General features: G+C 56.1%; 23 protein-coding genes and 2 long non-coding RNA genes across 52 annotated transcripts in view; 13 read left to right on the top strand and 12 right to left on the bottom strand.

Moving 5' to 3' along the window:
* The window catches only part of LOC128794834 (cytochrome P450 1A4), a 6,870-nt gene extending 4,496 nt beyond the window's left edge, over window positions 1-2,374 (bottom strand). The window contains exons 1-2 of one of the 2 annotated variants that reach the window (XM_053955050.1): window positions 2,342-2,374; window positions 326-1,195 (exon numbers count right to left, since the gene is read on the bottom strand). In XM_053955050.1, coding sequence (XP_053811025.1) covers window positions 326-1,174 — 849 coding nt within the window. In that variant the 5' untranslated portion in view covers window positions 1,175-1,195; window positions 2,342-2,374. Of the gene's footprint in view, window positions 1-325; window positions 1,196-1,381; window positions 1,413-2,341 lie in introns of those variants that run through there. The other variant, XM_053955051.1, reaches the window with a different exon arrangement.
* A 3,661-nt stretch (window positions 2,375-6,035) lies between these two features.
* Window positions 6,036-10,397, top strand: LOC128794833 (cytochrome P450 1A5-like). Its single transcript, XM_053955049.1, has 7 exons — window positions 6,036-6,164; window positions 6,989-7,858; window positions 8,455-8,581; window positions 9,100-9,189; window positions 9,276-9,399; window positions 9,593-9,679; window positions 9,893-10,397. The coding sequence occupies exons 2-7, from the start codon at window positions 7,010-7,012 to the stop codon at window positions 10,197-10,199; spliced, it is 1,584 nt and encodes a 527-aa protein (XP_053811024.1). The 5' UTR covers window positions 6,036-6,164; window positions 6,989-7,009; the 3' UTR covers window positions 10,200-10,397.
* Window positions 10,398-18,078: 7,681 nt separating this feature from the next.
* CSK (C-terminal Src kinase) lies at window positions 18,079-28,830 on the top strand. The gene is made up of 13 exons (XM_053955187.1): window positions 18,079-18,165; window positions 22,716-22,791; window positions 22,990-23,103; window positions 23,553-23,665; window positions 24,269-24,488; window positions 24,795-24,888; window positions 24,965-25,030; window positions 25,182-25,281; window positions 25,412-25,502; window positions 26,447-26,520; window positions 26,618-26,813; window positions 27,690-27,776; window positions 27,872-28,830. The coding sequence occupies exons 2-13, from the start codon at window positions 22,777-22,779 to the stop codon at window positions 28,052-28,054; spliced, it is 1,353 nt and encodes a 450-aa protein (XP_053811162.1). The 5' UTR covers window positions 18,079-18,165; window positions 22,716-22,776; the 3' UTR covers window positions 28,055-28,830.
* A 6,801-nt stretch (window positions 28,831-35,631) lies between these two features.
* Window positions 35,632-39,883, top strand: CPLX3 (complexin 3). Of its 3 annotated transcripts, none has more exons than XM_053954776.1 (4): window positions 35,632-36,104; window positions 36,839-37,043; window positions 37,387-37,474; window positions 38,722-39,883. In XM_053954776.1, the coding sequence occupies exons 2-4, from the start codon at window positions 36,883-36,885 to the stop codon at window positions 38,944-38,946; spliced, it is 474 nt and encodes a 157-aa protein (XP_053810751.1). In that variant the 5' UTR covers window positions 35,632-36,104; window positions 36,839-36,882; the 3' UTR covers window positions 38,947-39,883. The 3 variants fall into 3 exon arrangements, with proteins under 3 accessions (XP_053810751.1, XP_053810748.1, XP_053810749.1); XM_053954773.1 differs by having other exon boundaries at window positions 36,833-37,043; XM_053954774.1 differs by lacking the exon at window positions 35,632-36,104 and having other exon boundaries at window positions 36,111-37,043.
* Window positions 39,884-43,020: 3,137 nt separating this feature from the next.
* LOC128794871 (uncharacterized) lies at window positions 43,021-44,503 on the bottom strand. Of its 2 annotated transcripts, none has more exons than XR_008433295.1 (3): window positions 44,258-44,503; window positions 43,891-44,163; window positions 43,021-43,218 (listed from the first exon to the last, which is right to left on the bottom strand). It is a non-coding gene; the product is annotated as an uncharacterized LOC128794871 (long non-coding RNA). The 2 variants fall into 2 exon arrangements; XR_008433294.1 differs by having other exon boundaries at window positions 43,021-43,270; window positions 43,968-44,163.
* A 452-nt stretch (window positions 44,504-44,955) lies between these two features.
* Window positions 44,956-48,188, bottom strand: ULK3 (unc-51 like kinase 3). 3 transcript variants are annotated; one of them, XM_053955133.1, is made up of 16 exons: window positions 48,022-48,188; window positions 47,644-47,784; window positions 47,344-47,464; window positions 47,135-47,239; window positions 46,913-47,056; window positions 46,739-46,821; window positions 46,512-46,667; window positions 46,332-46,437; window positions 46,177-46,217; window positions 45,980-46,082; window positions 45,805-45,869; window positions 45,610-45,688; window positions 45,486-45,526; window positions 45,357-45,404; window positions 45,219-45,291; window positions 44,956-45,058 (listed from the first exon to the last, which is right to left on the bottom strand). In XM_053955133.1, exons 1-16 carry the CDS (start codon window positions 48,121-48,123, stop codon window positions 45,042-45,044), a joined length of 1,425 nt encoding a protein of 474 aa, XP_053811108.1. In that variant the 5' UTR covers window positions 48,124-48,188; the 3' UTR covers window positions 44,956-45,041. The 3 variants fall into 3 exon arrangements, 2 of the variants coding, with proteins under 2 accessions (XP_053811108.1, XP_053811109.1); XM_053955134.1 differs by having other exon boundaries at window positions 45,219-45,273; XR_008433293.1 differs by lacking the exons at window positions 44,956-45,058; window positions 45,219-45,291; window positions 45,357-45,404 and having other exon boundaries at window positions 45,805-45,885.
* Window positions 48,189-48,366: 178 nt separating this feature from the next.
* On the bottom strand, window positions 48,367-61,432 carry SCAMP2 (secretory carrier membrane protein 2). Of its 2 annotated transcripts, none has more exons than XM_053954678.1 (9): window positions 61,313-61,432; window positions 56,454-56,534; window positions 55,875-55,964; window positions 54,985-55,102; window positions 54,219-54,347; window positions 53,638-53,797; window positions 53,018-53,119; window positions 50,960-51,077; window positions 48,367-49,917 (listed from the first exon to the last, which is right to left on the bottom strand). In XM_053954678.1, exons 1-9 carry the CDS (start codon window positions 61,367-61,369, stop codon window positions 49,771-49,773), a joined length of 1,002 nt encoding a protein of 333 aa, XP_053810653.1. In that variant the 5' UTR covers window positions 61,370-61,432; the 3' UTR covers window positions 48,367-49,770. The 2 variants fall into 2 exon arrangements, with proteins under 2 accessions (XP_053810653.1, XP_053810654.1); XM_053954679.1 differs by lacking the exon at window positions 61,313-61,432 and adding an exon at window positions 60,777-60,914.
* Window positions 61,259-64,793, top strand: MPI (mannose phosphate isomerase). Of its 2 annotated transcripts, none has more exons than XM_053954677.1 (8): window positions 61,259-61,348; window positions 61,948-62,075; window positions 62,367-62,567; window positions 62,649-62,790; window positions 63,119-63,301; window positions 63,398-63,571; window positions 63,677-63,885; window positions 64,245-64,793. In XM_053954677.1, exons 3-8 carry the CDS (start codon window positions 62,373-62,375, stop codon window positions 64,461-64,463), a joined length of 1,122 nt encoding a protein of 373 aa, XP_053810652.1. In that variant the 5' UTR covers window positions 61,259-61,348; window positions 61,948-62,075; window positions 62,367-62,372; the 3' UTR covers window positions 64,464-64,793. The 2 variants fall into 2 exon arrangements, with proteins under 2 accessions (XP_053810652.1, XP_053810651.1); XM_053954676.1 differs by lacking the exon at window positions 61,259-61,348 and adding an exon at window positions 61,558-61,619.
* Window positions 64,794-64,826: 33 nt separating this feature from the next.
* Window positions 64,827-69,863, bottom strand: FAM219B (family with sequence similarity 219 member B). The gene is made up of 6 exons (XM_053954681.1): window positions 69,762-69,863; window positions 66,968-67,070; window positions 66,617-66,701; window positions 66,207-66,284; window positions 65,889-65,937; window positions 64,827-65,736 (listed from the first exon to the last, which is right to left on the bottom strand). Exons 1-6 carry the CDS (start codon window positions 69,855-69,857, stop codon window positions 65,578-65,580), a joined length of 570 nt encoding a protein of 189 aa, XP_053810656.1. The 5' UTR covers window positions 69,858-69,863; the 3' UTR covers window positions 64,827-65,577.
* Window positions 69,864-71,298: 1,435 nt separating this feature from the next.
* On the bottom strand, window positions 71,299-76,931 carry LOC128794884 (cytochrome c oxidase subunit 5A, mitochondrial). The gene is made up of 5 exons (XM_053955157.1): window positions 76,619-76,931; window positions 73,724-73,840; window positions 72,491-72,612; window positions 71,966-72,088; window positions 71,299-71,462 (listed from the first exon to the last, which is right to left on the bottom strand). The coding sequence occupies exons 1-4, from the start codon at window positions 76,914-76,916 to the stop codon at window positions 71,975-71,977; spliced, it is 651 nt and encodes a 216-aa protein (XP_053811132.1). The 5' UTR covers window positions 76,917-76,931; the 3' UTR covers window positions 71,299-71,462; window positions 71,966-71,974.
* Window positions 76,932-78,495: 1,564 nt separating this feature from the next.
* RPP25 (ribonuclease P and MRP subunit p25) lies at window positions 78,496-79,919 on the bottom strand. 2 transcript variants are annotated; one of them, XM_053954791.1, is made up of 2 exons: window positions 79,344-79,919; window positions 78,496-79,259 (listed from the first exon to the last, which is right to left on the bottom strand). In XM_053954791.1, the coding sequence occupies exons 1-2, from the start codon at window positions 79,905-79,907 to the stop codon at window positions 79,128-79,130; spliced, it is 696 nt and encodes a 231-aa protein (XP_053810766.1). In that variant the 5' UTR covers window positions 79,908-79,919; the 3' UTR covers window positions 78,496-79,127. The 2 variants fall into 2 exon arrangements, with proteins under 2 accessions (XP_053810766.1, XP_053810767.1); XM_053954792.1 differs by having other exon boundaries at window positions 79,171-79,919.
* A 6,098-nt stretch (window positions 79,920-86,017) lies between these two features.
* On the top strand, window positions 86,018-93,317 carry SCAMP5 (secretory carrier membrane protein 5). Its single transcript, XM_053954790.1, has 7 exons — window positions 86,018-86,103; window positions 87,679-87,755; window positions 88,025-88,153; window positions 89,833-89,989; window positions 90,634-90,735; window positions 90,895-91,012; window positions 91,121-93,317. The coding sequence occupies exons 2-7, from the start codon at window positions 87,749-87,751 to the stop codon at window positions 91,313-91,315; spliced, it is 708 nt and encodes a 235-aa protein (XP_053810765.1). The 5' UTR covers window positions 86,018-86,103; window positions 87,679-87,748; the 3' UTR covers window positions 91,316-93,317.
* A 1,308-nt stretch (window positions 93,318-94,625) lies between these two features.
* On the top strand, window positions 94,626-120,414 carry PPCDC (phosphopantothenoylcysteine decarboxylase). 6 transcript variants are annotated; one of them, XR_008433138.1, is made up of 8 exons: window positions 94,626-94,859; window positions 96,765-96,929; window positions 97,018-97,182; window positions 101,260-101,355; window positions 103,617-103,745; window positions 105,458-105,626; window positions 119,559-119,725; window positions 120,325-120,414. XR_008433138.1 is itself a non-coding variant. In XM_053954382.1 (7 exons), the coding sequence occupies exons 2-6, from the start codon at window positions 96,858-96,860 to the stop codon at window positions 119,694-119,696; spliced, it is 600 nt and encodes a 199-aa protein (XP_053810357.1). In that variant the 5' UTR covers window positions 94,626-94,859; window positions 96,765-96,857; the 3' UTR covers window positions 119,697-119,725; window positions 120,325-120,414. The 6 variants fall into 6 exon arrangements, 4 of the variants coding, with proteins under 4 accessions (XP_053810357.1, XP_053810354.1, XP_053810356.1 ...); XR_008433140.1 differs by lacking the exons at window positions 119,559-119,725; window positions 120,325-120,414 and adding exons at window positions 106,658-106,760; window positions 108,236-108,312; XM_053954382.1 differs by lacking the exon at window positions 105,458-105,626.
* A 44-nt stretch (window positions 120,415-120,458) lies between these two features.
* C13H15orf39 (chromosome 13 C15orf39 homolog) lies at window positions 120,459-144,153 on the top strand. Of its 5 annotated transcripts, none has more exons than XM_053954376.1 (6): window positions 120,459-120,568; window positions 121,363-126,341; window positions 128,511-128,621; window positions 139,748-142,783; window positions 143,159-143,192; window positions 143,398-144,153. In XM_053954376.1, exons 4-6 carry the CDS (start codon window positions 139,795-139,797, stop codon window positions 143,543-143,545), a joined length of 3,171 nt encoding a protein of 1,056 aa, XP_053810351.1. In that variant the 5' UTR covers window positions 120,459-120,568; window positions 121,363-126,341; window positions 128,511-128,621; window positions 139,748-139,794; the 3' UTR covers window positions 143,546-144,153. The 5 variants fall into 5 exon arrangements, with proteins under 5 accessions (XP_053810351.1, XP_053810349.1, XP_053810350.1 ...); XM_053954374.1 differs by having other exon boundaries at window positions 121,363-127,208; XM_053954375.1 differs by having other exon boundaries at window positions 121,363-127,208; window positions 128,508-128,621.
* A 2,905-nt stretch (window positions 144,154-147,058) lies between these two features.
* LOC128794771 (transcriptional regulatory protein AlgP-like) lies at window positions 147,059-148,509 on the top strand. The gene is made up of 2 exons (XM_053954973.1): window positions 147,059-147,940; window positions 148,382-148,509. The coding sequence occupies exons 1-2, from the start codon at window positions 147,248-147,250 to the stop codon at window positions 148,442-148,444; spliced, it is 756 nt and encodes a 251-aa protein (XP_053810948.1). The 5' UTR covers window positions 147,059-147,247; the 3' UTR covers window positions 148,445-148,509.
* A 185-nt stretch (window positions 148,510-148,694) lies between these two features.
* Window positions 148,695-152,214, top strand: LOC128794752 (uncharacterized). Its single transcript, XM_053954950.1, has 11 exons — window positions 148,695-148,714; window positions 149,043-149,197; window positions 149,621-149,724; window positions 149,850-149,908; window positions 150,158-150,294; window positions 150,375-150,499; window positions 150,628-150,686; window positions 151,005-151,159; window positions 151,530-151,636; window positions 151,758-151,871; window positions 152,048-152,214. Exons 1-11 carry the CDS (start codon window positions 148,695-148,697, stop codon window positions 152,090-152,092), a joined length of 1,080 nt encoding a protein of 359 aa, XP_053810925.1. The 3' UTR covers window positions 152,093-152,214.
* An 879-nt stretch (window positions 152,215-153,093) lies between these two features.
* COMMD4 (COMM domain containing 4) lies at window positions 153,094-155,108 on the top strand. Its single transcript, XM_053954647.1, has 8 exons — window positions 153,094-153,426; window positions 153,506-153,577; window positions 153,654-153,719; window positions 153,960-153,999; window positions 154,118-154,237; window positions 154,437-154,517; window positions 154,606-154,782; window positions 154,928-155,108. The coding sequence occupies exons 1-8, from the start codon at window positions 153,424-153,426 to the stop codon at window positions 154,966-154,968; spliced, it is 600 nt and encodes a 199-aa protein (XP_053810622.1). The 5' UTR covers window positions 153,094-153,423; the 3' UTR covers window positions 154,969-155,108.
* A 48-nt stretch (window positions 155,109-155,156) lies between these two features.
* NEIL1 (nei like DNA glycosylase 1) lies at window positions 155,157-158,848 on the top strand. 3 transcript variants are annotated; one of them, XM_053954645.1, is made up of 9 exons: window positions 155,157-155,735; window positions 155,834-155,953; window positions 156,061-156,190; window positions 156,695-156,794; window positions 156,945-157,069; window positions 157,545-157,572; window positions 157,926-157,999; window positions 158,131-158,338; window positions 158,494-158,848. In XM_053954645.1, the coding sequence occupies exons 1-9, from the start codon at window positions 155,245-155,247 to the stop codon at window positions 158,511-158,513; spliced, it is 1,296 nt and encodes a 431-aa protein (XP_053810620.1). In that variant the 5' UTR covers window positions 155,157-155,244; the 3' UTR covers window positions 158,514-158,848. The 3 variants fall into 3 exon arrangements, with proteins under 3 accessions (XP_053810620.1, XP_053810621.1, XP_053810619.1); XM_053954644.1 differs by having other exon boundaries at window positions 155,261-155,735; window positions 156,112-156,190; XM_053954646.1 differs by lacking the exons at window positions 157,545-157,572; window positions 158,494-158,848 and having other exon boundaries at window positions 158,131-158,219.
* Window positions 158,849-159,080: 232 nt separating this feature from the next.
* Window positions 159,081-170,435, bottom strand: MAN2C1 (mannosidase alpha class 2C member 1). 7 transcript variants are annotated; one of them, XM_053954636.1, is made up of 26 exons: window positions 170,305-170,428; window positions 169,750-169,875; window positions 169,111-169,234; window positions 168,124-168,194; window positions 167,803-167,980; window positions 167,147-167,336; window positions 166,691-166,797; window positions 166,492-166,602; window positions 166,044-166,136; window positions 165,828-165,944; window positions 165,304-165,399; window positions 164,858-165,003; window positions 164,290-164,413; window positions 164,007-164,128; window positions 163,402-163,487; window positions 162,764-162,934; window positions 162,396-162,478; window positions 162,120-162,214; window positions 161,893-161,997; window positions 161,553-161,709; window positions 161,093-161,236; window positions 160,889-160,998; window positions 160,245-160,324; window positions 159,989-160,134; window positions 159,721-159,824; window positions 159,081-159,645 (listed from the first exon to the last, which is right to left on the bottom strand). In XM_053954636.1, the coding sequence occupies exons 1-26, from the start codon at window positions 170,394-170,396 to the stop codon at window positions 159,528-159,530; spliced, it is 3,096 nt and encodes a 1,031-aa protein (XP_053810611.1). In that variant the 5' UTR covers window positions 170,397-170,428; the 3' UTR covers window positions 159,081-159,527. The 7 variants fall into 7 exon arrangements, with proteins under 7 accessions (XP_053810611.1, XP_053810612.1, XP_053810613.1 ...); XM_053954637.1 differs by having other exon boundaries at window positions 162,120-162,211; XM_053954639.1 differs by lacking the exon at window positions 159,081-159,645 and adding an exon at window positions 160,416-160,503 and having other exon boundaries at window positions 159,727-159,824; window positions 170,305-170,432.
* A 2,244-nt stretch (window positions 170,436-172,679) lies between these two features.
* Window positions 172,680-203,745, bottom strand: SIN3A (SIN3 transcription regulator family member A). 2 transcript variants are annotated; one of them, XM_053954734.1, is made up of 21 exons: window positions 203,416-203,745; window positions 195,856-196,076; window positions 194,244-194,420; window positions 192,714-192,820; window positions 191,935-192,217; window positions 189,789-190,040; window positions 188,960-189,112; window positions 187,965-188,123; window positions 186,658-186,747; window positions 185,148-185,266; window positions 183,484-183,694; window positions 181,847-181,963; window positions 180,908-181,146; window positions 179,532-179,715; window positions 178,773-179,346; window positions 178,136-178,305; window positions 176,906-177,079; window positions 176,124-176,216; window positions 175,678-175,772; window positions 175,265-175,472; window positions 172,680-173,878 (listed from the first exon to the last, which is right to left on the bottom strand). In XM_053954734.1, exons 2-21 carry the CDS (start codon window positions 196,042-196,044, stop codon window positions 173,648-173,650), a joined length of 3,825 nt encoding a protein of 1,274 aa, XP_053810709.1. In that variant the 5' UTR covers window positions 196,045-196,076; window positions 203,416-203,745; the 3' UTR covers window positions 172,680-173,647. The 2 variants fall into 2 exon arrangements, with proteins under 2 accessions (XP_053810709.1, XP_053810710.1); XM_053954735.1 differs by lacking the exon at window positions 203,416-203,745 and adding an exon at window positions 202,626-202,910.
* Window positions 203,746-204,588: 843 nt separating this feature from the next.
* On the top strand, window positions 204,589-205,817 carry LOC128794680 (uncharacterized). Its single transcript, XR_008433231.1, has 2 exons — window positions 204,589-204,728; window positions 205,220-205,817. It is a non-coding gene; the product is annotated as an uncharacterized LOC128794680 (long non-coding RNA).
* A 1,788-nt stretch (window positions 205,818-207,605) lies between these two features.
* On the bottom strand, window positions 207,606-218,753 carry PTPN9 (protein tyrosine phosphatase non-receptor type 9). Its single transcript, XM_053954802.1, has 13 exons — window positions 217,894-218,753; window positions 214,225-214,368; window positions 213,684-213,773; window positions 213,457-213,581; window positions 212,704-212,809; window positions 211,969-212,079; window positions 211,416-211,744; window positions 210,966-211,059; window positions 210,795-210,864; window positions 210,195-210,273; window positions 209,785-209,935; window positions 209,488-209,695; window positions 207,606-209,232 (listed from the first exon to the last, which is right to left on the bottom strand). Exons 1-13 carry the CDS (start codon window positions 217,924-217,926, stop codon window positions 209,006-209,008), a joined length of 1,767 nt encoding a protein of 588 aa, XP_053810777.1. The 5' UTR covers window positions 217,927-218,753; the 3' UTR covers window positions 207,606-209,005.
* Window positions 218,754-220,304: 1,551 nt separating this feature from the next.
* Window positions 220,305-229,116, bottom strand: SNUPN (snurportin 1). Its single transcript, XM_053955141.1, has 8 exons — window positions 228,965-229,116; window positions 228,681-228,837; window positions 227,755-227,859; window positions 227,567-227,663; window positions 226,587-226,684; window positions 226,216-226,293; window positions 225,053-225,133; window positions 220,305-221,344 (listed from the first exon to the last, which is right to left on the bottom strand). The coding sequence occupies exons 1-8, from the start codon at window positions 229,114-229,116 to the stop codon at window positions 221,015-221,017; spliced, it is 1,098 nt and encodes a 365-aa protein (XP_053811116.1). The 3' UTR covers window positions 220,305-221,014.
* A 1,150-nt stretch (window positions 229,117-230,266) lies between these two features.
* On the top strand, window positions 230,267-234,630 carry SNX33 (sorting nexin 33). Its single transcript, XM_053955146.1, has 2 exons — window positions 230,267-231,755; window positions 233,724-234,630. The coding sequence occupies exons 1-2, from the start codon at window positions 230,315-230,317 to the stop codon at window positions 233,975-233,977; spliced, it is 1,695 nt and encodes a 564-aa protein (XP_053811121.1). The 5' UTR covers window positions 230,267-230,314; the 3' UTR covers window positions 233,978-234,630.
* A 6,310-nt stretch (window positions 234,631-240,940) lies between these two features.
* On the bottom strand, window positions 240,941-266,821 carry CSPG4 (chondroitin sulfate proteoglycan 4). The gene is made up of 10 exons (XM_053955131.1): window positions 266,724-266,821; window positions 254,438-254,601; window positions 249,855-253,433; window positions 249,086-249,565; window positions 248,542-248,718; window positions 245,468-245,666; window positions 245,170-245,304; window positions 244,849-245,003; window positions 243,856-244,039; window positions 240,941-243,659 (listed from the first exon to the last, which is right to left on the bottom strand). The coding sequence occupies exons 1-10, from the start codon at window positions 266,815-266,817 to the stop codon at window positions 241,756-241,758; spliced, it is 7,071 nt and encodes a 2,356-aa protein (XP_053811106.1). The 5' UTR covers window positions 266,818-266,821; the 3' UTR covers window positions 240,941-241,755.
* Between the last annotated feature and the right edge of the window lie 457 nt (window positions 266,822-267,278).

The following is a 267,278-nucleotide window of genomic DNA, read 5'->3' as shown; positions in this document are numbered from 1 at the left end:
TTCTTTACCTTCTTCTTCTTCACGAGTTTGGGGGGGCATTTTGTAATTAGGTGTCATTTCTTAATTGGATAGTTTAGCCTTAAAAGACCTTGTAACAAGAGATAGTTGGCCATTTTGTGCCTTGTTAATGAAAGGCTGCAGAACTCAGGGCTGTGAGGCTGTAACATTGATAAGAAATAATAAACACCAGAGCCCGAACGTGAACCATCGTCTCAAGTGCCTTCAATCCCAGCCTCGACAGAGGAAGAAAAAGGAAGCCAAAAACCAGCAGCAGGGGACACTTGCAAGCATCTCCAACCACATCCCAGAGCATCCAAGCCCTCACCTTGTCAAAGCTGCTGTAATGCTCCTGCACAATTTTCTGCACGAAGGCGTTGAAGCGCCGGTTGATGTCCTTGAAGAGCTCCATGGTGCGGCTGGGGAGGTAGCGCAGCACGGGGATGAAGTCGGCGGGGTGGCCGCTCCCGGCCACCTCCCCAAATTCGTTGCCCAGGTTCACCAGGCTGAGCAGCTCCCGGTCCTCGTGCTCGTAGCGCTTGCCGAAGCACATGGCACAGATGACGTTGGCCACCGACACCACCAGGTACTGGTTAAGGTCGAACCTCTTCTCCTCCTCCATCAGCTGCAGGAACTTGGTGACCAGGTACTCGGCCTCCTTGGAGACGTGCTCCTCCAGCAGGCAGCTGGAGGACAGCGTGGGGCTGGGGGCGATGGAGAAGCTCTTCAGGGCGCTCTGGGCCAGCTTCCTGCGCGCCTTCCACACCTCCCCGGAGTCGGGGCTGAACGCCAGGCTCTGCCCGTTGGAGATGTAGTGGAAGCTGTAGAGGTCGGGGCGCCCCATGAAGTCCTCTCCTTGCTTGACCAGGGCTTGCCGGATGGTGTCCAGCCCGCTGAGCACCAGCACGGGCCGGGTGCCGATGCGCACCTCCATCACGTCCCCGTAGCGCCGGCTCAGCCGCGTCAGCGCCAGGTGCGTGTCCTTGCGCAGCTCCAGCACGTTGCCCAGCACGGGATAGCCCCGCGGGCCCGGCGGCCTCCGCAGCCCCTCGGGCACGGCCTGCCGCAGCCGCTGCAGCACCAGGAACACCAGGCAGAACGTGGCGGCCACCAGCAGCACCTCGCTGGCCGACACCGCGCCGGGGCTCCCCGCCGGCCACATGGCAGCCTTCAGCATCACCGCCGCCACCGGGCAGCCCTAAAGGAGGGGAGCGGAGTGACCGCAAGAGCCGCGAGCAGCGGGGGGCTGAGCGCTGCCGGCGCCCCGGACAGGGACACGGAGCGGCAGCCCTTAAGCAGCTCGGGGGATGGAGCTGCCCCTGCAGCACTGGGGGGTTCCAGCGGCACAGGCTGCAGAGCTGGGTCCAAAGGCACCCACCCATACCTTAAGGGGGACCTCAACCTGTCAGAGACTTTGTGGCACCCCTTTTCCTGCAGCAGACCCTTAGACTGGCACGCAGAACCCTCAGGAACGAACCAAAGATTTAGGAGCTGGGGCTGGTCTCTAGGCTGAGACACGTGAAGCAGCGACAGCACAGGACAGGACCAGAGCTGGGCTTCACCTGTCATCCGAGTTGCTGCACTTTAGGAAACTCCTCGCACTAAAAAGCAGGCTTTTGCTAGCCAGGAGTGGAAGGAATGGGTCCCCCATTTTTTTTTTGTCTACGTGCCAGGGAAGCAAAGGTGCTCTCTTAATCACAGGACCTTTCTTTCCTCCTCAAAGTTTTTTCCAGAGCGCTTGGCTAGAGGAGAGCTGATCCTGATTTGAGTCACCGAGCCACCGCTCACCAGCACATGAAACATAGCAGTGCCAGGGATCGTCCCAAAGATCCGTGGTGTGAAAAATAACCCTGCCTGCAGTGGGGGCAGCAGGATGAGTGCACCCTGCTCCCAGCTCTGTCAGAAAACACGGAATCATAGAGTCCCTCAACTTGGAAGGGACTCCTGAGAATCACCGAGTCCAACTCCCAGCACCTCACAGGACGAAATCCATCTGAAAACCCCGAGCAGGGCTGGGAGGCAGTTGGCTGTCAAATCCCTCCTTCCCTTGGGTTTGGCAGGGTGCCACAGCCACCCACGGGACACCTGCAGGGAGATTCCGGGGGACTATGGGGACCTTGCACCGCAGCGGGTGCAGCCCAGCTGGGACCCCTTCCCACCCTGGGCAGACCCGTGAGGGGAGCACTACCCCCGGGACCCCCAAAACCCCTTCCAGCAGGTTGGGGGGGAGGATGCTGCTGGAGTTGGAAAGTCAGGAGAACCCACGGCGGGGCTGTCCATCACCCGGGGATGCCTCGGAGGTGCTAGAAGATCCCCCCAGCCCGCGGGGCTCTCCGGTACTCACCTCGGCAGGAGCGGTGCGGAGCGGCGGGAGGGGCCCGATCCCGCGGCAGGTGCCCGCTGCCCGCGGCTCCTGCTTTATATGCATCGCCCCGCGCGCTGATTGGCCAGGCCGCCTCCCGCCACGTGACCCCAACTCCCCAAGAACTCCTCGGACCCCCCCACAAACCCCCCCCACCCTTTCCCAGGGGCTCCCCCCACGCGTGGGGTGCGGGACCCCCGCTCATCCCCGGGGGGAGGATGCGAGGCGGGCGGGCGGGCGGGGGGGGAGGGCTGGGGAAGGGAGGGGGGGTCCCGCTAAGTCGTGGCGTGGGGTGCGGGGGTGGGGGGGGGGGGTGTCGGTGCCGCCCGTGGGTTCCAGCCCGGGGCGGGCATCGCGTGCGAAGAGGGCGGGATGTTTGGGCAAACCCGCACCGCCCCGGTCACTCCAGTCACGCTACCGGCAGGATCTTAAAGGCGCCGGTCCCGCGCCCCGCTGCTCCCCAGGACCCCCCCGGGGGCCGCCCCGGCCGCCCTGCTCGCCCCTAGACCCCGAGGGTTCCATACAGCCACTCCCGCGCCCCCCGCACCGGTGCCCGCAGCGCCGGGACATCCGCGGTGTGCGGAGCCGCGGGGACAGCGGGAGCGTGGGAAAAGCGCCCCGGGCGGAGCGGTGCGGGCCGGGCGAGGGGGGACTGGGGGATTCAGTCCCCTCGGGGCTCCGCGAACACGTGGGGACCAGCGCGGATCGCCCGCCGCGGGGCTTCAGCGATCGCGCACCCCCGCGGGGGCTGTGCCCGTCCCGCCGCCGGTGTGCCCGGTAGAGCAGAGCGGCGGCCACCGGCTCCGTGCGTGTCCCCCCACCCCGCGCTGCAGGACCGCTCCACAGGGACCCCGCGGGGACGTGGGCGGCGGGGCAGCCCCGGGGGTCACGGCCCTGGCTGCCCCGGCCCGGTTAAAGATTGTCCAGGTTCGCGTGAGAAGCCGCCGTGCCCTCTGTCACCTCTGTCCCCTGGGGACAGGGCCACCCGAGGGGCGAAGTGGGGCTGGGATGGGGCACAGGGGTGCAGCCGCAGGGAGGCGGGCACGCCGGGGCGGATGTTCCGTGTCCGAAGGGGGGCTCAGGCAGAGTTCGCAGCCCCCAGCCCCGCTCCCCGCGGGCTGACAGGCCAGGTCCTGCCCTGCAGGGAGGACAATGGGGACCAGCCCGCTCCCAAAAATCTGTCCCCTCCGCCCTCATCCTTGTTCCCAGCCCAGCCGCTACGAGGTGGGAGATAGGCCAGGGGGTCCCGCCCCGCCGGGGGGTCCCAGAGGTGGCATTAGGGACATCGCGTGCGAAGGGGCTCCGGCCAGACCCGGGAGGGCCGTCCTGGTCACTCGCAGTCACGCTACGGGTGGGTGGGGGGGGAAATGGATTTTAAAGGACCAGGGCGGTGGCCTCCCGTCCAGGAGCCTGGCCCGGGGTCAAGGCGGCGCCGGAGCAGCTCAGGATCAGCTCCCCCCACGGCTGGCTGCGGGCTGGGGAGCTTGTGGGGGGTCCCCAGCACTGGGGACAACCGTCGGTGTCACCAGGAGTGCCCTCTGCCACAGGGTGCTGCATCACCTGCGAGGGGTCGGCAGTGCCCCTGTCATTTGTGTCCCCTCGATAGGACACGGTCATCCCAGCCCTTTCCAGCCACGAGGAGAGGGAGAGAGGGGAGTGCCACCTGAAATGTCCCCTCTTAGCGCCAGGCGACACCGAGCGGTGCCCGGCGCTGCGGGGCTGCTGGCCACAAATGTCACAAATGTGCCCCGCGGCTGGGGACACTCGCCCATCGAGCCCGGCCGGGGATGGCTCTGGCACCTCGTCCAACACCGGGCACAGCGCTCGGTGCGTCCGTCCCAGTGTCCCCGCGTCCCTCCCGCGCGTGGGCGAGCGCCCACGCCGTGTCCCCGCACACCTGCGCAGGTGTGTCCCCGCATGGACACGCCGCACCCGTGTGCGGGGACAGGCTCGGGAGTGCGAACGCCCTCCGTGTCCCGCACAGCTCCGCGTCCCTCGCGCGTGGGCACGTTCTCATGCCACACGTGCCTGCGGGCACCGTCACCCTGCCGCTCCCGCCTGTCCCTGCACGCACAGCCCGGCACGGAGGGGACAGCGACACCCAGCAGGGACAGGGGGCTGGCGGCGTCCCCGCGGCTGCCCCAGGCAGCTCCGGGGATGCGCGGGCTCGGCGAGGGGCGGCGGCCGGGGCTGAGGGTGTTTTTGGGGTGGTTTTGGGGTAGTTTTGGGGTGTGAGGCTGCCTGGCACGCAAGGCAGCAGCTCTTGACGCTGTTCTCATCAGGAGGCACACTGCCCTCGCAGGGCTTGGCAGCCACCGGGGAAGGCTGGGAAGAGCTGGAAGAGGGTCCCGGGACCCTCCCCAGCTTCTCCAGAGCTTTGGGATGTGATGGATGAGGAGTGGGTGGGTTCAGCATCAGCACAAGGTCTGAAATGCTGCTGGGAGGGTGAGGGGGGTCACTCAGCCCCCCCCCCCAGCCCCAACCCCACCCCATGCAATGGGTCCGGGTAGATCCATAGGGATGGGAGGCGCTGGCGGGATCCAGCCCGCCCGACAAGCCCTGCTCCTGCAGTCTGCCTTCCCAAAAGCGTTCCCAAGGGTCTTGCCAGGGCCGGGAGGGCTGCGGCATTCCCGGGAATTATCAGCAGGAATATTAGCAGCCAGAGTTTTTTAACTGTTCTTGCCAAACATTAATGAACGGCGTCATTGCTATTAACGAGCCCGATTAGACCAGATGTTGAAAGCCTTTATTAAATATTAGCTCAGCTTCTACCTGGGCCAAATTCCCCCTGGAATTTTCGCAGATTGAAGGAAACTTCGGGCCAAACCCCCAAGCTCTGGCTTATCCCAGCTGCACTTCCCAAACTCCTCTGAATTTTGCCCTGCCTGGAGAAGCAGCCCCGTTGGCTCGAGCACTTCCCTGTCTGGTGTCACCCAATGTTTTGGAGGGAAGAACTGCCCCAGCCTTGCCCCGTGCTGCCCCTTCACCTCTCCTATCTGCCGGGCTCACCGCCTCCCCTCTGCCCCGCCACTCCTCCTCCTCCTCGCTGCCTGTTTGCCCCGGAGGAGCCGGGGGAAGCGAGCCAGCCGCCTTCTCACGCAAACCTGGCCAATCGTTAACCTGAGCCCGGCTCTGCCCCTGGCCCGGATGATCCTGCCGCCACCGCTCCCGGGACAGGGGACCTGCCGGATGATTCCCCAGGGATGGATGGGGAGGGCTGCGGATGCCTTGCCACAAAGGTGTCCCCTCGCTCACAGCCTGCGGCTCCCAGCACCTCCAGAGTGGCCATGGAGGTGACAGACCTCTCTGGCTGCTGGGAACAGCCTGGCAGCCCAGAAAAGCTTTTTGGGGAAATGCTGGCACCTACATTTCATGTCAGTGATGCTGACAACATGTCCTACATCCTCCCCAAGGCAGGGTTTAGGGACCCCCTTCTGCCTCCCTGTCCTAAGGACCCCCTTCTGCCTCCCCACAGCAGGCTCCAGGGCCCTGGCCCAGGAGGAGAAGTCACCATTCATGCCCCAGAGCCTGTTGGAGGGGAGAAAGGCTCTTCCCTGCCTTCTTGGGCAGGCTCCAGCCAGGGTCGGCCCCTTTTGTTAATGGGTAGCTATTCACAAGGGCTTTTGCAGATAAAAACCCAGCGGTGCAGTAAGGGGAGAGCTTAGACTTCCAGGAGGCAGGAGGAGAAGGACTGGGCAGAGGAGAACGAGGTGACAGGAGAAGAAGGTTGAGGAGACAGAGGAGGATTGCCCCCTGCTCCTGGTGCCAATCCCTGCTGGGAGCCTTGGGCAATAAAACCAACCAGGTAGGAGAGAGCCTGAGTGAGGCGGGATGAACATGGATATAGGCCCAGGAAGGTCATTTTTGGGTGCCCCTGCTTACCCAGTGAGCTGTGTGTTCTCACAGAGCGAGCAGCCCTGTGGCATCCCCAAGTCTCCCAATATTGTGGCCAGCAGGTCCATCCTCCTGGCTGTGACTCCTGATGGGTTTGGAGGTCCTGGAACCACAGTCACGGAGGAGTTGCTGTTCCTCTCCTCCTGCTTCCCAGGGATTTGCTGAGCTGCAGTTTTCCGTGCCTTGTTTTACAACATTGTCTTCCCTGGGCAGGAGCCACAGCTGTGCCAGGGGGGTTGGGTTTTGTGTGGGGACAGGGGTGTCACTGAAGGCTCAGGCAGTTGAGGATGGGTGGGTGTGTTTGGAACCTTCACAGAACTCCAGCCTGTGCTGCTGGAAACCCCCAGTGCTGCAGGGGCAGTGCCCTGAGCTGCTTAAGGGCTGTCAGTCCTGTCCCTGTCTCTGTCTGTCTGGAACACCTCCAAGTGTCTCAGCCTAGAGACCAGCCCCAGCTCCTAACACATCTTTGGTTAATTCCTGAGGGTTCTGCGTGCCAGTCTAAGGGAAAGGGGTGCCACAAAGTCTCTGACGGCTCCCCCTTAAGGTATGGGTGGGCGCCTTTGGACCATTGACAGCTCTGCAGCCTGTGCCGCTGGAACCCCCCAGTGCTGCAGGGGCAGCTCCATCCCCCGAGCTGCTTAAGGGCTGCGGCTCCCTGTGCCTGTCCGGGGCGCCGGCAGCGCTCAGCCCCGCGCTGCTCGCGGCTCTTGCGGTCACTCCGCTCCCCTCCTTTAGGGCTGCCCGGTGGCGGCGGTGATGCTGAAGGCTGCCATGTGGCCGGCGGGGAGCCCCGGCGCGGTGTCGGCCAGCGAGGTGCTGCTGGTGGCCGCCACGTTCTGCCTGGTGTTCCTGGTGCTGCAGCGGCTGCGGCAGGCCGTGCCCGAGGGGCTGCGGAGGCCGCCGGGCCCGCGGGGCTATCCCGTGCTGGGCAACGTGCTGGAGCTGCGCAAGGACACGCACCTGGCGCTGACGCGGCTGAGCCGGCGCTACGGGGACGTGATGGAGGTGCGCATCGGCACCCGGCCCGTGCTGGTGCTCAGCGGGCTGGACACCATCCGGCAAGCCCTGGTCAAGCAAGGAGAGGACTTCATGGGGCGCCCCGACCTCTACAGCTTCCGCTTTGTGGCGGACGGGCAGAGCCTGACGTTCAGCCCCGACTCCGGGGAGGTGTGGAAGGCGCGCAGGAAGCTGGCCCAGAGCGCCCTGAAGAGCTTCTCCATCGCCCCCAGCCCCACGCTGTCCTCCAGCTGCCTGCTGGAGGAGCACGTCTCCAAGGAGGCCGAGTACCTGGTCACCAAGTTCCTGCAGCTGATGGAGGAGGAGAAGAGGTTTGAGCCCTACCGGTACCTGGTGGTGTCGGTGGCCAACGTCATCTGTGCCATGTGCTTCGGCAAGCGCTACGAGCACGAGGACCGGGAGCTGCTCAGGCTGGTGAATTCAGCTGAGGAGTTCACTGATGTGGCTGCTGCTGGCAACCCCGCCGACTTCATCCCCGTGCTGCGCTACCTCCCCAGCCGCAGCATGAAGTTGTTCATAGATTTCAACAGGTACCTTGTCAGCTTCCTGCAGAGGAGGGTCAAGGAGCACTACGAGACCTACGACGAGGTAGGAGCTTGCAGGATCCTCACCTGCTCTCCTCCCCTCTCTACCAGAGAGGTGTTTGTGTTCTGGCCACAGCAGCAATAGCCATTGTCTCTCCCCAGTCCTCCTTCTCACAGAATCAGAGTATCGTAGAATCATGGAATATCCTGAGTTGGCTCACACGTGGGTCATCCAATCCAGCTCCACCCCAACAATCCCACCCTGTGCATCCCTGAGAGCATTGTCCAAGCTCTCCTGGAGCTCTGTCAGCCTTGTGGCCATGCTGGTTCTCTGGGGAGCCTGGTCAGAGCCCCAGCACCCTCTGGGGGAGGAACCTTTTCCTGTTGTCCCACCTGAAACTCCCCGGACTCAGCTTCATGAGCCTCTCAGCGTCTCCTGCATTCCCTGTGTGATGTGGCCAGTCTGGTGGTTGAGCACCTGCTCTGTGCTCGGGTTCCTGAGAGCACCCTCTCCTTGTTTCCACAGGGACCACAGGAGCTGAGGGATGATGCTCCCCAGAGCTCGGTGACCCCGGGCTCCCCCAGCACCGGCTGGGGCTGCCCAGGAGCACCCACCCCTCTGCGGTCCTGCTCCATGACCTTGTCTCCTCTTCCTCTCAGAACAACATCCGGGACATCACGGACTCCCTCATTGAGCAGTGCCTGGACAAAAAACTGGGAGCAAACATGGCCACGCAGATCCCCAAGGAGAAGATCGTCAACCTCGTGAACGACCTCTTTGGAGCAGGTATCCTCCCACCTTTCCTCAGCTGTGGCAGATGTTCTCAGATTTTCTCCAGCTCCTCCTGCCTGACCCTTCCTTGTCCACCAGCAGGCAGCTGGTTTGGGCCTAAGCACTCGCTGTCCTGCTCACTGGACCTTCCAGGGATACTTCTAGAGACCAGTCCGGGACCTCAGCTCTGGAAAAGTGAAGGGCATGCGTTATATAGCTCAGCTGAACCTCACAATCCAGAGTGGTTTTTCCTGGCTGAGGGAGATGTCTGTGGGCTGATTCATCTTTCTGTGGAAATTCCCCCAATTCTGGAGAAGTTGTACAAACCTGACACAGCCCAGGAGCAGGACAGGTTGAGAGAGCAGGATATTTTAGCAAAGTTTGTCACGGCAGAATAAAGCCCCAAGTCTTGCTGTGTGTCCAGGATGTCCCCTGCCTCCTCAGGCAGCGCAGACTGCCCTGTGTGATGGTCACCCACAGGCCAGGGTGGGTGCTTGTGCTGGACTCACCCACATCCCATCCTCTTTGCCCAGGCTTCGACAGCATAACCACAGCCCTGTCCTGGAGCCTCATGTACCTTGTGACGAACCCCAACATCCAGAAAAGGATCCAGGAAGAGCTGGGTGAGCCCATGAACCACATCCCTCTGGGGCCCAAAGCTCTCTGCTCAGCCCTGATCCTCACCCTCTTCCTGATCCACCTCCCCCAGACCGGACCATCGGGCGGGAGAGGCGGCCGCGGCTGTCGGACCGGGGCTCGCTGCCCTACACGGAAGCCTTTATCCTGGAGATGTTCAGGCATTCCTCCTTCCTGCCCTTCACCATCCCACACAGGTACGGGCTGGGCTGGCAGAGGGGCTCCAGGGACGAGGCAGCCTTGAGGCACCGTGTTGGGGCTTGTGGAGGACACGGCTGCCCCCACACAACCACCCCTTTGGGTCACACCCTTCAGGAGCAGCCTGACAGTCCCCTGAGGATGCAGAAGAACCTTTGGGCTTGCCCAGCTCTCCATCTTTTCTCTCCCCAGCACCACCAAGGACACGGCGTTGAACGGCTACTTCATCCCAAAGGATCGCTGCGTGTTCGTCAACCAGTGGCAAGTGAACCACGACGAGTGAGTACCCTGTGAGGCACAAACCCTCCTGTGGTGGCAAGCAGGTCCTTTCCTGTGCTGGCAAACAGGTCCCCTCCTGCAGTGACAAACAGGACCCCTCCCGTGGTGGCAAACCATCAGGGGTGTTCTTCCCGACAGTTCCCACCTTCCAGTGTCCCCCCGACACCCACGACCAGGAGAAATCATCTCAACACCTGATGTTCTCCCTTCCAGGAAGCTTTGGAAGGACCCAGAAACCTTCAACCCCGAGCGTTTCCTCAGTGCTGACGGGACCAAAGTGAACAAAGAGGACGGGGAGAAGGTGCTGGTGTTTGGCCTGGGGAAGAGGAGGTGCATCGGGGAGAGCATTGCCAGGTGGCAGGTGTTCCTCTTCCTGGTCACGCTGCTCCAGCAGCTGGAGTTCAGCATCTGCGAGGGCGGCAGGGTGGACATGACCCCGCTCTACGGACTGTCCCTGAAGCACAGGAGGTGCGAGCACTTCCAGGTCAGGCAGCGCTTCCCCATGAAGGGCAGGAGCTGAGCGGCGGGAGCAGACATCTCCAGGGTGTCCTTGCAGCAGAGCTGGGTCTGGAATGACTTTGTGCGATGATGGGATAAACTGAAACCATCAGGACGTCTGTTTTATCTGCTTTGTTTTGTAGCAATTGTTGCCTGTTTTGTTTCCTGGTGTTTCTAGTGTTGGATAGTCCATTAAATGTTGGCTATTCCACCACACCCAGTTTTGGACCGTATCCTTTGGGAGTTGCTCTTTGATGGATGCAGGACAGCCAACCCATGCCATAACCCCACAGCCCCCATCGACGTTTCAGAATTATAGAATTATGGAATTGTTTAGGTTGGAAAAGGCTTTAATATCATCAAGCCCAGCAGTGCCAAGGCCACCACTAACCCATATCTCCACGTGCCAGAGGTTTTAAGACCCCCAGGGATGGCGACTCCACCACTGACCACCTTTATGGTGAAGAAATTTTCCCAATATCTAAATCTCCCCAGGTACAACCTGAGCCCTCATCTGCCTCCTCCACCACGGTCGGTGGTGGCCCTGGGGGACACAAGGGAGGACACAAGGGAGGACACAAGGGAGGACACAAGAAAGGACACAAGGAAGGATGCAAGGAAGGACACAGGGAAGGACACAAGGAAAGACACAAGGCAGGACACAAGGAAGGACACCTTCAGCCCTGGCTGCTGAGAAAGCCAAACTGCTGCTGTTCCGGGCTGGAACAAAGGTGTTTTCACAGCAGGAAGAGAATGAAACCCAAGAATTGCTCCAGCTCAAACCCAAGAGTTTACATTGGCTGCCAGTCAGCCCATGCCAGCAGAGCCAGTTGCCTCCTTTTCCCCAGCTTTGCACGCAAAGCCACCCCAGCCAACCCCAGCACCTGGCAGCGATGACACGGGGACAAGCACAACCCCAGTGCAGCACGCTCTGTCCTGCACCCTTTGCCAGGGCAGCATTCTGCCCCCACAGCCCCAGACCCCGAGCAGTGGGGCTCCAGCCAGAGCTCCTGCGATGTCCAAATGCCAATCACTCATCGGGCGTTGCACAAAAGCTTCCCAGAAGAGGCACAGATGAAAGTGTGGTGGGGAAGAGAACGGGGAAGCCGATTGCCCAAGACTTCAGGGAGATCCTGGCTTGTCCAGACCCGCTAAACCAGCCTGGGGGAAAAGGAGTGACTCCGTGTGTCCAGGCCCTGCTTGGTCACCAGTTTGTGGTGGAACCCCGAGGGAACACAGCCCCAGAGCCACACGAATTCTTTGAGCCAGCACAAGCAGCTGTTGGCATCACACCAGCTTTGTCTTCCCCCCTTAACATCATGATCCCAATATCATAGGAAAAGCACTGGAGGGGAAGGTCCAAACCTGCAAAGGCATTGGATAAAATGTGGAGGCTTTAGGACAACCCATGAGGTTCACCAGCCAAATAACAGCTCCACCTACTACGACAAGGACACAGGTCAATGCACCAAAATCCCAAACCCACTTCCCATAAGGGACATCCCACAGGTCAATGCACCAAAATCCCAAACCCACTTCCCATGAGGGACATCCCACAGGTCAATGAACCAAAATCCCAAACCCACTTCCCATAAGGGACATCCCACAGGTCAATGCACCAAAATCCCAAACCCACTTCCCATGAGGGACATCCCACAGGTCAATGCACCAAAATCCCAAACCCACTTCCCATAAGGGACATCCCACAGGTCAATGCACCAAAATCCCAAACCCACTTCCCATGAGGGACATCCCACAGGTCAAGGCACCAGAGTCCCAAACCCACTTCCCATAAGGGACATCCCACAGGTCAATGCACCAAAATCCCAAACCCACTTCCCATGAGGGACATCCCACAGGTCAAGGCACCAGAGTCCCAAACCTACTTCTCACAGGGGACATCCCAAAGCCAACATTCCCCTGCTGCAGGGGAAGGTGGTATCATCCATTGGAGGTGCACCTCAGTGCCTACCCTGGTGACTCAGAAGAGCAGCGAGATTGCTGGGGACTCACCAGTGCCGTGCTGTCCCCGTGGGGTGGACTTGGCCCCGTGGGGTGGACTTGGCCCCATGGGGACACGCAATGCTGGCCCCACTGTGGGACCACAGGCCTCGTTTGCTGCAGCCATTGCGTGCCTCCCGTGCCCCGAGGGCTGGCTGGGTGTGCTGATAAGGCTGCAATAAGCAGGAGCAGATAGAAAGAACAGCAGGATTTTTTTTTACCCCCTTTGCAGATGAGTGTTTTATAGCCCCAGGGCAGATAAGCAGCTTAATATTAACAACAGTGTTGTGGAACAGCCTCTTGCTGGTGGGAGGACTCCCCAGGATCCATTCATGGAGGGCTGAAGAAGTCACCCCTGTGTCAGGATGGAGCAGGGGAAGGGAAGAGGCTGGAGGGGAAAGGAATGGGCAGGCGAGTTATCCTTCCCTCCTCCTCATGGGGCAGGAGGCAAAGCAGCCACTTTATAACTCCCTACCTACATTTAGCACCTCTCCCTCTCTTGATGCTGATGGAGCCATCCCACGGAGCCATCCCATGGATGTCTTCCTGTGGAAGACTTTTCCAGGCATTCTGCAAAGGCAGGAGGGACCCCTGAGACCTTGGTCTGAAATCCCTGCGTGCTCACCGCTCCTTGCACACCCCATCCAACAGACCACACCCCAGGAGAGGCTCCAGTTTTCCTGCTGGGCTCCATAAAATCACAGAATGGAATCTCCTGAGCTGGAAGGGACCCCAAGGATCATCAGTCCAGTCCCTGCACAGACACCCCAACAATCCCACCCCGTGCCTCAAAGTGTTGTCAAAATGCTCCTGGCGCTCTCGGGGCCGTTCCCATTCCCTGCTCAGTGCCCCACCACCCTCTGGGTGAGGAGCCTTTTCCTGGTATCCAGCCTGAACCTTCCCTTTTCACCATTGCTGCCGTGAAAGCCTCGGTGACTCACAGTAGCTGAGAGGCTCCAGTTCCCCTATCTTTGCCTGCCCCTAATGACCTTCCTCAATTAAGCCCTCCAATTACTCCCCGGGCAGTCTGCGAGCGCCACGGTTTCGTTGCTGGAATCGGGGTGGTGATAAGCCAAGGAAGCTTTGATCACTCCATGGAAAATTGATTTTTTGGTTGGTTTTAAAGTGAGTCACGAGTCCAGCCGTGGCATCAGGGCTTCAGCTCCACTTCCAAATGCTCCCAGCACCGTCATTCCTGCAGGAAAAGCTCTGGGCAGACACAGACTTCTCCCTCTGGCTGGGACACCTGCCTGATGCCAGCACTCGAGCTGGTGGCATCTTCTCCCTGGGAACGTCAGTCCCTAGCCCCAAAATGGGCCAGAACAACCACTTGTGACTCTCCTGGATGGAAGAGAGGAATTGCTCTAACACCCGACAGCCCTCCCAAAAAGTGAGCCCTGCATTTCTAATTTCTGTCCTTTGGCTGTTTGGGATCCGTTATGAGGAGTCATCTCCCCATGGGGATTAATACTTCTGTGTCTCACTTTTGCTGTTTGTCCCCAGCACTGGTGACAGAAGAAAACCCCCCAACACCATCTTTTTCTTTGCATCTCCACAGGCACAGAACTCCACACTGGTTTCTGCCTTTTTGGGGGAATAAAAATCTCTGCTCAGCCTCCATGAGCAGCTCCTGGGGTGCTGGAGCTGGTGGCTGAGGAAGCTGCTGGTTCTCCAATCCATCCAGGTTGGACCTGTGGGCGGAGCAGAGCTGGATCCAAAGGAGCTGGGCACATTAAACCCGGCACATGGCTCTGCTCCAGCGCCACTCCCAAATCAGCCTGAACCCTTTTCCCTCCTGCCACCCTCCCCTCCCTCCTCCCGGTGGGAGGGAGGCTGAGTTTGGGCTGATCGATCGCCCTGTGCCATCGCAGGTACAAGGTGCCTGTGAATCAGAGGGCAGGAAAGAGGGCAAGGATGGAGTTTGTCCCCAGGCTGAGAAGGGAACAGCAGAGATAGCTCCTCCCTGCACGCAAAGCCCTGCTCAGGAAAAGCTCCGGGATCCCAGGAATTCCCTCAAACGTGGCTGTACACCCACCCTGGCAGGATTTCCCGTGGGCTGAGAGATGGGGGCACCAGGGGCCACCAGGTCCCACAAGCGCTGGCAGCGTGAGCCAAAAGCCTCTGGGATGATGGATGCTCCTCAAACTCTGCAGGACGTGGGCTGGAGAGCTGGGATGCATTCGGGGCTGGCTGTCCCCTGGGTGTCCCCAAGGCTGGCCCTGGTGGCAGCGTAGCAGTGGGAGGTGGGGTCGCAGAGAAGGACAGGCTCTCATGTCCCCCCCCACACAGCAAGGGGTCCCAGTTGTCTGCTCCACTCTCGCACCCCTAAAATCATCTCCCTGAACCCCAGCAGGGTGGGTAGAGCGGGGCTGGTGCTGTCAGGGTGGGGGACACAGGCAGAGGGGGGGTCCCACGGGGGGGTCCCACCCCGGAGGTGAAAGGTCACCTGTTGAGAGCCAGCGTCCCCAGCCCGCTCCCCTTCAATTAAAAACATCCCGGCACCAGGGGAACGAGGGAGAGCCCCGAAATGAGGCCGCTCTCCAGAGCCGAGGGGGGTTTGGGGTTGGCATGGGGGAAGAGGCACCCCGAGAAGCAGAACTGGGATGGAGGGGGCAGGATCCTAGTTCACTGAAGCTGTCCCTGAACGCCCTCCGGTGGCACCTGTGACACAGCTCCGCCGGTGGCACCGAGGAGCGCCGGGCGTTACCCCCGACGGGACATTTTTTTGCGGGGAGGGACATTTGGGGAGGGGGATCTGTCGGAGACGGACCCCCGTGCAGAGCATCCCGCATCCCCCAGAGCCCCCGGAGCCCTGGGAGCCGCAGAACCGGCCAAACCCGGCTCCCTTCGGGGCCTTTCCAGCTGGAAGGTGAATTCTCCAGGCTGGAATGAGCTGGGAGCTGTCACGCTGGCTTTACTCGGCTGCTCCCAGCCACCTCCTGCGGATCCTGCGCTGTCTGGAGCATCCCCGGCGGGATCGCTTCCCTTTCCCTGCCCACCCCTCTCATCCCGCCCGCGCTGCCGGAATCCCTCGGAGGCTCCGAGCTCCACAAGGAGCCCATCCAACCAGGCGGGGGTGCGGAGCGACAGGGCAGGCGATTTTCCATCCTTCACTCGGCCGGGATTTCACGCTCAGCTCCTCCTCCGCTGCAATTCCCCCCGCTTTTCTTTATTTTCTCTTTCCCTGCCGATTCCAGCCGGCTGAAGGGCCCCCTCTCCTGGAGAAGTCCATCCCCGCCTCGCTGGCCGCGCATCCATCCTTCCCTTCCAGCCAGGGCATCGCCCACCCTCAAACCAAGACCCTTCCAGGGAAAAATTCCAGCCGGGACTTTGCCCGGAGGATTCCCCTCCGTGTCTCCCCGCACGGCCTCGGCCAAACCCCCGCGCCGTCCTTCCAGCCACCCCCGGGGATGCTGACGGTCTCGGGGCTCCCGGGACAAGGAGAAATCCCGATGGCAGAGTTCCCAGGTCGGATGGGCCAGGAGCACCTGGGGCTGGGCACCCTTCCCCACCAAGCTGGGTTCGTGCCCGGATTTTCCCCCACCGGGGAGGGGGCTCCAGGCTCCAGCGGCGCCGTGCTGAGGATTTTTGTGGAATCCTCAGCCACCCCGAGCACGCCGAGAGCGTGCAGGGCAGGGCCGGGTGGGTGCACCGGGGCGTGGTGCGTGGCCCGGTGACCGCGGGTGCATTTTTGGTGCACGTTCAGCTGCTTTCAGTTCCTCCCAGAAGGAGCCTGGGACAGGATGGAGCCCCTTCCACAGCTCCCGGAGGCCACAGGAACATTCCAGACGCCGGGGGCAGCTCGGGGCTCACCCCAGGAACACATCCCTGGATCTTTCCTGCGCGCTGTTGGAGCAAGGATGTGCTTCCTAAAAATGAGCTGGGCTTTGCATCCCGCTCCCGTGGCTGCTGGACCTCCCTGGTGCTGCACCCTGACTTTCCCTGTCCCCTGCGGTCCCTTTGTCCCCGTGGAACGGGTTGGGTTGGAGGGTACCTTAAAGATCACCTATTAATTCTATTAATTCAATTTATTCCGTATTATGATGTCATATCATGTCGTTATATGAGATTATATTACGTTATGCTCTCTGATATGTTTATGTGATGTCATGCTCTGTACTATTAGTTATTTGAGCAATTTTATTGCATTACTGTTACTATTAATAACAATAATTCTACATGTAATGTCTTCTAGGACCACAGAATGAGGGAATGGGCTAGGTTGGAAGGGACCCTGAAGATTATATTATATATATTATATTATATTATATTATATTATATTATATTATATTATATTATATTATATTATATTATATTATTATATATTACATTTCATTGTCATTTGACCATTTTAACGTTATTTATTGTGGGCTTTGTAACACTTTTTATTATTTTATTGGCATTTCAGCATCATTTCAGTATCACTTCGCACCCACGTGAGCACACACCAGGCAGGAACCGGGGGGTCGGTCCCGGTCCCCGTGCTGCTCCTGGTGCGGGTCCCTATCCCGTTCCCAGTGCGGATCCCGGTGTCGGTGTCGTTCCGGTGCAGGTGCGGGTCCCGTTCCCATTGCCGGTGCGGGTCCCGATGCCGGTCCCGGTGCCTGTGGGGTCGCCAGTACCAGTGCAGGTCCCAGCGCTGCTGCCGCTGCCGTTCCCAGTGCGGCTCCCATCCGCGGTGCGGGTCCCGCTGTCTCTGCCGTTCCCGCTGTCGGTCCCTCTGTCCCCGCTGTCCCCGCCGTTCCCGCTGCCGTTCCCGCTGCCGTTCCCGCTGTCGGTCCCGCTGTCGGTTCCTCTGTCCCCGCTGTCCTCGCCTTTCCCGCTGCCCCCGCTGTCCCCGCTGTCCCCGCTGCCGGTCCCTCTGTCCCCGCTGCCGTTCCCCGCTGCCGTTCCCGCTGTCGGTTCCTCTGTCCCCGCTGCCGTTCCCCGCTGCCGTTCCCGCTGTCGGTTCCTCTGTCCCCGCTGCCGTTCCCGCTGCCGTTCCCGCTGTCGGTTCCTCTGTCCCCGCTGCCGTTCCCGCTGCCGTTCCCGCTGTCGGTTCCTCTGTCCCCGCTGCCGTTCCTGCTGCCGTTCCCGCTGTCGGTTCCTCTGTCCCCGCTGCCGTTCCCGCTGCCGTTCCCGCTGTCGGTTCCTCTGTCCCCGCTGCCGTTCCCCGCTGCCGTTCCCGCTGTCGGTTCCTCTGTCCCCGCTGTCGGTTCCTCTGTCCCCGCTGCCGTTCCCGCTGCCGTTCCCGCTGTCGGTTCCTCTGTCCCCGCTGCCGTTCCCCGCTGCCGTTCCCGCTGTCGGTTCCTCTGTCCCCGCTGCCGTTCCCGCTGCCGTTCCCGCTGTCGGTTCCTCTGTCCCCGCTGCCGTTCCACGCTGCCGTTCCCGCTGTCGGTTCCTCTGTCCCCGCTGTCGGTTCCTCTGTCCCCGCTGCCGTTCCCGCTGCCGTTCCCGTTGTCGGTCCCTCTGTCCCCGCTGTCCCCTCTGTCCCGCTGCCGTTCCCGCTACCGTTCCCGCTGTCGGTCCCTCTGTCCCCGTTGTCCCCGCCGTTCCCGCTGCCGTTCCCGCTGCCGTTCCCGCTGCCGTTCCCGGTGTCGGTCCCGCTGTCCCCGGTTTGTGGCGCTGCCGGCGGTGGCCGCCAGGTGGCGCCGCGCGCCTCCCGGTGCCCCCGCCCCGCCGCCGGCGCGGTGCTCTTGGCGCATGCGCGCTGCGCTCGGGGCGCTCCGGTTCCGGGCGCCGCTCCCTCCGTCCCTCCGTCCCTCCCTTCCCTCGGTCCGTCCCTCCGGCCCCGCCGCCCCGGGACCCCCCGCGCCCCGCCCGCCCCGCGCCCCCCGCGCCGCGCTGGGCCCCGCCGCGCTCCGCCGGCGGCGGCGGCGGCGGCTCCGGCTTCCCCCGCCCCTTCCGCCCCCCCCCCCGCGCCCCCCCGCCGGCCCCGCCGAGCCCGGAGGCCCCGGCGGCGCCGCATGGAGCAGCCGGCGGCGGGCTGAGCCCCTGCCCGGAGGGAGGTGAGTGACGGCGGCGCCGGGCGCGGACAATGGGGCGGAGGGGGGGGGTGCGGGGGTCCGGCCCCGCCTGACCCCCGGTGACCCCGGCACGGCCGCTCCGCGGTCCCCGGGGACCCCTCACCCCCCCTTCCCGTCCGGCGGGGAGGCGGAGAGCGACCCCCGCCACAGCAAGGGGATGCTGCGGGGGTCCCGCCGCGCCCGAGCCCCGCCGGGGGTGCCACCTCCGCTGCCGCTGCATCCCCATCCCGTACAAAGGCCCGCGGGAACGGGAGCTGCGGGGACATCCCGGGCTCCCGGCTGCTCGGAGGGGCTGGCGGCGCATGGTTGGTTTGAGTGTTTTAAAATTTGGGGGGTGTTTTTTTTGTTGGTTTTTGTTGGTTTTTTTTTTTTTTTTTTTTTTTTTCTGGGCACTAAGGCGGCGGCGGGTTATTTATAGCCGCGGCTGTTGCTCGTTGGTTTAGCGAGAGCGAAAGGGGTTGTGCCATCGGGCGGAAAAAAAAAAAAAAAAAAAAAAAAAAAAGTCCCCCTAAAAATCAAAAAGTCGGGAAAAAAAAAAAAAAAAAAAAAAAAAGGCAAATCGGAGGTGCGAGGGCTGGGGAGCGGGAGGAGGAGGATGGCAGCCTTCCTCCCGGGACAGGGGTTTGTTCCCACTGGAGCCACGCAGGAGCACGGCCCCATCCTGGCGGGGCAGGGAGTGTCCCGAGAGGTCCCCGGAGGGATGCGGGAGGTTTTGGGAGCATCCCCGTCCTCCCTCGTGGAGCACCAGCGGCGTGGGAGTGCTGGAGGCGTGGGGTAACCCCTGCAAAGCCAGGGACTTTTGGGGTGCTTCTTTGCCCTTTGACCACTGCCTGCCCCCAGCTTTTCGGTTTTGAGTGAGCGTTTGCCAAAAAAAAAAAAAAAAACCCTTCCGTGCCCCACTCCGCGTCCTGTCCCCGTCCCCAGGTGACAGCACCTGGGAAGGGGACACTCGGGTGATTTGTGGTGGAAAGTGGCCCTGGTGAGGTTTGTGTAGGGCAAAAAGGAGCACCAGGAAATCCTCTCCACAATGTGGGGTCGGGAGCAGCTTCTCTCCAGGCCTCCACCTGTCCCCCAGGTGCCTCCAGCTCTCTGACCAGCAGCATCCTCTCTTTCTCTTCTAAAAGTATTTTAAAAAACCCTGAAAGAAGAGGCTCCTTCCCCCCCTTTTTTTGCAGCAGGGCACCCGGCTGGGGCTGGTTTGGGGGAGCAGTTCCGAAACGCTGCGAGCTGGCGGGCGAGATGAAGGAGGAACATTTTTCTTTCGATTAGTGTAATCGTAGGTGTTCGTTGTAATAACAGCAGATAACATCTTTCAGAGGCAGGGAGGATGTTGTCTGCTTTGGGGTTGGTTTGGGATTTTTTTTTTTTTTTTTTTTTTTTGGTTGTTTTTTGAAGTTTAGAGGACTTTATTGGGAGGTGGATGCATGGAAGGGGGTGGGTGTGAGTGGTGCCCACACACCTGTTCCCATTGGGAATGAGGCTTCTGTGCCATCAACAGCCAAACTTCATTTCAACAGAGTCATCCTGCTGCTGGGCAGGTGCTGCCCCCCTCCCCTGCTTGGCTTTGAAACTGAGATGCAGCATCCTTCACCCTGCCCACCCCGTGGTGATGGCGCTCCAGTGGAGGTCCCAAACTCCTCTCCCAACCCACCCGTGGGCCTGGCACGACTGGATTTTATTTTGATTAATGAGAGGAACGCTGTCCCCAGCTCATTTCCCGGTGCCCTTTGGATTCTCAGAGGTGTTGGCTGTGCCTGCCCTGCCCGCCTTGCCCGGCTCCTGGCGGCTGGGCCGGCCTTCCCACGGGGAAATGCGGGAGCAGGGCCGTGGGGGAGGCATGGGATGGGCCTGGGGGGTGAGATCCCTCCCCGGGGCTCCTGCACGGAGGATGCTCCGCTGGGCAAACAAGGGAGCTGGGTTTTGGTTTCACCTGAGCACATCCTGAGCCCTGTTCGGGAGTGGGGAGGGAACAAACCCTGGCCTGGCAGGGCTGGGAACGGCCAAACCCAGCACTCGGCTCTGCCCAATCGGCCCGGCTGCTCCCTGGCTAATTTTTTAAATGATTATTAATTTCTTTCATGTGCTGCCGCACGTCCTCCTGGAGGAGAGAAGGGGCGATGCCCGTGTTCTCCCGGCAGGCGCAGGATGCTGCTTTTAGGCTGTGGATCCACTCCGGCAGCATCTCCACGTCCTTCTCCCAGCCCAGCATCCCAAGGGATGTGCGGGGCGGGCGGAAGCGGGCGCGGGGGGCCGGGGCTGGCGCGGGTGACGCGCGGCAGGAACCGCTGGCTGTCACATGAGGCCTTCGGGGGGCTGCTTGGCAGCTGCCCCGTGTGGTTTCCTCCTCCTCTTCCTCGGAAAGTCTCGGCTTTGAGGCAGAAATTAGGTAACGATTAAAAAGAAAATGAGGCTCACAGGAGGAAGGCCTGTGTCGGGCTGAGGGGCAGCCTCTGGTGTTTTAACCACCTTCCTCTTTAAAACTGAAAGGCGGATTTATTGTGTGTAATTACAACAATGCCACGGTCCTGTGCCATGAATATCCACGATCCGGGAAGATAAAAAAGCCTGGGCTGGCTGGAGCGTGTTCTTGGTGGGGTTTTTGCTCAGGCAGTTTCCTCTTTAGCAGGGAAAAGAAATTTTCTTTATGAAGGCAGGCTGTGAATTTTGTATCCTCGCTGCATTTATCAAATATAAATGCTGGTGACATCCGTGAGCTGAAAGCCCAAACAAGCGGCCTTTGGGACTGGGAGGATTCCGCTCCTGCACGGGGTGGGAAACGTGGGACGAACCTTTGGGCTTCCCTTGCACCGGCTCCAGGGTTTTCCAGCTGGTCACACCTGGGGTGAAACCTCCATCCATCCTGCTGATTTTTGGCTATTTGGAAATAAGGCCGGTGGGAAGCGCTGACTCAGGGCTTCGGGCCGGAGCTCTCCTTGAGCAACACCCAGAACCAGCCTGTGCTCGGTGTCCCCACGGGACGCTGGATGGGGAACAGGGCTGAGAGCCCCAGCGATGGGAAATCCCCCCCTTAAACCTCCTTCCAGGCGTCAGCCAAATCCCTCCCCGGCCTAGAGAGCGGAGTTCATTCCCTGGTTTTCTGGTGCTGCGTTTCGGACCGGTGGGATCCAGACCCCTGGCTGAAATTTTTGTTCCGTGCCAGGTGTAAATCCAAAATCTAAGCAAAAAACAGCTTGAAACGGCAGCGGGTTGGAGCTGGGGATGTTCTGGGTGGAGCTGGGATTGTTTGCTCCCAGCTGTGGATGCACTCTGGATCCCAGCTGGTGCTCCCCGGCCCAGAATTGCCGGGCTCTGCCCTCCCCTGGATCCTGGCACTCCAGGGTGCCATCAAGCTGGGTTTGGGTGCCATCTCCAGCTTTTTCAGGGCTGGCTGGCAAAGAAACCCACCCAACTCTGTGGTGATGGAAACCCCTCAGGTCCCCGGACTCTGGTTTTTGGGGCGAACACCCGAGCCTCCATTTCTGCCAGAAACGGGGCGCCGTGCGCCGCGTCCCCGCGCTGGGGGAAGGCGAGGAAGGTGCTGGGTGGCAGCGTGACGCCTTTTCCGGATCGCTGCGGGCACGTGGTGGAAACAGGGCCGCGTTCTCACCGCGCTCTTCCTCCCGCAGCTCTGCCCCTTATCTCCTTCCTCCTCCTGTCCTCGGCCTTGCCCCTCGTTTCACTTCCTCCTTCCCAAAATACTCCCAGCCGCTGACCGACACCGCGGCGGGGCTGCCGGTGGTGACCCCGATGGAGGTGATGAATTCGTCAGTATTTGGGTGGGTTTCGGGGGTTGCTCTGCCTGTGTCCCCCCATCTGTACCCCCCCCAGCCCAGCACGACCCCGGTGCCCCAGCCCAAGAAAGCCTGGTTTGATTGTGGGGCCGGTGACTTCATCCCGTGCCGGGGGCTGGAGCGGCGGGAATAAAGCCGGGTTTGTTCCCCTCCCTCCCACACAGCCATCCCAGAGCACAGCACCCCCGGGCAGCACATCCCCCTGGGCTTTAGGAGCTGCACGTCCCAGAGTCCCAGCGGTTTTTGTGCTGCAGGGAGCACTTTTGGTTTGTTTCTTTTGGATCCCAGGCCTGGGAAGCTCTCAGGGCTGGATGTTTCCACGTGTGGGTCACCAGGGAGAGCAGGGCTCTGGCTGTGTAGCCTGGGAGAGGAGTGGGATGGACCTTCTGGAGGTCATCTCTGTTCCCTTCCCTTCTCTGGGCATCTCCACCCGTCCATGCTGTGCTGGACTTCTCCTCGATGCAGATGCTGCACTCAAAAACTCAGCTCTTCACAAGCTGTATCCGTGCAAATGCCGCCTGATCCGGGTGAGCAGCTGCTCCCATCCCGACTGCAGGGGCTGAGCAGGCCCGGAGCTCCCACTTCCACCCCAGTCTGGGGATATTTTGGACGCAGGACCCGTTCTTGGAGGGAGAAGAGATGCTCACCTGGCCTGAGAGCATCCTTGGCGGGGGTGCTGCGTCCTCCTTGCACCTCATTCCCGCCGTGCCCCGTTCTCAGCCGTCCCTTCCCCCCGTGCAGGTCTCATGGTACCAAGTGACGCGTCCCCCCTGTGAGAGTCGCTCCCCAGCCTCCTGAGAAGATGTCAGGGATGCAGGTGAGCTCTGGGCGAGGAGAGGAGGCGATGGAGCCATCCAGAGGTGGCCCCAGCGCTCGGCAGGGACGTGGGGACACTTGGTTTAAATAGACCCCGTTTGGGTTCGCACCTGCCAGGGGGGTCCCCGCGGGTCGGGGGGTGCCAGGGGTGGGTGACACGCTCAGGCAGGGCTCTGATGGCACCCCCTGCTCCTGCCAGGCCGTGTGGCCGTCCGGTACGGAATGTATCGCCAAGTACAACTTCCACGGTACCGCCGAGCAGGACCTGCCCTTCAGCAAAGGGGACGTGCTCACCATCGTCGCCGTCACCAAGGTAAGGTGTCCCCTCGCCGCGTCCCTGCGCCCCGTGGCACGTGCCAGTGACAGCCCCTGGCCCTGCCGGTCCCGCTGGGCGTCAGTCGGGCCGCGAGCTCGGTTAATTAATTCCCGGCCTCGTTAGTTAAGGTTTCTCCGAAAGGCGAGCGCCTCCCGGGAGGTGGAGGAGGGATGGGAGAGGCAGCGGTGCTGGGCTCCTCCGCGGGGAAGGAAAAGAGGGGCTCTGGGTTTGGGGGGCTCTGGGGGGTTGGGAGGGGATCACACTGAGCCCTGTGGGGCCACCAGCATTGGGGTTTGGTGGTCCCAGCAGCGACCCCGATGCGCTGCTCATCCCATCCTTCCTGCAGCCAGCCAGGGGGTGCAGGGGTGCTTGGGGAGCCCCTGGAGAGCTCCTCGGGTGGGATGCAGGGGCCGTGGGCTCGTCGTGACATCCCCCTGTGCCCACAGGACCCCAACTGGTACAAGGCGAAGAACAAGGTGGGCAGGGAGGGCATCATTCCTGCTAACTACGTCCAGAAGCGGGAAGGGGTCAAAGCTGGCATCAAGCTCAGCCTCATGCCGTGAGTATCCAGCCAGGGCTCTGGCTCCCGGGGGACGTGGCTTGGGCTGGAGCGTCCCTGTGGCCAGAGCTGTGTCTCAGCAGAAGGGACATTCCTCAGAGGGCACAAGGGGCAGCAGCGTGGATTTGGGGTTGGGATTTGCTGCTGGGGGGAGAGCTCTGAGCGTTTTGGGAGTTGCCTGCGTGGCTGGGAGGGTGATTCAACAGTTGGGTTGTGTTTTAAATTGTTTTTTTTTTAGCCAAGGCTGGGGTTGTAAAGGCTGCTGGGAGGAAGAGGGAAGGTTGGAATGGGGTTTGCACAGGAGGGAAGGGAGGCAGACGGGTTTGATGTTCCTGCTGCATCCCAGAGCTGCCAGTGACTCCCAGGCTGGAGGAGGAACCTCCTGGGAGCGTGCAGAGGGACAGAATCCCAGCTGGGGCCAGGAGGAGGGGAGCAGGACGCCGTGGAAGGAGCTGTGTCACGGGGTGGGTGGGGACAGCGAGGAGCACCGGGGACGGCGAGGAGCACCGTCCCCACGCAGGCAGGGCCAGAAGCTGCCCCCGATGCAAACACAGCCCCACAGGGGTGCGGGCAGCCCTCAGCCCACCCTCCGTGGCCCTGCAGGTGGTTCCACGGGAAGATCACGCGGGAGCAGGCGGAGCGGCTGCTGTACCCCCCCGAGACGGGGCTGTTCCTGGTGCGGGAGAGCACCAACTACCCCGGGGACTACACCCTGTGCGTCAGCTGCGAGGGCAAGGTGGAGCACTACCGCATCATCTACTCCTCCAGCAAGCTCAGCATCGACGAGGAGGTCTACTTCGAGAACCTCATGCAGCTGGTGGAGGTGAGGTCTCCGCTGGCGTCTCCGTCCGGCCGCCGTGGGGACGTGCGGGGACATCAGAGCTTGAGGGGCCGCAGGTGTGGAGCCTGGGGGGGCGGTGGGTGCTCTTCCTCCTCCGCTGGTGCCCTGGGGTGGGGACGCTGGGGACAGGGACCAGGAGGAGGGAGGAGGGACAAGGACCTTCGGCTGCCACCAGGCCTGTCCGTGGCCTCGTGCTGCCACCTGGTGGGACCTCAGAGCCCGGCGCCGCCGGGGTGTCACCCACCCCTGTGCCAGGGTGTCACCCGCGCCCCGCCGCGTCCCCCCCAGCATTACACCACGGACGCGGACGGGCTCTGCACCCGCCTCATCAAACCCAAGCTGATGGAGGGCACGGTGGCAGCGCAGGACGAGTTCTCCCGCAGTGAGTGGCCGCGCCCCCTCCCCTGCCCCCGGGGACCCCCCGGCACCCCCTCACTCCCCCTTCTTCCCCCGTGCAGGCGGCTGGGCCCTCAACATGAAGGACCTCAAGTTGCTACAGATCATTGGCAAAGGGGAATTCGGAGGTGAGCCCGCTGTCCCCAGCCCGTGGTGGCCCTGAATGTGGGGGGAGCTCCTCTGTAGCCCCCCCCCCTCCCCCCCAGGGTGCTGTGGGGCCCCAGGAGGAGGCTGGGACGCTTCCCAGTGCCTCCTGTGCCCGTCTCTCCTGGCCTGCAGACGTGATGCTGGGGGATTACCGGGGGAACAAAGTCGCCGTGAAGTGCATTAAAAACGACGCCACAGCGCAGGCCTTCCTGGCAGAGGCGTCCGTCATGACGTGAGTGTCGCCCTCCGTGGGGGGACAGCGTGAGGGAGGGGGCACCTCTGTCCCTGTGAGCAGCGGTGGGTGCTCCCTGACACCCCTCTTGTCCCCAAACCCCTGCCCTGAGCCCTCCTGTGCCGCGCAGGCAGCTTCGACACAGCAACCTGGTGCAGCTGCTGGGGGTGATTGTGGAGGAGAAGAGTGGCCTTTACATCGTCACCGAGTACATGGCCAAGGTGAGACCCCCCCCCCAACCCGGCCACCTGCCCTCCCCCTCTGTCCCCTTGTCCCCCCCCACGCTCCTGGGGCTTCACGCTGGCACAGCTGGGTCATGCCAGCTTGGGCTGCATCTCGCTGGGGCCACAGTGGTGGCTGCAGGTGGCGTGTCCCGTGTGCCATCGCTGGCCCCCAGCGAGGGTTGGCATCCCCAGATGTGCCCCTTGAGAGAGGGACATCATCCTTGTGTCCTGCCCCTTGTTTGAAGGGACAACATCCCTGGGTCCTGTCCTGTCCTAAAGGGACATCTCCTCTGGTCCTGCCCCATCCTAAAGGGACACCATCCCTGGGTCCAGTCCTATCCTAAAGGGACACCATCCCTGGTCCTGTCCCATAAGGGACACACATCATCCCTGGGTCCTGCCCCATCCTAAAGGGACATCATCCTTGGGTCCTGCCCCATCCTAAAGGGACATCATCCTTGGGTCCTGCCCCATCCTAAAGGGACATCTCCTCTGGTCCTGCCCCATCCTAAAGGGACACCATCCCTGGGTCCTGTCCTATCCTAAAGGGACATCTCCTCTGGTCCTGCCCCATCCTAAAGGGACACCATCCCTGGGTCCTGTCCCATAAGGGACAGACATCTCTTTAGTCCAACCCCAACCTAAAGGAATGTCTCCCCTGGTCCTGTCCTATCCTAAAGGGACATCATCCTTGGGTCCTGCCCCATCCTAAAGGGACATCATCCCTGGGTCCTGTCCTATCCTAAAGGGACATCTCCTCTGGTCCTGCCCCATCCTAAAGGGACATCTGCCCTGGTCCTGCCCCATCTTAAGGAGACATCTGCCCTGTTCCTGCCCCACAAGGGAGGGGTGCCATGCCCTGGTCCTGCCCTGTGAGGGAGGGGCAGCAGGTGGGCTGCTGGCCCTGCTGACCCCAGCTCTCTGTCCTTCCCTGCCTCCAGGGCAGCCTAGTAGACTACCTGCGGTCGCGCGGGCGGTCGGTGCTCGGGGCAGACTGTCTGCTCAAGTTCTCCTTGTAAGTACCAGGCAAGGCCATGCCCACCACCCTGACCCGCCCCACCCTCGCCTTGGGGCCGCCCTGCCAACCCCCTTGTGCCTCCCACCCCTCCCAGAGATGTCTGTGAAGCCATGGAGTACCTGGAAGCCAACAACTTCGTGCACCGGGACCTGGCGGCGAGGAACGTGCTGGTCTCGGAGGACAACATCGCCAAGGTCAGCGATTTCGGGCTCACCAAGGAAGCCTCCTCCACACAGGACACGGGCAAGCTGCCCGTCAAGTGGACAGCACCAGAAGCACTTAGAGAAAAGGTGGGTGAGCAGAGGGATATGGTGGAAGCTGCGGGAGGAGGGAGCTTCCCAGGCTGTCCCAGAGATGGTGCTTGAGTGCCACTTCCCGCTGTCTGACCCCAAAAGCAGCTGCCCTGAGGGTGGGGAGGATCCCTTGCCACCCTTGATCCTGTGGTGTGTGCTGGGATAGCAGGCCAAACCCTGTCTCCACAAATAAAAAAAAAACATTTCCTTCCAGAATTGGAAGGAAATATTAAATGCAGATTGAATTGAAGAAGTATAGTTGCGCCGTGAGGTCTGATTTTTAAATGTGCTGTGAAAGGGAGTAACATCTTTAGCTAAAGATGGATCTTCCCCTGTATAATTAAATTTGACACACTAGGTCATGTACACAGAGCCAAGGATCTCTAATTCTTGAGGCTCAGAAGATGCCTTGGGAAGGTGAGGAACCCACTGTTCCCATGCATCCCCTGGAATCCAAAGATTATTTGGGGATGATCCCATAAATGTGCCTGATACAGCTTTTTGAACATCTTTTGGGATTGACCAGACATCTACCGGCACACCAACCAAATAGGCAGAAAATGGTTTCTCGGGGGTCGTGTTGGACGCACACATGGTATCTAAACCTGAAGCATTAGCTAAAGTCACCCAAACATTTGTTTTAGGTTGGCTAACTGGCAAATCTGCATGGCTAAAAGCAAGCAAAGCAAAAAAGCATAAGCATAGCTTTCGATTGAGCTCCATATTTTTCTTAAGCCATTATCCAGCAAAAGAATTCTACACCGCTGCTGATTCCCGCACCCAAAGTCCACAATCTTCTGTGGAATTGTAGATCCCACACCCCTGCCTGAGCCTGCTCACAGGACCTCTCTCCCTTCCCCCCCCTCCCTGCAGAAATTCTCCACCAAGTCGGACGTGTGGAGCTTCGGGATCCTCCTGTGGGAAATCTACTCCTTCGGGCGAGTGCCTTACCCGAGAATTGTGAGTGCTGAGCGAGGGGCTGGGCTTTGGGGGGGGGGGAGCTGAGCCCAAATTTCTGGGGAGAGCCCCTCCCTGACATCCCGAACTTCCCCCAGCCCCTGAAGGACGTGGTGCCCCGCGTGGAGAAGGGCTATAAGATGGATGCTCCGGACGGTTGTCCGGCCGTCGTCTACGAGGTGATGAAGAAGTGCTGGACCCTGGACCCCGGCCACCGGCCGTCCTTCCACCAGCTCCGTGAACAGCTAGTGCATATCAAAGAGAAGGAGCTCTACCTGTGAGGGGGGGCTCTGCCACCCCACAGCCACAGGGGACCCACACTGTGGGGGGGACCGGGGTGTACTCAGCCCCCCTGCCCCACCACGGCACCAGGAGGGAGCCCCGGGGGTGTGGTGCCCCCCCCTGCAATTCCCCCGGTTGCTCCCAAACTTCCAAATCTGTCTGGTTTTTTTTTTTATTTTCTAGGTTTGGTGGGGTTTTTTTTGTTTTGTTTTTGTCTCCCACGCTCTTTTTTTATTATTTTTGTGGGGTTTTTTTGATGTTTTCTCAGTTTTGGGGGGGGGGGCTGTTTATTGTTTTGGGTTTGTTTTTTTCTTTTTCTTTTTTTTTTTTTTTTTTTGTCGTTTTTTTTATTATTTCAAGCAGGGCCCAGCTGAGCGTTGGGTGTTTTACTAAAGTACGAATCTTATTTTTTAATGTAATTAAAAGAAGAAAAAAAAAAAAAAAAAAAAAAAGGAAGAAAGAGAGAAGAAGGTTGTTAAAAGGAGAATAATAATAAACAAACCAATGAAACGGACACATGAAAAGGAAACCCCCAGCGACAGAAGTGATGGTTGACGGGGACACGCTGGACTCGCCGCCCGGTCGGGAGAGCGCGGCCGCGTCCCCGCCAGACGCTTTTTTTTTTGGGTTGTTTTGCTTTAAACTCGTTGCAATGTTTGCATGCTGTCTCCAGAGGCCTTTTTTTCCAGTCCTGTCCAGTGCTTTATTCTCATGTAATGCTACCGACTGTGAGATTAAAAACTGTAATAAAAAACCATTCCATAAGGACGCGGCACACCCCGCCTCGGCCCCCCTCTGTTGCCAGCGGCTCCGGGGGTCCCCTGGCAGGGGAAAAAGTGGGGGTGAACCCCCCCATCTCCTCCCCAAAGAGGTGGGGATGAGCAGCCTGGGCAGCAATTGGCTCCGTGCTGCTTGTGAGGACTGGCAAGGCTGTGACAGGGATGGAGCGATGCCAAAGCTCCCCTTTAGAGCAGGCTTTACTTTCTGACGCTCCGAGCTGGCAGGGGCCGCGGTTTGGGGCTGATTCCTGAACCTCGCTGCCTTCCCTGCGCGAGACCCCGATGTCCCGGGCTCTGTCCCCAAAGCTGTCCCCGTGGAATCCCTGGCGGGAGCTGGGTGCCGGTGGCGTCTGGCAGGTTTAGAATAGTTCCGCTCATCCGCAGGGAATTATTCAGCGTTAAACGCCGCGCAGAGCACCGGCTCCGCCGGCTGCCGGCTTGGCAAGCCCCGGGCGGCAGCTCTCCGCCTGCTTTGGGCCAGGATTGAGACCGAGATTCCTCTTGGAGCGAGGTGAAAGGGGAAAAAAAGGGAGTGGTGGCACACGGGCACAGCTCCGGGATGTGTGGGAGGGAGCGTGCAGAGGGGAGATGTGCTGCTGACCCCCTTCCCTGAGGCCTCGGGGTGTTGGGATGTCCGGAGGGGATGGGATGGGGATGAGGGATGTGATGGAGCTCCGTGGGGTTTCCTCTCCCCTGGACTGACCCCCCCCCTTCTCTTGTCCACGTCCCCCCCGCTCCTGCCAGCGCTCCAGCAGGGCCCGGCCGGATAAGCAGCTTTACTTTTTGGGCTTATGAAGATTAAAGTCATTTACAGGCAAAGCCTGCAAGAAACGGCTTTGGGAATGGCGAGAAATACCCAGAACCTTCACGTGATGGGAGACAGCAGGGAGGGCTCTGCTCCTGTCCCCCATGGTGTCCCCTCCCGTCCCCTTGCCCTGCTGGGGACAGACACCTGCCAGCGGTCAAAAAAGGGGAGAAAACCCGCCCAAAAATTACTTAGATCTTAGATTATTTCGATTTTTGGTTTTCCTCCAAATGGCACCGCACTTCCCATTTTTGAGGCTGTGCCTGGTCTCAGGGGTGGTGTTTGGTGCCTCAGCATCCTCCGGGGTGTAGCTGAAGGATGGTGAGAGAGCTGCTGAAAGAAATTGTCTTCTTCACTGCAAATCAGGGAATTTAACCCTGATTTGCTGGGGTCCTGCCCCTCCTCCCACCAACGTGCCTCAGTTTCCCCACACGGAGAGGGTTATTCCTGCCGCTGTGTCTCTCTCGCTCTGGGCCTGCAGCTGCTCATCCTGGATCCCTCCAAGAGATTTGTCCCAAGGGATTTTGGGGCTCTGTCCATCAGCAGCAGCGTGGGCAGAGGGGACAGGCTGAGTGACACCCCGGGGCTCTGAGTGCTGGCTCACATCATGTCCCCTTCCTCCTCCTCCTCCTCCTCCTCCCTCGGGCAGCGAGACGGGCACTGGGCCCAGTTGTGTCAGCTCCCATCCTGCCTCAAATTCCCGACGCGAGGCGTCGGCGCGCGGGGCGTTATTCCCATGGCACACGGGGACCTCTCCCCGCCGTGCCAGGAGGGAACGCGGCAGAGGGAGCAGGGACACGGCGTTTAAAAAAGCTCTGGAAAATCCGGCTTTCCGTTCTGGCAGCTCTGCTGCCCCTCCTGTCCACACCGCTCAGCGGGATCCCAGCTCGGGCTGGAGCTTGGGATCCCAGCTGGATCGGGACAGGGCTGGGCAGAGCTGGGCTTTGCTGTGTGGAAAGGGCCATCTCCAAAGTCACACATCCTTTGCTTTTCCATCCCTACCCATCACCTGCACCCCACACGGACTCCTGAGGCAAATCGTCCTTTCCCCCGCTCCCTGCAGAGCCTCTCTCTTCCCCATTAGGGCTCCTTCCACGAGCTTTGGCTCTTCCCCGTGTCCCCACACCCTGCCTGCCTTCTAGAGCTGCAGAGAGCCTTCCTCACCCTAAACGCCCAAAAATCCCTCCAAAGGACCCCAATTCCAGCTGCAGCAGCCGCTCGCTCCTCATTTCCCCGGGTGGCAAAGCCTCCGTCGCGAGCAGAGGGCGTGCCATGAGCCCCCCACAAGCGACTCGGTTCTCTCAGTGCTGCCTGGGGCTAATTACCAGCTCTAATTATGGCCCTTCCGCTCCATCCTCGGAGCACGGGCTTCCCAACCCCTGGCATCCCTCGCCGGCATCTGTGCGCTGCCGGCACCTCCTCCCCCTCCACGATCGACTTTATCACAAGGACTATTTTTAGCGTGATGTACAGAGCCATTCCCATCACCGTTCCGTGCCGTTCACCTCTCCCTCTCTCTCTCTCTTTTTTCTTTTTCTTTTTTTTTTTTTTTTTTTTTTTTCTTTTTTTTTTTTTTTTTTTTTTTTTTTGTGTGTGTGTTTGATTTTTTTTTTTTTTTCTCTTCTGGGCATTCCAGGAAACGAAGGCAAGGCTGGGAAGATCCCCCGTGGGAATGCTGCGTGTGCGTGGCCGTGTGTGCGCTGGGGCTGGCGTGTGCCTTTGCTCGGGGCTCGGAGCAGCACATGCTCTCCCCATGTGCCTGTTTACATGCTCTGTATGTCTGTCCGGCCGCATTTGTGTCACGGCTCGGGTGCAGACACCGCCGTGGGAGCCCCCCCCGCCGCCCCCAGCACCTCCCTCTTCTTCCTCACCTCGCACAGCACCCTCCTCCCGGCGGGAATCGCGGCTTTCTGCTGGGAGCTGCTTCCCCTTCTCCTCTGCCAAAGCACTCACGGCACCCCAAAACCTCTCTGTCCCCTGGGGCAGGGGCTTGTGTCCCGTGGGACAGGACAGTTCCCACCCCAAAACCCCCATCCCTCGGGATGGATGTTCTGGATGACAGGGCCATCCCCACCCCAAACCCCCATCCCTCACGGTGTATGTTCTGGATGACAGGACCATCCCCACCCCAAAACTCCCATCCCTCTGGATGGATGCTCTGGATGACAGGACCATTCCCACCCCAAAGCCCCATCCCTTGGGATGGTGGCTCTTTGTCTGCTATGACCATTCCCACCCCAAAACTCCCATCCCTTGGGACGGGGGCTCTTTGTCTTCTATGACCATTCCCACCCCAAAACTCCCATCCCTCGGGATGGATGTTCTGGATGACAGGACCATTCCCATCCCAAACTTCCCAAACCCCACAGTGGTGAGTCTGGGCAGCCCCGTGCTCAGTGACAGGGAGGTGAGAACACGGAATTCCAAGGGAATTGGGGGGACACCCCAGCATCATCCCCACTCCTGGCTTCCCTTCCCAGCACCACTCAGGGGCTCCCAGGGGCTCTCCCCAAGGCGAGGAGGGGTGCACTGGGATTTGTTCATCCTGTGGAGATGATGTCAGATTTTGGAAACTCAGAGGCTTGGTTCTATAGGAGTTGGGAGGCTTTCCATGGGAATGCCTCCCTAGGTCAGGGAAATTTTTGGTTTCACTTCCATGACAAGCTGAGCTGCAGTCCCTCTTCCTCAGCCAAGGCAAATCCCAGCTTTATGGAGTTCCGTTCGAGTAAATGCCAAAAATAATTTCCTTTGGTAATTTACCACACCCTTATCCTAAAGTTTCTTTATTCCCTCTGTTAGTGACATGGCAGCACTTCCATCCCTGCAAAGGATCTCCCAGTCGGGATCCCACTGAAGGGATGTTTTTCCCAAGACCTTCAGGGTATTTTCCCTCAAGCTCCTGGGAGTTGGTGGTCCCTAACAACAGCGGGACTCTCTGGATCGATGTCACCGTGCCCGAGGGGCACAGCAGGGTGTCCCTGTCCCCATCCCACCGCAGCACCCCCATCGCAGGTGGCAAGAGCGAAGGTGACTCTGCCCTGCGCCCGGGGTCAGAGCCGAGCGCGGCGGTTCCTGAGGTGGCGGTGCCTGTCCCCATCTGCAGAAGTGACAATCAGCTGCCAAGTGCCGGCGTGACTTCCCCCGGCAGCAGCAGCAGCAGCAGCAGCAGCAGCAGCAGCGGCAGCAGCAGCAGCAGCAGCAGCGGGCTGCCTGCTCTCTTTGGAAACGCCTTCTCATTTCCCTCCCGTCGCGGCTCCGGCGCGCACACACGCGGCTTTCCAGGATTCCCTCACCTACTCCTTCGGGGTCTCCAAAGGTTAAAAACGCTCACGTTCCCTGCATTTCAGGCTGACAAGGATCAGGCCTTCTGATGGCCTTTTTGCCATGGCCCTGCAGCTCGAGGTCACCGAGCCTTCTCCTCCCCTCTACAATCCACGGGAAGCGGCCGCTCCCGGCCATTCGGGGACCTCTGGAGCATCCTCTGGAACCCAGGTTGTGGTAACTGTGCCTTTGGAGCCAGTTACCTGGAAAGAAGAGCTGGAATGATCCCTCTCAGCATGGCAGAGGGAGCTGCTTGCTTCCAATTTAAATCAGGTGTCAACGCTGAGAGAGGATCCTCTTAACTTCCACCGTCTTGTCTGAGGCTGCGGCGGGGGGACGTCTCATCTCCCTGCCGTCTAATCCGTGGAGATGTGTGATATAGCATAAGCTAATATAATAGGTCATGCAAGGATTTACATCTCATTACGGCAGGTTAGAGTCCTGGCAGGAAGGATGACTCATCCTCACTCGAATATATTTCAGGGATGAGGAGCGGTTCAGCTGCCCGAGGAAAAGCAAATGGGGAAATCAACCACCTCGAAGCATCATTTCCCAGCTGGCTGCACCCTCTGATTGTCCCCCCGGCTCTGCCTCCAGGTGGGACACCGGCCTCTCCAGGAAAAGCTGAGGGGTTGGGAGAGCTGCAAAACCTCTCCGGAGGTCCTTTCCTTTGCCTTTTGCTCCATCCCTGTAAAACCCGGGCTGCAAGAGGTGCAGAGCCCGAGCTGGTGAGCGAGCGTCCCCGCCACGAGGGACGGGATCCGAGGCGCTGCCCGGCACGCCGGGCTTGTTTTCACCTGCCTGCCTTGGCCCAGGGGTTCTGCTCATCAGGAGCTGTTTGCTCTTAGCTCCTCAGACAGGGAGGCTCCGTGGGAGCTGACCCATCTAACCCAGCTGGAAAAAATCGGTCCTGACTTCCAGTCTCTTATTGTTAATAGATGCTCGCAGCGAAATCCGGAGCGAGCGAAGCTCCCAGGACCAGCCGCATCCGAAATCTGCTCTGAGCCCGCACGAGGCTCGGGCCTGCACCCAAGGACACAACCAGGGTGCTGGTCCTTCTCCCAGCCCCTCTTTTCAGCCAGACTGACAGCCAGAACGTGACCACGCTGCTGGCAATGGGACATCTGCGGAGCGCCCGGGGCTCCCAGCCGATTTCTCAGCCGGCTGTGCCAGCTCATTGTGGGTTAAAATTAATTTTCCATGGGTTCTCCATGGGAAAGCACTTAGGAGGGCCTGCAGATTGGTGTGAAAAGCAAAAATCATCACTTCAAAAAGCTGTTGAGGCTCCTGAGCTGTCAGCTCGGGGCGAGCAGCAGGCGCAGGGGCACCTGCGTGGTGGGGGATGCTGTGGGTGACGCTGGAGTTGTGCCAAACAGAGGGACCTCCCTCATCCCAGCGTCAGTTTGCACGTTTGGATGGACTTGAGGGAACTGCTGGCATCAATCAGGGGGCTCTGCTTTGCCAGGAGAGCCCTCAGCAGGACAAATCCCCTGTTGTCACCTCCAAGAGCGTGTCCCAATCCCTAAGAGCAGCAGTGACTGCCAAGCTGCTGGCCAGATTATTATCCTAGGAAAATGCGTTATATTTTAATCTATTTTCCTCTTAAGACATAATTTTACCTTGGGCGTGGGGGGGAGGGGAGGAGATGGGCCGATTCCCCCTCCCTCTGTCACTTTGTTCTGTCGCTCCACAGCTGTTCCATCATTTTAATCTGCAGAGATTGTCTTTATATTTCGGAAATGAAATGATTTCCCGCAAGCCGGGATTGGGGTTTGGATCCGCGCTCATTTTTCAGGAGCGGAGAAGAAAAAAGGGAGAAATGTCTGTTAAAGCCAGGCTGGCCATCTGGAAGGGAGGTGCGTTGCTGATGCCATTAATTGCTCACTCCCCAAGGCCTGGAATGCGGCTGCAGTCAAAGGGAAGAGCAGGAGTGGGAGTGGGGTTGGAGAGAGCCAGGGAATGATGCAACACAATCAATGCCTGCTCCATCCTCCTGATTTAGGTGACCAATGAACGCCTTTGTGCCTGTGATCTGGGGGCTGAGAGCAGCTTTGGTATTAATTAATATCATAAAATCATGGGATCACAGAATCGCAGAATGGCTGGAATCAGAAGGGACCATAAAGCTCTCCCAAGCTCCAGCCCCCGCCGTGAGCAGGGACACTTCCCACTATCCCAGGTTGCTCCAAGCCCTGTCCAGCCTGGCCTTGGACACTTCCAGGGATGGGAATACTTCCAGGGATATCATTAACAGGATAAAGGGAAAGGAACTTTTGGGCACCAGCCCTTGGATGGATGAGCAAACAACAGTTGTGACTGGTGCTGGTACATATGGCTTGTTCCGAGTGGCAAGCCTGGCTTTTCCTCCTGCCAGACCCGAAGGATGGGGAATGGAGTGGGAGAAAGGGCGCTGGCGTGGGTTTGCTCCTCGGTGGGATGGAGCAGCCGGGAATCACGGAGGGAAGGGTGTTCGGGGGGGCTCCCCGCAGCCCCCACCGTGGCTCCATCCACCCGGTGTCCCCGGGGAGCTCTGGGGCTCCTTCTTCCCACGGGGGTGGCGTCACTCGCGGTGCCCCGGGGCGGGTCGGGACGGCGGCGGCTCCGCCCGGCGGAGGGCGGCGGGGCCGGGGGGAGGCGACGGGGCCGGGAGAGGCGGCGGGGCCGGGCGGAAGGCGGTGCTGCCGCCGCCGTGCAGGGACACACACACCGGAGCTGCGCGAGCCCCGGTGCTACAGCGCCCGCTCCGCTCCGCTCCCGGCCGGGACCGCTCCGCCATGGGCGGCCGGGCGGCGCGGCCCCGCTGACCCCGCACACCCCGGCAGCAGCCTCGGCATCCCGGACTCCGGCACCCCGGCAACTCGCTACTCCGGCATCCCGGTAACTCGCTACTCCGGCATCCCGGCAGTTCGGCACTCCGGCATCCCGGCAGTTCGGCACTCCGGCGTCCCGGCAACTCCGCTCCGCTGACGCCGGCGTCCCTGGAGCTCCGGACTCCGCCATTCTGGGAACTCACTTCCCGCGAACTCTGCTCCGCTGAGCCCGGCTCCTCCATCTCTCAGTACTCCGGCATCCCGGGAACTCCCTACTCCACTGGCCCGGGAACTCCGCTGCGCTGACCGCTGGTCCCGGCTCCTCGGGAATTCGGTACTCTGTCATCCCCGCTGACCCCATCTCCCCCATAACCCCAGGTCCCCGAGAACCCATCTCCCCCGTCCCTGGCTGCTCCACCGCCCCGTACTTTGCTACCCCGGGCATTCAGCTCTCTGTCATCCCGGGAATTCATCCCCGCTGAGCCCCTCTCCTCCGTGACCCCGCACCGCAGCTCCCCGGGGACTCAGCTCTGCTGACCCCGGCTTCTCATCACTCGCTATTCCGCCTCCCGGGAAATTCCGCTCTGCTGATCCTGGCTCCTCAGGAATTCGGTACTGTGCGAGCTTGGCTCTGCTGATCCCGCATCCTCCATAACCCCATAGCCCAGCTCGCCGCGAACTCGGCTCCGCTGACCGCGGCTCCTCCCCGGGAGCTCATCTCCCCTGTTCCCACCTCCTCCTAACGCAGCCCCCCGCTCCCCAGGAGCCCAGCTCCGCTCATCGCGGCTCTTCCACCGCCCGCTGTCCCAGCCCCGCGGGCGCCCAGCGCTCCAGCTGCCCAGGAGCACATCCCGGTGACCCCAGCTGCTCCCTAGCCAGGCACCCCGGCTCTCCAGGATCTCCATCCACGGCCCCCCGGCGATCCCCCATCCCGGCACCCCAGCACCGACCATTTCCCGGCTCCCCGGCGCTCCAGCTCACCCTTAGCCCCGTTCCTCGGGGGCTCCCCCTCTTCCACACCCCCATCCTCCCCGGGCCCCCCGGTGACCCCGGCTGTCCCAGCTGCAGAGCCGCGCTGCCCCCCGGCCCCCCGGCCCCCCGAAGGCGCGGCCATGGCGTTCATGGTGAAGAGCATGGTGGGGGGGCAGCTGAAGAACCTCACGGGCGGCCTGGGCGGCGAGGAGAAGAGCGAGGGCGAGAAGTCTCCGGCCGAGGCGCAGGGCATGACCCGCGAGGAGTATGAGGAGTACCAGCGGCAGCTGGTGGAGGAGAAGTGAGTGCGGGCGGCGCCGGGCACCGGCACGGGCTGGAGCCCCGGGGTCCCTGCGGGAAGGGGATGCTCCCGCTGCAGTCCCACATCCCGCGCATGGGAGATGGGGGGAGCCGGCGCTGGGGACAGCAGGACAGTGAGGGGGTTTAATGACCCCCCCTAATCCCTTAATCCGCTTCCTCGCCCGGGAGATGGGATTGTTTCTCCTTCCAGGCTGCGCTGGGGGGAGGAAATTGTGGGAAAGCGGGACTTTTCAGAGAAAATGGGGGTGCTGAGGCTGGGGGGGAAGCGCAAACCCAGGGAAATGGGGCACGGGCTGTTGCTAAGTGCCCCGTGTGCTTCGCAGGATGGAGAGAGATGCCCAGTTTGCCCAGCGCAAGGCGGAGAGAGCCACGGTCAGGTCCCACTTCCGAGACAAGTACAGGCTCCCCAAGGTACGGCAGCGCTGGGAACGGGGCCACGAGGGGAGCCAAGCTCCGGATGGAGCTCTGGAGTGAGGGGAAGGGACGAGGACCCCCTTGGCTGGCTGGGGTTTGAGCCTCAAAGCCCAAAGGCAAATAAACTCCCCTCAAAACCGTCTTTCTCCCCAAACTTTGGCCCCTTTCCTTCCCCCTGAGCACCACAGACCACCAGCCTGAGAGAGTGGACTCCCAGCCTTGCTTGATTCCCCTCTCACTCGCTTTTGTCCCCTAAATCCAGCTGGGTGAGGGAAAACCACCTTCACCCCAGACTCCCTGGAGCTGGAAGTGCAGCCAGGGTTGCACCTTCCTGGCTGGATTAGCCAGCTCTTCTCCCTGGATTATTTGGCGAACGTCTCCCACCTAAGCTCCGATTTTGGAATTTCCGCACGATGAACGATTCACTGAAAACAATTTAATCAAGGGACAATTCAGCCTTTCTTGGAATTGTCACAAGCTCTTCTGCCTCCAAACCCACCCTTTATTCAGGAAGAGTCGCTCAGTGGTGAATACTCCAAATTGGAGCCGGGCTAATATTAGTTCTGAAGGGTCAGCTAAGCCAAGTGAGATTGCTCTGATTGTTTGGTGTTGTTCAGCCAGCCTGGATTCACCACCCTCCCCCCCCCCCCCCCGCTTCCCACCCCCCTTTTATATCCAGGAAATAAACAGCTGGAGAATTTCTTTTACCCCCTGCCAAAAGCCAGAAAAGGCAGAGAAAGAAGAGATGGAGAAATTTTTTTTTTATTCTCCAGGGGAAACTGGGATTTATTTGGATCTGGCCCCACCATCCTTTCACTGCCTTCTTGTGCTTGAGATGTCCCTTCTCATCTTTTGACAAGTTTCTTCTGCTCGTTACTGATCCCGCTTGGCAGCTGGGCTGCCTCATCCCGAGTCTCCCCGTGGCTCCCGGCTCAGAGCTGATCCCGACCGCCGGTGGGAGCAGTCGTTAAGCATAAGCCTAGCTTAATTACGTGCCTAACCCCCCGCAAGGCGAGCTGGAAACCGGTCTGTGCTGGTGCTGCGCGTGGGTTTCCATCTCGCCTCTCGCTGTGGGTGCCCGGGCTCTCCTCAGGCTGCATCAACATCCCACCCTCACCCCCAGGGACCTTCCCACATGGTCCTTTAAGTGGGAAGACAGCTCCAAGCCCCTCCTGCGATGCTTCCAGAAGCCCCCTTCCCGCTGTGCCATCCCCCCCTCCTGACTCTGTCCCGGCCCCTTCCAGAACGAAACGGATGACAACCAGATCCAGCTGGTGGGAGGTGACGTGGAGCTGCCCAAGGAGCTGGCCAAGATGATCGAGCAGGACAACGAGGAGGAGGAGGAGAAGAACTCGGTGATCGGCCAGCTCAGCAACATCCAGAACCTGGACCTTGATTCCTTGAAGGACAAAGCTTCGGCCACGCTAGAGGACCTGAAGCAATCGGCGGAGAAGTGCTCCGTGATGTGATGGGGCTGAGCGGGGAGGGGACGCAGCGCAGGGTCTGGCGGGGGCTGCTGCCTGCAGCGGGGACCCCCAGCGACGTTGTCACCCTTGCCGTGTGTCACTCGGGTCCCCCTGAGCCGTGTGACCCCTCGAGTCCCTGACCCAGGTGTCCCTGATGTGTGGCTTTCGTTTCGTTCTCCGGGCTGAGGTTAGAGCCAAGAGCCAGCATGTCCCCCCCGTACCCCAAGGCCTCCTCCCGTGCCCGGGCAGGGGGTGTCCGCAGCCAGAGCCGGGGAGGTTGCAGGGAAGGAGAGTGACCTTGGAGCGTGATTGACCTTGGGGTGTGATTGACCTTGGAGTGTGATTGACCTTGGGGTGTGATTGACCTTGGAGTGTGGTTGACCTTGGGGTGTGATTGGCCTCGGAGTGGCAGCCGCACGCCGCGGCTCTGCCTCCGCGCTTCCACTCAGCCTCCTAGAAATGACCGGGGAGGCTCCGATTTGCCTCGCAAGGACGAGGCAGGGTGTGGAACACCCCCCTCCCCGCGTCCCGTCCCCATCGCCCGAGAAACACCATCCCATCCCTGCAAGGAACACCAACCCCTGCGCCCTTGAGGGCCCCTCGGAAGGAGCCAGCCGGGAAGGACCTGCTATTCGATCCCTGTGGGAAGGGGGGTGCTGAAGCCCGAATTGACACCAGAGAGGAACAAAAGCCCTCCCCGTTGCTGAGCTGAGCCCGCGGCAGCCCTTCCCCGGAGCAGTGGCGTCCCTCTCCTGGGATGGCATCCTGTCCTTGTTCCTTCCAGGAGAAGAACAAAGCCGTGAGGGAATATCTCCCCGTCTCCCGCTCGTCGTGCTGTAGTCGTGCCGTGCTCGGTTGAGTGTCCCTCACCTCCTGTGCTGTCCCCGTGCCATGGTACTGTTAATAACCGGTGGAATAAATACCAGGAGATGTCTATGCATTTACTTTTCTCCCCGAGCTCTGTTTTCCTGGGCAAATTTTCCTATTTTCCTGGTTTTGGGGAGCCCCTTCCTGATGCAGGGACGGGAGCTCCAAGGAGAGCTCCGTGGCAGCAGAATCCCAAAGAAAGCTCCTCTCCTGGTTGAGCCCACGCTTGGGACCAAAGGAATGCTACGAGCAGCTCGTTGGCAGCAGCTGGGTTTAAAGCAAAAAATTCCAATTTTTCTGCAGGTTTTTTGGGCGATTTTAATACAAAACCTTGAGAACTCTCAGTCTCAGGGGCACTGCAGGATGCCCAGTGCACTGCTCCAAGCAAGGACACGCTGCAGGGGTGCGGCCGAGCTTGTGCAGGTGTGAATCCCAGCCCTGGCAGCATCCCGGCAGGCAGGGGGCTCCTGTGGTGAGGCTTCCTGGAAAAACTTGGCATAGGCTGGGAATTTATCGCTCCAAATCCCGTGGGAGATGATGAGCTCGCAGTTTGGTTTTGCAGGGCAGGATGGGTCATCCAGGAAAACACAGGAGAGTGTGCTGGGAAACTGATATTTATTATTATTATTAGTTGTATTATTATTATTATTATTATTATTATTATTATTATTATTATTATTGCTATTATTATTACTGGTGTTGGATCAAGCCATGGCTGGGGCTGCTGTGCCAAGAGATTCCATTCTGCCCCCAGCTCCCTGACAATCCTGTGCCAGGGCCAGGTAGCTCTGGGAAACTCCTGATGCCCATTCCCGAGAGGACAGACAGACAGACAGAGGCAGCTCAGGCATGGACACACATCCTCCCAAGCCTCCAGACCCTGGGACCAGGAGACTCCAGCAGCTCCAGGGACATGTGCTCCCATCAGATCCCCAGCCCAGCCCCGGCTGGGAGCCGGGGAGAAGCCAGAGGGGAGATTGGCAGGAGCAGCTTTAGCTCTGGAAGGAGATCATACCTGATGAGGATCAGCCCGAGCTGATCTAATCCCCCACCAGGAAAGGGATAGCAGGGAGCAGGCACGGCCCCAGCCGAGCCCTCGCTGTTTAAATCCCAGGCCCAAGGCACGATCAACGCTCATCCCACCGGGCTGGGATGGAGGGAGGGGAGGCCGGGATGGGGGTGAGAGGCTGGGATGGGGGTGAGAGGCTGGGATGGAGAAGGAGAGGATGGAATGGGGGTGAGAGGATGGGATGGGGGTGAGAGGCTGGGATGGAAGGTGTAGAGGCTGGGATGGAGGGAGGAGAGTTTGGGATGGAGGGAGGAGAGGCTGGGATGGGGGTGAAAGGCTGGGATGGAGAAGGAGAGGTTGGGATGGGGGTGAGAGGCTGGGATGGAGGGAGGAGAGGATGGAATGGGGGTGAGAGGCTGGGATGGGGGTGAGAGGCTGGGATGGGGGTGAGAGGCTGGGATGGAAGGTGTAGAGGCTGGAATGGAGGGAGGAGAGGACGGGATGGGGGTGAGAGGCTGGCATGGGGGTGAGAGGCTGGCATGGGGGCAGCCGGGGCAGGCAGCTCCCTCCTGCCTTTTCCCTGCCTGCCAAGGATGCACCAAGGCTCATCCCACGGGAGAGCAGGATCCCAACCGGAACGGGGAGCCACGGGGAGCCACAGGGATGCAGCCCCGCGGTTCGTCCCCCCCACAACCAGGCAGGATCCTCTCCCGCACCTTTTCCTGGGCCCCCCCTTGCCCTGCCCCCTGTGCCCGACCCCTGGGCTGTGCTCGGCGCTCTCCCGGCCCACGTGCCGCCACGCAAAGGCCGCGTGAAGCTCAGCGGGTCTATTTTAGGAGGCACCATGACCCCCAGGCATGTGAAAAGCCAGGCAGCCCCCGCTCCCCCCGCCCGGCTCCCGCGACGTGTTAAGCCGCAGCAAAGCGTTCCCGGCAAAGCCGAGCATCGGCAGCGCCGAGGATGCTCCTCCGAGGATGCTCCGCCGAGGATGCTCCTCCGAGGATGCTCCTCCGAGGATGCTCCGCTGAGGATGCTCCTCCGAGGATGCTCCGCTGAGGATGCTCCTCCGAGGCTGCGTCCCTGCTCCCATGGCTGGGTCACAGCCTGTAGTGGGGAGGAGAGGCCGGGATGGAGGGAGGGGGCTGGGATGGGGGGTGGAGAGGATGTGATGGAGGGAGGGGAGGCTGGGATGGAGGGAGGAGAGGCTGGGATGGAGGGAGGAGAGGCTGGGATGGGGGCAGCAGGGGCAGGCAGCCCCCTCCTACCTTTTCCCTGCTCACCAAGGGATGAATCCCAGTTTCCAGTGGTTCCTGCTGCTGTATCCCGAGCATCCCTGCAGCCTCCACGCCATACGACTGCTCCGGGCATCAACACACACTAAAAATCTTAAAGCAAAGAATAAGTGTGGATTAAAGCAGAAAATGGGGTTTTTTTTCTCTCTCTTTTACAGGTCTTATATATTTGCCTCACCTATGGGGCTGGGATTGGGATGGGTTTGTCCAAGCAAGCCATTGCTGGAAGATGCTGGCAGTAAGAAATAAATAAAATAAAATAACTTTTATTGATCAAATAAGTTTTATTGACAAAACTCCCGCCCTCCTGCACCAGCCCATTCCTCAGCTGGCTGCAGGATCTTCCTCCTTCCCAGTGGTGAGCGTGGGACGAGTGAGTGGTTTCCCCAGTGGATAAAGCATTAAATGAGCAATTGTTAAAGCGCTGAAACAAATGAGCTGCCACGGAAGGCCGGGGAATGTCCCTTCTCCTTTTTTGCAGGCAATTAAACTTCCCTGCGAGTGGCTGTGGGAAGGGATGGCCCACCCATCCACCCACTGCTGGTCCAACAACCAGGATTAATCCAGATTAAAGAGCCCTGGGAAAGCCCAAGGCTGGCTCCACACACACTGACCCAGCTCTCCCCAACCCATGGCGCGCCTGACCTCACGTCACCCCACGCGCTGGCACCGCCAGGGTGACAACCCAGCTGCCACTCCCGGGTGACAATCCGCCCCACGAGGGCTGGGAGAGCCCTTTGGAAGGGCCGGGGGATGGCATGGACAGGACTGGAGCGGAGCAGCTCCTCCCTGAGCAGCTGAGTGACAGAGGCCGCGCTGCCGGGCTGGCCACCGCTCGCTTTGTGCCACCCTCCCGTGGGAAATCCAGGACTCTCGGACAACTGATCAATGTGATTAAGTAGAAGCGTTTATTGTTTATATTATGTGCTTATTTATACATTTTAACTCTACCGTGCACGCTGACCACGCATTTCTTATTGGTGTCTCTGCTCGTCCACACGTTCTGCATGCACTTCTCAGAATATGTGATTGGTAATGGTCCGGGTGGCACACAGCTCTCCGCCACCTCTTTCTTGTGGCCTTGGAATTCAGTTTCTTTTCTTCTTCCTTATTTTAGCACCGTTTATGTCTTAGTAACCTTGATGAATTCTAGAGGGCCCTGAGAAAATCCCGATAAGAGCAGTTACAAGCCAAACAACCGGTGCACCCCGTCATTGCTCAGACACATCGCTACACCTTCCCTGGGTGACATTTGGGCAGCCAAAGACCCCGGTGCAGGTGACACCCACATCCAGCCCGACTCCATCAGCCCCCGGGGAGCATCCAGAGCCTCGTCCTGCTCCCGAGGGCTGGGGATGGGCCGCGCTGGCGGCCGAGCGTGAAGGCGGATGCGATTATCCGCGCCGGCTGCCGCAGCCATCCCCGCGGCCCCGCGCTCGCCACGGGCCGGGGGAGGGCACGGGCTGGGAAAGCACTTTAAAGCCTCGGGGTATAATCTCTGCTCTGAATAATAATGATAATAAGAGTAAAAAGATATAGAAGTGCCTTGTCGCATCTGCCCGGGAAGCTCTGCGCCGGTTTGAGCACGGAGCAGCCGGCACAGGGGCGGGATGTGGGGGGAGGCTGTCTTGGGAAGAGGTCATGGCTCAGAATATCTGTGGGACACCCCAAAAATCGCCCTGTTGTTCGCTTCACCCCTTCTGCCTTCCCTCATGGCCCAGCCCGGCCCTTCCTCACCCGCCACAAAAATCTATTGGAGAAAACAGGATTTTACGTAACGGCTCGTGTTGTTCCGCTCCGTGTTTTCCACACGCACAGAAAAATAAAGAAGATGGGAAGTGGAAACAAGGTCAAACCTTGCTTTGGCTGCCTCGTGTCCCTGGGGAGCACAGGAAGGAACAGCACTGCTGGAGCAGAGGAGGGGACACCCCAGCTCTGCTCCTGGGGGAACAGAGACGAGGGTCCCCAGCCCGCCTCGATGGCTCCAGGACCCCAGGTGGCCTCCGAGTCCTGGGCTTGCCTGGGGACCCCTCTTAGGCTTAAATCACAAATCTGAGTGCAGAGGAGGTGGAGAAATCAAAATTAAAGTTTATTAAAGACAATAAATTACATTCCCTTGAGATACAGTAGATTTTGAGACAAGTACCTTGTTTTGCAGGACAGGCAACATCAGCACCCCGTAACAACGACTCCTGGGAACACGATTTGGATGTTGGGGGTGTCAGGGCCCTGAGGAGTGGAGCAGGGCAGGCGGGATGCTGAGAGCGTCTCCCTGAAGGTGACTGACTGCTGCTCCTGCCCGACTCAATCGGTCCCCGCTGAGCACTGCTCGCGGGGACGCTGATGATGCAGCCAGTACCTGCCGGGCTCCAGGTTTAGGAAGGAAAAGCCTCATTCCCAGTGCTCCAGCAGTGAGAGGCAGGCAGGTATGGCCGGACTGGGCCAGTGCAGTGGGTGCTGGAGGCTGGACGAGCAGCGGTGGATGCAGAGGTAGATGCTGGGCGAGGAAGGCACAGCGGAGCATCCCTGCCCACCCTCAGCTCCCGGCCGGATTTGTGGGCCATGTGGGCTCCCCCAGGATTTAGGAGGTGGAAGAACCACCCAGCCGAAAAAGCAGGGGGGATGTCCTGCCAGAGCCCAGTGCCAGGATAAAAATACCCTTCCCATGGAGCCAGCGGAGGGAATTAGAGTGGAATAACCCGGCCGCTGTGGCAGGGGAGGCTGCAGCAGCAGACGGTCGAGGCAGGGCTGGCAGGGAAACGAGCCAGCGCCTGGGAGAGGGGCAGATGGCCCCGCCGACCCCCCCGGGGCCGGGAGCCCGAGGGTGGCCCCCCAGGTGTCACCCCGGTGGGGGGGACAGAAGCCTCGTCTGGGCGCCGGCGTCTCCCGGCAGGGCAGCGAGCAGCGTCCCGCGGGGCAGCTCCCGGGAGTCACTGCAAGGTACAGGCTGTGCCGGGGCACACGGGCACTCACCGGGCTGTCCCCACCGCTGCCACCCCCGCGGCGGGCACGGGGCCATGCTGAGGGAGACGGGGCCGGGTGGGGTTGGGATCAGCCCCACGGCTGGGGGAATATTGCCCAAGACCCCGTGGCAAAGGGGGACTCACCGCTCCGGAGGGACTCCGCCAGCGCCTCTTTGCCCATGGATTGCGCCTCCCGCATCTGCCAAGGGAGAGGGGCCTTTTCCAGCCTTTATCCTCCCCCAGCACGCTCCGGAGCCCCCCCCCCCCCCCCAGTCATCATACCTTGATCTGATCCTTCAGGTACTCGGCTCGGGCCATCAGGGCCTGGATCTGGTGGGGACAGAGAGAGGGCACGGTCCCCCTGGAGCCAGGCCACCAGGGACGGCCGGGTGTCCCAGGGCTGGCACTCACCTCCGCATGGAGCAGCTCCCGCCGCCGCCCCGCCGGCTCCGCTGCAGGGGGAATGTGCCACGGGATGAGGGATGGGAGCAGGACCCATCCTTGCCCTAAATCCCCGACTTCAGTCCCAACTCACCGGCCAGGAGCAGCAGCAGCTCCCCCAAGCTCTGCTGGTACAGCTCCAGGGCGTCGCTGTCATCCCTGCCTTCCTCCTCCTGCAAGAGCCCCGGGGGCTGGCTGCGGCCGGCGGGGTCCAGCAGCCCCCTCCCCGCCAGGTCTGCAGCTTCCCCTTCCCTCGAGGGGTGAGGGGACCCCCAAGGCCACCCCTCACCTTGGCGATGGCAGCTGAAGCCACTTCCAGCGCCGCGCAGAGCCGGGGCTTGTCCTTGGCCATCTCTGCAAGGGGACACGGCTACGGGGATTGCCCCAAAACCTTCACCCTTCACCCAAAACCCCACCAGGGCCCCTGCCAGCCCCGACACCGGGGGATGGGCAAAAATCACTACCTTTAAGGAGCTCTCTGGCCGGGTTTCCTTTCTCCAGGAGGTTCTTGTTGCTGGAGGTGACCAACACCTTCAGCTCCTCTGCTCGGGAGATGTACTGCCTCACCTGTGCACATCTTGGGGGTGAGGAGACCCCCGACACGGGGTGCAGAGGATGGGGGTGCTGCCCCCACACCCCCCCCCCAGGGGTTTTGGCTCACCTTGGCCCGGATGGCTTCTTTGCGCCGTGCGTCGCTTTCATCTAAGGGGGAGAATGCCCAAACACGGGGTGGGTGGGCTAAAAGCTGGCCTCCCCCGGGGGGTGCTGCCCCCCCAGAAATACACCCAGGCCCCACGTAACCCCCGGGGGACTCACAGTGCAGTGCTGGCACGAAATACTCCAGGGCTTTGCGGTAGAGGGAAAAGGCGGCACCGGCGTCTCCCTCCTGATCCTTCCTCACCGCCTCCACCACCAGGTCGGTCTGGGGGACACAAGGGGGGGTCTCAGGGCTTGGAACGCCCCCGTTCCCAGGCAGCAGCCCCCAGCCCCGCTCACCGCCTTGCCCAGGCTCTCGGGGCCGGGGATGTGCTCCATGTCCACGAAGGGGTGGGCAAAGAAGCACTCGAAGGAGATGCGCTTCCGAGGGTCCCTCTCCAGCAGCTGTCCCAAGAGATCCCGGCATTCCAGAGAGAGCTGGGGCCGGCTGGGAAGCTGGGGAAGGGCGGGGCTGAGCCCAGTGAGGGCTGCGAGAACCCCCCCAGCCCCATCCCACCCCGCGTTACCTCCACAGCCCGGTCGCTGCGGATCTTCTCCTCCAGCTCGGCGAAGGAGCGGGAAGCGAAGGGCGGCTTCCCAAAAAGCGCTTCTGCAGGGGAAAAGGAGCGGTGGGGGGAGATGGAGAGGGGGAAACCAGCCCTGAGTAGAGCCCCCCCGGGGGCAATAAAAGCCAAACCCACCGTAAAGGATGACGCCCACCGACCAGAGGTCCACGCGGGCGTCGTAGTGCTGCCGACACACCATCTCGGGGGCCATGTAGAGCGGGGAGCCGCGCAGCACGTGCTTCTCGTCCCACGGGGACATGTACTGAGCAAAGCCGAAATCTGCCGGGCAGAGAGCTCGTGGGGGCACAGGGAGAAGGGATCTGCCCCCTCCCAGCCCCTGCCAGGGGCTGCCCTGACCTGCCAGCTTCAGCTGGGGGTTCTCCGGGGAGCTCAGGAGGATGTTCTGCGGCTTCAGGTCCAGGTGGGAGATGTTGCGGTCGTGGAGGAACTTCAGGGCACAGGCTGGGCAAGGGGGATGGGCACGTGATAGCACAGCCCTGCGCCCCAAAACCCTGGGGAAGGGTCCCCAGCAGAGCCAGAGCGGGAGCCAGGCGGGGCGTCCTCACCGAGCTGCTGCAGGAAGACGCGCGCCACCTTCTCGGGGAGCATCCGGCGCATCCGGATGAAGCGGGAGAGGTCCCCCCCGGCGCAGAACTCCATGATCAGGTAGATGTGCTCACTGTCCCACTGCGAGGCAATAAGACCCTGCCGTGCCACCCCAGCCAGTCCCACCCGCACAGGTTCACCCGGCCCGGTTTGCCCAGTTGCTGGCACCAAGCCCCACGGATACACCCGCGGGAAGCGGGGATGGATCCAAGGCAGAGTAGTTCTGGCTCAGAGGCCCCCCCGGGAAGCCCCCAGCCCACCTGGAAGTCCTTGAGCTCCACAATGTTGGGATGGCGGATGGTCTTGAGGATCTCGATCTCTGTCAGCAGGTTCTCCACCGATGCCCGGTTCAGGCTCCTCTTGTTGACGCACTTGATGGCCACCACCTCACGCGTGTCCCTCTGCCGAGGAGGGGGGACAACGCTGGACCCCGCACCCAAAGAGCCACCGCGGGCCGCTCCCCCAGCCCGCCGGGTGGGGAGGGAAGGGAAGGACCCCCTTCAAGGGGGCGGCAGGTGCCAGGCGAGGGCTTTAGGGGTGGTACCCCATATGGAGGACTGGGAAACGGGGGTCCCCACGGGGGTGGGGGGACAGATTCGGGAGCAAAAAGGCGACGCCCGCGGCGGGCTCGGCCCTACCTTCCTGTAGGCCTTGTAGACGGTGGCGTAGGTGCCCGAGCCGAGGGGCTCGGTGAGGATGAACTCGTCGAGGCGCGGCGGGGCCCAGCCGGCCCCGGCCATGGCCCCTCCGGACCCCCGGTCCCGGCACTCGTTGCCCGGGAGCCGCTTCCGCCTTCCCGGCGCGCCACGGCCCAGGCCACGCCCACAAAGCATTCTGACCACGCCCCCAGCAGACATGACCACGCCCACCCGTCTTTCACCCAAAACAAACCACGCCCCGGCCCCACCCACCACGCAAGACCACGCCCATAGCCCCGCCCCCGCGATGGCCACGCCCCCTCCCGCCGGCACGGGCACCGTAACTGGACCACATGAACAGTTTTTTTATTAATAATTTTTTAAACATTAAAAGATCAGACGCGGGGAAAAAAAAAAATTCCACTAATACATGAGGAAAAGGGTGTAAAAATACCGATTTCTGAATCCCAGCGCCCCCCCCCCCCCCCCGCCGCCCCTCACCGGCACGGGATGCGGGTCTAACACAACCCCCAGCCCGGCAAAGGGGCACCTCAAAGCCAAATCTGCATGAAGCCCCTCCCCGCCACCCAAACCACGGGGCTGAAGGAGGGAGAGGTGGGAACCTGCCCCCATCCACCCCTGCGTCGCAAGGGGCATCCCATCTTGGGATGCAGCTGAACACACATGAAAACGGTTCATTCCCAGCTAAAAAGAAAAATTAAACTCGTGAGCAGGAAGGCAGGGAGGAGCCTTCCCTGGAGAAAGACTCGTTCAAGGTTAGCTGGAGAAGGGCGTCACAGGCACTGTGTGACCCGGCATCCTCAGCTGCCAAAGCTGGAGCTGGGAGCCAAACCAAAATCCCTTTTCCCCTCCCTCTCCTGGTTTCAAGTCACGGAGAAGACTCAGCCTCCACTGATTCCCTTCTCCCCCTCTCCGTGCCCAGGGCTGGCGCCTGCAGGATCCTCGTGGAAGCAAGGGATGTGCCCTGGGGGCACCAGGGGAAATACATCCCCACACACACTCACCCCCTGCTCCCAGATTTTCCTTCGTGGCTCTCAGGAAGCCCAGCAGTTACGAGGTCAAAATACAGCATGGTGTGAGTGTAATAAACCAAAAGTACAGTTTCTGTTCTTAAAATTATCCACGTCAACTACATGCACGTTACAAAACCCTCCCAAAACAGCAGATAATCAAGTTCTTCATAGCAAAGGCAAGAGAAGAGAGAGTAAAATCAAAAACCTGCTTCCCCTCATCTTCCTGCTACAGACAGAGTGAGGGGAGGAAGAGACAAACGTCTGGAAGGTCCTGGAAAGAGGAGTATTTGCCTCAGACAATGTCTTCCCCCATCTCCCCACACCCCAAAACAAGACAGGGAAAACGAATCATCCAAACCGTAGCTCAGCTGAAGCCAAAAAAAAACCTCTTCTCATCCACAGTGTCGGCATCACAGAGCTCACATGGTACCCCCCAAAAAAGTGCATTTTCAGAAAAAAAAAAAAAAAAAAAAACAAAAAAAGAAGAAGGTTGGGGAGATGAGGGCAGAGGAAGCGAGAAGGAGGCAGCCCAGGAAGAAGGGCTGGATTTCCCGGGAAGAAGGGCTGGATTTCCCAGGAAGAAGGGCTGGATTTCCCGGGAAGAAGGGCTGGATTTCCCAGGAAGAAGGGCTGGATTTCCCGGGAAGAAGGGCTGGATTTCCCGGGAAGAAGGGCTGGATTTCCCGGGAAGAAGGGCTGGATTTCCTGGGAAGGGTTAGTTTCCCCGGAAAGCACTCTGTGCAGCTGAGGAGGCCGCCCCGGCCGCTGCGTTCTGGAAGCTCCTGTTGGTGAGGATGCCTTGGGAAAACTCCTCCTGGGCCCTCTGGAAGCTGGCTCCTGTGCGCCGATACAGGGAATGCACCTGGGGACAAGAGGGGAGGGAAAGAGGGAATGAAATCAGCCTGTGGCTGTGGGATTGCTGCACACAACCCAGCTTTTGGCTAAGCAGCTCCCTGGACAGCTGCAGAGCATGGGCTGCAGCCTGTGGCTCCATGGCTCCCAGCACGAGATGCTGCAGATTTCAGGAGACCTTCATTTGCTGAAAAATGTGGAGCTCTCAGCAAAATTGCTGGTTTCAGACCCAAAACACCCCACGTTGGGTGTCAGATTTAACCCAGTGTTTACTGGAGGGCAGGACCTGAAGGTGCCAGCAGCATCAGGATAAAGGCAGGAGAGCAGAAGGAAGTACCAATAGAAACGGGATCAGTCCAGCCTGTCCTTGCCTTCCCCAAGCTCCATTTCTGCTGTTCCTGCAGAAATCCAGCCCTGCTGTTGTCAGGCAGGAGGAGGGAGGAGGGTTGGGTTTAAGAACCAGTGGGAAGGCACTCGCTGGGATCCCACCAGGCTTTGAAAAGCCCCAAAATGCTGTGGGAGCAGTGACTGAAAATCCCTGGATGCTGAACAGAGCCACGGCCACCTCTGCTCTGCCAGCTCCAGGCACGACAAGAGGCAATGGTTTTAAACTGCCAGAGGGCAGGGTTAGATGGGATATCCGGGGAAAAATCCTTCTCTGTGAGGGTGGAGAGGCCCTGGCACAGGGTGCCCAGAGAAGCTGTGGCTGCCCAGGGACCCCTGGCAATGTTCCTGGCCAGTTTGGACAGGGCTTGGAGCACCCTGGGATAGTGGAAAGTGTCCCTGCCCCTGGCAGGAGGTAAGATGAGCTCTAAGGTCCCTTCCCAAATCATTTCATGATTCTATGACTCCAAAGGGGGGCTACTTCCCACTTCAGGAGTATCCAAGAAATTTGGCATCGCTGCAGGAAGCACAAGCAAAAATACTTTAATTAAAACCTCTTGACCCACCAGTGCCCCGATCCCGTCATCATTCCCAGGTGGGTGAAGGGAGGAGTCAAACCCAGGACCCCTGGGGGCAGCCTGAGCTCTGCTGGCCCCCGAGCCACTCACCTGCTTGAGGAGGAAGAGGGAGACGACGGCGCAGAGCGTGAAGAACGCTGCCACCACCATCATGATCGCCACCACGGCCACGTTCCCGTGCACCTGGGACAGCGCCGCGATCCAGCCGCTGCCAGGGACAGGAGAGGAGAGGAGGGTGAGCATGGACAGCATTCCAGCACAGCTGGAGCACAGGAGGGAGCACACACGTGCCTCAGGGGAAGGTTACAGGGGAGCACAAAACCAAGCAGCTGTGGCAACGGGAGCCTGGAGCTCATCCATCTTGTTGTTGGGGATAGAGTTTCCATTAGCATTTTTAGAGGAGGATTGTGCTCATCCCACCCACGTTCCAGCCCCGTGCCCTCCCCTCGGGCAGTAAAATCAATAATCTTGGCGCCAACAGTGACTTCCATGGGCACCTTCTCAAAATTCAGCCAAGTGGGGTAAAGATGGGCCGGAACAGCTGAACTGGAAGAGATCAGCTGGCAGGTCTGGAGCCTGCACCAGAGTGTCACCCTGACAGGGATGAGAGCGGGAGAAGGAGCAGGAAGGGATGGAGGTGCTGAAACCCTGGCACAGGTTGACCAGAGCAGCTGTGGCTGCTCCATCCCTGGAAGTGCCCCAGGCCAGGCTGGACAGGGTTTGGAGCAACCTGGGATAGTGGAAGGTGTCCCTGCCCACGGATGAGATGAGCCTTAAGGTCCCTTCCAGCCCAAAGCATTCTGTGATTCCACCATTCTAAGTTCCAGACACTGGGAGCTGTTGAAGGGAAGGGGCAGGGAGAATTCAAGGAGTTACCAGCACTTGGCTGTGGCTGAAAATACCAAGACATCTCACTCAGAACACCTTCCTGGGTGCTGGAGAAAAGAACCTTTCCAAGTGCTCCACCAAGCAGGCCGTGTGCCAGCAGGAGGGAGGGACGGGGTCCCATCCTCACGGCACAGGGAAGCGGAAAGGCGCACCACGCACCGCAGCCAAAAATACCCGCGCTGTCTGGCAGGAGGAAACGGAGCAGAAAGCTCCAGACAGCCCCTCCAAGCCAGACTAAACCCCCTCCCATGCCCCGTGCCTCGGGCAGCGGGGGGAGGCCGGGGACAGCGCTGCCCACGGGCCCTTCTGCAGGCAGAGGGCAGAAATAGACAGCAGCTCCCGCCTGGAGGCTTCCCTCGGGAGAGGCGCCACGGGCTGCTGAGCTTTCCCTGAGCTCCCCAGCTGCAGAAAGGGAGCTGCAGCCGAGGCAGCAAGGCGAAAGGAAAGGCTGTGCTCTCCTGCAGGGCACAGCTGCTGACACGAGGCTGCTGGACCCGCTCCAGAAGCCCAGGCTCACCCTTCTGGACAATGTCAGTGAGAAAGGACGAGGCTAAAAGGCTCCCTGCTCATCTCAGCCCACCAACCACACGCTCCGGAGGGATTCAGGAAGAGTTTGGGGACAGAGTCAGGGTGGTAGCAGCAGTATCAGGCTGAGCAGTACCCAGATTTCAGGTCAGAGATCCCTCAGCCCCACACTGCTGTCAGGGAAGGCTCCAGTTTGAACAAGGCAGATCTGGTTCACACCAGAGGAGCAAATACGATCTGTACTGAGTGAGGGAGAAGGCAGCAGAAGAGGCACAGAAGAATTCTCACAGAATCACAGAACGGCTTGGGTTGGAAGGGCCTCAAAACTCGTCACATTCCAGTCCCCTGCCATGGGCAGGGACACCTTCCACTGTCCCAGGGTGCTCCAAGCCCCATCCAGCCTGGCCTTGGGCACTGCCAGGGATCCAGGGACAGCCACAGCTGCCCTGGGCACCCTGTGCCAGGGCCTGCCCACCCTCACAGGGAAGGATTTCTGCCCAGTACCCAGTAATTCACACACTCCCCTTCTCATAGTCCTTCACATACTGGGATTAGGATGGGAAGAGCAGAGGAGGGAGGCAGCTGGGACCTGCCAAGGCTGTGCATGAGCTGAGAGGGGAAAACCACAGCAGAAAGAACAGGCAGCTGTCAGAAGCAGGCCCGAAAGTTCCTGCCAGTCACAGCCCTGGTGAGAAAAGGGATGTGTGACACGGCAGGCAGCGAAGCCAAGCTTACCTGTCTCCCCAGCCAGGAATTCCAACAGCCTGGATGATGTAGATTGCTATTTGGCAGAAGAAGATGAAAAAGAAGACGAAGAAGCTGAAGGAGCTGTCAGACCTGCGGGAGAGATGGCAACAGGAGTGAAACCTGTGATCCCTGCACTGAGTCCCTGCTCTGAGAGGAGAGGAACAGCTTCAGTGAACTCCTTTCTCCAGGGAAGAGCTGCTGAGGGGAGGTGATGTGGGGAGGAATTTGGGCACCCACATGTGTCCACTGCAGATGCAGTGCTCTGCCCAGTGCAAGTGGGGTGAAGGCAGCTCCCTCAACAATCGCAGTGTGCTCGACATCAACGTACCAAACAGTGTCTTAGGAATAAGCAAAGTGAATAAAAAATGAATTTAAAGAGTCCTGTGTCTGCCTAGGCTTGGATTTCAGGATGAAAAAGGATCACCATAATTAAGTTCTATCGGACAGATCTAATATGTTTAGTAACATAGAGGTTTGGGTTTATCTAATGATGCAAAGAGCTGGAAAAATCCTGCGGGCAAAACACGATGGGAACAGATAAACCCAAAGCTCCTCCCACTAAGAGATACATCCCTGTTACAGGAAAAAAAAAACAACCCAGTACTTGCCTGAAAGCCTTGTAAATCGGTCGGTACCAACAGAGAAAGGCACAAGGGGTAAATAAAATTAACCACAGAATCGAGAGACCAAAGTCTACTCCTCTGCTGCTGTCAACTGTGAACCATGACAGGCAAGCGAGCAGGTTTAGGAACAGGGTGATGGAATGCACTGTTTGGGGTGGGAGAGAGAGAAAAAAAACAACATCAGCAAGCTCTTGGAAACTCCAAAGCATCCCTAATGTCTCACTCAACACAGGGAGAGCTGCAGAAATTAAGGTGACTTTGGGCCATCTAATTTCTCTGCCTCCCTTGGAAGGGAAACAGAGCTTGACCCTAAGAAGCTCATCTGATCCTGCTGCTCACAGCCAAATCTTAAACAGTTATTCAAGCCTCCATTAAACAATTAAAATTCTGTCATGAATGAGCTATCCCCAAAGCATAAACTCGGGGTTCTTCACATTTACCTTCATAAGAAAGGAGGGAAATGCCTTGCAGACAACACCAACAGCATTTACAGCGTGACAGAGCTCAGCTTTTCACACAGAACCTCCTCCAGAAGAATTGTGGCTGCAGCTGAAGCCATTACTTACACATCCACAAGTAATAGAGCATCTTGCATATCCGCTGGTAGTCAGCTGGGATGTCTGCAGAGAAATCCTGATAGAAGCACGGCTTGATGGGACACTTCTTGGGGAGAGGAGGCCAGTTGTTCTGCCTCGCTGTGGGAGGGAGGAAGGAGCAGCTCTTCACTCGCTCTTGTCTCATTCAAAGACTAATTCCCACCCCAGAATTTCCAAGTAACCACTCAGCTATTGTTTAATTCATGCATTAAAACTTTGGCAGAGCCCAGGGGGTGGGCAGCTCCTACATCTGAGCAGGCAGCACAGCAGGAATGGGATGAACTGCTGGCCCAGCAGCTGGTTTTCCCTTGAGGAAAGCAGAATTCCCCTGCACTGGCCAAAGGGCCACCACAACCACCATCGCTCAGCCCTGCAAGCCCAGACTCAGCCACTTCAGGCCAAGATTAGGGGGGAAAATATTAGATTCCTGTGGTTAAAAGAGTGTTGAGGCTGAGAAGAAGAGCTTTGCTGCTCTCACTGAGAAGCCTCAGCGTGGCAGCGTCGCTCACCAGCTCGGACACGGGTACAGCTTGAGAGCTTTTGGTGGTGAAATGCAGCTGCTCGAGGGCAGGGACCCACCAGAGCCGGCCTCCAGCATCCCACCTCTGAGCTGCCTTCCCATCTTGGAAGCTGTGGGATGCCAGGCACTGTCCCAGAACAGTTGCCACAGGGAGTTTTCCTGAAATCCTGGCAAAGCAAGCGATCCAGGCTGCCCTGGGCAGGAGTCAGTACTCACGGTCGATGCTGGCTGCGTGGCTCTGCAGTTCCCTTTCCTTCTTCTCCAGCTCAGCTGCCTTCCTCTCTAGCTCTGCCTGCTGCTGGAGGAGCCCTGCCTGTGCTGCTGCAGCCACGGCCTGGGGAGGAGACAGACATCAGAGAGGTCAGCCCTGCCCTGGGCTGGGCTGGGCTGTGGTGGCACCACCAGGTGCCAGGCTGGGAAGGAAGCAGGGCACAGGGTGACATGAAAGCTCAGCCTCAGACATCTTGAGCACAGGGTGACATGAAAGCTCAGCCTCAAGACATCTTGATTCTGCCACTGGAGGACAAAATCAAGTTATCCTACAGGAAGTTAGGGCTGGCAGGAGGAGCTTTTCCACAGCTTCTTCTACCTTGCTGTTCACCTCACTGCTCTGAGCACCTCACAACAGAGTGGTGAGCAGGGCTCCTGGGCTTACCAGGACAATTCCCTTCCCAGCTGCCTACCACACCCCTTAAGGATCTCTTCTACCTGTTTTGTATTCTGAGAAATGATTCTTTCTCCCAGCAGCCTCAGTTCTTCGCATGAGGCGGTGCTGGCAGCTGGGTACTTGCATTTATTCTCCTGGCACTGAGTGTGTCTGACTAGACACCAGAACTAAGCTAAAATCCTTAGCAGGATTCATTCCAGGATTTCCAGAGGGAAGTCAGAGCCAACAGGACACAAGGCAAAGCAAGCTCTGCCACCAGAGGGACAGGGAAAGAGATGTAAGAAGGACTGAAGGTGTGTACTCCCTACAAAGACCTGCCTTGGAAATGCAAGTTGAAAAGATCACCTGCAGCTTCCCAGTCCCCACCCCAGGGAATCCTGTGCTCCTAGAGGCCCTGGGAGCTCGAGGAGGCTGGCAGGGCAGCAGAGAGGGGCTGTACCTGTGGCGTGGGCTCCACGGATGTCTGCAGCACGGCCGGCTGCGAGTGGCCCGAGGGCTGCGCCGCCGGCGTCGTCCGCGCCGCATTGGTCTGCAGGAGACACGGGCCAGCAGGGAAAAACAGGAGAAACACAACAGGTGAATTGTTTAAAGCACAAATCTCGCCTTCCTGTCCTCCTTCTCCTACCTGGCTCATGGCAGCAGCCAGGGAATAAGGATGAGGCTCTCCCAGCTGTCCCTCAGTGGCACGGCCAGGGCAGCTCAGCTCCCAGCCCAGAGAGCAAATAAATCCTGCTGTGCCCTGCCACAAACCATCTTCCCCTTCACACTTCATGGGGCTTCCCCGGGAGTCAGCAGCCAGCTGGAGAGGAGCTGTTCCATGCCAGTGGAGAGCTCCAGCAGGGAGCTTATTACTGCTCCAGTGCAGGAGCAATTTCCCACTCCTGCACGCCATGAGCCACATCCACGGGGAAATCAGCTGTGAATTCCTCTTTTTTTTCAAGCTCCACCTATCGAGGGACCTTCTACACCACTCAAAGCACCCCCAGGTCCACAGAGCACAAAGACACGTGGCACGTACCCGCTGGGAGCTCTCGGAAAAGGGGTTGAATTCATCCAAGCCACTTTGGCTGGTGTTTGTGAGCTGTGTCACCGAGGGGTCCTGGAGGGAGAGAGCACAAGGAGAAATCAGCGCTGGATATGGGGTACCATCACTGGTAGCACTGAATTGTTCCACTTGGAAAAGGCCTTTAAGAACATCAGGTCCATCTTATCCACGCTGCCTGCTTTCCATCTGCTTGTTAGCTGGGAATTTCAGGGGGTGAAACACATCCCTGCCACTGGGAGATGCACCTGGCTGGCGTGGAATTTAAATATCCAAGGAGATGACTACCAGCAAGGCAAGACTTGTCAGCAGAAATAATCTCCTGTTCAGCCAAGAGGGATGTCTGAACAACCACAATGTGCTTTTGGCACAGGAATACTTTGTGCGGGTTACTTCTGCTCACCTACAGCGAGTTATTCCTAATTTCCAGGGATTTGGATTCATCCACCCATGGTCAGGATGTTGCTGGGCATCACAAACCAAGCATGGAGCCACACAAAATGAGGTTTTAGATACAGCTGATCCTGGCTGAGAGATGCTGGCAAGTTAAAATGCCAATGATTGCTCTGGATAAGTGAAACACTCGGGGAAAATTGAGCTGGAGGTGTGACACCAATTATTTTAGGAGGTTTTAATGCTGCTGGCATAACAGCTCTCACTTCCACTCACAGCACTTCCCACTCGTCTCCATCAAATCCTCTGATGTTTAAAAACAGGCTCTCTGCACCTCAGAACACCTCTCTCCCCTCACCTGCAGGGTTTTTACACAGCTGTTTTTATCTCCTCTTTTCCACCTACTCCTTTGCATGCAGAGATTCCTCTTGGGCAGCCAGGTGCTGCCCTCTGGAGCACTCTCCTCCTCAGTTATTCCAGAAACAAGGCCCTTTTTGAACTCGGAAATCCTCCTGGCCTGCCCGGCAACCCGAGAGCCAGAAAATTTAAAAAGTGGCTTCTTCTCCCTCCCTCGGCACCTCGTGTGTCCAGACCAGCCCTTCTGATCTGGTGCTCCGTGGGGTGAGAAGGAACCGAGGCTGCGCCGGCGCGTGCGGGGCTGACGGAGCCGGGGCACGGAGGAAAATCCCTCTGGAGCCATTCCCGGGGTTCTAGCACAGCCTTGTGCTGAGCAGGATCCACGGGGAGCAGTTAATGAGTAACTGCAGAGCTCCTGCACGGCAGGCACTCCCCACCAACAGGTCACACTCGTTTGTGAATCACCCCGGGCTGAGGCATCGCACGTTCTCGGGTGCTGCTCAGGGAAGTTCAACTCCCCAGCAAGGAAGGGCTGCAAAAAGTGGGAAGAAGCAGCAGGACTGCCACTGGAGATAAAAAGTGCTTTTATGTCAGTCCTGACTCCTCTGGAAGCTTCAGCTGTGCAGAGATAAGGGCTGTCAGCACAAGTTTACACTTCCCCTCACACACGGTAGTGCTGCACATCAGCACAAACCCTTAAGTCCGGAGCACACGAGCCCCAGCTGGACTAAAGTGCAGCAGAAAACAACTGCACAAGGAAGGGAAATTCCCTTCAAGGTGTGGGAAGTGGAAAGTGAAAGCTGCATAACCCTCCGGAGAGCCTGGCTGGGCAGGCTGGGAATAAGGAAAAACGCTACAGTAGCACCGTAAAACACGTTTTACTTCCCTTGGCTCATCTGCACCCAAAAGAAAGCTGGAGGCTCTCCAAGGGCAGGGAGAGCAGCACCACGGCTTCAGCTGCACCACAGTTTGATTCCCAAGGTAGACGAGGTCTCATCTTACTGCACAGCTTTAAAAAAAAAAATCACTTAATTAGGCTGTAAGGCCAAGGCCCAGCAGCTCAGCTGGACTTGCCTGCTATTGTGCAAGCACGTCTAAAATAGGAACCCAAAGAGTAGAGAATTTGCAACGAAGCTGGAGTGTTTGGACACGTGCCTGGGTAGGGCAGGAAGGAAAGCAGAGGGTGATGCAGGGGCAGCAGCTTCTGTGAGCCCGGAGCGGGCAGTGAGGGATGAGCGAGCACCAGGAATGCAGAGATCAGCGAGGAGCTGCCCACAAACTTCATGCTTTACAGCTATTTTCTGCCAGCTAGGCAGCAAAAGGCAGCTGACCCTCTTGAAACAAGCCTTAGGAAGGGTCAGGAAATAGGGATTTAATTCAGAACCGCTTGGAGCCACAATAAGGGTGTCCAGCCACAGAGCTCGTGCTCACAATTCAACGATTGGCTCGACCTGCAGGATGCCATGAGCAGATCCCATTTGCTGCCCTTCCAACCATGCCTTCCTCAAGTGCCAGGGGTGTGTGATGTTGTTTTTCATGGCTTCAGATGCCCCCAGCCCAGAATAACTGCACATCTGGACCAACCTGCACTGCCAGGAATATTAGAACTATTTTCAAATGCAGCTTTAATGGGAATACGAAGTTGCTGTCGCGCTGCTGAAAGGTTTGCATACAGCAGGTTTGTGCAAGGAATTCTACATTTTCTTTTCTTTCTGCTCCCACAGATTAAAGAAACAAAATGAGAGGCCTCTCTAGATGAGATCAAGGAAAAAGAGCTCAACCTAGAATCACCTGGAACTTAACACAGTTGTCAAAATATCACAGTATTGCCCCAAATATAACCAGTCCTGCAGACTCAGAGTGCTGCCACTGCCTGGAAGATGCACCGAGAGAAATCTTGAGGATTTCATTATTGATATCTCTGGAAAGGATGGAAGTTTCCAGCTCTGTCTGAAGCTTGAATCAAAGTTTTGGAGGCAGCTGCCACTTCCAGCAGGTTACTAGATAAAGGAAGGAAGTTAATCATCTCTCATTAACTGGTTACAATAAGCAACAGAGCAGCCAGAGATATTTTTAACAGGACCAAAGCAGCTTATTTTACACAAAGCTTAACGAACATCATGAACAAAATCTCCTGAAAAGGCAGAAAGCCCGATCACATCAGGATTTGAGGAGGATGAAGCACTGAACTGGGAGCTCCAGCACGGAGGGACAACCCTGGTGCTGTGGCACGAGAGATCCACGGGCTGGGAGGGTGAGGAGGCTTCTGCTCCTCCCAGAGCATGGCAGGGGGTGTCAGTGGGACACTGTCACCCCAGCACAGAGCCAACACCTGGGTCCAGCCCCTGGCAGGGAATCCACAGGCTGGGATTCCATTTCAAACCGGACCAACGAGGCTTCGAGGCTCCAGGAAGCAGCAGTCAAAAAATTCCTCTCAACCAGCTGCTGGGGACTGGGGAATTTTTCTTTGGGGAAAAAAAAAAAAATAAAGGTAAGACAAAAACTTGCAGTCCTGAGAGGAGGGTACAGAACCTTCCACAAGGATCAGATGAGCTGCAAGGAGCTGTCACAGGGTGGGAATGTGTCAATCTTCATTAAGAAGTGAGCCTGACATGGGAGTTACTACCTGGAAATCACCTTCAACCTTTTTTTGTTTGAGCAATGAATAAAGAGCAAGCACAGCCCTGTTCTGCCAGATACCAGGACAGCTTTAATGTGCACAAAGCAGCTGAAGGGAGACCACAAGAAAGATGGAGATGGACTTTTTACGAGGGCCCAAAGTGACAGGACAACAAAGAATGGCTTCAAACTGACAGAGATTAGATTGGATATTAAGAAATTCTTCCCTGTGAGGGTGGGAAGGCCCTGGCACAGGGTGCCCAGAGCAGCTGTGGCTGCCTGATCTCTGGCAATGCCCAAGGCCAGGCTGGACACTGGGGCTTGGAGCAGCCTGGAATAGTGGAAAGCATCCCTGCCCATGGCAGGGGGTAGGACTGGATGAGCTTTAATTTCCCTTCTAACCCAAACCATTCTGTGATTTTAGGAATATTTACTTCCTCAAAGCCAAAGCAACAAATCCCACGTCCATGAACAGCAATATATTCCATCCCCCAGAACGAATATCAGAGGAACACGATCGTCCCATTCCTGAGAGTCACAAGACCACGTCAAAATGAAAGTGAGGGAGAAAGAATTCTTTCACTCTGATTCCTCAAAAGACTCAGCTCCATCAACAAACAACTTCTGTTTGGCTCAGCCCCGAAACCCAAGGTCAGGAAAAGACTCCTTCCAGCGGATCACATCCCAGGCAAGCAGCGGGGGCGAGGCTGAGCTCCCGTCGGGAGCCAAGGGCCGGACCCTGATTTTCACAGCACTGCACAGCAACCCAGGGGCCGCTCCAGGCCACCTCCCTGCATCACTGACCCCAGTTTTCAGAGCCTAATCCCAGAGCGGAGAAACCCAGTGAACACAGACCAAGTCCTCAGTGACTTTTAACAGCAGTGCTCCGCTTTGAGCCACGGAATGCAGGGCTTTGCCACGGGAACTCACTTCTAAGCGCTGAAGCACCATAAAAACAGACCCAGAGAGGCGCAGCGGACAAGCAGACCACCACGCAGCACGGCCGAGAGAGCTCCAGCGGTGGATTATTTTTAATAAGCCCTCAGAACAGGCGTGTGGGAGAGCCCTCCTCGGGGTGAGGAGCGGCCTGCTGCGGGGACACAGCGGGAGGGACCCCGGGGGTGGTCACAGCGCTCGGGGGCGAGCTGGGGAAGGGGTTGGGGACCCCCGGCCGTGGCCGCGCGGGGGGCTCGGGGATGCAGAGAAGGGAGGAGATGGGAGCCGGAGCCGCGGGCAAGGGGAGCGGCACGGCCGGGCTCGGGGTCCGGGCCGCCCGCAGGGCCGGGGTCGCGGCCGCCTCACGCCCCCCTGGTCCCGCCCCCCGCCTCTGATTGGCCGAGGCGCGGAGGAGCGGCTCCGCCATTGGCCAGCGGCGCTTCACTCAGTGCCACGTCCCGGCGTGCGGGGCACGGGGGCCCGGCCGGGCCGCGCCGCGCCGGGCGAGGCCGCCCGCGCCCCGCGCCCACCTGGAAGGGGTTGATGTCCACCGGGTCGGCGAACGGGTTGGTGTCGAAGCCCGACATGGGCGCGGTCCGCTCCTGCTCCGCTCCCGCCGCCGCCGCCGCTCCTGGCGCTTCCGGGGCACCCGCGTGACCGGGAGCCGCGTGACGTCACGGCGCGCGTACCGCTCGCGCGGGGTTAACCCGGCGGGCGTGGCCGCGTGACGTCACAGCGGCGCTTATAGACGGCGGTGGGGGGGTGGGGAGGGGAAGGCAGGGGAGGGGAGGGGAGGGGGGCAGGTCCTGCCCGGCCGAGCCATGGCGGAGATCCGGGGTGAGCGGGGCACGGGGCACCCAGCGCCCGCCGCGGGGATGGGGGCCCTGGGCTGGGCCGCGGGGACACCCCCACCGGGACACCCCCCCCCCCCTCCACCCCCAGGGTGACGGGGCGGAGGGCCCGTGACTCGTGCCCCCAGCCCGAGCACCCCCAAATCGCCGCGTGGTGGTTGGAAATGGTCCCCACAGACTGTGTCCCCTCCCAAGCCCGTGGTCCTCTCCCTCCCTGACACCCTGTCACCCTGCCCCGGGGGCTCTTTGGGTGTCCGGAAGGGTTTTAGAGGGTTCTTTCTGTGCCCCGCTAACACTCGACTTCCCTCCCGCAGTGTTCCCCCTCTCCTGCGTGGTGCAGAACTATTCCTGGGGGAAGGTGGGCCTGGAGAGCGAGGTGGCCAAGCTGGTGGCCAGTGGTGACCCCCTGGTCCAGATCCAGCCTGACCAGCCCTACGCGGAGGTGAGTGCGTCTCTGTGTCCATTCTGTCCGTGTCTCCGTCCCATCTGTGTGTCCATCCGTGTGTCCATCCCACCCTGTGGCCGTGGCTCTCGCCATCCTGTGTTGATGCTGACCCTCAGCTGTCCCGTGTCCCCTGGGGGGTGCCTGGCTTGGAAGGAAGCCCGGCATGACTCAGCCCTCGAGGGAGCTGCCAGGGATCACCTCCGGGGCCAGGCAGCCTCTGGAAAAGCCCAAGTCATCCGTGCGGGCTGCCCGGCTCAGGGTGCCGCCCCGTCTGCTGGTGTCTCGCAGCTGTGGATGGGCACACACCCCCGGGGCGACGCCCTCATCCGGGATAACCGCATCCCCCAAAAGACCCTGGGCCAGTGGATCGCCGACAACCCCGCCTGCCTGGGGGCCAAGGTGAAGGACGCCTTCCAGGGACACCTGCCCTTCCTGTTCAAGGTGCTGTCGGTCAACACCGCCCTGTCCGTCCAGGCGCACCCCAACAAGGTAGGGGGAGCCTCGCACGGCCGGCCCAGGCGGAGCCCGTGTCCCTGGGGAGGTCAGGCAGCTCCTTCCCCCTCTCTGCAGGAGCTGGCAGCGAAGCTCCACGCCCAGTTCCCTGAGCACTATCCCGATGCCAACCACAAGCCCGAAATGGCCATCGCCCTCACCCCCTTCGAGGGCATGTGTGGCTTCCGGCCCGTGGAGGAGATTGTCTCCTTCCTCCAGAGTAAGGATGGAGGAGGGTGCGTGGGCAGACCCTGGAGTGGGGACGGTGGCCCTGCTCCCTTGGGATGGGCTTTGGGGTGGGGATGGTGCTCTCTTGGGATGGAGTTCAGGGTGGGGATGGCGGCCGTGCTCCCTTGGGTTAGGGTTTGGGGTGTGGATGGAGGCTGTGGTCCCTTGGGATGGAGTTCAGGGTGAGGGCAGCGCTCCTCAGGGATGGGATTCGCTGTGGGGGTGGCGACTGTGCTCTCCTGGGACGGGGGTGCTGCTCCTGACTGGGGCCGTTCTCCCCTGGCCTGGGGGACTGGCTCTGAGTGGGGCTGGCCCCACAGATGTCCCCGAGCTTCGGGCGCTGATCGGGGAGGTGGCGGCGGAGCAGCTGGAGCGCAGCGGCAGCGACGACCCCCGCGGGGTCTCGGCCGCCCTCCGCGTGTGCTTCACCCGCCTCATGAAGAGCGAGAAGAAGTTCTTCGTGGACCAGCTGAACATGCTGGTGAAGAGGATCTCCCAGGAAGGTGGGTCCTGGCTGTGACACCCCAAACCGGTTTGGGGGGGCTGCGTTTAGGGGAGAGGCCCCCTCCCCATGTCGGGCCTGGTCTGTTCCTGCGCAGCGGCGGAAGGGAAGGACACGTCGGGGAGCAACGGGGAGCTGCTGCTGCGGCTGCACTCCCAGTACCCGGGGGACATCGGCTGCTTCACCATTTATTTCCTGAACCTGGTCAGGCTGGAGCCGGGGGAGGCCATGTTCCTGGGGGCCAACGAGCCCCACGCCTACCTGCACGGAGGTGAGCGTCAGGGGGGCTTCTCCTACTCCAGCATCCTGCAAGGACTGGCCGTGGGGACGGGAGGAAGGGCTGGGGTGGGCTGACAGCACTGCCTCGTCCCCGCAGACTGCGTGGAGGTCATGGCGTGCTCGGATAACACCGTGCGCGCCGGGCTCACCCCCAAGTTCATCGATGTGCTCACCTTGTGTGAGATGCTCAACTACACACCAGCACCCAGCAGCTCCAAGATCCTCCTGGCGGCGCAGAGCCAGCTCGATCCCCACGTCTACCTCTACGACCCCCCCGTGCCAGACTTCACCGTCATGAGGATAGAGGTGAGCGATGACAGCTCCGTGCTGGGGACACCAGGGGGACACCCCAGCACTGGCTGGGGCTCGCTCACCTTTGTAATCAGTGTCCTGGCAAGGAGGGAGGGATGCTTGGCGTGGTGGGGTGCTGGTCTCTTTATCCCTCCTCTGTTCCCTCTGCCTGGAGCTTGTTCACCGTCCCCAGCAGCTCTGGGCAGAGGGAGAACCAGGAAGAGGTCTTGGGTGTCCTCAGCCAAGCCGAGCTCCCTGGGCTTGGGCTGCTGCAGGCACAGCAAAGGGGTGGGAATGGGGACAACCCCCCTCCAGCTCTCCAGAGAGGAGGAAAGCTGAGGGAGACTCCAGCACGGTGACGTTTCCCTTGGCAGATCCCTGCCTCCGTCAAGCTGTACCTCATCTCTGCCATTGACTCTGCCAGCATCTTGCTGGTGATCCAAGGGACAGCCGTGGGCACCTCCACAGCCGCAGCCTCCGAGATGTCCCTGCACCGTGGCTCCGTGCTCTTCGTCTCGGCCAACGAGAGCATCTCCCTCCACCTCTCCTCGCCCGACGGGATGCTGCTCTTCCGAGCCTGCTGCCTCCTCTGAGCAGGACCTGGGACACTTCCTCCACAACACTCCGTGTTTGAGTAGATAGAAACTGGTGTGGGCAAAGTCTTCTCGCTTGAAAGGTCTCCCTCCACCTATTAAATCCCAAAAGCAGCCCTGATGCATCGAAAGAGCAGTTCCGTGGATTGACTCCTTGGATGTGGTGCAGACCACGGGCTTTCTGCTGCTTTCTGGTGGGCTCTTCCCAAGCCTGGCTGATGGCAGCCAGTGTCCCCCTTCTCTGGCTGTAAAAGGGGGCTGCGTGGGGGGATGATGGAGCGGGAGAGCCTCTGCTGCTGTGAATAAAGAGGTGACTTTGTCCCTGGCGAAGGGCAGCGTGGTGGAGGGAGCAGGAGGATGGAGGGGCACAGAGAGGCTGGGAGCAGCTCCAGCATCCCCCCAACACTGGCTGTGGCCCCCTTGCTCCTCAGGCACAGGAAAGGAGTAAAACGTGATGAGGGAGCACAGGAGTCCCTCTCACAGCACCAGAACCCCTTCTGAGTAATGAGATCCAGTTTATTGAGTGCTCCCTTTTACAAGTAAAAAACAAACAAACAAACAAACAAACATGCCCCCCCCACCCCCCAACCAGTTCATGTCTCTTGACATGAAATATTTAAATAAGGTTTCTGTATAAGAAGCTGATTGTCCTCTATGTCATAGAGCAGGACCATGGTTTAAGGCAGCGTTTATGGTTTGCAGCAGGGAGGCTCTCCAGCCCCCCAAATCCAAGCCCTGTGCAGAGCTGGGACGGGGGGCCTGGGCTGTGCCTCACCTGCATCAAAGCAGCGTTGAGGAGAATGGGAATAAGCCATTAGCTCCAACCCCAGAGACTCCCAAATCCTTCCCTTTATACCACTGTGGAGGTGCCAGGCCCTGCCTGTCCTCCCTTCCCACCTCAGCCAAGTGCCAGGTCCCATCCAGGTCACCAGAATGTCACTGTGCCACCTCCCCCTGATATTGCTGAGTGTAAGGAGAAGTCTTTTGGAGTCACTTGGTCTCTGCCGTGAGCAGCATCGTTCAGTCCTTGTGTCACCATCCCGGCGCGGGACCCGGACACCCACCGGCCATCCCACGGGACAAAAGTGCTGGATTTTGACCCGTTCTTGTGCAGCTACTGGATCACACAGGAGAGATTTTCTCCGAAACAACAGGGGCAGGAAGAGGAGGCAGCAGGTTTTGGGGGGATGAGATCCAGGTCTTCGTCATCGGGGACCTCGTCGAGGTGGTACCCGTCCTGCAGCAGCTGCCGGCTCAGGTCCTGGGTCACCTGCTGCGGGGGACAAAGAGGAGCTCTGCGGGATGGACACACACCCATGCCCTGTGGGGTGATGCCTCCAGCCCTTAGCCAGAGCCTCGAGGGGTCAGGGGAATGAGGGAGCCCCTGGGGACCCCACAGTGTCAGAGTCAAAGCCCCGCACTTGCCTCAGCGGAGGAGTATCCCGAGGAACACCTGGATCCTGGCTCCCCGTCACTGAGGGGAAACAGAAACAGAGCTGGCCAGGAAATGGGGTCTTCAGGATGCAGATAAAGGGAATTTGGAGGGGGAAAGGAGCTGGCAGTGCAACCCTAAGGGATATTTGAAATCTGGGCCAACAGGAGCGTTTCGCTGCTCTGAGGTGCCCAGTGCCGTCAGGGATGTTCTACAAGTGACAAGGAAAATCAACCCCCCCAAAAAGCCATCTGGGAGCACCCCCACCCTCAAAATCATGGGATATTTACCCAAAATCCTGGGATATTCACCTGTCTGAGTCGAGGGAGACCAGGTTTTCATCAGCTGTCTGGCTGAGCGCCGTGTAGCCCTTGTTGAACTTCACAGACCTGCCAGAAAACACGGGAGGGAGACCAGCACAGATGTTTTAGGTGGAAACACATCCATGGAGCTGACAGGCTGAGGAGCCAGGGCAGGAATCCCACTCCTTCCCACCCAGGGCCACCACCAGCTAAGCCCCAGGATACCCAAATAAATCCATGCCACCAAATCATCCCCAAAATAAAGAGAAAAGCAGTATATTTTATTATACTGGGTGTTCCTGGCCAAACAGAGCCAGCAAAATAAGGTCCCAAACTCTTTATTTTCAATCCTCTGAGTTTCCCAGTCTCCCCAAGAAAAGTGAAAAATGCATTTTGAAAACAGGAAGAGGGGGTCAGACCTTTTAGGAGTTGGTTTCAGGGCAGTGGGTGCCCCCAGCAGCCCCTGCCTTCGCAGCGCTGCCTTTGCCAGCTCCCGCTGCCTCTCTGAAAGCCAAGCACAGGGACAGAGAGAAAAATTCCCAAGTGCTCCCAAAGGGTTTCTTCTTTTGGGGAATGGGTGAGGAGGGTGGTGCAGGTGAGCGTGGGCGCAGTGCAGTGCTTTCCAAAGGCATCTCTGTGGGTTTTTAATGGGGTTTTATAAAGGTTTTAATTCCCAACAAGGAATTAAAGGGCTTTTGGTAACCCCGGCTCTGGGAGAGAGGTGGAAATGACGCCCCAAATCCCGGCAGAGTCCACCAAGCATCACTTACTCAGCTTGGCCTGAATGGAGGGAGGTTTGCTCATGATGTATGGACCCCTTTTCTCCACCACATCTGCCCCCTTGTTCAGCCTCTTCTTTTCAGCCCAAATCAGCTAAAAAAAAAAGAGTGGGAGAAGCATTTAGCACCTCTCCACGGGGATGAAGTAAAGCAGAGTCAACTCGGAGCATCCGATGTTGCTGGGAGCTCAAGGTCAGCAGGGAAATCTGTCCCCAGGGACAGCTCCTCCTCCCCAGCCCGGGAGGAGGGAGAGGAAAAGGAATAAGCAGGTCTGATAGCAGATGAAAGGATTATTTGGGAATGGTGATGCTAATGAAAAGCACAGGTAGTCACCACCAGTTCCTGTGCAAGCCTGGCTGCAGTAGTACTTGGGAAAAGGTGGTGGGGGAGATTTACTGAGAGGTTAATCAAACACAAATGTAAGGATTGTATGTTTTAATTTGGGGTTGGAGCCTTCCAAGCTTCTTCTTTTATCCAATTATTGTCAAGGAGAACAAACGCTCCTAAGGGCAAGGGGGAGGAAAAAAAAAAAAAACCTCCACAAACACGAGAAGTAATGAAGAAAATAGAGGGAAAATCAGCGAGAGCTGGCACAGGAGGGATGTGGAATGAAAGGAACACAGCAGAGGACTCGGGATGGTGACTGGAGAGCACAGCCGGGATTAGCTTCAGTGTCTCCAGCCTGAATTAGCATGACAGAGCTTTATAGCAGGAATGACCAGGCAGGCAGTGCCCCCCCAGATCCCTCTGGATGTGCCACAGCCCCTCCTAGCCAGGGGATGCTGTGCTGATACACCTCTGTGTGTGTACATGCATGTGTTTATTTGTATATTTATATTTATACGCTGCACACAGTGCTGTGCCTCCCTGTCTGCAACTCCGAAAGATGAACTCCCCCACTGTATTGCTCCTACACTGCCCCACACCTACCCCACACTGCCCCATGGACACAGCCGAGCCCCATAACCCCTGTGCACACACCCCACACTGCCCCATGGACACAGCCCAGCCCCATAACCCCTGTGCACACACCCCATAGTGCCCTACAGACACTCCCAGCCCCATAACCCCTGTGCACACACCCCACACGGCCCCACGGTCACAGCCCAGCCCCATAACCCCTGTGCACACACCCCATAGTGCCCTATGGACATAGCCCAGCCCCATAACCCCTGTGCACACACCCCACACTGCCCTACAGACACTCTCAGCCCCATAAGCCCTGTGCACACACCCCACACTGCCCTACAGACACTCCCAGCCCCATAACCCCTGTGCACACACCCCACACTGCCCCATGGACACAGCCCAGCCCCATAACCCCTGTGCACACACCCCACACTGCCCCATGGACACAGCCCAGCCCCATAACCCCTGTGCACACACCCCATAGTGCCCTACAGACACTCCCAGCCCCATAACCCCTGTGCACACACCCCACACGGCCCCACGGTCACAGCCCAGCCCCATAACCCCTGTGCACACACCCCATAGTGCCCTATGGACATAGCCCAGCCCCATAACCCCTGTGCACACACCCCACACTGCCCTACAGACACTCTCAGCCCCATAAGCCCTGTGCACACACCCCACACTGCCCTACAGACACTCCCAGCCCCATAACCCCTGTGCACACACCCCACACTGCCCCATGGACACAGCCCAGCCCCATAACCCCTGTGCACACACCCCACACTGCCCCATGGACACAGCCCAGCCCCATAACCCCTGTGCACACACCCCATAGTGCCCCACAGACACTCCCAGCCCCATAACCCCTGTGCACACACCCCACACTGCCCTACAGACACTCCCAGCCCCATAACCCCTGTGCACACACCCCATAGTGCCCCACAGACACTCCCAGCCCCATAACCCCTGTGCACACACCCCATAGTGCCCCACAGACACTCCCAGCCCCATAACCCCTGTGCACACACCCCACACTGCCCTACAGACACTCCCAGCCCCATAACCCCTGTGCACACACCCCACACTGCCCTACAGACACTCCCAGCCCCATAACCCCTGTGCACACACCCCACACTGCCCCATGGACACAGCCCAGCCCCATAACCCCTGTGCACACACCCCATAGTGCCCTACAGACACTCCCAGCCCCATAACCCCTGTGCACACACCCCATAGTGCCCTACAGACACTCCCAGCCCCATAACCCCTGTGCACACACCCCACACTGCCCTACAGACACTCTCAGCCCCATAAGCCCTGTGCACACACCCCATAGTGCCCCACAGACACTCCCAGCCCCATAACCCCTGTGCACACACCCCACACTGCCCCATGGAGATACCCCAGCCCCATAACCCCTGTGCACACACCCCACACTGCCCCAGGGACACAGCCCAGCCCCATAACCCCTGTGCACACACCCCATAGTGCCCCACAGACACTCTCAGCCCCATAACCCCTGTGCACACACCCCACACTGCCCCAGGCTCTCCTCAGCCCCACAGCCCGACGCAGATATCCCACACAGCCCCACTGTCCCATGCAGATATCCCACACAGCCCCATAGCCCCACGCAGATATCCCACACAGCCCCATAGCCCCACACACATATCCTATACAGCCCCACAGCCCCATGCAGATATCCCACACAGCCCCATAGCCCCACACACATATCCCACACAGCCCCATAGCCCCATGCAGATATCCCACACAGCCCCATAGCCCCATACACATATCGCACACAGCCCCATACCCACGAAGCACATACCGCACACAGCCCCGCGCCCCCAGCACGCCCGTACATCGCACGTACCCCCGGGCCCCGCCGGCCGCCGGCTCCGCTCGCAGCAGGACCCGCAGCAGGACCGGGACCGGGACCCGGCCCGGCTCCGCCGCCGCCCGTCGCCATGGCCGCCCCTGGCCCCGCCCCGTGGCCCGCCCGCCAATGGCAGCGCGGGGCTGGCGGGGCTCAGCCAATGGGAGGAGGGGAAAGGGCGCGCCCCTCTGCCGCGCATGCGGGGTGGGACCGGACAGCGGGACAGCGGGACGGGACAGAGAGACAGAGGGACAGAGGGACAGCGGGACAGAGAGACAGAGGGACAGAGGGACAGCGGGACAGAGGGACAGCGGGACAGCGGGACAGAGGGACAGCGGGACAGAGAGACAGAGGGACAGAGGGACAGCGGGACAGCGGGACGGGACCGGATAGGACAGCGGGACGGGACAGAGGGACAGCGGGACAGGACCGGATAGGACAGCGGGACGGGACAGAGGGACAGAGGGACTGCGGGACCGGATAGGACAGCGGGACGGGACAGAGGGACAGAGGGACAGCGGGACAGAGGGACGGGACCGGATAGGACTGCGGGACGGGACAGAGGGACAGAGGGACAGCGGGACAGCGGGACGGGACCGGATAGGACAGCGGGACAGGACAGAGGGACGGGACCGGATAGGACTGCGGGACGGGACAGAGGGACAGAGGGACAGCGGGACAGGACCGGATAGGACAGCGGGACGGGACAGAGGGACAGAGGAACAGCGGGACAGAGGGACAGAGGGACAGGACCGGATAGGACTGCGGGACGGGACAGAGGGACAGAGGGACTGCGGGACAGAAGGACAGCGGGACGAGACCGAATAGTACAGCGGGACGGGACAGAGGGACAGCGGGACAGAGGGACAGCGGGACGGGACAGAGAGACAGAGGGACAGAGGGACAGCGGGACAGAGGGACAGCGGGACAGGACCGGATAGGACAGCGGGACGGGACAGAGAGACAGAAGGACAGAGGGACTGCGGGACGGGACCACGGAGGATGGGGTGTGACGGGATGGGAAGGGATGGGCCAGCGGGGCATCCTGCCCCGCACGGCTCTTGTCCTGAGCCCACTGTGCAGAAAGAAATTCCTGTTTTCCCAGAAAATTCCCCTCTTCCAGGAGGAAAAGAACAGAATGAAGGTATTTCCCTTCTCCTCCCACCCACTTCTGTTGGTTTGTTCTCTTTCCCAAGCCCTTGCCTGGGCCAGAGCTGAGTGGAAAACAGGGACAATATCTATCCCAGAGAACAGATCTCCTCCCCGGTGAGGACACGACCCCCGCAATCCACCCACGCCTGAGGCTTGGACATCATCCCAGGGAAATGCCTCCTCCTCCTCCCCGAAGCTGTGCATGCAGGAGCCACGCTCTCCACACAGCTCCTCCTCTTCCTCTCCCAGAGCCACGTGCTTGGGAAGGCTCTGGGCACCAGCTTTGCAGAGTAACACTTCAGAAGCTCCTAAGAGCACATTTATGGTTTGTTCCTTCCTTTTCCCTACAAAAGCAACAGGAAATAACCACAGGAGGCACTGGTACCGCTTGAGTCAAACCAGTTTTTCCTTTATTAGGCTCAACTCCACAGCACTCCCGCTGTGACTCAATAAAGGAAGAAGTTATTTCAGGTAAGATTTAAAGTTTGTCTCTCCAAGTGACGCTGTACAATCTGGTAGCATCAGCAGAACGCTTGAGTAATCCACCTGGCATAGAAAATAACAGGGGAAAAATAAAAAAAAGCCATTAAAGAAGCAGCCTAGAATGCCCACAAAGTTTCCATGAGGTCCCAAACGAGTTATTTCCATCCCTTTTAGCTTCACAGCTTTGTTTAACCAGGCTCAGGTCAAAAATGCAGGTAGGTACTGCATTCCCAGCACAGCTGATTCAGGAACCCTGGCACCAAGACATTGTATCCCAGGGCAAGGAGGAGGAAAAGGACTTAAAATATCCAGAATCGAGCACTATTTGCAGCAGTCTGACACACAGTATCTCTATTCTAAGCATAACATTTAAAAAAAGAATATGACACTGGTCATCTCCTGAGGAAACTGAGTTAAGAGGCTTCACTTCCACGAGGATTTTTATTTAGGGCTTTATTTCAGTCTGGGATTAGGGCACATTAGGTCTTGCCTATGTTGTCTTTGCCAGGGGGTTTGGGGTGCAGGACTCCCATGCCAAGAGTCTGGGAAGCAACACCAAACCTCACCAACAGGGTTTATGCTTTGTCTAGGCCCAGTTCCTCTGGAGTGGAGATTCCAAGTTCACTCAAAGTTGGTCTAAGCTCCTGGATAACGTAAGGATAGATTTCCTTGTGGGGTCCTGCCTTGTCCTGAAAAAAAAAAAAAAACCAACAACAAACCAAAAAAACAAAGAATTACTTTGTTTGAAGGAGTTACTTCAAAACACACATTTCCAAAACCTCCCACCCCAGCCACTGCTTGTGGCAGAGCAGAGCTCCTGGCCTCCAGGGCTGAAATAAAAGCCCTGGCTTCTCTGAACTCCCTGGCCAGGCTGGGTTCAGGTTTCAAGGAGCTGGTTTCAGGTGTTCCCCAAGAGAGCTTTCTGAGTTACTTCTCTCAGTCCCTCAAGAAGCCAGCAAGCTTTGTGCTCATCATGGAGCCACAGATTCTGGCAGCAGGAGAAGTGTGGCCGTCCTTTGCAGCAGGAAAAAGCCAGGGAAAACCGCCCTGCTGCCAGGCTCTGGCAATGGGAACAGAGCAGTTCCACCCACCTTCACAACTTCGAGGATGCGGACAGCGCTGGCAAAGTCATTTAACCGTCTGCAGGCCCGCAGAGCCGCGTCGATGATTTTGGGCTCCGGGACCAGGTCGTAACCCACCAGTGTGTTTATGCCTGTGGAGACAAGGACACACCAAGGGGAACTTGGGACCAGCTTGTCATGCTCTCAAAAGGAACCCCTTGCTGTCTACTCCCTTCCTCCCTGACGGAAAAAAACCCAAAAAACCCTCATCAGCCAGGTGCTGCTGGAAGGATCCCTCTGCTTGCAATTATCTGTTTATGAAATCACATTTTTAAGGCCTAATTAGCCTTAAAATATGAACTCTCCCACTGTATTGCTCCTATACTGCCCCACATACCTACCCCACACTGCCCCATGGACACAGCCCAGCCCCATAACCCCTGTGCACACACCCCACACTGCCCTACAGACACTCCCAGCCCCATAACCCCTGTGCACACACCCCACACTGCCCTACAGACACTCCCAGCCCCATAACCCCTGTGCACACACCCCACACTGCCCTACAGACACTCCCAGCCCCATAACCCCTGTGCACACACCCCACACTGCCCCATGGACACAACCCAGCCCCATAACCCCTGTGCACACACCCCACACTGCCCCATGGACACAGCCCAGCCCCATAACCCCTGTGCACACACCCCACACTGCCCTACAGACACTCCCAGCCCCATAACCCCTGTGCACACACCCCACACTGCCCTACAGACACTCCCAGCCCCATAACCCCTGTGCACACACCCCATAGTGCCCTATGGACACTCCCAGCCCTCCACCATCCCAAAAAATGGAGTTAAGTTTAATAAAACTTGGCAACTCCACAGCAAACAACTGGAGACAGCCACACAAAAAGCCTGCAGGGACTTATGGCCGAGCCATTAGTCAAAGCCCAAAGAAAAATGAGCATAGTAGAACTCAAACACACTTTCCTTGGAGCAAATGTTACTCTCCCTCCCATCCAGGAATTAAAATGATGGAATCATGGAATGGTTTGGGTTGGAAGTACCTCAGATATATCTAGTCCACCATTCTGACATGGGCAGGGACACCTTCCACTAGACCAGGTTACTCCAAACCCTCTCCAACCTGGCCTTGGACACTTCCAGGGACGGGGAGTCCACAAAACGCCAACTAAAGTTGTTATTTCTGGTCACAAAACATCTATTTTCTCCAGGTTATGCTTCCTGGTCTTCAACTTACCTTTCCTGAGCTCCCAGGCATCGATATCTGGCTTGTTGAAATACGTCACCCAGCGAGCATCGAATTCTTCATCTGACTCTTGTGACCCGTGAGAGTAGCAGCGGGCAGGAAGCGCAGCTGAATGCAGAAAAAAAGGAACAAACTTGGAGCAAAAGGAAGATAACACTGCTTTAGTCCTGACCAAGAGGCCAGAATAAAATAAAATATGGATTTCCCTTGTTATAGTCGCTCTGGGTCAGTCCTGGGTGAGCCTTGGGTGGATGTAACTTATTAAATATCGTGGTTTATGTTGTAGCAAAGTGTCTCCTTTTTTCCATATCAGACTTCCAAAGAGTTCCCAGAGCATTGGTCAGAGCAGGGGAAAGACACACAAAAACCAGCTCTGGATACCACTCCTGAAGAGGTTTTCTGGCATTCCTTTTTCTGTAAAATACAGGAATTCTCCTTCTTCCCACAGCCAAGTGAGACTGAGAAGCTTTAACATAAAATTCCTCACCAACAGAATTCCATGCAATTCCTACAGAGGCTCTCCAAAGCAAAGGGATGAGAGAGATTCCTTCCAACAGAAGGGTTGGAAGAAGAAAAAAATCGATCACTGTGTCTATCCAAGAGAAAACTGGATCTCAAGGTTGCAATTGCATTGATATTTGATAACTAATCACAAAAAGCAGAACGTATGCTAATGCACAAATTAGTCTGACAGGATCATTAATTTGTTTCTTCACTCAGCACTATCACAAATTGCTGTTTTTTTGGATGAGTCTGCCTTTTTTAACCCCACAAAGGTTGGAACAGTTTTCTAAGGCAACTAAACTGGAGGACCACAAGCCTGGTGCTTCCTTTCCCCACTGCTAATCTCACTCCACTAATATTTGCAGAGAGGTCACACACCAGATACGACCTTGGAGCTCAAAGCTCTGCTTCACAGAAGTCAAATTTAGCTCCTGACTTTTTCTTTCTTAACCCAGCACGAACCACTCGCAGTAATTAACTACAGGGTTTTATTAAAAAAAAAAAAAAAAACAAACAAAAAAAACCCCAACATCACAACTGGGTTGTATTTTTGCTGATATACTTCTCTTTGGCTTCATTAATGGCAGCCTAATTAGCAGGCAATTTGCTTTTTAAACAAAATTTAACCTGGTCCAACATTTCAGCTGCAATACTGGTTTATGCAACGGAAGCATGAAAATAACTTTATTTATTTTAGCTATGGAAAAGTAAACAACAGGCCAAGACAGAATTAAAATGCTCTTTTGGTTCCTGTAGGGAAATTCCCCCTCCCTTTCCCCAGCTCCAAAGCAGACCTTTGACCCTGCTTTCTGCAACAAATCACCTGCACAGCTGAGCTCAGAGCAAGAGCAGGGCTCTGTAAATGCTCCTGCTCCCAGGACACAGCTGAAAACCCTCCAGGTCTCAGCTGGTTGGAGGAGAATCCTTACTTTTTCCTACACCAAAAAAAAAAAAAAAAAATCCTACAGAGAAACAGCAAATCTCAGCTGGAGAGAAGCCTAAATTGAACCGCTCCAATGTCATCTTTAAGTCAAAATCTAAAGTCTTTCCTCAACAAAAGCACTCCCTGGATCCAGGAGGTGAATACAGACCATAAGAATTGAAACTCTGGCTTTCCAGGGTGTGTTTCTCAATTGCTGCTGTGTTTCCTTTCCACATTAATGTTTATATCTGTATCTGGAGGGCCCCTCTGCCCTGAGTTTCAGCAGGGTCCATCAAGGTCACTGTCACACACATGACGTGTGTGTCACAGCCGACCTATCCAGGCAGAGATTCCCAACTCAAGGAAGAACCAAAGGGCAAGCACCTTTGCTTTATAGAGAACTCGACAGGCATTAAGCCTAAAATCACCTAATATGACACAAAAACATGTTAAAGCTTCTCCGTGACGGCCAGAATTGGGCAGTTGTCTCCGGTAATGAGCACAGAAGAAAAACACACATGAAGAAAAACATTAATTTACTGAAAAGATGAGAACGAGGAGCCCAGGGATTACACAGGGGAGGTTTTGCAGCAACAGAACCCCTCTGCAAAGGGGTCGCAGCAGTGTAAAGTGGGGTGTTTGAAACACAAGACCTTGGAAAAGAAGAACACAGAGCCTACTGGAAGCGAGGCCCACGAGCAGCCGGGGCTCAGCACCTCAAAGGAATAGCGAGCAAAGACTTTTAGCGGATTAAAAATAACAAAAGACCAAGGGTGTTGAGCGGCATCTAAGAAATCCTGTGCTTATTGCTTAAAAAGACGCGACAGGCTCCCTAAGGCAGTTGTTTAACTCACGCGTGCCGCAGCAGAAGCACACGCAAGTCTCCGAGCATTATTAGTGTCTCTTAATTAGGTATTAATTGCGATGCAGAAGTTAATTAACTCTTAATGGCGATGCACAGGCAGTGCATTCTCTGCAGTCTGCGTCTTCCACCAGCCCTGCCACCCTGGCCTACATCACCGCACGCTGCCTGGAGCTGGTCCTCCTACTCTCCTTATTAACTGGAGAGCTAAAGAGGTGTTAATATTATAAATAAAATTAATTGGCCTGTTAATTAGGAGGGCGAGGGCTGGCGCGGAGCTGCAGCGGACCCGGCGGGGGGGCCGGCGCCCCGGTGCTGCGGAGGTCACCGCCGCCCTCCATCAATGTCACCTTGGCGGGGGGCGCCGGGAAAGCGCCACCGCCCCCCGCTGCAGTCCCCGGGCGGTGCCCGGTGCCCGCTGAGGCGGTGCCGGCGGGGGGGTCCCGGTGCCGGCGGCCGGAGCGGCGGGGCCGGCCCGCGCTAGGCCGCGGGGTCACCGCAAGGACACGCAGGGCCGCGCGGCCTCGCTCCCCGCCGCGCCGGGAGCGCCCGGGCGCGAACCGCGGCGGGAGCGACGGAGACGAGCGCGGCCGCTCACCTGCTGGGCCGGCGGGCCGGCGGACGGCGGCGCGGAGGCCGGAGACGGCGCAGCGGCGGAGGAGAGAGGCGCTGGCGGCCAGCATGGCGGCGGGCTGTGAAGGGGGGAGACAGCACCGGGGACCGGGGGCGCGCCGCTGGCTCCCGCACCGCACCGGCAGGGAGGGAGGGATGGAGGTGAGGGTCGGGGGGGGCCGCTGAGGCGGGTACGGCGGCGCGGCGGGGACGGACCGGGAGCGTGGAAGGGCGGGAGGCGGCGGGGACGGGCTGGGGGCGCGGCGGGGCGGGACCGCCGCCATTTTGGGGCGGGGCCGGCCGCCATTTTGTGCGTGAGGGGAGCGGCTCCGCGGCTCCTTTGCTTCCCCGAGCCGCTCCTCGGGAGTGTTTGGACGCGTTTTTTGAGAAGATCGGGCTCGGTCTGGAGTGTTTGGACGCGTTTTTTGAGAAGATCGGGCTCGGTCTGGAGGGGTTCAGGCTGCTGCTGTCCGCGTTTAGCCGAGCCCGCGCAGCCCCAGTGCAGCCTCCTCGTCCCTGTCAATGGACACCCGCCACACGCGGTCCCTGTGAGGGGAATGGGCTCAGACCGGCTCAGCTGCCGCGTCCGCCGCCTCCCCAGTTCTCTGAGTGTCCCTGTCCCCACACCGTGGGCCGCTGCCCTCAGCCACCGTCGCACCGAGCCGGGCACAAAATCGCCCCAAAAGTCGTCCCTGGGGCTGTGCCTCAGCAGTGCCGCACAAAACCACAAAACCATCGTGATTATTCCACTCACCATGTCCCCCGGTATCATCATCCTGTTTTAAATACTTTTTTAGCAGTCCTTTTTGCAAAGCAAGCAAGGTGGGTAAAGTCCCCAGTGCTGCCTCTGTGATTGGAAACTACCTGCCTATGAAATCCATTAAAAAGATCTTGCAAGTTAACAAAATAAGGAGAAGTAAGTAGGTTTTATTCTTATTTCCTTGCTCAGAGAAATGTGAGGTGGCAGCAGTGGAGGTGAAGGGCTGTTAGTGTTTGACTGTGTGGCTCCCACAGTCTTAAGGTTCTGATCAGGGTGTTTATAGAGAGATTTATTAATTACAGTGTTTTAAATTTATTTTATTAGTAATTTTTAATGCATTTGGGGTAGGTGCCTGTACGCGGTGTTCCTGTGTGGGGTGAAGGGTTGATCCTTCAGATGGGGTCTGCACTGCAGAAGGGAACTGGGAAGAGCTGCATGGGACAGAGCCCAAAGCTTTACCATCCCCAAACCCACAAAAAAAAAAAAAGATCATTAACATAAAAAAAAAAAAAACAGTTGGAAATGAACGTTCAAGTGAAGGGAATCAATCTGCAGTAGGACAGATAAGCACGAGCCTCTGGCCCGAGGAGCAGCTGCCTGCTGAGGGAGATAACAAGGTCACTGCCTCACAAAACAGACCCTGCTTCCTCCTCTTCCTCCTCCTCTCCTTTCATTCCCGCTCCCAGCCAAGCAAGCCCTTGACAAAGAGCGAACGCTGACTGTCCCTGTAGAGCCGGAGTGAGGCAGGGAGATAAGGCAGCTGCAGCCAGAGAATCCCTCACACGTGGATTTTGGGAAGGGTTTGCTCTTTAATACCGATTAATTCATCCCGCAGTGCCGCTGGGCGCTGGGCAGAGGGAACCAGGTGGGTCAAGGCTTGGCATCCCATAACCCATCCCCCAAATCTCCCCTGTCCCCACTGGAATTGGGGCTTTGCCAGGTGCTGCTGTGCTGGCACAGGAGACCCCAATCCCGTTCTTCCAAGGGACAGAGTTTGGCTGGGATCCCCTTGTTGTGAGCTGGCAGCAACCTTCACTGTGCTGATCTGTGCCATGGCCAGCAGCCCAGATGATCCCCCCATTTTCCCATAGACATATCTCAACTATTTCTAAAGAGCTTTTATTTTCCATTCATTTCCCTTTACCCCCTGGAAGTAGCAGGGATTTTGCTCCAAAGCACTCTGCAGCCAAGGCACAACCCCAAAACCTCCTGTGCTGGGCACTGCATCCAGTCACAATAACCCCCCGCCCAGCGCTTCCATTGCCCCCAGTTCCCCACACCATGGTTTCCCCCGACTCCAGACCAGAGTATCCAGTGTGGGTTGTTTTATTTCCTTGTGCTGTCCCACAGGCAGGCAGCGCAGTGCAGTGCTTGGCTCTGTGGGTGCAGGGAGAGAGCAATCCCTGTGCTTGTTTGGGTGATTTTTTTTGGGATGAATCACAGCCTCACAGGATGCTGAGCCCGGCATTAATAACTCCGACAGCTCCTCAGCAGCGGGTTTGATAACGAAGGTTTTCTTCCAACAAGCTTGGGGCAAACGCATCTCTCCTGATGGATGAGGTGTTTGCAGTGCGGAGCGGTGGTGGAGGTCCAGGCACCCCTCGGCTGCTCTGGCTCCCTGGGAGTCGCTGCAGGATGTGGCTGGTGGTCACGGTGTCCCTGGGTGGCTGAATTAAAGGTCACCAGCTCCCCCCCCACATCCTCACCTGCTTCAATCCATGGTGGGTTTAACCTTTTAACGCTCACGCCAAATCTGGGGACCCCCATCCACAGGGGTCAAAGAGCAGCCAAGGGGGGACAGCTCAGGGGGAGACTGCAGCCCACCAGTGACCCTGGATTGAGTGGATATTCCTGCCTCGATACCTGGCTGGAAGGGTGGGAGGCACTGGGGTCAGTGGTCCTGCTGGCCAGCAGTGGTCCCCGTGCCCCTGGGGCTGTCAGACACCTGTACCTGCAGCTTCTTGGGCAGCAGCTCCTCGCAGGGAGGCGGCAGCGGCCGCTTCAGCCCCTTGGTGGAGGATCCCAATGTGTCTTCTCCCGCCTCATGCCGGGGCTCAGGGGGCTGGTATCCCATCTGGTTGGGATCCAGGGGGTCCCGGGAGAGCAGGATGCAGATGGAGGGGACGTTCTTGTGGACAGTCAGGTTCTGTGCAGGGCCATCGGGCGGCGGGTCCTGGTTCTCCCAGACCTCCAGCACAGTTTTGTAGCGTACCTTGGTGACCTGGTGGAGCCCTCCCAGCTTGCGCTTCATGATCTCCACGCAGGTGATGGTCTTGGTGACCGCCCTGCCGCAGCCGCTGAACACAATCTGCCGCCTGCCCTTCAGCTCCATCTGGGCCATGGCGAAGTTCATCAGGTTCCTGATCTTGCTGCCCTCCTTCACTTTCATCTCCACCACGTCTGGGGGCAGGTCTGGGAAGGGTAATGGCATCTCCTCCTCTGAGGTCCTCACCTTTCGGAAGTTCTCCATCCTGGACTGGGCAACGGGCTTGGCTCTCCCTCCTTCGGCAGCCATCCTTCACCTCTTCCCGGTGGATCCGCACAGGCTCCTAGCCTCCCGTGACCATAGCAGGGCTGACCTCGCTGCCCTCCAGCCCAGCCGCGCGTGCTGCAACCACCAGCCCTTTCTCCTCGGCTCTCCAGGGGCTGGCAGTGGGCTCGGTGGCAGTGCCAGAGGCTGTCTCCCGTGGGAGACGGGGCTGCAGGATCCCCTGGGTGCTCCCAGTTGCTCCCAGCAAGGATAACAGCCAGCTCCAGCTCTCGGTGATGCTGGGGCTCCTCCGCTCCCTCTGCAGCACTCGCTTCTGCTGCTCTTTGCTTCATTCTGGACTTCAGCAGCCCCCAGAGCTGTTCTGTGTAATTAGCAGATCCTCCCCCTCTCCCTCCCCTTCCTCCCCTCCTCCTCCTCCTCCCCTGCTCAGCCGCCCATCCCAGCACCCAGCTCCTGCCTTCATCCCTGCCAGGCAAAGGGGAGGGCAGGGAATCCAGGTCTCTGTCCCGGAACAGAGAAGGGAAGGAGGGGAGGGTGGAAGGCACAGGGAGAAGCTCACTCTTGCCTTCATAATGTTCCCAAAGTCCTGCCCCCTTAAAGAGAACCTGGTCCCTTCTCTCGGTGCTCGCTGCTCTCAAGGACACCCACTGCTAACTGCAAATGTCACCCTGCCTGCCTGCCCTGCAGCATTCCCAGGGGGAATGCACAGCCACGCTGTGTCCAGGGATGGCACAAAGATGCAGCAGGTACTTCGGGAAGTACTTTGGAGTCTGAGCTCGACCCTTATTAGCCATGAGAGAAGCCACAGGAACCCGCAGCCAGGAGAAAGCCTGGCAGATGGCATCGCAGGCAAGCGTGCATCGAGTGTGCCAGGGCTCTGCTCCCCCCAGCACCCCGCAGCCTCAGCCCCGGCTCTGCCGGCAGGAAAACCTCTCAATTCCCAAAGCTCCGAGGAGCAGATGCCGTGGCAGAGCTGGTTTTCATGGGCAATTTCTCTCCCTCTCTCCCGCTCCTCCTCCTTCCCCATCCCTCCCTCTCCCCGCTGCTCTCCCAGTCCCTGTCCCTCATTCATCCCCAGTGTGGAGCTGCCCACTGTGGGAAATCCCAGAAAATCCTTGTTGCAGGCCAGGAGATGTCCCCTTCTTGCCCCCAATCCCTTCCCGGAGCAGAGGCGACGTCCCTGCCCCAGGCTGGCCTTCTGCCCGCCCCTGTCACCTGCCTGTCCCCTCCCGCCCCGCTGGCCGGGGGATCATTGCACAGTGGAAAGACATGTGAGTATTGACTTGCAGTCAAATCTTATCGGCCTCTGGAGGCCCCTGGATTGGTTTCACTCCTAGCAGGGCTTGAAAAAAATACATAAATAAATAAATAAATAAATAATAAAATCGATCCCATGCCCGTGGAGGTGAAGGCAGGATGTGGCTGTCACATCCTATCTAGGGAGGATCCCACATCCCTGTGGTCCCCAAAGCAGCTTTCTGTGGATACCACTGCCTAAATGGGGGTGGATTTGGATCACCCCCTGATCCAACCACTGGACTGGGGTCTGGGTGGGTCTGTGGGATGGGATGGGATGGGATGGGATGGGATGGGATGGGATCCTCCATCCACAAGCAGTGTGCTGGAAAACCCCTGTAGATGCAGAGCATTGTTTCCCAATCCATCTAACCCTCCCTGAGGCTCCTTGGGCACACAGGGGGAAACTGAGGCAGGGCAGGCAACACTCCGAGGCTCACCCCCAGCACCAGATCCAGGCTTTGAGCATTCCCAAGTCCCTTCTGGTGCTCTGCAGTAGTGAGCAAACCTATTCCCTGTGCTCCCACTGTGGGTTCCTCACTGGTACAAGACAAAACAATGACATTTCTCCATCTTTCCTTTTGCCAACAATTCATGGAATCCATGCAGAGGGCACTTGGCTCCTTCCTTGGGCAGGCAGGGATGGATTAAACCCCTCAGGGAAATTCCTGCCTTCAAAATGTGCTAAACCCCTAGGGAAATAATCGGGAAGGATTTTAGTGACTGAGAAATCCCTCGGGGTCATTATCCAGGTAGCCTGGGAGGGTTACATGGACATGGAGGGCTGACAGCTCCAGGGCTCTGGGCAAGCCACGTGAATCCCTGGTGCTGGCTGAACCATCCAGCCCTTCTTTCCTGGCCCAGAACCAGCTCCTGCCTCCCGTGGCCCATTTTCCATGGCATCATGGCGCTTCCCCACCATCGGATGATGGAAGCAGCAGCAGCTTCTCCCCCCCTCCATCTCTAATTGCTGCTTAATGAACTCTGCTTGTCGCAGCCTCCGAAATGGAGGTGGGAGCGGTGCAATCACAGAAAGGCTTCCAGAGGGTGCATTCCCCACAAGGCCAAGGCTGTGCTGGGAGCAGGGGGGCATTAATGACAGGGGCTTATTTTCCCTCTGCAGCGCTTAAAATGTAAATGAAATTCATTATTAGCAACTCCGTTGCTAATTACCATCTGAAGCTATTCATTAGCCTGTCAGCTTATTTGTTGGAGGACAACAGAGTGGATGGGTTACTCCAAGCCAAGGAATAGCTGAAATGAGCTCAGTGGGGTGGGAGAGGAAAAGCAGAGATGGGGGGACAAAGGCACAGACAGCTCCAGCCGTGGGGAATCAGGGAAACAAATGCTGGAAAAGAGGATGCGGAGTCCTTTAAAATGGAGAAGAAGCAAATGGGAAAGGCAGGAGTGATGAAAAAACAAGAGTAAAGGAATTACACACTGAGTATTGTCTGACTGCCCTTCTTGAGCAGCCACTCTGGTTACAGTGGGACCCACACCCAGGGAGTGGTTTCTGCTTCCCCTTTCCCATTGCAGTTTCTCTCTGAGCATTCCAGTGCCGTCCCAACCCCATGCCAGAGGATTTCCAAATCCCTGCGGGACCTTCTTGCCTGGTCCCAACCCCACAGGAGGTGTGAGCTTGGAAGAGCTGTTTGGGAGAGCAGCCAAGAGGAGAGTTGGTGGTGGCAGGAATGGAGAGGGCTGCTGGACACAGCACAGAGCCCAGACAAACCTGGAAAAGTGGGGAAAAAACCCCAGAAACCTATTCCTAATGGAGATCATGGCAGCTGGAGAGGAGCAGTAACCTGAGCCCCTGTCCTCCACCTGCCCTCTCCATATTTTCTTTCATGCAAGGTGGCCCTGGTTGGGAAGAGGACGGAAAGTGGGAGCATCCGATACAAGGAAAGTCTCGGTGCCATCGCCCATCTCTGCGTCACATCGGCGCGGCTCAGGTCTCAGCCTCTCATCACGTTGCACCCGGCAGCAGGCTGATGCCAGGGTGGATTGTAACCCTGGCAAAAGGGGTGCAGAGGCACCTCCAGGATGCCACAGCTGCAGGGATCCCCTGCACCCGTCCCAATCAGGGTCCTGGAGCTGCTGCTTCCCAGCAGCAGCCCCCTGAGGATACAACCCAGGGCACAGGGGCTGTGCCAAGATGCCAGAGGAACCCTTGGAGCATCCTGGGGTGGCACCAGCTCTCTGCTGAGTTCTTATCCCTACCGTAAGCAGAAAATTACAGAGCTCAAGATAATCCTCATTTTGAATAACCCGACAGTAAAAGAAAAGGGAAAAATCCCTTTCATAAGACAAATCCCTTTGCAGAGCTCCAACATGATAAGCAGAGGGATGTTGTAAGGACCCTGAGGACATTAATAAACCTGAATGTTCCTCACCAACCCCACCTGGGACCCCAACCTCTGTGCCCACAGCCCAGGAGCTCTTTTTAAGCTCAACCCAGGGGTCTCAGTCCTAGTCTCAGCTATGTCAGGACTGGTCTCTGGGTCAGCTGCAGCTGGTCTGGACTCCAACCTACAGACTGACCCTAAACTGGACCTGTGGATTGATTTCCTTGTTTATGAATCTGTTTGCTTGTTGGGAATTTGCTGCTTGATCCAGCCTTTTCTTTGGACCTGCCCTTCCTCCCCAGCCTGCCCTGCTTAGGGAGTGTGGGATGGGCAGGGAGGCTCTTCCCCCTGTTATCCCTTGGCTCTCCAGGCATCCCTGTGAAGGAGGGGAGCACACATCCATTTGATTCCCGAATATCCCTGACTGGAAAACCTGCGGGCAGGCAGGAATGTGGTAGTGCTGAGGGCAAGGATCAGCTCTCTACGTGACCATTCCCAAAGCCTCAGTGGGATGGGAAGGTGCTGAGGCAGCAGAGATGCAGGTGGGGAGGAAATGCAGGTGAGAGAAAGCTGGAGAGAAAGAAATAAGGGTCAAGAATTCAGCCCCAAATCTCCAGTGCGCTCAGTGCCCACAGGTAGAGCCAGAGCAACTCTCCAAGGCGCTGAGCATCCCCAGTGCTTGGCAGGAGTGGGAATCCATGACCCCATTCCCGTCCCCCCTTTCCTTCCCTGCTGGGCAGGACACGGAGCTGGATGTGCAGGGTCCCTGCTCTCTGAGGGGAACAGCTCAGGGTCCAGGACCCAGAAAGGGGTCAGAGTGGACAGCTGGGCCCCCTGCTATGGGGTCATCTGTGGCACGCTGGTTTTCCTGCTTCCCTCTATTTTACCATCTGTGAAGAAGGCATTTTCCCTCTTTCTGCCAGGTTTCCTTCCTTGCATCCCCACAGCAACGCTGTCCCCCTGCCGAAGGGGTTTGGCCACCAGGGCTCACTGGTGTAAAGAGATTTTGCTCCTTCCTTGCCCAGCTGTTCTCATCTTCCCATGGTGGGATATTGTCCTTGCTGCTCCTCATTGACCCTCGAGGTTGGACCCTGGGAAGGGAGGATGATTTAGTTGTCAAATAAAGTAATTTTCACAACACTTCACTGATATTCTCACAAGCACTAAGGCAGGAGGTCCAAGTAGTGTGCACAGAATTCTGTGTGCACAGAACTCTGTGACACTGAGAACAAGGGACACAGCCTATGGAGCACTCAGGCTGAGTTGGGATTTATATCCCTTTTAGGAGCTTTTGAACCCTGTCCCGTCTGTGAATCAGTCCAGTCCCTTCCCCTGCCCTTCACATCCCAACCTTGGCATCACTGGCAAAAGCAATCAACATATCCTCTGCCCTTCACGCGAGCCATTAATTAATTACTGCTCCCAGAATGAAGCACATCAGGGCATGGACATGGAGTACCCCAAACTTGGCCTTGCTGGTTTCCCATTGCCTCCTGGACAGAGGGAGCCGTGTACCCTGCCAAGGGCTGACCCCCAGGGTCCCTGGCCTTCCACCCACACAGTGCTTGCCATGCCCAGGGTAGGGGTCACTGCACTCCTGCCCCATAGAACCCCCATCCCTATAAGAGCCCCTCAAACCCCATAGACCACTCCCAGCCCTATAGAGCCCCCATTCCTGTAAAGCCCCCCAAAGCCAATAGAGCACTCCTAGCGCCATGGAGCCCAAGCCCTATAAAGCCCCCCAAGCCCCACAGAACCCTCTCAGCCCCATAGAACACTCCCAGCCCTATAAAGCCCCCCAAGGCCCATAGAGCAGTCCCAGCGCCATGGAGCCCCCAGCCCTACAGAGTACCCCAAGCCCCATAGAGCCCCCAGCCCTATGGAGCTCCCAGCCCTATAAATGCCCCCAAACCCCATAGAGCACTCCCAGCCCCATGGAGCCCCCAGCCCTATAAAGGCCCCCAAACCCCATAAAGCACTCCCAGCCCCATGGAGCCCCCAGCCCTATAAAGGCCCCCAAACCCCATAAAGCACTCCCAGCCCCATGGAGCCCCCAGCCCTATAGAGTCCCCCAAACCCCATAGAGCACTCCCAGCCCCATGGAGCCCCCAGCCCTATAAAGGCCCCCAAACCCCATAGAGCACTCCCAGCCCCATGGAGCCCCCAGCCCTATAAAGGCCCCCAAACCCCATAGAGCACTCCCAGCCCCATGGAGCCCCCAGCCCTATAAATGCCCCCAAAGCCGATAGAGCACTCCCAGCCCCATGGAGCCCCCAGCCCTATAAATGCCCCCAAACCCCATAGAGCACTCCCAAGCCCCATGGAGCCCCCAGCCCTATAAAGGCCCCCAATAAAGGCCCCGCCCCTTCCCCTCGGCCCCGCCCCTCCATCCGGCGGCATCAGGACCCTGGACAGCGGCGGGCGCTCTCGCGAGATCCCGGCGCTGCCCATAGCCCGGGTGGCGGCGGCGCCGCAGTCTCGCGAGAGCGCGGTCGCTGCGGCAGGAGCAGCACCGGGCGGGCGGGCGGCCGCCGCCACCCGCCGGGGACCGGAGGGGACGGGACGGGTCACGCCACGTGGTGAGTCCCGGGAGTGTGGAGAGGGGAAACGCCGCGGCGTGAGGGCGTTGGGTGCTCCCCCCGAGGGGGCTGACTGCCTTTTGCACCGACCTCCCGCTCTGCACCCCGCTTGCGGGGGGGGGAAGCGCGGCGTGGGGGCAGCCGCGGTGACCCTGCTCACGCGTGGGTGCACCGGGGACCGAGCGGGGGTTGGGCCGCCCTTCTCCCCGATCCAGGCCGCTCCTGGGAGGCTGCTTTGAGGTGCGGATGCGTGGGGCACGCAGCCCTTCACGCGTGGAAATGCACGGACAGCGATGCACGGCGAGGCCGAGCCCTGGCTGCCCTCCCCAAACCCACCCCACGCACCGGAGGGGTTTCTTCTCGGTGCCATCACCTGTGCGATCCCCCGTCCTTTTTCCATCCACTCCACCATATTCCAACCCCTCCACCATATTCCTAATTTTGCAAAAAAAAAAAAAAAAACCCACCCGAATTTCTCGCTGTCCCGGTGCTTTCGCCCCACGGTGGCGCGGTGTGGGGTCGGGGGGCGCCGGGCCGTGTGTCCCCGCTCCCGACACACGTGGGTAGGGGCGGCCGGGCGGACGTCACCGCGCCCGAGGAGCTCGTATTTATAGCACTGGCGGGATGGAAGCATCCGGGGGCTGCCGGCGGATGTCGGGGACGGCGAGCCCTGGGGAGTGCGAAAAGACCCCTAGAGAAAGCCCCCCAAATCCTCCCGGCAGCCCCAGGCACCAAGTGCCGGGACCCCGTGTCCTGGGAAATGTGTTGGCCGCGGCCAGCTCTGCCTGGATAGCTGGGAAAGGGTAAAACCTGCAGGCAGGTGGGGATACGCCATCTTCACGTTTGTCTTTAAAACCTCAGGTATTAATTTTTTGGCTTTAACTCGCCGTAATTTTCACTTCTGGCACAGAGCTGAGCACGGAACGGTCTGGGAAGGTCCTGGGATGCCGAGCTCCCCCCTTTCCCACCTGCATGCTCTGGAATGAGGTGCCAAATGACATGAGTAATTGTTAAGCCAGGCACTCGAGTGACTCATTAGTGACAATCGCCACTGATTTTTTTTTTTTTCCAGCTGATTTCTCTGCTCTGATTTTCTGCTCCCTTTTTGGCCTTGTTTTTGGCTTGGGCTTGCAGAGATGGCAGCTACGAGGCAGCCAGGTAGTCCCCTGTGCTGGAATTCAGCAAAAAATAACAATAATACATTTTTTTAAAGAATTATTTTTGGGCCAGGTGACGAACTTGAGGGTTTCAAACTGCCCACAGCCACCTCCTTTCCCTGCTGCCCTACCTGGCCCTCTCCTGGATGTAGGTCAGTTGGGAGTGGGAGGCCCCACATCACTGGATCCTCTCGTAATCTTCTGCCTTAACTGGTACATAAGCCTGAGCCAGAGGAGCCAGGATTTATCACACTGCCAACCAGGTGCCAGCCTGGATGTGTGATAGTCCAGAGTGTCACAGAAGCGAAGCCAACTGCTGTCCTTGAGTTGTTTGGGAATGGGGGGAAGGTGAAGGCTTTTGCAGATGTCCCTGACCACTTCAATCAATCTTTTTTTTTTCTCTCTCGTTCTCCTCCAGCTTTGCTAAAGCTCCCACGTTTTTCCCAAGTATTTTTCCTGAGGAGCAGAGAGGCTGAGCGCGTGCCAGCATGGCAGGTACGGGCGGCTCTGGAGATCATCGTGGGCTCTACTGGCCATAATGTCACCTCATTAGTCACCAGTGGGGTGGTGGGTGTCCATGGCTGCAGGATCCGTGTGGCCAGTGAGGGCTGAATTTGATCCTTTTGGGTGGGTTGGTGGCGGTTTCCATGGGAAATCCTTAACTCCTCTGTAAAATTTGTCCGTTCTTGGGGTTATTTAGGAAGCCTCTTGGTTTTTGTTCAGCTCTGGGCAGTGCATGACACCAGTGAAACTTTTCCTTGCAGAAAAGGTGAACAACTTCCCTCCCCTGCCCAAATTCATCCCCCTGAAGCCATGTTTCTACCAGGACTTCGATGCGGAGATCCCGCCGCAGCACCGGACCATGGCCAAGCGGCTTTACTACCTCTGGATGCGTGAGTGGCTGCGTGGGAATGGCTCCAGTGGGATTTGTTTGCCTCTCCAAAGGCTGCTCCTCTGGGAGCTGCCAGCTGAAAGGGCGGGGCGAGGTCAGGGGAAGCCCTTCTCCCCCTCCAGGCCTTGGTGTCTCCTGTTAAAACACAGGAATGAGAGGTGGGCTGCAGCATCCCATGGATCCCAGCCCTTCCAGCCTCCAGGATGGAGCTGTGGAGCTGGCTCAGTGTCCCAGGGTCACTGGTGGTGATGTTGATGTCCTGCTGTAAGGAGGAGACAGCTCAGACTGGAGGGCTGGTGTGCCTGCTCCCCAAAACATGGAGCTTGAGGCTTCCCAGAGCTTGCCTGTTCCTCTTGCATGCCTCTGTGTGCCGTGCTGTGCTAACAGAGCTGTCACCAGCTTCCAGCTCTTCCAGCTGTCCTGGATCTCTCTTCTTCACCAAACGTGGCCAGGGAACAGAGCCAGAGGGACAGGTCACATCCCAACATAGGTGGAAACGTGCACAGCTCAGGGCAAGCTGGCACCAGCATTTTATTTCTTTCTAGAAGAACTCAGTTCCCTTATCAGGCATTTCCCCTGAACTTTGGAACCATCAGTGCCCAGGGTGCTTTTGGGGCAGGTCAGGAAGAGCTGAGCTAACACCACAGAGGTTGTGTGTTCCTGCTTTTGCCATGGCACCAGGCTGGCATCCCTGGGGCTGTGTCCCATCAGGGAGGTGACCCTGGGGTAGCTTCATCATGTCAGGAGGGTCCACTTGTTTAAGGCATGGGAGGAAAAAACCTGTGCTTCCCTTGGGAAGCTCTCTTGGGGGTGTTCAGTTCCCTCCCCATCCCAAACAGGATGTTCTTCCTCTTAACGTAACAGAGCTTGGTCCTTGCTCCTCAGCACCAGCTCTTAGAGCCAGTCACTGTCCCTTGGGTTTTGCCTCTGGAGCTCCTCTCTGGGGCATTTTCTCCCCACCAGCCCCTCAGACACCCAGCACAGAGTGGCTGGAAGGTCCCTTCGTGTCCTTTAGGGCAGCTGAGCTCCTTCCCTTGCCAGCTGCAGCTCTCAGGCAGGCGGCGGTGGGAGGGCTTTCGCTCTCGTCGAAATAATGAATCATTCTCCGAACTCGGAGGCGTCAGAATGCAGCTGAGCCTTCTCTGCTTTGTCCTGTGTCTGCCGAGCTGGGATTCATAGTCAGAGCCCTTGTGTGGCCTGATCCCAAGCAGGGGTGGGCGAGGGAAATGTGTCACCCCCTGAACTGGCGAGGCGGGGTCAGGAGTTCAGGATTTTGGCTCTCAGTGATGCTCGGGGAGCTCCTGCTCGAGCTCCTTCAGCAAAGATGTATCTGGAGCAAGCAAAAAACTTCACCACAATTCCTCCAGTTTCCTTCTGTTAGTGGAAATGTGTCCTGGCTGGGTAGGAGCGGGAGGATGCAACTCCTGCCAATCTTCAGAGCCCAGGAACTGCTTAGGGAATTACAACTCCGAGTGATACATTGATTTTCCTCCTGTTACGCTCAGCTGAGGCCTGACCCCCTTTGGCTCAGCCAGCCTGGGAGTGTGCTCCCAGGTCAATTTAAGAGAAGTCCAGCTAGGGCAGGACTCCGAGGCCACGTCCCTGGGGTCGGGGTCCTTGGTGTCTCAGTGCCACCCTTGCGTCCGTGCTACTCTGCTCTGTGTGTGTGTGTGTTTGCAGTGAACAGCATCACCTTGGCGGTGAATCTCGTGGGCTGCCTCGCGTGGCTCATTGGAGGCGGCGGAGCTGTAAATTTTGGACTGGCAATTCTCTGGCTCATTCTCTTTACGCCCTGCTCCTATGTCTGCTGGTTTAGACCTATTTACAAAGCTTTCAAGTAAGTGGTCGCACCTGAGCCTGGCTTCTTTTTGCCTTGTTTTCCTTCATAAACGGTCAGTGTTTAGCTTGGGGCATTGCCTGACTAACTGGGGGAATTCCTTTCTGTGCAGCCCTCTAGCTTTACTTTCTAACCTTTAAAACCAGAGTGTTTGGGATTTCCTGGGGGCCAAACCCCCCATCAGGTGACGTAAGGACACTTTCCTTGTCCCTCTGTGCAGTGGTGGGGGACGGTGGTGAGGATGCAGCTGGGGTGCCGTTTTCCCTCTCATCCTGAGGCATCTTTTATATTTTTCCACGAATCCTTGAGGTGTTTGTACGGATTACCCATGGTGCTGAGGTCGGTCCCCAGATCTGGAGAACTAGGGGTGTATTTATTCCCCATGTGGGGTGGTGTGAGCTGAGTCCCAACATAGATGTCCTCAAGCCCAGCTCACTGAGCCATAGGGAGGGTCTGGTGCCCTGTGGCTTTCCCAGGTGCCCCTTGACCACCTCTATCCTCTTGCAGTTTCTCCTTTGCCTTTAATTTTTCTTTTCATCACCCTCCTGCTAAACCATGGCCAGGTCTGATACGTCGGAGCATCTCCCTTCCTTTGGAGTGCAGCAGGGATGGAGGTGCAGGAGTGACTGAACCTTCTCTTGCAGGACAGACAGTTCCTTCAGCTTCATGGCCTTCTTCTTCACCTTCATGGCCCAGCTGGTGATCAGCATTATCCAGGCAGTGGGGATCCCTGGATGGGGGGTCTGGTAAGGAAAATGCTGCTGTGTTGGGTACAAGGGTGGTCACCGTGGTGTTTTAGCATCCTTATTGGTTCTCTCCTTGGGGAAGATGGTTTGAGGAGCTGGGAGGGCTGTGGCAGCTTGGGAGAGGTGGTGAATGAACCGGTTGTTTCCATCTCCTTGCAGTGGCTGGATTGCAGCGATTTCCTTCTTTGGGACCAACGTGGGCTCAGCTGTGGTGATGCTGATCCCCACTGTGCTCTTCACGGCCATGGCAGTCTTCTCCTTCATTGCCCTCACCATGGTACGGCAGGAAAAACAGGGCCTCCACATCGCTTTGGGTGGCCCTCCTGCCACCCCGGGAGCTCCGCGCCGGCCGCAGGCGCTCAGCCCCTCTGGATTTTCCCTGCAGGTGCACAAGTTTTACCGGGGCAGCGGCGGGAGCTTCAGCAAAGCGCAGGAGGAGTGGACCACGGGGGCCTGGAAGAATCCCCACGTGCAGCAGGCGGCCCAGAACGCGGCCATGGGGGCGGCGCAGGGCGCCATGATGCAGCACGAGACGCAGTACTCGGCCACCCCCAACTACACCTACTCCAACGAGATGTGAGCAGCAGCAGGACTCTGTCCTCGGGAGGAAGAGCTGGGGGGGAAAAAGGGAGGAGGAGGAAGCCTGAGCCGAGTTTCTGCAGCTGTCTCAGAAAGTCAGAGTGTACCATAATGGTGGTTCTTTTCCCATCTTTGTAACGAGATCCTTTGGGATTTTTTCTTTTTTTTTTTTTTTTTCCTGTTTTTCTTGTCTTGAGCTCTTCTTTTCTCCTTTCTTTTTCATTCTGAAGAGGCCGTGAGTTGACCTGCAGGGCTCTTGTTGTGCGTGGTAGTCAGTGTCCGTTCACGTGTCTTCTTTTTCCCTGTGGAATAGTGTATGGTGGTGGTTTTTTTAATTACTGTGGTGATAGGTGTATGTTAGAACCTCATCAGCCAAAAGGCCCCCCCATGCCCCCAAAAAGGGAAAAAGAGCAACCAGCACCCATCTTCCCTCTTGGAATAAGCCCCAAACCTTGGGTTTTTGATGTGTGTGAGTTTTCTCTTTCAGTTGGTAGTGTCCAGCCACTTGCCACTGTCTCAGCAAGGGCAAGCAATCCTGGGAATTCTCCTTTTTTCTTTTGCTTTTTAACTAGCAGGTGGCTGGCTGATTTAGGATTAAAAAAAAAAAAAAAAAAAGACAAAAAGGGGAAAAAAGTATAAGAAACCCTCAATCCTGCTGTTGATATGCTGGAAGCCAAGAGATTCCTAATCTACACCCTGGCTCAGGATCTACAACTTCTCTCAGTGTGTGGTGTTGTAAGTGAGTAGTTTACACTTTGATGTGGAGGACCAGTGTGTGTGTGCACGTGTGTGTGTGTGTGTGTGTGTGTTGGGGAGCAAGGACAGGTTTTCCCTGTGGGATACAACCATCCCATTCCAGATTCTGCATCCTGAGTCTGTTTTTTTTTAAGGCTTCTGTTTTGAAAAGCAGCTGTGAAAGCGACAGAGCGTTCCTCAGAGGACCCACGCTTGGGCAAGGCTGCGGGTCAAATCTTGCCACCCCGTATCCCAGCACATCCAAGCAGTCTCCCTGCTCATGGAAATAGCCAGGCCAAGATTTGTCCCCATTAGCTTTGGAGGTTTGTGCTAATTTAAGTCTCTTAAGAAAACCTCCAGGCTGGAGGGAAGGACTCCTGCTCACTTGCGCTCCTAAAAAGCCTGGTGAGATGTGGCTGTGTGTTTTCCTGGTGCAGAAATCCCGTTCAGGCCTGAATCCCTGCCCCATTTGCGGGTGTTGGACATTAAATAATGATCCTGCACCCTAGCAGGAGGCAGCTGAGCTCAGACCAACACTTCTTGGGGAAGGTGACTGGCACACCCTGGAAAAGATTATGAATGGGAGCATAAATGGGATGGATGCTGCAGGGCAGGAGTAGGGAAAGCTGATTCTCTGAGATGCTTTTCAACTCTAAATGCACTTTAAATAAGCCAAATTTTTCTCCAAGTCCTCGAAAAGCAGCCCAAACAGAATCGAATCCAGCCCTTTGGCTCCAGTATCTCCTGCCTGGCACAGGGAAGGAGCTCAGAGTGCCACCAGCCAGGACTGTGTGAGTCCCCAGCCCCGTATCTGTCCCCTCCAGCCCTCCAGTGATGCTTGGATGTGACCCCTACCCCTGAGAATCACCCCAAAAAGGACCTTCTCTTCTCCAGCAAAGCACACCAAGACTAGTTTCCTTTTTAAGGGTGTCACTCCTGTCATTCTGCAATAGGCAGTCGTCTCTTGACCAGACTAAAATGCAGCTACTGATAAAATGCCTGTCTCTGTGTGTGTGTGTGTATATATTTATGTATAAAATGTCAGGAGAAAAGTAATCCTTTGCTAAGCCTATTATGTACTTAATCAGGTTTAAATATTGTGCAATCCATTTCTAGCTCGCCTAAAACTTACTCTGCCAAACCACGTGCTCTGTCATCCGTGTCTGAGAAATGATGGATTAAGTGACTTCACCTCTTGCATTGACAATAAGATGCATCAATAATAACTGTAACGAGCTGTAACTAACAGACATTGCTTCAGCACCTAACCCTCCTCTCCAATGTGTCTCCTGAGTGTGTGAGCGCTGAAATGTTGCCCCCGTGGCTCCAGCCAGGTGGGAAACTCAACCCCTGGTTCTCACCTTGGTTGTTTTAAGCTGTCCCTGCTCCAGGTGGGGCTGATGTGGGTGTGATCAAAGCGTGGCGCTCCTGAAGCCCACGGGGTGGGAGAGATGGGCAAGAGGCCTCTCATAGAACACACCCGGGCTTCTCCTGAGGTCTCCCTGTCGCCTTCCATGCCCTGCAGTCGGCAGAGCACAGCCCTCTCTGCCTCTTGCTGTCCTTGCTGCTTGTTCGTAGCCAATATCAGAGGGATGTCCAAATAACTTTTGAGCTGGATCTGCAAAGGGCTGGGCACCACGTGCTGCCCCAGATCTGTTGCGCCTGCATAATTATGGAACGGTTTGTGTGGGAAGGGGCCTTACAGCTCCTCCAGCAGGGACACCTTCCACTGTCCCAGGGTGCTCCAAGCCCTGTCCAGCCTGGCCCTGGACACTTCCAGGGATCCAGGGGCAGCCACAGCTGCTCTGGAAAACCTGTGCCAGGCCACAATTCCTTCCCAGTATCCCACCTAACTCTGCCCTCTGGCAGGGGAAGCCATTCTCCCTCGTCCCGTCTGTGCCTCGGACAATGAATACTCAGTCCTTTAATCCACTTTCTCCTGCCAGCTCTGTGTGGCTGCCCTGAATCCCAAAGGAAAGGTTTCACTCCTGTTGTCTAGTACTTTCCTAGGCTCTGATGTCACCCCTGTCACTTGACGGGTGACCTCAGACCCTCTCCTCGACCCCGTTTCTCACACGCCTTCTACCGCCGAGATTTTTTGGCTTTTGTTCCGTGCCAAAACCTTGCCACGAGCCCAAATCCCCGTTAAGCCTGCTTCTTGAGCAGCCTGAAGCCACCCGCTTGCCCTTGGCGAGATCTCTCGCGTGGGGCACAGAGCGGCACAAAGCCCTCCCGGGCGGCAGCACCGCCGCCATAACCCGGGACGGGGCCGTGAGGGGCCGCCATAACACCCCTTCTTCCCGCCGGCCGCGCGCACTGCCCGCACCAATCAGCGCCGAGGGCGGGAGCAGTGCGCACCAATCACCGCCGAGGGCGGGAGCAGCGCGCACCAATCAGCGCCGAGGGCGGGAGCAGCGCGCACCAATCAGCGCTGAGGGCGGGAGCAGCGCGCACCAATCAGCGCTGTGAGCGGGAGCAGCGCGCACCAATCAGCGCCGTGCGTGCGCCCGTTCCCGGCAGCCCTCACTGCCGGTCCGCCCGCGGGCCGCGGCCCCGCTCCCCTCACGGCCCTCACGGCCCTCACGGCCCTCACGGCCCTCACGGCCCCGCTCCCCTCCCGGCCCCGCCTGGAGCGGTACCGCAGCGCTGTTTGTCACCTTCCGGGGGCCCCCGGGCCTTCTCGGTGCTGGCGTGGGGCCTTTTGGAGCCGTTTGCGGCACCGCCACCGCATTCGAAGTCGATTTAATTAACCCTTAAGGGCCTGTATATTGCTTGTTTTCTAGTGGCTGCTTCCCCACAGCTGTGTTTGGGTAAGAGGAAAGCGCGGCCCAGCACTTTTTTATCGTTATATTACATATATTATTATACATGCAGCTTTTACTATAATCCTTTGCTGTTGTTTTATAATTTTTACCACTATTTTGCAATTTTTGCCGCTATTTTTACATTTGTACCATTTTAAATTTTCGCCTTTTTACTATTGCTTTACTGTATTTACCATTATTTTACCATTTTAATTGTTTCCTAATTTTGTAATTTTTATCCTTTTTATCATTACTTTATAGCCATTTTGAAAGTTTCCTACTTAAAAATTTACGTTTTAATACCCAGGCTTTAATTAGTGGATGCTTCAGCAGAATTAATTGTCGACGTTTAGGAAACATCCAAAGGATGCTTTAAGTAGATCATAGTTTTAATTAATTATAAATAATCATACTAATAATCTGATTTTAATCAGATATAGATAACTATGTTGTAATAAACGCCAATCGCTTGTTTTAAAAAATTATAGACGTTTAATAAAAATAAAATGGTTATAAAAATAATAATGCAAGTATAGTAATAAAGGTTAGACAATTAGAGTTAGGACAATTAACGAGACAATAACAGCAAAGAGTTACAGCCCGGGCTGGGTACCTCTTTCTGGACAAAAATGAGCCAGGAAAAGGACCCCGTTAAAAGAGAATTTACCCCTTAAGAGGGGTAACCTGTTGCATATACAAAACACTCCATGATTATGCATATATTTTATTTAAAACAAGAAATTCGGCTGGTACTTGTCCAAAAGTTTCTGTTAATCCCCAGGCGCCTTCGAGTCCAAGTCAGGCTTGAAGAAGTTCGTTTCTGTTAAGGAAAGCCATAAATTCCTCTTCTCTGGAAAATTTAGGGGTTTCTGTAATTGTTATCTCTGTGCAAAGAATTTCTTGATTATCTTCTCCTTTTCTTGAGCTAACAAAAAGAATATCTCACACACATAGTTTCTATTTTAACTACTACAGCTTAATTTTAATTACAAAACTACATTTACTCTAGTATTAAAATGTTAATACAGCATAACTTTCCAACCTAGCATGATACATGTAGCAAATATCTGCGTAGAGCCATAGAATATGGCTATATTCACATTTTTCACATATGTGGAGCCTGGTGGTAGCATTAAAATCTCTCAGCCAATGTCCTGCTACATTTCCTCACCTCTTCATTAGCCTTGCTAATCAGCAGAGCTGAAATTGGGCTTTCAGTGGAAGGTGTCCCTGCCCATGGCAGGGGGTGGGATTTGGTCATTTTAATTTCCCTTCCAACCCAAACCAGGCGGGGATCCTGTGAAATTCTTCTCTCCAGCCTCCGAGTTCCTCCCAAAAAATCAGGGCAGCCTGTGCCCATCCTCTTCTTTCCACCCAAAGTGATTCCAAACAGTTTGAGCAGCAAGGACATCACTAAAATGGAACAAACTTCACTGGTTGCAGTGATTTTTCAAGAACTGAATTTGCTCTATGCTACTTAATCATTAATTGATTATATTTGAGACACTTGTGTCGTTTTCTCCACCAAAAAAAAAATAATTTCTGGTTTTTATCAGTGCAGCAGCAGCATAGGAAGGCCAGGAGGAAGCAGAATTAGAGCTGCTAGGGAATTATTTCTAGTGCTGCTGTTAATATTTAGGAACAGAGTGAGAAACAAGCTGGTTGTGCATGCAGAGAGGCCCCACATTTTTAATTATTAAGACACCTCTGTGCATTTATTAATCACCAGAGATTACAGAGGGAAAGCAACTCAGCAGGGGTTTGTTTGCCTTTAGAGAACTTGGTGTAAAATTTTATCCCAAATTGATTTATTTACCTGCCCTAAATTCTGGACCGTGTTCAACATGTGGGAGTCTTAATTTTGGAGGGCATGAACTTTACCAGGGCGCTTTTGTGGCCTCTCTGCTCAAGTTTTAGGTGTCTGTTTCCCAGTATCTGAGAGAAAAATGTAATTAAACATTGAGCTGCCCTTAAAGTTCTGCTGGTGCTGGAAATCCCTGTGGGATGAGTGACATTTGGGGCATGAGCCAGAGTCATCCCATCTTTCTGGCTGCCTCTGGGTCCTGCAGAGTCCAGGTGAGATCCCCTGAGGAATGTGTTGGGGTTGGAGCTGTGCTTGAAGGCTCTGTTAGTGCAGTGTCTTTGTTTTCCTGTGCCTGCACAGCTGGACTGGAGCATGGAGCCCATCTCCCTGCCAGAAGCAGGCATTGCTGCAGGAAACAGCTCATCTGTGGCACAGGAAAGATTCCATGTGCTGGTGGGAGTGACTGGAAGCGTGGCTGCCCTCAAGCTGCCCCTGCTGGTCGCGGAATTGCTGAAAATCCCTGGGGTGAGTGAAGCTGTTGGTGGAGCTTTGTAAAGTTGGAGTTACCCTGGTTCTGAGGAGTGATCATGTGGCTTCTGCTGAAATGACAAGTTCCTCCTTGAGGCCCCTTACTTCAAAAATTTCTGTGAGGAGGATTCCACCTGTTTTTAAAAAATCTTTTTTTTTTCCCTTTCTTCTTTCTTACCATTTCATACTTGAAAACATCTTTGCTTTGGATGTTTTTTTTTTTTTTTTCCCCTGGAGTTTGTCCTTGTCAGTCAAGTTATCAGATGTGGCTGCAGATGGAAGTGATGCTTCTGAAATTTGAAATCTCCAGGGTGTTGCAGTTTTTCATGGGTGGGATATGGCTTTTCCAAATGTGATCCAGAAAGGGAAAACAGACCTTGTAAAACCAGAAATGGAGAACACAAGCTGCTATATGTGTTTGTGTAATATTTCTTTACTGTTTGTTGTCTGGAGTAACAGAGGTGCCCAGCAGGGGCCACTGGTGACTGATCAGGGAGGGAAATGTGCTCTTTTCTGCTGTAGGATAACGTTAAACATAGAAAACTTTTAGTTTTTTAGAAATGGAGGAAATATTTTGGAGCAGTGGAAGAAAAAAGTGGCAGGGGCAAGAAGGTGCACTGAAATCTGCAGATTTATTGATGAGATTGCTACATGAATATCCTTTGGGATGACTTGGGAGGCTGTACCTTGTGGGTACCTTGAGTAGAAGCAGAGGAGGTGCTGGTTTATCTGGTTACTGTTGTTATCCAAGCTGGAAAGGGTGCTGGAGGTGAGCTCAGCATGTGTGGTAAAGTGAGGCCTCAGTTAATTTATGATTTAGCCTGATGTGATTAGAGAGGTCAAAGGTCCCAGCCTGAAATAAGAAGGACAAAGGAAAAAAAATGACATCAGGGAATGGGGTGACCAGCCCAAAGCCAGAGATAGAGATCTTCTAATCCTCTCCCTCTTGGATTAGCTTGGCTATTGTCCATTTTCCTTTGCTCCTGGAGCTTGGGACATCCTTCTGTGCAGGTCGCAGGCAGAATGCAAATGGCCTGTGGTAGGAAGGTGGCTCAAACACTTTGCTTCTCTGTGAGTGTTTGTTTCATAATTAAAAGCTGCAGACAGCTGGACTCCAGCTCTGTGCAGCCCCAGAGGTCTGTGACATCCAGTGCAGACTTTGTGGCCACTGGTTTTAGGGCAGAAAAAGCAAAAATGAGACATCCAGTAGTTTATAAAAGCTTATTAATCAAAGTTATTTACTCATTTCTGCTGTGATTTCAAGGCCTGCTGAGTCAGTGTAACTTACCCATGGTGTTTATTGAGTCCTGCACCAGGCTGTTGCGTGTGTTTCTTTACTGCTGGAGCAGAACTTTACAAAGCAGGCAGGACAGGAGCAGAATACGGTTGTGATACCAGAGGAGATGTGGTCACAGGCTTGCAACCAGAGTGGTTAGTGTAAATTGATGTTTTGCCTGAAACGGTCTGTGGTGAACGACTTGGCAGAATGCTTTTGCTGCTCATTAAACTTTAACACCTCCTCGAGGGTGCCAGTGGATGTGACAGCTCACTGCCCTTTGCTTGAATTGTCCTTGACTTGTCCTGGAAGTGCCCAAGGCCAGCCTGGACGGGGCTTGGAGCACCCTGGGCTAGGGGAAGGTGTCCCTGCCCATGGCAGGGGGTGGAACTGGAACACCTTTAATTTCCTTTCCAATCCAAACCAGTCTGTGATCCTAGGTTAAAGAAAGGCAAGGACACGCTTTTTGGTGGGCAAAATCTTTTGCTCTTGAGGCTCCAGGATGTCACCTGGACTTCAGATTTTAACCACACCCTGTCACTTCATTGTACACCTGCCAGGCAGCCACTGCCTCAGCTTTTAGGTGCCGTTTAACAGAGGAGCTCATGTACTCAGGCTATCTGGAAAGATTTTGCTGTCAGAACTGGGAAGGCCATTAAAAAATAACCACGTGCACCTCCTTACCCTGAGTAGAAAGGGCTGTGCCAGGAGAATCCTCTATCAGAGACCAGCAGCGTTGCCTGAGCACAGGAGAGCAGCTTTATGATAAAGTTTGTTTTGGAGATTTGGCTTAAGCCAAAGACCTTTAACTAATCTAAACTGTCTCCAGTGAGGGAGGTTGAGTGAGGCCAAACTGCCTTTGCTGTTGAAGATATCCACAGGCAAACAGAGGGTGTGCCAGGTAAATAGAAAGAATAAACTGTGTAGGCTGAAGTAATCCTGAGAACACTGGCCTCTTCCCAGTGTAGCTGGAGGGACTTGAAGGACTTGCTGAGAACGAGGGAACCAGGAGCCCACCCCAGCAGAAAACCTTCATTAGGGAGAATATTTAACTCACAAAACAACTTTCCTGGGGGGTGGTGGGATTTCAGCCACTGGCACTTAGACTCCTTGAACATCCCTCTGGAATGTTCTGGCCTGGAATGGTAGAATGCAGTGCTTGACAGTCAGAGCTCTTCCCTAGTCCTGGGCTTATACTTGGAAGAAATAAATTTTTTTTTTCAGTGGTAGCATTTCAGAGAGCAGCCATCCTCTTTCAAACTGCACAGTGGCCTTTAAACCACTCAAATAAATAAATAAGTTTTCTTGCAGACTGAGGTTAACACCTCTCCCCAGGCCTGTGGCACAGCAGAGCGGCAATAGCGCCTTTGTGGGTGTTGCTGCTTGGCTTGAGCAGCTTCCTGTGGGGTGAGGTTAGCATGGAAATAATACACTTAGCTAATGCCTGTGAGTGTGATCTTCATGCTCAAAAACACTATCAACACCTGTCATTCCCAGTCAGGGGTGTTTCAAGAAAAACACATTTAGAAGAGGCAGAAAAGCAAATGTACAGTACCAAAAATGTGTCGTGCAGCTGCGTTATCCTGTCACTTTTCCTTCAAAAAATGGGGGAATTACCAGTGGCCACAACATGCTGAGGCTGGGATTTTCCACTGTTCCCAGCTGTTCTAGTCTCATAGGATGCAAGGAGCCAACACTGCCTCATTCCCAGTGGAATAAATGGTGTTGGGAGCTGGATTCATGTGCTCTGTCACATCACTGCTGCTGCTGCAGAGAGCTTCTTGGAGCTTGGAGGTTTCCAGCAGTTGATTGTAGCAAGGAGTGCACACACCCAGTGCCTCATCGGTTTTCTACCTCAAGGCACTGTTTACCAGCAGCAAGGCGCTGCTGGTGGGGCTGATTTCTCCCCATCTCACTGCCAGATCAACAAAACCATGCAGTGGGTCCTGGGAGTTGCTGGAAGGAGCAGGCAGTGGTCAATACCATGGAAAAGGGCTATTTTTCACTCTAATCAGCAGCCTGAGGTTCATCTTCCTCATTACCATTCTTCAGAGTGCTCCATCCGTGTGTTTGGATGTTGACCAGTTTAAGGAACACCCTTGGGAGGAATTGCAGCTGGGAATTCAGCTCCATGTCCCACATGGGCAGTCAGGGCATGCAGAGCTGACACTGGCTGACCCTGGTATGTGGAGGACACCTCTGGTTCACTGCCTGTGGCAGGAGCTGTTGGCAACGTTTATCAGAGCTGCAGGACACATAGAAAACAGGGGAAAGGCCCCTTTTCCACTTGGGAAGATTTCTGCAGGAGGAAACGAGAGGTTCACCTGAGCACCTTTTGTAAGTGTGTATCAGATAAACACCTGGAGGATGGGATAGGCTTTCCCCAGTAGGCACCAGTAAATGAAGGTTCCAGTGGCTTTGCAGGTTTATCTGAGATTTCAGAGAGAACCCTCATGTGTTCATTGTCAGGAAATGTCAAGACAGCCACTGCAGAGCCATGGTGAGGAAGTTTGGTGCTTGTCATGAGTCATACTTGTCATGCAGCCTCTCTTTGTGGAAGCCACTGGTTTGCTGCACAGAAACCCTGTGCTATGGACTCACCTCCACAGAGGTTTTCCCTTTTGCTTGGCAGGTGAGGACCAAGGTGTTTTAGGTGGACATGAAATGAGTTTCTGTCTGCTGCAGATGCCTGTGGTGGCCTGGCCTTTCAGCTGTGAATAGAGGAGGCTCTCTGAGAAGCCACAAAACCTTCAGAATTGTCCTCAAGTCTAACCAGTGGTCTTTTTCTTTCTGCTTAGCTCGAGGTGAAGGTGGTCACTACTGAGAGAGCAAAACATTTCTACAATGCCCAGGAGATTCCTGTGACCCTCTATGGTGATGAAGAGGAGTGGCAGGTGAGTTGTTCTTGCAAATAGAAGCATTCCTCTTCAGTTTTCTTGCAAGAAACCACACTTAGTTCTCTTTTAAACCTGAGCCAAGACTCACTCCTTGGTCTAGTACAATATATTTGGAATGTGGCTTTTGAAGAATGTGCTGTAAAGGAGGAGGAAGAGAGAGGCTGCCCTGATGCATTGCAGGATTTTGTCCTGCAGCAGGCAGGGAGGGTAGCAGTGGTCTCTCTCCACCCTAGGCTCAGCTGCTCTGAGAGGAGTGTCAGGAAATGTCAAGACAAGCACTGCAGACCCATGGTGAGTAAGTTTGGTGCTTGTCATGAGTCATACCTGTCACACAGGCAGCAGCTTCATTCTCCTTAGCTCAGCTGTCAGGGCTGTGAACATCTCTGCTCCCTGTGAAACGGCTTTTTCTCCTCACTGCAGTTTTACTGACACACTTTGAGACTCCTTGAGAACGAAGAGGTTCATTGTACAAGCATCGAGATTTGTTTTTCCATACATTTCATCCCTGCTCTGCAGTGCTGATCTGAGCACAAGGTGCTCTTTCCTTACCCCTATTCCTGCTTACACATGAGCATCACTTTTTAGTGGACAGAAACACGCCAATGGCAACAGCTGGGAAACTTCCTGGCTAGTCTTAGGGATTGGTGGATACCTACTGGATCCCAGGGTGCTACAGCCTCAGGCAGTTATTTCTGAGGAGCCCTCAGTGGGGTGACAGAAGAGCTGCAGGTCAGGCTTTGAGGTCTGCTGGCACACTGGAGAGCAAGCACAGAGCCTTTGTGGTAGGAAATAATCACAGAATGGTTTGGGTTGGAAGGGACCTCAAAGCTCCTCCAGTTTCACCCTCTGCCATGGGCAAGGATACTTCCACCATCACGGGTTGCTCCAAGCCCCATCCAACCTTGCCTGGAACATTTCCAGAGATGAGGCAGCCACAGCTTCTCTGGGCAAGCTGTGCCAGGGCCTCAGCACCCTCACAGGGAACATTTTCTTCCAGTATCCCATCTAACCCTGCCCTCTGGCAGCTGGAAGCCATTTCCCCTTGTCCTGTTGCTCCAGGCCCTTGCAAATAGCGTCCCTCCATCTTGTTGGCTCCTTCAGGCACTAGAAAGACACAATTAGGTCATCCAAAGCCTTCTCTTCTCCAGGCTGAACACTGCCAGTTCTCTCAGCCTTTCCTCATGGGAGAGGTACTCCATCCCTCTGATCAGCTTGATGGCCTCCTCTGGGCTCACTGTGACAGCCTGCTCAGCATCTCTTTGTGAGGTCCTTCCCTCTGACAGTAGAATGACAAGAAAGAATAGAAATGAGTGGAGGAGGTGGGAAAGGTGTTCAGGAAGGCCTGGCTTTTCGGATGCTGCCTTTTTGTTGTGGCTTCCTGTGACTCAGAGGAGGAGCGGTTTGTGGCCCTGACGTAGCCTGTGCTGGCCTGTGGTTGGGTGTCCTCTGGGGAATAGGCACCTGATGCTGTTTGCTGCTTCTCAGGACTCTTTCCCAGGTAACTGAGCTCTTAAGAGCAGGGTTCTCTTGAGCAATTCAGGGCTTTAGAGAAAACAGAAATAATCACTCAAAGAGTCAAGGAGAATTTGTGGCTGCCCCATCCCTGGGAGTGTTCAGGTTGGATGGGCCTTGGAGCAACCTGGTCAAGTGGAAGCTGTCCCTGCCCATGGGACAAGGTGAGCTTTAAGGTCCCTCCCAACCCGAACCGTTCTGTGGTTCGAAGAGCTGAGAGATGTGAGAAGTGCCAAACTGGATAAACCTCATCCATCATGGAGAAAGGCAACAGGACACCATTCCCTGCAGTACTTAGGAGGGTTCCCTTTGCTGCTTTGAGTGTGAGTAGGGTTGTGCATCCTAATTAAAAGTGACTTGTTCAGTTAGGGGTCTGTACCTCGTGAGAAGCCAGTGGGCAGCTTCACTTCGATGCGAAGCTTATAAATCACGTGGGTTCCTCAGGAAATCTACCCCTGGTTTGGGCCTGCCTGGCTCAGCTGGCTGAAGGATGGCGCTCTTAGGAATAATTACAAAGCTAAGGGATGCTGTGGATGGGGACAGCTCTTTGCTGTGAGTTGAAACCTGTGGTTGTCAGACGTGTGAACTGTCTTGTGGGGAAAGGATCCCCCCATCTGCTGATCCGCTGCCGTCCCTTGAATTCCATAAGCATAATTCCATAGAATTCTATCCGGAATTGTGTTTCTTGGGGTGGGATTGAGGAGGTGTGTGAGGGTTTGGTGCTGCCCACCTTGTCTCCCCCGCAGCTGTGGAAGGGCCGCTCGGACCCCGTCCTGCACATTGAGCTCCGGCGCTGGGCTGACCTCATGGTGGTGGCACCTCTGGATGCCAACACGCTGGCAAAGGTCGCCAATGGCATCTGTGACAACCTGCTGGTGAGTACCCAGGCTCTGCCTGCCACTGCTGCCACCCCTCAGGACTTCCTGACCTTGCCTCCATGGAATCTCAGTGCTTCTGGAGCATCACCAACAGTGAGATTTGTACATTCTGCTTCCCCTTCATCTGCTTGTCTCTCTCTTCCCCAGCATGGTTCCCCTGCTCCTTCTCGTTCCTTCCCTGACCTAATCTGTTCCCACTCCTCGGCTCTCTGTCTCTCATCTCATTTCCCAGTCCCTGCTTTGTTTTCCCTGCTTTTTCTGGAGGGTGGTATTTCTTTCTGCCTCCATCCTCTCACTCTGTCACTCATAAACACAAACACATGCTCACTCCCTTTCGAGTTCCACTACATTTTTTTCAATGCAATCTGGAAAGACACCTGTGAGATCAGATAAAACTGTTTACTTCCTGCTACTTCACCACCTCCCTCACCTAACATAGCACAGACTTTCAAACATGCTCATGCCCACTTACCTCCCAGCCTCAGCTACAGAGGGTTTTGCTTGTTCAGGTTTGTTTTTTGGTATTTAAAGGGCTCTTGAGGCTCTTCAGCCTAATCAGAAACTGTATTAAAAGGGAGTGAGCTTCTTTGCTGGGTGCTGGGGACCTTCAGCAGGGCTGAATGTTTTGTGGCCAGGCATTAACCACACGAAAGATCTCAGGAAGCTGCAGATCTGCATGACCTACAGCCTTTTGGGTAAGAAGTGCATATAAATGAACAAAATCCACCCAGAGCAGGTCACTGGGGATCTGAGAGAAGCCAGAAAGAGCTGTGGGAGGGACAAGCAATGTCTTGTCCTTCTGGGTCCCTTGGGGGTGTGCTGAGGGAAGAGCTCAGGATGGATGTCAGGGATGTGTGGTTTCACCGGCTCCTGCCAATCTTTGAGAGCTTTGTGAAGGGAAGAGGCAGCTCCAGGAAAGGAAAGTGAGTGCTGGAGGTGCTGGTTGGCAGTTCAGAACAGATTCCATCAGATTTCCTTGGGCTGGGAAAGGTTCAAGTCACAGGGTATAAAAAAGGATGGGCAGGGTTCCTGTAAGGACTCTCCTTGGAAGCTCCTTTGTTTGAAATGCTGCAAGGACTGGGGAATCCAATGGACACTGCACTAAGAGCAACCAGCATTTACCTCTCCGAGGGGATGAGGTGATCCTGGGTTATCTGGAAATGCTGAGGAGTCAGATTTGATTGCCTGTAGCACACGGGAGCTGCCAGATGCCTTGTAACCTGCCAGCATCTCCTGCAGCAGCCCATATGTGCTCGTGTTCTCCTCTGTTGTATCCTGGAAGCAGCCCTGCTTCCCTAGCAGGGAGTTAAGGATCCAGCTGGCATTTCATGTCAGGAAGACTCATTGCCAACTTTCAATGTTCAGCTTTGTTATCTGAAGTGTTGCCCCAGGGGTTTCTTTGTAGCCAGTATGATCTGTGGCCACCTCTCGGCTTCTCTGTCTCCCACACAGTCTGTACACATCCTGTTCCAGCTTGGTTTACTCCAGCCTGGGCTGCTGGCTGGAGCAGGGTGGGATTTATCCTCTGGGTAGCCTCCCTCATCTTTCCTGCCTGTCAGAGATGAGCTTGGCTGGAATGTGCTACAAAATCATCTCAGCCCATGGGTTAGTGCAGCTGCACTGACAAAACAACAGCCAGGCTGGAAAGGTGCAGCAAAGGGATGGGAAGGAGTGATGAAATCCAAGCCCTGCCATGGCTTCTCCTGCAGACTTGTGTCATCCGTGCGTGGGACCTGAGCAAACCCCTGCTCTTCTGCCCAGCCATGAACACGGCCATGTGGGAGCATCCCATCACAGCTCGCCAGGTGGAGCAGCTCAAGGGCTTTGGCTACACGGAGATCCCCTGTGTGGTGAAGAAACTTGTGTGTGGAGATGAAGGTCAGTCCTTTTCTGTGGCTCCTGCCCTTTTCCTCTCTCGTCCTGGAGGGATGTGCTGCCTTTTTCTGTATGGCCACGGAGATGTTGAACTGCCACGGTTTGTACAAACAAGCTGAAGCTTTGCCCAGTGTTATCTCTTGTCATTAATTTTTAAGTAGCCTTAAGAGCTTCCAGCTGAGCCTGATATTGAAGAGAAATGCTCACTTAGGAAGAGAGTAGATCAAAAAGAAGGAAGGTTCTGCGGTGAGTGTTACCAGCCTGGGATTTGGGTGTCCTGACTTTGCTCTCTGCTGGGACTGGGGGCTGTTTTCATTGTGCCTTAGTTCCTCAGCTCTATCGCTGGGATTAAATCTTGTCCAAGACAGTGAGAAAAGCCCTTTGCAGATGTAGCTGGACACACATTTAACATTTGTTGTTGTTGTTGCCTGGGTTACTTTTTAGCTTCACAAACAAGCTTGGATTTGGGGTTTTGACACCAGAGTTCTGTGAAGTGAAAGAGGGGGGTGGAGGAAGTGCTCCACAATACATTCAGCTTGCAGTGCTAAAAAATAATGGTCTCATTTGAATTTTAATAGCTGCTTTAAATTGAGGTATTTTGACTTTTGGAAAGGGTTTTGATACAAACCATTTGGATAAATGTATTTGCTTTTTTATTAAAATTTCATTGGGCAAATCTCTATAAAACGTCCCCCAGTTCCAGCCACAGCCTGCACAGTACTATGCACCTATTTCTGTGTAACAGCCCTGGCTCCAGCAGGATTTTAGCCACCCTGTCAGTCCAATAAACAGTCTGTGAGAAAGACAGGCTGTTAAAATGTCCCTTGTGGTTAAATTCTAGGCCTGGCTTAGTTTTGGAATCCTTAGGTGGGTGCAATGCCTCCATGGTTTTGTACTTTCGGAACTGAAATCTAAGAAATATTTACAGTTAGGTAAGCGTAGTCAAGTAACTCAGACATCAGTTGAAGTATCCTGGATGATTAGCCTTCCACTGGGATTCTAGACATGATGACATCAAATTTCTTCATATCCAGCTCAGCTGTCTCAGTTGTGAGAGCAAACTCCTGAAGGAGCTTGGAGGAGAGGGATGCAGGGATGGCAGGAGCAGCCTCATCTGACTGGACTCCACTTGTGCTCGTGAGTCAATTCCCAACAAGATCTTCCTGATGGCAAACAGCAGCACTTTTCCTGGCAGCCTGTAGGGAGATTTTGGCATGGCACTAATGGATTCCATCTCTCTGAAGACCAAACTAGTCTCCACAACTGACTTTTTTTCACCCCTTCCCCTTTTCTCAGGCCTTTCACCCCACAGCCTCTTCCACATTCATTTTGGTTTTGTGGCTTCCATCCACTTCAGGGGTTTCCCTGGTTTCCACACAAGCGGCACGTAGCAAAGCTCACACGTGGTGCAGGAGAGACTCAGTTTGCACCAGTTTTGTCTCTTGATGTTGTGGTTTGTTTTGCTCTAGGAGGTTTCTCTTCCTCACCCCATGTGGTTGGGTCTCACCTGAAATGCATCAGATCCTCACTGCGCCCAAGTTTTACCTGATGAATTTTTCTCCCTTAGTAAAGAGTGGGTTTAGACAGAAAGTCCAGCTAAAAAAGAATACCAAACTGAGTTTCTTAACTGGATAGTTTCCACACCGCCATTGTCTTCTTTGGCTGGATTTCTGGAGCCTGGCACACTGGCAGATTTCCACCTGTAGGCATGTGCTGTGCTGTTGCTTTGCTAAACCTAAAAATCCAGCACTGAATTGCCAGAGGTGTTGGAGTAGGGGGTGGTGGAGGAAGAAGGCAGGCCTTGGAAGTGTTCTGGAAAGGTGTAGCTCTGCCAAACCATGCAGAGGGAGTGTCTCTTGTCAGCTGCAGCTCTTCTCCCTGAGCTTAGGAGAGCAGAAGGGTCCAAATCTGTCTGCAGCTTGTCCACAGGATGCTCCAGACCTCCTGGGGTTTACAGGTCTGAAAAAGAGGAAAATGACGTATCTCAGAACTAATTTCTGCTTAGTAGTAAGTTATGAGATTAATTAGCCAGCAGGACGAAATATCAAGAGAGACTCCTTTTCAGTCTTCCGAAAGAGACAAATACCTGTGGGAGAAGCATCTTTCCTCAGCTCCAGGCAAATTAGAAGAGTGAATGGCCTCAGTTCCCAGTGCTGAGTTGAGCACAGAAGGTTAGACAAGGTGATTTAATCATCCCAGGCTTTAAAATTCTGAATCGGAGTTAAAAACCAATCCAAAGGAAAGCAGCAGCACAACATACATTAGATGTTCATCTGGCAGATAACCAGGCCCAAAGGAAAAGCCTTTCCATTTTGTTCTGTCCAGCACTCAGCCTTCTCCAAGAGTTGCTCCCAGGATTCAGGCTGGTGGGAATCCACAACAGCTTTCTCTAATGGAGGTCCTGTCTCTCAGGCAGAGTCATGGGAATGGTATGGATTTGTCAAGTCTTTTGTATAGACAAAGATTATTTCAGAAAGATGCTGAAAAGACACAATTTTGAATTGAAATATACCCTGGAGAAAGGAGGTGAGATAGGGAATTTTGCTCCACACACTTTCTTTAGGTTGCCTCCACCCTGGATTTCACCATGTGGTTTTGCTCTTGCTCTGCAGGCCGAGGTGCCATGGCAGAAGTGTGGACCATCGTGGAAAGAGTTAAAAGGATCCTTGAAGAACGGGATGTGCCAAGGCAGAGCTGATGTTTTGGCATGTAAATGATGGTTTTGTGCCTTCCTGATGGTTTGGAGATAAAGCCAGCAGGAAGTTGGGCTCAGTTGCCCTGGTACCCATGGCATGCATACCTTTAGCTGCTCTTCAACACAAGGAGCCAAGGGTTGTCTTCCAGCTGGTGCCAAACTGAAATGTGGTGCCTCACCACAGACTTTCAAAACCAGAGCCAAGAATGTGCTGCTTTAGTGTGGAAAACTCTGTGGTATTTTGGGAGTAACTGTTCCTGAGGCTGCTCAGCCCCAAGTGCTTCACACCTGCTCTGTTCTGGGCAGGCTGCAGAAGGTGGTTCTAGAGAGGAAAAGGCCCTGCAAATTCTGGTGTGGGGTAATTGCAGCCCCTTCTAGCAAGTGTCTCCTGGACTATTCCTGCTCTCCAAATATTGGTCCATAGCTGGCTGGCTGCATGTTCCTCCCAGCAGGAGTCACTGTCCAAAAAGATTTTCCCTCTGGGAATTTAATAAAAAGGAGTTTTTAATCCTGCCCCTGATGAGTTGCCTCTTGTAACTGCTTTGGGAAGTGTTCCAAGCCAGTATCTTTGCTAAAGTTGTGATGTCTGCTTAGGGTTTTTTATCAGATATGGAGAAAAATTGACTGAAAGGAACTCTCCAGTCCTTTTGCCCTTTCATAGCTGTTAACTGGAGAGGGATGCAGATATCAACCTCATTCCAAGGTGCCTGCTGCCCATCTGGGTGCCCCAGGCAGGAAACAAGCAGGCCAGGCCCTCACGGAAAGCCAAGGCTGTGTGTTTCCCATAGAAATGAAGTGAAACTTCTCCTTTGATCACCTTTTCAGCTTGAAAATTAACTGCCTGGCATGAATAAATTGGGAAATCCTGTGCCCTTGTGGGCCAGACCAGGCAGGGCTCCCCCAGCCCAGCCTTTCCTTGGGAACACGCTCTTGCTCCTGAGGGGAATGGGAACTGTGGAACATACTGCTCTAGCAGAGCACAGCTGACCTACAGAGTTCATTTCTGACTAAACCCAAACAAATTTGAGGCCTTCGGTACAGCACGTGCACCCTGCCTGTGAGGGAAACCTCCAGCCTGCTGTGCATGAGGGGAGAGGTCACTAGGTTAGATTTACTTAACTTACCCATCCCACACAAATAAAACCTCTGAACCTTCCCTGTTTTGGCTCTTCCACTGACAGAAATCCAGGGAGTCACAATTTCTGAGAAGGATCCTGGTGTGAGCAGAGCTTGTGGCTCACACAGAGGGCTGTAGTGGCGTTGAGGCTGTGACTTCTGCATTTTGCCAGGATTTATGGAGTGACCTGCATCATTTGCTCATGTTCCCAGCTCTCAGTCTCTCAGAGGACCTTCCCTTAAGCTCACTGACAGTAGCAGAGATGTTTCTGGCTTCCATGAGTTTTGATGTGAATGGTGTTCCTTCTGCTCACAGGGCAATGTGTGTTTTGGCCGCTACGACTGGCACTTGTCCTTGGGGTTCTGTCCTGGCTATCTCCTGTGCCTGGAGTTGTTTATCCCTCCTCCTGCTCCCTGACTTGGCAGCACAGAAAATCCAACAGAGATTCCTCTATCCCAGGACAAAACACCACATTCCTGATAAGAGCCTTCCTCTCTTCCAAGCCTGCTTTGCTGCCTTGAGCCGCTCCAGAAATGTTGGCAAGTGATCTTCTGCACAACTGCTGTGATTTTTTCATTGCAAGCAGGTTGTGATAGCTTTCCAGGCTGGGATAAACCTGTGCCCAAACCACCTTTCCTTCAGGGCAAATAGAAGAAACAGTTAAGCTCCTTGTGAGAGGCAGGAGCAGCTTCCAGCCTGGCACAGGTACAGGTCCCCACATGGTGCAGCAGCCCGTGGGGAGGAGCTGCTCCCTGTGGGAAAGGAGCAGGAGTAGAGCTGGGGAAAGCCCTGTCTGCTCGAGGAGGCGACTTTGGGACGGTGCTTTTCTAGGACGAGGCTTGGGGTAGTGATGAAGGACCTGATTCCAAACCAGGGCTCTGTGCCAGCTTGGGGAATAGGCACTGCCAGGATCTCCCTTAGTCAGTGAGGTCACCAGGAGGTGCTGAGGGATGGATCCCTCAGGGCATTCAGGCTTCCACCTCCATCCCTTGAAGCTCTGTGCGTGACCCAGGTTCACACTTCCCATGAGCTTTTTCTTTTCCTTCAGCTCTTCTTTTTGAGCCACACGCTGATTTTTTGTTTCACTTTCCCATGAAACTCTTGGATGACTGAGGCAGCACTCCCATGAATCCTGCTGCATTGCAATTTCATTCATCCCGTTTAAAACTGTTTCTCTCAGCATGGCTTGGGAGTGATAAAGAGCCAGGACAAAAGCTGAGCGACGGCAGCAGCCCACCTCCTTTCCTGGGCTTGCACGTGCCTCTCAGCATCCCTGGCTCTGGCTGCTTCCCTCCCATCCCAAACTTGTTGGGATCCCTTTGCTGCTTGGATTTGGGGAGCACTGGAGGAAGATAGAGGTGCTGTGGTGCTGTTTTGGTCTGGCTTTGATCAGGAGTTGGCTCCCCAGCCTGACCTGGGATGGGAATTGCATCATCTCACGTGCTTGTCCCATGCCACTCCTCCATTTTGGGAGCCCACAGCAGGAAAAGAACATCTGAAAAAAGTGACAAAACCTCCCCATATTTAGACTTTGAGCAGTGGTGTCTCTGTGATGCACCTGCTGCAGTGGCTTTGCACCCCGGGGCTCCGGATTTGGCACCCGCCCACCCCGGGCGTGGGGATGCCGCCCACTCCAGATCCCCAAAGCACGTGAGGTGGCAGGAAGTGGGTTTGTCCCCAACCACAGCCCAGCCAGGCACTGGGGGAGGCCAGGGGTTGCCACAGGGTGACAGATCAGCGGTGGCAAGTGAGAACAGGAGGTGTTGGTAGGTTTTTTCCTTTCCTTGCTCTGGTAGGGTTCAAAACACCACCATGAGATACAAATCTTCCTCCTGTAAGATTGCAGTGACAGTGGGAAAGGGAAATGATCCAAAGGGATAGCGGTGGTTCCAACCTCTGCCCTCATGTTTTGCTTTCCATGTGCTTAACTTTTTTGTCTGGCCAGCCCTCCTGACTTGGGAGATGCTGGGAAGCAGCTGCATGACCCTGACTGGTGGTAAGGTGCTTGCCAAAAGACCCAGCAGGGCTGGGCACAGACTCCTTGGCACCAGCAACACAGATAGCTTAACTTTGGTGGGGCAACCTCCCAATTAAAACTTGCAGGTGCAGGGTTCTTCCCCTGGCCACCTGCCTCCGTGGGTGCTTGAAAAATTGTTTCCAGGAGTAATTGAGCTTAATTAGAGCTTGAATTCCCTGGAGCTGGGATATTCAGAGATGCAGTGGGGACTGAAGTAAAGTGATGGGGCAGTTCCCTGCAAGGTCTCACCCTGAGGTTTTATTCATGGGATCTCGTGTTGTCCTTTACATGGAGATGGAGTTTTTTTCTCTGGGAATGCTGCCTTTGGTGCTGTACCTCACTCTTCTGATTCCAAGGAAAGCGGGATAAAGGGGATGGAATGATCAAAAAGCCTTTGTGCTGTCCAGGGAGATGAGGAATAAAGGTCACTTTAGTCATCACAGTAAAGATAAATTTAATATACTCTTGACCACAGGCTCCTGGGATCCTAATGGGAAATGAGCTCTGCATGGAGACTCCTAAAATGAGGCTTAAAATCAGGCTCTAGCAAGTATGACCCCAAATTTTCAGACCCTCAGTCTGAAATCAGGAAGTGCCTGGGTGCTCCCAATCCCCTGTCCCATGGCATTCAACCCCTGGCAGGTCATCGTTGGCCACTGCCAGCAGTGGGGGGAGAGCACCCCAGTGACCCTTTGTCCCCCTGGTCCCACAGGAGTATTCAAAAATCCCCCCTGCCCCATCCTTCTTCCAGCAATGGGTGAGCGTGCCAGGAGAGGCAGTGCCAAAACAAGCTTGGGGAGGGCTAGCACAGCGATAAAAGCTTTGTAAAAGGGATTTATTCCTCCGTGGCTCCTTGGATGGCTGGAAGAGCCTTTCCTCAGGAGAGCTGTACCCCCAAGTGCAGCCTGAGCCCCCGGGCCTGGCTCTGCTCTGTCTCGCTTGATTTCCATGGGGTGCTTGGGTGGTTTATAGTTTTAAAGAAATATGATTCATGAACTCCAGGGTGATAAGAATGAGGGAGGAGAGAAAAGCCACGTCAACCTGAAGGAATGTGGCTGGCAAAAGCCCTGGGAGAGAGGATCAGGCGTAAAAAGGGACAAGATGAGAACATGTGCCTGAAAAAATAGCTGAAAGCCTCCCATCCCTGCTTCAGGGGATCTTGTCCCCCAACTACACTGCAGCTCTGAGGCCATGGGATGGCTCCAGATAAACTCCACGGACGTGGGTCAGCCAAACTTCCCAACTGGGGATAACTGATGGCCCAAGCTGCTGTGTTTGCACAGGGCTGACTGTGCTCCCGAGGCTCCAGAGCACTGCTGTGCTTCCCCGAGGACCAGGACCCAGCTTGGGGTCTGGGAGCCACGCCAGCCATCCCAAAGCAAGCTCCTGTGTGAGTGGCAGGCAAGGGAAGCATTGTCCCTTCATCCCCCTGCTCTGCTGGGCAGCGCCGTGCTGGGCACATGGCTTGGGCAGCCGATGCCATGCCGAGGTTTCCTTCACCAGTGGGAATGAGGGTGGCAGGGGAAGCCCTGACCTGGTTCTTGCTGCCTCCTGTGCAAACACACCACGTTTGCCATCCTGGCAAACACAGCCCCTTTATAAAGGCAGCAAAATCTGGCTGTGGTGAGAGAACACGACCATTATCAGAAGGAATTCCAGCTCTGGAATGTGCCAAGGCACGCACAGGCAGACCTCTGCCCCTTGTTCCCATCCAGAATATCCTTCCTGAGGGCGGGGAGCTCCTGCTCTTGCAGCATCCCCAGGGAGTCCGTATCCTGCATACCCTCGGGGTGAGTCTGCTCTGAGATGTTCTGGGTGGATGTTATTTACAGCAGCGTTTTTCATTGATAGGAAATCGCTCTTGGTGCCGGGGAAAAAAAGCTGCTGAGGTGCGGGCAGGGTGCAGCTGGAGCACCCAAATGCCTGCAGCCCGTGAAGCCCGCCAGTTGCCTCAGCACAAAGTCAATATTGACCCTCCGTCAGCGCTTGCACGCAGCGGCACTCCCGCTGCAAAGCAGAACAAAGCCCAGCGCGTCCCTCCAGCACCGCCTCTCTGTGCCGGCTCTTTAAAAATAATCATCATTAAATTGTTGGGTCTGCTGGGGCTGTGTTGGAAGTCAAATACCTGGGAAAAGCCATGGAGAAAGAGAGCTCCAGCTGCTCTGCTTTTTTCTCCTCACCCTTGTCTCCCTCCCCTGACCCAGCATCCATCCTCTCCCAGAGCACCCATCCAAGCTGGATCACTGCAGGGAAGGGACATCGCTTCACATCCCTGTCACATCCCCAGCTCCTCGGAGGGCACTGTCGTGCCAGAGCCGGGACATGGGAACTGGCAGCGCCCCAGGGAAATAAAAGCTGAAGTGCTTTGAAGGGTTGGCCTCCGAAAGGGGAGGGTGATGGGGGAGCGGAGAGGAACCAAAACCCAGTAGTGGAGGAACAGGCAGAGGGCGAAGGGGAAGTGAAAGCAGCTGTGATTACTGAAAGCTCAGATGTGAAAGAGTGGGAGCACTATCTTTGGGGCTCTCACTTCCTTGTCTGTGCAGGTTTTCTTGGCTTCGGGCTATTTTTAACCCCGTTCCTGTCTTTGCTCATAAATTCCACCCTGGGGTGGGTGGGGTTGTCACTGGAGGTGAGTGCCACATGTGCCATCAGAGTTTGGAGTTTGGGGACTGCTGAGCATCCCTTCATGGTGGGGTTTGGGGGAGGTCACCCTTCTGGGGGGGCCACCCAGGATCCCTGCATGGTGGGGTTTGTGGGGGTCACCCAGCATCCCTGCATGATGGGGTTTGTGGGGGTCACCCAGCATCCCTGCATGATGGGGTTTGTGGGGGGTCACCCAGCATCCCTGCATGGTGGGGTTTGGGGGGAGTCACCCAGCATCCCTGCATGATGGGGTTTGTGGGGGTCACCCAGCATCCCTGCATGATGGGGTTTGTGGGGGTCACCCAGCATCCCTGCATGATGGGGTTTGTGGGGGTCACCCAGCATCCCTGCATGATGGGGTTTGTGGGGGGTCACCCAGCATCCCTGCATGGTGGGGTTTGGGGGGGTCACCCAGCATCCCTGCATGGTGGGGTTTGGGGGGAGTCACCCAGCATCCCTGCATGATGGGGTTTGTGGGGGTCACCCAGCATCCCTGCATGATGGGGTTTGTGGGGGTCACCCAGCATCCCTGCATGATGGGGTTTGTGGGGGGTCACCCAGCATCCCTGCATGGTGGGGTTTGGGGGGGTCACCCAGCATCCCTGCATGGTGGGGTTTGGGGGGGTCACCCAGCATCCCTGCATGGTGGGGTTTGGGGGGGTCACCCAGCATCCCTGCATGGTGGGGTTTGGGGGGAGTCACCCAGCATCTCTGCATGGTGGGGTTTTGGGGTCACCCAGCATCCCTGCATGGTGGGGTTTGGGGGGAGTCACCCAGCATCCCTGCATGGTGGGGTTTGGGGGGGTCACCCAGCATTCCTGATCTGCTGAGTTTTGGGGACTGTTCCCTGCCAGGGATGCAGATATATCCAAGCTGCATCATCCCTCTCCATCCCCTTTCTATCCCATGGCACATGGGCTGTGTCTGCATGTTTGGCCTCCAAATAAGGAGGTGTTTTAGTCTTTTAAGCAGACTCACAAATACGTGGTGTCTGTCCCCAAATGTTTTCTGCAGGACTGTGCACCTGCTGGTGGGGCAGAGTGGGGTGTTGGGGTACATCAAGCACTTCAGTAAAAGCCTTTTTAACATGGAACACCATCACCAAGCGTTGAAAGAGCTCCTTAGTCTGGTGTCAAGTGTGAAAAACGCCATTCACTTGTGTTAACATTTTAGAAGTTTAATAGTAATGAAAATAGTAATAAAAATTAGGACAATAAGAGACAATAAAAAGCAAAGAATTTTAGACATCCAGGTGCTTTGCACTCTGCCCCAAAGCACACCTGGCTAACAAAGGATTACCCCTTAAAAACAATAGCCTATTGCATATTCATATATCTCATACATGATTCAAACATTCTTTTCCAACGAGGGTGTTTCTGCTTAATTTCAGCTTCCCCCCTCATCTTGTAAATCAATTTTCTTGGCTCCTCAAAGTCTGAGCATTCCCGATAAGGAGGCAATAATTCTTTTCTTGGTATCTTGGTGTCTTGTTGCTGATATCTCTATCCAAATAGGATAATGTGAATTGATTATCTTTTAAATTTCTTGCACTAGTTATGAAAAGTATCTTGCATCACATAGTTTTTATTTTAATATTATGCTATAGCCTAAAAACTCTATTTGCCACACTACTTAAAAAAGATTAATACAGCACTACTTAAAAGAGATTAATACAGCATAACTTTCCAACATACACATATAGTATTCATTTTAACATTTGTGAAGAGTCAATCATATAATATGCATTTTTCACATCAAGCAAGGGTTTTCTTCCTCAAAAACTAATTAGTGATGCTTCGTCTAAATGGTCCTTATCCCTGCAGCCTCCACGCTTAGTTTTGAGTAACAAAATTCTGCAGGTGTGTGGATTGAAGCAATTTGTCAGCACTAATTACAACAGTGCACCCCCCCACCCCATCCCTGGAAAGAGTCAGCATAACTCAGTGGTAACCTCGGCTGGGCTGTGTGACTACTGTCCTCTGCGGGACCCCAAACCTGGGCTTAAAGTTAAGCTTGGGATTAGAGGTTGTGCTGAAGCCAGCAGGGTGAGTCCCTCGCTGTCCTGAATCAGCAGTGGCTGCACAGGGAAGCCCCAGAGCGGGCAGGACATCTGGCAGCTCGTGGGGTGTTGGATGCTCCAAGGAGGGAGCTGGCCGAGGGTCCCCTGAGCTGCAGGGGACAGAAACCCCAGTAAAATTAACACCACTCCCACACACAGCCATTGGGTTTAACCCACTTAAGCCTCTGTGCCTTGTCCTGCTGTGGAAGAAGCATCCTCATTCTCGCCCAGAATTCTCCCAGGGCTGTCTGCCTTCCTTTTAAAGTCTGTTTTTTCTCTTCCCTCTGCTCTTTTAATGCTGCTGGGTCGATTTAGCCCGTTTCCTCTATACCGGCCTTAAATTCCATAATTAACAGGTCAATGCAGGCAGTCCTGTTCCAGGGATGGGGAGGGAGGCAGGTCCTGCTCTGTGCTGAGGAGGGGATGTGGAAGGAAGCATCTGGGGGCTTTCCCTCTGAAACAAACCAACACAAGAAGGAAAGGATAATATAATTAGGTGGGGGGAGAGGCAGAAGAAAAGTCACTCCCTGAAACCCAGCCCCTTTCATCCTGCGGGAGCTCGGCAGGGAGATCACAGGCGAAGCTGGGTCAGATGCGCTGGAACATTTCTAGACCTAGAGTGTTTAAATAGAAAGGTTATGTACCTGAGAGATTTATTTCATCTCTTAATTGGTTGTTTGTTTACATGACTCGGGAGCTCTTTTCTCTTGTTTGCTTTGCTGGCTCACTCAGCTGCTGAAAATCCTGGCCGGCCGCGTCCCGACCCGGCCAGTGCCGGGCATGAGGCTGTCCTTCGGCTCCGGCTCCTCCCCATGACCCCTTCCCATCCTCCCGGAGCCAGCAGCTCTCCCGTGGCACCCAGGTGTGCCGGTGGGATGCTCCAGCTGAGGTTCCACCGTGCCAGCATCTCCTCTTCCCTTGTGGAAATCAGGAGATGGTGGGGATGGACCCTTCTGGGCCGGGATTTGAGGCTCGCTCTCTCTCCCGAGCATCCTGCCAGGCCCAGCAGAGGATGAGATGCAAAACGCCACGGGTTTGGGTTTGTTTTTCCCACTGGTCTTGGTTCTCTGCTGGCCTCAGCCTGCACAAAATTTTGGAGGAAAATCAGCTTTCTCCTACCATGGCTCTGGAGAGACATTTTAGAAATACCTGCAGAAGTGCAACAGCTTCTCTCTCACCCTCCTCTCCTGGCTGTGTATACATTTTATGCTAATTTTTTCTTGGTTTTGTGAAAAATGCATATTTTATGATTGGCTTTTTGCAAATATTAAAATGAATATTATATGTGTAATGATAGAAAGTTATGCTGTATTAATTCTCTTAAATAGTGTGTTAAATATAGTTTTAGGTTGTAACATAATGTTAAAATAGAAACTGTGCAATGTAAGATATTTTTTACTAGCTCAAGAAAAGGGATAAAATATAATCAAGCAACTCTTTGCAGAGAGATTACAGCGACAGGGCATATAAAGAGTTACGGCCTCCTTATCGGAAAAGACAAACATTCTTTCACCTTCTCTCCATCTCTATGGAACCACCAGGATTAAGGGGAAGAAGTTGACAAAAACCAGAAAAATTCTTAATTTGCAAGGAATTTATGCATCACGTATGAGATACATGAATATGCAACAGGCTATTTCTTTTAAGGGCTATTCCTTTGTTCACAAGGCATGGTTTTGGCAGCTCAGTGCCCAAAAACATCCGCACGTCCGTAATGCTTTGCTTTTTATTGTCTCGCAGTGTCCTAATCCTCATTGTCCGAATTTTTATTACTCTAATTTTATTACTATTTTTTATAACTATTCTATTACTAATAAACTCTGAAGACTTTAAAAAAAAACAAGTGATTGGTGTTTTTTCACAGTTTTATCTCGGTTTTTGTTACTTTCCCCCTTTCCAGGCGTGCCCAGACAATGGGCGCGAGGTGCCCTGGGGCTCTTTGGCCCAGCGGGTGTCCTGATGGCAGATGATCCCCCCCGCCTCGTGCTTGCATGGGAGAACCTCTTTCCATCCCCCTCCCTGGAGCCAGTGGATCTTTATCTCAGCCTGGCATCCATCCCTGGAGGGGAGAGGGGAAGCTGCGCTCCTGGCTGGGCAGATCTGGATCAGCCACCCAGATGGATCAGTGGGATGACCTTGGGAGGAGCAGCTCGGGGCGATGGGGAAGCCGAAGATAAAGGAGGGGATCGTGCCCGAGATGAGCTGGCGCTACCGCCCTTGAAATGGGGAAGGTGTTTCCAAAACAGGCAGGTTGGCCCCAAAACACCTCCCAGCTCCTGCGGCTCTCCTGGAACTGATGTCAGCGGTGGCCACGTGTGTTTGGGAGGAGCTGATGGACGTCTGTGCAGGAATGTGAGGATTTGGGGCTTTTTTCCCCATGGGTTTTTGGGTTGCAAAATGTGTTAACATCTGGGTTTTTTTGGTTTTTGGTTTTTTTTTCAATCTTTGCTGGATGCAGACGAATACACATTGCAAAGAGCTAAATCAGAGCCTCTGCTCCTCCTCCTCACCTCTTCCTCTCTCCTTCCTCCATTGAAGTCTGCATCAACAATGATAATTAAAACCACGTTTAGGAGAAGTTTATTGATTTCTCCTCTGGAATTTCTTTTTCCTTCTGGACTTTTGAACTGCTGTCATGGAGAAGGACTTCCCCATGTGCTGCCCACACATTTTTGTGGGGATATGATAGGGATTTTAGGGAAAGCACCAACTTACAACCATCCCAGGTCTTGATGGTGTCTCCAAGCTTTGAGGCTGTGAGAGCATCCTGTGCTGTCTCCTCAGTCCATCCCCAATCCCTTGGAGTCAAATCCAGCAGGACACAGCAACCCAGCCCCAGGCCATCCACTAAGCCCCATGAGATGTTTGGAGCACCAAGGAGGTCAGGAAGCCTCCAAGTTGGTGCTGGCCTGAGGTGGTGGGATGGGAGGACCAAAGGCTGTGGGGGATTTTTCCCTTTTGCTGCAGGGTGTTGGGGAAAAGATGCGTCAGGATGTGGTGATGGGATTACCTGGCCACAGCCACGCTGGGTAATGGAGGCTTCTCCAAAAATTCATCATTGTTTGGGGCTGAAATGTCCTGCTGGGGCTAGAAGGCCCAAGCTGGACTTGTGAGTGGGGAATCACCTTTTGGAGAGCAGGTAGGACCCTGCACTGAGTGTAGTTCTTCTGCTGGTGCTGAGCTTTGATGAGAAAGTGCTGGCATTTGGGACTCTGGAGAACAGCAAAGGCTCATCCAGGATTTTCCTGGGCTGGGATTTATGTATGCCACTGGCCAGCTGATGAAAAGTCTGGAAAACCCAGGACCTGTCATGTCTTGCAGAGCCACTGGCTTGGCGTAGGCAAAGCCCAAGCCACTAATTACCTGCCTGAGGACAAAAAAGTTGTGGATTTTTGTTTTCTTAGTGTCTGATCCAAGGAGGTCCCCATCCAAGTGGCACCAAGAGTGCCCCAGGGAGATCTGGCGGCCTTCTGGAGAACATACAAAGCAGGAAAAGCTTTGAAAGCCAAGAGAAGGAGGAGGAGATCCCTGGGTGTCACTGAGCATCTCCTCCAGGCCTGGCTGATGCAATGTGAGTCCTTCCAAAGGCTGGGAAGCCCTGGAAAGTCCCCAGGAACTTTGGTGGCATCAAGGCTGGCTGCCAACTGGGGCTGGGGAGTCCCCAGCCCGGGGGCAGATGCTGAACTGAGGCCAAGCTGTGGTTCCCTGTGGGAAGGGCTGATCCAGCTGCTGTGGATCAGATGGCATCAGATATCCCTGAGGGAGGTTCAGCCAGGAGTAAACCTCCTTCTAACAGGTTTTCATGATGAGGACGTGGCGTTGGGATGGGGAAGAGCAAGGCAGGGGGTCATTTCAGCCCTAAGCCCTGAGCAGCCATTCCTCTCCTCTCCGTGAAGTGGCAGCACGGTTTATCCCACCACCTCCTCATTCCCAGCCCTCTTTCCCTCTTTCCACAATAAAAACCCTGCTCAGGGAACTGGGGTCAGCCCCAACGTTGGTGTCCCAGTAAGAGAGGGATGGAAAAGGACAGATTGTACATCCAAGCAGTTGGCTGGGGAATGTCCTCTTCCACACTGGGCTGGAGAAGGTCCTGCAGCCCTATCCAGGGATGCTGCAGCAGGCACAGCCAAGAGCCTCACTCATTTATTGTTATTTTCTTTTCCTTTGCAGGCACTGAAAATTGCTGCGTGGGAAGAGAGGTTCTGAAGGTGATGAATAGCTTTGCTATGTTTGCCAAGGAGATGTTTTCCTTTGATGGGCACCAAAACACCTGGGCTTGCCCTTCCTGGCTGGAAGAGTAAAATTCCCTAAAACAGCTCACAAATACAGGCCAAAACAGTAGTTTCAGGAAAAAAAGAGGAAGGCTGGAGGTGCCATTGCAGAGGAGGCGAGAGGCCAGGCTCAGCAGTCTGAGGTATGTGATGTCCATGTGCTGCTTCTGTCCCAGCCGAGGGGATTTTCCAGTGACCTGGATGTGAGCAGGGCACGCTCCATCCCTCCCACCAGTCCTGGCTCGGGGGAACTGGGTTAGATGAGCATCCCTGAGCCTGGAGGAGGGGGAACCACACTGGGATGGAGGCTCCCAGGTCCCAGGGATGCAGCACCCCAGCCTCAGCTCCCTGGTTTGCATGTTGAAATCGGGGTTTTCCCATAACAGGAAGATTGTGGTGTTGCCTCTGCTTCCTTGGAGGAGCAGCATGTGGGCTGTGAATCATGCCTTGGGTAGCAGAAAGGAGATCTTCAGGGCTTGCTCCCTGCTCCTCTAAACATCCATCCATCCATCCATCCATCCATCCATCCATCCATCCATCCATCCATCCATCCATCCATCCATCCATCCACCCCTCCATCCCATCCTAAGCCATCCCACCAAACCCAGGTGCTCCCTGTCATCCCAAGCTCTCTGCCACTGCTGCTTTCCTCCCTGAGGGTGGGATCAGAGGGATTTGGGGCTGTGGATGTTGGTGCACATCGTTTATCCTGGTTTATCTGCTGTGTTTGGGATCTATTTGTACTTTCTCATGGTACTTCTGAGGAGCAGAAACCAGACAGCTGTTGGGCTGCAAAAGCTTCAGTGGGCTGGCATGGACAATCTCTTTAGAGAAACATTTTTAAGCAGGGAAAAAAAAAAGGGGACTTATTTATTTATTTGTAATAGCTTTCTTTTTGTTTTTTTTTGTTTTGTTTTGTTTTGTTTTAACTATTTAGCTGGTTCTTCAAGGCATTCCAGCCCCAGCAGCATCCCATGGTGAGAAGTTCCCTGGATGAACACACAGCCTTAGCTCACCTCTGCCAGGGCAGGGACCTGGCACTGGAGCATCACCAGTAATTTTCCACCCATCTCCACGGTGTGGAAATACACCCAGGCATGGAAAAAGCCTAGAAGGGAATAAAGAAGACACTTGGCCAGTAGAGCTTGGCCGGCTCCCAGCTCAAGGAACGGCTTCAGGTTCATCCCCAGCTCTGCAGTGCTTGGCAGGCTCGGCTGTCTGAGCTCCTACGAATGGGACAGGCCAGCAGCATTCCTGCCAAAACCCCGGGTGCTCCCGCTCCAAGAGCTCCCTGCGCCCACGGGTTACCTGCAAGACAAAAAGGGGGGAAAGTGGCCCTTTTGTGGGGTTTGGTTGGGATTTTTTCCTTCTTCTCACCGCAGAGAAAAGGAGAAGGAAATACTTGGCACGGAGGGCGGAGCGAGGGGGAAGTTGGGGACAGCGGGGATGTGGCGGTGGGAGGCGAGCGGGCCCTTTATGAAACTCTAATTACTCCAGCCAAAACCCACAATAGCCCGATGAGTGAAAAGAGGTTTTTACGAGGGCAATAAGATGTCCCAGCCTGCCGGGGCGGTGATTGCCAGCCCGTGGCCTCGGGCTCTCCGAGGAGCCGCTGGTGCTCCTGCTGCAATTCGACTCCAGCTCGGCAAGAGGGTCCGGCCGTTTCCCAACCTCGCGGTGCTAATCCCTCTTACCTCAGTGGTGCAGCAATAACCCCCGGAGCCAGCACCACCTCCCACTGCCGGCGGCTGCACAGCACACGATGTTCCCAGACAGGGCTCCTCACACCCCGCGCAGCCCCGGCAAACAAGGGCGGCTTCCCAAATCCCACGAGCATCCTTCTCCCAGCAGCTTTCCTTGGAAAACACCCTTCAAGAGTCACTGTCCCCAGCTCACTTCCTTGAAAACTCAGGTTGCTGTGAAAACGGTGGTGAAACAGGCTGGGAAGGGGGCACCAAGGGCAGACTTGACCGAGGTCTGTGATATCCTGATGAGTCCAGAGAAGATAAGCGATGAGAGGGTGATGACTCACTGCCTCTTGTGCAAAACCCAGGGCCAGCCAATGCATCCAGTATGTCCAAAGGAGATGTTTCTCCACAGGATTTCTCCTGACAGGCGAGGATGAGGACAGCTTCAAAAGGCAATTCCTGGAAGAGGAAGCCACCCAGGACACCAAGACCATCGTCAGCTCACTCTGCTGGGTGTAGAAGCTCACTGAGGTCTGATGTTTTCCTGGGATCCTCTGCTTCAGCCAATGGTTGTGGAGGAAGAAAACTCATCAATGAGGTGCTGCTCCCACGTCCAAGGCACAGGGTAGCAGTCAATTCCTGGGGACAGGCTGGCCAAGAGTTGGCCAAGCTGCAGAGTCACGACTGGCAGGCCTGAGCAGGAGGGGGTTATTTGGTGGTCATGAAGGAAACAAGGTGTCCCCTTTCCCAAGGTGGCTGAAGGGAGCTGAAGAGACCAGGATTTAGCCCCTAGGAAGAATGAGTCAGTCACAGGGGTGACCACAAGGATCTGTTATCACAAGGATCTGTTATCGGTGGAAAATCTTCTCATGAGGGCATCAAAGCAGCTCCTTGTGTGCCAAAAGGAAGGGGGAAGGGGAGGAAAAGAGGACAAAGATCCTCTGTGCCAGGCAAGGAGAGTTCTGTGTCCCCCAGCCCCTCTGGGATGGTGCAGGAGGGGGTTCAAAGCCCTGTGTCCTTCCATTTGAGAGCTTCTTCAGCCCATCCTGGCAGCCCTGGGGCTGGTGGGGCTGGGAGGGGAAGGTCTCACTCTGACAGCACCACGGAGCCAGAGCTGGGCCCAGCGTGTATTACTCACCTTGAAACTATGTGAGTAAACAGAGAAGGCTCTTCTTCCTGGTCCCACCTCAGCAACTAGGCTGCAGACTGGAGCAGATACCTGAATCCACCCTGGCAGATCATGGCAATGGCTCTGCTCTCTCCTCTGCTGAGTCCTCGGGCCAAGCCACCCAGGAGAGGAGGACAGTGAAGCTCCAGTTGGCCTCCTGGGCCATCCCCTCCTACGTGGAGCTTCTTGAGGATGTCCCACCAGGAGGAAAACACCCCTTTCCCATCACTTCTGGTGGTTTTATATGGGAATAAATCACACAGGACTCCATTTTCTTCATGGTGGAAAAAGCCCATTCTTTATTCACATAACTCCTTTTTATACAATTTTACAGACCTTGTGTGTGACTCCATTTAGTAGTACCTTTCTTGTCAATTATTGGTTAGTAACAAGTTGTTATTCTGTATTGATTAGTCACTGAGACCCTCAGGGTGTACGTGCAGGAAAAGTTGTTTGTGAGAGATAGTTTTCATTTTTCTACCTCATGGTGTAAAAACAGTTTATACAGGTGCCAGTTGTTTTTCACCCAGGAGTAGATTGTTATGCTAACAAACTGCTCACAACAGGATTGCTTTCACATGGGAACTTGCAAAGTGCTAGCTTGCCTTAGAAGAAATGACAGGCTAGCCAGAGCAGGCCTGATTTTACAAAGCCTTTCTTTATGATTTTTCTACCTTACTGCAAAATTTTCATAACCTGTGTCACCATTTTTTGTTGCTGAGCAGCAGCAGCCCTCGTGGCTCGGTGTGACATGGGAGAAGTGGAGCCAACTGGGAAGAACCCAGTTGAAAGACTCAGCACCAGCTGGGAGGAAGAAGAGGTGATCCCACAGGAAAGGGACCACCCTGCTGGCACAGCAAAAGCCTCTGAGCTCCAGGGATTTGGTGGCCAGCACTGCAGCCATGAGCCCCATTGGATCCTGATACCTTCCACCTTGGTCCTTGGGGTTCCCTGAGAGGCTTGGCTCTTCTCTGCGGAGAACCTTCATCCGTCTTGGTGTCCTCTTCCCCACCAGTGCCTAGAGGAAGAGACGAGACCACCCTGGACCATTCTAGAGGGAAGAGAGCAGCCTCCAGAGCAGGACTGCAGCCAGCTCAGGGTCAGGGAGCCTTGCAGAAGATTGAAGCATTTCCAGGATTGACAGTGGTTTCTGCAGGCAAGAGAGGGAATAAAATGGTCAAATTCCTCACGATTCCATGCCTGTCCTCCCACACAGAGTAAAGGAATGCGGGAGATACCGCAGCAATGCTGTGCAAACACCCTGGAGAGGTGAACCTCCTCCTGACCCCAGCTAGGAGAGAACAAAAACTGTTTTAAAGATTTTTGGAGCATCTTGATGCATCTGTGGGAGGCTTGTGGGCACTGGATGTGTGGGAAGCAGCTGATGGGTCAATAGCTTGAAAGAACACTGAACACATGGACATCAGAGATAACTGGTGGAGACAGAGTCCAGAGATGTTACAGAGACCTGTAGCTATTCCCACACTGGGAATCATGTAGAAATAAATTAATTAACCATTCCAGAGCTTTAGGTACAGGCAGCAGCATCTGTGCTGGCACAGACACAGGGATTCTCTTTGGGAATGAGGCCATGGATGGGAGGAGAAGGGGAAGAAGGTCAGTGTGCTGCTGAGGTTCAAACTGGGTGACCTCAACCAGAGCAGAAAAAAAGAGAGGGGAAAAAAAAAAAAAAGAGGTTAAGAAACGGCAGCTTCCTCAGGCTGATCCCTTGCAAGGCTTACTCAGAGTTACATCATGGTGCTTATTAGGGTGCAGATCCCTGAGAGCCACGGCTCCAGAGCCTCTGGAAGGATCCCTGGGGATGTGGGACTCCCTGGCCAGCAGCCAGGGCAGTAGGGATGGCACCCCAATCCCAGCTGTGCCACTGAGGCCAGCTTCCCAAACACGGGCACTGCTGATGTCCCCGCAGAGGGACTCAGCTTCGTTTCAGAGCCCAGGGAGGCGAGGGGTGTTTGGGCACGGGGCTGCCTCCTGTCTGTGCCCATCCCGGTGTTCCTGTGGCTGGGACTGCACAGCTGCTGCTGGCCAGAGCTGAGGGCAGCTCGCCAGCTTCCCTGAGTCGGCTGTCACCACACCCAAGGCTTTTCCAAGACCACAGGGCTATTCCTCACCACACAGCACTGAGCAAGGTGGTTTCCCTGCACTGGCTGCTCTCTTCCTCTGAACCAGGAATGCTGGGGTGTCCCTGGAGGTGCCCAGGGAACAAACCCAGGTAGGGGGCTGCTTCCCAGTGGAAGGGCAGGATGCAGAGGTGGGGCTCACAGGGGAATCCCAGCACAGGAATCTCTGCTCTTGGGTGTGAGATTCTTGCTGAAGGTCTTCTCTCATGCCGCAGGGTGCTCGTGAGAAACTGTGCAGTGGGACTGGCCTGGATGTTCCGTGGGTATCCATCCTTGGGTTTGGGGGTGTTTCCTTCCTGCAGGCAGGGAGCAGGTGAGCCACCCCAGCACCAGCATCCTGCCTGCTGAGAGAGCAGGGAGCATGTCAGGAGCATCCCCAGCGCTGCCACCGTGCCAGGACTTCCCACAGAGGAGCATCCAAACGTGCCAAGCGTAGCAAGTCCGGCCGGGAACTCAGCGCTGGAGCCGTGGGCTCCAGGCCCATGTCCTGATGCACGAGTGGCTTTCCTCAGCTCTGGATGGCTTCCATCAGCCTGCAGGCTGCTCCAAGCGCCTTCTCCCTCCCTGCATCCTCCTCCAGGGTTTTGCAGGATTTCACCTCCCATACTGGGAAACAAAAGCAAAAAGAAACACCACGGCTTTTTTATTATGAAGTGCAGGAACGGCGTGTGAATGCCCGGGCAGTAATTCAAGTGGGAACATGGAGCTGGAAAGCTTTCAGCTCCCAAACTCGACCCGAGCCTCAGCACTTGGCTTTGTGCTGCTCATTCATCCACAGGGTTATTTTTGGATTCCTCCTCCTGGGAGAACAGGATTCGTTTTGTTTTCAGTGTTCCTTGGAGAGCAGCTTGCTGAAGGAATGACTTAGCAGAGAAAAACCCTCTTGGCTGGTGGGGTCCGCTCGATTCCATGATTCTAGGTGGGAATGTGATGATCTTTCATGTCCCTTGGGGATTCATTCCCACTCTGCTCTTGCTGGGGCTTGGATATCTCATTACCTATGGATAATTAGCTAGAGATAATGAGCTACCTGCATCTCTGGGTTGTTGGGCCTTGTCTTTATTGCTTTCCTGGGGCAGCAAGCAGACTAGGTTGGGATTTTTTTAATTTACCAATAACTGTAGGCTCTGGCAGGATCCAAATAAAAATTTTGAAGGAGATAAAACTGTTGGATGAGCAACCAGACTTGCCCATACCATATTTTCTTAGAATCATAGAATGGTTTGGGTTGTAAGTGACTTCAAAAATCATTCAGTTCCAGACCTAATTTTCTCCTTGTTCAACCTAAAAAGGGGATCTTAGAAGGAGATCCAGAGCAAAGGGGGGGTCGGAGAAGCTGTAAAGACCCACCCCAAGAAACTCTCAGAGCGTGGGATCTGATTTCCCAGACAGGGAGAGGTGTGGGAGTGGGTATTTCAGAGGATGTTTGGATCTCCTTCTCTCACTGCCAGCAGCCAGTTGGAGGCTTAGAAGGAGCTGGCAGCTTCCAAGGCTTCAACTCCTTCTTGGCTCCAGAAGAAATGAGTGGGATGAGGAAACCTGGATCCCTCTCTTTACAATGTGTACTTTAAATTTAACCACAATGGCAGCTGTTGGGAGCCCTCCCTATAACCGTCCCTAATCTTCCCTGCACCACTCCATCCCTTCATCCCTGTTTTCCTCTGTCCCTCCCCTCCAGCCAGGCTGTGCACGGGGAAATTGGGACTGTCTGTACAGCTCTCTTATTCCAATTAGCTCGCTAATTAGAGCCTCATCAGGGTGCTGCTGCGCCAAGGATGTCTCCAAGGTGAGAGCTGCTAACGAGGCCGGGAAGTCCCTGGCAGGAGCCCTGGGGATGGTGGGGTGGGATAAAGCTCCCTCTTGTCCTCTTGGACAGAGCAACAGATGCTGGTGTCCCAAATTCCTTGCAGTGGGATGGAATTCGGGGATTTTTTGGGGGGACCGAGGGGATTTGCCTTCACTCCGTTCACGGGACATGTTTCATCTGTAGAGGAGGACCCCATCCACCTCCCACTCCCCTCCAAATGGCTCCTGAGCCAAAGAAACCATCTCTGTTTTGGCTCTGTTGGATAATTTGGGGGATTGCCAGATGATTTGAGGCATGGAGAGGGGTTCTCTGGTCCCTAGGAGCAAACCCAAGGTCATTTTGGAGGGCTGCTGTGTTTAAAACCAGGGAAGCTGCGGGTTTGTGGCAGGAGGTGACCTTTAAATCACATCTCTCCCTGTCAGTTGAGTAGGGATCAGTTGAGTAGCTCATTTCTCCTGAACCTAAAGCATGACTTTATGGGGAAGCAAATCAAAGAGAAGAGGGGGAAAAAAGAGGGAAAAGGAATGAAGGTAGATGTTCCTGGACAGATCTGCCACAGGAAGAGGCGATAGGCCTGTGAGCTGGGGACCACCCACCTTTCTCCATCACTCGAACCTCTGGCCAGCATCACTCTGGGGTCTGCCCTCCTAGAGGGGGCTAAATCCTTCGGGGGGGGGCTTAATTAGCACCAGGACAAACTGGGGAGCAAAAGCTGAGACAAGAACTGACCCTTTTTGGGGTATGGGAGAAGTGGTGTGGCTGGGGAGCAGCAATGACCTCCGAGTGCTGCCTGGATGCCCATAATCCCACCCGGAGCCCCCACATCCCTGTGTCTGCCAGGGTGAACCCCAGGATGGGTGTCCCACAGGGACATGGAATTTGGGGACCCTGCAGGCAGTGACAATGTGAAGCCACCAGGTTTCCTGAGCACTTAGGGGGAGCCACAGCCCAGCAAACAACAGATTGAACGGAGATGCTGAGGCTGAGAAGCCTCAAAAAGAGAATTGAAAACCACATGGCTAAAATTTGACTGAATCAGTCAAATCCTCACCTCCCTGGGCTCACAGCAAGCCCTGTGGGGATTCTGGGGCTGCTCCCATCACTGGGTACAAAGCAGAGAGGATGCTGATGGCTGGAGGGGCAAAAAGGGTGGCAATGGCCATGCCCTGAGTGGGAATCACCACCCACCTTTCCCCCAAAGACACACTCCCAAGTCTTTAAAAATTAATATAAAAATAAACCAATTAAAGTTAAATAATGAGGATTTTTTTTTTAAAGCAGGTTTGATGCCTCAGCAGGGAGCTGCTCAGACCATTGGACTCACTAAGGCAGAGATGAACCACACAGGAAGCGGAGAGAAGGAAATTCACAGGAAAAAGAACAAAATAGCAGGTATTTGCTGAGACAGCAGGTAGAAACTCCCCTCTCGGTGCCAGAGAAATGTAAGAGTGAGAAAATGTTGTAGAAATTTAGCTTTCAGAGTCCAGCTGGATGCCTGGCAGCAGGGATGTGGCCAAACCAGGATGAGGAAAGGTGGTTCTTGAGTAAAGTTATGCAAATGTATGAGCCAAGTCAAGCTTAAAGGGATTATCTGCCATTTCGAGGGAATTGTGATTCTGTTCAGTCAGGTAAAAATTAACACTGATAGCTTTAATGCCCATAACTCTAAATAACAACCTGTATTATCCACCCATTTGCTTGTTTTAATATATATTAACTATTCTGTGTTGCACACTAATATATAACATCTCATAATTGAATGTAATAACTATTCTGTAATTGCATTACCATTTGACCAGAGAGAATATTAATGGCAACACCTGATCGATGAGCTCCAGACAAAGCAGTGGTGTGTGAACTTTGGAGCCAAGGGACTGGGAATTCCGCACCAGCTCCTCCCAGATCCTTGTTTTCTTTGCTGCTGCCACGAAACTGCTATAAATTAAAACTATTAGTGGAAAATAATGCTTGTGAGGCCAAGGAAAGGAGAATTTAAACCCCCCTTTCTCGGCCTTTGTTCAATGAAGTAATAAAAAAGGGAAATTACTTCTTTTTCACTTAGAAAACCTTATTTCTCACTGCCTGAGGGAGCTGAGCCACTGCTTCACTCCACGGCCTTGGGCAACGCACTTAATCTCCCAGGATCTGTGTCACTCGGTTAATCATATTTACGTGCCTTTTATGAGGGTTAATGATTAGTCTGGGAATGTTTGCATGGAGTTTTCCAGACGCGACTCCTTAGGTAAACGCTCCGTGTTAATGCTTGGGGCTGGCAGGGGTTAAATGCAGGAGGAGGGGCTCTGCTTTGGGGCGGGGAGTGACTCTGAGAGGGCTCAGAAGCCATCCCCAGCCCACCCCAGGCTGCCGGCGGATCCCTGGCTCTGCAGACGAGATGGGAAAGGGATTTTTTGTGGACACAGGGAGTTGTGTCCGGCCAGAGCCGGACCTCCGGCCACATCCCTGTGGGTTCAGCCTGGGGAAGGCCCCTCTGTGCTCTGTGACGGGGGAGCTCCTGTTTCACAGGAATCCCCACAATGCATGGGCTGCAATGGGGGATCCTCTTCATGGGGGCTGCCAGTGTCACCGAAATTAGGAAATAAAACTCCTTAACACCGCTGGAGTTCTAAGAAGCAGACGTTATTGTCCTGCCGGATAGAGGGCGGGTGACTGCGCCTAAGGTGCACTCATGGCTCGAGATGATACACGCGTTTATTAAGCGGCGCCAATTCATCAGGAAATGTTACATAGGAAGGTCTTCGCTGTCAGGGTGAGCTGTGCACGTGTTTTTGAACAACTTGTTACTCAGGCGGCCGTGGAGCCCCTGAACTGGATTGGGCGGCATGGAGTTGTTACCGAGCCCTCGGTGATCTACAGCCACATCATGTTCCGTGAACCGTGACCTCACCGTCAACACCTGCACCGGGGGGTCCCCTCGATGGGGGTCCTCTCCTATGGGGGTGCCTGTAACTGGGGGCACCTCCCTAATGGGCACTGCCTGTAAGCGGGGTGTCCTTCAGAGTGTCCCTCCCTAATGGCGACTGCTTGTAAGGAGAGTGCCCTTAATGTAGCTCCTCCCTAATGGGGTCGCCCCTAAATGGGAGGGCAGTTCCTAATGGGGCCTGAAATGGTGGCCCCTTCCCTGGGGGCTCCACAAAATGGGGGACCCTTTAATGAGGCGCAATACAATGAGGGCTGCTCTTAATAACTGTCCCCCCACACGGTGGGCTCCCCATGCGGCCCCTCCTCTATAACGGGGGGCTCGCTGCAACGGGGACCCCTCTCTACAGCGGCTCCCCGGCTGTGGGTGTCCCCTATAAATCGGGGGATGTCCCCGCTCCGAGCGCAGGGACAGAGCCCCGACCAGCTCAGCGCACGTGTGGCTGGGCTGTCCTCTGCTGTCCCGTCCCGTCCCCTCCCCTCCTCCGGCCGGCCCACACGCACACCCAGCCCTCCTCCTTCTCCACCTCCTCCTCCTCCTCCTCCCACTTCCTCCGCACAACGCGGGCTGCCGGCCGAGGAGGGGCAGCGCCCCCCCCGTTCCCCCCGTCCGCGCCGAGCCCCCACCCGAGCCCGTAGCGATGCGCCGGGGGAGGCTCCGCGCCGCAGCCGCAGCCGCAGGTGAGTGCGGGCCCGGAGGGATGCGCGTCCCGCAGGAGCCGCGCTGGAGCGGAGGGATGCGGGGGCAGCGGGGCGGGGGGACCCCCGGCCAGCGCCGCGCTTGCCTTGGGCTCCTTCGGCGGGTGAAACCCTCGAGCAGGGGGAGATCCCTGCACGCCTTCCTCGGGATCGTCTGCTTCTCCTTGGGCCCTGCAAGGAAAAACGGGTTACAGGCTCCGGATCCCGGGATTTTACCCATTTATGGATACTTTGGATCATGCGGCTGATTCGCAGCGTGAGTGCGCTCAAGCTCCTGCGAGAGGTTTATTTTGGGGGTGGCCGGAGTGTTGCCCACACTGATGCGGTGGCCGTGGCTGTGCGGAGGGGACAGAAGGACGGCCACGGCCACTTACCCTGCCACATCCATACCTCGTGTCCTGGCAAGGGCCTGCGAGCACCGAGGGGGTCCCAGCCGTGACCGTGGCCAGCCTTGGATGTGGGTGACAGCGATGGGCCGGAATGGGATCGATGCGTTCTGGAGGGGTTTTAATCCCCCGAGTAGAAGGGGATGCAGTCACTGAGCCCTTCTGGTGACTGCTCATTGCTCCGTGAAGTTTTGGGGTTTTTTACATAAAAGTGAATATTCCTTGGCGGGAGTGGGGGGGGGGGGTGTGTTCAGCTTTAATCGCAGACAAGCCGTGGCTTGGTGCATGCATTCCAGAGGGATACTGCCTTAAAAAGCAGCTGGCTTGGTCCACGGGAAGGCTCCGGCTGGGCTTTTGCCCGCCTGGGAGAAGCTGGGGAGCTGCAAACTTTGTGGAAAAGGGACAAGAAGTGGAATGGGGGAGCTGGGACGGCGGACGCCTCCTGTTTGTTCCCCCAGATGACCGAAGTTGGGGGGGGCGATGCCGGTGAGCTCATCCGAACCCGCCGGACATGGGAATGGTGACCTCCTCGGCAGGATCCCAAAGTGCCCGAGGTTGTGAAACCAGGATTGCAGGCGGCCGGGGCAATCCGCCTCCTTCCCGCTGGAGTCCGGGGAGACCCCGGGAACCCCCCCCGTGCCGCAGCACCTCGTGGGGGGGCGGGCTGGAGTTGCTGGGTGCCAGCGGGTTTAGGAGATTTTCTTGCTCGGCTGCTGCGGGTTGGCCGGGAGTTGGCGGCTGGTTTTGGCATCACGTGGCGATGGAGGAGGCGGGAGACTGCGGTGAGAGGCTCCCGCTCCGGGCATCGCATCCCGGGGAGGAAATTCCGGGGAGCCTGCGTGCCCCGCTGATAACATGCACGGGCGCATTGTCGGCAGCTGTCGGGGCAAAAAGAGACGTCTGAGTTCTTGTTCCCAAGGGCCTTGGCAGGCCGAGGAGGAGCGGGAGCCCTCCCGTGTCCTTTGGACACCCAAAACGCGGCAGCGAAGGCTCCCGCGGGAGCTTATCAGGGAGGTTTCGCTGCTGGTGGCACGCGTTCCCTCTGCGCTTGGTTTTACTTTTACTCCCTCCCGGCCAAACGGCCCCGTGTGGGAAAAGCCCTGAGAAGAGGGAAGGGGGAAAAGAAGGAAAAGAATATTAAAGAAGAGGAATAACGGGTTGTGTTTATTCCACCCGCTGCTTTTCCCAGCTGTAGGGTTTTGGAATTACTGGCTGCATGTGTTGGGGTTCTTGCAAGCATCCTCCAGTACTGATTCCCACGTGTCCCTCTCCTCCCCTGCTGGCTGGGATATTCCCAGAGGGAAAAGGCTGATGGTGACAGCAAAAGCAGAGCAGTTTTCCTGGCGTGGCGCAGGTGTGGGGGTGGCACTGGTTGGGCAAAGTCCCTGTGGATTTCATGGAGAGAGGGAGCTCCTCTCCCGAATTTGGTTCATGAGCTCAGCCCTATCAGACAATCTCTGTGCCCGGCTCCGGGCCTGCAGTGGGATCACTCGTCCTGCTCTGCAGCCCTCCAGCCAGACTTTAACTCGGAGCCGGGTGAAACAGGGCGACTGCATCGTGCCCGATCCCGTGGTGACGGCGGGGCCGGTATCACAATACCCCCACGGTGGGGAGCTGCAGATCCCCGGGGCTTCAGGGAAAGGGAAGAAGCAGCGGGGAAACTTCGGGACTCACAAGCTCCTGGATTTCTGTCCCAGCTTGTCCAGCCCTAACATTGGCACAGCCGGGAAGGGATCCCATGCCTGCATCGCCCTCGCACTCAGCATCTCCCAGGGGGATTGATTTAAACACCACCTTCCCTAGAGATCCCTTCTGGAAGGAAAAGAACCCAGCCTGGGCTTTTCTTCAAGGGCTTCCATTAGAAGGGAGCTGTTTTCCCTGGATCTAAGTGCTGGCAAATTTAATTGGTACTGCTTGTCTTGGGAATGACCCCGGGGACTTATCCTCAGGATAAAACTGTTGGAAATAATGTGGGGGAGCTGCTTCCAAGGCTGCAAGCAGGGAAGGAAGCACCGCGGCTCCCGTGGGGGTTTCCAGGGGATTCCAGGGAAGCAGTGTCCTTCCTGGGAAGTGATGAATTGTTGAAGCTTGCATGAGAAACCCACCGAGAAGGCTCAGTGAGGAGTGCAGCTTCAGTTGTGCTGTTTTGGGGTGGGCTGGGGAGCTCTGGTCCCCTCCCAGCAAATCTGCAGCAGCACCAGAGGCTCGCTCCCTTATCTCCCCCACAAGTCTCCCCCCATATCTGCTCTGTTTCCCCTGCTGTTGATGTGGCTTTTATCTTATCTCCACGTGCTCTTCCTCCATTTCCTCCTTGGCTTCTCTGCTAACACTGCCCCAAAAGGAAAAAAAAAAACCCACCCAAATTGGAAAGATCCTACTGCAGGGAGTCCATGCCTGGGCTTGGGGTTGCTGGGCCGTGCTGGGTGACAGGAGGTGACATTTGGCCGCGCTGGGAGGGTGTTGAGTGATGCTGAGGTTTGTCCGGGGGTGCTGAGTGATGCTCAGATGATGCTGGGGGATCCTGGTTGATGGTCCAGTGCTGCTCTTGGGGCTCAGGTGGTGGTCAGGTGTCTCAGTGGGATGCTCAGGAGACGCTGGGTGGTGCCAGGTGATGCTCAGAGAGCACTTGGGGTTCTTGGGATGCAGGGCTGTGCTGGGCCAGGCTGCCAGCTCCACCTGCTGGCACCCACCGCCTGTCACTGCGGGCCAGCCCCCACCCCACAGCAGCCCCGAATCCCCTAAGGGAGAGGCTGAGCTGCTGCCTGGGGGTAAAAACCTCACATTACTTTACGAGGTGAAGCCAGGGATGGGAATTTTGGGCACTCTGTGTCTGCTGGCTCCTCACCTGAGCTGACCCAGCTTTGCTCCCTGCTGCCTGCAACAGAGGCTCTTGGAGCTTTGGAACCAAAGCAGCCAGAGCTTTCCAGGACTTTTCCAGGGAGAGGGATGGAGAAATGCCCTGCCAGCCTCGCAGGACTCCCCCCACTGGCAGGGAGGGTCGGATCCTGCGGAAGGGGGAGATCCCTGCACAATGAAAGTCCTCACGACTGGCCACGCTGTAGAAAGCGTACAGAAGATTGTGCATCTCCAAATAATGCACACACAGTTATTGGACCTGCAGTGACATTCCCCTGTGGAAATGGACTCGGATGTGCAGCGATTCCCTGTCTTGATCCAAGGCCTGCCTGATGCACTAAAAGTTTGTGCTAAGACTATCAGATATAATTATATTTATAGTTGTTTTATTAGTGTTTTCATCAGAAGTAACTTGTTTAGAGACCAAATATTAGTCAAACAGCTTTTACACATAGTTACTTTCACTTTTGCTAAGTTTGTCTTTTTACTTGGAAAAAAAATGATGTAGGAAAAGCTTTTTATGTTACAGGAGTAAAACCATGTTTCAACCAAACCTAGCCTGGGAGTTAGTGCAAGGATTTATGCATATTTGGAACAAAAAAGAGATGCACTAACCTTCCATGTTCTGCCTCTGAAGGCTTGAAATTTATGATGATGAGGCTACATTTTTCAGAGATATTAACAGGAGAACTGAGGAATCTCGACAAAGTAATAGAAAAAAAGGTCACATGACCTTCTGTCCCATTATTTTGAAATCACCGCCGTGGGAGATTTGGAATGAGCAGCAGCAGAAGAGAACTGATGGAATGTTTGAGCTGGGGTGGTGCAAGAGGCTGGAATGTTAATGGTTAATGCCTCAAACAATGGAGCATTTGCAGTAACTGCCCAAGTGCACAGGGCACACCCCCATCCGGGGCTGCAGTTACCTGTTGGACAAGATAAGGGCAGAGGCTGATAAGAGACAAATCCTGCCAAGTGCGATGGTGCTTTTTGGTGCTGCCAATGTCCCTACACTTGTGGCTCGCTGTTAAAACTGCTCTTCCCGGGACATTCACGCTTAGCCTGCAGATATTCATCCCCTCTGATGGGCCATAATTGGCCTCTCAAGTGCACCTACACTTAAAAGGTGTCACAGACAAACAAATACACTGAGGTGTCCCGTGACCCACAGCATTACATCACCCAGAGTGAAACTCCCTGCCCCAGGAGAGGTACCTGATCGTTCCCACTGAGCCTGAGCATTATATTAACCCATGGAACTTTGTGTTTCCTGCGCTTCCCTCACCCCAGATAGATCATCACAGTGGAATTGCAACCTCCCAGTCTTGTTGGAAGATCCATGGGTGGTGGGATCTTTCTGCTCTTACCCTTTCCTTCCCTTTCTTTTCCTTAGGCATTTTTGAAGTGTTATTTTTATGCTTTTATATTGCTGTATTACAGTAGACAATAACCAAAACAGCTCAACTGCAACCAAATTGTTCTAAAATAAACCCCATTTATATATATAGCTGTCTGCGTCCATAACGGCCTAGACTAGATTCCCCAACGGCCTAGACTGGTTGAGTTATAATTAGGGTTATCTATAACTGTGAGACCTCTGGGCCAGCTGTTAGCCACCACAGCTCCCCCTTTGTTTTTAAATACGAGGCAATGTTTGTCGTCTTCTGCAGGACAAACACTGCACGATGTCCAAAATAATTGACACAAATAATAAGCCTAGGTTGGATGAGGCTCTGCATCCAGCTCAACAAGTCTAGCCTTACCAGTTGTTGTCTATTCCACATACCTTCAAAAAGGATTTTTCAAGCATATCTGAGATCCATCAAGCACGGCTTCTCAGGGTGGTATGCTGCACGCTATTCACATTCATAACCCAATTACACAAACGAAGAAAATTGCATTTAACTTGCTTACAACCTGTTAAACTTTAAAAACTATCATGCCTCTGCTTTTGGTCTGTCCCCAGTGGCTTAGACTTAAAGGGACAGTTCGCCTTTACATGACCTCGTTGCCCACAGCCATAACACCGGTGTGTTGACAGCAGCTGCAAAATAATCTGTCTTCGGTTGCAATGCAGGATGTAACCAGAAGCATGTATTCCATTACCATCTGTTAAAACCTGGTGGAGCAGTGTTCTTTATCTCTTCCATGACCCATCCTCCCTCCGGGGAGATACCTTCTGTTAATGGGCCATTGAGTGTCACTGTGTGACTGATAAAATTACATCAGCCCATTGTGAGAGGCTCTGCCCAGGGGAAGGAGCCAAGCATTCCTACCTGGATATGATCTGACATTTGGAACACCACAGCAGCCCTTTCCATGGGATTCCCAGAGGAAGACCACACCCTTCTACTTTACCACTGGACCTTCAGAGGAAAACTACGCCCTTCTACAGGATCACTGCTCCAACAGAACCACATCTGTCACTCCAGGAAGACTGCAGCCACCACTTAGGCGGAATGCTACCAACACCCCGACTCACAGGGTGTCTGGTCAAATTCTGACTCTGTCAGTGTTGTTTTTTTTGTTTTTTTTTTTTTTTACTACTGATTTTACTTTAATTTTCCTATTAAATTGTAGGGTTGTTTTTTTTTTTTTTTAATTTATGCATACCAGTAAAGAACTGTTATTCCTATTCTCATATCTTTACCTGAGAGCCCCTTAAATTCTAAACTGTAACAATTTGGAGGGAGGGTGTTTACATTTTCCATTTCAAGCGAGGCTCCTGCCTCCATTAGCAGACACCTGTTTTTCAAACCAAGACAGAATCAGCTAACAAAGCAGTACTATCTGATTCAGTCCCAACTTTAGCGCATGCTTAAATTCATTTATTTAAGGATGGATTTTCTCTTGGTAGCAAATCTATAGCCCTTTTGCAGTCCTCATTTGCACTATCCCATGCCAATTTTCAGTTAATTGTTTTCTTGCATCATTATTCGTTATTTGCTTTTCCATGGCATCTGTAAGAGACAGTCCAAAGATCCCTCATCTGCCTCACGAGCACCATCAAGAATGGAGATTGAAGCCCCACCCAGGGACCAAGACCCTTAAAATTCTAACAAAGGGGCACTGGCCTGACTGAAGCGGGATGTCTGCCAAGTGTTACCTGCAGATGTGTTTGCTGGACCAAGACTGGTTTCCCATGGGAACCAGTCCTGAAACAATGGGTCCTGCTCACTGCTGGGACTGGTTTGTCCTGTTCGGAACTGGACTGTCTGTACTTGTTCTCAATGGACTTATTCTCCACTGTCCTGTACCTGTTCCCTTGACGTAGTGTCCTGTTCCCCTGCCCCAGAAGAAGACTATAAAAGACCCCTGAGTTAACCAAAGACTTTGAGGTTCTCTCCAATGTGACAAGACAGATCTATTGGCTGGCTGGACCACGAGGATTTTGTGTCTCTGTTGGTAGCTATTACCCCCCCTGCCTCTTTTTCTCTCTCTCTCTATCCTTTATCTCCTTTCTAATCCTTCTATCACATTTGCTCTGGGCACTCAATAAAAGGTGCATTTGTTTTGAGTAATACTGAAATCTCTTGCTGTGTGTCTTTTGCACTCTGAGATCGGTAAAATGAACCATCACGACCCCTGCTTGTACTAGCAGATCGTGACAGCATTTTGTGTCCTCTCTATGAATTGCATGTATGGTTCCTTGGAGCCCTACTTGATCATGCTATACCTCTGGGTTGGTGTTGCCATGTCTGCAACCTTCAGCAGGGCTTGTATCCCCAAGTGTTTTGCCTGTACTAATATTCAAGGATGTAGGCATGCCTGTAACCGAGGATTGTGAACAGCGGGCAGTCCCATAAGCTGAGAAACCCCAGCCCCAAAGCGTGGATCTTGCTGCGGTACCTCTAAATTGTGCTGCCCTTGATCCTCTGCATATCGCTGCCAGGTGAACTCGAACATCATATATTGAACTGAGGTACAAAGCAGCTTTGCTGTCTGTTTAATATCAGAAGGTGTCATCTCATCAGCAGTAAGAAACACTAACATCCTTGCTACTGCCAGAGACCATAGTGCATGTTTGGCAGCTGGCTGGTGGAGTTCAGAGAGGACCTGCCATTTAGGGAAACATACTTGTCAGGTGTGGCCCAGTCACATCTCAGCACCGGGAAAGCTCCAATGGTCCCGCCCATAGGCTGTGAGCCACCCGATGGCAGTGGGGGCATGGGCACAGAGATCTTCTCCACACCTTTGAGATCCCCATCTGCAACGGCAATCAGCTTTACCTGCCTCCAGAAGCTGACCAGATCGTAGGTAGAGATGGTGATGACCGATACCGGCAGTGTGGCAGAAGCATTCTGTCGCGGGTTGGCAACAGTGATTGCTTGGGTTCCCTCCGTTAGCATGTTATGAGCTTAATAATGAAAAGCTTCCCTTGGACTTCTCGAGCCCTGGCTGTGTATGTGGCAGGGTACCACGTCCCGTGGTCCCGGGCACCGGCAACTTCCCACCAGTGCTTCCAGCACTGGGTGCCACTTGACTTCTGGGTTCTTTTCGTTGGTGTGCGTGCCAAGCAGTGGCTGGGCTGCCCACTCAGCCACAGGCAGGGCTGTGCCGAGTGCGTTAAGGGCGATACAGAGCACAGCGATGGCTCCAGTGGCCACGACGCGGGCGGGCTTGGGTGCTGCGCTAACGCGTCTGTTGCCGGTGGCAGAGGAGGTGTGGTGGCGTGGCAGGACGGTGCCACAGGGACAGGGGGCTCTGGTGACGGCCACTCCCCTGTTGGTTTCTTGCCCGTCCTCTCTGCCTGCACTCCTGAAGTGGCATTCACTCCTCCCCCAGATCCCCCTGCTTTCCGTCCTTGCAGGAGGTTCCGGCGGGTGGTGCCCACTGCGCCTCAGCTTGGCTTTTATCTGTTTCAAACTGTGCAATACCAAACGCCAGGTTGTTTAAATGTTTTGTCACCTAGTGAGGCTGAGTCAAATATCAGATCACCAGCCCACTCCCGTGTTTGTACATTAAAAGCAGCTTCCGTGGTTGTGTCCAGTCCGTGGCTCTTACACCATGACAGCAAGGCTTGTAGAGACTGTTCATCATATTTTATCCCCATTTGCAGAAAAACAGCGTCCATACCTGTACAACAGCCTTTTCCTCCAGCAAGACTTGAGTCCCCGTGTTCCTAGCACACACTTTTTCTATTTACAATGGTCTGCTCTCTCTGCAACTCTACTCACTGCTGGCAGCTCGCCTGCTGCCTCCGCTGGGCTCAGTCTCCCGGCTCTCTGCGCAGCAGGCTGCCACCAATCACGCCGGGTATCACCACCTCTTGCAGTCAAGATGAACACATGATATGACACTCAAGGTTCATGTGGCAACAGCAAATTTTTGTTGCACGTAGTTCCCTTTATATAGTTTCAGAAAGCCTGCATAGTTGGTCCTGATTGACTGAATTTAGTTACCACCTATCTTACTGGCCAATAGCTGACTGCATCCCTAATGGCATAGACTGGTTCTCCAACAGCCTGGACTGGTCAAGTTATAATTAGGGTTATCTATAACTATGAGGCCTCCAGGCCAACTGATAGCCACCACACCTTCACCTTGTGGGGTGGCTTGTAACCCTCTGTCACCCTGTACCACCACAGGCTGCTGGCTGTGGGGACTTGCCTTGCTCATGGTTTATTCTCTCTTTTCCAGGAAGGCCAGCTCACCTCTCCTGTGGGGACACCGGCACCAGTGTATAAATGGCCTCAAAACGGTACTCACAGTCTGCAGACCCTGTGATTTTCAAGAAACTACCTCGTCTGGAGCCTGCCACTGGCTTCCTGCCCAGGAAAATCCCAGGCACATCCAGCCCTGTGCCCCACCCTGGCTCTGAAAACCATTTCAACTACAAGGGCTCCTACTTTGCCTGCCCGCTGCAGAGCCCCAAGGGCCCCGAGCAGCCCCCAGCTGGCTGGAGCCCTGCGCCCGCCTACCTGCACTACAGCCCCGGTGCCCTGAGCCAGCCCGTGCCAGCTGAGGGGCCACTGCTGAGCTTCCTGCTGTACCCACCAGAGAGCCTTGACACCAGGCTGCAGCCCCCGGACAGCCAGAAGAGCAAGGACAGCCTGAGCCAGGAGCAGCTGATGGCCAGGAAGAAGCTGGACAGTCCCAGGTGTCCCTTGCCAGTGAAGAAGCCAGTGGTGGTGAAGAAGGCAGTTCCTCTAGCAGTCCCCAAGCCAGTGTACGGTGCCCCGGCCTCCTTCTTGGCTCCCGGGATGGCTCTGCTACTCGGAAAACAAGCAGAGAGCCTGCAGCAGCGACCAGGGGAGGCAAATTGGGCCCTGCCCCCTGCCACCCACCCTCTGCACCCCAGCGAGCCCCACAAGAGCGGTCCCTGTGCTGACCACAGCCTCCTGCTGCTGCCCTCCAGCCTGGCCCTGCCTTCCAGGGAGCAGCTGAGCTCCTCCACTGCCTTACCCCAGTACTGCATCACCTTTGATAAGTATGGGCCACCGCCCAGCACCCCGTTCCTGGAAGCAAGTTGTCCCTCTGCCCAGAGCCAGAAGAAGGTGCTGGAGGTCCCCAGCCTCAGCCTGGACCCCTGGCCCAAGCTCCAGCTGCCTGACACCAGCCCAGTGATCCAGGAGAGGTCGGCGATGTGCTGCCCACCCCCCCCATACCCGCTGTCACCCCACAGAGCTACCCCCCTCTACCAGCCCCCAGCTCCCACTGCGGGGGAGCCCAGTGCCCTGCCCAGCTTTGGCTACGTGGGAAGCAGGGAGCCCTTTCCCGGCACCCACCTCAAGCCCCAAGATCCCAGCAGTTACTTTCCCAGCCCCTTGGAGCCCTACGTGCTGAGGACAGCAGGTTCAAGGCTGAGGGATGCCGAGCCACCCAGGGATGCCGAGCTGCCCAGGAACACCGGGTACCCAGGGTTTGCCGTCACCCCGGGCGATGCATCCGCGTTCCACGCCTCCTTTCCCGGCACGGAGCCGGGGTGTGAGCAGCACAGCGCAGACAGTCCACAGTGGCGAGCAGCACCGAGGCACAGCAGCGCTTTCCAGCCTGTCTGCACCCCAGAGAAGCTTTCCGGGGGCTCCGGTGGGCTCGCTGAGGCATTTCCCGAGAGAGGAGGGAGCTGGGAGAAGCCCAGGCAGAGGGAGGAGGATCACCTGAACCCAGGGAGGAGGAACAGCAGCCTGGCCCCTCAGGACACCCCCCACGGGGGACCAAGGGAAGGAAATGCCTGCAAGGTCAAGGATCCAGCCAAGGAGCTCGTCCGCCCTTCTCTGTCCCTGACCCCCGTCAAAGGGCTGGAAGACCTGAGGGACACCAAGGCTTTGTCATCCTCCCCACCGATGCCTGTGATCCACAATGTCTTCAGCCTGGCACCTTACCAGGAGTATCTGGAGAAGGCCAAGGTCACAGACCCCATTCTTTTCTGCAGGAAGCATCTGTGGGAGGACTCCTCACCCCAAAACACGGGTGGCAGCCAGGAGCCTGCTGCCCTCAGAGACGTCTCAGTGGTGTCCAGCCGGAGGTCAGGCAGTGATGCAGTGCAGAGCCAAGGGGAAAGCTCTTACAGGAGCATCCCTAAAAAGCCAAAGCCTGTGGCCCAAGAGCTGGTGTCTCAGGAGGGCAGCCCTGACAGGGTGGGCACTGAGGAGCCATCCCCTAAGGAAGTGGTGCTGGACCTCAGCTTCAAGAAGAGACTGGTAGAAGCTGGGGACACCGAGAGACCCACTGGCTGTGCAGAGGGAACACTGGAGCAAGAGTATAAGGAGGAGAAAGAGGCTGCAGGAGAGAAGGTGGGGTCGGGAGAGGGTGCACAGCCCCGGGTGCCTGAGGCGGACTCTGGGGACAAGAGCAGCTTCCAGAGCTCAGCCAACTTCATGTTCCAAAAATACAAGTTGGTGCTCTCCCTCCCACCCAGCACTGAGCCCACCCAGCAGAATGGCAGCTCTCAAGCCCCCCAGCCCAGCCCCCCCAGCAGCACCCCCACTCCAGCCCACCCAACCTCCTCTCCATCCAGCACCCCCCTGTTCCCACAGCCTGGCCCCCAGATCAGCATCATCCTAGCCCCAAACCCTCCCCAGATCCTGGTTCCCAGCACCCCCTCCACTCCAGAGGAGGAGAAGGTGTTGGTGGTCAAGAAGGTTGGTGTTGTCCCCTCACAGACCCCCTCGGGGCGGTACTTCACCTCCCTGCACACCTTGCTCTGTGACACGATTTCAGGCTCAGTGTCCCGCTCCTCCCCGGAGCTCCTGCAGCAGTGGCTGAAGAAGGCTGAGCAGGCAGAAGAGCTGGGAGAGATGCCCAAATCCCTGCCCAGCCCCAAAAATGACTCCAAGGCTCCCAATCCTCAGAAGCCCAGCAACGGCAAGGAGATCTGGCTGGCTTTCCAGGACGTGGCCAAGCTCCTCACCGACCTGCTCTCCCAGCTGAAGACCTTCATGTCCGCGTGCCCTTTCCCCCACGTCGTCCGGGCAGGAGCCATCTTCATCCCCATCCACGTGGTGAAGGAGAAGCTCTTCCCAAAGCTGCCTGGGAGCTTCGTGGACCAAGTGCTGCAGAAGCACAAGGTGGAGCTGCGTCCCACCACCCTGTCGGAGGAGAGGCACCTGAGGGACCTGGAGCTGAAGAGCTGCACCTCCCGCATGCTGAAGCTCCTGGCGATCAAGTGGCTTCCCGAAATCTATCCTGACCTGCTCAACCTCCACTGGCACAACTCCATCCGGCAGCAGCTCGGTAGGTAGCCCAGCATCTCCTGGGGATGGGTCCCTGGGGCTCTCCCAGGGATGTTCCAGCTGCACTTGCCCATCCAGGTGCTGCTGTTGCTGGGGAGCATCCAAAGGTGCCTCAGCATCCCTGTCCTACCGAGGGTTCTGCCCAGCTTTTCCTCTGTGGGTTGTGGAGGGGGAAAGTTTGAGCTGGAAGGGAAAAAATTCATCCTGAGGGTATTGAGGAGGTTTCAGACAGTTCCAGACCACCTCTGCCCATCCAAGGGCGCGGTGTCAGACCTGCCACCCATGGCTGTCCCATCCAGCTGGTGACTTCACTGCTGTGTCCAGATTACCTTTTGTTGCTGCTCAAGGCCGTTTACAGCAACTTTATTTCTTCCAGGTTCAAGCTCAGAGACTGACCAGCAGCCTTCCAAGTAGGTAACTCCTCTTCCACGTTGGTTTATAGGAATTGATGGGATTTGTTTGTCATTTTGTGGAGGTGTATGTGTGTGGATTTCATGTGATGATGAGAAGCTGGAGCTGGCCGGGGAGGTTCTGCTTCCTGGGCCGGGCTGGAGCGGGGAATATTCGGGATGTGGACATCTGCCCTCCCTAACCACTCCTTCCTCTCTGACGTAGCCCTGGCGTGGAGGCACTGAATGCTGATGGCAAAGCGACAGCCATGGACAAATCAAGGGAAAGGAGGCACCAAGGAATGTGCCAAGGGCAACAGCCGAACGGTGACGGGAATGGGAAGGTCCTGAGTCCCCAGAGCCATGGATGCTGAGACCACCAGCAGCCCTGCAGGCAGGTGCTCAGCTCCCACCTGCATCAGGATCCTCCAGGATGCTGATACCTTGCCAGGGACCCTCTGGGGCTGCTGCTCAGGGTGAAGAACAGCTCAATGGTGCTCCAGGGACACACACAGGGATGCTGCTGGCGGGTTATCTGGGCCTGGGCATGGGCTCGAGCCCCTCACGGCAGCTGGAGCTGCTTTTCTTTGAGTGGATCATCTTCCAGTGCATCTCCTGCCTCCATCCGTGATTGCCCTGGTGAGCTGAGAGGGAATGGCTGGAGTTCCAGTGGAGCTGGAGCAAGAGGAGCATGGAAATGGGACCAGCACCGTCCCCAGCCTTGGAAAAAGGGACTGCAGGGATGACATCCCACATCCTCCTCTCTCCTCTGAATCCCCACTCCCGCTTTATCCACGCCATTCCCAACAACCATCCCCTTCCTCTGGGATTTTTACCTTTAAAGTGCCACAAAGACCTGGCACAGCAGCAAGGGCAAGCTAATCGTGACTTCCATAGTCTCAAACTAAGGGTTTTTTTTGTCGTAAATGAAGACATTTTACAAATGTTCTGGATTTACCTTTATAAGGAGCTGCTGCCTTCAGGTCATGTGTTTTGGGTTGTTTTTTTCTTTAAATACAGTAAGTTATACGTGTCTTTTTATTTAAACTAAAAGGCTGCCAGAGAGATTTAAAGATTCTTAAAGAAAAGAAAACCAAATCGCTTTGCATCCCAGATCCTGTCCCAAAGGAGAACATGGGAGATGCACATTTAGGGACCACCTTGGTGCCAGACCTTGGAAGGAGGGATCCTTTCATCCCACAGGGTTACGGGCATGCCAGGAGGGATGTGGGCATCCCAGGACTAATGGACAGCCCCTCACCCTGGGGGGCTGCAGCAGGGTACACAGCAGAGGCCTTAAAAACTCATTGCTCAGGTGTTCTTCAAGCTGCTGCAGGGCACGAGGAACAAAACAAGGGTTACTCAAGTTTTATTTCACTACAGGGGATATTTATTTTAAACTAAGAAGATGGGGTGGGGGTGGGGGGGTGGGTGGAAATGACCCTACCCAAACTGTACATATTTTAGCCAAAAGGTGTGTGTCCTACTGGGGTATTTCTGTGGGTGCCTTCCTGTTTTTCCATGGGGATGGGGTGGCTGTGGATGGGACAGGTAAGGGGGATGCTGCTGTTCTCCTCACTCACCCCCACCACTCCATGCCTGTGCACAGTGATTCAGAAAGCAGTGTTTGTTAATAATGTTTGTTTTGTACATATATAAGGTTCCAGGAAAGAGAGTTCTTTCCCTTTATTTAATTTTTTTTGTAAGAATATGAAGAGTTGCCTCACCTGGTTTAAGAGTTTGGCTTGTTCCCAGACATGCCCTGCTTCTGTTTCTGCTTCCCAGTGTGGGCACACCAGGACCTCCCTGGGGCTGGATGGTCCCCAAATCCCCCACCAGATGCACTTGCCCTCTTCTCCCTGCAACAAGCCACGAGTGCTGTGCCCAGCCCCTCTGTCCCATCACTGTAGGCTGGATCCAGTGTCCAGGATGCCACCACAGGAGCACATCCCAGGCTCCACAAACCCTCCGGGTGACAGCCTGGGATGAGGGTGCTGGTGGATGTCTGGGCATCAGAAACTGGGCAGGAGAGTCTGGGATGCTCAGGGATGCAGCCTGGGCTGACTCAGTGGGGCCCCCTGAGACCCTCCCTCTTGTGAGCCTCCGTCAGGCACAGAGCCGGCCTGATCCCAAAAGCCAAGTGCTGCAAGCCACGCTTGTCAGCCCCATTTAGGGGAGCCCAGCAGGTGGGCGCTGCCACAACCTCACAAACAGGGAGTTTTGGGGAACATCAGCAGGGTTTGGGGATCATCCTGCCCAGAGGGACAGGCCCACCCCCTCCTTCTGCTGCTGAGTGCTCCATGGGGAGCAGAGGGAAGCTGAGACCTCTCCAGCTGCACCTGGGAGAGTGCAGATGAGTTTGTGTGTTAATTGGGAACAGCTGGAATGCAGCCACATCCTCCCCCTGGGAAACCAGATAAAAGCCAGCGTTTGGCTGGGCCTGAGTGCTCTCTTCTCCGGGGGTGGTGCTGCCAGGTGAGGGGTGCTGGTGGTCCTGGCCCTCCTTGGGGAGGTTTCTGGAGGCAAGGTGGGTGTTTGGGGCAGGGACTGTCTGAGCCAGGGCTGGTTATGACCCTGTGCTGCACTGGGAGCTTCCCAGGAGATGCTGAGGCTCAGCACAGGCTTTCCTGAGCTGGGAGGCTGCTGGGGAGAAGGGAGGGGGTTTTAATAAGGAGCTCTGGGGATGGGAAGCTTGGGAATGGGCCAGGCCCTGGGATGTGGGGGCTGCAGAGACCCACCCTCACTCTCCTGCTGTCCCTTTCCACAGCTGAGCTCTCGCCGTGGCCCCTCCCAAGATGAGCCGAGGGGCTGGACCACCGAGCCCCCCGGACGCTGCTGCTGCTGCCCTGCAGGCAGGAACGATGCTCTGTGCTGGGAGGGAAGGGGCTGTGGGCACAGCCCCGTGTCCTGCTGCCCGCGTGGCTGTCCCTGCCAGCAGGCTGTGCTGCAGAGCCTTCCTGCTGCTGGCCGTGTGTGTGGGTGCCACCGCTGTCCCCTGCGGCCTGGGCGCTTTGGCTGCTGTCACCTGGGGTCCCCCAAGCTCCTCAGCCTCCCAGCGAGGGGTGGGTGACAGTCTGGTGACAGCGTGTGGGGACCTCCTCTCGGGCTGCTTCCCAGGGCTCCAAGGAGTTGTGACCCCTGGGACAGGTGCTGGGGGACGGAGCCTGGGGACAGGGACTGCGGCCACACGGGCATCTCAGACCTCCCTGCAGTGGCAGCCTGGATCTGGGGACAGGGAAGGGCTCCGGCTGGGCACAGCAGTGCCTGTGACGCTGTCCCTTGCACAGTGGCCTGGCAAAAGGGTGCCTGCTACCTCAGCTTGGCCCTTCCAGCCTGAGGCTGTCCCCAGTCCTGGCTCCTGGGGAGGCCTCCAGAGAGCAGGACCAGGCTCACGTGGTGCCACACGGATGCCAGCAGTGACTTCAGCTGGTGGCCTGGGGCAGCAAGCGGGCACAGCAGAGCCCCAGAGCCCACAGAGGGGGTGTGAGGCCACCTCCAGAGCTTGGAGTGAGCCAGCTGCTGGGGTCCCTGCCACCTCCCAGGTATGGCTGCACGCTCCTTCCCTCCCCACAGCGGCTTCTGGCTCCTCTGCAGGGGCTGCAGTGACGCAGGTGGCACCCAACCAAGTGGTGCCACTCCGAGGGGCAGCTGCAGGGTCTCAGGTCCCACCCGATGTCCCCGCACAGACACCGACGGATGCTGGCTCCTGGAGCCCCAGCACGGCAGAGCGGGTGGTGGCCTCTGCTCTGCCAACGCAAGGGACACCCAGCTCAGCCCAGCTGAGCCCTGGCACGGTGGGGGTGCCCCCTGCCCTGACACTGGAGGGGCTCTGGGGCACTGCTGGCACTGCCCCGTCTGGGGCGGCCGCTCCGTTGGTGGATGTTCTCTTGGCCCATGTTCCAGGATATGGGTCTGGACTCCTGGATGCTGTCCAGGCATCACTTCCTACCACTGCAACAGCTCCCGGTGCCCACAATCAGCATTGGCTGGCTTCTTCCCTTCCCACGGTGGTATCTGGGGCTCCTGCTGTCACCTCGGGGACACAGACTGAGTGGCCTTCTCCCCCTGCACAGCCAATGTCCACTGGAGCCTCCCCAGCACGGCCCAGGGCTCCCAGCCCCGCAGGTCCCACCGTGACTGGGATGAGCTCCACAGCCACTGGTGTCATCCCAGAGCTTGGACAGACGTTTGTGATGGAAGAATCCAGGCACAGCGAGCCCAGGACAGCATCAGTGGGAGCCATTCCCACTGCAGCAGCACCTCCCGGGCCCAGCCCTGCCAGCCCAGGCTCTGTGCCTCCCCCCTGCTCCACAAAGCCAGCTGTGCAGCGTGGCTCTGAGCCTGGGCACCGCACTGCCACCCGCAGCAGCATGACATCTCCATGCTGCCTGCCGACTTCTCCCGGCACTGGGCACGTGGCCAGCTCCCTGCTCAGCTCCCAGACCCTGGCTGTGCCCACAGCAGTGACCCTCGATGCCCACGTCATGTCCAGTGGCTCCAGCACTTCCCAGCACTCCTCCACAGCCACGGAGCATCTCCCTGCAGCCACCAGAGCGGCCTCCAGCCCAGCTGAGCCGATGAGCGAGGGCAGACCTGGCTCCACGGGGATGAAACCCCCTGCATCCCACCCCTCCAGCCTCCCCCTGCCCGCACAGCCTGTGCACGTGCTGCCCTTGCAATTCCGGCTGCTGGGCATCGCTTACGCCCCGGCTCTGGGCAGCAGGAATTCGGAGAGCTACCGGCAGCTGGAGGGAGATGTGAGACTGATGGTGGGTGCTGGAGGTGGCTGGGACAGATTTGGCCCTTTGGGGTGCGGGGTGGTGCCAGGCCCTGCTGGGGGGAGACACCTGTGTGCTGCATCAGCCCTTGGTTGGTTGGTTGCCCACCTGAGCATGGTGGAGGTGGGTAAACCCCTGGCACTGCTCTGCTGGAGCTTGTTTGAGGTGGGACTGGGCTCCCCTCACCTCTGGCAGCCTGCAGGGCCATGGCACATGGTATTAGTGCTAGGATATTGTGGCTGCTCTGGGTGTCCCAGCTCATCCCCAGGCATTCCCAAAGGGCTGGGACTCCCTGGGGTGCCAGGGTGCCCTCCCCAGGCAGGCTGAGCTGGCTTCCCTCTGGTTATTGCCCACCTGCTTGTACATGTCCCCTTCACATGGGGGAGCTTGGGAAACCTTCTCAATTCATCACCAGGTGCTTCTTCCTTCCAGCTCAACCAGATGCTGTCCAGCTACAAGAGCTTCCTGCAGGCAAATGTCCTTGAGTTCATGTGAGTGTGCAGCTGCTGTGGAGGGCTGGGTTGTGAAGAAGCAGTGGCCTGAGGTAGCCACCCTGGTCTTAGGAAAGTCCTGTGTAGAAGAGCAACTTGTTACACTTAACTTTGACAGAGACTCTCTGTTCTCTTGGGAACGGTGCATGCCAGAGGAATGGCTGCAGCCATAAACAGCGTGTGTGAATGTTTTTCCTTTGCCTCCCAGAAGGCTGGGAGGTGGATGTTGGAGTGAATGGCTGACAAGGGCAGAAATGTCTGCTCTAACCAATGTGTAGGCTGTTTTGGCTTTCCTCTTGGGTCTTCCTGAGACTTTCTTCAACCTCTCCCATAGCAGAAACGTAAATTCGGGGGTGTGTGCAATAAAGATGGATCCTGCTGGAAGAAGCAGTGGTCTCTGTTTGTTTTTTCCAAGCTGCTGCAGGTTTGGCTTGGAGGGAAGGGTTTGCCCAGGAAAATGCTCCAGACAGGTCATTGTGAGGGGCTACGCTCTTTCACTGGTGTCCTCATCCTGAGGGATCCCTATCTGAGTTCATGGGTAAAAGCACCTGGGGAAAAAGAAGGCAGCAGGTGTGCTGCCCACTGTCTCTTCTCCCTCCCAGGAATGGCTCAGTGGTGGTGCGTGGGGAGGTTCTGTTCCGGGGGGATGCTCCTGCTCCCACCAACTCCCACCTCATCCGGACAGTCATCACAGAGGCAAGCAAGGGAAGGAGCATCTTCAGCTGGCAGCTGGAGCCCCAGTCTGTCCAGTCTGGTGGTAAGTCCTGAAGCTATTCCCACAGCAGGGCTGCTGCCAAGCGCCCTCCTTGTGCCTCCCTCAAAGCCAAAACCCACACAGTTTGGGTTCCAGGCTTTTCCTTCCCTTAACATCCCTTCTCCAGGCCTGTGTAAAACCCTTGTGAGGGTGTGAAGGGTGGTGGAGTGCACATCTGAAGCAGCTGGACCTGTGTAGGCTGGTGCTTCTGCTCGGCTTCCTGGCCTCCCCTCTCTGCCCCAGCTCTCCTGTGCTGGGAAATGCTACATCCCGACCCCTTCCCACATTCCAAGGGATTCCTCCTTGCTCAGCTGCCCTGCTGCTCCTGCTTTTGGTGTGTGGCCATGGATGAGCTCAGGGCTGAACAGTATCTCCCAAGGAAGCTGGAGGAACAGGTATGAGCATGACTCTTCCAAACTCCCTTAGGCTTCAGCCTGGAGAACCTGGACCCTGAGAAGCTGTCCATCTCCCTCACTGGCTCCCCACTTGGGATAAGCAGGATGGATCCTCTGGAGAGGCTGGTCAGAGAGGTAGGCCAAGCCTTGGGGGCTCTTCCAAAGGGTGATGCTGCGAGAATGGGCACAGGCTGCCTGGCTGGTGGAGTGATGTGTGCTAAAGAGGGGAAGGTGTGAACTGTTGTCTTCTCCCAACTCAGGTAACTGCAGCTGTCAATGCCCTCTACCATGTGAGGAACTTCACCATCTCCCAACTCAGGTATGGGATGCAGCTACTCCTCTGCCAACCTCTTAATTTCACTACCTTTACTCTCTCCTGTGCCCTCTGCAGCTCATTAGCTGTGCTGCAAGGATGGAGAGGATGGGAAAAGCTGGGAGGGGATGTGCAGCTGGAGCAAACTGTAATTTTGAGCACTTTCTGCGGGCTCTCAGGGGAAAACCACCAGTAAAGGTGCTGGAGCCGGGTCCCAGCCCTCCTGCCTTGCTCAGAGCTCTTCTCTCCCCTCAGACACCTGGGTGGGAACACGGAGATCACTGGAGACCTCTACCTCGACACAGTTGTCCATGCTGACGTTACGGAGGTTCTGGAAGCCCTGACTACGCTCTCAGGCCTCTCCATGGACCTGACCTCCCTCTCGGTGGAGGGTAAGGACAGTCCCTGTGTGTGGTGTGGGCAGGGTTGCTGCCAAATCTGCACAGCCAGCACTTGTTTGTTGTTCCTTCAGGCTCCAAGCTTGGTCTGCACGTGTACCCTGTCTCCTTCGTTGTCACCAACAGACACTTCAGCCAGAAGCTTCAGGACCCACTCTCTGCCGAGCACCACAATCTCTCCAGGGACCTTGGCGATGCGGTAGGAATGGGGCTGGTGGGAAGAGGGGATTAAGGTCCTCCCAGCAGGGTGAGAAGAAGAGGCATGGGAGGAAGAGGGGCTGCTTTGGGGTGTCCAAACAGCTGAGCTGAGCACAACCTTTCTTCCAGGTGGCGAGAGCCCTGAGGGATTACCCCACCTTCCTGACAGCGATCATAAGAGAATTCCTGTGAGTGGGAGCAGGGGTTCTGCTGGGGCAGGGAGGTCTCCCTTCAGACATCAGCCAGCAGCTCATGGCTGACAGGTGCAGGTTCTGGCTACAGAAGGATTTGCAGAGGAAGCTGAGGTCAAGCATGAAGCCATTGGATCAGTGGTGATGTGCTGGACCTCCAGGGATGTCCCTTCCATCCCAGGGCCCCCTGAGTGCAGAGATCTCTTCCTGTTGAGCAAAACCCTCTGGGAGGAGGCTGGGAGTGCCCACCCCATCCCGCTGTGGGGTCATGGTGGGACTGGCAGCTGCTGCAGCTCTTCCCAACCCTCTCTGCAGGCCTGGCTCCTTGATCTGCCATGGGAGCGTGATCTTCCGTCCCCCTGCTCCAACCAGCATGGAGGTTCTGAAGACACTTGTGCTCTCGGTTGGGCCAAACCAGGCTTTGGCTGACTCCGACATCCATGTGGATCCACGTTCTCTCTCTGTGGGAGGTAAGCTCTGCTCTGGGACGTGGCTATGTGAGCTCCACAGGCCCCATGCCTCCACTGTGAGCAGAGTAGGTCCACAGCTGACCCCATCCTGATCCCTGGTGTGAAGAGAGGGTCAGGTGTCTTGGCTGGCGAGGTGAGCAGAAAGCAGAATTTCAGTAACAGTTGTGCCCTTTCCCTCTGCATAGCCTGGGGCACTGGGGTTGGAGACCTTCTGCTGCAGGTCTGGTGTAGGATGGGAGGAAAAGGCATGGAGGGTGTGGAAGAGGTGTTATGAAATGCCCTGTGTTTGTTCCTGGAGCAGAGCGGGTGGCTGGCACCCTGTGGGGCAGAGCTGGCTGCTCCAGGCTCTAAATGGTGTGCTCTGCTCCAGAGGACACCCTGGACCCTGCCACGCCCCAGCCGGGCTTCCCAGCCTACGGAGTGGCCATCATGGTCATCGGTGGCCTCTGCATCATCGCCGCGCCCATCGTGCTCGTGGTAAGGGCCAGTTCAGTCTGCTGGGCTGCACCTGCAGCCCGGGGCCCTTGTGTGGGGTGGGGTGGGCTGAGGGACTCTGTGGGGCCAGGTAGGGCTGCAGTCCCTGTGCTCTCCTCCCCAGTGCCTGGGGAGCAAGAGGCTGGGCTGGCAGGATGGAAGAGCCCTTTGGGACAGAAGAGACCCTGAAGTGGGGATCCAGACGTTGCAAATGGATAACCAGGGCTTCTGGACAGAGGTGAGTGAGTGGCCTTTGCAGCCCTTGGATTGTTTGTTGTGCCTGGGAGCTGGTTCTTCTGTTACCTGGTCATGATCTCTGGGGCTGGAGAAACCTGTTGGGGAGCTGGAGGGAAGAACCCTCATTCCTGCCTTCACTGGAGCTGTTTAAAGTGACTTCTTCCCTCTCCCCTGCAGGACCCTGAGGATGGTCACTTTGAGTGGCAGAGCACTTCTGCCTGAGGAGAGAAGCAGCAGCAGCTTGGCGGTGCTTGGAGAGGGGCTGTAGGTGGGAAGGAGATGCTGAGAAGCTCTCCCTGATCATGTGGCAGCAGCTGCCAGGTGCTCCCTGAGCTGAATGCAGACTCGGGCGTCTAAAGCAATAATTTTGTATCTTAAATAAACTGTTTGTAGACCGTGAATCCCAGCTGTGAAGGATGTGTGTTTGCTGTGGGCATGGTGCTGAACCCCCTCCCTCCTGGGCTCCCAGTACCACCACAGCCATGGGCTGCTGCTCTAACTGGTGCCTGTGAGCTGGGCTTGGTCCTCTCCAGCCCTGGGCTAACAGCCCTAGTGCTAGGGAGTTAAAAAACCAAGAACGTGCATGCCAGCCCACAGTCACTTTTCCAGCTCCACAGGGCTTCTCCTTCCAGCACACTGGATTTTATTTCAGATCCTGCTCTGGAGTGTTTGTTCCAGCCCTAACCCTGCCCCACAGGCTTCATCTCAGCTCCAGCCCTACAGCTCTGATTGCAGCTCCTGCTGTGCATGCCGAGTGCCCCAGAGCCTTCATTTCACGTCTTTATTTCTGTATTTCTCATCTTTATTTCTCTGCAGTCCCTATTCCAGCCTCAGCGCCAGGAGCTCTATTTTGCCTTTCCCGAACCACAATTTTTACTTCACCTCCAGGCCAGGAGTCTCTGTTTCTGGCAAGCCAAGGGCTTTTATTTCAGCTCTACAAGGAGGATTTCCCCCCAGGTCAGCATCATGTCCCCACAATCTTTATAAATACCTCGCTGAGATCCCAGCTCCTCAGAAACCTTTATTTCGCCGCCAGCTCTGCCTCTTCCCCCTGCGGCCAGGTGCAGCTGCTCATGCACCAGAGCAGGATCTTGATTTCACGTCGAGGTCGGTGAAGCTCCGGACGCCACGGCCGGGAACGCGAGCGCGGGGCTGAGGCGGCCCCTGCGCTCCCCTCACGGCCTGAGGCGCTGGGCGGGACTGCGCCTGCGCGGGCTGAGCTGGGCGGGACCGCGCCCGCACTGAGAGGACGGCTGTGATTGGACAGGGCGGAGGAAGGCGGGCCGGGATTGGCGGGTGGGGCCGCGCCCGTGGGAGCGGGAGGCGCCCGGCGCTGCGGAGCCGGGGCTGCTGGAAGGGCGCGGGGGCCGCTCCGAGCCCCCGTCCCCTCCTCCGGCCCTCTCTCCTGCCCGGCTCCCGGCTGAAAGGTCCCGCTGAGCCCCTACCGGACCGCCCCATCAGGGACGGGGCCTAGCGGGCAGCGGCCGGGGAGTGGTTCCGGGTCGCAAAGGCGGACTCTGCCGTAGCGGCGCGGACCGGGGAGCGGCGGCGACATGGTGGGGAGGGGGCCGGTGGAGGGGAGCGGGGAGGGCGTGCGGAGCCCGCTGCGGGCTCTGACCGCCTCTTTCCCCGCAGCGGTTCCGCTTCTGCGGGGACTTGGACTGCCCCGACTGGGTGCTGGCCGAGATCAGCACCCTGGCCAAAATAGTTAAGTGCCCGCGCCCCCCGCGTCCCCCTGCCCGCCCGCTGCGGGCCCGCTGCTCACCCTCCTTCTCCCCCGCAGTCCTCGGTGAAGCTGAAGCTGATCTGCGCCCAGGTGCTGCGGGACCTGCTGGGGGAGGCCATCGAGGTAAGAGTGGGGCTACCGCAGTGGAGGCCAAGTGTTTCAACACTACAGTGGCATAACCAGTGACGTTAATTAATCTCATGTTCTTCATGCAAGCCTCAGCGTTAAGAACGCTACCGGTCTCTACTAGTAGTACTAATATGCATAGTCAGTGATATTACTGTTAATGTCTAGGTAAGAATTGTTAAGGCTGGTAGTGAGTGTGTTAGCTGGTGCTTACCGTGATGCTCTGCTCTCCCACAGTACGACAAGATCCTGAAGCTGACCTCAGATGCAAAGTTAGGTGAGCACTGCTGTCCTTGCCAGGATCCCCCGATGGAGCCATGCTCCAGGGATGGGCAGCAATGCGTCTGCAGATGCCTTCCCAAGGTGACAGAGCTCACCCTCCCTCCCGTCTGCAGAGTCAGGGGATGTGAAGGCGACCATTGCTGTCCTCGGCTTCATCCTCTCCAGTGCAGCCAAGCACAACGTAGACAGCGAGTCTCTGTCGAGCGAGCTGCAGCAGCTGGGACTGCCCAAAGGTAGGGGAAACCCTCGGGGTGGCACCGTGAGCCAGACTTGGTGGGATGTTGCTCCACCCAGGTGGAGGGCAGGCTGGCTGCTGTGCCATCTGCCATCACCTCCCTTCTGTGCCATGGGTCCCTGGGGTGCTTTGGTGGGGTTTGGCAGCTGCAGTCTGGTGTGAGCAGAGGAGTTCTCTTGTGTCTCCCTCACGAGCAGAGCATGCCAGCGGGTTGTGCCGTTCCTATGAGGAGAAGCAGAGCCCCCTCCAGGACAGGCTCAGGGCCTGCAGCCTGCGATGTGAGTGCGGTGTTGGGTCTCGCGAGGGCTGTGGGGGTCACCCTGCTGCAGTGAGCCGGGTGCTGACCCCATCCCACTGCCACCCTAGTGAGCCAGCTGGGCTCAGTGCGCTGGCGGGTGGATTACACCCTCAGCTCCAGCGAGCTGCAGGAGGTCAACGAGCCCGTGGTGCACCTGACCTTCAACGTGCGGGACAGAGAGTGTGAGAAGATGACGGCTGTCCCCGTGACGCTCTCGGCCAACAAGTTCTGGGTGCTGCTGGCAGGTGAGGCGTCAGGAGAGGTGGCAGCCGGGACCTCCGTGGGGGATTCTGCAGGGGGAATTGCTGTGGGAGGCACGCTGGGAAGGGGACGCTGGAAGTGCTGCTGCAATACCAGCAGCTCCCCCACATCTCCGTCCTCTCCCTGCAGAGCTGAAGCAGGCCCAGACCCTGATGAACACCCTTCTCTGAGGAGCCAGAAAAGGGCCACGGCGGGAGGCTGCGACACTGACTTGGGGGTCCAGATTGGTGCTCCTGGCTGGGGAGGAGGACGTTTCCCTTCCCTCCGGGTTTCCGGGGCAGCTCCAATAAACTCCGGGTGACAAAGCTGAGCCGCGTCCCGCTGTGTCGCCGCGTTGTGCAACGCCCCGGCAGGGCACCGACCTCCGGTATCACGGCGCGGCCAATGGGAGCGCGCACCGCCCCCGCCGCAGCCAATGGGAGCGCTCACCGCGCCCCGCTCAGCCAATGGGGGCAGGCCGTGCTGCCGGCGCTGGCGGCGGGCTCGGGCTGCGCTGCGCGGTCGCGACCATGCCCGAGTGCCCGGAGCTGCACCTGGCCGGGCGCTTCATCAACGGGGCGTGCGGAGCGCTGGTGTTCGCGGGCGGCGTGGAACGCTCGGCCGTGGGCCGCGGCCCCGAGGTGCCCTTCCGCAGCGAGGCCTACAGAATCTCGGCCGTCGCCCGGGGCAAGGAGCTGCGGCTGACGCTGAGCGCGCTGGACCCCGCCGCCGGCCCCCCCGCGCAGGACCTGGTGTTCCGCTTCGGCATGTCGGGCTCGTTCCGGCTGTGCCCCGCCGCCGAGCTGCCCCGCCATGCCCACCTGCGCTTCCTCACCCGTGAGAGCCCCCCGCGCGCCCTCTGCTTCGTCGACCCCCGGCGCTTCGGGTCCTGGCGCCTGGGGGACGCCTGGCAGCCGGAACGCGGGCCCTGCGTCGTCTCCGAGTACCAGGCCTTCAGGTGAGCGTCCTGAGGCATGCCCCCTGCTCGCTGTTGGCTGCTTTTCCTGCTCAGACATGTCCAGGCGACTCTTCTTGATGGCCCGTGCTCGCTTGCAGGGAGAACGTGCTGAAGAACCTGGATGACAGGGCTTTTGACAAGCCCATCTGTGAGGTCCTCTTAAACCAGAAGTATTTCAATGGAATTGGGAATTACCTGCGTGCTGAGATCCTGTACAGGTAAGGTGGCTCGAGCACCCGCTGACCTGCCACGGAGGTTCAGTCTAAGAGTTCGCTGGAGCTTGAGAGCTCCTTGGCTAAGCCGGCCGTGCCTCCTCACCTGGTAGACGCTGGAAGTGGCAGGAGCGAGGCTTCAGGCTGCCGTGTAACTCTCTCAGGTTGAAGATCCCTCCCTTTGAAAAAGCTCGGACTGTGCTGGAGGCCCTGAAGGAGCAGGAGCAGGAGAGGAGGAAGAAGGTGGGGAGTACCGGGTGCTTTCACAGGCTCAGAAAGCAGCAGGTTTTCTGACAGATGCCAGAAGCAGGGGTTTGGTTGCCCGTGGCCCTTCGTGATGAACTCTGCCATTCTCCCGCCCTAAGGAAGTCCACAAGTGTTTTTGGGGTGGGTGAAGAGGAAGAGGTGAGGGAAACAAACACCTTGCAAGCTTAAAATCTCCAAGGGGAAGGCTGCAGTAGAGCCCAAGGCTGATCTTGTGGCCTCAGGGGAGAGGAAGTGGCTCTTCTAAGTCTGAAAACAAACTGCACGACCTGCTGCTGGTGTTTTTGTGTGTTAGCCCTCTTTCATGGCTTTGTAGCTAAGTTGGAAGCCTGCTGTGTGGTGAGCTCAGGGCTATCGTGTGTGTGGAGAGCGTGGTAGCTCCTCTTCTGGAGGGCAAGAGATGGGGACGAAGATGGCAGGAGAGAAGCCGAGGAAGCAGAGGTAGCTGGCAGGTGACTTCTCTGCCCTTCTCCGTGCCTGCAGGATCCTTCCCTGACGCTGAGCAAGAAGGTGAAGCTGAGGCGAGAGAACGCAGATCTCCTGGAGCTGTGCCACACTGTGCCCATGGAGGTCATCATGGCAGGTGAGGGGACAAGACAGACAATGGGGAATGGGGCTGGCAGCGAGGCCGGGGCTTTGCATTCTCAGCATCAGGAGGTTTGGGGGGGGCCACCCTGACATGGTGATCACGGCTTCTGCTCTGATTCTGTCCTTTCCCTGTCTCCCCTCCCAGAGAAGCAGCTCTTGGACCCCGAGCACACGGGTGACTACTCCACCTTTAAGAACTGGCTGCAGTGTTACTTGGTGCCTGGCATGAGCTCCCTGCGTGACCGCAGTGGCAGGACCATATGGTTCCAGGTAGGAGCCTGGGGCTGCTGCCTGGAGCTGGGGAGACCCCAAACCACCCCTCCAAGGGCACACTGGCCTGTTTTCTGCTTGCTGAGACTCCCATTGCACTCTGGCTGGGGGTCTCCCTCTCCATCAAGCTCCTGGGCATGGAGGTGACAAGGACCTCCTTTGTGGTGGGCAGTCAGCTAAAGATGCTGAGCAATCTGCAGCAGATGGAGGGAATGGGGGGGTTTGGGTGGTCTGGCAGCCCTGTTCTTCCCTCCTGGGCCCTGTGTTTGGGGCCTTGCAGGTACAGGGAATGATGGCAGAGTCCCCCAAGGCACAGGGCAGGCAGAGCAAGTCCAGCTCCCCTGCCTTCCCAGGGAAATGTGGCTGTGTTCCCTATCACTGCACTGGCTGCAGGATGGAGAAGGGGCAGGGATTCTGCTTGCTGCTGCCTGCAGAATGACTGCACCCCAGTCAATGCTCTGTCCCTTCCTTACAGGGAGAGCCTGGCCCCATGGCTCCCAAAGGTGAGTTTCCTCTCCCCTTCCTGTGGGACCCACTCTTGCTCCAGGAGGGCTGGAGCCTGGGAAACCCCGTTCTTGCTGTGCAGCACAAGGGCACAAGCAGGAGCAAAGCCATTCTCTCTGGGGTGCTGACAGGCCTGTGACAGCCGCTGGCACCAAGAGACAGAAGTCATTTGTCCCCAGGGCTCCCTACCAGCATCCAAACCAGCCTGGGTGCAGCTGGTTTTTCATCTTGTAGTTCCTCACTCAGAACAGCATCCCTGCTAGGTCACTGTGCCATGGGCTGCCCCTTGGGGTGCAGGCTCTGCCTCATCCTCTCCTCACCCCTCCTAAGCTGGGCACATCCTCTCGTGCAGGGCAGAGACCCCGCAAGACGCCCCGCAAGAAGAGCCCTCAGCTGAAGGCAGACCCCGAGGCGCCGAGCCCCAAGGTGAGCAGCTTTGTGGCTGTCTCTGGCTGTCCTGCTGCCCCATGCCTTGCTCGGGCTGCTCACGAGTCCATGGTGATGATCCTACGTGGAGTTTCCCACCTTGGTAAGCTCCGGCTCTGACGCCCACCCAGGTCACCCCGCGTGCCTCGAAACAGCGCCGCAGGGCTGCAGCGAACCCCCCGAAGTCAGAGGAGGAGGAGGAAGAGCAGGAAGAGCAGGCTGACAGGCCAAGGAAGGGACGTGCTCGCGGGAGGAGGGCAGTGACTGCTGCTCCAGCCTCGCCTGAGGAGCCTCCGAGTGTCAGAAGAAGCCGCCGGACGTCTGCTCGCAGGGGCCGAGGTGAGCCTGGCAGTGCCTGTGCCTGCCGTGCACACCTGGGGGCTGTGGGAGAGCTCCCTTGTGGCAGGGGGACGGAGGGGCAGGAGAGCAGTCCATGGGGCAGAGCTGGATACCCCCTTGCCCTCTGACTCCTCACTTCCCTCCTCCTTCTCCAGGTGCAGCCCCTGCCGTGTGAGCGTCACCTGCTGCCACCTCCTGAGGGGCATTCAAGGGGCCAAGAGGAGCTCAGGCAGGGCCTGGCCACAGACCAGGGTTAGTGCTAGTGAAAATGGAGCTGCTCCCTACCTCTGCTCACACTTATTTGCTACTGTGGCATCCTGACAGTGTGGGAAGGAGAAGCTGAGCCTGGTGATGGGGCTTTTTCCTGCTGTCCACAGGCATTTCAGGGGAAGAAGGGCCAGGACAACATGTTGTGCTGGACTCTGACTCTTCCCTCTCCCTCTTCCCTTTCTGGCTGCTGATCCAATCACTGTTTTTAGCTGACTAATAAAGTATTTTATGTAGAAATCACCATGCATGCCTTTTCGTGCAAAGGATAAATTCCTCTGTGCCGAGCCTCTTCCCCAGAGGGGCTGGAACAGAGTTCCCCTCCACCTCATCCCCCCAAAATAAAGGTAAATTCAGCCTCCCCAGTACCAGGAGTGAGATCCTGCTCAGGTGGACACTAAAAGAGTGACTACAACAGAACCCCTGGGAGGAGGCAGGTCAGTGCAGTTACCTGGAAACAATTAAGAAAACAGGGTGGAGCTTGTTTTCATGTAATTCTCTTGATTTTTTTCTGTGTTTCCTCTTCTGCAAGGGCAGTGCAAGGGGCAGGCAGGGGGAGAAGGGAAGGAGTGGAGTGTGCTTTTACACTCACAAGATGAAGGCTGCGACACAGGAGTCACTGTGGAAGCTGCTCCTCCCCAAACCTCTACAGCTGGAGCAGAGCCCATGCAGGGCCACCAGCCTGTCTGCACCTTTGCCCACACTGAAATGAGCTCAGAACTCACTCAAGACCACCCACCCTGGTCGGGCAGTGGGCAGCTGTCCTCCTTCCCTGAGGAGCGGGGTTGTTCAAGCTTGGGTTCAGGACACGGGGACAGCTCCCTTCTCTGGAACTGCTGCCTTGCACAACTCTTGGGCTGGGGAACAAGCTCCCAGTGTTGGTCCAGGTGGCTGCAGCATCAGCAAGGGGCGATGTTTGGTGTCAGCAGCTCCGGACCAGGAGGACGGAGAGCACACGGAAGGGTGTGAAGGAAAGCTTCAGGCCCCGCTGCTCCACAGGCAGGTGGCCCTGCGCAAGCGGACGCTCCAGGAGGTCACAGCTGGGGGGGCAAAGCACAAGGCTGAAGGACTGATCTCCACCCCCAAGCACCCCCAGCCCTCTGGCATGGACTCACAGCATCGCCTCCTTGACGGGGAGGGAGGTCTGGAGCCAGGCGGTGACTGTGCTGCCGTGGGCCTCGTAGAGCCGAACCACCACAGCCTCAGGTCTGTCCTCGGCCTTTGGGGGAGTTCAGACAGATGAGACGGGCACAGCCTCTCTCCAGCACAAGTTGCTGCGCTCAGCTGAGCCTGACCACCACTTGGTGTGGGTGAAAGAGCAAGCCTTGCTCAACAGCAGCACCTTAGCCCCTCTGCCCTCCCCTCCTCTACCCCAGCACCTGCCTGCTTGACAGTGTCCAGCACGATGGCAGGTGAGCTGACAGAGAAGGCGCTCCAGGCTGGGCACTGGGGACTGCTGGCCGGGACCACGTGGAGGGGGAAATTCAAGTTGTAGGCTTGCTGAATCACACCGGCCTCCTGGAAGGAACCTGCAGCACAAAAACCCCTCTCTGGTCAGCCTCTGTACGCACACAGCCCAAGGCTCACTGCAGCAGCTCCCACCCTGCACGTCCCCATGGGGCCCAGCTCTGTCACTCACCCTGGTGAGGCATCACAGCGTAGGTGAACTGGTGGTGCCCAATGTCTGCTGTGGAATCGGGGGACTTGGGTGCTCTCAGCCTGAGGCAACACGAGCTTAGTGAGACCAGTGCCTTGGCAGCCCCCACTGTCACCCAGAGCACTGTGACAAGACAACCGCTTCACTTGATACCTCGAGGCTGGGCCCTGAAGTGGAAGCAAACACGCAACAGCAAACAGGCCCTGGACAGTTCCAGAAGCTAAAAAACTGGGGTGTCATCCTGTGAAAATTGTGGCTGACAGAGTCAAACTGAAATAGGCAGTTTCTTTTAGCTTTGTATGCACCCGTAACATTAACACTCCTGTTCCTTTTCTCTCCTTAATCCTCCCTTCCTAGGGTATGTTTTGGTTAGCAACAGAAAAGCTACCTGCTACAAATATGAGTCTGATCTCTCCTGAATTGTCCTTGAGCACAGTTCACAGGAATTAGTTCTAACTGACTAAGATAATGTAAGTCAGCCAAATTCTCAGAAAACAGCCACCCACCAGACTATTTACTTGTTATAACCTAAGGTCATTTAGGAGCAGGTGTTGCCTTGACTTCCAAGAGACACCTCAGAAGGCAGAGTGCCAGAGCAGCTCCCCCCTCACCCATCCCTAACTCACAGGGAGAGGCTGAGGATGTTCCTGTGGGCCGACGCTCCGTATTTGCAGTCGTTCAGCAGAGCTACCCCAAAGCCATGCTCGGAGAGATCCAGCCACTTGTGAGCCCACACCTGCAGCGGGCACCAAGGGAGGTGTTCACCACACGGAGCCACTGCCCGGAACAGCAGCGGCTGAGCCCCAGGAGCAGAGCAGCTCCCTCCTCACCTCGAACCGAGCCCAGTCCCAGGACGTGTTCCAGTGCGTTGGCCGCTGCAGGTGGCCGAACTGGATCTCGTAGGTGGCGTTTGTGCTCCGGACCTGCACGGGGAACTCCACCTTCAGGAACTTGTGAGCCTCCTTCCACTCGACCTAAATGTGGCAGCAGAAGGATGTCACCATGGGGGAGTGACAGGCAGAGACTGCGCTGCTCGTGTCCCGGCGTGCGGCAGCCAGTCCACGTCGGCTACAACAAAAACACACCAGAGTCTCAACACGGATGAACTGGTGGGTCCCACTTCCACCCTTGGGACCCCCAGCCTTGGGCTGCTTGCTGCAGAGGAGGACAGGCAGCAGGGGACTCCAGGGAAGAAAACAGGGAAGGGGGATATAACTCAGGCACAAGGCTCAGCTCCCCAGCTCCCAGCTGCACAGGATGTTAGCGTCACACAGCAGCCACGGGCCAAACCTGGGTCAGGAAACGGAGGTATGGGCACATGGCATCCAGGATGATCTCCTGGGTTAAGGTGCTGCTTCTCCCGACCTGCAGGGAGAACCTCACGCTTCCCCGCAGGCCCCCAGCCAGGCTGACTTCCAGAGGCTTCAGCAGTGCTGTCACTGGCTTCCTAGAGAAAGGAATGAAGGCAGAGATAAGTCTCAGCCTGGTAGATCCAAATCCCAATGCAGCCACCCACACAGCAGGCACTCACTTCTCCAGAGTGAATGCTCTCTTACAGCTAGGACTGACAGGGAGGCAAGAATCTCAGGGCACAGCCAAAATCCAAGTGCTGCACGCACTGCTCCTCTACCTGGTTTCCAAGTGATAATCCATCACATCCCAGGCATCCCAGTAGAGGGGAACATCATCAAAGAGTGCAAACTGGTTGGCATAGCAGCCATCTGGGACTGACTCTCTGAAAGAAAGTGGAACAGGGGAACAGCAGCATCAGAAGGACTGGCAGTGGAGAAAGGCACACAGTGAGAAGCCCTGGGAGAGGTTTGAGGAGCTCAGGGCCAGGAACTGAGTGACACAGACCTCCCTGAGTCCAGCAGCTGAAGCGAGGTCAGGCGCCCCGTCGTGTCCAGGCAGACGGCAATTACCCCATTCTCCATGGTAATGGAGCCATCCTCCTTGGGAAAAGGCCAGAAACAGGTGTCACACACCCACAGCTGCGGGAGCTGAGTGCCCCCAAGGCAAATTTAACATGTGGATTCCTTAGACTTCTCCTCCTTTCAACCCTAACCCTGATTTCTCCTCAAACAACCTCAGACGTGGGGAACACAGACCTGAGGAAATCTGCCTTGTGCTCACCTGTTTCCTCACTGCCACAGGCTGAGGAGGCACAAATGGCTCCTGCACTAGAGCATAGCCCATGCTGGGGACTGTCACCAGAGCTGGAAAGCAAAGAGGTTCTGTTCCAACACTCGCCCCAGACTGAACCCTAAGTGACACGACTGCTGCCCTGCTGCTGTCACGTCAGATCTACCGCTTCCTCCCATACCCTCCTCTTCCTCATGCATGCTTCAGGGGACTTCATCCCCTTTCAAGCTGTCCAAAGAACAAATTGATCAGTCAATAAAACCCTCCCCGAGGCAGGGAGAGGCAGAGTATTTCTGTGTTAGCTGTCTCTGCCCCTGTAAGGGACTCTGATACAAGAGCTACTCCCAGGTCAGACATACCCAAAGTCTCTGCTCCATCTGGCCCAGGCCTGGAGATCACCTCGGTGCGTTCCCAGGACAACGTGTTCAACACAAGGGTGCTCCGGGTGCTGCACGCCTCGGGCTGCAGCAGATCCCTGCACAGGGCTTGCACAGCCTCCTCCTGCAGCTGAGCACCAGCCCTGCGGATCTCTGGGCAATAGAAGGGCCTGAGTTGGCTCTGAGAGAGCTTCTGGCACTCCCCGTGCAATGTACACACACTTTATCTCCTTCCAAGCTACAATTGCTAATTATCATTAATTATTGTTATCTATTAGTGATTCAAGTGTATAATTGTTCTGAACTTTGTTGTTACAAGATTACAATGAGCCTGTGCCAGCTCAGCTGGAAAATTCTGGTTAACGAAGCTCCTGCAAGCACCCCTGGGCAGGCAGAAACAAACCTTGGTGGGAGTCTATCCTGGCATGCCAGCAGCAAGCAGAAAAGCCAATGAATTGGGATGGTGCTCAATCCCTTGGCTTCCCTGCTAATCTAACACTATTTCAGACAGGCCAGCCGAGGCTGGCCCTGGCAGCCCAGGGCTGGAACCTCCCCGCAGCCCCTCCAGGCAGGACCTGCTCCCACAGGTGAGCGCCCTCCTAGCCAAACTCCCTGCTCACCTGTGTAGTATTGCAGGGCATCCTCAACCACCAGCTGGATGCAGCTGCCTGGCAGGACATCGTGGAACTGGTTGAGCAGCAATAACCTAAAACAGAGAGCAGGAACCAGGGAAGAAAGCGGCGGAGAGCACTGGATTTGTGCTGGCTTAGAACAAGCTCTTCTCTCAAACAAGAGCCCTGTTTGCAACACGGACAAACCTGATAACTGTTCCTTATTCCCCCATTACCCAACACTTGAGAGAAAAGGATTTCTTCCACAGCATCCTTTAAATCCCTTCATGTTAGGGCTTGTCAATTGTCATCTCAGTAAACCACAACCACGGGCAGTAGGAGCTATTTGGTTTTACCCCTCAGGGCTACGAGATACGTTGTTGCACAAGCTCAAACAAGCCAGAACTGGGGAGGAAGACACTTCGGCAGGAAATGAAGCTTCCAGACAGCAGAGCAGTGAGGGTTTGGAGTTACCTTTCAGCAGGAGAATCAAGCAAAGCAGCAAATCCTTTCCCGGGTAGATTCCAGATCAGCTTATGGCAGGGGTTGTGTACACACAGCGCCGCAGCACTGAACTCTCTCCCAGTACCACCAGTGCTCACACACTCCCTCACCTCCAGAGCTGCTGGAGCTGGCTGGCAGGATACTGGAACGCTGTGTCCTGAGCCACAGCCAGGCTGCTGAGCACTTCCACGTCATGGAGAATCCGCTCACATTCCCGATTCCCCTTCTTTATCTGGTGCCCATTGAAGACAGAGGGGAGATGCTGAGGAAGTGGGTAGCTGGGAGTGGAACTCTCACACCAGCAGCAGAATCCCGGCTCCAGTGCAGGAGGGTTGGCTGCTTGCAGGTGTCACGAGCTTGCATGGCCCCCTTGCCTGGGAGTGGGACCCTCACCTGGGCCTGCGTGGTGTAGGTGCCATTGTGCAGCTCGAGGAAGAGCTCTCCCACCCAGGTGCACAGCTGGGATGACTCCTTCTCCAAGACAGAAAAGAGCTGGTCAGGAGTGGAGATCTGCACCCTGTGGGACAGACACATGGACAGCGATGAGCTGGGCAGAAGCCTGTGACATGGCTAATGGTGCACCCATTAGCCATGGATGACAGGCCCCAGGAACTGCAACACAACCATACAAAGTATTCCCCTCACCCTTCTCCTACCCCTCTCCTGTGACCCTGTGACTCTGTCCCTCTCCTGTGGACATTCCCCAGGCAGGTGGTGACAGCCAGGCACAGCTGCTGTGCTGGCCACTCACCCCACAGCTCTCCTGAGGGGTCACAAGCAGTCCACGGCTGCCCTGTGGACCTATTCTTACAGCTCTTGATGATGGAGAGAGTCCATCTCCCTGAAAATCCTTCCCAGCCTTCTGCTCGCCCTTCTCCCTTTCTTTTGGCACTGCTGAAGGCCAGGCCTGGCTCAAAGCAAATGCCCCTGCCAGGAGAGAGGATGGGAGCTCTCCTCTCACCTGGGCAGCCCATCTGTGTTACTCATTCTTTTCATCCTATCCAGCATCTTCTGCGTGGGTCCCCCTCCTCCATCCCCAAAGCCGAAGAGGAACGCGCTGTGGTTCACACGGCCTTTGTCCTTGTTGTTCTTCACTGTTTTCAGCATCTGGAGGGATTTTTGGGCAGCTGCAATCCCCTGGCACCCAGCCCCAGCTCCCACAGCTCCATACAGGAAAGCCAGGTCAGTCCTTAGGATGCAAAGCCCAGTCTTGCTCCTCTTCCCCGGCCCAAAGTGCCTAAATCAAGTAGGGCACATCTTGGGGTCGGGCACCCCAACAGCCTTTGTCCAACAATGCTGCCAGATATCCTGCTGCCTTCCCAGGCAGTGCCCTCTCCCAGGAGCCTCACACCTGGCCTCAGGGGGCTGGCACTGCCCTTCTCGTGCAGGTCTGGCAACCTCACTCACCTCTTCCACTCGCCCATGCATCCCATAGGAATCACCAGGGGGGAAATGGGTCAGGACCTGGGAACCGTCAATGCCTTCCCAGAAAAAGGTGTGATGCTGGAGGGGAGAGAAGGGAAAATGTGGCGCACAAGGGCATTTCAGAGCCTCTTCAGGATTCAAACTGGGTCTTCACTTTCTCTCCAGGGAGGTGCAGGATGCCCTGATGGATCAGTTCAAGGAGAGGACAAGAACAGGGAATGTCACCAAGGCTGGATTTGCTGTCTGTTGGACCCACACACAAGTCACAGCTTCCCATCTGGAAGCAGGAGTACCGAGGCCAGGGGCCTGGCTGGGATCTCTAATCACGTCCTTCCTCTCTCCTAAAGCCTGACAGGACATCACTGCCACCAAAACCTCGTGGCTTCCGGAAGCAGAGCCTGTGTTAGCTGAACTGAGGAACTGTGGAACCAAAACAGGTGGTCCAGCCCTGCAGAAGATTCCAGCACCCAGAGTCCATCCCCTGGGGAGAAGGCAGCACAGCTCACCGGGAAGGAGTTCACCAGGTTCCAGCTGAGCTTCTGCGTGAGGAAGCGCTGGATCCCACAGCCACGCATCAGCTGCGGCAGCTGGGCTGAGTACCCAAACGTGTCCGGCAGCCAGAACTGGGAGCACGGGAGCAGAGGCAGAGGGACACACACGAGTCAGCCCAACCTCACAAAGAGCAAGGGGCGGAAGGGGATGGTGGGGCAAGGAACAATTACCTCCGAGCAGATCCGGCCAAACTGCTCCTGGAAGAACCTCTGTCCCTGGAGAAACTGCCGCACCATGGACTCCCCGCTGGGCAGGTTCCCATCCTGGGGGGAAGGCACAGGGAGTCCATGAGCAAAGCCAGGCACCAGGGAAGGAGAGATCTTGTAAGACCTCCATTCCCACCCACCTGACCTGGCAGATTGTGGGGAGAACCTCAGCAGGGCTCGGCAGAGAGGGGAAAAGGAGGAACACACTAGGGAGTCCAAAGCTCCTTTCTCAGGGAACGATTTGGGAATATTGTACTTTGGACACTTCAGACAGCTGCTTGTTCCTAGGCCTGGAGACCATCGCCCACCAGACAGGCTCAGCAAAGGCCCTGTTCTCCCCTGCAGTGTCAGGCCTGGTCCCAGAGGATGGCACAAGGAGGGTGTGGCAAGCCAGGCTCACCATGCTACTCACCATTTCCACCCAGGTGCCTCCAACAGGAATGAACCGCCCCTTGGCCACGAGGTCCTGAATGCGCGCGTAGAGCCCGGGGTAGCAGCTCCGCACCCACTCGAACTGCTGCGCCTGCCAGAGCACAGGGATCAGCCCCAGCTCCCCCCACACCCTGTCCCTTCTCTCTGCAACGCTCCTGGTTCAGAGGGAGATCACTCACCTGGGAGCAGGCAAAGGTGAGCTCTGGATTGTGCTCCATCAGATGGACCACGGTGACCCAGCTCCGGGCGCACTTACGGATGGTCTCCTCGTACGGCCACAGCCAGGCTGCAGGGACAGGCATGGCCCCACCGTGGTTATTACCTAACACAAGCTCCTCACAGAGCTGGAACCCCTCTGAAACCCCTCCTGGGATGGGGACTCGAGGGCTGAAGCCCAACAGGTGGAAGACAGCAGACTGTAATTCGTCCCTCATCCCCAGTCCCATCAGTGTTCCTAGCCAGACCCACACTCCCACACTGCCCCAGTGACACACCAGCAATGTGGCAGCACAGAGGGCCCATTCCCTTCTCTCAAGGCATGGTATCCTGTGCCTGGAGCCCAAGGGCAGCCTGTTCTCCCGTTGGGCAGCACACTCTGGCCTCGAGGTGAGAGGAGAGCGCTGTGCTGCTCTCACCAGAGTCAATGTGGCAGTGTCCCATGGCATGGATGGTGTGCTGGCTCTCGCCGTTCCTCTGGCTGAAGATGGCTGCAGCCAGGTCGCGTGCAGCGGGGAAGGTGGAGGGGTCCGTAACATCACACACGTTGACCACCTGGTTGGCAGTGTACAGTGCCTGGAAACTCCTCTGGTTTTCCTCCCCGAGGAGCTGGGGTTGAGAGGGATAAAAGTATGACTCTGGCCACTGCATCAGCTCAGATGTCACCTGCCTCCAGGAGAACTTGCTACCTCCTTTCAACATCTATCTCAGGCAATCATAACAGGTAAACACCATGTCTCTCAGGCTTCACAAACACGGCCTTTTGCCTTTTCTCACATGCCTTCCAAATCCCATATGCCCATTCCCAGGGGATTGTGGTTTACACATCCTGCTTTGGAGCAGAAAGTGGATGAAAAAACACCTGTGGCTTCTCTCAATTCAGTTTTCTCCTACTCTAGAATATCCTGAGCTGGAAGGGACCCACGAGGATCATCAAGCCCAGACAGTGCCAATTGTGCTAAAGCAGAAGCAGCAAACATTTTCTCCTCTAAGGTCTCAGGTCACAGAACAGCAGGAGGAGGAGATGCAATGAAGCTGAGGAAAAGGTGAAAGAAGGGAAGAGGAGCTCCCAGACCTGAGCCATGTCCAGCAGTATTTCCAGATCCACCAGCAGTTCATAGACATCTCTGTTGAAGACAACCAGCTCAGCCTTGCTCAGGGTAACCCTCCTGTCTGGGTCTGGAGGGGCGATCATGCTGCCCTTGCCAGCTCCAAAGAGCCCATTGCAGGCCAGCTCCACGTACAGTGTCAGGCTGTGGGGACAAGAGGAAACCATCAGGGAGCAGGTCACAAGCACCAGGACACGGACAAGGATGTGTGTGTCCTTGGCCTCTTGGCTTCCAACAACACCAAGGTCCCCCAGCAGTGGGGGGCTCTGGCTCGCCTGACCACCCACCTGTGGGGCTCTGACTCTTTCAGGCTTCTTGTCAGGATGTAGCTGGTCTTCTCACCTTCCTTAGTCAATCCCTGCACAGGAAGATGGCACATTCAGCACATGTCAGCAGAGGTCTGAAACATAAACTTTAAGGGATTTAGAGATTTTAGAGGAGCTAAGATTTTAGTTAGAGATAAGCCTTACTAGAGTTAATTAAAATAAAGGGATTCTGTAAGTAGGCCTTGATGAAGTTAAGAGTTAGTAGTTAACTAATAATTGATTGCTTGTCAACACAATGTTTAGTTTGTAATGGAGAATATAGAAACTGACAAACAGCTTTTAGGAACATGAGACAATTGTGGGCCTCCTCTGTTCTGAAACCAATTGAAGACAAGGAATGGGAGTTCTACCAAGGTTCATTTGTCATATTTGCATTGAAAAGGTAGAAAGGTCAGAATGAGGAAGACTTCATTTACTTCCTCATTTTGGGACCCCTCCCCATGAAAGGGACCACCCACCCATTTCGAGGAACAAACTACGCATGCTTAATAGCTTTGGGAATGATTAGCATAGGAAGCGAGGAATGGGATGTACCAAAATGATGAATATGTGTTTGTATTTTGGGTATTCAATTCTTGTGTGGATAAAAGGACTCTGTAATCATTTGAAAGGCGGGGTGTGTATTTGGGAGCTATCCCGCACACTGTCCAGCGTCGCAATAAACATACACTTTCTAACTTTAAACTGTTAGAGAGTTTTTGTCCGTCACAGTTGGATATCCGTGCTAGATCGATATCCATATTTCTTTAATAAATCAGGTCCATGACAGCAGACTGGATGGGCAGGATAAGCTACCCCAAAGTCCAGCTGGACAGAGGGGCTGGTCTCACATGCTGTGGGATAATTGCTGGCACAAGAACAGGAACAGAGCCCTGCATGCACCACCACAGAACATGGCAGGGGTTCCAAAGGTCACCACTGGCACACCCTTGATCCGTGTCTCCATACCTGGACAGGCTGGGTATCTCGCCACACCATGCCCTCCCCATCGCTCTCCCAGACGAAGTGCACTTCCCGCCCTGCCCATGCCGGGGGGATGCTCAGCTCCACCTTAAACCAGCACGTCTCCCATCTGGAAGAGAGCAAGCAGCAACCTCAGCCTGCTGTGTGACCTTCTCCCGAGGGAAAGCACACTTCTCAGAGCCCTCCATGGGAAAACCAGAGTGGGGACAGCCCACGAGTTTGATGGGACTCACACACAAGGATGATGCCTGTCCATACACACACCTGATTTAACCTGTGCCCTTCTGGAACCCCAGAGAGACCGTCAGTGGCATCTTATCTGACCACTGCTGGGATAAGAATCTTCTCCCAAACTTGACAAGCAAACACATTCCCCCCAGAAGCATCAGAGACACAACCATGGTCACAAGGAGCTCTCAGCAGAAACGAGCAAGAAACTTGTCTGCTCGCTCATGAAATCTCCCTTAGGGCTTCTGAGCAGCCACCTCCAAGCACTCAGCGGGGAAGATCATCAACTCGTGTCTTCACCAGGGAGAGCTTGTGAGGACTCCCCTGCACAAATAACTCTGAGACACGAGCTCCAACCCCACCACGGGCACAGCACCACCGAGACCGGCTACTCACGTGGGCCCGAAAGCCTCTCCCACTTGAGCCGGCCCGAATTCCTGCACGACAGCCTCCTCGTACGGGATGCGCCGCGGAGTGTGGAAGTAGGAGAGCGATGCCAGTGGACAGCGATCCCCAAAAAGCCTGCGGTCGGAGATGGCCGGGACACATGAACAAGATCAGTCCCGCACAGCTTAGCCCAGGGGTGGTACAGAGAGCTTTCACAGCACGGCTGAATCGCCCTGCCACCACCCAACACCATCAATAATGTTAACAGATCGCTGAATAATAAAGGGCCCTGTTGACCCCGGGTGGCCAGGGGCGGGCTGGGGGGCCGAGGGGCTGTGCCGTGGAGGCCCGAGGCAGCGCTCCATGCCGACTAAGGAAGGAGTGTGAGTACGTGTGTGTGCGTGTGTGTGAGATTTGTCCCCTCAGCGTGAGTCCACTGAGCTCCCCGAGCCCCCGCACCCACGGCCGGCAGCGCCCCGGGGCAGCGTCCCCACCCCGAGGGGACGCGCCGGAGCTTGTCCCAACATCCCGGGGGTGCCCCGGAGAGTCCCCCCCTCCGCCCACCTGCCCCGCAGGTTGCAGTCGGTGAAGTAGGTGTCGGAGAGGAACTTCTCCACTCGCTCCAGGGCCGTCCGCCGGTTCTTGATCGCGGCCATGGCAGCGGCCGAGCCCCCGCCCCGCCCGGCGCGGCGCAGGCGCTACCGAGCCCCGGAGCCCGCCCGGAGCCCGCCCGGAGCCCGCCCGGAGCCCGCCCGGAGCCCGCCCGGAGCCCGCCCGGAGCCCGCCCGGAGCCCGCCCGGGGCCCGCCCGGGGCCCGCCCGGAGCCCGCCCGGAGCCCGCCCGGAGCCCGCCCGGCCCTCTGCGGATCGGGGCGGCCCCGGGGATCGCCCTCCTCTCGCCTCCGGCTCTCCTCCTTCCAGCCTCGGCGGCGCATCCCGTACGAGGAGGCTGTCGTGCAGGAATTCGGGCCGGCTCAAGTGGGAGAGGCTTTCGGGCCCACGTGAGTAGCCGGTCTCGGTGGTGCTGTGCCCGTGGTGGGGTTGGAGCTCGTGTCTCAGAGTTATTTGTGCGGGGGAGTCCTCACAAGCTCTCCCTGGTGAAGACACGAGTTGATGATCTTCCCCGCTGAGTGCTTGGAGGTGGCTGCTCAGAAGCCCTAAGGGAGATTTCATGAGCGAGCAGACAAGTTTCTTGCTCGTTTCTGCTGAGAGCTCCTTGCGACCATGGTTGTGTCTCTGATGCTTCTGGGGGGGATGTGTTTGCTTGTCAAGTTTGGGAGAAGATTCCTATCCCACCCTGAGCGCTCCCTGGGTGAGAAGGCAGAACCCCCCTCATCGCTGTCCCTCAGCCTAAGCAATCCTGCAGTCCTCCTCTCCATGTCCTGGTTTGCCTCCAAATTGCCCCAAACTGACATTATCATCAGGAGGGAAGGAAGAATCTGTACACGATGCTCAGCCCTGATGTTTTAATGGAAATACTGCGCTACAGTCAAGTTTACAACATCGGTATAGAAATCACATGGGTTGTGGGCCGAGGATCACGTTACAGAATAGAAAAAGCAAGATCAAATAAAAAGAAAATTAGAAAAAAACAAACCTCTGCTATTGTTCAGGCTGGAAGCAGAGCTGGGATGCCAGATGGAGCACCAGAGGCCGAGGTCTCCCCATGGGGTGTCCCAGGGACCTGCACCAGCCCCCCTTGGCTCAGTGACATGCAGGCACAGAACTCTCCTGGCCGAGGACCCCCACCAAGCAGCAGCAGCTGGTACTTCCAAGCTGGCCAAAAGTCTAAATCACCAAAGGTTTTCCCTTCCACAGCACCTTGAGCATACACCAGAATAAAAAAAATGGGAGAAAGAACAAGGGAGAGTGCATGACACCTTTGGAATGGAAGAGGACACATGAGAGCCCCTTCCTGCCTGGTTACAGCAAAGGAGGAGAAACGGGTGATTTATTGCTAACAAAGTGTGAAAATCCCCTGCTGGGCTCTCCCTTCTCTCCCTCTTCTCCATAGGAGGCTCCCATTCCAGACCTGCCTGCTGTGCATTGGCTGCCAATGACTCGTGGCCCCTCGGGGCTGTGATTTCCACCCCGGCTCCAGGTCCCCCCTCCGGCCCTGCTCCCCGGCCTCTCTCCGCAGCTGTGGTGGCAGGAGGAGAGAACCTGGAACTAGATGATATTTAAGGTCCCTTCCAACCGAGGCCGTGGCAGAGCCCTGCTCGTGGCTCCCTGTGCAGGGACGATGGAAGCCACTCCAGGTGCGTAGGACTGGCAGCGTGGATTTTTGCTAGGAAAGCCACCTCCTTTTGAGGAGACACTGTCGTGGCTCACAAAGTCTGTGCTGACTTCTTTATTTTTAAATTCAGAATCTTCCCCCGCATTTTAAATATCTGCCAGCGTTAAATTTCTCTACTTAAAAAAATATATATCCCATATGTGGATTTCTGGAGTGAAATGCACCAAGACCCACCCCCAGTCCCTCCTCCTTCTCTTGCCCACACGCGCACACACACACACGCAGAGCAGTTCTGTCAAATACTGGCTTGGTATTTCCCGTGATGTTTTCTCCAACACAGAAAGGGAAAAATACATCAGCACAATCAGCCCCAGCTGAGTTGCTCAGCAACACTTCCCAAAAGCGAAGATCCTTGGAGCTGGAAGACAAGGTGGATAAAAATTACCCACCAGGAAAAAAGCCAAACATTTAAAAAAATTAAAATTATGTACTCTATATTTATATTTCTTTCAGGATGCTTATACTTCAGTTGTTTGACCCCCAAATGCACACGCTGCCTCTGCTGTTTCCTCTTGCCAGCCTTAGAAAAGGGGTTGGGATTACACCTCCCTCTTCCCTCCCCTCTCCCACCCCAAAACCTGCATGCTGCAACAGTGCCTTTCATCCAGGAACACGGCTGTGGGTGAGCGAGTGTCTTCCTCCAGTTAAGAACAAAGACATTATTTTTTTTATTTACAAAAAAAGGAGAAAAAAGTTTCCACACAAAAGCACTACAATGATAACTCCCTTTGGTAAAAAGTGTAATAAATGTCTCCATCGGTCTGTCTGTCGGTACTAATTCTCAAGCCACCTGGTACTATGGTACACAAGAAGCTAGTACAGTTATGCTAGCACATCAAGCAGAATTCCTTTAATTAAAAAAAAAAACCAAAAAAACAAAAAAGGAAAAAAAACCCAAAAAAATTGACAATTTGTACATTTATTTACAAAAAAGGAGGGAAACATGTTAAAATCTTGTTGTTCTCTGCTGTGTGTGTGTACGTACATGTGTGTGAAAAGCTGGTGCATGGCACTAGGAGAGACTAGTAAACAAGCAGGTACAAAAAAAAAAAAAAAACAAAACCAAAAAAAAACCAAAAACCCAAAATAAAAATAAAACAGTTCCACTGGCACTAGAAAGGACAGACCGATCTGCACAGGGTGAGTCCAGCCTGGGAGGGAGGGGAGGGAGCAAGAGGAGCCCCACGGCCCCACGCCGGAGCCCGCCAGGAGAGGAGAATCCGGTGGCGACGGGCACCTGCGGATTTTGGGGACACATCCAAGCGGTCCGGCGGTGGAGAGCATCCCGTTCCCCTCCCTCGCCGCTCAGGGCCTCCGGGGAGTCAAAGCCTCAACGCTGCTGGTGTGTATACGAGCTCGTGGTGTTTCTCTGGGATGGCTCAGTTCAGAGAAGGGTCCTTCCTGCCCAGAAAGGGCCGGCAGCCCGCGGCCCCGGGCGGAGATCCACGTCCCCACGGGGAATCCCGCCGGGACAGGCTGTACCAGCCACGCACTAGTCAAGTGGCCACGTTACGAGATACACAGTGAGGGGAGAAAGGCATCTCCCTCCTTTCCCTGGATGCGCGCACACACACACACATCTCCCGGGCTCTTCCCTCGCCCCGGGGGACTCCTAGGGTGTCTTGAATATCGTGCCGTATTTGACGCGGTACTTGTTGATGCTGACAAAGTGCAGGGTCTCTGTGTCACAGGTGGTGGTGCAGGGCACCAAGCCCTCCAAGCCTTCACCCATGAGCCACTTGTTTGTCTCGGCTGCCATTTCGCGGGGCACGTGCTCCTTGGTCCATTTGTCCACCCAGGCCTGGAACCGCTGGTGCAGCCGCTTGCTCACCCTTTCGTGGGACTGCAGGAACAGGGAGAGGTGTTAGGAAAAGGCAGCTTTGACCCCCAAACTGCAGCATAACACCAAGCTTGGCTACTGGTTGAGACAGGCAAGGGGATCAAACACACAGGCAATTTGTAATGCAGGCACTGCACTAACAACACAGAGAAAGCTCTGATGAAGGTCCCCCCGAGTCTCCTCTCCAAGGAAAAATGTGGCAAAATGAGCTCAGAAATAAAAAAAGTTTATGCTCTTTGTTTAATACAGCAGTTCACGGGCTGGGGACACAGAACATGTCCAGTGGGAGCCTGAAAGTTGCATGCCCAGTCAGAGTGAGTCCCTTCTGCATTGCCCAGAAGATGCTGCTGCCTCCTCTGCTGGCACCCAGGACCAGTCAAGTCCTGCTCTTCCCCAGGCCTCGGGGTCTGTCCCCAGCCCCCCGAGAGGGGCACAGTCCCAGGAAAGAGCAAGTTCAACGTGTGTTACGCAGACTGGGGACACAATTGCTACAGAAAATTAAGACCCAGATCAGGTCTAACAGGCTCAAGAAGCTCTGACTTAACAGAAACATCAGGAGAGGAAGAACTGTGCACTTTTTTGGGTAAGAGCATCTGCCTAAGGAATGTAAAATGGAGGACAGACGGTATAAAGCCATGGCTACAGTCATAATTGAAAACAGCCAATATAATTAAACCTCCAGATTAAAACTTAGAGATTTTATTGTTTGTCTGTTCTTCTCCCAGAGACTGACTGCTTTGGGGTGTTAATTGCTAAATCCAATAGATTTGTTTCCAAAATCCAATGTAGCTTCTACAGCTCCCTCAGTGTATTCCAGTAACCAAGGGCTAAGCTGCACACTACGTATTTAACACTTCAAGAATTTATGCTCAGGTTCTCTGTGAAGAGCACTGGCACACAGTATCCTGTTTATGAGTTTACATTTCCTTGAGGTTCGTGCCAGTTGAATGAGATAGACGGAATTCAATCAGAATCCTCAGTATCAGCATTTCAAAGAGTCACTGTGCTGCAATAAAATACTCTCATCTGATGTGGATGCAAAGTTTAAGAGAATTACTTTACAACTGATCAACTAAGGCCACTACCTGTATGTCATCAGCAAGAAACATGGTAAGTAGTTGTTTTATAAACCTAAATACATGATAGAAGTGGATGGAAATATTCCCGTAAGATGAGAAAATGAGAGTGTCAAAGCATCCAGATGGCCAGATCAGTTTCCTCCAGTGCAATCCTCCTAAATTTCACCCATCTAGAGTCACAAGCTCTTTTCATCTTGGATAAACCCAAACCTTTACAGCTTCCCAAAGAGCTGGAAGGGCAACGCCTCCTTCCTTCCCCTGGGTCCCAGGAAACACCAGCAGCCCACCCCATCCTCTGGCTGGCTCCTACCTGCTGAGCTCGCAGCAGCGCGGTCCTCCTGTACATGTAATCCTCTGATTTGATCACGTACACCATCTTATAGGAGTTCAGCTTGAATTTACACTCCACCTTGTCCAGGCTCTCCATGTTCTCCACGGACTTCTTACTGTTTCCCTCCTTCCCTTCCTTCTCCTGCTGCTCCCGACCACGCTGACACTTGCGGATCCGCCTCAGATTCCTGCAAACCAGAGAGTCCCTCTTGGAATTAGCACCCGCTCCTGGCGCTGCACAGCTGGGTGCAGCTCAGCTTAGGCGGTGGATCTCGAGGCCAGGCTGGACAGGGCTTGGAACAACCTGGTCTAGTGGGAGGTGTCTCTGCACACAGCAGGGGATGGAATGGGATGAGCTTTAAGGGCCTTTCCCAGCACAGCCTGGCCACTCACCTGGGCAGGAAGACGGGTTTCTGGGCCAGGTGCTCGCGGAGCTCAGGGGAGGTAGAATCAGAGTTGACGTACCGCTCCACGTAGTCGGACCAGCGCTGGAAGCAAGCACAGAGCACGCATCAGCCACTGCCCTCCCAACAACCAACGGGCGAGGGCTGAGGAGGCTAAGCTGGAAGTCACGCAGAAGAGCACAACATCCCTTCTGAAGGCTCGGTGCGCCTTATGCCCAAAAAGGCAGGTACAACGGTTCTTTATGTGGTTTTGAGTATTTTCTAATACGAAATAAACCAAGAGGGATTTGCCTGCTCACATCACCGGAAGCTTTATGGCACGACCTTGATGTTTCTTTGTCTTGTGCTAACGGACCACGCCACTGCTCAGCTGGACACTCTGATCCAGGGCAACCTTGGCCACTACAGTGAGCTCTCTGGACAAGCTGCCCTTACCTCTGCTTCCACAGGGTCATCCGAGTTTTCCTCTTCTGTGTCCAGCAGCTCAATGGTTAACTGAACTTGACCTCTGCTCTGAATGAACATCAGCTACAAAGAAAAAGCAGAAGGAACTTCAGCAAGAGGAGGTTTGAAATAGAAACAAACACCTTCACTTCTCATTGGGGCAAAGGGACAATGAAGCAAGTTGGCAGTTCTGGGGGCTTCTCGGGCCCTCAGAGTAAGTTTGAGAGCACAGGAAGAGATACTGTACACTCAGGCTTTTATCCAAAGTACTTCTCTGGCTCAGAAAGGGCCTGACCACTTCCTGCCTCTTCAGCAAAGGAGGTATGGATTTGATTAGCACACGTTTATTAGCAAGGTATGCAGGCAGCAGTGATTTAATGCCCAGTCAATAGTGGCAGATCTCCCAACAATCGACAAAATTGAGACACCAGAGAAACAGGAGAGTTTGAGCTAACAAATCAAAAGCAGTGGCAGTCAAGCAGTCAGTATGGTACAGCCCAAAGCTGCTGTGAAGCACTGGGGATATTCATTGCTGTTCCAGGAAATATATTCCTCCTTGAAACTTCATTTCTGAGGGGCCCTTACAGAAGCATTAACCTGTGCTCCAAAAGCTGGCAGCACGTGCGCTGCTTTTGGCTGGGATGGAGTTAATGTTCTTCATTTCTGGTTGCCTAAACAAGGCTCTTTTTCAAAGAGCCCAGTGCCTCTCCCTTTCTGAGGCATCCCCCCCAGCTCCTGCTGGCTTTACACTGCGGTTCAGAGCCTGGCTTTACCTTGAAGCAGTTCTCCTCGGACATGAGCTGCTCGGCTTTGCGCTGGTAGGCGGCCTCCAGGAGCGTGCGGGAGGACTGGGACGCCAGGAGCCCTCCCGTGGCTCCGTTGCTGTTCTCTGACAGGTACAGGTCTGTCACCTGCACGCAGATCTCGTCGCTCACGATGTGCTGGAGCTGCAAACGGGAGCAACGGGGGGGAAGGGGTTTGTCAGGGAGGCTGCTACACCCCCATCAGAATAGAATAAAGTAAGGGTGTGACAATGGAATTGAGCTCAAGCAAAAAAAAAAAAAAAAAAAAAAAAATCCCCTCGCTTCTTCCACTTGATGATGATGATCTCTGCTACTATGTGGAAAACCTACAATAGCTTTAGAAAAATTAGCAGGTGGCAAAGCACAGCTACTCAGAGAAAAAGTACACACAGAGAACATTCTGATCAGCAGCAGGGGAGGAAGGGCCAGAGCTCCGTGACACAGCGCGTCCTCTCCTCACCAAGGGGCTGCTGCTGTGTCTGAGGAGAGGGGTGGGAGGTTTAAGATCAAATCCATATTTTGTGTAAGTTTAAAAATCAAAAGTCTCCCGACTGTCTTCTGAATTCAGTTAATCTCTGGACTGAAGGGCCTCTGAAGAGCAGCTCTGCCCTTCTGAAAGAGGAAAGCCCTTTCAAGCTATTTCACTTCCAGCCCCTTGTGTCTGTTTTTGTTCTTTATGCTACAAAAAGGCACAAGAATTTTTCCTTTGCTCACATATTCTTCCTACCAACCCAATAAAAGGACTGGAGTTTAACAGCCAAAATGAGCTACTCCAGCAGCCAGATAAAAGAGACAAAAGGTTTTTAGAAAAAGTGTGCACTCCTACAGCACTGATGGAAAGGAAAGGAACTATTTAGATGTAATTTCTTTTTTTTTTTTTTTTCAAAGCTAAAGCAAGATTAGCTCTGGACATGCTTTGAATACTTACATCCTAAAACATCTGGAAAACAAGGAGAACTCTGTAGAGGATATTCTCAATAATTCAAACAGATCAGAAATCGATTTCTATCATTTCTCTACTATGAGGGTTAGAGAGCTGGATGAAGGAAGACCCCGAATTTACCTTGTTACCCCTGAAATTCCCCACGTGGGCATACAACACAGCCTCCAACGCGAGCCTGGCTTCTCAGAGCAGCAAACAACCTGCCTGCTTTCTCTGGCCCGCCCCACACCCAGCCCCCAGGCCCTGCTGGCAGCCACCTGTCGCACGATGCTCTGGATCAGCTTGTCCATGGTGAAGGCGATGTAGGCGTGGATGGTGAACATCTCGCGCAGCGAGTCCTCGTACTGCGACGAGTCCATGTTCCCGTCCAGGAGGTTGCGCACCATGTCCAGGAAGGCCGGGTAATAATCCTCAACATCAATGTCCACTGCAGCAGGAGAGAAGGGGGAGAGATGGGCACACCACCCCCAGGAAGGGTTGCTGTGAGTTCTGGTCCTCAGGTGACCCACATAAGCTGAAGAGCAAGTTAAACTTGTCCTTTATGGACATAAATCTCTGTACATAAAATCATACCTTTTAAGGCCACGGGTATTTTCATAACCTCTTGCTTTCTAGCTCTAGCCTCCCCCACGAGCTTTTTATTTCTGAAAGGTCTTACTTAGGGAACTTGAGGATATTCAAGTGTACAATGACAGCTCTCATGAAGTAACTGCTGCGTATTATCCTTCTGCTAGTCCAAGTCCCATGTTCTCCACATCTTCCCATCTCCCCATAAAGAGAGCCCATCTTAAAGGCTCACTGCTGTGGCGTGCCTGAAGACGCCAAAACACTCTGTAACCACACCACAAACAGAAACACCATTTTCCCCCCAGCCTCCCACCAGAGGTCACTCACTGGGCTCCTTCAGTCGCAGCTGGATGGCAGGACTGTCACTCTTGTCTCGCTTTATGCCCAGCACTTCCCTCTCCCACTCCCGTTCCCGCGTCTCCTCCTCGATCTGCCGCTCGGCCTGGGTGCAGATCCGCAGCAGCCGCAAGCACAGGATCTGGTGCAGCCTCATGAAGATGTACCAGTTGCTGTTCACATAGAAGAGGTTGTAGACCTCATCCATGCCCCGCAGCTTCTGGGCTGTTGTGTTGTTGAACATCAGCTTGGTTTTGGGAGGACTACCCCCAACACCGTTGTGCTTTTTTGCAGCCCCAGTAGCTTCGTCCACATCCATTTCCTCTTCTTCTTCCTCTTCCACATCCGAGAGTTCACCTCGCTGAGCAAACAGCAGGTCTGGAATGAAGTGATACATGATCTGCTTGATTTTGTACTTGTCCTCTTTCTGGATTCCCGTCTGCCGCTTCACGTGGTGGATGATGAGAGAGGCAGCGTCCTCCAGGATCTGCTTGTCTTCATAGGCGAGTGAGAGGTGTGGGCCTGTGGGGACTCCAGCATTGTCTTCTGAAGCCTGTTCTTGCCTCTACAAAGGAGAAACAGCATAAAAATCAGCCCAAACAACCCCTCTCCACCACCCAAGAGCCTGCTACGAAGCTCCACCAGTGGAACAGATTTCCTCCTTCATCAGGCTGTGAGGAACAGGAACTGAAACTGCACTAGCAAAGTACATAAAGCGTGAGGGAAGGAAACTGTTGGTGACCATCTCACCTCATCATAGATGCTTTCAATCTCATTGAGGAGACTCTTTGACCTTAGGACCTTGGTATCATTCTGCTTGAAGTTGATGCCCTGGTGGTCCAAGGATTTCAGGTAATACTTCTCATTCTGCTCTCGCCAGACTTTATTAAATCCTCTCTGGGCTTCTCGCCACTCTTCCTCTTTCATCTTTAACCTTGGATCAAGAAAACAAAGGTGAGCTAAGAGGTGAGCATATAAGAAAAACCTTGGCCCCTGGCTCTCGGTGAGTGTTGACAAGAGCTGAACTCCCAATGAAATGGGCATGGATCAAAGACATCCCACAGAAAGGAGCTTTCCAGGAGGTGCCCCCTGGACACACTCTTCTGGAGAAACCACTCTGGGTTTCTTTCACATTTAGGTAAAACCACACAGGAACAAAGCAGCCCCAGGGGAGGGAATAAAGGGACAGGGAAGGCAAAAAAGCCGGCCCCGGTCTCTCAGAAATCCCCAGAAAGCTCCACCTGTGGAACAGGGGCAGCTAAGTTTGGACAACTGAACAAAGCATGGACACCTGAGTACCCTGGGAATGCACTCCTGAACCTTGACTCAGCATCCCAAGCAAAGCCCCCCCTGAGTCAGTCCAAGAAGGGTAGGGAAAGTGGGACCTTGCAGGTATCCTGGGAAGGCTGCTCTGCCCTGCTCCAGAACTCCAGCACACAGGGCCAGGAGTCCCACAGACATTGAACAGCATTTGCTGCTTACACACCTCGACCAGTTGCAGCATCCACTCCCCTGTAACTGAGGAAGGGGAGGCTGACAACAGAAACATTCCTCAGGGAAACTGGGGATAGCAGAGACACCACGATCTGGGCATACAGGCCCATAGGATTTGGAAAGGATCACAGTTAGCCCTGGGATAACAGTTCCCTTATCTTACACACAGTGCTGACACCAGGGAAGAAGAAAGTTTAAGAGGAGACAAGAAAAAAGCTCTATATCCTTCCTGCTGAGCTGTAAGGATTTTGCTTCAGGAGGGCAATTCCCTCTAGGTGATTATTATGGAATACACCAACTGCCCAGAATATAAATGAACTTTTTAGTTTTCACAGAATAATAGAATCATGGAATGGTTTGGTTCAGAAGGGACCTTACAGATCATCTTGTTCCACCCCCTGCCATGGGCAGGGACACTTTCCACTGGACCATGTCGCTCCAAGCCCTGCCCAACCTGGCCTTGAACAGCTCCAGGAGTGGGGCAGCCACAACCTTTTGGGGCAAATTTACAGCCTGGTGGAGGGCACACTCCTTAGGGGCAGAAATTAGCTACGCTTCCATAAGTTTGGACAGCATACAGTGCATTACCCTTTGGGAAGGACCCCGGGGCAGGGGGCTGGGGCAGCCAGTACCTTTTCAGCACGATGGGAACAGCCACCGACGGGTTCTTGCGAAGCCCATCGATGATGTCAGCTGCTTTGTCAGCGTATATCCTCTGGAGAGCCTTGCGGTGGATCACCTCCGAGGTGCCCCCCAGGGTGTTGTCCAGCCGGAATTTGGCCTGCTCCTCCGCAGACAAGCGAGACAGCTTCTTCTGGATCGCCTCGAGAACGCGGATGGTTGCCAGGTTGGTCTCCAAGACAACATCCAGCTGGAGAGAACAGTGCGTTAGCCGTAGCATTTGAATATAGACAAAACATGATACTTCACGGAGGCAAACATTCAAGTGACACGAAACAAGAAGCTGCGCCTGTTTAACAAGGTGTACTCGAGCACTTTGGTGTTGAGCTGCTCTAAAATAATTCAATTACATTTCATCTGCTACCTAAATAATACTGTGGAAGAATTTAAGAGCTACCAGAATGATACTGTTCGGAAATTACATCTTCCAGCTGGGAACAGAACACAATTGACAGTTACTCTACAAAAGGACGTGCCAAATCTGTGCAGATTCAGGTAATTGCCCAGCTAACTTCCATTTCCAGTCAAAATGTCAGTCATTTAAAATCCTGAACATATTGCTTTGCAGATGATTACAGGGGAATGCATGTTCTCATGCACTACGTGGGCAGGAAGAACAGAAAAGATGCAACAATTCCATGCTGGCCATTCAACAGTTTCATGTGGAGCGGGTGAATGAAGAGCTCTGCAGAAAAGGTGAGGGGCAGGGGTGGCAGCTTAGTGGTTATGCAGCCACTGCTTCTTGCATGAAGAGAAAACAAGCTTTTATGCCAAAAACCAGGCGGCAGACACAGTAAAAGATGCAGAACTAAAGGTATCATTACATCAAACTCATTGACTGTTCACAGAGCGGAGCTTTCCGAGACACGAACCAAGGAAAAGCAATTTACCTCAAAACGCTCGTCCTCACACCTGTAGATGTGCTCTTCATATTGTGTCTTCTTGGAGCTCACAAATGTGGAATCTTCAGACCAGGACGGGAAGGAGACCCAGGTGTCATTCAAAACCTTTGAGGGAAACAGAGAGAACAAGAGTCACGGGCAGTGTTCAAGGGGATCACACCTGGCCAGCTTCAAGAGCAGTCTTCTGACGGGATAATCTAATTCCCAGCTGGAAAAAGTGTGTGCCCCTTCCGAAGCCCAGCTTTCACAGGGCAACTCCAAACAGCCAGAACCCAAACAGCCAGGCAGCCTGAAAAATTCATAGGCTGGAGCTGTGAGGAAAAACCCTGCGGGAGAAGAGGAAAATAAAGGTGAAAGGAGCTTTTTCTGCTACTTTGGATTAGTCAGCTGCAACCAGCTGGTTCCCCATGTGTGATTTACCATCAACACTGTATGGTCACCACAGCAGACCTGACTGTTAGGCAGGACACAGTTGCTGCCTCCAAATAAGGCTAATTGGAAGTATAAAACCATACCCCAGCATCACCTTTCCTGACAAAACAGCTCAGCACCTGCAGCTTTCAATACAGGAGCAGAACATTAAAAAGCAAACAAACAAAAAAACCAACAACAACCTCAAAGAGGCCGATGGCAAAGAAACAATGATTTTGGCAGGCAGTCTTGAAAGCCAGGTCCAGTTTTCACAAACCCAAAGCCTGAACAACTGAGCCATTAGATTCTCACAGGGAGAAAAGTTTGTAACTGCATCACACAAGAAGCTTTTGAGAGACATGTCAAGACACGGATTAAAAATTCAGCATTTCAGGGAGAAAGAAAGATGCATCTGAGGGAATACGTGGGAGAATCTGTCTAGAGAAAACATGATTTTCTTTTAAAGTTGGCCTGGAGACAACTCTACAAGCAGGCTAAGTGAGAATTTAGGTAAAAAGGTAGCAATAATCCTGAATTACATACTACCTTGTAAAGGACTTCTGAGACCACATTAAGACCACACAGAAAGACAGATCTATCATCGCCTACTTAAGTTTGCAATCTTAACGTTCCCTTCACATAACACATGATAAATAAGATGTAGGAGCATTGGGTATGTCAGTAATTAACCACCATAACTATCCAGCAGGTTTTTCTCCAGCTGCCCCCCAGTGCTCTGTGCAAACCTTTCACAAGCGCTGCCGGAGAAGAGCTGATGCCAACCGCCAAAGCCACGTGGGTACCACAACTCCCAGTCAGCTTCCAGCATAACCCAGTTCCTAGACTGACACCTCACCCTGTGCAATAGCTTCTGGATATGACCCAGATGTTTACGGGAGCGCCACCAGGAATCCCTTGGGTGTGCTCCCCTCGGGCTGCCACACGCGCCGTGGCGATCCCGAGCCAGGATGGTGTGCCCACACACGCCTGGGTGCAGCAGCAGCACGCATCAGTGTGGATCAGTGCTGGGCAGGCAGCTGCCTGGCCCCAGCTCCGTGTTCACCACCACCAGATGTGCCCCGACACCCCCAGGAACCTTTCCAACACAGGGCTGCAAACGAAATCCCCCACCCTGCTCTGTTTTGCTCGCTTTTGCTCCGATGCTTTAAAAAGGCTGGGAAGAGCTTTCCTCTGTGGCACAGCCCCTGCCTTACCTCTTTACACAGTGGAGTCCTCCCCGTGCACTTGGGCTGCTGGTAGCTCTTGGGCAAGGCTCGGTAGCTGGAGCCCAGCCTCTTGCAGGAGGCATAGTCAATCTCCATGGCAATCCCCTCAGTAGCCCGTTCCTTCGGATACGTCTCCATGTGAACAGACTCCTTATATCCCAGAAAGTTTTTAAACCAAGTGAACAGTTCTGGGAATTTCCTAAAGATAAAAAAGGAATTAAGTGAAAAACGAGCTAAACAGAACGCAAACGGCACCGAGCTGCCGTGCTGAGGCTAGAACTGATTACTACAGACAGCCCTCTGAAAGATCAATCTGGTGAGAAGACTCTCTCTGCTCAACCCCACTCCCACAGAGCCTGACCAAATGGGAAGCAAGCACCTGCTGCTGATCAGGTGGGGGATTGCTCTCTTGGTGCAACTGAGGTGCTTTAGGATTAGTGACCAGCAAGGAGCAGCTGTCAAAGCTTTTGCTACAGGAAGAGCACTCGTGGCACAGTCACATCTGGGTCTCCCCAAACTACCCTGGTAGTGAATTCAGGCCAGATTCCTCGTTGTTTGCCAATGGTTTGAACCTTAAACCAGACCCTTCCTTTCCAGAGGCAGCAAGAAGAAACCAAAAGGCAATTCTGTAACTACACAAAAGGTTTCAGTGCCAAGCAATTGCTTCAACCAGACTTCACAGAGCAGCATAAATCATGGAGAAACATTTGCCTGCAAGGCCCACGTTTGCCTGTTTGCAGAATTTCCTGAAACATTTGTCTAAAATACAGCATTTATTTATTTCATGCAGAGCTCCTGCAATAGGATGAACTGAACCTGTTACTAATTGAATCACTAGTTATTCATTGCTTATTCATTGTATGGCAAAAGATAATGTCCAACTCCAGAATTAAAAAAAACCTGTATTATATCTCAGGATATAGGAGCACAGGCATTAGATGGGAAAAGTACAGAATTTTCCTGTCAAATATTGCACCTTTTCTACCTATTGCACCTTTTCTGGTGCCTGACTAGTTCCAGTGGACCTACAGAGGGAGTGGAAGCTCCTTAGGGCAGTTTCTCTGCACAGTAGCTACTGTAATGGGGTCCTGAACCCAATTTATGTTGCTGCTGCCTTCTCCCTTGGAACTAGCAATTCAGTGCCCAGGCAGAAGAAACACTAATCCTGCTGCCCAAAGTTGATGAGAGGGTATCTGTTGGTTTTAACCAATTAATAGAGCTGTTCTGTACACTGCTGACAATCATGGAAGTCGTAAATTCCTATTTAAAGCACAGAGTTCCTTAACATTTCTGGCTTTGTGACAGAATCCAACTGCCTTTTGGAAACTTCAGTGAGGTTGTATCAGCACTCTGCTTTTTTGGGGGGACATTTCCCGTGTAATTAGACAGTCGATCTTTTCCCAAATGACATAACCCATAATTCCAGAGCAAGAAACTGCAATAGGAGGCTGCTATTAATTTTGTTTGCCCTGCTGGAAAGGGAAGACACACAGCAAGAAACACCTGTACTGCTCCTGCATGCTGCCTGTCAGGACACAGCTGGGAATCTCTCTGGGATTAGGATAGGAAAGGGCAGTTCAGAAGACCATGAAGGTGAGTGTTTCTTTCCTGGCTCCACAAGAGAAACAGAGCAGGAAAGGGGCTGCACTTACCCCAGGAATGGAGAGACCAGCTGCACGAGCTCGGCCCGGGAGATCACCTCCTGGTTGAAAATCACCAGGCAGCGCAGGAAGTTCTCGTACGCCTCTGTGCTACGCAGAGCTTTGCGGACCTGACCCAGGAGACAAGAGGAGAGGAGTTGTCAGGGTGACAGTAAGCAGGGAGAGGTCCAGGAGACCTGGATTTGACACTGTGTTTCCCACCGAGGCACACAGATCCTTGAGCTGAACAGAGAGAACGTGCCCTGTACACAGGGCCAGACAAACTGGTACTGATGGAAGCCACCCCCACGCTGGGATCCCCTGCGATGTCAGCACTGGGACATCACTCAAAGAAAGGAGCTGCAAGTGAAGAACTAAATCCTTCAAAGAACCCTGTCACAGCTGTAACAAAACACTGGAATCATGGACAATGTGCAGCATCACAAACCCACCCAGGGCTGCTTTTAAACTCCAGAGAGTATTTCAAATAGGGAGTGGGGGGTATGAGACCCACACCCTGGGTAACACCTCTCCAGCCTCTGCCTGCTTCCAGCTTGGATTGTCACAGACAATCCTCCTTCTGTAACCCCAATCTTCACAGAATGAGGAAGCCAAACTATTCATCCCAACACCACTACCTTTCCCACAAGAACAGCTGGATCTACACATCAGACCCAGATCTATCATTGTTAAGTTATTCATCATTCTGGTTATAATTCCACAGCAGGGATTTTTAGGTTTACTCATGTTAACACCTACACATTTTCCAAGCAATAAATTGGTTCCCAGTTACCATTAGCTGGGTCCCATCACGCTGCAGAATTCACCAGATCAGCAGGGAGCAACCAAGACTGTCATCAGTGTGTGAATATTGCTTAAAAGGATGATTTTAAGTTAATCCCAGACTCCCCTCTGAGCTATAAGGCACTGTATGGACACCTCAGAGAAGACACCAAGGTACCACTTGGCAACATCCCATATCTCCTTCACTTGATCTGTGTGCTAAACCAGCAACAGGTAACAACTGTGCAATTAATTAGATTAATCTCTGAGGGGAAATTAAAAAAAAAAAAAAAACACAAAAAACAACAGCCCAATGTAAATATGAATCAGGTGCTTTGTAAACTGAGCTCCCCCACTGCAGCCAGCTGGCTGTAGATGGGTACAAGCTGTGCCAACACAGCAAGACACGCCACGCACATCATCAGCTGTACGGGGATCTTATAAAGGGGAAAACCATTTGGAGTGTGGGTTACAGGAAAAAATTCCCATTCCCTCGAAGAAATTGCAGCAGCAGCAGGTGGAAAGCTGGAGAAGGAGCTTTAGGGGAAAAGGCATGTGTAAAAAAAATAACCAATTTTTTAAAAAATTCAATGTATCTGACTTAGAGGTCGCAGGATACATCTGAGGTCAAGCTGAGAAATGTTATCAGGGTGGTGTAAATCACTGCGATAAAAATCCAGATGTGTATACAGGAAGGACATACATCAAGGACATGCAACATCTGCCTCCTGCCTCTCACCTTCTCGAAGAAGAGGGATTCTGTCCCCACACCATGTTTGCTGGCTTCTGCCAAAGACTGGTCCTTCAAACCAAGCAGCTTTGGTTTCTTCTGTTATCAAAAAAAAAAAGAAAAGCAATGAAAAATAAAAGGGGTGTTCAGCAAGCTGGGATAATTTGATTATCTATCACACACAAGAGCCAGGCCCCTGTCCCCACCATGTGCTTCACGTTCAAGGAAAGGTGGCCTTTCTGGAGGAAAAGTCTATTAAAGCATATGCTACAAGTTAATTTACTGAATGTTAATAAGTAGCATGCCACTCCAAATATTTGTAATACATTGTTTCACCCTTTCCTGTAACTACCTGATTGTTTCAATCACACTACAGCGTATCTTACTTTGATAACTAGTTTGGAAAACTGCCAGAATAAATTATTTTCCTATCACTCATCCAGTTCTGCAAATCTTACACCTCCCCAGAATGACAATTTTTTTTCTCTCTTGCATTCTACTGCAAGATGCTTTGTTTTCCCCATTGTCATTAAGGCTGAAAAGTTGCCTCCAAAACGTGCTTCATTTTGGTGCCCTCGATTTGAAGAGGAGGAGAAAGGGCAGAAGGGGACTTAAATGGTACAATTATGCCTGCTAATGCTTTTCAGGACAAAGGAAGATATACTGGCTTCAAAAAAAAAAACAGGCAAATTTATCTCTCATGCACAAACACGAGGCCACCTGGCCACAGGACAATTTTTGTTGCACTACAAAGCCTCGCTGCTCTCACAAATCGTGCGTCATTTGAAAAGGGCGAACTCTGCTGAGAGAATAAACATTTATCGTTGTATTAAAAGCTTGATCACAGGAAAGATGAGCAAACATGATTCTACTGCATCTGCTCCAAGTTCTACTACAACAAAGCTTTCAGTCACACCTTTTCAGCTCATCCTAGGAACATTTGCTACAAATATTGGGCAAATTTATTCTGTGGCATTACTGAGACTTTCGTCTCCACACTCCATAACTCCCCCTCATTAAACACTGATAATAAAACTACATCTTTATTAGAAAGTGATGAAAACCCTGTTTCCTCAAGCCATTAAAGTAACTATGTCCCACCCTCAGGAACAGATACCACCATTTTGCAAAAATCAGAGGCAAAGACTTGTGCTTGGAAACAAGGACTTCTGAAAGGTTAAAAGACAAACACTATTTTCCGTGTTCTCAAGCTGCAGCCCCTGCCACAAAAGTCACAAGGACGTGGAAAACACAGCCTGCTCTGCCCCAGCCTCCTGGGACAAAGAAGGCTCTGAAGGAGCAGCACAGGCTCTTACCTTCACCGGAGGGGTTGCTCCGGTGCCCGAGTGCCGTCGGATCTGGCAGCCATTCTGGTTGGGTCTCTGCTGCTTGTTGTTGAGCTGTGGCTTCTTCACTGTGCCCCCGTGGTCATTCCTGACCGACTCCACTTTCTCTGCAGTTGTCTTACTTAACAGCTTGGTCAGAGACAAACCCATAAGACCATTAGGGCTACATCCCACGCAAAATGTCACTGAATGGGCCGGGTTGGAAGGGACCTTTAAGATCATTCAGTTTCAATGCCATGCCATGGTCAGGGACACCTTTCACTATTCCAGGTTGCTCAGAGTTCCATTCAACCTGCCCTTGAACACCTCCAGGGACAGGACAGCCACAGCTTCCCAGGGTAGCCTGGTGGCAGTCTCTCACCACCCTCACAGGGAAGAATTTTTTTCTAGTATGCAATCTAAACCTACACTCTTTCAGTTTGAAGCCATTTCCCCTTGTCCTGTCACTCCATGCCCTTGTAAAGAGTCTCTCTCCATCTTTCTTTGAGGCTCTCTTCAGGTACTGGAAGGCCACGATTAGGTGACCCCTGAGCCTTCTCTTTTCCAGGCAGAACAATCCTAATTCACTCAGCCTTTCCTCAAAGGAGATGTGCTTCATCCCTCTGATGATCTTGGTGACCTCCTCTGGACTTGCTCTGACAGATCCACATCCTTCCTGTGCTGGGGACCCCCAAAGATGGATGCAGCAGTCCACAGGAGTCTGCTGCTCCTCCTAGCTCTAGATGATCAAAGCATTTTACTGCAGTTACAGCACTAACTTAGAACAACCCTTTCAGGCAAAGGAATTGCATTTACAATAAAAGTTATTTAAGAGACAAGCTGTAGACAGAAAACATAGTCTACCCCCCCCCCGACCTCCTACCTACACCCCAGGAAAATTACAGCAAAAGCACATTTTTCTGAACACTGGCATCACACAGAACAGTCTGCACTAGGTATTTCATCCTATCTCCAAAGGTACTCACCACAGAGCTGTTGGCATCAGGCAGGAATTGCCCAAATTCCGAGAGCAGATCCTCCTGGTTCTTGAAGAGGCGAGCCACCTGGGCATAGACCTCCTGCTCTGTCAGAGCTGGTGTGTAGTTCCCTCCTGCCTCCTTGGCATTACGCTGCTCTTTCTGCCAGAGGAAAGGGGAGAAGTGTCAGAAGAAAGAATGCACCAACTATTCAAGTGACAAAGAAGAAAGAAACTTTCAGTGATAGAAATTATGAAATAGCAAAGGTCTCAGCTTCTTACGCAAAGCATCACACTATATTAATGGTATGACTCTCATATATTCTAAATATCTATACTTCTATATACTATAAACACATCCTAATCGCCCAACGGGCCCTGAACAGTAAGACACTGACCAAGAAAGTGTTTTTTTTTGCTTTTAACATAGAGCTATGGCCACATTGCCTCATCCTGACACAGGCTCACAGAAAAACACCAAATCCAGTTTTTAAACAAGCATTTCAGACACGTCCACACAAAGATGATGGATTGAGATCTATTACTTCATACGGCTATGTAATCTTTTTAACTTGCCAGACTTCTGCTTAATTCAAGCAGAATTCAAGACCAGGCTGGACAGGGCTTGGAGCAACCCGACCTGGGAGGTGCCCATGCCCATGGCAGAGGGTTGGACTCGATGATCTTTAAGGCCCCTTCCAATCCAAACGAGTCTGTGATAATCCCCTGGCCACTGCTAGTACAGCAGAAGAACCAAGTGCAAGTTTTGGACACCACCCCCAAAGCAAAGCAAGAGAAATAACCACACGTAGACACAAAGTCAGGTTTCCAACACTCACCTGATACGTATGGAGAATCTCCAGGAAGGCTTTGTAGATGTCTGGCTGTCCCTGGAACCGGTTTTTGATCTTGTTGACATAGTTGATGGCGTGGTTAAACTCCACGGGCTGATTGTTCTGCAGGGATGGTGTGGTGCCCAGAGAGATTGTCACAGGCGTGTGCGGCTGCACCGGCGGCGAGCGCGGCGACGCGTACGGCGGGATCGGGGGGGTCTGCTGGCTGGCAGGAGTATGAGCCTGCAACTGCGATGGCTGAGGAGAACACAGGCTGTGTTAGGAAGCACCACGTCCCCCCATGGTCGGGATAAAGGCATTTTTAATCCACTTAGGGATAAATAAATATTTAGTGGGCCAGCAGAGACTAAACCACATCACGGAGACAAAATGCCTTGTTGTCATTGAAGATGATTTTCTTTGCTAATTGCTTTGGACTGAAAACTGACAGGAGACACAAACTATGGCAAAAACTTAACAGAACTAAAATGCATAGGTATGGCTGGCTCCAACATTGCAATCACTTTGGCACTAGCGAACATTTGTGGGATGCATGAAGGCAATAGCAAGGGAAAACGTGAGTTTCTTGAGACAAAAAGCAGGCAGTGAGTAATTATTTTGGATACTCTCAATGGGCGTCGAACAGCCAGGTGAAAATTTAGTTTTGAGGTGGCAATTTTAAATGGAAATGGAAGTACTTATTCCCCTCACGTTTTACATTTCAAAACTTGTATTACACAGAGTTTTCAGGACTGAGAATGTAAATAACTGCTTTAGGATGGCCATAAATATCCTGTTACAAGGTTCTGCCTTGCTCAGCTACAGCTTTACCTGGCTTGTAGGGACATTTTACCTCATTGTCTAGCCTGTCCCTCAGGTTGGTTCATTTTAAAGTTTCAGCAAGGGTAGTTCAACATTTTGCAGGTTTGATAGGGAGAAAACCACTTGTCCCATGGTATTAAGAAAGAGACTGCTACAACTCTACCGAGAGCATGTACTTCTTCAGAAAAAATCCCTGAAATCTGGCACAGGCAAGTTCATTCTGGAATGATCTGCAGTGCCCAGTTTGGTGAATCTTTTAGCAAATCTTTCAGCATGTTTTTGTTTGCCATTTCTGAGCAGGAAGTTGCATGTCCCAACAATGTTTGCCCAGAGATCAGCTAACCGCCGCATTTTAAATCCTGCTGCTTCTTAACTGCATGTTACCTTTTCCTTTAGCTTCTCCAGTTTAGGGTTTAACAGTTTAACCCTTGAAACTTTGAAGATTCCCTCCTAAGGCTCTGAAATATTTTTGCACTTTGAGGCTAAAATACACAAAATCTGATCTGGAGTAATCTCCTTGAACGTCTATTATCCTGTTCTGTTTCACATAAAATGCACCTTTTGGACAGTAGCATCTGGATTATATCTAAGCCAGAGCCAAATTTTCTTTGTTACTAAAAGGTCTCTGTTTTGGGCACGCACAACCAATACCAACAGGCAACATCATGGTCATCTTGCTAAACTCTTGTACTTTAGATGTTGCCAATAATTCCTGAGCCCTTCCAGCTGACAGCTGAACCAGACCCCTCTACAAAAACCATTCAATCTGAAAACAAGACTTCAAGCAATGCAGAAGCCACCAAATAACAAATGAAGGTTTCCTAAAGGCTTCATTGCCTCAAGCATTTGAAACGACACACACCCTTTCACACCAAAGAGAACATCTTTATCACAACCTCTGTTTTATGGGCAATTTCTTGGGACTTTAGGTCTAAGACAATATACACAAAAGCAGGCAGATAGTGTGTGCCCAGTGCTTTAACTAGGAACCTTTTCCCTAGGGCTGCTGGATCACTTCTTGAATAATGTGCGTGCCATTCACCAGATGCTCTGACTGGCTTTCAGTTCCCCACTGCCAGCAACAAAGCTTTTCCAAACCCTTTTTGTTTTGGAAAGCTTATTTGAATTGCTGTCAAATTAACTATGACTGCATCTTCAGGTTTGAAAACGAGAAACTAATCCAGCAGCAGAAGGGGAACACAGGAAGGTTCACTGATACTGTGGAAAAGCAGCGTGGAAGTTAATTTTTCACTCTCTAGCTCCACACCAGCTTCAGCTGGAGGCAGGAGGATCCCCGTGCTCTTAGTGCAGGTCACCCAAAGCCTCTCACCTTGCTGATTTTGGCAGGTGTGGGCTGTGGTGCCGGCTGTGCTGGTGTCGGGGTTGACTGCGCCGAGGGCTGCGACGGATGCGGCGGCTGCGGCTGGGGCTGGGGCTGCAGCCCGTGGGTGGGGATCTGGTGAACCTGCCCCGGCGTGGTCACGTTCACCATGTCATTGGTCTGCACCTCAATCTTGTAGCCAGGTGGCAGGAAGGTGTTGAAGCCCATGATCAGGTCTGGGTGGCCCTTGAAGAGCTGCGACACACGGCTGATCACCCCCGGAGTGTCGATGCTGAGGAAGGAATAAGATCACAATGTCACTGTCCTCTGGCACCTTGCAGTGGGACAAGGCTCTCCACACAGCAATCTTCCAGTCGATTTTTTTCCCCTTATCACCTCTAGCCTACGAAACAATGCAAAACTGAGTCCTATAAAGAGACTGCTGAACTCAATAGTGACATTAGCATTATTTTATCAGCCCAGACAGCGTTTTATATCCACGAGATCCAGTCCCAAGTCTGACCATTATTAATGGGCAGACAACCAGACAGCCAGATGAATCAGCTGTCAAGGCTGAACTTGTGAACTCCCACTCTAAGCAGAGATCTAGTATAAATGAAGGGATGCATTTCATTTTCAGAAAATAAAGCACATAACTGCTTTTACATCATTGTCCAGGTGTGTTATTCTGTATGCAAAGGACAGAATTCAGCTCCTGCCCTATGCTCCCATGTCCACCCACACTCTTTCTAACCCGGAAAGAAGCAAAATGAAGCAAAGCTTGTTACCTTTGAGATTTAAATTCCTTCATAATATCCAAAAAGTCATTGTAGACCTGTGGCTGACTACCAAACTGTAGCTTCACCTGGTCAAGGTAAGACAAAGCATCCTCCACCTGGAGACAGACCAGACAGGTCATATTAGCAGAGGAGATTTGATTTCACCTCCCATTGTTCTGCAAAACGCTCATCATTTGAAAACACAGCTGTTAGCCCTGAGCCTGGGCAGGGAATTAAGGAGCAAAAAGCTCATGAGCCTGGTTTGTGTACTACCAGCACTGTTTGAATAAGAGGTACTCACTCCCCACTCCTGGCCCACAAGATAAAACTCTACTAAAAAAAAAAGACAAAAAGGAAAAAAAAAAAAAAAAGGCATCACAGATCAGTAGAATTACTCAGAATTAAAAAAAAAAAAAAAAAAAAAAAAACCAAAACCCAGCACACTCCAAATCTACCATCACTGAAGTGACTGCTAGGATAAACAGAACGAGACTGAGTATTTTTCCTGCATTCATATGTGGAAATTATTATGGATGTCTAAGAATAAGCAGAAAGTGGAAATGACATATTCAGTGTAGTAGATGTCTGCCAGGTACACACTTGCACTTCTCTCAAAAAGCCAGACATTTCAGTTCAACGTAGAAGGGCTTTGAAAATGGCAACTGTGGGCGGTAAATTGTTTTACACCTCACACAGTAAGAGGTTCATGATTCGTGTACCAACAGCCAATTTTCAGAGGTACTGGAAGAACAGCCACAGCCTAAAGTGACAGCTCTGGGTCCCTGTGCCTCCAGCAGCCTGGCCATGCACTCAGCAGCTGCAGGAGCTACACACGGGACCTCTCTTTTGTCTGAAATTAAACAACAGCAACGGGAGAGAGACTCATCTATAGCCCCAACCTTGCACCAGCAAAGGACTTTCCACGGATTTCCCTGTGAGGAAGAAGCACTCTTTTGGAAACCGGTTTTCAGAGGTTTGTAGAAATGAAGTTTCCCACATTCAGCAAAAGGAAAGGGTGGTGGTTTCCACCAAAACTGGAAAATACTCACACCGTATTTGGAAGAAGCTGAAACAGGCGTCAGTTTGTATGTATGTGCCTTCTCCAAATGTAGCAACTTAAAAGGGTTATTTTTGGTGGACTTTTCTCTTTGTTTAAGGGTTTTGCAGCGCATAATCTGAGAATAGAGCCTTCCTTACTCCCAAATTACTCCCACACAACCACCCACATATGCCATGTGTTCAGAAAAGCACCAAATGTTTTGGTAATTTAACCCATTCATCCAAATACTCTAAGCAATACATTCCTCCTTTCCCTCCCTGCCACAAATCTTTTCCTGGCCAGTCCAATTTCTTTTGATTATGGTCATGTGAAACAACAGGGCTTCAGCAGAAAGACAAGTCCATTTCTGCATTCAACAGAACCCCAAACACAAGAAGCATCAGGGAGGGAAGAGAAGGCAAAATGGATGGAAGAAGGGACCTGGCCGGAGAAGGAATTTTGGGAGAGGATGGTTGACATCAGGCAGCTGCTGACGTTACCTTGAGCCTCTGGAACTGCTGCTGGCCCTGCACGGGCACGGCCGGGGGCGTGGGGTGCGTGTGGCTCTGCACCACCTGGCTGCCGTGGGGCTGCACGGGCGCGGGGTGGTGGTGGCCGCTGTGCACGGCGGCGATGGCCGGCCCGTGGCTGCCCGAGCTCTGCGGCACGGCCGACACCTGCCAAGGCAAACAGCACGTCAGGCACGGCCTCGTGGCAGAGAGCAGCGAGCAGAGAGCCTCCCAGGCTCCCCAGACACAGCAACACAGTCAAGAGAACACTCTTGGGTTGAGCTTTAACCGTGACTGCTAACAACTTCACTCGACCAACTCCAGGCAACTCTCATCCCCATCCTCCAAATACAGGAAAGCCCTCCCTGCAGACACATTCCAAACACAGGTTGCCCCCAGCCTGCACGCTCACTGGCTGTCCAGTATGTCCTCTGACATAAAGACCTGGAAAAGGAGGGCAAAATGGAATTTTTAATCTGGCAAGAGTCAAGGTTCTCTCCTTTCCCTACATGTGACAAGTAAGAATCTGAATGAATGAATCTACAATTCTTGATAATTCAGTTTGGGTACTGAAAGTCAAATCGTGGCTCTCTGGCATCAGCAGGCTCAGGGGAAAACCCAGCTTGGTATTTCCCCTAGAAAACTAGGGAAAGAACAGAAAGCATGCACTATTGGGACTTCTTCATACCGTAAACCAGGAAAGTTTCAATTTGGAAAATCATTTTCACAAACCCAGTTTTCCATTCAAGCCTCTTTTAGATGGGACGTACTTAATTTAATCCTCATGAACAGATTAAGGTTTGCCTGCTGGTCCATCTAAGTTCTTTTTAGGAAGGACCGCCAGTATCAACAGACCCTCTGCCAGCCCCTGCAAGGGTCTGCCTGCAGCTCTTCAGCTCTGTGGCTGCCACTATCAGCATGAATATCCTTTCTGCAGAAGCAAGGATGAAGCTGTGTGTAGAATCAGGCACTAGACAGCCTGGGAGAGCAGCTCACCAGCAACACAAGTGTGGAAGATTAAACATGCTGGAAATGTGGCAGAGACAAATATCCCACAAATAGCCTTTCCCTGCTCTTTCACTGACAACTATCTCCAGTGTACTCTTAAAAAGATTTTTTTTTTCCTTGTTCCCAACTGCTATCTCCTTGTAAAGGAGGCAAGAGAGGGAAGAGTGCCACCTAATGACTCTGGGGTAATGTTTTATGAAACATTTCAATTTTCCTGAAAGTCTTCAATCTAAATGCTGATCTAGTCTGTTAAGCTTAAGATCACCCAAGATACCATGCATCTTTCACAATAGCAATCCTTTTCCTGCTGAAAAACAGAAAAACGGAGGAAAACCCCTGCACAAACCTGACTCTGTGATTCAGAGACCATGGTCTGAGAGAATCATTAGAAGAATCGTGTTCAAGAAAGCCAAGTCACCCCACGCTGCTTCATGAACGAAGCCAAAAAAGCAAGCATTGACAACGAGATGTACACTGTCCATTTTTTAAAGGATAACCTGGGCTACCAAAACAGAACCTTGCGTCAAATACGGAACTCTACAGTGCCACGACACGGTGCTGGCTGGCCAGGGAGCTAAGGGCTGAGCACACACACCTGGTAGCTGGGAGTTACGGAGTACTGGATCCCCGTGGCCGACTGCATGGTCTCGGAAACCGCCTCATAAACCGGCGGTGCCGGGGCGAGCACGCGGTGCTGGTGCGGGAAAGCCTCGGTGCTGCTGGTGATACGTCTCTGCTGCGACGCATACACGGGTGACTCCTGCTCGTCCAATCGCCGCTTCATGCTGAACTCATGCTCGGGAAGCACAACAAAACCTGGGGAAACCAGACTGGTTAGCACGGGGAATTGATCCGGCGCTCCCGTCCCGCGCCACGGGTGACGCGGGGATCACCGCGAGCGGGCACGGCGGGTTTCTGGCTATTCTGGTATCTTGCAAAGGGAAAGTGGAATTAAGGATTTAGCTTTCAGCATAAAACACGCCACTGTATCTCACCACAAAAAGCACAGCCTTATTGTTGCAGTAACTTGAAAGTTAAGGATTTCTTTAGTCTCGCCTAAAGGATGTTGCTAACACACAGACCCTGAGCGATGCAGAGCTCGGGAACGCAGTGTTTGAACACGGACTGGGGAAGGAAAGATGTGCTACCTACACACCGTTTATACTGACAACAGAAAAAATACCCTCTTGGACAGTCCAGGTAGGATGACAGCTGTGAGAGATGCTTTAAAACATGGGAAAAAAAACAGGCTGCAGAATCAGAGTTTGAAGTCATTTACAAAGCCCCAAAGCATTTAATACATGTGCATTAAATACATTTCATGTGTAACTTTAGGGAAAGACATAGGTCTGCTATACTAGGAGTATTTTGGGTACCACATGCCACATCTGTGGTCCTGCCAGCACCCTGGCCCCACTCAGAAGTTGGATTCCTGCCTGCCTGCCAAGGAGTACAGTTCAGCAGCTCCCTCACTTACTCCTCCGTATTTTTTTTCATGTTCCTGCCCAACCTCAAGTTGCTTTTCTGCAACTTGATTTCACTTCAAATCTGACAGGTCATTCTGCCACTGTCCCACTCCAAAAGGAGCCATGAATTCCTGGCTCTGTTGGATTGAACTAGTCACTCCAGCACTCTTTACTGCAAGCAATTCCATTGATAGTTATTGCCATCCTTGAGATGTTATCTGCTGTTTAACAAAAACACAGGCAGCCTGTTAAGATGTTGGAAGGACAGAAAACAGCGAAACCACCCTCTTCTGCTTCAGGACCCCTCCAAAGCAAGGCCTTTTCAGCTCAGTGCAGTTAAGACACACTCATTGCTAAGGCAAGCACATGCATAAATGAGAGGGAACGATGTTCCCCCAGAACAATGGTAACAACCAACTGAGCCAATCCCCACCTACCAAGTCAGGACAGCTCTGCACAGTCTAAATCTGCTGTTAACCAAATAACCCAAAGATGATGAACTAATACCTCACATCAAATATGGAAACAGGAATCAGCGGGACAAAGGTGTAAATTTTCTGCTCCATGACATAAAACATGGAAAAGATTTGGAAAAATTTGTTTTTCGAAGGGACCTTAAAGATCATCTCATTCCACTCCCTGCCATGGGCAGGGACACCTTCCACTAGCCCAGGTTGCTCCAAGCCCTGCCCAACCTGGCCTCAGACACTTCCAGGGATGGGGCAGCCACAGCTGCTCTGGGCACCCTGTGCCAGGGCCTCATCACCCTCAACCGGGAAAAAATTCTTCCCAGTACCCAATCTAAACTCTCCCTATTAGTCCCTCCTTTCACCTGGAGAGGGTAGGACAACAAGGAAGATGACTTAATTTATTTTTGAAGTTACTCTTCAAGTTTAACCTCTCAGGAAGTCCCCAAATCACCTGGCACAGGTCACAGACAGGAAGCAGAGGAGGACTCCTTGCCCAAAGTAAAGGGGAAAGCTCGTCAACTGCACCAATTGCAAGTTACAAACCCTAAGTAAGCCTGACCCCCTGCACACACTCAGCAAGCAGAGGAACACACTCCAGGAGCTCACTTCTCTAGTGGTGCCTGCACTGGTTGTCTTTTCATCAGTGTCTGCTGATAAATGAAGAGCCAGGAAGGCTAACATGGAGCTACTCCCCTCACAGAGCTACCTCTCTCAGGCACGGACCACATTTCACTTTGCAAAAACACCGTTTCATGCTAATAAGGCAGGGACTAAACTGAGTAAATCTGGCCTCACACCATCCACCCACGAGCAGAGCCGGCCAGGATTTTGCATGACAATGGCTGAGTGCATGAGTAAAGTCTGGGCAAAGCTTTGGTGGCAGCTATTTACAACCTACTCACCTACTTGGATACCCTCCTGCTCTGAACACTGCTCCCTCAGCCAGTCCTGCCACTCGCTTTTCACCTCCGGGGCTGGTCCTCCCCTCATCCTTTCAATATCGTGTGTAGATCCACGTGCTGTCTAAGTGGTGTGGTGGCTGCCCAGATCCCTACCCTGGGTCTTGTTTCCCAAAGCAACACTCCACACTCATCCCTTCAGATGGGCTCCCCAGCCCCTAAAGCAGAGGCTGTTTGGGGGCAGAAGATGGCTGGAAGGCTCACGTGCCCTTATGAGGATTAAAATGCCACCTTAGGCTGTCTGAGAAGACTTTTCCCCACGAAGCCACCACAATTCTTGGCCTGTGAGGCCACGGGAATCATGGCAGCACCGGAGATCCATCACCACACACACACACACCAGCAGCATGAACATGCTCCCAGTTCTTGCAGGCCAAGTGTACAATCTTCCAGAAATTTAGTTTGCTGCGTGGTTGATATTGTAAAGCAAAAATTAAAGCTCATGTACGTTCATCTTCCCTCTGAATTCCCCTCACCTTCACTAAATGAGCTTGGACTCTGCTTTCATCCAAGCACTAGACCTGCTTCAGCTGTGAAATTCTGTATTATATATGGGTGTGTATATATATAGTCAATATATAGGTAATAGTCAATAGCACCAGTCAATCTTCCCAGGTAACACCACACTAACTCCTACCAAGGGTCTGCAACCCTCCGAGTTAGAGTGTCTCACAGCAAACCAGCCCTTAATGAAGGCTGCTAATTGACAGGCTTTATTAATCCAAGCAGAGAGATGATGTCAAAGCTCTGCTGTACCTGGACAGAGACTAGTGATGGTAACTCTGCATCCAGCACCACCCAACTCTAGAGAGAGGGGAAAGCAAACCAGCAGCACACCAGTGACTGGTCTGCATCCTGCAGGAGGAGATATGATGCTGGATGGTCCCAAAGTGCATTCATTTCCTCACTGAAGTCCTGCTAATCTTGACCTGGCATCTCCCACCAATCTCCTCTGTTCAAAAGCTGAAGAGATCTGTCCTGCAGCAAGTCCTTCCCCTCCTACAACCCACCAAAAAAAGCTGAGGAAGGAACAACGAGATGAAACCCAGGACTAGACATGTCATTTTGAACTGATTTAGCCAAAGCACGCTGCTCAAAGGGGCAATTCCACCCAATTCCACCCTCAGTAACAACTGATTTTTCCTTAATGATGGCAAAGCCCAGCTAAGGGAAAGGTATTTTGAGAATAAGCATACAACATCAAAGACTTGTACCAAGAGCTTTCCCTCCACATTCCAAACAATAACACTATGCTTATGCATCATCTCAGAAATGCAGCACACATCTCTGGCATCCCCTCATGGACTTTGAAGTGTAGATTTAGAGAGCCCCAATTCAAACTGCAACATCTGTAACCTTAATTTGAAGGCTGAAAAGCCCTCAAAATACAGCAGGGACTGAAAGTAAGTCACAAAATTCAGGTACTTTCCTGTGTTAAAAGCATTAACAGGATGCATGTAGGAGATCTTAGCTCCACCTGGGCAGACCAAGTCAAGAATTGAATTCCCTTTCCCCAGCAGCATTTTTTTTTTAACTTTAGAAAGTTAAAGTACTCAAAACCAAATTCCTTTTCAAGTCCTTAAAAGGAGCACACTTCATTCTGTCTAGGGGAGGATGAAAACTATTGTGTTTTTTTTTTTTTTTTCTCTGAGGTTTTTATGTTTTTAGAGGGTTTTTTTTGCAGGAAAAGGTGGCTGCATGGGAACACACCTCTGGATCTCCCCACCAGTGCCACCTCCCCGCTCACCAGCTCTGTGCCACAGGTAGGATGCATCAGGCAGACACACCTACAGGATCCTCAGCTGGTAAAGCAAAGGAAAAATTAAGAAAAGCTATGTTGCATCTCAGTAACAATGCTAGAATTATGGAATTTTACCTCACCAGCTTAATCAGAGGGTTTCCCCATCCACCTGCCCCACATGAGTTGATGGGACAGATCGAGTGGAGCACATCCCTTTCCCTCTGGTACTGAGGAAAGCAGAGGAGTGGCAGTACTGACACAGAAGGAGAGGGAACAAAGCAGGGACAAGGCTGGATTCAGCTGGTGGAGCAGTGCAGGGCTCTCCTCCTGCCTGCTCACTGCTCCATGGGAGCAACAGAGGCACAAGAGCCCAGGTGCTCTCCTCTTCCATCCCAAAACCGCCTCTCTGGTGGCAGCTCTGCTCCCCAGCATTTTACCACATAATATCCCAAAAATCTCCATTATTTCTATTGCAGGTTTTCCCACCACACAGGCAGGGTCTTCTGGCACTGGAGATCAGCTGCTAAAGTTAAAAGAAAAAGCCAAATAGGCATGAGGAAGAAAGGAAATTGGGAAGGTGTGCTGCCTCAACACCTGTTGGAAACCCAGCACACCTGTGGATAAACACCACCTTCACCAACAAGCTGTAAAAATCCACTGGAGAGGATTTTGATCCCTCTGAAAAACTGCAGGGAAATTGCAGAGCTGCAGAGGATTTGTTTAACACACGCGAGGGCTTTTTAGAAGGTTTTCTTTCAAGGGAGAGAGGACTCAAAAGTAGGGAGCAGCAAGCATGAGTCGTCCCGGAACAGTCACGGATGTCCTGCAGAACACATCCCACACAGGATTATAAAGGAGTGCACAGCAGTGCCTGCTGGAAAGGAGCCGGCTCAGGTTCCAGCAGTGCTGCTAACCCAGCCACACGACTTCCAGAACATGACCCAGCTTGCTCAGCAGACACTGCTACACTTTGTTTTTATGGTGCCACACAGCCCGGATCCCCGCCTGCAGCACGGGGATAACCCCTTGGCCACGCTACAGGAAGGCACATCTAGGACCAGAGCATCATTCCAAAACGAAATGAGAAGCATCCTTAGAAAAAGGTGCTGGAAAGGCACGACCTGAAGTGTCAGCACTCACCAAGAGGCAGATGGGGCACAAAAAATCCCCACTCGTCCAGATGGGAACGAGTTGGTGAGGCACTGATCCCCGCTTTGCCAAAAAGTGGCCCAGGTGCCAAACCCCACCGCAGACACGATCCAAAACACGCTGACAGAGCTTAAGGGCATTGTTTTGCCCTGTTCCCTGACTGCACCTACCCCGTGCACAGAGAGAATGAGCAGAACCCTTTTATTTAACCAAAAGAAAAAAGAAAAGACCCCAGCAGGGTTGGAAAAAAGTAGCATGGTCCCAGAAGCACACCCCAGGCTGAAGTGACAGCTATTACGGGGCTCTTTTCTGCTCCAGCTCCAACAGCCATAAAAGCTTTCCAACGCTGGAGAAGTCCAGAACAGCAATCTGGACAGAAAACGATTCATAAATGCTGGAAACGTAAATGATCCGCCTGCCAATTCCAACACGATGCTCCCAGCCCCAAGACCCACACGTGCCAGGAGCCTGTGCAGAGGCTTCCCCCGGCAATCCAGGCTGGGGCCAGGGGGAGAGCACCCCCTTCCCCACACTGCTCACAAAAGCAGCCTGAATCAGCCAGAGTTTCCCCAAACTTGAGCAAATTAGTGCTATTTTTTTTTTTTTGGATGAACGATTACATTGCAGCATCTCAAACACATTCATGCTGAGACCATGTGTCTTCACCAGAAGCAGAAGGTGGGAGGGATGAGGATAAGAGACTTTGGGGGGAGAAAGCACGATTCCCTTTTGTAAAGAGCGTACCCATGTGAAAAACTGCTAACTTCACCTCAGCAGGGGAAAAAAAAAAAAACAAACCCTAAAAAGTGTTCTTCTGTCAGCACAGGCTGACACCAGGCTGCCAAGGCACTTTATGTGATGAAGGAAGTTTTACAGATGCTTCAAAATTAGTATATTAAAATAAAATGCCATTTTAATTTAAAATACTGCACTATACAGTTAATCTTATACAGTAATGTTTACTTTTCTGAAAGTGTACTTTTAAAAATAATTACAAGTTGGGAATGGAAAATGGCCAGTACAGATACAGCTGTACTGAATTAAGTTGGGCATTTCCCACTTGTTTACTGACCCTGCACCTTTCAGCACAACTAGAAGCGGCAAGTTAAAAGAGAAACACGAGGTGTAATGTCAGCCCTAAGCTACACTTTAACACACAGACCAGGTTTAGATTCTTCTAGACAGCGTGGGAGACTGAAAATCCACGCAGAGCTGGAGATGCCTTTGATAATTAGTTTAAAACAGAGCTGACACAACTTATTTTGCCCCGTTTCAGTGGTCCAAATAAATAGGTTTCTTCAGGGATGTAACTTCTATCTGAGCACGCGTGCTATTCACGCAAATAACGACTGTTAAGATTCATTCTGAAAATTCACTCTGAATTTTAACAGGCTGAACCCAGGCCAGGAAAAGGCAGAAAAAAATAGGATTTAGTTAAGCAGACACAAAGCACCATCCTACTTTTAAAGCTACCTGAACTCCACTAGCTAGCAAAAAAAAAAAAAACAAACCCACAACCGTGAAGTAGTTTCTAGGGATGTACGAGAGCCTGAAGAATTTTTAAGAAAGGGGTGAAATACCAGTAGTAAGCGTCTGCCAAGTTCACAGCACGGGAGGACGAGCAGAGGGAGCCGGCTCGCCATTAAAATCGCAGGAGAATTAATGGGTGCACGAGGAGCTCTCGGGTTTCCGCGCATCCACGCGTCGCTCCAACAGGTCCTTCCGGAGAGCCGCGCCGTGCAGCGGGAGAGCTGCGGAGAGCCGCGCGGGGAACCCGCGGCCGTCCCGGAGCCGCCGCCGAGCGGGACCGCGGCGGGGGCACGGCCCGGCACAGCGCTTTCACGGCAACTCCGCCGGGAAGTTGGGCGAACACCGGGACCGGGGAGCACCGCGCCCCCCGCCCCCGGCTCTCGGAACGCTCCCCCCCCGCCCCGGCGGCGGCTCCGGCGCGCGGCGCGGCCGGTACCGGGGCCGTGCAATGCGGGCGGGCGCTGGCGGGGGCGGTCCCGCCGCAGCCCGGGAGCGGCACCGGGCGGAGGGCGGGCGGAGGGGCGGGGGGAGGAGGCGGCGCCCGGCTCGCAGCGCGCCCAGCGGCCGCCGCACGCTCCGCCCGCCGCTCCCGCCATGCCGGGGCCGGGACACCCCGGCGGGGCGGGGCGGGGCGGGAGGACGCGCGGCCGCCCGCGCGGGCCGGGGCTCCCCGGGGAGCCGCGCCGCGGACACCGACCGGCGCCCCCCCCCCCCACCGCCCCCCCCAACCCCGCGCCGCCGCCGCCGCACCGGCGCCGGGCCCCGCCCCCTACGGATCGCCGGAGGGGGCCGGCCCCGGGCCCGGCGGCCTCCCGTGCCCGCCGCCCCGCTCTTCCTTACCTCGAAGCGGCTCCTGGCGGCGGCCGGGTGTCCCTCAGGGTCCGGGGGTGGCGGGCACCTCCCGGGCGGGCGGCGGGGGCGGGCTGTCCCCGGCGCAGTGAGAAGGGGGGGGTCCCCGCGCCCCTCCTCCCGGAGGGGGGGGGCGGGCGGGGGGGCGGCGCCGGTGCCCCGGCGGGGGCGGGGGGCTCGGCGGGGGGGGTAAGATGGAGTAACCGTCTGTCGGCCGCCGCGGCGGAGCGCTGCCCGCTTCTCTGTTCCCCGGGAAATCCCGCCCCTCCTCGCGCAGGGGGGGAGCCCCGAGCGCCCGTTGGCTGAGACGCGCGCCCGTCACTCTCTCGGCCAATGGGAGCGCTGGCCCCGCCCACCAGGCCCTCCCCTATTGGCCGCGGCCCCCAGGAAGGGGATGTGGAGAGGAAGGGAGGGAGGAGAGGAGGGGGGGGGGGAGCGACCGCCGAAGAAAAATGTCCGTATAAGCAGCGCGCCCCGCCCCCGTCCCACCTCCCCCGCCGCCCTATTGGCTGCGACACCAACGCGCCGGCCAATTGGCGAGCGGGGCCGCGCCGCCGTCACGACGAGAAGCCCACCCACGCGGCGAATTGGCCCCGCCCGCCACCGGCGAGGCCACGCCCCCCTCTCTGGGGAGCCCTTTTGTGGAATGTTTACATCGCGGCCGCGGCCCGCGCCAGCGGCTCCCCCCGTCACCCCCCCGCACCGGCCCCGGGCCCCGGTGCCAACCGGTTCGGCGGGGGGAAGGCGGAGCGGGGGGGGAACTTGGCGGCGGGGCTCGGGCCCGGGGGGCGGCGCGGCGCTGCCTTTTGTCCCCGACCCCTTCACTTCCGGGATGGCGGCGCCCCACGTGGGGCGGGTCGGTTCCACGTGCGGGCGGGGGGCACACGGCACGCTCCCGCACACGCCCCGCACACCCGCTCGCACTCACGCACGCACGCACCGAGGAGGAGGAGAAGGAGGAGGAAGAAGGGGGGGGGTCGGCCGTGGGCGGTGCGCGCCGCGGGGGGGGGGCGGCGCCCTCAGCTGCTGCGGCCAATGGCGTGCCAGCAAGGGGGCGTGGCCACCGCGGCAATGGGCCCCCTCCCTCCCCCCCCCGCGCGCACACACACACTCACTCGCCTCTCCCCCCCCCCCCTCCACCGCCCGCTCCCGTCGCGCGCTTCCCGCCGGCGGGATCCGCAGCGCGCGCGCGCTTCTCTCCCCCTCCAACCCCCCCCCCCCCCCCCTTTTCCCTCAGGTTCCCGCCCGCCCGCCGGCCCGGCCCTCGGGAAGCGATTCCCGTGAAGGGGGGCGAAACTGGGAAAGTGCGTGTGGGGGAAGCAGCTGTTACATACCCTCAACGCGCAGGCGAGCAGCCCTGAATGGAGGGGGAACTCCCCCCGGGGCGGATTGGCCCCGCGGTGCCGATCGTCACGGCCGCACCGCCCACGGCGGGAGGGGGGGGCGCGGGCAAGGGGGGTGTGAGGGGAAGGCCTCTCGGCGGAGGGCGGGAGCGAGCGAGCCGAGCGGCGGCCGGCTCCGCTGGAACACGAGATGGAGGTGGGGGTCAATGCCTTCAATCACCGTGCTTCTCTCCCTTTGGAAAGTTGCGGAGTGGGTCGCTGGGTTCCCCAGAGGGAGGCTGCAGGAGCCAGGCCTGGCCGCCCGCTGGTGCTCATCTGGGCATCTGGAGCGCGCTCGGGAAAGGGCGAAATGCAAACACACACATTCCACGCTTCTGTTAAAATGTGTGTTTCAAGCACCTTCACTCAAAGAAGGTCTAAATCGAGTTGGTTTTTTTTGTTCTTCTTTCCAGCTGTTCTTCCCTTTCTCAGGCTGGGAGAGCGTTGCGGGAGCAGGCAGTGGGGTGGTGCCGGGACAAGCAGGCGCAGCAGAGGAGGCTCTCTGTAGCTGGGAGCTGCAGCTCGGTTTAACCCCTGGAAGGGCTCTCGACACGGGGCTTTGAGCCTGCACGGGCTGCGGTGCCACTGGAGATCGAGCCTGAGCCGCGGAAACCGGAGGCAAGGAAGCAGAAGGGCTGGGAAATGAAGCGCTCTGGAGCCAGGCTCTTTCCAAACTCCCAGGGCGCAAAATTACAAGCACTAAAGTAATCGTCATTAGCGAGGCGGCGTGCATGCAGCCAAGAAAGCCAAATGAGACGGGTGGGCGCAGCGATGGCAGCGCCGCTTTAGGATTGCCCTGCAATGCCTTTAAATCCCTGTTTCCAAACTCCAGCGGAACTTTGGATTTCGTTCTTGGAATTGTCTGTGCTGTTACTTTTGCCCGTGGTGGCTGATCCCCATCTCCGGGCCACTTCAGGGAAGGGGAGATCCTCCAGGCATCAGGCTGCTTGCACTCAACAGCCCATTTTTCCCACTGTTTTCCAAACAATAAAGAGTTTTTCTTTCCAGTAACTTTTGGCTGTCTGCGTAAAGTGACCATTTCCAGAGAAATCCTTATTTCTGCTGCTGAGCAGGACCTGCTGGCACAGACGGAATGGATGGAACAAAACATCATGTTGTGCAAGAGGACTGAAAATGCTGCCTTTGAGAAGAAACGCAGCCCTGGAAATAGTAAGGGAGGGTGAGTGTTTGGGTTGTTTTCCCATGGAAAAGGTTTACAACCTTTTCCTCCACCTCCAGCACAGATGGGATCTTCATCTCTCCTCAAAGGGAGCAGCATATCCGATCTGTTCCCATTCAGAGCTAGAGTTGGTTATCTCCCTCCCTCTCCTCTGGTTATTCCTACTCGAAACCCAGGACATGAGTCTTGGAAACACTTTGGTTCACTGTGCCCACATCATGTGGAATTGAGCTAGAAGGCACAACCACCTTTACCGTGTGCACAGAGCCAGCTTGGTTGGGATTTCACAGCCAGTGGAAGAGAGACGTGGGCTGGGCACATTCGTGGGGCCACGTGGGACACTTGGCATCACCTGCAGCTTTCGGATCTGGACCCAACACTTTGCCAAAAGCCCCGCTGAGCCGCAGAGAGCTGCTGCTGACAGCACAGGATTAACAATAAAACTGCTAACGCTCCCCTCCTGCACGTGTGCCGAGAAGAAAGCCCAGCTGGGTGAAAAAGTTTGGCAGTGAGGAGGTAGGGCCCCAGGGAGCCTTCCTTCAGAGGATGAGAGCTCTCTCGGAGGAGCCACCCTGCACAATGGGCGCCTGGAGGGAAACTCTGGGGCAGCCTGAGCCGGAGGAGCAGATCACACTGCCTGGGCTGATGCTGCTCCAGGAGACAGCTGGCTGGAAAAAGGTACCTGGAAGGACGGGACACTGCAGCTGAACCAGAACCGCTCTGCAGGCAGGATGTGCACAGCTCCAGGGGTGCTCCCAACACCCACCTCTCGTGCACTCCTATGCACTGGGACATGCAGCCCTTCCAGACGGATTCCCTGCTGCCTCTGGTTCTTTTCCAGCCTTCCAGTGCTTGTGTCTGACCTCGGTTTGGCACAGCCAAGCCCGTCCATCCCCAGAGCACAGGGGAAAGCTTCTCCCTGTGCTAGTCCTAGAAAGACACTGGCATCCCTCACTTTTTTAGGCTCCAGCTGAACAAACACAGGTGCCGCTCTTCACACCCGCCAGCTGCCCTGCTCTGGGGCATGAGCTCTCTCTCGCTGGCTCTAGGGCTTCATTTGCACAAGCTGCCTTTTTTATTCCCTCATCCCTAAGCCTCAGGCTGCGGCTGCTGCTCCGGGACTGGCATCGCTTGCACCTGAAGGCACTGGGGCTGCCTGACAGCCCAGGAGTTCCCCCTAATTTTTCCGCCCTGCTTGCCTGCTCAGAGGGGATCCAGAAGCACAGAGGCGATGCCTGCACCCCCAAATCCTGCAGCAAAAGGCAGCAGCAGGCAGATACCATGGCCAGACAGGAGACTGATGTCCTAAGGCTTGTCAAGGCCCTGGGAAAAGAGGCAGGAGCTTGGAGCAGGGTGGCTTTTGTCGCCCCTGGGTACACCAGCTCATTGTGCTGCCTTCCCTCCTGACACTATCCTGCCTGCCCAGAAAAGCTTCCTGCAGCCTGGTTATCTCTGTCTCAGCCTCACCCAGGCCAGAAGAAGCCCCAAACACAGCCCTGTGCTCCTCAAAGTCCACGTGTAGCCAGGGATGGGGCCAGCTGGATTTAGAGACCACAGCCCGTGCAAAGCCCTGAATTCCCTCCTTCTGTCCTGCCCAATGCCCCCACGACAGCAAAGAGGACTGGTCACTGGTGGTATATTTATATATCAATACAAATAAAAACAAAACAACTCCCAAAAGAGTTAACGACAACAAAAAAGGTTTCTCTGAGAGCAAAATAGGAACATTTACAAATACTTCTGGCTCCGGCTTGGATCAAGTTAATGTTAAATACAAAAAAAAAAAAAAACACTAAAAAAAAAAAACCAAAAAAACCACCAAAACAAAAAAAACCACAAAAAAAATCCCAAAAGAAAAGAAAACAAAACCTCCCAAACCCTGTGCCCTCCTCCCCCAAGATTATAAAAAAATAAGAATATACACATTCAAAGAGCTTATTACAGTATAAAGTCGGGGAGGCCCAGGCAGTGGCGGGGACTGGGGCCGGGGCAGAGGCTCGTTGCCTCTCCAGGGTTTGGGGTTTACTCTTGCTCAGCGCTTTCCCAGCCCATGACTCAATGCAGGGCTGGGCCTGCGGGTTCCCAGTGACAGCTTGGGAAAGCCGGGCAACCTGGAGAGCCGGTCGGTCCCCACGGCCCCGTCACCTCGTACCTAGTGACTCCCTCAGCGGCACCCAAGGGGCAGGGGATGCCTGCGAGCTCAGCACCCCCCAGACAACCCAATCCTCCAGATCCTCCCAGGAGCACAGCTGCTATCTCTCCACGGGGAAGATGAGACAAGGAAACAGCGGGGACACCATCAAGTATCCTTGTGCCTCCTGCGGGATGGGCACAGGAGTGGGTACTGGGTCCCAACGCTGCCCATGAGGGGAAATAAGGGGAAGGGGGAAGACAAGACAGAGCCAGGACCAAACTCACCGCTCCAGAGGTCACAGCAGTGAGGTGGCAGGACAGCGGGGACCCTTGGGAGCTGCTAAAGGGGAGGTTGTATATATGTATCTATATAATAGCCAGGGGGTCACAGCGGGGGTATATTATATACACACATACATACAGACACACAGATGGAGCGTCAGGTGAGACCGAAGCACGTGCCTCTCCCTCAGCCCCAGGACTGGGAATACATTTCCTAGGACTTTGCAAAGCCCCTCTCTAGGTACATCTTAGGTGGTCCCAACAACAACAAAAAACAAAAAAACAAAAAAACAAAAAAAAAAAAAAAAAAAAAAAGAAAACAAAACCAAAACAAAAAAACCCGACAACTTGAAGAGAAGACAAACCACCTCCCCAACCATCCAAACCCAACCGAAACATGACGGGGAGGAGTGAGATCCCCTTCCCGTGCCGGCAAGTGGCAGCCACCGTTTGGGTCGAATAAGGCACAGTTCCATAGCAGTGCTGACAGCTGAGGTGCTCCGGCACCGCCGCCCCCACGGCTCTGCTGAGTCCCGGCAGGCACCCAGGCGACAGGGGCAGCCCCCGAGGAGGGGCAGCGGCGTCTGCAGGGATGCGGAGGGTCTCAGTGCCCCGGCGAGCTCTTCTCCTGGGCGGCCCGGCTGTGGTTGGTGAGCAGCAGGCCCTCGCGCTGGGCGTGCTCGAGGATGGCGGTGTAGCAGAAGTAATACTGCTCGGGGGTCTGGATGCTGAAGGCGCGCTGGCTCCGCATGCGCAGCACTGTCTGGTAGATGTTCAGGGTGCCCACGTCCTGCAGCTGTGACAGGCAGATGTCCAGCGCGCAGAAGGTACCTAGGGACGGCGATGGGGATGGCATCAGACGCCAAATGGCACCATCACCACCCCAGGAGTGGTGGTGCTCAGCCCCCCACTGATCTCCTACAGGCATCTGGGCACTTCTCCCAGGTCTGATGGTTGTGGGAAGTCCTGAGGACACGTCTCAGGTCAACCAGCTTGCAAACACACCGTGAGTCCCCAGAATGGAAATGCCCCAGGGAAGCAGGACTTGTCACCCCATCATCCCCAAACCTGCCCCACACCCATTACCTGTCCTGCCAATGCCAGCGCTGCAGTGCACCACGACTGGGGGTCCCCCGGGGTGACCCTTGAAGCGAGGTCCCAGGGCGCTGACAGCCACTCTCTGCTGCTGCTTCACGGCCCCCAAAAAGTCAATGAGAGTGGCGGCGGAAGAGGGGACGCCATAATCTGGCCAGCTCAGATACTGGAAGTGGGACACCAGCCGCCGCTCCCTGGTCTGGAGAAAGCAGGGGTTTAGACTCTTTTCCTACTCTGACCCTTGGTGCCCCCATGCCATTCCCCCAGCAGGCAGCTGTGGCCACGCACCTCTGAGCTGTGGATCTCCAGGATGGTTTTCTTGTAATGGTTGAGGTTCTCTACGCCCAGGTTGGTGATGGTCAGGGCCCCAAAGCACACCTGGAAATCCTTTTCCAGAGGCCAGTACTGGCCGCATTTCCTCCTGCCTCCCTCCTCCAGCCTGGGAGCACGACAACGACAAGCTGGTAATGTCCTCCTTGCCCTGCCTGAGACATCTCCCCTGCCACCCTGCCTTGGTCCTTTGGGGATCTCGCAGGGACCAAACAGTCTGTCCTTGACCCAATGTCCCACCTCTACAGGGCTCTGGCTGGCACCACTGCTGCTGGATCACTGCACCGAGCCCAGCGCTGCTTATTCCACACAAAAAAATCCTCCTTTTGCACAGAAAAAGAGGACCGTGTCCCCCCATGAGCACTCACCGGGTTGTCATCACGATCACCAGGACGTTCTGCTCCCACACCATGCGCCAGAAGTCGCCGTAGGTGTTTTCCAGAGGCCCTGCAGGGACAACCCACACATCAGCCCGAAACCTCACGGATCTGAGCAACCCCCTGCCCAGCTGCATCCAGCAGCCCCCCCATCACCCCCACAGGGAACCACAGCCCCTTCCTGTAGGGGCTGACCCAGCTGTGGATCCACGAACACAGCCTGGAGCTGTCACTGTCACTGACTGCCACCCCCAGCACCGAGTCCCTATGGCTCAGCGCTGATCCCTCTCTGCTCAGCCTTGGGCAGATGGGGCAAATCCAGAACTGGGATAGGGGCAGGGAGAGGGAGAGGGCTGCTATCATGGATGAAGGTGGATCCCCTTGCTATCTCCCAGGAAAATCTTCAGTCCACTAGCTGGAAACTGAGAGGGGAATAATTACACCCAGGGAGGAGTAAATACACCCTGAGAGAAGGGGGACCTGCTGGGCAGTGCCCAGCTCCTGGGATGTCCCCCGTGGCCAGAGAGGGCAGAGAGGTGGAACCCATGGGTGCATCAGGAACAGAACAACCCCTTGTTGGCTCAGCCATACCCTGAGTGCCAATGTAAGCATTCCTCTGCTTGTAGCCATCCATGAAGCTCGCGTTGATGTAGTCAGTTAGCTGCAGGGAGAAAAGCATGGGTGAGATAAGGCCTCCAGAACCCTGGGACAGCTGTGCCAGCTTCCCACAGGACTGTGGGTTTCCCTCCCGGGCTGGCTCACCTCCGGGCGGCTGTATGGCTTTGCCAGCTTGACACGGGTTTGGTCCAGGCAGGGCACGTCCCCGTACCGGTTCTTGTCCTGGTTGTAGGGTGCCCTGGGAGGCAGGGGAGAGGGAAGCAGGGATGTATTCCAGGGAAGGCAAAGGCAGCATCCCTCCCTCTGTGCAAGCCTCTGGGGCCCGTAGCCTGGGCTCTGCTGCCATCACCTGGCCAAAGCCTCGGGAAGCAGAGTCCCGGTCCCTGCTGTCCTCTGTGGCTCGGGGAATACCGAGGCTGCAGGACCCACAAAAGGGGCTCACACCATCCCTAGGCCAGCGTTCTCTGTTGCTAACCCAAAGCACCACACCATGAAGAGGCCGATGGACCCCCATCCAGCAGCAGAAGTGTGGGGTGAGGGGGAACCCAGGTTTTTGGGGTGAGAAGGGCACCTGGCTCCCTCCCACCAACTCACAAAGAGCAGGCGAAGGTGCCGGCCGGGCTCCTGCGCCGAATGTCTTCGTACTCCTCATAGATGCCACGTTTCTGCTTGTGGCTGACATGATCCAGCAGCTCCTGGAGGGTGACGGACTTGGGCCCGGGGACATGGACGGAGCCGTTATCTTTGGGGGCCGCCAGCTGCACCAGGATGAGCTCGTCCAGGGGGTCGGGGTGCCCGTTCTGCTGGGGCAGGAACCGGCAATTCCAGCTCAGAGGGTCCAGTTTGAGGGACCCTCCGAGGTACTCAGGGAGGCATTCCCGGGGCAGGTGATCCTTCAGCTCTGACATCTTCACCATCTGCACCTGTGAGAGGAAGGGGAAAGGCAGGGGTGACTCCAAGAAGGTTGGAGAGGATTCGCTGGGGATGGGGACGGGGATGCCAAAGGTCTGGTGCTCGGCAGCTTCCAGCAGATGGAGCTGAATGGCACTAACTGCTTCCACCCTGTCACAAAGGGAAAGCAGCCTCAGTCCCGCCCGCCGAGGGTCCTGTGCCAGGACAGTCCCATGCAAGGAGGGTCCCCACTCACCCGCTCCCGCAGCTTCTCCTTCAGCAGCAGGCTGATGATGGAGTAGGGCACGCGGAACCACATGGGTGCTCCCACGATGAAAACCTTCTTGAGCCGAGCTGGGAAGGCACCCTGTGGGTGCGAGGAGGGGGTCAGATCCACTCTGCTGTGGCAGGGGACATATCCCAGCAGAGGTGACAACCGGCACAGGGACCCCATGATGGCAATGCCACACCTGAAGTGTGCCTTGCACGCTCACAGCCGTGCTTGTTCTTTTATGAGTTGATAAGGAACCAAATCGCTTCCTTGGAATTAGGTAAGCAGAGGGTTTGGCTCTGCGGCGAGAGGTGAAGACTGGGAACCAGGATTATGCAAAGAACACACCCCTGCCAGTATTTACTCTTATTGCTTTTTTTTTTTTTTCCAGAGAAGGGAGGAGGCACCAAATGCCAGCACGATTAAAAAATAATTTGCATCTGTTTTCCCAAAAGCGCTGCCAGCAGCTGTGAGAGGAATCCAGCCTGGGGACAGCTGATCCCTCCCGCCCAGCCACACCGCAGCCACAGCCGGGTCCAGCCTGGCAAGCTCCCAGTGCCTTCCCGAGGACCTGCGGGGCTGCAGCTGGTGCTCCTCGGCCGAGACGTGGTCAGCGTGGTCTGGGGGGCAAATTGATGCCAAAACCACAGGACTTTGGGTTCTTGGTGAGCGAGTGGCCCACACACTGTCCCCAGACACCAGTCAACCCCCAGGCACCACCTTGAGCAGATTGAGGATCTTCTTGCTGAGGTCCAGCTCGAAGTTGGTGTACTGTGACCCTGCCATGTCGTAGATGAATACCAGCCCGTTCCTTTGTGTCTCAAAGCTGAGAGGAGGAAAAGAACAGCGTCAACCCCACAACATGCAACCACCTGGCTCCTGCATCAGCAGCTCTGCCCCACACTGACCCCCAAAAATCCCTTCCTACGCTTCCAGAAGGACCCACAGACCCAAACCTTCTTCTGCACTTCCCAGCTGCTCCGCCATCTCTTCCTACAACCCTCATTTAAGCCTGACTCGTGCCTTAAGCCTGCCTCAGAAGCATCACCCGTGATGGGTAAGTGAATCTCAAGGAGCAGTGAAGCTGTGGGCACTGACAGAGCTAATGAAGCCACTGGTAGGGTCAAAAACAAGAAAGAGCCCAGCAGGATAAATGGCAGGAGAATGTCCTGGGTTTGTATTTTTGGCAGGGCTCACATTACGTCTGGCTGATGGTGGGGCTGCCTCCTCCCCAGCCAGAGCCTGCAGGAATTTGGGACTTTGCTAAACTGAACCCAGGGCGTGGACAGGGCAAGGCTGCAAAGAGGGCTTGGGGGATTTTGTTCCCCTGCTGAACAGCTCCATAAGGAGGACTGACTGGAGTTCAAACCAGGCAATTTCAAGCCGTGGGGAGCAGTGATCTCCCTGGGAGGGAACGTGCTCCCCAGGGACCTTCCAGTGTGAGACAGGGTACCCCTGCAGAGGCAGGCTCACCTCTCCACAGCTCGGTCCAGCAGGTAGAAGAGCGCCTGGAGCACCACGTGCTGCACGCTCTTGCTGGGGTGGTGCAGCTTGGCTGTGAACAGGGCGATGGAGGCTCCCGAGGGGTCCCGCACGCTCTGCCGAGGAAAACGGGGTCAGGCTCCCGCAGCACCCCGCGGAGCAGAGCTGGGATAAGCCACCCAGCTGGGATAACTCCCTGGGGAGTTCGCCCCACCTACCAGAATGGTGAACTTGCCGCTGAGCAGCTCCGAGCGCAGCGGCTCCTCGTGCGGCTTCAGCTTCACAATCCCCTCCTTCAGCCGCGTCTCCTGCGGGCAGGGAGGGCGGTGACAGGGGGCACAGAGGGCACAGGCACGACCCACCTCTGCCCCACAGGGCACCCAGCTGTCCGAGGGAACCTCTGCTCCATGGGATCATTTTCCAGCACACCCCCCAGTAACAGAAGGAGCAGCTTTGCAGTACCAGGTTGGAAAAGGCATGCATGGATCTATGTCCTTAATATACAGGGAAATGCTCTGTGGGCAGCACACACCACCCAGGGGGGCACCCCATGAGCTGCTCCCAGAGGAGGGGAAGGGATTGGGATCAGCGAGATCTCCATGGCAACCCGCCTTGGCTGAAAAAGGATTTTCCAGCTGGATAAAACTTGTAAGGGAGAGAGAAAAAGAAAAAGGAGTGGGGGGAGGGTGGTCCTAGGGAGCAGGGATCTGCTGCAGAGCAGGAAGCCCTCAGATGGGGGTTCCGGCCCCTCTCGCTCACCCGGTAGGAGTGGAAGAGCTCGATGGCCCGCAGGACGTCGAACTTGCGGGCCATGAGGAACTTGACAGCCACATTCCAGGAGAGCGGGGACACATTGTACTGCCCTGTCCACTTGTTGATCTCCTCCAGGAACTGCTTGGTTGCCTGTGGGAGAGATCAGGGGCGAGTGGTGAGACAGGGTGAGAGGAGGAGGAGGGGTACCTAAGGAGCATCCGCGGTCATTGTTGGAGGTACAATCCTCAACAGACCCAGCAGCTTCTCGGGGTGAGGCAGGGAGCTCCACAACAAAAGGGGTAAGGACAGCGGCGGAAAGGGCGCAAGGGGTGAGAAAAATGGCCTGGAGGCTGGGGGACGCTTATGGAAAGGAGAGGGGGAGCAAAAGGAGGATTTTACAGGCAACAAACTCCCATTCAGACACCGCTTCCCCAGCACAGCCCCATCAGCTGGCAGTGGCCTCCTGGGGCTGCAGCTCCACCACGGAGCAGCGAACTCGGCTGTGGGAACACAGGCATTGAACATGGAGGGCTGACCCTTCGACCTGCTACAGGACACGGACCAGCTCGCCCAGTAACACCAGTTTCACACATACACGGAACACCAGGAGGGTCCCAGGACGCAGCTTTGCCTTCTGCTGCAGATTGATTCCCTGTCCCACACAGGAGCCCCAGGGGAGACGGGGCAGCGCAGCCCAGTCTTCCACTACATCCTGCTCAAAGGATGCAGGCAGCATGGAGGGAGACACCAAAATGCCTTGCTCCCAGCCAGGCATACGCCAAAATAAAACAGCTTCCAAGCTCCCCAGGGCGGAGGACGGTGATGGAGAGCGGAGGAGGGAGGAGAGTGCTGAAGGCTGGCTCCCGGAGGCAGGCAGGCGGTGGTGTAGGATGTCAGGCAGCGACACAAAGTTACCGGGAACTATTCAGAGTTACTGGGAGCTATTGAGCCAGAAAAGCTTGTCGGTGTTAATGACTTCCGACAGGAGGAAGTGAAGGGCCGGGGTTTATCGGCAGCGCGAGGCTCGGCAGGGACAGCGAGCCCCTCTCATGGGATGAGCCAAAGGAGCCCAGCTCATCCCAGGGCTCTGTCTCCCAGAACTCTGCAGCCAGGAGCTCCCTAACTTGGTCCCAGAGTCGCACAAAGCAGCCAGGCAAGCACCACAGGAAAATAAATGGGGCAATACAGGAACCATCTTCAGCCTTAACACAGCACACATCCACACATCCAGGAATATATTCTATCTGTAAACATATCCTACCCAATATATCCTGGGCACACCTCCACCCTGCCAGGGCATCCCCCAAGGCACCAGTTGCTCAAAATCCAGGACTGCAGATGCAAACCCAAAATAACAGTGAAGATGATCCTTCCTCAGCACGTGCAGGACGGTCAAGGTATGGAAGTGAGAGCCAGGTACAAGTCCCACTTCCCTTGGACAAAGACCAGAGCTGACACCGCAGCCTGAGATGGCAATGATTCCCTAAGAGGATGGGAAGAGGCGGCCAAAGGGCACGATGGCAATGAGGAAACGATGCAACCTGTGGTTCAGATCTGCTTCCTCAACATCTAACCGGTCACACCTCACACAATCCCATTTCCAGCAGCCATCCCAAGGGATGACGGGCTTTTTGCAAGGCGAAGACGCACAAGAACAAGCGCTATCTTTGCAGGGCAGTTCAGCCATGAATTCCAGCTTTCCCTGGGAACAAAACCGAATTCCAAACTTACCAATGCCACCATTCAACAGCAGGGAGCCAGGCATTACAGAGCTGAGCATCAATGCCAGCCACAGCTCTGCCCCCTTTGTGTGCTCCACTGGGTCTCATCATTCCTAGCCCAATCCCAAATGATTTATACACGTCAATCCCGATGGAGCAGGGATCGCTCCACGTGCCGAAAACAAAGCCTGTGACCCAGAGCTGCAGCAAGAAGTCCTGTTTGGGCAGCACTGGGAGTGAAATTGTCCGTGGCCGGGCGTTTGGAACAATGCTGGTCTTTGGAGTGCTGGCGTCATCCACGTCCCCGCTGCGCTGGAGCAGGGTGGTGACAAAGCCACCGCTGCCGGAATCCAGGGGTTCTTCCAGCCCTCTCCCCCAGGCAGCAAACCTACCCTCCTTCTTCAGCGTGGGGAAGTGGGGGATAAATCTGTGAAAACTGCAGCCGGGCTGAAAACCTTCAAGGAAAATTGGTTGGGCTCTTTGGGGATAGGCTGGGGAGGGAGCTGCAGAGCTCCCAAGGCTGTCCCAAGGCTGGCCTAAGAGGGGAAGGGTGAATTTCCCCCTGGCTTGCTGTCGGTAACAGGGGAGAGTGGAGGAAATCTTGATAGTCCTGAGAAAGATGAAGGCATGGCAGGAAGGGCATTTTCTAGCCCAAACCACCACTTACCCACAAAGAGAAGGAAACTTCTGTTATTTTGGCTCCCAAGCCACCGAGGGCAGCACGAAAGGCAGCCTTCCCCACACCAAGCTGATGACCTAAACCTGGAGCCATTATTGCAAACATCTCTTCACCTTCTCCGTCCAACACTCCCAAACAAACCAAACATCTCAGATCCCTCTCCTGGGACACTGCTCCCACTGCAAACCAGCCTTTCCTGCCACTGCAGGATCTCCAAAACCCCTATTTCTGGAAGCTTTGCCCCCTCAATGACACAAGAGAAATCGCAGATCTCAGGCACCTGTGGGGACAGAGGGCAAGGACACTCCCCATTCCTTGGAATTTTATCACCCTGGAGAGAGCAGTGCTGCTCCCAGGAGGAAAAAGCCTGGTAGCTCTGCCTTGGCTGAGCACCAGCGCAGGCTGCAGGAGGGGCTCTTCCACGGAGGTTTTCGGCATCTCCGGTCCCGGCCCTCCTAAACCTCCCTGTAGAAACGAAGGCTTTTTAAAGGAGAAAACCAACCCGCCAACCAACTGGAAAAACGACCATTTTGGAAGGAAAACAGGACCTTTTTGCCTTGGCTCTGCGCAGTCCCCAGCGCCACCAACGTGGCCAGTGTGACAGCCCGAGGGGGCAGAGGGATCCCGGCAGCTCGCCCAGTCCCGCTCCCAGGCTCCACATCCCCATCCAGAGGGAAGCCCAGCGGGCGCGGGGTGGGCGAGCCTGGGGAAGAGGACAAAGGAGGGGACAGGCAGGGATTGCTCCGGCCACCCGAGGCGCCCCGGCCGGCTCCAGGGCCCCGTTCCCCGAGCCCAGCAACATCCTCCCGCGGTGACGCAAGGCCCGGCGGAGGAAGCCGGGACGTCACGGGAGGCCCGGGGCGTGGGAAGCGCGTGCACACGCATCCATCCCCACGCATCCATCCCCACGCCACTGCCCACGGCAGGGAGGCCTGCTAGCGGGGCCACGCTGCTCTGGGGACGTGGGACCCACGCCCCAGCACCCACGGCACGGGCCTTGCGAGGGCTCCTGGGGAACGGGGAGGCTGGGGGGGGTTGCGTGGATGGGGGGTGTAGGGTGGGTGCTGCGTGGGTTGGGAGGCTGCATGGATGGGGCGGGCTGCGTGGGGGTGGGGGGGGGCTTCCCATCGGGAGAATCGCCTCGCTGGGGAAAAAAAAAAACCAGCCTGGCAACCCGGGCTAGCCAAATAACGATGGGAAAGGAGCGGTGTGGGGAAGGAACCCCCGGGGTCCTGCCCAGCCCGACCCGGGGAAGAGGAGCCCGGCGGGACCTACCTGCTCCTCCTCGGCGCTGAGCTCCGCGGCCATGCTGCGCGCCGGGCCGAGCCGGGCCGAGCCGAGCCGGGCCGAGCCGAGCCGGGCTGGTCTAGGCGGAGGACGCCCCGGCGGAGCCCATCCCCGGCGCTGCGGGCACCGGCCCCTCCCGGCGGCGAGGGCGGCTCCGCCCCGGGGGCCTCGCCGAAAGTGCCGAGAAAATTAAAATAAAATGGGGGGAAAAAAAATTTATAAAAATTAAATATCTATGTATGCGTGTGCGTGTGTTTGTGCGAGCCCCCCGGGAAGTTTGGCTCGGCCCGGGAGCGCCGCTCGGCTGGGCCGGGCCGAGCCGAGCTCCCGCCCCGCTCCGCTCTGCCCCGGCGGGGGCGGCGGCAGGAAGCGCCCGCAGCCCCCGGTCCCTCCTCCCCGTTCCCTCCCCGCGGCTCGGCCGACCCCGCAGGGCGGGCGGGGGACAGGAAGCCCTCCCAGGCGGGGGGGCGAGCGGGTGACAGCAGCCGGGATGGGGCCGGAGGGGCCCGGTCCCCCCCCGGCTCCGCGGCGGCTCCCCCAGCCCCGGTTCCGGCCGCGGCAGGCGGGAGCGCCGCCGCTAAAATGGTGGCAGCATCCTCCTCCCTTTGCTGGTGCTGGATAAAATTCCCGGCAGCCGCATCCTCCCTTGCTGTTACTGGATAAAATTCCCGGCACAGCATTCTCCCTTGCCGGGATTCCAGCCGAGCAGCCTTCCCCCCGCGAGCAGGAGTCCGGGCTTTCCAGGCGTCTCTTTCCACTCCCTCCTCTACGATCCCTAAATTGCATTTCCCAGCCGAGCGCAGGTGTCAGCGCCGGGATGGAGAGTCCCGAAGCTCCTCCGGGAAGGAGCGGGGATCCCGGGAAGCACAGCAGCGGTCGCTCCAAAAAGCCAGGCCCTGGGACAAGGGGACATTTTGTTCAGCCGAGGGAGCACTGTGCTGGCAGCGTGCCTACAGCCGGAGCCTGTGCACCTAACTGGGAGAAAATGGAAGTAGGGCAGAGGGAAGGGGCTGAGAGCCCCGGCTGGATGAGGGCTCCAGGCTGGCTCTGTCCCCCAGCGCCCCAGGCCACATCTCCAGGTCGAGCTGCCCGCTCAGCTCTCCTGCCCCAGGCCAAATTTCAGCCCACGGTGGGGTGACCCCTCCAGTGGAGCTGCTGCCTGTTCCAGCTGGGAGTGAGATCGCACCCAGCAAACAGAATAATCACGGCACCAAACTGTGCTGGCCCCTGCGACTTCCGTTTGACACCCTCCCTCCAAAAACAGCCTTTCGTTCTCAACAGGAATTGTAACGCAAATATTTATTTCTCCAGCCCAGCTCATGCTTTTAAAAGGGAAACTATGAGGCATCATCTGGAGCCGTCGGGAAGCTGCAGTCGCTTCCCTCTTGCTCTCCTCCACCAGCGCACACAGCCCCTCTTCGGCTGTATTTCCTCTCCTTCGCTCGCTGGAGACCTTGGAAAGCTGCTGGAGGGCAGTAACTTGAGCTGCAGCTTTCTCTGCCCTAAGGGATGCACAAATCATCCATCCAGATGCCCACCTCCGGGTTTAATTGCCTGATGGAAGGAAAACTGTGCTGACAGAAGGCGGGATGCGGTATCCCGCTCAGCGCTCTCCCTGCAGACATCTGCCAACTAGGGAGAACCTGGGAGAACCAGGGAGAAGGTGGGAACCTTCAAGGGACAGGGAGGTTAAGGCAGTCAGGTGCTCATCCTCTTTCCCTGGGCTAGCTGCTTCACATGTTAAAAAAATAAAACTGAAACCAGAAGCTTCAGCAGCTGGTTGAAAGCGACGGCTCCGAACACTGCGGGGCCAGGGTGCCACTTCCCTGCCGGGGAAGGGGAGCGGAGGGCAGCCCCCTCCCACGGCCAGGCCAGTTCCTGCTGCCCGCTGCTATCATCAATAGCGGCTGCACGGCCAGATGGTCGCACGCAGCCCACACGCTTGGCACAGAAACCAGGCTTTTTCTGGGAAAAACGGGGGGTGCAAGGGCAGGATACAAGTGCGCCCGCTATCTGCAGGTGGCCATCTGCACTCTCGGTATCTCCTCCAGGGGAATTCCTGTAGAGAACTGGGAGGAGAGTCCCCAGCGCTGCCTCGAGCTTGATGTTTCATTTCCCTCCTTTTCATCCCTGTCTGGAAACCAACCTGGGGACAGTGAGAATGATCATTTCATCCCCCCAAAAACAGGGAGGGGGAGCAGCCGGTGCTTAAAAGGTGGGATTGGGCTGGGATGAGAGAGACAGGACAAGAGACTGAAGCACCTCGATGTGCAGAGAATTAAACCCACACAAGCGTTTCCTCTGCTCCAGTCAGCACTGGAACCAATTTTTCAATCCCTATTTGGGAGGCACAGCACGCATCCACCCTTAGGTAGCAGGAAGACGCTCAAGAATTTGTCTGAGAAACCTTTTATTTGGCACGATCAATGGTAGCGTTTTTCAGAGAACCCACTCCTTCCTCCCCCCACTGAGAAAAGCCTCGAGGAGAGGGAGGCTTCTGCCGAGCTCGCGCCGCACAAAGCCCTGCTCCGAGGCAGGTCCTGCCGCAACACAGGGAAATTTAGATTTTCCCAAGAACGCGTGGGTGTGGAAAGTCCAGCCTTTGGATTTAGAGCAGCTCACTGCAAACTTTTTGTTAGTAACAACTTTCATTGGAAAGGCCTCAGAAAACAGCTGGATCAAAGGCTGAGAAGCCCCCATTTCCAGGGCTGGGAAGGTAGGGCTGCTGCAAGGGTCACAGGCAGCAGCTGCACCTCAGAGGTCCAAGCACTGTTCCTATGCTGGAGTTTTGCCAAGACTCTAACAGAAGCAGGGTCAAGAGCTGAACTGTATCCCTGCGCTATGGGGACAGATCATTTCCCTGCACGTGAGTGCTTTAGCGAAGAACCAGACAATCCTGTTAAGGCCTCACAGAAATCCTGGCAAAGAGTATGCAGTAACAACAAATACAAAAAATCCAGCAGCACCTGGGGCAAGATATTCCACTATCGTGCCCTTTAAACAAAGCCATCCTATCATCATTACTCTGCCCCCTCTCAGGAACACGAGGCACAGTGAGAAGCAGGGAGCCTTTTCCCCGCTCTCCGCCCAGCTGGCCTCTCCCAGCAGCTTAACTCTCCATCTGGCTCCCTGCTCCATCCCGGCCCTCTGGAGACTTTTCTGGCTGAGGGGTGGACAAGTGTTCCAGCTCGTAGTGTCCGTTCCTCGCGGCCGCCTCGCCGCCGGGGTGCCCCTTTTCCGCCGCCAGCTTTTTACTCCTCTTGCTCTCGATGATCTGCTGGAGCTGCCGCCCGGCGTAGTCCGGCTTGGCCGTGAGCACGGTGGCGGGCACGGCGAGCCCCAGGATCTCGGGGACCATGTAGGGCCGGAGCCAGCCCACCAGCGGGGTGCTGCCGGGGGTGTAGTGGGTTTGCTTGTGGTAGAAGAGCAGCCCGTCGACCTGCGGGCAGGAGAGAGAATGAATGAAAGGGCAGAGCTGAGGCTCCTGCAGGTGAATGACCAGGCACCAGACAACGGCTCTGCTCTCTGTTTGCAGGCCAAAACCACCAGCTGGATCATTTTTCCTCAAGCAGTGCAATAAATAGCGGAAGGGAAAGGAGAAACCTGCAGAGCTGCTGCCCTGAAAGATAAGCGACTCCCAGATGGCTTTAAATTGTCAAAGGCAAATGAGTCCAGCTTGGTGTCGGCACAGAGCAATGTCCTCTGGATGCTTTCATCCCATCCTGCAGAAAAGCCAGAGAAGTTTCTGAATAAGGCAGCCCACTTTACTGGATTAGGGTTATTTTAAATAATACATTTGGAAAGTAATTAGCCCGAGTGTGTGACGCCAAGGAGCCCCGATTCCTAACAGCTCTTTCAGCTGGCTCATGCCAAAAAAATTCTTAACGTTTCCCAGGAGAGAACTTCTCCTAGCAATCAGTGACAGTTAAGGGCACTCAGGACTTCAAAGGTTTAGGCCCTAACTCTTGTGCTACTATTTCCACACTCTGCAGCGCTGCAGCTGGCTGACGTTTTCCCCACTTCCCCACCGTGCTCAGGGATTCTCATCCCCCCTCTTCCCACGCTTCCCAGGGGTGTGCTCTGCGAGGTTGGATCCTGCTGTCAGGCTGACTAATGCTGGAGGTGGTGCTCCTCTTAGCTCAGCTTCACAAGCTCTTAAAAGGCCATTTGGCTACGAGGAAGAGTGGCTGAGTGGGCAGAAGAGAGGAGAACAAGAGCCCACCTCGGGATGAACTGGTCCCAGGCCCCTCCCTGATCCTACAGCCTCCGGAACAGAAACACTGGCTGAGCACAAAGCAGCATATATCCACTTCTGCTCCACAGATGCTAACCTCTGGCAGAGAGGGTAAAGCTTCTAGCACTATTCTGTCCGTAATTTTCAGTCACTGTTAACATCTTGCAAAATAATCCCAGAAAAAGGGGGATTTTTGTGCCAGGAAAACATAAAACCAGAACAGTAAACATCACGATGAGCTTGTGCAACCCCTCTGGATATATAAAGTGAAAAGCTTTTCTCCCACCCTGCCTCCTGGGAAGAATCAGATTCTGCAGCACTCCAGTACATCCAGCCCATTCCTGTGGGTGCGTGGCACTTGATGAGCAGCGGGGATTCTCCGGCACCCACAGGAATGTTTTGGTAAAGATCAGAGCCTGGAAGGCCTTCCAGACCACTCCAAACACCTTCCCCAAGCTGGAGAATTCAAAGGAGTTCAGCCTGGTGGAGTGAGGTCGTGTTCCCCATTCCCCAGTTTAAGTGACTCCTATATTCCTTCCCGTTTATTTAATTTGTTGGCCGGGTCCCTACCCTGAGTCACCACAGTGACAGTGGCCACATCAGAACGAGGACTGACGCTGTTCCTGAAGGCCCGACCCTGAGGGGAGACTGGCCTGGCAGGATTGAACATTCCACAGCCATGCTTTCCAGATTTTAGGTGCTTAACAGTCCTCCCATTCCTAAACATCAGGGTTTCTCAGAGGCTTTGGCTCCCCTGCCTTCGTGGAAAGCATGGTGTTACTCAGATCTGTGAGAGGGACAGTAGCTCTTAAGATCCACTTCAAAAACCACTTGAAATTCAGAGCCAGTCAACTGATCCAAAGTCTACTGAATTCCAGGCAATAAGAGTCCAACTGAATAGAGTGGATCAGGCCCTAGCTCTGAGGTTAGAGATTAACTCTGAAGAAGACCCAGATCTGAAAGCACTGACCTCCTCTGTGGCCACTACACACACAAGATCCCTATCAGCATCAAAAGATGCTGGGTCCAGACCTAACCTCTGTTACCCTCCCCCCATAGTCAGGATGTGTTTTGCCTCCTGCAAAGTTTATTCTGTTCTGTGCCGCTGGTAGAAGGTGTTTTTGGGGATTTTTGGGCTCCCTCTTGTGGCACACCACAGACACCCACAGCTCCCTTCTTCCGTGAAAAAGCACCACGGTTCCCGTGGTGTTGGGGTGGCTTTGAGCCAACGTACACCACCTTTTGCTTCCTGGGGTCACACCCTGATACAGCAGAGGGCCTGGGGGTGGGGGGGGGGGGCAAATCACAGCTGGATTACACAGCTGGAGTCTGTTCAGCTCCATCTCCTGCTCCAGAGTTTCGCAAGGGCCTCCTTTGTAGCCCAGAAGTTTGCTGCTCCTCAGCCTTTCCTCACGGGAGCACATGCCTCAGGAAGGAATGAAGACTTTCCTCAGGAAAGCCAGGAATGACTGTTTCTACGGAGGCACTTGGAGCATTTATTATTGAGCAAGCCAGCTTTAAGAAAGCTGGGAAGCCTCTTCAATCCATGTTCAGAGCAGGGTCTGGCAAGACCAGCGAGGGCTTGGGACTTTCCAACTTGCTCTGATGACTGTCCTGGCTTTCACAAGCAGAAGGCAAAGTCAGCCCTCACAGCCAAGTTAGTGCCCATAACTTAAACCTACACCTATTTTAATGCCTAACTTGGGATGGGAGAGCATAAGAAACACTGTCACATCAACGTGGCTTCTGGCTTTGTGGGACAGAAATCTCTGTGGAGGCTATTCCTGACATGGGGCTGAAACTGGGCACTCCCAGGAACAGCTGCAACCACTGGAGGAGCTTTGGCTCACAGATGTTGTCACTGTCACTGGTTTGGAATGCCACTGCCTCCTCCATCGCCTTCCCTTGCAGTGACAAGTCAGCCAGGGCAGGCAAAGGCAGCCAGAGCTGATTCCACAAGGGCCTGCGACTCACTGCTCACAACCACACGGAACTGAGCTGGGTGGCACATGGCTTTGCCCGCCCTGCCCTTCCCCAAAGGTCAGAACAGCACAACGGCTGTGCCAGGGGATGTTTAGAGTGGATGTTAGGAAATATCTTCCCCCAGGGGATGGTCAGGCACTGGAATAGGCTCCCCAGAGCAGCACTCATTAGCCCCAAGCTTGCCAGAGCTCAGGGAGCCTTTGGACAACACTCTCAGGCCCAGGGTGGGATTCTTGGAGCTGTCCTGTGCAGGGCCAGAGTTGGAGTTGGATGCTACTAGCAGGTCCCTTTCCACTCAGTGCTGTATGATTCTACTTTTAAAGCTGATGAAGCAAACGCAGGTGTCCTGCTCAGTGATTTCTGTCACAGCCAACTGCCCCCAGCTCCAGTACACCTCAGGCATTCATCATGAACACCCAAACCCCGTAGGAACTACTGGGATCTTATCACCACCCTTCTCCTTCCTCCCCACAAAACAGCCAGCTGCCTTACTGGAAGCACCAACACCAAGGAAATGCACACAAGCCCGCCCAGGGCAGTGGTCAGTACCAGTTTGGGCCCTAAAAAGGTCAGCTGTCCATCACACTGCTATGTGCACCTGAGTTGTGCTGCTTCTGGAGGCAGCCTGAGTGTCCTCTCATCCCAAAAGGCTCTTTCAGACACAGCCAACTGCAGCAAGGGCAGCGCAAACCCAGGGAGTGCCATGGTTCAACTCTTGCTCGTTTGTGTGGTTGAGTGAGGTGTGTGACAAGGCAACAGATCAAACACGGGCATAAAGGCATCCATCCCACCCACAGGAAACAGCAACTTGGCAAGCTTTCTGCAGCCCCAGGAGAGCAGATTCCCCAAGAGAGGGGATGCATCCCTCTCCCAGCACTGGCAGAGCTGTTGCTAAGGCTGGGGTCCAGGCCCCCACCTGAGTGTTCTCACCTCAAAGGGAAAGTCTGTAGCCAGCAGCTCACACAGGCTGTCCGAGGAGCAGGGGAAGTTCTGCAGGCCCACAAATTTGTACTGGAAGAGTGAGAGAGGGTTAGAAGAGGCAACCCCCTGGTCTACAGGAGAACAAGTTGCTGAATCCAGCACTGGTGTGTAGGCAGCTACAAAGGAAGGATTCCTCTGGTGCAGGATTCAGCGTAAGAGGGAAAGGGTGACGAACAGCTCCCACATGTTCCTGATACCTTTTTTCCCAAGCACCTAAGACTGCAGGAAGGACTTTTCAGGAGACCTGACCCAGAGATGCTCTTCTAACCAAAAATAGAAAATGATGACCTCCGGGCAGGATGCAAAGCAGACAGACGTCTGCTCCAGGCTGCTGCCTCAGCCAAGCCAATCTTTCCACCCAGGAAATGAAAGCTAAAACGACCCCCCTTCCATTAGGTAGTTATCTTCTGGATATTCCTGTTGGGAGTCAGGACAGGATGTTCTCTGAACACAGACACCCTCACTGCAGTCAGCCCCATTTATCACCGAGATGCTCAGCTCACAGGAGCTGCTCTGCTTGGCCATGTCTGAGCAGACAAATCTCTCATGTCTGTACCCAAAATTCACATTCCAAGCTGCTGTGGACTCTAGGTCTGACCCCCATGTGTAAGCCTTCAAAGGAAGACTTTTTATTCTGGCTCAGCAGGGACTCTGGGTGGCAAGCCAGCATTCATCCCGACAACTTCAACGCCCAGTTTAAACAGAGGGAAGGCTTAAAGCTTTACAAACCCACAAGACTGCCAGAATAAACCCCATTGTAGTCAGGCTGCCAACCAACACTGCTCCTGAAGAAACCACATTGGCTTTCCATTCCATTACAAGGGAAAGCTAAAAACAGCATGGAAGTTAGCTGATACCCTGCAGTGTGATCTCTCTCAGTACTTTGGATGGGGGGGAAAAAACCCCACTAAAACTCATTTACAATATGCAGTGGTTCTATTTACATCCTGACCACGGCATCCCATTTCATCAGATCTACACTTTGAAGCCTGATCTGTGAGGGGAAAGGAAAAAAAGGAAAAAAAGCTTCCACTTGTGAAAGAAATTGCTGAAGCCTGCTGAACAGGAGAGCTTACTCCCCCCAGCCTCCTCCTCAGTACAAAAGGACTTACCGGATTAATCCTGCTTTTCTCTCCCAGCCCTTCCTCCTCTTGGATTTTTGAGGAGAGCCAGAAGAATCTGAAGTCAGTCTGTGAAAGGAGGCAGAGTTAGTGACCATTCACCACACATCACCTGGCAGCATCTGCCAAGAACCTCTGTTCCTCTGCACTCACCTGGGAGATTTACAAACTCGACTTCACCTGCAGAAACAGCCCCCCAAACCCTGCTGCTCCCCCCCAAAACACGCACACGCTTAACCAGCAGCCCTAAAGCTGTAGAGATGCCGGTGCTTAGGTGAAATATCTGCCTTTTGCAGCGTGAGCTTGACGCAGTGCTGGAGCAAAGCAGCTCAGGGAACACCAGGGAGGGCAGGGCTCAGTACCTGGCAGTCGTACACAGGGTGTCCTCTCCAGCACATCACGTCCAGGATGTAGTAGGTCTGCTTGGCCTCGTTGTAGATGCAGTCCAGGATGCTGTACACTGCACACACAAACACAGGGAGGTCCAGACCTGCTCCTAACACTGCCCAAGCCAGCTGGCAAACACAAGATCCCAGCTCTCCGACATCAATCCTGCCCTGATGTCAGACTGCAGCATGCAGAGGGATCCCCTCCCGCTAACACAAACTGCAGCCACAAAAAGCCTTGAGCTTGAGGAGTCCCACGAGGCTGCAAAGGGACCAGTCAGAGGCACAACAAGCAACGACGTGTTTCAGGAGATGGCATTTGCCAGACAATAAGCCTCTCTTTTTGGGGGCAAAAAAAAAAATTAATTCTAAGATGTATTAAGGAATATGACACCAAACAAAGGTGTCTGTTAGAGGACAGAGAGGATGTTGGGGTTTAAGAGTGTCAGTCTAACAGGAAGCTTATTAAAAGATGTGGCAGGACATGGGGCAATGGTTTTTAACTGGAAAAGGGCAATTTTAGATTAGCTGTTAGGAAGAAATTCTTTCCTGTGAAGCTGCTGAGTCCCTGGCACAGGGTGCCCAGAGCAGCTGTGGCTGCCCCATCCCTGGAAGTGTCCAAGGCCAGGTTGGACAGGGCTTGGAGCAACCTGTTTTAGAGGAAGGTTCCCTGTCCTTGGCAGGGCAGTGGAACAAGATGAGCTTTAAGGTCTCTTCCAAACCAAACTGTTCGGGGATTCTATGTGCTTAAGTAGCATAAAGGTACCTGATTCTGCTCCCATCTAGTCACCTCCAGAGATACACAAACTGGCCTGAAGCTGATCACCCCCAGCACAAAAAAGGGGCACAGCTGTGGGCTTTGGGGCAGCTGGAGGAACAGCACTGGGCCTGTCAGCACACACAAACTCCCAGGCAGTTCCCCCCTCTCTCTCCCAAATACCTCCCCACAGCTGTACCTTTGTCACTGGTTGAGTTGTGCCGGTTTCCCCCTGGCAGCAGGGATGGGAACCTGTTGACACAGAAGCCACTCTTGGTGTAAGCTGCTGTTGTGCCCTGTGAGGAAAGAAGGAGAGAAAAAAACCCAGTCAAGCCAGTTTTATGTTGGCTGTGAACATCCTGTAGCAGCTGGTGGAAGCCCACTTACCCTGGAGGCCACGACAAGGGCCCGTTTCCCGACGGGACACACCACCACAACCCACTCCTGCTCCAGATCTGAGGGGACATCCACCAGCCACTCCGACAGCATCAGCTACAGAGAGCCCAGGGAGAAGAACCAGTCAGTAACAACACTCCTGACGTTGTGGACAACAAACAGCTCAAGGGAGGTTTTGACTTTGCTTTGACACTGGGTGTTTTAAGGGCAGCTGGCACTGCTTGCCACTGCCGAAAGGGCTCCTTCCCTCCCCTCTAATGAAGTCCGACCTGCCTAACACGTTCTTCCCCAAGTCTTTCTCTTGCTTCCCAGCTGCTGACTGAGCTTCAGACCACAGCACAGGGCTCACAGCCCTCGACTGGGCACCCCACACCTTGGTTCCCGCTCCAGCACTTTATTTTTAAAAACACAGCGGGGCTTAGAGATTCCAGAGGGTCAGGAGTAAAGAGCCTGGACAAACTGACCTCTTCAGAGGTTGCCTAAGTGGCTGCGTGTTATCTAGGACTGATACAGCACCCAGGCTGACAAAACCCAGCTGAGTTTGCCCTTCTTTCCTTCCCAAACACAGGGAAACAGAAATCTTTAGCTGAATACTGCCTAACAGGGTACTCATGCTGCTGGCTGAGCTGAAATCTCCTACAGCGGGGAACACGGTGATGCAGAATCAATGGTTGGAATCAGTGACCTTCGAGGTCTTTTCCAACCTAAATGATTCTAAAGCAGTTCCCACCTCCACGTGTTCTCCATTTGAACTCGGCACGTTTTGGAGGTGAACTAAGCACAGTTTCCCTACGAGCACCAAGCCGGGCAGGACACACTCCTCTCAGCCCCCAAGTGGCCATCACCGCGGGCTCAAAGCGCCCCACATCCCTGCCCCACAGCCCCACCTCGCCACGGGGACGCAGATGGCTCCTCACCTGATTGGCGTAGCGCTTGGGCAGCTTTTTGCCAGCATCCACGTCCATCGCCTCTTCCTCCGCATCTTCCCCTTCCCTGTCCTCCTCCTCGCTCTCCACCCCTGCCCAGTCGTCCTCCGCCAGCCTCCTGGCATGGTTCACGTAGTCCAGCCGCCTCCTGGGGTCGGGGAAAGAGCCCGCCGGGGCCGCAGGTCACCCACGGCACGGCCGGGCGGGGCCGGCCCCCACAGGCGGCTCCGCGCCCCCGTCCCGGCGGCTCCCATCCCGCCCGCCGCCGCGCTCACTCTCTCTGGATGCGGAGGAGGCGCTGCCGGCGCTCGGCCTGCCCGGGGCCGCCGCGGGGCTTGTAGGCGGCCAGCCGGGGGTGCGGCGCGGCCGGGCTGCAGGGCCCCGCCAGCCGCACGCCCGCCGCCAGCGCCGCGCTCAGCTCCTCCATGGCAACCCCGCGCTCCGCCGCGCTTCCGCCCGCGCCGCCCGCAGCGCCCCCGCGCGGCGCGGAGGCCCCGCGCCCCCCCCGCCCCAGCCCGCGCCTCCCGTGCCTCAGTTTCCCCCGCGCCCGGGCACCGGGACGGGGCGCTGCTTGCCGGCAGCGGGCACGGGCGAGGGGGACGTCTCGGCAGGGGCGCGGGAGCGGCCGCAAGCCCCCGCGGGCGGGGATTCGTGCCCCCGGGGCCGGCTGCCTGCAGAGGGCAGCGTGCGGCTGGCCCGGCCGGGCCGGGCCGCTCCCCGCCGCGAACCGGGCGGCGGAGAGGGGAGCGCTGCCCTACGTCACGGGAGGCTGGCGGCCGGCTCCGCCACCCCTCCGGCAGCGGGAGCGGCACCGGCAGCGGCACCGGCCGCGGCGCTGCCCCGTCACAGCCGGTGGCAACAGGACCGGCCCCGACACCGACACGGGCACCACCGCCGGCGCCGCCTCCGTCCTGCGTGAGATTGACGGATTTCAGGGGAAAACCGGACCCCGCCAACCCATCGGGAAAGTCGGCCCGGAAAGGAATTGCAAAATCCTGGGATCACCGGGAGGTTGGGCAGGGTTTGGGGTCGTTCCCGGCGCTCTCCCAGCCGCCCACCGACGGGAAATTTAGGGTGTTTTACCCACAGGAGCCCCGAGAAAAATCGCTTTGGATTTATTTCCTCGTTGGCAGCCAGGAGTTTTCCTCCCGCAGAGTGAAACCTCGGGATCAGCCTCCCGGAGAGACAAACCCTGCGTGGACATGGCAGAGCCCGGCTCTCGGGCCGGCCGGGATTCACATCCCGGAGGAGCCAGGGGAACGCCGCTCGCGTGACTGGGAATCTTGTTTTTATCCAAGGAATGTCGTTTTTCAAACGGGGAATGTTCTTTTTAACCGGGGCGCCGGGATCGGGGGCGGCCACTTGGACATAGGGACATTGGCGTCACCTCGCAAGGGATTTCTTCTCCACCTTTTTTTTTTTTTTTTTTTTTTTTTTTTTTTATTATTATTATTGTTTTTCTGGGAAAGCGGCCAAGCCGTTTCCCACAGCGCGTGGTGGTGATCCCGGAGCCGCTCGAGCCCGCGGTATTACCGGGACTGGGGGGGGGGGGGGGGGTGTGTGTTTTGGCCGGGGGGGGGTTGCGTTCCGCTGGCTCCCCCCCTCTTCCCGACCCGGCACCGGCCATGGCGTTGAAAGCCAGAGCGCTTTACAACTTCCAGAGCGAAAACAAAGAGGAGATCAGCATCCAGGAGAACGAGGAGCTCGTCATCTTCAGCGAGAACTCCCTGGACGGGTGGCTGCAGGGCCAAAACAGCCGCGGGGAGACCGGCCTCTTCCCCGCTTCCTATGTCGAGATCCTCCGCTCCCGCTCGGGCTCCAACTACACGGACTATTCCAGCAGCCCGGTCGGCTCCCCCGGGCACGATTCCTCCTTGTACTCGGCGTCCCCCAACCCCGGCATCTCCTACCAGGGCAGTTTTGAGGATGATGATGATGACGACTGGGATGACTGGGACGACGCGTGCACGGTGGTGGAGGAGCCGCGGAGCGCGCCGGGCACCAACGGGCACCCCTCGCCCAGCCTGCCCTACCCGGCGGCCTGCGGCCACCACCAGCACGCCGGCTACCGGCCCAAGCCGGCGCTGGAGAGGCAGGACAGCATGAGCTCCTCCAAGAGGGGCAGCGTGGTGGGCAGAAACCTCAACCGCTTCTCCTGCTTCGTCCGCTCCGGGGTGGAAGCCTTCATCCTGGGCGACGTGCCCCTGATGTCCAAGATCGCCGAGACCTACTGCATCGAGATGGGCTCCAGAGGCCCGCAGTGGAGGGCCAACCCCCACCCGTTCATCTGCTCCGTGGAGGACCCCACCAAGCAAACCAAGTTCAAGGGCATCAAGAGCTACATCTCCTACAAGCTGACCCCCAGCAACTTCAACTCGCCCGTGTACCGGCGCTACAAGCACTTCGACTGGCTCTACAACCGCCTGCTGCACAAGTTCACGGTGATCTCGGTGCCGCACCTGCCCGAGAAGCAGGCCACCGGCCGCTTCGAGGAGGACTTCATCGAGAAGCGCAAGCGGCGGCTGATCCTCTGGATGGAGCACATGACCAGCCACCCCGTCCTCTCCCAGTACGAGGGCTTCCAGCACTTCCTCTGCTGCCGCGACGAGAAGCAGTGGAAGCTGGGCAAGCGCCGGGCGGAGAAGGACGAGATGGTGGGCGCCAGCTTCCTCCTCACCATTCAGATTCCCACGGAGCACCAGGACCTGCAGGACGTGGAGGACCGCGTGGATGCCTTCAAGGCCTTCAGCAAGAAGATGGATGACAGCGTCCTGCAGCTGACCAACGTGGCGTCGGAGCTGGTGCGCAAGCACGTGGGGGGCTTCCGGAAGGAGTTCCAGAAGCTGGGCAATGCCTTCCAAGCCATCAGCCACTCCTTCCACATGGACCCTCCCTACAGCTTGGATGCCCTCAACAACGCCATCTCCCACACGGGCAAGACGTACGAGACTGTGGGGGAGATGTTCGCCGAGCAGCCCAAGAACGACCTGTTCCTCATGCTGGACACTCTCTCCTTGTACCAAGGGCTCCTCTCCAACTTCCCAGACATCATCCACCTGCAGAAAGGTAAGGAGGCGTTCTTCTCCCCAGGAATGGCCCCGTGTGAGTGGGAATGGTGCTGCGAGTGGGATGGGGGCGCAAGGGGGAAATCCTCCGTTGGGCCTTGAAGGGAATGGGGAATGGGGACGGGAATAGGGATGGGAACCACTGCCTATGCCTCTTAGGGGTGCAGCGTGGTCCCCGCTGGCACAGCCCCTCCAGTCAGCCCACCCTGGGAGAGCCTGCTGGGGCTGTTGGGTCCAGAGTCCGCCCCAGTGATGCCGTGGACTCTGTAACTGCTGCTGGTGCTACCCAAAGCACTGCCAGGGGCGGTCAGCACGGATGTCGCCTCCCCCAGACCATGAGCAGGAGCCAGCACTGCTGCTTGTTAGGTCTGGGGTGACCTGCCCTGCACCTCTTGTGCATCCCCACCCACTGCCACTGGTCCCTCCTCATCCTCCCTTCCTGCCAAGGCAGTGGATGGGTGGCCAGCAGGAATACCAGAGTTTGCTCCCCCAGGGCTGGGGGACGTGGCTGGACACGGCCTTGGGTCGGTCACAGGGGCCGAGGGGGCTGTGCAGGGCAGCGGGATAGGGGACACACTAAACCTCTGGGGACGACCAGGGTCGCACTTTTCAAGAGTACGTCCCTGCACCTCCAAGCCCAGCAGGAGGGTGTTAGCACCCCCAGGGCATCCGAGCTCCCCATCTCCCATTCGTCCCGGTTCCCTGGATTTGGTGGGATCAGGGGCAGGGAGAAGTGTCTGCTGTTCTCTCCCTGGGGCAGGCAAGCAGGCAGGCAGGGCTCGGTGTTCCCTTTGCACCCAGGCAGCCACGGTGTGGGTGTGGGGCCAAAGTCCACACACACTCCTCCTCGCCCAGCTGCCCGCAGCAGGGAGGGGACACCCCACCAGTGTCCCCAGAGTTTGGAGGACAGGTTTTCCCCAGGGTGTGAAGCCAGGACCGTTTGTGTCCAAGCATGCAGGGCTGTCTGTGCATCACTCCGCATCCCTGGGGGAGGCTGGGAAGGCAAAGGGCGCAGGGAGGATTCAGTCCTGCCCGGGCAGCTTCCCTGCCTTTCCTCTGGGTGTTGTTTACCCACGGAGAGGGGCTGGATCCCGTCCGGAAGCGGGGCCGCGTGGGCAGAGCGGAAGGCAGGATTTGGCCTCCAAACTTTGCTTCTTCCTTCTCCTCCTCCTCCTCCCCTCTGGGAGCAGGGCTGGCGCAGCGGGAGCACTGTAACCCCGGGTCTGGTGCTCCCGGCAAGGGGCAGGGAGAAGGGAAGAAAGCCCAGTGCGGGCCAGATCCTGTTTTTAGTTTTTTAGCCTCTGTGCTAATGAGGGGGAGGAATGCAGGGCTGGAGCCAGGCAGGATTCTTTCGAAACCGAGCTGTAAAAAAACATGGAAGGAGAGGGGAAAACTGGTGTCAGAGCATCAGCTGCCTCTGGGAGTGGGAGATGCTTTCCCAGCTGAGCTCCAGACAGCACCACGTGCCCTTGCCACATCCTGGTTCACTGCTTCCTGGGCTGGGGTCTCCCAGGGCTGCTCCTGACCCCCCGTTCATGGAATGGCATGGAATGTTTGGAGGGCAGGCTTGGCTGGGGTGCTTGACTGTGCTCGACACTTGACACTTTGCTCGACAAAGCTTGACACTGCCCCATGTCAGCTTTGCACCCCAAGCCTTGAGTCACAGCGCTCCAGGAGCCCAGACCCCCAAGACCAGCTATACACGAAGCTGACTGCCCAGGATGGAAAAAGAGCTGGGGATGCCAGAGTCCAGGGGGAAAATGCTCCTGCTCTTGGCCTGCCTGGAGGAGAGGGGTGGGTTTGATGGGCGGGGGGAGGCGCAGGCACATCCCTCCCTTACACGGGGCAGGTCTGTGCCTCTGCTTTGGGGCCGGCGCGGTGCCCCGGCGCGGGGGGCCAAGCGGGGCCGCGCAGGGAAGGGGGCCCGAGGGCCGCACGCATCCCCTGACGCTGCTCCCTGCCCCGCCAGGCGCCTTCGCCAAGGTGAAGGAGAGCCAGCGGATGAGCGACGAGGGCAGGATGGACCAGGAGGAGGCGGACGGGATCCGCAAGCGCTGCCGCGTGGTGGGCTTCGCCCTGCAGGCCGAGATGAACCACTTCCACGAGCGGCGCGTGGCCGACTTCAAGAGGATGATGCAGTCCTACCTGAGGCAGCAGATCGTCTTCTACCAGCGCGTCAGCCAGCAGCTGGAGAAGACGCTGCGCATGTACGACAACCTCTAACCCTCGTGCCGCCCTGCCCGCAGCCCCCGGGGCTCCTCGGCTGGCAGCGGACGGCAACTCATCGCGCTAGTGACCAAATGACTTCGGGCTTTCTTCCCCCTTCCCGGGCTGGCAGGGAAGGGCTCGCCCGCGGGCTGGCCGTGTCGCCTCTTCCTTCCTTTCCCTGGGGACCTCCCACCCTGCCACGGGTCTGGCGGGAGCGTGGCGGGGGTCGCGAGAAGGACAGGTGGGGAGGTAACGGCGCTGGGGTCTCTGCCCAGTGATTTTTAGCTTTCTCAAAACCCCACTCTCCTGGAGCAGGGGTGGGTGCATCCCAGCCCACTGGGAGAAGAAATCCAAGCGGTCGACATTTTGCACACTAAAAGCTTTTCTGATGGGGGAAAAAAAAAAAAAAAAAAAAAAAAAAAAGAGAAGAGAAGAAAAGAGATCTTTATTTGGAAGAGATTTTTTTTGTTTGTTTGTCACAAGATATTTTCAATATTTTCCGTTTTTCTGCAGCATTTTTACCGATCAGTTTTTAAATAGATGCACAGAGGCAAAGAGAAATCTCTTTCTCAAGTATGGCTGCTGACTGGGAAAAGGGAAAAAAAAAAAAAAAAGGGAAAAAAAGGGGGAAAAAAAAATAGCCCCACAGCCTTTTCAATAAAATCATTGGTAGAAAAAACACCCACCTCCTTCCCAGAGATGTCTGTGGAAAACAGAGCTGCTGCAGGATCCCGGGGAAGGCTCTGCCTGAGCATCCCCTGGCTTCCAGCCAGCTTTGCTGTGGGGGGAGTACCCCCAGGAGGGGGTGCCACAGCAACCACCCTCCTGCTCTCTAAACGGCCCCCCGAGGGCAAATCCTGCCCCGCTCTGCCCTGGCCGGGACAGCAGGGCTGGCACGGGGGCCTTGTTTTTGAAGGGAAATGGCTGGGATAAATCACAGCGAGGAAAGTTAGGGCCGTCTTGGCCTGGCTCCAAGGATAAAATTAGCCCCGGCATGCAGGCCAGCGGGGTATTGTTAAACTAACAGCGACGACGCTGGGAATGCTGCGGGCTGCGCTCCATCCTCCCCGAGCCCTCCCCTGGCCCAGGCTGCAGGGACGAGCACTCTGAGCTACAGCCCTGCACGCAGCCTCCATCCAGGCAGGATGTGCTTCCTCCTGCATCCCACAGCCAGGGCAGGCCCCTTCACCGTGGCCCCATCCCAGCCTGGGTCCATCCCACACCAGTCCCATCCTAGCCCAGCCTCATCCCACCCTCGCCACATCCTGCCTTGGCTCCATCCTGCCCCGTTCCCAGCACGCTCTGGTACCATCCCACCCCAATCCCATCTCACCCCGACTCCATGCCATCCCAACCCTGTTCTAGCCTGGCCACATCCTAGCCTGGCCCTGTTCCACTCTAGTCCCCTCCTAGCCAGGCTGCAGCCTTACATGGCACCATCCCGCTCCATTTCCACCCCAGTCCCATCCCGCTCTGGCCCCATCCTATCCCAACCCCATCCTACTGAAATTCCATCCTACCCTGGCCATGTCCTACCTTGGCCTTGTCCCAGCCTGGTCCCATCCTGCCCCAGCCCCATCCCACCCCATCCTCATCCTAACCTGACCATATCCTTCCTTGGCACCATCTCACCCCATTCCCTCCTCGTCCCTCTGGCCCCATCCCAGCTCAGCAGCCGTGGGAATGCTGTCTAAGCCTGTGCTAATCCTGCAGGAGTGACAGGCCCCCAGCCCTGCTGGCCCTGCTCTGGATGCCCATGGTGGCCTTGGCCCCACGTTGAGGCCAGAACGTGTCCCTTCCCCCAGCCCTGCTCCCTCGGGAGCACAATGGGCACTGGGATTGAGCCTGCCACCGCCATCCCCGGGCAGGCAGCCAGCCTCTGGCACTGCAGCCAGAGCTCCAGAGCTGAGCCAACATCCCAGCTCCCCTGGACCTGCCTGGACAAGGGCATCCCCCGCCTGGGGTGCCCCGTGGACGCTCGGTCCCTGGGATGTCCTGAAGATGGGGTGTGCAGCTGGAGCAGGGAGATGTCCCAGGAGTTCATCCTCTGCTCTGCTGTCCTGGCATGGGGACAGGGATGGGCTAAGGTCCCTGTGGGCTGCATGCACCCCTTCGGGAGGCTGGGCCTCAGTTTCCCCAGAGGTGGACCTGTGCTCTCTATGGTCTTTCAGCATCCACAAAGGTCTCCCTGCTCCACCATCCACCCCCTCTGTACCCTCATGTCTGGACCACACTCCCGGGCCACAGCAAATCCATTGGCTAGAACCTGTATTCCATTAGCGTTCCTGCCTTTTCCCTCTGCCACCTGGCAATAGGCAGCTGGGCCTTCACAGCCCGTGGGTGGGCATTTCAGAGTCTGCCTTGGCCAGATGGGGGGGGTTCAGCACCCTGCTGCTGCCCCCCACGCCTCTGAGAGCATCCTGCAGACGTGCCAAGGGTTGGGGGGCAGAACCCGCCCCGAGCGTTTCGGTGGCTGTCCCACGGTGCAGGATGATGGTGGGGAGGAGTCTGGGGGTGTGCACAGTGCTTCACATGCCCCAGCAGCGTCTGTCACTGCCTTTGTTATCTGTGACACAGGCTGTTCCCTGCTCCCGCAGGAGAAAAAAATCCAGGGCACAGAGGGCTGAGAGGAAGCACCGGGAACATGGAGCAGATCCGGTTCCTCCTCCCACTTCCCAAGGCTGCTCCTGCGTGGGAAAGCCAAGGCCGAGGCCCTGTGTGAGTCCCATCAGTACTGACAGCAGGGCTGGGAGGTGGCAGCAGCGGTGGTGGCTGGAGCATCCTCCCTGCAGAGCACTGCAGCCAGCACCAGAGAGCCCGTGGCTGCCTCCGCTCCTGCGTGTGGCTTCCCGGAGCTCTTGTCTTGCTTCTTCTCCTTGGATCTCCTTCCACCATGGGAAGAAAAGCTGGCATCCTTGTTCTGAGCTCCGGGAGACCAGGGTTTGTGCGTGGGCCAGGCTGTCAGGCTGTAGGGACCACCTGTACACGTATCCTGAGCCCAGCAAGATGCTCCGGGCTGGGCAGAATCAGCTGGGGTCCCGCAGGGACCGGCCAAACAGCTGGAGGGTGAAGGATGGCAATGCTGGGACAAGCAGAGCTGCTGATCAGAGCCTTGCCAGCCACACGGATACACTCACCGGTGCTCAGCAACTCGGGATCAGCCACCAAAGGAGCGCAGTGACCCAACCCAGCTCCTCCCATGCGAGGGGGAGCGCAGGGTGCAGCTGCTGGCGGGGCGGCCGGGCGGGACGGGGCTTGCTGTGCACGCCACGCTGCCGGCACACGCTGGCACGGGGGGTGGAGAGGCACAGCTGCCAGCGGGGAGAAGTCCTGCCTGCCCATTAGGGTCGGCAGCAACTCGGGGGAAGGAGCCAAGTGGAGTTTCACTGCCACCCCCACCGTGTCGGGAGGTGGATGAGCGTGCGCCCGCCTAGAGGAGTGATTCCGGGCGGATGCAGGTGGGTGGACACAGGCATGGATCAGGGCAGAGGGAGACAGCTCAGCCTGCCAGCTCCAATCTTTTAATTGCTGTGCTTCTCAAATGTTTCCGAAGCATGACCCCGAGTTGGCTCCTCCAGGCAAAAACACGAGCACCAGCTGGTTCCCTTGAGCACCCCTGTATTCCCTTGGCTGTGGATATAAACAAAGCTCCCTCCTGCTCCCAGCCCAGGGAAATGATGGTGGATCAGTGGTGTCTGTTTTAGGGAATAAGCTGGAAATCAGCTCCAGTGGGGGTCTGTCAGCCCTCCAGGTTCCTCCTGCTAGGCACAGCCGAGGTGATGCTCAGGTCAGACCCTGTCCCAGCCGTCTGTGCCAGCCTGGATTCCCTCTCTCCGGTCCCTGGGAAGGTGCTGAGCGTGGGGAGGTCGGTCCTGCACTGCCAGGGAGCTGTGTCTCTGGGTGTGTTGTTTGTGCAGGAGGGGTGGGGAGCCCATGCTCTGGGATGTGGTTATCCCTCCGTCATTGTCTGTCTGTCTGCCTTGCAGTTGCTGGGTGTGGAAACAGAGGTCAGGCTCAATTTGTCTGCAATTTAAATCGCAGCTGGGCTGGGGAGCCGTGGCAGGCACAGGGATGCTTTCTGGAGTCCGGGTCCTCACCACTCCACACTTTCCCTAGGAGCTGGGAATCTCCTCTGGCCCTGCAGCGTAAATCCGTGCGCTTTGTCTCACGTGGGCAGGTGGTGGGACAGGTGCCAGGTTCCCGGGGCCGGCACCGTCCCTGTGTGGGTTTGTTTGAGGTGCTCCCAGGGTGACGTTCCAGCTCTGCCCCCGGGCTCCATCCCGTCCTGCCGGGCTTGCTGCCAGCTGAGCCTGTTCTGCAGGCTGTGGGCATGACTGGCCCGAATCAGACAGGCACGTAGCAGGGAGGGATCCCGGGGCACTGGGCTTGGCTTGGAGCCCAGGGGAGGTACTGAGCCTCGTCACACTAGGCAGCTGTCAGCCTCGGCTCCGAGCTTTCCACACAGGACAGCTCCTAGGAGGACCTGACCCCCCCTTCACCTGCCTTGGTGTCCTCCTGCCCTCCCAGGAGACTGCTCCTCACCACCTGCCATCAGGCAGCGTGGCCTGTGTCCCCTGAGGGGGCCCTGGGATGCCGCTCCTGGCTCCCGGTGAAGTCCAGAGCATCTCCTGGGGCTGGTGAGAGCTGCCAGGGAGGTTTTGGGATCGGGACAGAGCGGCTGGAGCCCTGGGACCATGCCTTGGTCCCAAAACAGAGTGGGGAGCCTGAGCTCAGGGGGCTCCTGTGCTCACTCCCAGGAGAAGTGTGGACAATGCTGTCCCAAGGTCCTGCAGCTGCTGTGGTCCAGAGCAGTGGGGATTTTGGAAGCATGTGATGCTTAGGTGGGTCCCAGTCTCCTGAAGCCAGGCTGGGAATGAAGTCCCACCTTCGCTGAAGCTCTGCATTTGCATGGCTAAAGCTCCCCGGAGGGGTTTCAAAGCCAAATGATCCAAGCTGCCCCCGTGGATTCTTTGTTTGCATTTGAATAGGTGCCTGGAAACCGGTTCAGTCACCTGAGCTGTGACAGCCTCCCCTCCTGCTCTGTGTCCATGCCCACCTGTGAGCCCCAGTGCCTCCAGCTCCTGCTGAAACCTGACCTGAGACAGCTGCTGGTGTTACTCACCCAGGAGAGGTGTTGGATCCAGCCTGTCACAGGTGGGATGGCCGTGGGGTTATGGTTCCCTTCCTTCCCAAGATACTCTCCGAGGACTCTGGGGACAGGCTGGGAGAACGGAGGGTGCTCACCTGGAGAGGAGAAGGCTCTGGGGAGATCTTAGAGCCCTTCCAAAGGTCAAAACGGGCTCCAAGAGACCTGGAGAGGGACTTTGGACAAGGGCCTGGAGTGATAGGACAGGTGGTGAATGGCTTCCCATTGCCAGAGGGCAGGGATAGATGGAATATTGGGAAGAAATTGTTCCCTGTGAGGGTGCTGAGGCCCCGGTACAGCTTGCCCAGAGCAGCTGTGGCTGCCCCATCCCTGGAAGTGTTCAGGCCAGGTTAAATGAGGCTTGGAGCAACCTGGGCTAGTGGAAGGTGTCCCTGCCCATGGAAGGAGGGTGGAACAAGATGACCTTTAAGGCCCCTTCCAACCCGAACCATGCCATGATCTCCCTTGAACCTTTGCTAGCTTTATAGCCAGCTTGGCAGGGAAGGCTGCCAGGGAAGGGCCTGGCCAGGAAACTTCTGAGATTGACTGGGCTGTGGTTTGTGTCTCATGCCCAGGCAGGAGCCCTCCTGGGCCCTCAGCCCTTCCTCAGGTGGGTGGGTGGCAGTGGCAGCACTGAAGCTGCATCTGATCCTGCAAACCTGGAACAACCCAATCCTTCAGTTCTGAGGATTTAAACCCTGCCAGCAGAGCTTGGCCCCGGAGAGCCGCCGTCCTCGCTGCTGTTTTCCAGGTTACTGCCTGTCCTCCCCTGACCTCAGGAAGGGGATGTTTCCCAGCAGCAGGAATACAACCACAAGCCTTTAAAATAACCTGGTTCACTTTCAGTGTTCCTTACAAAATAGGCCACGTTCCTTCTGTTTAATCCCCGGGCACGAGGCGGGAATCGTTGGGAAGGAAAACACAGCCCTCGGTGGACGGAGATGGATGCAGCCCCCATCCCCCACTGGGGGTATGTAAATGGTGAAGAGAATAAAAATGTGTGTTTGAATGAGCTGGGGAGGTGCAGAGCTGTGATCTGGAGTCAGTGGCAGAAGCTGTCCCAACCTTTGGGAGCAGCACGGCCCTGGCAATCTCCCAGCTATGGCGTGGTCACCCTGACCCCATTTCACAGAGGGGAGAGGGTGTAATTTGCCTCTGAGCAGAAGGAAACCTCATTTTCCCCTCTAGATGAGGCAGGAGCAGGGTTTTGGAGGTGGGGAGCAGACATCCATCAGCCCCCCTTGGGCCAAGCAGGCCCAGAGGTGCCCGTGTCCTGTCCTGTGGGGCGTGGGGACACGGGGTGCCTGCCTGCACCCCGATGCCTTTTTGGGTGCCCATGAGATGTGCCAGCACCAGCTGAAGCAGGGCACGTGTGATTTACTGCTCAGCAAAGGTTTGGCACCATAAACCCAGCCAGGAAAACTGCTGGCATGGTCCAGGCAAACACCCCAGCTCTGCCACAGCCTGGGAGTGGGACCACACAGGGTCATTGTTCAGGGAGGGATCATGTGCTGGATTTTATCTTGGGTGAGAGGGGTGCAAGTGGTCCCCCGTGGTCCCTGGGGGCTCATGTTAGCTTCCCACCAGATGTGTGCGAGCAGGATGTGCCCTGTGATGAGATTCCCAGCTGGAGCAGCACAGGGTATTATTGTTGGGTCCCATCCTGAGCTCAGCGCTCAGTTTTTCCTCTGCCCTCCCTCAGACAGTTTCTATTTAAGTTTTTAGGACTGCAGGCTGGGGAAAATTTGAGCAAGAGCCCAGAATATGGTCCATTACCTCCAAATGTCGCTCAGCAGCTTCAAACAGGCCTGGCAAGGGAGACAGCTCAGGAAAACAGCGATGCACCTCGGAAAAGGCACTTTATTCTGTTTACTTCTGCCATACTGGAGTATACAGTGGAATACCGTGCTGGCTCCGCTTCTCTGCTCTCCTCTCGGGTTTCACACTGCCCAGGTGAGCTCCAGCCATCCCTCCCTGCCAAGTCCTACCTGTTGTGCAACCCCCCCCCAGGGCTCGGTGCAACTGGCTTCATGCAGCACACAGCAAGTAGAGAAAGAGCGAGGCGGTATTTTTCCAAGTGGGTAGGGACTCCTAAATTCCCCTGGCATTGGCCACAGAATATTTTCTGAGCCTCTGCTCCAGTGTCTCACTGTCTCAGTGTCTCGCCTAGCCCTGGGGAATTTGGGCGGCTTCATCCCCAGCCTGACTCAGCGCAAGCTGCTCCTCATCCTTCCTCTCTTACCAAGAGCTGTGAAAAGCACCCCTGTGGCGACTGTGCTGCCTTCAGAGGAGCCACCACTGGACCAGCCTGGGTGGCTCTGTGGGGACCAGTGTCATCAGGTGCCCCCCAGCACTGTGCCCTCCATCAGGTTGCCCAAATGAGCGCCCAAAGTCAGCAATTCCCAGCGATGCTCAGGAATTTTGCCTGTCCCCAGTTGCTTATGCCGTGCCCCTCTCCCCTGCCCAAAGGAGATGTGGGGCTACAAGGTGGGCTGGAGCAGCAGCCCCTGTATCCCCAGGGCCCTCCTGCATCTGTGGGATGCCAGCTCCCAGGGAGGAGGAGGAGGAGAGCCGGGAGGAGGTGGCTGGTGGTGCTGCAGGAGGGGCTGGACGCCCCGGTGGTCTCGTGCCACCACACCTGAGCCCTTCACACCCAGTACTGGTTGTTTTTCAGCGGGGGGTTGGAAGTCCGGCAGTACTGGAGGAGCTCGGGGTCTGGAGGTGCCCCAGAGCCCGTGCCTGGGGGCAGGGGGCCCGTGCCCTTGCCCTCCAGGGTGGTGACAGTCGTTAGGGGGATGCTTTGGCTGGGGTCTGTCCTCCGGAAGGTCTCGTGGTCTGGCACGGCCCCGTTCTTGGCCTTGGAGGTGGGAGTGCCCTGGACGTGGTGCTTCCCCGTCTTGTTGCGCTTGTGCAGGTAGAAGAGGAGGGGCAAGATGAGAGCCAGCAGGAGGAAGATGAGGCAAATGGGGATGATGATGCTGAACATGTTGGCCTCGATGAAGCTGAGGAAGGTGCCCCCCGCCCCAGGGCTGGGGCTGGTGGTGGCACTGGGGGCCAGCCCGGGAGTGGGGGACATGCCCAGCTCGCTGGCACTGGGGCTGCTCCGCGCCGTGCCACGGGGCACTGGGGGTGAGGGTGCCAGCGGGACCGTCAGCAGGGTGACACCGTAGGACTTTGAGGCATTGTAGGGCTCGATGCCGTACTCCAGGGATGCCAGCGCCGGTGGCACGCCGGCAGCCGCCAGCTCGAAGACAAAGCTGTCCCTCTGCAGGGGTTGCTGGGTGTCCCCAGCATCCAGCACCTCCAGCCCCACCAGCCCTTGCTCCAGCTCGCTCTGGCTGAAGGTGTCGATCGGGGAGGTGGGCTGGCCTGGATCCCTGGATACCCTGACAAGACGGCTGGCACGGGGCGCCCTGCGGACCTTGAAGACCGGGACGCTCTTGGTGCGGTTGGCCAGCTCACTGGCATCGAGGACACCGGTGTCCAGGAGGGCTGTGCTGCCTCGGGGCCACAGGCTGCCCGCTCGGGTCTTCACCGCAGCACGGACGGTCACGTTCACCACCCCGCTCCTGTTTCCTGCCCGCGAAATGGCAACGAACTGGAAGTCATCCTCGGGCGACCTGAGGTCACTGAAGGTGAACGTCACCTCCCCGCGATCCAGCTGCTTCTGTGAGAAGCCCCGTGATGGCTTTTGGTTGACTTGCACCTGTCCAAACCTGGGGTCCCTGGTGATCCTGTACAGGACGTTACCTGCCCCTCGTGGTGCGGCACCCAGCAGGTGATGCTGGGACACAGGGGCCCTGTTCAGGTCTTGGGGCACCTCCAGCAGCGCTGGGCTGGCAGTGGTGCTCAGGGCAGGCAGCACCTCGACCTCCAGTGAGGTCTGGATGGCTGGGTGGTGGCCACTGGAGAGCCTCAGGGCTAAGGAGCCTGGAGCACGGCTCCCAGTGGCAACAAACACCACGCGGCCAGCATTGACATCCGCTTGGGTGAAGCGGCTGACGGGCTCCTGTGGGTTGTGTGCGCTGGCCACGTGGCCAGCGAGGGGTCTCTGGAGGACGCTGTACACCATCTCCTGCGGGGCCACCAGTGGGTCTGCCACATCCAGGTACTCCTGTGACAAGGTGACCACGGAGCCCTGTGGGACCCGCAGCACTTCTTGCCGCTTCACCACCCGCGGTGACGCGGTGCTGCTGGTCACTGTTACGTTGAATGCTTCGGAGATCACCACCCCATCCTGCGGAGGACGCACAGACCGCTGTTCCTGGGGCTGGAGCCAAGCCTTGAAACTGAAGTGGTCTTTGGAGGCGCTGTCCCCACCGTGGGCGTACACCAAACGCCTCGCTGCCAGGTCTGACTGCAGGAAAAATGGCCGTGACTGCTGCAGAGGCACACCGGCCACCAAGAGCTGTCCACGAGCTGGCGGCTCCGTCACCAGGAAGACAACATCATATCCAGCCCTCTCAGGGACAAGGATTTGGCTCAGGAGGTTGGAGGCATCCAACACCGAGGTGTCAATCTCAGCCTGCTGAGCCCTTGTGAGCTGCAGACCTGGCGAGAAAAGGGATAAGAATCAACTAGTGAGAGCTGGTGAGAGTTTGATGCAATGATGGAAGAAGGAATTGGAGGCAGTTTTAGATGTCTGGTGTAATGTATCAGCCATGGAAAACAACATATTTCTCTTCTTCAGACAAACAAGCGCTCCTGAAGAGCTGGTTTGTCCCATGCTTCTCCATCCTACCCTTACCTTCATTTTTCCAAAGCTGAGTCAAGCGCTGGGGACAATTTTCCTCGAAGGAGATCAGGATGAGGAGGATGAAAGAATCTGAGATGGTTGTGGGAGTGACCACACGGAAGCGGATGGCATCTTGGGCCAGCCAGAAGGGCTTGCCTGGCATCTCGTGCTGGTAGAAAACGAGCTTGCTGTCCACCTGAAAATTAAAAAAAACCCCTTGATCAGCTCCTGTCTTGACTCTGGGATGGAGCAACCAAACTCTAATTAGGTAAGAAATGGGGATTTTCACTAGCCGTGGCATGGTAGTGACCATGGAGAGCTCATGGTGTTTCTTTACCAGGATGTAAAATTGTGGCTGCCCCATCCCTGGAAGTGTTTAAGGCCAGGTTGGACAGGGCTTGGAGCCCTGGCCTAGTAGAAGGTGTCCCTGTCCACTGGGGGGGACCTTTAATCTCCCTTCCAACCCAAATCACTCTATGATGTTTCTCGCAGCAGTTAGGGGAACTGAGGCTCAGAGGAAGGGTTGAGCTTGCTCAGCATCCTCCGAGGGTGAGCATAGCACAGAGGACCTTCCAGGGAGGGTAAACCTATGTGTCTCTGAATGATGAAATAAAATAAGACCCTTGCTGGGCCCTGCAAAATTTGGCCCCACAGGAGAAGGGTTTTTTTCAGAGCAGGGGTGAAAAAATCGTGCTTGGCTCTTCCCTTCAGCAGCAGCCAGGCTGGCTGGGGCTGCAGCAGGGAGATGGCCTAGGAAAAGGGATTATAGCTCCCTCAGCCTCCCCCAGTGCTAAATCCAAGGCTGGGGCAGCAGCTCTTAATCCCTCTTAGCAGCTGTTGGCAGAGCTGGGAAAGTCACAGCACGGCTGGAGCCTTGTGCTGCCTCCTGCCTGGGATCAGGTGCCTGTGGTGGCACTGGGCTCAGACTGGGACCCCCATGCTGTGGTGGGGGTGATGAAGGGCTGTGTTTGGGGCTCTGAGGGGCTGGAGGAATTGAAATCTCACCTGGGCTTGGGTGAAGTTCCTGATTTCCTCCCCCTGTGAGGTGGTCAGCCTGCCCAGGCGAGGGGCTTGCTCGATGCTGTAGTACAGAGCGGTGGAGCTGGTGGGGCTATTGCTCACTGCCTGCAGGTTCTGGCTGGTGATGGGCTCCAGGGCACCTGCAAAAAACACATCCAGTATGGATTTCAACCAGTCACCTTGCCACCTGCAGTCACCACCCACCTGCAACCTCTGCCAGGGGCATCTCAGCAGTGCTTGGGCAAGGACAGGAGTCCCAAGGGGGCCCCATTTGAACTGGGAGGATGGGAACGTGCTGGTACCCACCTGGGCACACAGTGAGGCTCTGCTTCCTGGCCAGGCTGATGACGGGCTCTCTCTGGGCCCTGATGAGGAAGAAGTGCCCAGGAGATAGGTTCTCACCATCCCACAGGTCGAAGGCGAAGCCGCCGTCCAGGGGTCCTGTGGAAAGCACAGACCTGGGCATTTGCGGGGGCCAGAGGAGATGCAGCTCCCCCTTAACCCGTCAGGGTTTTGCACCAGGGATGGGGTTGGCATCCCCTGCGGTGGCAGAGTGTCCCCATCACCCTTGCAGGGGGTCTGGGGCACCTCAGTCCTGCCCTACCTTGGTGCACGAAGAGGATGAGGCCGTTGTCTATCTGGGCCTGAGTGAACCTCTGGAGCTCAGCGCCGGGCGCTGACCTCAGCACGACCTTCCCGTTGGCCGGGGGCTGGATGGAATAGGTCACCTCTTCTGCTGGGGAGTCCTCATCCTCGGCACTCAGGACGTGGGGGCTGAGGACAGCCGTGGCACCTTCCCGCAGCTGGGGGATTGGGAGAGGCTGAAATTCCCTGCGATACCCCTGGCACCTCTCCCCTTTTTCCCGTCCCAGCTCAGACCACTCTGCTGGGTGCCAGAGCACATCCCAGCCCAACAAGGGCGCCTTGTCTGTGTCCTGGGGATGCCTCCATCTTCTGGCCTCTTCCCAGCCCTGCGTCACCGCTGCCGTGTTTGCCAGCACGTGCCACACAGCTGGGTCCGCGCCTCTGCACGGCACGTGCTGGGAGGGCAAGTGTGCCTCGGTTTCCCCAGTTCCTGGAAGTGGAAAAGGGCACGGTGCCCTGGGGCAGGGGCTGTGCCTTTGGGACCTTGCTTTGCAGGGAAGGGGTTTTCGTGGGGTGCACAAGCTGCTGCTGGGTACACAATGACACAAGCAGCCCTGTCCCTCCCTGGCTGGGTGTTTCTCCTCGCTCCTGCTCCCGTCCCAGCTCCCGTCCCACCACCCCCTCACAAGGCTGCAGCAAGGCCTGCTGTCCCAGCAAACCCTCCAGGAATGACAAATATGTGGCTGAGTTCAGAGCCACTGAGGAACTTCCCAGAACCGCTTCCTCCCATCCAGTGGTACTGACCCTCCCGTGGGAACACTGCCACCCCAAAGTCTTGGCATCTCCCATCTCCAGCTGGAGGCGACGATTTTCCCCGCTCGTGACCCTGTGCCACATCTCCATCCTGGCAGACCACAGGGATGAATGTTGTGCTGCCAAACAGGTTCTGCCCCCGCAGCCCAGAGCTGCCCCTTTGCCCTCAGGATGCCTGGAAATCATGGGGTGCATGGATGGAGCCGTGCCACGGCTCACGTGGGGTGGAGGGGTGGGATGTGCAACATCCCACAGCATCATGAGGCTGGGATCTTGGAGATTTGCATCTCGGGAATCTGCAAGACAACACCCAGGCAGGCGCTGGAGGAGGTGCCTCTGCTGGATGAGCTCTTTTCTGCTGTTTTCAGCTGGCCTAACCCAAAACATTGCTCGAGTGGGTGTGGGTGCCGACAGAGACATTAAATCCCTCAGCAGTCCCCACGGGATGGCAGAGGCAGGCTAGAAAACACAGCTTTGGAGAGGCAGGGTGGGGGAAGTGCTGCTGGACACACAGCCGGGACAGGAGCTTCACTGAGTTTTTTGGGCTGCTTCCTCTCCCCAGCACCCACAGCAGTTGGAATTGCAGTCACACTGGGGGCCTGGAGCCAAAGAAAACTCCCTGTGGGCAAAGCAGGGGGGACTGGCAGCCCCAGGGCACCGCTGTCCAGCGGGAAGGGGCAGTCAGAGTGGCTGGAGTAGCTTTGCTCCCGGCCCAGAGCCCGCGCTGCGGGAGCTGACCCATTTCTCTCTGCTCCTCGTCCTCCCTGAATTATTAAAGCCTTCCGCCCGGCTCCTGCGCTCGCTCGCTCGGCGCTTTGTGTTTGCTCAGCCTCCGTGTCGCCTCTGCTCCCGGGGAGAGCACGCGGGGAGGTGGCGGAGCAGCGCCGGGAGCGTGGCCGTGTGCTCCAGGGTGGCGGTGGGAGCCTCTGTCTCAGTGGCATCCAGCCATCCTTCCTTCAGATCCAGCCCAAAAACTGCTGCTCCTTCCCAAGGGGCTCCACTCTGGGGTCTAGACCCAGCCTGTTGTCCCTCGGCATCCCTGGAAACCTTTGTGCAATCCCTCTCCCGGGCCCGGCCTGACCTTTAAACACTGAAGTCATTCCTCACCAGAGCACAAACAGCAGGGCCGGGCCTCTCCCCTCATTCCCGTTGGGGGAAGGAAGCCTTTCCCAGCTCCAGAGCTCCTCTGGGCAGCTGTGATCACTCTTCCCAGGGTGCTAAGGGATTCCCATGGAAAGGCAGACAAATTGCTGCCTCAAACTTTATTTTTAGCAGGTTTTTCCGTCTTTTCACCCTTATTCTTATCATGATGGCTGGGGGAAAGGGAAGGCCATGCTTACACTGGATGTCTGGAGTGGGGAAAAAGGGCTGGCACGGGCCCAGCGGCTGAGGGGTCAACTTCTGCCTGAATTTTGGCCCAGGTGAGGCAGGTCTACAAAATGGATTTAGTCGGAAGCTTCCTGGGCTGGAGGGGGAAAACTGGGGCAGGCACAGAGCTGGGGCTGGGGGTACCTCCCAAACTTTGCTGGTATCGCTCAAAATGGCTGTGTCTGGGGCAAGGCAGGGCAGCCCCCTCCCCGTGGGCATCTTCTCCAGAGTCCAGGCTCCCAGAACCCTTCCCGAGGCAACGGTGTGCCGATCCTCATGGACTAGATTGCTTTCCAGCTGCCAGTCTGAGAAATCCCGGCGTAATGAAAATAGGTGCAGGGGGGCGTGGGGGGAGAAGATTGTGCTTCCGTGTTTTCCACTAAATTCTCTGCTGAAATTTTGCATTAGTGACCCCGAATGGGACAGGGAGGTGTTGGAAGCAGAAGGTGGGAGTTCAGCAGCAGGTGAGACCTTTTCCCTTCTGCCGTTTTCTGGGATGGACGTAAAGAGAGGTGCGAAAGCTGCCCAGATGATTGAGTAATTCCAGCCTGTGTTGGCGAAACGCGGGCAAGCTGCTCTTGGAGCTGCCAGGGCAGCAGGGGCTGCGGAGGCGCTGCCGCCGTGGCAGCGCTCGCCGCGCTGGGCCCGCGGGGCGATGCTCCCACCTCGCGGCCGATCCCCGCAGCAGCGGCGGGGCGGGACGGGCTGGGGGCGAGCACAGCTCGCTCTCCGCCTCCTCCAGAGCCTCGCCCCGGCGGGAACACGCTCCTCCCTTTCCCCGTTCCCCACGGCCCGCCTCTGGGCGGCAGCCCGGCTCCGCCGAACGCCAGCTCCCCGAGGCGGGTGACCGCCAGCGCAGGGGCGCTTCCCACGCTGGGCTGGCCACCCCTCCCCGCGGCGTCCCGCCCTTACCTGCAAACCGGCGTTGACCTTCAGCCGCGGCGCCTTGGTGCTGCGGGGCAGGATGGTGATGAAGAGAGTCCGGGGATGGCTCTGTCGGGATACCTCGGAGGCGTTGGCCAGGATGGTGAAGCTGTCTGTGAGGGATCGGCGACCATCCTGCCTGTACTGGATCTGCTGGTTCTCCACCTGCGGGGCAAGGGCCAGGTGATCCTCCACGGAGGACACAGGCCCCTCTGAGGAGGTGACCCTGAACCATCCTGGGAGGATGACGGCAACCCACCACTAGCTCAGGGGCAGCCCTGCGGGTTCTCTGTGGGAAGCAGACCTGGAGCCCACCGTGGGTGCTCTGCCCGCATCCCCATCCCTTATCCCTTATCTGGGGCTGCAGAGCAAACCCATCACCCCAAACGCCTCTATCCCTTCTGATGGGGAGAAGACTCCTGCAGCCCTCCCCAACCTCCCAGTGTGGCTGGGGGCTGGAGACCACCCCGGGCTCTCCCCAAACCCTCGGGAAAGCAGCCTGGTGGGCAGCTGGGTGCCGTGGGTGCTATACCTCACTCCAGGTGAAGCTGTGCAGCCCGCCCTGCTCGGGCCGCTGGCTGCTCAGGAGGGTGCCAAACCGGGGGGGCTCGAGCACCCTGAACTCCACGCCGAGAGCTGGGTAGTAGGCGTTGGGAATGCGGAGGATGCTCGAGGAGATAGCGGCAGAGCCACCTCCTGGCACCGTGATGTTGTGGACATCCAAGGGGACGGTGATGGGCAGCACAACCAGGCTGACCACCACCCCCTCCAGAGGGTCTGCACTGCGGGCGGTGATGTCCAGGACAAACTGGTCACGCTCCTCGTTGGGCTTGGAGTGGAGGTAGAGGACTCTGCCACTGTTGATGTCCTCCTGGGTGAAGGACTGGATGGGGTCCAGGCTGGGCTGCTCGTTCACGTCCTGGCTCTGGTGAAGCATTGCCAGGAAGCCGGAGGCTGGGGGGCTGCTCACCAGGTAGACTATGTCTTGGGAAGGTATCTCTTCGTGGGTCACCTGGGAGTGTGGGGGAGATGAGGCATGAGTGGTAACTGAGGCCGGGCTGCCCCACAGCCCACCTGCTGTGCAATCAATCCCTCAAAGCTTTGCTGGGGGATGGACTCGGAGAACCACCTTACTGAGACCATGTCTGAAGCCCTCTCTCTTTGCCCCCTGGGCAAAGCCTGACAAAGGCCTTGGCTCTGAGCGGGTGGGAATAAAACGGAGTCCCATGGGTGACCATCCTGGTTTGGTGGCCAGGGAATTCATGCGGGCCTGGGGAATGACTAGAGAAGGGGATACTCACCATTAAGTCCTCCTCCTTGATGCCAGCCGCTTCCCCCTGGAAAACATAGATCTCCTTGTGGTTGACTATGCTCAGGGGGCTGGGATGGGTGTCCAAGAACACGCTGATGGCCAGTGTGTCCTCTACTGCCACCTCGTTTGCTTCTACAGTGAACTGGAGCTCATCCCGGGTGTTCCTGCTCCCGTTGTGGTGGTAGGAGATCTCTCCTGCCAGCAGGTCCCTCAGGGAGAAGGCCATGACCGGCTGCTCCCCTCTCAGCACGGTCCCCCACCTTGGCGGGGTGGTTACTAGGAACCGTATCTCTTCATCTGACCTGATGTCCATGTTGGTCTCCAGGCTGAGGACAGAGGAGTCAATGCTCCCTTGGGTGCCCTGGTGGATGACCAGACCAGTGTTGTTGACTATTTTGATGTAGGGCTCTGATGCCTGCACTTCCAGGAGGGCTGTGGTTTGGTGGAGGCCATCCGAGACCTGCAGCTGGATCCAGCCCCGGTCGGCCCCGGAATGGACGAAGAGGATCTTCTTCTTCCTCAAGTCATCCTGCGTGAATCGATAGACCTGGTGGCTTCTGTCATCGACAGACACGATGCTGCCAAATAAGATGTCCTTCCTGGTCAGCACCAGCTGCGCGTCGGAGAAGCCGGAGTCCTTGTCAGTGAAGGCAATGTGGTCAGTGGTCAGCAGGTGCTGCCCGTTGCGCACCACGTTGAAGACTCGGTTCACTGCCCGCACAGGGCTGTGGTCATTGACGGGTTGGATGGAGACCCTGAAAACGCCCCTCACCTCCTCGGCCTCAGACTCGGCGCTGCCCTCACCCTGCCTGATGGCTACGAAGGGGATGTCATCCTCCAGCGTCTCGGAGTCATCGTGCTGGTACAGCAACCGGCGCTGGAGGATGTCGTCGTTGGTGAACTCCGTGATCTCCTCTCTGGAGGCCCAGCCGTGGGACGCAGCCCAGGCCAGCCTGCCGTGCGCTGGCCCCTCAATCACCTCATAGATGTAGTCCATGCTGTTCACGCTCTGCACAAACAAGTGATCCTTGGAGATGACGGCCTGCCCGCCTTCCAGCACGGTCAGGAGCACGTTGGTCAAATTTGGTGCATCGGGGTCCCCACCGATGCTGATTCTGTAGGTATAGACGGGCGAGTGCTGCTCACCAGCGTGGACGCGGAACTGGAAGAAGTCCTCAGCTTGCTGGGAGTTCCTGATGGTCACGCTGTAGCTCAGGTGGTTGCCCTGCAGGTCCTCTTCAGTAAATCCAAAGCCTTCAGTCAGCCTGTTGCCAAGCAGCTCCAGGTTTCCCTTTTTGGGCGCCTGGATGATCATGTAGTGGAAGGGAACTGGGGCGGAGTTTGGATCTTCCAGCATTGCCTCCAGCTCCTTGCTGGTGATATTTCTGTGCCGCTTATTCTTCATCTGGAGGGGAGCCATGGTCCTCATCTTAATGGTGGCTCTTTTAATCCTTATGAGGAAGGTGTTGTTTGGCAAGAGCTTCTGCCCCACCTGGACTTTGAATCTCACCTCCTCCACGCTGTCTTCCAGACGGTGCTCCGGGTCTGTGCTAAAATACTGGATGCGCCCTTGCTCCAGGTCTTGTTGGTGGAAGGACTCAACTTTTTTCCATTCCCCTCCCATGCTCCCTTGCTTCTGGACCTCACCATACTTCAGAGGCTCCGTGAGGACGTAGAGGATGGAGACCCGTTGTTCCACGGCGTTCGTCTCCACGGACAGGTTGGCTGTGGTGATGCGCGCGGCCCCGCCTTGGGAGAGGGAGAGGCCGGTGTTATTGAGCAGGCGGATGTCAGGATCAATGGCCAGGATCCTCAGGGTGGCAATGGGGCTCGGGATGGTGCCATCACTCACCTGCAAGGTGAGCTGTAAGTTTGTCCCACCCTGGTGCACATAGACCACGTTGCCAGCTTCCAGGTCCCTGCAGGAGAACTCTTCAATGGGCACTCCAGGGTGGAAGTCTAGCTCCACATAACCCTCCTCCATCTGCTGACCGTGCAGCTGGAATTCGAGGTCATCGCAGGACGAGTCATCATCCAGGACCTGCAGGATGTCGGTGGTCAGGTGTTTCCGTGTGTGCTTCAGGATTGTCATGTGGCTCCCACGGGGAAAGATCACCTGTGGGGCATCGTTGACAGGGTTGATCATGACGGGCAGCAGGTACACCTGCCCCTGCCGCAGGCACTCTGGGACCCCTTGCTGGGTGGTCACTGTCACCTCCAGCATCAGCTGGTCCATGGGCCCTTCGGAGCCGTCGTGGATATACCTGACTTTCCGATTCACAATGTCTAACAAGGTGAACTTCCTTCTGCTCCTGGACCCGGGAATGTCCAGCTCCAGTTGGCCATGCCTGGGGTCACTGGTGATGCTGAAGAGGATTTGGGACTGACGGATGTTGGCCAGGCTCAAGTCTACCGTAGGCTGGGCGTGTTTCCACTCCAGGTAGGCCATGCCCCCTTCAGAGACGATGAGGGGGCTGACGTGCAGCAGCCGGCTGATGTTGGCAAAGGCGGGTGGGAAGCTGCTGTCGGGCCGGCACGGTTCCACCACCAGGCCCGGTGCTCCGGAAAAGCCATTCGGAGGTGGGGAAGTAGACGCCTCATCCTGCTCGTACACCTCCTCATAGTCCCAGTAGTGGTCCTGCTTCCCACAGCCTGCTGTAATGTCCTTTGTGATCACAGCATCCTGCAGGCTCCTCCTCTGCAGGTTTATCCGGAGGTCCTCCAAGCAGCCAACAAACGAGTGGTTGGTCATGGTCCACAACGAGATGAAAGAAAGATGGTGCTCCCTCAGCCTTTGCAGAGCTTTTTCATCCATACCTCCAATGAAGAGGTTTCCCTGGAGGTCCAGGTAGTTGTTGATGCCCCGGTTGGATGTGGATGAAGCATAGTAATCAATCAGTATCTCAAACTTGTGGATGTCCGTGTGGACTTTGACGTAGTGCTGCTGCTCGTCGCTGATGAAGACGTTGTTGTGCAGGACGATGACGCCGTTCCCCTTCTCCACAAACCCCCGCAGGCGCCCGTTGGAGATCTCCAGGTAGAAGAAGTCATTCTCCAGCCCTGCGTGGTAGATGAGGGGTGCCTGGGTGATGCTCGTCGTTATCACAAACTCGATGGTCGCTTCCTGCCTTGCGTCCCATGTGGGAAAAGCTACGTAGGAGTGTGGCCCCGGGAACCCGAATGGGTCCTCAGGCTCTGCAGAGAACTGTGTGCTGCACCCTTCCTGGACATGGTGGAAGGTCTTGGAGCTGCCATCAGCAGACAGATGGGAGAGGACATCCAGGCCATTGAATGTCACCAGGTGAAGGCAACCCCTGAAGGGAGGGCTGGCCTCAGCAAGGTAGGGCAGGTCCAGCCTGCCTGTCCCGCCGGCATAGAGGCCATGCTGGATGTCCAGCTCCCTTGCTGGCCCTGCGATGTCTGTGGAGCTGTTGAAGAGGCCATCGATGGTCAGCATCATCCTGCCATCTTCCACCAGCAGCTCCACGTCGTGCACTGCCAGGTTATCGAGCTGCAGCCCTGCTGGGGACTGCAACGTCACCTCCTCCAAGCCCAGCTGCAGCCTGGCCTGCCGAGAAAGACACAAAATCCTCAGCTCAGGTGGGACCTCTCCACCTTCCAGTAACACCTGCTGAAGCACGGCCCCACACCCGGGTGCTCGCAAGGGTTTTGGTCCCTTGGTTCACTCCTCCACCTCTGGATGTACTCCTCCTTCATCCTCCCCATGGGCCTGCCCTCTTCGTCCTGCTCCCTGAACTTCTCTCCTTTTTCACTCATTCTCAGGGCTGGGGTCCTCCATCTCCCTGTCCCACAGCTGGGCTCTTCCTCTCCCCTCACAGAGCAGCCCCGCCAGATGCTGGCTCCTCCTTCCCTGCTCTGTCTTGCCCGCTGCCCTCCATCCTTGCAACCTGGGCTGCTTCCAGCCCTTCCCCTGGGAGCTGGCAGGGGAAATAGCAGGCTTTCCTCCTCGTGGGCAGCAGCCTGGAGCCTGCCTAAGTAGAGGGTTAGCTGGTGAAACACAGGGTCTGCAATAAGGACACCTCTGGCCAGTGGCTGGCTTGTTCTTCTGCTTTGGTTTAATGTGGTTGGTAGCCCGGCCCAGGCTGCAGGAGAGGCAGGACGTGTGCCTCGGATGCTCCCTGCTCTTTTCCTTCATGACGGATGCCAACACCATTAAACCACAACAGGGAATTTTATTGCTCTGTCTTGATTGCTTCCCATGTTCCAGCTGGGACAAGGGAGATCTCTTCTCTCCCTGGGTCCTCTCGTCTCACCTCCTCAAGCTGAGGGCGCTGTGCACCGTGTCTGACCGCACAATGCACACCGGGTGCCAGTGTCAGGGTGTTCCCTGGGACCACCCCCGGCATCACCCGGGCGGTGGGTGAGTAGCTTCCCCAGCAGGAGCCTGTTTCTCTGTATTTAACCGAATCTTCCAAGACTGTGTCCACTCTCCTCTTGGTGTTCCCCGTCAGGGGTCCTGGCAGCTGGGCTGCCCCTTCATCCTCTCACTGGATGAAGCCACGACACAGAGACCCCAGCCTGGGGAGAGGATGGGGGTGCCGGGGTGCTGACCTGCAGGCGGCCAGCTTGCAGCTGGAGCAGGAGGTGGTCGGGCTGGCCGGCAGCCAGGAAGAGCAGCCCATTCCCCTGGCTAGTGAACAGCTGCAGGTGGAGCCGCACCGTGCGCGAGGCATCCGCCAGAGGCATCTCCACGAAGCTGTCCCCAAAGAAAGAGGCTGGGGAGAGAAGGGAGAAAGGTCAGGCGGGGAAGGACAACTCCTGCAAGCCCTGTCCAGGTGGGTGCTGTGGTTATGGAGCCTCCCGAGCCCATCCATCAGCCCTTCCCTTGTTTGCCGTCTGACAGGTTGCTGGAGTCCTGGAGCCTAAAAAGACACTCGGGGGAGTCTTGTTTTTCTGGTTTTCCTAAAGAAATCCTGGAAGGGCTTGGGTTGGAAGGAAACTTAAAGCTCATCTAGTCCAAGTCCCCTGCTACAGTCAGGGACATTTTCCGCTAGCCCAGGTTCCTCCAAGCCCTGTCCAACCTGGCCTTGAACACTTCCAGGGATGGGGCAGCCAGAGCTGCTCTGGACAACCTGTGCCAGGGCCTCAGCACCTTCTGATTAAAGGAATTGTGTTTCTCCTCAGTGCTGGAGAAATAAATATGAGTGCCAGTGATCCAAAGGTGGATGTGAGAGTGGACGGAAACCGCGGCTCAAAGTAGACGCCTGGAGATGCAGTCGGAACGTGTTCAACACCCAGTATGCATCAGCCCTGGAGGACTCAGCTGAATGGCATGTGGTCATGAAATGACAGACTGTGTCACAGGGCAGAGGCAGGAGAGTGCAGGATTAAGAGTACAGGGAGCGGCCAGGCTTAATTTTAGAGCGCTTTTAGTTTTTAGCTGACTAAACGCGTGCATGCGCATCTCACACACGTTAAATGTGTGTGGCTGGGGCGTGCAGCCACCCGTCCTGCTTGGCTCCAGCTCGGCCGGTGGCAAAGCTCTGTACTTAAGCATAAACACTCCGGCCCTGTAAGCTGGAAATGTTTGGGGAGGATATGTCAGTGACAGGGGCAAATGCACATTTTCAGTCCATATGTAGTCACAGGCTCTGCTGGAGTTTATATGTGTGAAGCTCTCCTGCTGTGCTTTACCAGAGCACTTATCAGATCCACCCAGCTGCCGACCTACAGTTAGGTTTGGGGTCCCAGATCTGTCTTGCTGAACAAGAATAGGAATTTGGTTTTCAGGGTCCCAGGCCCTGATCTCTTTTGGAGGAGGCAGGGGTGGATGTTGGATGCTGGGGTGACACCAATCTTCTGCACAGCGAGGTCTGGGTACGCATCTGCCCTTACATCTGCTTCCCTGGATGCATTTTCCTCTTGCCCAAATTTCTGTGGGATGACCAGGGTGGGAATGGGCAATGCAGGCTTTGCTCACAGGGTGGTGCAGTAAGTGAAAACCCAACCCAACGAGTGAAAACTCAACCCGGCAGGACAGCCGCAGTCACTGAGGCATTTGGAAGGAGACCGTCTGTAGAGGTGATGGCAAAAGTTGGTGTGGCAGGGACAGAGTTGGAGCACTCTGTTTTAGCTTTTCCCATTTTCTTCAGAGCTGAGCCCTGCAGTGCCCTGCATGAGGGAAGCTCTTCTGAACCCTTTGGGAATGGGGAGACCTCCTTGTCCAGGACACCACAAAAAAATCATTTCCTGCCACTGGCAGCAGAAGAAAGTGCCTCAGTTTTCCCCTGCGGTCTGGGAGGATGACGTGGGTGTTGCAAGGACCATCACCCCACCCGTTCTGGACAGGGAGGAAATGGCACCATGGAAATATCTGGCCTTTGCTGTAACACCGAGCCCTTTGCCCAGCCCAGGGCAAGGCTGTCGGGGCGCCTGCTCATTCCCTGGCCCTCGTGCCTGCTGCTGGCATGGGGCGCTTTGGCTTCCTTGTCCTCTTCAGCCCAGCCAGTGACTCACAGGAGCTGTGCTGTTCTCCGCAGGGCTCTGTCCTTCCCTGACCTGCTCCCTCCTTCCCATGGTCCCAGCCGAACCAGCCTTGCCCGCTGGCCAAGGCTGGTGGGTGCTGGGGCTCTCAGCACTGCCTTGTCCTGGGGCTTGGTGAGCAGGAGTGACGTGGCACGGTGGAAAAGGGAATTTTCCTGTCCCTCCTTGCACAACCACAGGCACACGTGCGTGCACATGTGGTCCCCAGAGACATCCATGTACCTTGTGTGCTGGCTCCTGACGAGCTTCCCTGTGCACGCTCCATGCTCCTGCTCCCACTGGGATTTTGCTACATTTTAGTGGCTTCCCCTAATTCAAAATTGTTTTTCAGATGGGTACTGAGTGGCTGCTCTCAGGGGGAGGGAAAGCTTGGCTGGGCTGGACCCACCAGCAGCTCCCATGCCCGCCCAGGGGCTGGGCAGTGTCTCGCTGTGGGCGCTGGGGATGAGGGTTTGGTGCTGCTCCAGCAAGACCAGCTTGTTTTCCAGTGTGCCAGGGGGCACCAGCTCCTGCAGCCAGCACATTTTGTCCTTCCTTCACTCTACCAAAGCTGCCAGAAATGTTTTCCTTCTTCTCTCATAAAATACTAATAATAAAAAGCTCCCAGAGGTGCGGATGCCTAGGGGAGTGGTGCTGTTTGTTGGGGAGGAGGAAGGACCCTTGCCCGGATCCAGGAGGCACTGGAATTTTTCTCCAGCAGCAGAGGCAGTTACTGCTGTTTCTCTTCCCAAATTCCTGCTTTCTTTCAGGGCCACTCTCCTCCTCCCTCATCAGCCCAGCCAGGATGTGAAGCCACTTGGCCTGTGACATTTCACTTTCACAAGGGACCTGCAGCTTCTCACCTCTATCTCCCCTCTTCCTTGCACTCCACTTTGGAAAAGACACAGAAAACATGGATTTTTTTTTTTTTTTTCAAAGGCATTTTGCTCTGGAGGAGCCTCCATAGGACAGGGTGCCCCATCCCGGTCCGTTACTTGGAGCAAGGAGGGACTTCCAGGCACCCATCCCCATCTCTGGGCAGGCTCAGGTGAGATCCTGGGATCATCCCATGAGGATGCGTTCCCATGCCCCAAAAGCACCTATCTCAAGTGATCTAAGGATGCCATGATCATACCACAGGAGTGTTGCGCTCCTCATCCCTGGATGCACATTCCCAAGGGGGGCTCCTCCTCTCCTGCCAAGGGGACCAAGAGGTCCCCATGTCCTGGCCACGGGTTGGAGTGGACACCCCGGATATCCCACTCACCCCGGATAAAAACAATTGACATTCCCAGCTTGCTGCGTCCCACAGGAAATCACCATCCGTGCCTTGCCAAGCCGATTGAAAGGCGTTGACGAGGCGAGAGGAGCCTCTGTCACAGTTTCCGAGCAGCCAGCCAGCAGCCAGCAGATTACAGACTGCACTGTCACTTGGGTTTTGGGATTGTTTTTTTTTTTTTTTTCCTTCTGCATTGAAAAAAACAAGGAGATGAGCCAAAAGCTCTAAGGAGGGCTCTGGGAGCGAGGCCCCGGGAGCGCTGGGCTGCTCCTGGAGCCGGCGAGCAGCGAGGGCTCTGTGCGGGCCGGCCCTGCCCCGGCCGCCGGCCACGCGCCGGCCCCGGACGCTTTGGCTCTCTTCCCCTGCTCCTCCGGCTGAAAGCACGGCTGGTTCGGCCTCTCCAGTGGCTCGGTTTTTTTTTTTGGTGTTCAGGGATTTTCCGACTGGGGGAGCAGGGCAGAGACTGGGGGGGAGCGGATCCCCATCCGCTCAGGGGGCTCTGGGCTGGGGGCTCTCCGAGAGTTTGGGGCTCAGCGAGGCTGCTTCGGGCTCTCCTTTGTGTTTTTAACACTCAGCACAAAAACTTCTCCCACCTCCTTCCCAGCACGTAGGAGGTTCCAGGAGCCAACTCCAGGCCCAGGCGAAGGGGAGCTCTCGCAAAGCTGAGCTCAGAGAGGACCGGCACTGGGCACGCAGGGTTTTTGCAGCGGGGACACGGCTCCTGGCGTGTGGGAGGGCGTGGGAGCTGGTGGCTGCGTGCTGCCCTGCCCCAGGGCTCCCACCCCAGCGTGGGGCATCCCCAGCCCTGCCGCAGGACAGCCAGCTGCATTTTGGGGGTGCAAGAGGAGCAGCACCGGGGTACAGCCGAGCCCCTGGGGGGCTGCAGGGTCCCCCACCGCTCTAGCCACTGGAGGACGCTGAGGGTGAGGAGGAAGGAGCGGAGCAATCCCTGCCCGGGGACAGGGGTGTGGAGCCGGGGAGGGGCTGGATGCTCAACAAGGCTCCATTCAAGCTGCGGTGGGGCAGGTGGGGGCCAGGGCCGGTGGCCGGCTGTGTTTGCAGGGAGGGGACTGGAATTCATTAAAGCAGCTCTTTAATGACCGCAGCGGTGCCAGGAGAGCCCCGTGCAGACACACGCGCCCCCCTGAAAGACTCCCTGTGTTCGCAGCCGCTTCCCCATCCCGGCCACACCGCTTTTCCAACGGTGGAAAAACAGCCGGGGAGTGAAAGCTCCTTGTTGCCCGAACAGCCCCGGGCTTGTGCAGCCACTGGTGCAGCCCAGCCCGCCGGCTGCCCTCCTTCCTGCCCGCCTCCCCGTGCCAACAAGCGGCCCCTGTGCCGACGCTGTGCCTGGTGCTGGGGTGCTGCCGGGCCGCCCCAAGGGCAGCCTGCTGCATTCCTTCTCCGCAGCCCCAGGAGCTGGTTTTGAGGCCCTCCGAGTTGTTCGGGGTTGGTTTTGTTTATGTAACTTTTAAGGTAGTGAGGTCACCCGCTGCCAGCCTCACTGTGCTGCACCCCCATCCGCTGCGCAAACGCGGGAGGGGCTGGGGGTTGTGAACACCGGAGAGATTCGGGGGGATGTGAACATGGGAGGGGTTCAGGGGAATGCCAACACCAGAGGGGCTGCGCCTTGCGAACACTGGAGGGGCTCCGAGGTGGCTGCCCAGCCCTGGGGATGCTGCTCAGCAGCTCGATCCCCTCCTGTTCCCCCCGAAGTGTGTGCTCAAGGCTCCCGTCCCACTCCCAGCGCAGGCAGGGTGGGCAGCACCGGCGCCGTGGGTGGTCCTGGGGGCTCAGGCTCCCTTGTCCCCAGCTCTGATGCCCAATGGAACCTGTAGCCCCCCGGAGCTGGAGCTGGGCTGTGCCCCTGTCCCCACACAGGGTGGAGGGGCCACGGGAAGAAGGGATCCTATGGGCTTTTGGAGAAAGGCTTCATTATGTTCCACATTCCCTTCGTTTTACGGTGTGGTTTTATTTATGGCCGGGGAAGGAAATGAGCAGCCTGTGAGGAGTTTAAGGCAAACGCGGTAGCCCTCGGCTTTGGCTGGGGCTTTGCTGGGGGGACAAACGGGGGGCTGCTGCCTTCAGACGTGCCCCGAGACCTAAACTGAGCACCCATCTGGGTCTCCACAGCAAAGAAACCCCAGTGCAATGGAGATGAGCTGGGTTTAGTCTGCAGCAAGGGCATTCAAACCCAGCGGGGATCACACCACAGTCCCCTTGAGCCTGCCCCAGGAAAGCCTGGGGTTCTGCCTCAATATTTATGGGATGGAGGGTCATGGGCACAGATCCATCCTTGCTGTGATAGCTCCTGGCACGCAGGAGGACTTTTTCTTTTATCCCCAGTCCCAGTGATTCCAGCGACTGCTGCTCCCACATCCTGAGCCAGGGCTGTGCGTGCTTTTCCAACCCCGGCAATGGGAATGAGTGCTCTGCTTCTCGCCTCCCATCCTCCATCTGGCCCTCCCTCACGGCGGGGCTCCCAGGGGCTGGCGCTTTCCAGGAGTGCTGGCCAGCAGAGATTGCTGGAAAGCAGCACCCACAAAACCACCAGAAAAGCCATGGCCGGTCACCTTCCCAGGTCTGCCGACCACCAGAAGTGCCATCACCCTTGTTTTGGGTGTGGGAGGAGAATCCTGGCCAGGGGTGCTTTGCTTCGCCCCCATCCCACCCGGGTGGCCTCTGGCTGCAGCACGCTGCTTTGAACCCCTCCTCCTGTGTTTATTCCTTCAGTTCCTCTCCCCCGTTCCCCGGCCAGCTGCTCTCCGCTCGCCTTCCCCAGCCTGACAGCTTTGGGGAAAAACAGCCTTTTTACAGCCCACGGACTCTGGGGTCAGGGGAAAACATGAAAACGTGCCCTCTGCTAGCTCTCTGCTCTCTGGGAGGGGGCTGGTTGTACCTTCCCATGTCCTGCCAGTCCCCAGCCCCTGCCCAGCGCCTGTGCCTGCTCCTGCCTGCCTTCCCTGTCCTGGGGAGCTGTGATAGCTGGAGGACATAAAGCAGGGTCCAGGAGGCTTGGCTAGGGCTCCAGAGCTCCATCGCTTATCCAGCGTGGTTTCACGATGATTCAAGCACAGCCCTAAAGCTGATGGTATTTCCTGAGCTCTCCTGCTCGGCCAGATGCAGAGCCATGGAGGGGAGGGCAAGGAGCTGGGAGCCAGCCTGAAGCCCCCCACAAAGGTCACAGTGCTTTTGGGAAGAGCTGGGGAGATTGCCCCTGGAGCGAGCACCCCCAAAGCCTGGCAGGAGCAGGAGCAGGGCTGAAGAGCTTTTAACGATGTGTGGCTCAATGGCTCCGGAGGGACTGAAGGAATAAGCCCAAGCTGGAAGCAGTGTTTGAGTCTTTGCCCTGGGAAGTGAAGCGGGGGGGAGAAAGTGGGAGGATTTGGGGAAGCAGGAGGCTCAATGGGGCTTTTGTGCCGTCCCCTGCAGCGTGACTCAGGCTCACTCAGGCTCCCGCTGCCAGGAGAAGTTGGCCTGGAAATACTGTATCAGCCCCAGAGGACGTGGTTTCCAAACCATTCGAAGTCGGGTTTTGTTCTATTTTTTTCTGTCTTCTTCTCTCTCCCAAGCCTGTGGTAAGCACCTCTTCCCCTGTCTCGCAGGCTGGCAGGTTTTCCAGCTCCACCCTGCACCTCCTGGCACCCGCTGCCACTGCGTTCCCTACCCCAGCTGCTTCCCACCCAGTGAAGGAAAAGCTTGCAGAGCTGCAGAAGGGCTTGTGGTGGCAGAGGAGGGGACAATCCCAGCCAGCCCCGTGCTGGAGGATCTTGGAGGAGTGGGTGCACATCCCACCTGCAGGTCCCTGAATCCCATCCCTGCCTGTCCAGCAGAGGCAGTGCCTGTTCCCAAGCTCACCTCCAGACCCAGTGAGGGGAAGCAGCTGGCGGGGGGACTGGAGGAGCCAGGCCAGGGGATGCTCACAGACATGCCTGGAACGGCTCGGTGTTACCGGAGAGATCCTGCCTGGTGTCAACAAACAGCCCGCGGCCGCCGCCGGAGAGGGGCCGGCCCCAGCCGCCCGCGCTCTGATGTTTCCCAGCCCCGCTGGTGTCAAGTGGCTCCTGACGTGCCAGGATGGGGGGAGTTATCAGCCAAAATTGTGGGGGAAGAAGGAGCGGGAGTGTGGAAACCTTGCCAGAAGATACCTGCTTGCCTTAATTGCAGCATCCAGCGCTCAGGGATGGGGAAATGTATCAACAGGGACGGTAAAACGTGCAATTGCGGCGTAAAATGTGTAAATTGGGGTGATTCAGCTTTAGCTGTGCTGGTGAGGCAGCACCCACAACACCCTGCACCCCACAGGGCACCAGGGACCGCGGCCAGGATGAGCGTTTGGTGATGCTGAGTGCTGTGGGGGGCAGAGAAAAGTCTCTCCACGGACAGAGATGGGGGTTTGCAGTGTGGATGGGGTCAAGAGAGGGTATTTTTTGCTCCTCTGGGGCTGACATGCTAAACTTTCTGCAGAGATAATTAGTATTTTCTTCCCCCCCCCCCCCTTTCTAGAGCTGAAAGCTCTGCCTTCTCCTGTCCTCTCCTCTCCCCCCGTCCTTCCAGAGGTTCCCCCTCCCCTCCCCACTCCTGCTATCCCCTGACTTTTCCATCCATGAGAAACACCCGCCGGGGTGATGTTTATAGAGAAAATAAATGCCTGCTCTATTTGTAGCACGGGGGGAGGCCCGGCTGGCGGGGGGGCTGTGGGGGTGTGGAAGCTGGTGCTCACATCCCCTCCCAGGGCTGCAGGGCTTTCTCAGCCACATCTACCTCGGGCCAAGAGACTTCCCTCTCTTCTCCCAAGCTCCCAGAGGAAATGACCCTGGTGGGCTCAGAAATTTCTGTGGGATGGGATGCTGAAAACCTTGAAGCCCTTCTGAAGCCCAGGCGGAGGCTGGGAAAGGGAATGGGAAATTCCTGCTGCCTGCCCCTCTCTCTGCCAGCGCTGCAGTGAGATGGTCGAGGATGGGGAGCGCCCATCAACCCGGCTGGGGATGGCACCACGAGCAGCTGGTGACTCCAAGCCCTCCCATCCCTCGCCTGCCTGCAGCAAAGAGGAAAAACAACTTCCAGAAAGCCAAGAACTGGGCAAAAGTAGCAGCAGGGATTCACAGGGCCGTCCCGAGCTGACTCACAGCTCAGGAGGGCTCCTTCCCCAGCCAGTGAGTCACGCTGATGGATCCATGTAGCTTCTCTGCCTCCTTGGCTGGGAGGCACGTGATGGGCCCGGCCACCTCCAAACCATGCTGTTTGCCCCATGACTTCGTCCACTCCCAGCAGTTTTTGGCAGTACCCACCCTTCTCAGGGCTGCTTTCGGGCTGTCAGGCAGCCAAGGCTGCCCCCGGGCACAGGGCAGCTCCCAGAGGCACTGCCCCGAGCCACGCGATGGGCGGCACACCCCGGGGAAGAGGGATGGAAAATGGGAATTTATCACCCTCCTGGATCCACAGCTCAGGGCACAAACATCTCCCACCCCACCCCGATGCCAGCTGAGAGGCCCTGTTTGGTCTGTCCTGAGGGTGAAGGACGGGTAATGGGTGACAAATCAGGCAGCAATCCTGCCTGGTCCCTATCGTGGGGCTGGGAAGAGGCACAGCAGTCCTGCTCCTATGGATTTTAGCCTGGCTTTGCAGATCCCCATGCTGCCCCGACTCCCAGCCCTGCTTTGTAAAGCTGAAGGCTTTCTGAAAGGTTCTCTGACTTCATAGAATGTATTTGGGATATGCTTCATAGAATATATTCATATTCTGTCAATACAACAGACTAAAAAATTATCTTCATATAACAATAGCTAACAATATTCTGCTATATTGGTCAATATATTCTATTGATAATATATATAATAGATATACAATATATATAATATATATAATATATATTACCAGTATATTATATTAGTAAATTCAACCTCCCTTTTTTCTTGGTCTATTTACCTCAGGAAAGGCCTGAGGGGTTTCCCATCCCAGTGCAGCATGGCAATGTCCAACCAAACACAGGGCACGATGGAGGCAGCTCAGGAAGGGCTGGTCTGGGAATGAGGGAGCTCTGATGGACACCTTCCTTTCTCTGTGTCTCCAGGGCTCTGGAGATACAGCGTGGTGAAGGGGCTGCTGGCAAAGGAGCCTTGGGATGCCCAGGTGAGAGCTGGGAAGGGCACAGGAGTTTCTAGGAGTCTCCCAGCTGAAGGCTGGGGCTGATGCTCACACTGAGGCTTCCCAAAAAGGAGACAAACGGAGCCCAGCACCTGGAAAAGGCCACGGGAGTAGCCCCGGGGAGCCGCGGCTGGGCTGGGCCAACGCCTGTTGCGAACAGTCTGTGCTTGGAGCTTTATTTAGGCACGCAGGCTCCCGCCTCCCAGGCCCTGTTCCTGTCCAGCCTTCAACCTGACGTGAGCTCCTCGGGGTGAGCTTAACCCTGTCCTGCAATCCTGCAGGAATGCGCTTATTATATTTTTGCCCACAGCCCTCTGTTGCTAAATATAAGAGTGAGACAAGAATATTCCTCCCCGATTCCCACGATACCAGTTTGCGTTCTCCCCCCTTTTCAGCATTTTTCCTCTTCTTTCCCATCAGCTGGAAACTTTTCCAGCTGCTCTGAGCTATGACCTTCAAACATGTGGCGCGACCATGAAAAAGAAAGTTTGAATAAATCAGTCAGATTTCCAAAAGTGGAGGAAAGGAAGAGCCGAGGTGGCTCCGTGGAGCTGAGGAACCTGGAGAGAGCAGAAGGGATCCTGGATGGACACCCCAGGGCAGACACTGCTCCCTATCCATGGGCAGGTATCCTGCACATGCCAGTATCCCACTTGCCTGCCCAGGACCCCGTCACTGCCTCTGGGGTCTGCCTAAACTTTGGAGGGTATCACATTTTGGCACCCACTTGCTGAAATCTCAGGGTGAAACGCTGCTCACGGGGAGTCTCCACATCCAATTCTCTCCTCTCCCCTCACTCCAAACCTCCAGCAGCAGGGATTTTGGGGAAGGGGGAGCCCAGCCTGTGGGTGACCTCACTGGGAACCAGAGAGGAGACAGGCTGTCGAAAAACAGTTTACTAAAGCTTCACACTCTGATGTCAAGGGGACAAGCTTTATGAGTGTTTTTTTTTTCTTTTTGGTATAATCCTGTATTTGATGAAGTGCATGATGACTCTTCCCATGCTGGGCTGGGCAGGAAGGCCCGGGTTCCTGAACCTGAGCGTGGAGGGAACACGAAACACAGGCTTCACCCCAAAAACCTCAGCCCCGTGCTCAGCACGCTGCTCGTGGCTCTCCCTGATGGGGACACAGGGATGTCCCACGGTGGGCAGCCCATGGGAGCAGCTGGAATGAGTGCTGCTGGGCTCAGCAGGGATGTTCTCAGCTGCAGGGGGCTGGTGGGAAGCTGCTGCCCAGGCCCAGGGTCACAGCTGGCACATCTGTTTAGCCCAGCGCAGAAACAGTCCCCAGTATTTCAAAATGGGGGTAAAGCCCCTTTTCTTCCCCAGCCCCATGTGTTGACCAGGGAGGTGCTCACTGATCCCCAGAGCCGTGTCACAGCCATGGGGGGAGTCACCTGGGGCGAGTCTGGGGGTGTAAGTGAAGGCCATGGGGGTTTTGGGTTTTTTTGGGGGTTTATCCAGCCCCTTTACCATGAAAGAGTGTCCAGTCCCACCCTGGACACTGCGCAAGCAACAGATCCATGTGGGGAAATCCCATCCCGGCATGGAAAGGTCAGGGCTGGGAGGAAGGAGACCACTCTGTTCATTAACAAAAGGGATTTTTTTCCACTCAGCTTGCCAGGCACCCTCCTATTTTGGTGCATGACAAAAAATAGAAAGAACAAGGCCTAAGGTAATGAAAGGAGCATGTCCCAGAGGCCACCTGCTCTCTGGGAGGGAACGGGGATAGCAAGAGACCAACAGCAGCCCTGCAGGTGCTGAGGGCCACAAGGCTGGGCTCTGGGATCATCCTCCTCCTTGCACTGGCACGGGCTGGGATGCAGAAGATGGTTAGGAAGCAAAAGACTGGAGGTTTTCAGTAGTTCCTTTGGGAACTGCCGGGAGCAAGCTCCTGCCTCACTGCTGGTCAGACTCCTGGTCCCTGGGGGGAAGTCTGGGCAAGGGACACTGCTCAGTGAAATGATATATCATTTTTGGGGTGAGTTAGGGACGCGAAAGTGCTTTTTAAATGCCCTTCACGTTCAAAGCTGCAGATGCTGCTGGTGCAGTGCAGTGCCCAGTCAGACCCCAGGCACAGCCTGGAGGGTCAGACCCGTCCCACTGAACGAGATCCCATCCAGAGCCGCAGAGCCTGCTGAGGCTCAGAGCACGGCAGGGGAGGGAGCAGGGCTCTGGGACGGCTCTCGGGATGCTGAGGCTGGACACACATCTGTGACAAGAGCTGGGTGGGCAAACCTGGCTGCTCCATGGGGAAAACTGGGTATAAATCCCGCACCTCTGTCCCGCCGGAGCCGCCACGCCCAGCGCCGACCCTGTGCCACCACGGGAGGGACCCTCAGCCCCAGCTGGTCCCCGCTGCCTTGTCACCCCAGGGGTGGTCCCACAACCCGTCTGGGGCTGTGCTGGTGGGAGCGGTGAGCCGCTCACTCACCGTCGCCCCGGGCCACCAGCCATCCTAGCGCCAGGACAGCCCCGGGAGCTGCGGCTCCCTCCTTCCCGCCGAGCCCCCGCGATGAAGAGGGGCTGCCCTCGCACACGGCTCCCGTGGCAAGGCCAAACATGGGCACGGAGGGCTGGCGAGCTCCCTCCCCGTGGCGCCGGGCTTGGCGGGGCAGCCACGGTGCCTTTCCCCCGCCGGCTGCCCCTGGCGCCGCCCGAAGCTGCTCCGAGCCGCATCCCACACAGAGCACGCATCGTGTGCCCCGCGGAGAGCACCCAGCGAGGCACCCACCGCCCTGCGAGCCGCTCCTCTCCCAGCCTCGGCTTCCCTGCCCCAAAACACAGCGCTCCTGCCAGCTTGGCCACCTCGGCGAGGCACAGCCCGCGCTCGTGGGTCGCCCGTGTCCGCAGCGCTCCCCGCTGCCTCCCCAGCTGTCCCAGGAGCAGGGTTATCCCGACGGACTTCCCACCCGTCACTCCCGGCTGGGCTGGGGCACGGGACTCACCTCCGGCCGGGGGTCCCGCGCTGAGGGGCTGGGGGTGGCCGGCCAGCAGCAGCAGCAGCAGCAGCGCGGTGGCGATGCCACCTCGGGCACCCATCGCGTCCCCCGGGGCTGCAGCGGCGGCGAGAGCTCCGGGACGGCACAAGCTCGGCCGGCGCCTGCTCCCAGCCGAGGGCTCCCGCTACTACTATATTTAATAAAGCGGAGCGAGGGAGGGACCTGCAACTTCTCCCGCCTGTCAGAAAGGAGAAATTCGCTCAGATTACAAACCAAATTTTCCCTCTTAAAGAGCTAGAGGCCCTCGCCACCCACACCCGCTCCTGAAAGCAGCCTTGTTCCCGCCGGGCGAGGGGAGGGAGGAGCGGGGACAGAGCCCGACGTGGGGTGCGAGGGGCGGCTCCGGAGACACCGCCTGCTCCGGGCTGAGCAGGATGTCACAGAATCCCAAAATACTCTGAGCTGGAAGCGACCCACGAGGATCATCGAATCCAACTGCTGAGCGAGCGGCCCGTGCAGGGATCAAAGCTTGGAGTTATTAGCACCGTGCTCTAACCAACT

Source organism: Vidua chalybeata, chromosome 13, assembly GCF_026979565.1.
Source record: "Vidua chalybeata isolate OUT-0048 chromosome 13, bVidCha1 merged haplotype, whole genome shotgun sequence".
In the NCBI taxonomy this organism is placed as follows: Eukaryota; Metazoa; Chordata; class Aves; order Passeriformes; family Viduidae; genus Vidua; species Vidua chalybeata.
This window is presented reverse-complemented; position numbering and strand designations above follow the sequence as displayed.

Bases quoted from the DNA above. Each gene is read 5' to 3' on its own strand.
- LOC128794771 (XM_053954973.1), top strand. From the start codon at position 147,248: ATGTCCACTGGAGCCTCCCCAGCACGGCCCAGGGCTCCCAGCCCCGCA. The intron at 147,941-148,381 runs GTGGGTGCTGGA...TCTTCCTTCCAG, and splicing joins AGGGAGATGTGAGACTGATG to CTCAACCAGATGCTGTCCAG.
- PPCDC (XM_053954379.1), top strand. From the start codon at position 96,858: ATGAGTGACATTTGGGGCATGAGCCAGAGTCATCCCATCTTTCTGGCT. The intron at 96,930-97,017 runs GTGAGATCCCCT...GTGCCTGCACAG, and splicing joins CTGGGTCCTGCAGAGTCCAG to CTGGACTGGAGCATGGAGCC. The intron at 101,356-103,616 runs GTGAGTTGTTCT...TCTCCCCCGCAG, and splicing joins GTGATGAAGAGGAGTGGCAG to CTGTGGAAGGGCCGCTCGGA.
- ULK3 (XM_053955133.1), bottom strand. From the start codon at position 48,123: ATGGCCGGGGCCGGCTGGGCCCCGCCGCGCCTCGACGAGTTCATCCTC. The intron at 46,822-46,912 runs GTGGGTTTGGCT...TTTCCCCTGCAG, and splicing joins GGTGGGCGTCATCCTTTACG to AAGCGCTTTTTGGGAAGCCG. The intron at 46,218-46,331 runs GTGAGTCCCCCG...TCTCCCCCTTAG, and splicing joins TTTCGTGCCAGCACTGCACT to ATGAAAGCGACGCACGGCGC.
- PTPN9 (XM_053954802.1), bottom strand. From the start codon at position 217,926: ATGGCCGCGGAGCTCAGCGCCGAGGAGGAGCAG. The intron at 213,582-213,683 runs GTAGGTGGGGCG...TTTCCTCGGCAG, and splicing joins GCGGCAAGTTCACCATTCTG to AGCGTGCGGGACCCCTCGGG. The intron at 211,745-211,968 runs GTGAGTGGGGAC...TTCCTCTCACAG, and splicing joins AGGAGAAGCTGCGGGAGCGG to GTGCAGATGGTGAAGATGTC.
- NEIL1 (XM_053954645.1), top strand. From the start codon at position 155,245: ATGGGGGCAGGCCGTGCTGCCGGCGCTGGCGGCGGGCTCGGGCTGCGC. The intron at 155,736-155,833 runs GTGAGCGTCCTG...GCTCGCTTGCAG, and splicing joins TCCGAGTACCAGGCCTTCAG to GGAGAACGTGCTGAAGAACC. The intron at 158,339-158,493 runs GTGAGCCTGGCA...CTCCTTCTCCAG, and splicing joins GTCTGCTCGCAGGGGCCGAG to GTGCAGCCCCTGCCGTGTGA.
- MPI (XM_053954676.1), top strand. The intron at 62,076-62,366 runs GTGAGTGCGTCT...GGTGTCTCGCAG, and splicing joins CTGACCAGCCCTACGCGGAG to CTGTGGATGGGCACACACCC. The intron at 62,791-63,118 runs GTAAGGATGGAG...CTGGCCCCACAG, and splicing joins GATTGTCTCCTTCCTCCAGA to ATGTCCCCGAGCTTCGGGCG.
- SNUPN (XM_053955141.1), bottom strand. From the start codon at position 229,116: ATGGAGGAGCTGAGCGCGGCGCTGGCGGCGGGCGTGCGGCTGGCGGGG. The intron at 226,685-227,566 runs GTACAGCTGTGG...TTGTGTGTGCAG, and splicing joins CAACTCAACCAGTGACAAAG to TGTACAGCATCCTGGACTGC. The intron at 225,134-226,215 runs GTAAGTCCTTTT...TCACTCTTCCAG, and splicing joins AGAAAAGCAGGATTAATCCG to TACAAATTTGTGGGCCTGCA.
- LOC128794833 (XM_053955049.1), top strand. From the start codon at position 7,010: ATGCTGAAGGCTGCCATGTGGCCGGCGGGGAGCCCCGGCGCGGTGTCG. The intron at 7,859-8,454 runs GTAGGAGCTTGC...TCTTCCTCTCAG, and splicing joins ACTACGAGACCTACGACGAG to AACAACATCCGGGACATCAC. The intron at 9,400-9,592 runs GTACGGGCTGGG...TTCTCTCCCCAG, and splicing joins CCCTTCACCATCCCACACAG to CACCACCAAGGACACGGCGT.
- SNX33 (XM_053955146.1), top strand. From the start codon at position 230,315: ATGGCGTTGAAAGCCAGAGCGCTTTACAACTTCCAGAGCGAAAACAAA. The intron at 231,756-233,723 runs GTAAGGAGGCGT...CTGCCCCGCCAG, and splicing joins CATCATCCACCTGCAGAAAG to GCGCCTTCGCCAAGGTGAAG.
- SCAMP2 (XM_053954678.1), bottom strand. From the start codon at position 61,369: ATGTCGGGCTTCGACACCAACCCGTTCGCCGACCCGGTGGACATCAAC. The intron at 55,965-56,453 runs GTACGTGCCACG...TGTCTCCTGCAG, and splicing joins TTTCCGAGAGCTCCCAGCGG to ACCAATGCGGCGCGGACGAC. The intron at 49,918-50,959 runs GTGAGTGGCTCG...TCTTGTCCCCAG, and splicing joins CCCTCTTCCTCCTCAAGCAG to GTGCATTCCCTGTATCGGCG.
- SCAMP5 (XM_053954790.1), top strand. The intron at 89,990-90,633 runs GTAAGTGGTCGC...CTTCTCTTGCAG, and splicing joins CCTATTTACAAAGCTTTCAA to GACAGACAGTTCCTTCAGCT. The intron at 91,013-91,120 runs GTACGGCAGGAA...TTTTCCCTGCAG, and splicing joins CCTTCATTGCCCTCACCATG to GTGCACAAGTTTTACCGGGG.
- SIN3A (XM_053954734.1), bottom strand. From the start codon at position 196,044: ATGAAGCGGCGATTGGACGAGCAGGAGTCACCCGTGTATGCGTCGCAG. The intron at 186,748-187,964 runs GTAAGAGCCTGT...TTTTGATAACAG, and splicing joins GAGCAACCCCTCCGGTGAAG to AAGAAACCAAAGCTGCTTGG. The intron at 173,879-175,264 runs GTAGGAGCCAGC...CTGTTCCTGCAG, and splicing joins CGCTGCTGCGAGCTCAGCAG to TCCCACGAAAGGGTGAGCAA.
- C13H15orf39 (XM_053954376.1), top strand. From the start codon at position 139,795: ATGGCCTCAAAACGGTACTCACAGTCTGCAGACCCTGTGATTTTCAAG. The intron at 142,784-143,158 runs GTAGGTAGCCCA...TATTTCTTCCAG, and splicing joins CTCCATCCGGCAGCAGCTCG to GTTCAAGCTCAGAGACTGAC. The intron at 143,193-143,397 runs GTAGGTAACTCC...TCTCTGACGTAG, and splicing joins ACTGACCAGCAGCCTTCCAA to CCCTGGCGTGGAGGCACTGA.
- CPLX3 (XM_053954776.1), top strand. From the start codon at position 36,883: ATGGCGTTCATGGTGAAGAGCATGGTGGGGGGGCAGCTGAAGAACCTC. The intron at 37,044-37,386 runs GTGAGTGCGGGC...TGTGCTTCGCAG, and splicing joins CGGCAGCTGGTGGAGGAGAA to GATGGAGAGAGATGCCCAGT. The intron at 37,475-38,721 runs GTACGGCAGCGC...GGCCCCTTCCAG, and splicing joins ACAAGTACAGGCTCCCCAAG to AACGAAACGGATGACAACCA.
- COMMD4 (XM_053954647.1), top strand. The intron at 153,720-153,959 runs GTAAGAGTGGGG...GCTCTCCCACAG, and splicing joins TGCTGGGGGAGGCCATCGAG to TACGACAAGATCCTGAAGCT. The intron at 154,783-154,927 runs GTGAGGCGTCAG...CTCTCCCTGCAG, and splicing joins GTTCTGGGTGCTGCTGGCAG to AGCTGAAGCAGGCCCAGACC.
- LOC128794752 (XM_053954950.1), top strand. From the start codon at position 148,695: ATGTCTGCTCTAACCAATGT. The intron at 150,500-150,627 runs GTAGGAATGGGG...CCTTTCTTCCAG, and splicing joins CCAGGGACCTTGGCGATGCG to GTGGCGAGAGCCCTGAGGGA. The intron at 151,637-151,757 runs GTAAGGGCCAGT...TCTCCTCCCCAG, and splicing joins CCGCGCCCATCGTGCTCGTG to TGCCTGGGGAGCAAGAGGCT.
- CSPG4 (XM_053955131.1), bottom strand. From the start codon at position 266,817: ATGGGTGCCCGAGGTGGCATCGCCACCGCGCTGCTGCTGCTGCTGCTG. The intron at 254,602-266,723 runs GTGAGTCCCGTG...TTCTCTCCCCAG, and splicing joins CGCGGGACCCCCGGCCGGAG to CCTCTTTCTTTGGGGACAGC. The intron at 253,434-254,437 runs GTCAGCACCCCG...CTTTCTCGGCAG, and splicing joins TGCAAGCTGGCCGCCTGCAG to GCCAGGCTGCAGCTGGGCTT.
- MAN2C1 (XM_053954636.1), bottom strand. From the start codon at position 170,396: ATGGCCGCGATCAAGAACCGGCGGACGGCCCTGGAGCGAGTGGAGAAG. The intron at 162,215-162,395 runs GTGAGCACAAGG...CCTTTTCCCAAG, and splicing joins CTGTGGCAGTGAGGAAACAG to GAGGATGGCTCCATTACCAT. The intron at 159,825-159,988 runs GCAGGTGCTGGG...ACTCCCCCAAAG, and splicing joins TGCTGGACACTGTCAAGCAG to GCCGAGGACAGACCTGAGGC.
- CSK (XM_053955187.1), top strand. The intron at 24,489-24,794 runs GTGAGGTCTCCG...CGTCCCCCCCAG, and splicing joins ACCTCATGCAGCTGGTGGAG to CATTACACCACGGACGCGGA. The intron at 24,889-24,964 runs GTGAGTGGCCGC...TCCCCCGTGCAG, and splicing joins GCAGGACGAGTTCTCCCGCA to GCGGCTGGGCCCTCAACATG.
- FAM219B (XM_053954681.1), bottom strand. From the start codon at position 69,857: ATGGCGACGGGCGGCGGCGGAGCCGGGCCGGGTCCCGGTCCCGGTCCT. The intron at 67,071-69,761 runs GTACGTGCGATG...TTTTTTTTTTAG, and splicing joins GCGGCCGGCGGGGCCCGGGG to CTGATTTGGGCTGAAAAGAA. The intron at 65,938-66,206 runs GTGAATATCCCA...GTTTCCCCTCAG, and splicing joins GTCTCCCTCGACTCAGACAG to TGACGGGGAGCCAGGATCCA.
- RPP25 (XM_053954791.1), bottom strand. From the start codon at position 79,907: ATGGCTGCCGAAGGAGGGAGAGCCAAGCCCGTTGCCCAGTCCAGGATG. The intron at 79,260-79,343 runs GTACAGGTGTCT...CCACCCTTCCAG, and splicing joins TGCTGCCCAAGAAGCTGCAG to CCAGGTATCGAGGCAGGAAT.
- LOC128794884 (XM_053955157.1), bottom strand. From the start codon at position 76,916: ATGGCGGCGGTCCCGCCCCGCCGCGCCCCCAGCCCGTCCCCGCCGCCT. The intron at 73,841-76,618 runs GTGAGCGGCCGC...TTCTGCATTCAG, and splicing joins CCGGCCCGCCGGCCCAGCAG to CTGCGCTTCCTGCCCGCTGC. The intron at 72,089-72,490 runs GTGGGTGGAACT...TTTTTTTTTCAG, and splicing joins GCATCCTCGAAGTTGTGAAG to GACAAGGCAGGACCCCACAA.